This window comes from Drosophila erecta, unplaced genomic scaffold (assembly GCF_003286155.1).
Source record: "Drosophila erecta strain 14021-0224.00,06,07 unplaced genomic scaffold, DereRS2 tig00000000-arrow-pilon, whole genome shotgun sequence".
NCBI lineage: Eukaryota > Metazoa > Arthropoda > Insecta > Diptera > Drosophilidae > Drosophila > Drosophila erecta.
Window position 1 is genome coordinate 49,314 of NW_020825194.1, and position 239,243 is coordinate 288,556.

Consider the following 239,243-nt stretch of genomic DNA (forward strand, 5'->3'; position numbering starts at 1 on the left):
CCCCAACTATCAGATTCCCGTTACTCAGCTAGTGAAAGTGCAAACGAAAAATTTCTTTATTTTCTTGAATATCGGTAGAAATTACATAAAAAAATAAAATAATGAAAATAAAAATAAAAATTGGTTCAAAAGTGTGGTCGTGACCGTTTTGGGCGGTTTGTAGGCATGGCAAAACCTTTATGTGGCAAATCAAAACACTTCCTTCTTAGTATACCCTTCTACTCTACGAGTATAATATATTTAAATATGTAACTTCATTCGGTTATATGCTAATATAATTTAATTTGGCAGCCGGCACCAACAATCTTTGTAAATAAAAAAATGTAACCGGGAACAAAAACTGTCAGTTGTCAGAAGGCCTGCAGCCAATATGTATGTACATATACCCTTGCAATGGATATATTGATTTCAGTAGAATTTTGCAACGTAGTGAAGGACACACGACCATAAAAAGTATATATGTTTAGTCTTGATCAGTCTGACTGTCTATCTGGCTATCTGTATGTACATGAAACTTTTCCAAAAATTGTTCATTCTATTAAAACTTTTACATAAGCGGACTGTGACCACAAATCATACATATATCTTCGATGGGAATAATCGGAAAAAATGTATCTTCTTGGTTTTTGTATATAAAGTGTTATTTTATTTCGAATCGGTATGAACCACTTGTATAAAAGCAAGCCGAAGCTAACTTCCGTTCTTGTTTTTCATTTTTTCGGTTTCTCTTGAATGACTTGTGTTTTATTTTTTATAATTCTGCTTTTGGCAGTTAGACAAATTGATTCTGGGTAAACAAAAATGAAATGTTTTACTTCTGATATTTTTCAGCTGTAACTTCCACGACAAGAAATAACGAAATGGTTCGAAAAATTATTGCATTATGCATGCGGTTTTCAATCAATATACTGTTATCTTTGTGCTGAGGTTTCTCCCTCGAACTTTTTAATAATCTCCCCCTTAAGCTACTTGGGTCTGACAATGCGCACTCAAGCGAGAAGCACATATGGGGCAAGGGTACCACCCTCGCATCACCCTATTACTTTAGCTTCACTGACCCATAGGCCAAATCAAAGGCCTTTGGGTCATTCTTTTTGTGCTGCGGAAAAGCTTAAAAATTAATAATTCAAAGCCTTATGGATTAGGGCCTGACTGGACCTTGCCCCCAGGGTGTTGTTCTTTTAACTGGAAATACACTTTTATTTGATTTCCTCAAATATGTATCTATAATTAAAAAGTTGCTTGGCTGGTTTAATTAATATTAGATATTCTTGTTGGAAACTATACTTGTGTCAAACTTGTCGCGTAGTCACTCCTCATAAGTGTTGATAAGGTGTGGCATACAAGCGTGTTATTTACGCTAATTATTAGTTTTTTTTTATTCTTACTGCAGGACCTGGGTCGATGAGCCCAAAAACATTCCCTGGGAATTTATTGGAAGCTTTAATTTATTTATGCATTCAAGGCACATCAATCTTCTGCAAGGTTGAATGAGAAGCTGTGTGTTCGTATGTATGTGTGATCCGCCGCCAGGCATTTGATTCTATATAAATGTGTGTATGCGATCCGTGGGATGCTGTAACATACGCTGCCATGGTTTGTTGAATCTGAGTTTAATGACGTGTAAAAATGTTTTCACGGCTTTTGATTATATTTTACCTTAAGCGCCTCTAAAGTTTCCCTTTCCAAGTCATGAGCGGTATCCCTTCCGCTTGTCATTTGCAATGAATAATGTGGGCGGCGTCTCTCTCCGCTTTGCATATGAATACCTTTTGGAATCTTTTCTGATTAGCGACAGAGACGTACAATAGGCACAACTGTTCTTGTTGGGTGAAAGCGGAAGCATTTTAATGACAATCTCTACCACCTCGCTTTTATTAGCTTCCGCTGAACTGTCAGTTCTAATTTTGAATCTACCAGACGCAAAACGATTTTTCGGTGGCGCAACGTAAGGCTTAATATACATTTTTTGTGGTTATGACTTAATTCAAGTTAGAAGATGTGCGCTTACATTAATTTTCATTTTTTCATATATTTTGCAAAATTTGCAAACAAAATATTTAACTGTTCTATGTTGATATTTTAATGCGTCTGGTGTAGCCCAGTATATCTACCACAATGACTTTGAAGTTAAGTGAGAGTACTAAATCTTCCTTCTTAACATAATCAATATTAAAATATTTAATATCTATGGGGCTTAAGCAAATTGTAATTGCTGCGCTAAGTTTTTCCATTGCTAAGTTGTTTGGGTATACTATAATATGTAATGCTTCTAGGCAAAGTCTAAATTAAGTATAAAACTTTGATGTTGAAAACAAACAATGCGCTCTGTTGGCAATTGTACTCAGCCAGCTGTGTAGGGTTGGCTCTTATCCTGCCGTTCCCCTTCTTGTTTCGATTTATTTAACGCTCAAGTAAACCTCTGGAAGAGTAAAACCCTTTACAACAGGAAAAACAATGGCACAGTCATAGAAAATACGTAGTAAACGTGCAGTTTTGACTTGTTGCATCGCCGTGCCAGTTGTCACTTTGCTTGACTTTTTGTTAATATTTATTTTATTTTTGCTAAATGATGTTTTGTAGTTCTGCTTCAGCAGGCACAGGTGTTTGTGCTAACCAAAGTTAAACAATTGGTCCTGGTTACAAGTCACAACAATTGTGACACTTTTAGTTGTTTAACTCGCTGGTTCTGGCCAGTATTTTCTTTTCATTCGTGTTGCTATGTTTACCTGGTGTAACACCTTCTTTGAGGTAATTACAACCTTTACTAGAAGAGTAAAATGGTATACGAGATTCATTGAAAAATACCTAACAAATACCTAACCCGTCTGTATGAACGCTGAAATCTTAGAAACTATAAAAGCTAGAAAGCTAAAATTTCAGAAGGTTGTTTTCGATATACCGAAAACATTTTGGTCACGCTCACTCTATCGCCCACAAGCTGCAACAAAATTTTACATCCACAATTTTTGGAAATGTCCCGATTTGTGGTTTATTTTACTACATTATTTTCTTGCTCAATTCTATAGCTAGGCCAATAAGATGTTAAATTTTCTGCCTGGCGCTCCTACTAACAGAGTAACGGGTATAAGATGGTCGAAGAAATCGACTATAGCATTCTCTCTTTTTTGCTGTATTTAGGTTTAGCTAATTGAATTTAATAGGGCATAGGGCAGGTGTATTGGTTCATAAATTCCGACAAATGAAGCAACTGCAAATCCATTTGCCAGCTTTGGTTATAATCAACAAGCCATTCAGCAGATAAGGGAAGCTTATAATTTCCAATTTCCAATTGCCATACACCACACACGAACGCACTCATGGCAATTTTTTGCTGCTCCAACTGTGACCAGCAACTTATTGTGGTTACAAATTGTGGTAAAAGCTATCAATGATATTATCAACGGACGCACAGAGAGACCTAAGCGAACTGAACCGAACACAACGTACATATGCAAGCCCAATTACATCCGGTTGCAGTTTCAATTTCAATTTGCGTGGCTGGCGAACAATGGCCAATGAGCTGTCTGGGCCCAAAAAGGACCAGAGGACAAAGCCGAAATGCCAGAGGCAGCCACTGCTGCAGCTTGGCATAATATTAATTTAAATTAGACAAAATGCCAGGCCTCTAGAAGGACTTTCAGTAGGAGAGTGGTGGAGCGGTGCCCCTAAATGCAATTTGGTTTTGGTTTCAGTCGACTTCTGGTCTCTGTCGATTTCTACTGGGGAACAACAAAATTGATCTTATTATGATATCACTGTCTCTCTGGAAGAATAGTATTTTACAGAGATTAAAAAAGTTAACTGCTTTTTTAGCAAGCGTTTCTTTAAATATTTTAAAATTGCCGAGGTATTAAATTTTTCATTGATATTAAATAAACCTTAAGCCGAAATGGTTCTATTAATTTGAATAAAAAGCTGTCGAATGTACTCAACACGAAATAAGAATTAACTTCCATGGAAGGCTATTGAAATAATCGGTGCTCCGAAATCAAAGTAACCCCTCGGAGAACCCTTTGATCTGAAATAGATAGATATGGTAAAAATGAATATGGTATCATTAAAAAAGTAAGGAATGGTCCTTGGATAAACCACTTTTCACAGACAAAAATGTACTTAATTGCTGGTTTTATGTATGCACTTTTAAACACACAGCTCATATGCCATAGAAACAAAGTCAAAGTTGGCGTTGAGAACGTATGGCAGTGCCTCTGTTATTTTGCTCCTCTGACGCTGCTAACCAGTTGCCACAAACAAGGCACGATATGCCTGCGATTTGGACAGAGGATTGGTCTGCTGGTTCGGGACGTTTTTGTCCCAGGCCTAAACCATTGAAAAACCGAAAATGTATGGCAATTAGAGTAGCTATTGTGAGTATGCCGGAATGGTGCACTGGCAGAAATGTATTAAAAAGCCGAACACGCAGTCAAGCTACGTTTATTTTAAGAAACTTTTGTTCTAAGTGCATGGGAAAATTAAGTTACCGACGGCATTTGGCCGGCAACTATTAGAGAGAAATCCCGTGACTGTTCTGTTCATTTGGCCGCATTTTGTGGCAGCCAGTGCAAATGGCCCTTTGCTGTTCTCACTGTGTGAAGTAATTTTTCAAAAACCAAATGGTAAGAGAGGGATGACAAAAACGTTGCCTTCATTGTTATGCAGCCTTATTGTTATTGCATAAAAATGGCCACACACATGCAACAGTTGCACTGTAGTGCAATTAAGCGACGCAATTAACGTGGCGCAGTGTTTAACCTGTTACACTCTCCTACGTGTGCTGGGCATTTCCATGAGGGGACTGCAAGACAGGGATTTTCTAAATTGTAATGCCGGCTATTTGGCTACGTCCTGGGCAAGCAAAATTGCTCGCCATTTGTGCGCCCACAATTGTCGTCATTGCCGATGGTCAATGGCCATGGTCCAGCAGTCCCGTTGGAATTTAATCATCCCCATTTTTCACGTCCTCATTTTTTGAGCTACACACACCCGGGCGCAGCGTCGTTTCGTTGGCAACGAGTTAAATGCATTATTTTTAACACCAATTGTGTAAGTGAGCAAGAGCCGATAAATTGCTAACAAATACGTGCGAGCCTTAATTGCCCCAATTATGTTAATTAACGTACGTGAAAGCCAGGATTCTGCTACTGCTGCCCCCTTGCGAAGTATAATATTTTTTACTCTAAAAAGCCACTATAAAGTTCAATCAGTGAAATAATACTGCACATTTGTCCTAACGAGTATGACTATTGGGGTTCCACTAATAGCTAATTTAGCTAATTTAATAGCTAATTAAGGTATACACACTTAAATAAGACAGACCGCTATAACTAAGTTCCTCGACTATCAGATCCCCGTTTCTCAGCTAGTGAGAGAACATTTTAAAATGTTTTCCTGAGTTTTGCTGGACAACGCAAAATGCTGCCGAGCGTCCCGACTTTAGATTCTGGGATGCCTAATTTTAAATTTCTGACTTTTGTTGTTGCCGAGATTGTAGCGTTCATATGACGGACAGCATTATGCCAATCAAAGATATATCCACTTTATAGGCTCCACGAATCTAGTGTATCTACGTATCCAGTATACTGGGTTAAAACATGCGAATTTTTGATTAGGAAAGGCTAAGGCATATTAACCCTAACCTTTAATTATGTGCAATATGAAAAAAATAAATAGCAATACCAATATTACTTAGCGGGTTCTTGTTATCCAATATAAATATTTGGTTGGTCATTTGGGTGGGTCAGTCCTATTTCTTTTGTGTACTATTTTATCTTGTTTTCTCGCACATGTCATGTATTTCTTTGTAACATTCTGTTGTTTCGTGATAAAAATTCATAACTCAAAAAAACTTTCACGCTCGAGTGGAGCATTTGCTGAGAAAGCAGTCGAATATATCCATTTCAATTATCTGCCGCACAGAAAATAAGAAAAAATGACCCAACCAATTTTAAACCGAATGTAATATATGGGAGTATACAAAAATCAAAATGAAATCGAGCGAAATAGTGCGTAAGATATAAAATTTCCGTTTTGTAGTTGCGTATTATAAGTTATGTTTGGCATCGAATTAAAGTTATGGTAATAGGTAATAACATTTGCAAATTCTTAAAGCAATAAATAACACAGTGAACATTTTGATTGCGTACAAATAGAGAAAAACGGAAACATATCCAAAGGAAGGCCATGTACGACAGTTTAAACGAAAAACCACCTATGTATATATATTATATTAAAAATGCATTTAAATTTAAAAAAATTCTCGACTTGTGCACATGACTACTTTCACGTAATCCAATCTCATGCACAAGTCACAACAAAGAAATGACAAATAGTGAAAAAAACAATAAGGTCGGGTTTCTTCTCCATAACATCTGACTAATGCATGCAAAGAACAAAAATAAATATATACAAACATATACCAACACACTACCAAATTGTCCGCGAAAAAAAATTATGTATTCCCCACGACTGGCATGTATTTGTCATCATCCATAATATAATATAAAGTGTTAATAATTATAAGCTATTTTATTGCAAACTCCTATAATTTAAGTATCCATCCGATGTTTCACAGAGTATTTGTTTTCCGATACAAGAACACTACCCTATGCAGAAAGCGACACAAAGGCGTTAAGTGGCGTTTTGCTGTTGTTTCACTCTACGTGTTGTCACAGGTGCATGAAATTGAACACGAAATTGAGTTATGACTGGGCTTCAACCTGACAAGCGTTGAGACGATCTGATGGCGTATAAGTGATGCTGACAACAATCGCTGCTGTACATTTGCTCAAGGTGCTACATTTTGTTGTACTCTACCCAAATACAATCTCAGCTGCAAGCGGCTTTGATTAACAACCTTAAAATGCGAGAGGAAGTTGTATTTGAGCATTTAATTAATGGCCACGATTTACTTTCTAATTAAGGTTGTGGAGAGGTTTCTCGGCGATATTTGTGATTGATATGCGTTTTTCCGGCTGGGATTACACCGCAACTCTTTTGAAGGGCCAAATTAATTCAACTGCGTTAATTACTTCGTAGTCACCTCAGGTGATTGCCATTGCCAGCACCAACGCCCCCCCTGTGGATGTGTGTGCGACTTAATTGAAAGTTGGTGGTGTAGGCTCGACCCTTACAGAATGTGGGATCGGTCCAGTCTGATAGCCAAAAGTGCTTCGAGGTTGATTTGCGGTAAGGCTGATAGTGGGAGTGGCGCAAGGAGAGTGGAAAGACTCGACCTGGAACTGGAATTTTCCTCTCTGCATTTACTGTTGGGTCTCAGCGGGTCCAGCTGTGTTTTTACAACCGAATTGCTGCCGCCAACCCGTGGGTGTTTTGCTTAGAAAACGAAACAAGACCAAACGAGAAGTGCGTGGATCGACGAAAACAAAGAAAAAGGTACGGCTCCGCAAAAATTGGCAGGCTTAGATATACGAATGTATGTTTCAAGTTTTAAGTTTCGTTCCAATATTCATAGAACTTTTATGAGTTTTTTCTTTTGTCTGAGCCGAGGCGAAACCTAAAGCGCTTTCTATAAGCTAAATACATTTTTTGTATTTATTTTGTAGTATTTTTAAGTTAACAAGCTTTAAGTCTAGTTACATTACCTGACCTTTATTACTGCTGCAGGTCCTTGATTACTAACAGTATACAGGATTTCAAATAAAAGGGCAGTATACATTTGTTATGCGGTTTAATTAACGAAAAGTTGAAGGAGAGCGCAAAAACTGATAAAATATGACACTAACCGTGAATATAAATTTATTCATCTCAGATTTAATAAAAGATTCGGGTTGTTTTTTCCGGTGAAATTTATAATTGTGGGTATAGGATATTGGGATACGATCCGGCCCTTTCCGACTGCTGTTAGCCGCAATAGAAGAAATACCTTTAGTGAAGTTTTTCGCAGAGAACTTTAAAACTGCGACCATAGTATACAATTTCGCTGTTGATATTAATAAAAAAGGGAAACAAATATTAAACTTAACTGTTTAATACTTTCTGTAAAAGGGATACTACAAATATACTTTAAAAACATTTTAAATATTATAGAGTGTTATCAACGCAAGTGGTAGCCAAAACGCAATAAATATTTAAATTAGTTTGACCGGAGCGTTATTATTAGCTTTGTATTTGGAAACACGGTTGGTTATTGGTATTTGGAACTGTGTTTGCATATTGTAAAATTCCCTTTGTGTGTTGAACGCAGCAATTTAAAAAGCAAGCATGAATTAAACTGGCTTACAAAAAAGCTCTCAGTTGCGCCGAACGGTGGTGTTAAGGTCTCACTTGTATATACGAATACAAAACGTTAGGCAGACAGTCGCCACCCACCGCCCCTCTCATACCACTTCAGCCGCAGCCCAAAAAACCGGGGCGAAGGAAACGCAAATACAAACTGATTAAATATGCACTTTGCAGCTTGGCAAACGCGGAATAAATTAAAGTGTTAATTTAACATGACACATTAGTGCCACCACACACAGGCACTCGTACTCACACTTGGAGAGCTGGGCTAACCTGGCTTCTGGCCTGACTTTGCGCTTTTGCTGATTTCTGCGTTCGCGTTGTTTTTTGTCCAACTCGAACTGCTAATGAGTTAGGGTCCTGTAAGAGCTACGGTAATTTGTCGGCGGCCAGGAGCTACAGCTGCTGGCGCCGCTTACATGCGGCAAGGTATTTGAAGTAATTAAAATCGCGCTGATGCTTTGGCATTTTGAAGAGTAATTATTGCTGCCTAAAAAGTGACTGGGCTGGGCAGAAAATCATTTGAGACAAACCCATTCCCCTTTTTGAACTGCGCTTTGGTTGCTTTAATTCATTTAGTGGTCTGTCTAGCGTCTACTTGATTCATCCTCTGCCAGTGAGTGTGAGCTTGTGCAAGTTCGTTTTTAGCATCAAGCTTATCTTCTCTATTACATTTTAATTCGATAAGCTTTTTAAGGCCTAGATAAAAATTAATAAATATTCCCGTTGATCGAACAATAAAATGGTAAATTTGCTAGATTTGGTGGAAAGCAGGCAACCGGTAGGAGGATCCGTTTCTAAACCTAAAGGTATATTCTGTACTAAGATCCCTAGCTGAGTCATGTTTGTGTATTTGGACGTCCGTCGAGAACGTCCAGATCACGTAGGATCCGTGATCATGTAAAAAATTTAAATTAAGACTGCCCACATTTGTTTGAAAACTGAAAACGAATGCACAAGTGACCGTAACGCTAAAGTTGGTACGGCGCCCACAGGCTTCACATTTTCTGAAATGTGTAGGTTGTTGAAATTGGACTAGCGTTCTTATTTCTTTTTATCTCTATCGTATGGACTTCAGCTACAAATTAAATCACTCCAAATAAAAAAAAAAAAACCGCAATTTAAATCTCCCACCGGCTTTGCTGTATAAACTGAGTGTTTGTTGCTGGAGTGGGGTTTTCGTTGTGACGATATATTGCATTACCAAGAGATTTAACTGATTGTAAATTGGTGTCGAAGAATAAAATCATTTGTCTGCTTATAAATTGGAATCGATCTACCGTAACTAGCAGCTAGGACTAGGTAGTTTTCAACCATTCCCCAGTTGGGAAGCCCAGAACCGAGCTCCTATCCCACTTTCCGTGCCCAGCAACACAATGTTCTGCCGATGCCCTGCAATTTATGAAGCTGTCACCGTTGGCACACACGAGCGAACTTCTTTCTGTACTTCTTCTAGTTTGCTCCTGATACTTTGCCTATAGCTTGAGCGTGATTAAATGCGAACGCTCTCATTTGGCCGTGCAGCGCCATAAACATGTAGAGTAACTTGGTAGCAGAGCCATTGGTCTCGCTTAATCGCCTCCTCGACATGCTCAAAGAAGGGGGTAACGGCAAACGGAAAAAAGAAAATCAAGTATACGCGTCATGTACATAATTTCAGCCTTGGCGGCAACAGTAAAATTGCAGGGCTCCTCGCACAGGTCACAAACATCTACGGGGACTCAAAGGCCTGAGGTTACCGCGCACAGCAGCGCCATTCGCACACACATGCAGAAGGGCAGCAACGGTGAATTGAAAATAATGAAAAGCAAAAGCACCCTGGGAGTTTTATAACAATTGATCACCTGTTACGTTCATTGGTAATTGCACCCAGAGCCATACTAAATATACAGACACGCATACTAGCAGCGCACGTCCATGTCGCGCTTCTCGTCCAGTGTGTCGTTGTGGGTGTGAGTTCACCATGCCCCTTGTGCACCCAAATACTCAGCAACATCCAGGGACAGCCTGAACGCTATTCCCACACACTCGCAATCTCCTTTGGTGCACTTCAAAATTTGTCGGGAATTTTGTTCCAAAATTTAATTTAAAATCTCAGTTTGGCAAAGAAGGTCCTGATCGTGTGCAGTGTTGTGTGTTTCTGAAATTGTGGTATTACATAATTTATACTTAATCAAAAGAATTTACATATTAGAAAATTTATACGTGAAAACATGTCTTATAAAGGTTGTTTATTTATTCAAAAGAACGTACGGATTATAAAGTGAGAGTTTGAGAAAACTTGGACACTATTATAATTTACAGGTCAAAGCAAGGTATATTAACCCTTTCCTATTTTTTTCGAAGTGCCGTATCACCCAGTGTCCAGCTAGCTTTTACCCCTCTCAATTCAACCAATCCATACCCTCGCGTGGTTTTTGCTTTCGATTGTCCCTGGCTTTGGATTTTAAGCATGAGGTCAGTTTTTGCTACACATTTCTACCCTCTTTCTCCGCCACTGACAGTGGCCAATGCTTTTTCCCCTCCCATGCCGCCCTTCCGTCAATGGCCCTCGGACATTTGTTACAGTTGAAATGCGCTCGTAAAATGTTTTTTGATTCCCTCTACAGAAGCTCCTCCGCCCTCGATACCTCGTACCACTGCTGCGTCATGGATGTGCTTCAGGTCCGGTCAATGCCAACAAGTAAAACAAATTGTTGCATTTTAATGCCTTAGTCGCGCGGAGTATTTCAGGTTCGTATATATGTACATATGGGTGAAGGGAGGATTTATTGAATTTCAAATTATTATTATCTAAGGTATCTAAGATACAAGTTGCTATTTACTATTAGTAGTTATGTTAGTACGCTTAGGCTGGGCTGTATTGCTCCCATTCTTATAGCTTTCAATATCATTCAATATCTTGGAATACATCTGCTTTCAATATCGGAGCCGAGCTGGAGCGTTGTGCCGCTGCCACGCCCATGGTAGCCGTCCCACAGTAGCCTTCTGCAGCGTTACGGCTGTCACTTGTCAAACATGTTGCTCGACTTTGTGGGCAAGGAACGCGTCAAAGGCTTTAAGTGGAGTGGAGATGTGTGGCGGCTTTGGTGGTGCGGCTTGGGAGGGGGGAGGAAGCAGGAGGGCAGCGGACAACAAGATTAACATTTAGTTTAGTTGGCTTTGTTAGCCGTCGGTTGGCTCTCGGCATGATTCAGTTCGGTTTGATTTGGTTCCGTTTCCATGGCTCACCTGCGGCAAATGTCAGTGCAGCTAAATGGCTTACAAACTCTGTTTACCGCCGCCTCCGCTTGAGCAGTAGAGATTTCTCCCTGGCCAGAGCTGCGTTGCTAATTTCAGTTGCTGTCGCCTGAAGGCGTACAACAGACGTTAAGAACTTTGATTGTGCGTGCAACAAGGCCAACAATGCCGGAGCAAAACATAACTTTTAATGAAATTCAACGCATTTGCCTGTTAATAATAAAATGCGACGACAAAGGCGAAATTATGTTTATTATTTTATGTTGCTGTGCATTTCTTTTTGTTTTGCAAGGGCGGAGATTCTTATTACACCTTTCCAGAGCCAGATTCCTTAGGACTTTTTTTTTTTTTTGATCAAGGCCTGGAGGGCAGTCGCATACCTCTTGTCAACATTTGCTTCCCTAGCTTACCCAACAGTGAAAAAAAAACAAAATATTCGAAGCGATATGTTTTAAAATTGGTTTACTGTTTGCTTAAATATACAATAAACAAATTGTTGAACTGAAAAAACACACAATTAAAAAAATTAGGACCGATCTGTTTTTGACCTACATATTTGTATGCTCATGCATTAGTACAAACACGATAAATCGGGAAACACGCGCGTAGAAAACATTAGTTTGAAATACTTCTGCAATCAACAACAAAGTGAAAGTGAAAGGTACGGGAAAAAAGTACATAGTGTTTTGTAATATAAAACCTTCGCTGAAATGTTTTGGGTTCCTTTTTTCAGTGTTCCTCATAAGTTCGGCCCCAGTAAAAGCAGTTTCCTTCTCCCCTGGCAGATTGTGTTATTCTTTTATGCGTTTCTAATTTCATTTAGCGACATTCGACATTCTTATCCCGCCCGCCGTTCTCCTGGGTTCTGCCTTTCTCCCACTCATCACTCCTCCTTAAAGTTTCCTTACAGTGTACCTGTGCGTTTGTGGCTCGTGCCTCTGCTGCATTGTTGTGATTTCGTCATTCTTTGCGTGGGTATTCACCTTATTCATTTTATTTTTTCTCATTTTGCATTTCGCTTGCCCGCTCTGTTTGCGAGTATTTTCTTTTAATTTTTCTCCCCTCAACTTTGCTGAAATTAGATTAGAAATATTGCTACCAGCATTCTGCTGGCTTTGGTTTGGTTTGCTTTGCTTTGCTGTTCTCAGAGCCACCCCCAGTGCCACCCTTCTTTTTAAATTTGTTCTTACTACTACGCACGTTGGATTGTGTGTGTGCGTTAATTTGAATGCAGGTAAGCAAACAGAAATGGATTTTATGTTTGCCTTATATTTTTCGGATTGCTGTCGTTCTGGCACTTGGTGGTTGGCTTATTGAAGTTTAATAATGGTCGGGAAAGAGGGCAGACTTCAAACTTCTTCAATTTCCAAATAACGTTTTACGCTTAGTTAATTGGCGTCGATAACGATTTAAGGGGCCGTAGGCTTATTTATTTACTAAAAGTTGGATGCGTTGTAGATTTGTTCCAAACATACATATGTACATAGCTTATTAGTGTTTAATCTTCGGAAAAATGTTTAGTTTCATTTTATCGGACTTGAATGGTTTTAAGGTTTATGGAAATACGTATCTACAAAATTTATAAGCTTGAACTTCTAGCATTGTAAGCATGTTTTGAAAATGATTCCAATTATGGCTTCCAATTATTTACTAGTTTTGGATTTTCCTTGCTGCATAATTTGGTTGTGTATATCATTTACCTATGCTAAGATTCGAAGCCTCCGAATATGGTTAATTTTCTCAAGTTTCCCAAATTCCCCCACTACAACTCGAATGCCATGTTTGAGCCCACAGAATTCAGTTCCGCCATTGTCGTTGTAATCTGCATATTGGCAACTGTTGTGGCAGCGATTGTGGCAAGGTATTGAATGTGATTCGGTGGCCCTCAGCAGTTGTCTTCCGTTCGGAATGAAGTTATTATGTGTGCATTGTGGTAGTTTTCCCCGACTTCCCTTAACTGAGCCCCCCTCTTGCAGCTGTTAGATTGTGTTACTTCTACATTGAATGATGCGATACACTTTCAGAAGGAATTGATATGCATATTAATTATGATTACAGATTTCAAATTATAGTCATGTATTATTATGCGCTTTATACAAAGGAATGAAACTCTTGTTTATTGAACAAATTTTTACACAAGCATTCCTGCATTTTTTAGTTGCAAGCAGGCTTATTTCCCAATACACGTTATCCACAGAAATTAATGTAATTAATTTGGCTCACCATTCAAGCAGGCGTTTTTTCACTTTTTCACCAGTTTAGTTAATATGCCAATTATTTAACTTCACAAGTACATTATCCAAAAGAAAAAAAAACAGTGGTAAAAGTACGAGTGGGCGACCGGAACACTCACCAAAGCTAAAATAATGAAAATTGAATTTTGGGTCGGAGTCAGAATATAAAGCTTTTATCTTGTATCTGTGTATCTTTTTGCTCGAATTTTGATATGGACGTAGATATGTGTAGGCATTAATTAAAAGTACAATTTTATAAGAGCTTCAGCTTTTTTTCATTGTGCAGATCATAAATTAAAATAAGGCACTGAAAATGCCAGCCATCCGCACAATATAACCGAATAATTTGACGAGCAGCTTAAAGTGACCCTATTCTTTGGCCCTTTCCAGTTTGGTTCGTGGTTGCCATTTGCTAAATTGAGCTCGTGTCCAAGTTTTAAGCAGATTACAGACCATTAAGCATTTTTTCATACATACAAAAGCGGTGGTTGGTCTGTTGGGAAGCTCTGTTCAAGCAGTCTCTGCGTTTAGCATATGTGAAGTCATATAAATATTTTGATAAGGGTTTGTCGACCCAACCGACTGCTAACATATTTAGCTGGGGGCTCGTATGTGTAGTGCACGTGTGTGCAAGAAAGGAAGGGTTGGACGTTTAATACCCATCATGACTTTTAAGTTATCTCCCAGTCCGCTTCCCCACCACTCGGGTGCTCGGATCAAATTAAAAAGGCTCCATATCTTGCGAATATATTGTGTGAGCGAATAAGATAGCCTAGTAATATCGGAAACTTCAAAGCAAATGGCTAGTTCTCTCTGACCTTGTTAGGCTGAAGGTTTTTCTGTTTGTGGGAATCCCAAAAGTGCCTGCTGAAACCTTGTCATTATTTTGACAAATTAAATGGGCTTAAAAGAGGCGAACGAGCGACCTGTCATTTTATTTTATGTTAATTTAGTCCATTAAAATACGAAAAGGTGGGACATGCATTTGCGCTTGGTTTTTGAGTTCGCATTTCAAGGGCTGAAAAAATTGTATACACCTGAGAATTTGAATTCACTGTTTCCGCAGCTCTTTAAAATATTTTATTTGAGCAATAAAAATATCATTGTTCGGATTGCTGCCAGGAAAATGATTTCCTATTTATTTATACATGTATTTAACTTTTTAATTTATAAGCTTACTGCCCTGGCAGTTTGAATTTTCCCAAAGTTCAGCATGAGCCTGGAGGAAGTTTACCAAATCGGATATGCTCACGTTGGCAAGCAGTTCCGATGAGTTGGTCAGACTGTTATCAAAGCTGTAGCTTCTTACGAAGCGCAGGTCGGAGAGTTTCGTTAATCACATTACATAAAACCACCAAGTTCCGCAAAACCAAAGACTTGAATTTTGAGGAAAGAGCCCGTCATAGGCGGCCTCCTCAGTTTTACTATGGTCGCTGGAACTAAGAACCTGGAAGCCATCTAGACTCTGGATACTATCTAGACTATGATCTATGGATGTATTGATTGAAAGAACGATATAAAAAGTGTTAATTAGTGACGATCTCAAATTTATGACATTTTGTGTAGTACATGACTACATGACTGAAATTCTTCCAAAGTAGATATACAAGAACGTTGGTTGAGCAATGAAATAGCTGCTATTATTGGATAAGGGACGGGAAAAACGCAAAGTTCTTCTTCTCCCAAATGTCAAACAAATTCCATATGTCAATTACAAAACTGGCGGCCGCACAAACAAAGTTTAAAAACTTCATCTCTGCATATGCCAGGCAGGATGCCCCGGCAAACAAACAGCGGCTGAAGGGATACTTCGGGTGGAAGTGGCATCTGGCTGCGAGATTTGGGTTGTGCGCTGTGCGGCTGGAAAATCACTGTTGCAAAAACTGTTGAAAATTCCATTAAACTTCGCGCAAATAACCAAAGGCGTTCAATTTTAGTCGACGTCGTTTATATAATTTTGTTGTTTGCCAAAACAAGTCGAAGAGGGGTCAGTGTGTGTTAAAGATGGGTGCACGGAAAACGGTTCTGCGTAAAACTCAAAACTAACTTAAGCAGGAAAGAGCAGGCAGTCAAAAGTTGTACATGGCTGATGAACTGAACCACAGAGGTCGCGATTTTATTTTTTCGGAGCTGTTCCCTTGAAACATTTCTTGTAGTTTCGTTGAAACTCTGTCAAATTAACTAAAGAATACTTAATTACAAGGGTGATGACTTGCTTCTTATCTAGTGCAAGAAGTAGATTGCTGATGCACACGTTTATCCACCTTCTTGAGTCCTGTCCATCCAGAAATAGTTTTTCTAGATTCCGAGCCGAGTTTTGAAACTTACACTTATCACACGCATTATATATAATTAACCGAAATTATTGCAATCCGGCACATAGAGGTAATTATTGCCACTCAAGAGAGTATAGATCGTCTGCGTGGATGGCACATCCATAGTATTAATTAATTAAGTATTCTAAAAGGTGACCTAAAGAAATATTTTGATGCATCCATTGAGGCCACTTAGGCATTTAATTTATTTTGATTCGGGGCTGAAATCTTCTTAAAGCTTTTTGAATATTGCATGCGTATTGATAAATTTTGTTTGGTTGGAGACCCATCCCTCTAAAAAGGGATTTGTAAATCAATGAGTTTTCTCATCAAATCGATTCAATTGCGTCTGCTAATTCAATTATAATTTATGCAGAATTTCCAACAGCTGCTAAGAGCGTAAGGCTTGCCATTTTGGAATTTGTTTTCTTGATTATCGAGCCGAACTTAGGGCAAGGGTTGCATTCAAACTGATTGATGTTGCTGCCCGGCAGATTGCAGACTGTAATTTGCATTGAACATTAATTAATTGCATATTATGGACATGCATAATGGCAACTAATACAGCAAAACCAATAATCAACACAACAATGGGTTAATACAAAGCACTGCTGCACTGTCCTTTCGGTTGAGTTCGGCTTGAAGGGCAATGCAGGGATTAGATGCTTCAAGTGGATTCTGGCAAATGTGATTCTCCATTTGCTTGTGCTTACCAAACAGGACACTTTGGGAATGCAATCACAGATCTACTTGAAAGTAATGCAAATTAAGCACCAGCAGCAACAGCTGCATCAGCAACGGCAACTTTTTCAATTAACACAGACAATTATATTGGCATTGGAGGGTGCTTCAAACTTTTAGCCCGGCCTAGATCCGCTTAGCTCTTTTTCAGGTGATGGTAAATGATTAAGGCAATTTACTTGGCCAAAGCAACAACCTCAACCAAAACACTCGCGGCAGGTAGACTTAATGAGCGCTTCGTTAAACCTATTTTTTGTACTCGCTTTATGGGTATGTGGCTTCTGTTGAATGCTTACTACTGTTTTTTTTTTTTTTATATTAGCTACATTTTCATTAATACGATTTAAGCCGAATATTGAATGAACTACGCGAGTATTGATTTTTAAGTAAAAAGATGATATTAATATTATTAATTTATTAATATTTCGACTGCTAATTTTAAAAATGAGCAACATTTTCATTAATATGATTTATGCTGAATATTAATCGAACTAGGCGAGTATTAATTTTTAAGTATGTAAAAACATTTTATTAATATTCCTTTTTTTTATTCCGAAATAAATATCTATCTTCCGTCCCAGCTTTGCTGCATGCCCTATTTTAGATATTATTTTATAATTTCGCGCTTGTCTGGGTTTCATCAACTGCTTAATTTTGCTCTGCTGTTGAGCTAATTGTCGTTTTTCTCGCATTGTTTCTTTAATTTCTTTTTCGCTTAATAATTTTTCAACAGCTACTGGGTAACAGTTGCACAGCTCCGTAATCAGCTCCAGGAAACATAACAGCTGCTTTTGCTCCTAGTTCTGGCCTCAGTTTCCAGTTTTTGTCTGAGTTTCTCTAGTTTCTTCGGTTGGACAATGAGCCCCCGGCAAGAGTACACTGCGTGCTTAGTTAGCTTCTGTTCTGTTCTGCCATTTCTATAATTGAAATAAAATGTTTTAAATCAAATATTATTCCAATTATTCACAGAGAAATAATAAAAGAAACTTTCAAGTCTGAGCTTGGTTTCGAATGCCAAGCTCCGTACCTTGGCAAGAAGAGTTTTGCAATCTACAAATAAGACCTTTTTTTGATAGCCGAGTATGTAAACTTATAATATGCAATGTACAAAGACGATGCCCGTACGAAGGAAGCCCATCTATACTTACTAATAAGTACTTATATTAATTTATCAAAATGGTAACACATTCGCTTAGTAATCTACTATGAAATTGAATTCGATAGCACGTTACGACACTTTTGTGCAGACGACATACTCCAAACAGAATTAACAAAACCGACCAAAGACGAGCAGGAACATGCTTTCACATTTGTCGAGCATCACGCCCTCCTTAAAAGGCATTTCAAATATGCCATTAAATTTAATTCAATTACGAATTTTATACGCGGCTCACGAAGTGAAGTGTGCACCATCTTCGGGCCCTTTTCAATCGCGATTCAATTCGCCATTAACCCATTATGGTTCACTGGGTAATAATAAGCGAGGGCGTTGCTTGTCATAGGGGGCGTGACCCGTACGAGGTCTGGTACAGAAAGGCCTGCATTATAAAGCACAAATATGCAATAACACATAAAAACGAAGGTTCTGCCAACTATTGAATAGCAGCCCTAATACACGCCGGCCCGGCCACGCACAAAGCGGTCCTTCGGGCGGCTCAAGGTAGCGCTGCTTGTCAGGGCATCGCTACGGGCAAAATTGCCAGCAAAAGGGACATAACAACCACAATAGCGACAATGACAAGTCCCAAATCGTGTGATGCTACCTCCGAAGAGCAGAGTTTGTATTTTGACGAATTTTGAATACCCTAAAATAATAAATACAAATCAAATGCGAAATAAATAATATCAATAAATATAACTATCCAGTATTAAGTATCTAATTGTATTGTTTTCATAAAAACATGAGTGATTTAATGAGATCCTATTGAGTGTTAATATTAGAAAATGTTTAGTAGTAGGTATGTGGGTCAGAAGTTTAGGAATAAAGTAATTTTATCTTGGCTGGTAGTAAACATGGAGCAATGAGAAATTGTTTGTGGTGCCAAGTATTTCAATTTTAAAATTCTTGTCGGTTAATAAATTTTTATTTCACGAACTTCAGAGAAGTTTACTGCCACTGCAGTGCACTGTATTACCACACATTTGAAAAAACACAAACTACGCCGGGATGCATGAATAAATGATGCTCCTCGGGTTTTCCGCACTGGTATTTCTTTTAATCTTTACATCATACTGGTTACCATCTCACCCTGGACCTCCAACTATGCCAATAACAAGTGTGTATGTAGCATCGTCAGGACATTTATACCAAATGCCTTTCTGTTTTTATTGTTGTTATATTTTAAACAACTTTTCTGATCAACGTTTCATTATGTAAATTTCTTTAAAAAATACTGTTAATTTGTAATAAATACCCGTAGCCACAACATTTTTATTTTTAATAATGCAGTTGACCCACGCTAATGCACAGACATCTTTGGCACATAAATACATATTTATTAAACTAGCAAAACACACACAAAAAGTGTAAGCACATGTGTACATACATACGGACTTCGTTTGTAAATTTAATTACACGTTTTTGACGTATAATATTATTTACGATGTTGAGATCGTTTTCGTCTTGAAATCAAAAATAGTTTTTTCACGAGAATTGAGACCACTGAGTACGCTGAGCACTTCTGGGTGCATGGTGATAATCCCTAACCAAGCCAAGGTCTCCCGACTTTCAGATACCCGTTACGCAGAAAATTCAAAATTTTACGGGCATATCGATAGAAATTAATAATCAATTTCAAAAATGTATGTGTGACAGTTTTGGGCGTTCTGTGGGCGTTAAAACGGGCATGGCAACAGTTGGAGACAAATTGGAAACAAATGTCTGTAATATTTCTCTAGAATCTGCATGCTTACTCTACGCAAAACACAAACCTAACAAATTCATACTAATTCAACATACTTGAAATGAAATGAGCGAACCCAAAAATCCGGTTGCGTAGGACGTATTCGAACGGCGGTTCTAGCGTTTCTGTTAGTTTGTAACATACAATGGAAATATGTGAATTTTTATATGTCCCGTTGCTACATTTTAGCCTTAACTATTTATATACAATGTTGCTTAAGGGGGAAAGGAGCGTGACGACCATCCCGGGATGAAGTATCAATCAGGATTTAACAAGCAAATTTATGCGCATGAGACACAGACACATGCACTAAGGCTCCCGGCTATACTTCGAGCTCTTCATTTTGCATTGTGTTTTGCATATTTGAATAGTTTTTATTTACTTGAACTCACAATTGCACTTTTGCTATTACTTGGCTATTATACTGACGCTTTTAACATGTAAGCCGTCAGCAGCAAACATTGCATCCGGATTTCAGCTGGAGTGGGCGAGTGTTTCCCGTGTGTGTTTTCATTATTTATGCATAGGTGTTGGCTCAAGAGTCTCAGTATATCTCCCTTATGCCCTTCTCTGTCTTATGCGTGCTTCCTTGCATTGCATAATTTAGGGACAACACTATGAGACTGAAAGAGTTTTCTTCTGTAAAAGTGATTGTGTGTTCATCCTTGATGGTATTTATCTTTTTTTTTTTGCATATTAGAACAAAGGACACGGAGTCAACTTCACCTTCTGAGTGGTGGAATTTGAATATTTCAATGAATAGTCCCTATTTCAGCATGTAACAAATTAGTCACTTTTATTTTGAAGTTAGAAATATTTTCAATTAATTTAAATAGGTCCAGTAAATATTAAGCTTCTCAGTCAGCCATTGCTTAAGGTTTTGATAATGTTCATAGTTTAGGAGTTGCTATGCAGTCTTGCTCCAGCTCCAGCTCCTGGTAATTGCATTCGACTTGAACTTTTTTAATTAAAAGAAGCAGCGCGAAGCCGTGACAAACGCCTCACCATAAGCGGCAACAAATCTTGGTTAATGTCGGCTAGCTCTGGCCATGACTCAAGCATGGGCCACAGACCGCCATGACAAATACACAACCATTTTGCTTTTCAGTTTACATTTTCTAAGCAATTTATATATGAATAAGAGAGGGGGAAATCTGCACTTGACTGTTATCTTGCGTAATTGCGATTCTCGCCCAGGCTCAGGCGAAAGGTGAAAAAATTGTTTATTGTTGCACTTCAGCGGCAAAAAGTTAATTGAGTTTACTTTGGCTCGGGGTAAAAACGTTGACAAAGTTTCTGAACTACGGTCGAGCTTCCTGCATTTATATCACAAAGCGATTTAAAAAAAAGTTACAATTTCTCTGCGCTTTCTTTGCCTGGCTTATCTGGCCTAATGTCATTGGTATTCCCATTTGCCATTGATTGCTCTATATGCGCTGCCAATTAATTCGATTGTTGTTTTTCCCTTCCCTATCGACCTTTCTGGCGGCGGTCTAATTGGCAAATATTATTTGTATGGTTTCTGGGTTTTAGATTTAGGTTAATTTTTGTAGAAAAATGTACAGATCACATTTCAGTTTTCGCTCTTCTATAAAGTCAAAAACGAATAGAAAAGTATGGTTCATGCATGGTTGAAAAACTGGTATCTCATAAAAACTGAAGATCACAAGTTTGTAATTAACCCAATTACTTACTTTTTTATATACTTTGATGTAAGCTTTTATTGTTTCTCTCTTTTAAAAAAATACATATACAGTATATAAAATATTTGACCGACATTTCGATATGTACATATATTTTAAAGTTAAGACTGGTTATTGTAACCACAGCAACAACTTGCTGAGCAACAGTCCTGGCACTTAAATCTAAGGAACCGTTATTTCTCTCTACAACTAATTTTTGAGACCAATGTTTGCCTTTGTTTTTGCTTTTGTACTCATACTTTTGGGTATTTGCGCTTACGGTGCTTTATTGTTTTTGTGTGCTCAATTTTGGTATTGTTGCCCTTATAGTATTGCTCAAAAGGCCGTGGAGTAATTTATGTAGCGAAAAGCACTACTGACACTTGGACGACACTCAGCTGAGATAAAGAGGATAACAAATTGCGCTCATGCAACAGATTTCCATGCGAAAGGCAACAGTCAGGTCCCAGCTGAGCGAAAAAGAGCGAGGAAGAGAATGATGGGAGAGTTACGTTGCGCAAGAATTAGATTTAAAGGTTGACAACGTCATCGGCTAGGAACTTATCTTAATATGGGTCGTCTTAAAATCATTTATTTTTGATATATATTAAGCTTCAAGCCAGCCACTCTTTGGGTAAGTTTAGTTTTATTAAAATATTTTTGAATTCAAGCCGCCACAAAATTGGTGCGCACGCTCTCCGGTAACGAGAACTCACCACATGGCTGACAGAGAGCGAAACCAGCGAGTCCCACAGCTTTCTCCCACTATATCTCATCCACACACACTCTTGCTCTCTGCATGTGGGAGCTCTCTCGCTGTGAGCTGGCTCAGTAACGAATGGCCAAGGTGCGAACAAATCAACACGGTTTGCACACTGCACGCTGCGTGGCATCAAAATAAATCCAAAAATTAGCAAAACATAGCCATTAACCGTGAAATCAGCTCTTTGCCGGACTGAAGCCCTGCCTTATTGTGTGAACCGCGTGCAGTTCAAAGTTCGGTCCTAAGTGCTTTTGCTTTTGCTCTGAAAATTACGGCATCAGAACATACGCCAAAATCGCGTCCTACGCCACATTTCGCATAGGTGTGCGGTTGTCTGTGTGTGTGAGTGTGTAAGAGAGCGAGTTGTGAAGTTATATTTGTGTTGGCGTTGCAACGTGCTATGAGTTTAAATAATTCATGCCATTATTAAAACTCAGCCAGATACAACCTAAGCAAGGGAAAGCAGAGTAAATAGAAAAGTTCGGATACATATGTAAATGGAATACGTACATAGGCGTTCAGGGAAGGTGGACCCAAAATACCGTTGCGGCCGCGCAGCTGTCGAAATGTCAACGCCGGTGCCCCCCCTCTAACGTACTCGGGCACATGTGCCGTAAATGCATAAAGGCAACAAAAGCCCCAGAAAGCAGGCAATGCTAGTGTGCCCGCCGCACATAATTGACCAAGCCTATGTTTTGCAAATGCGGACAACAAGTTGACATCTGCGGCGTAAAAGAAAAACAAACGGACAGCAAATTAGTTAAATCTGTTTGCGGTGCCTAGCGGGTGCACTGTTCTTTCTTTAAAGCAAACTGTTTCAAAACTATAACGCGGCACGATAATCCGGCTTTCTGCACTCGTTTTTGAACCCTGCACCTCCCGTTCCAGCCTGAGTGGCACTTGCCAGCAGAGCGCACGTGCAACCTCGCATGGAAAGTGAAAGTACTCAAAAGCGTACTTTTAGTGTGGGTCCGAGTGACTAATCGGGACAACTGTAACTACTGTGTAATAACGTGGTCGAGCAACCGCGCACCTCCCACCCTCCGGCCGGGCCACTGAGATAATCAACGCAAGGAACAATTCAAGAAAGAACCTATCCGAACCCCCACCGAGTACCCGCCCACCGACCCACCCAGCCTAGCCATTAACTGGCACCTGCTCACGTGCGGGTATAGGACTACAAAAGCTCTACCTCCAGACCTACAACAACCACAGAGGCTGCGGAATGCGCACCTAGCCAGACAAACAAAAGGTGAGTGAAGGCAAGCCAGCATATTGATATGAGCCGGCGCACATTGCGAGCGAAAAGTATAGTGCTGGTATGACAACTCGCCTGCCACTTACGGGTGTTATGAGTAGTGAACGTAGTTCTCTTTACTTTTCGTACCTTATAATAACGGTAATAACTGTGGGTCTAGCTGAATTTTATTCAAACATCACTAGAAGCACGCTGACTTTATGCACTCATTGTGCCCACCATATAGGTCCCTAAATGAAATGCTATTGCACGCTTTCATATGAAATAATTGGAGACGTCATATGTTCGCTGACATATTTCATGGCCACGAGCCAACTGAACAGCAATTGGGGAATAGGAAGAAAGGGATATGGGTCTCTTTCTTAGCGCTGCATTAGCCTCCCAGCACAGCTCCAGCGTCATCATATGGGTTATATTGCCAAATATCAGTTTTTGCTGCCTTTTGGGCTTTGTATAAATGTTCGAACATTTGTATTCGATTTTTGTCGTCTCCCAATCCAGGGAGGTTTTTTTGTATGACACGTTTTAAATGCTTGACCTATTAATTCTTTTTGTGCAAAACCACACGGTTTCCTGCACTTGCCAGCGGCAGAAACAGACTAAGCCAGCAGCTACAGCGGCAACATTAGCATCATCAGCAGCGGCTCCTGGCAGCATCGTTTTTTTTGCCGTTTCTTCGGCTTCAGCTCACTCGAGTTGCTGCTCCTTGGGCTATGCTCCTTGCAACCCAAAATGTCATGTCTTGCTGTCAAATCAAATCAACTGTCGTGGCTGGGGCTGTCTGCCTGGCTGGCTTGCCATTCAACGACCACTTGTTAGTCTGTAATTTTCACTTCCCTCATACAGCCCATTCCAACGTGCACTCATATTCAGACTCAGACTCCCCGCGAACATATATGTACATATGTATGTTATATACATGTACGTCAACCACAGAGACTCAAAACGCTTACGTTTCTTGCTTGCTTGTTGCTGCTCAGAGCCGAAACAGTTCCTAGCCCTTCTCGCCTCCTTTTCAACCCTGTTTGTCCACAAATGGCTTTTGTCATTTGTTGAATCTTCGTGAGCTTTTTGTTACCCGTGCAGGGCGAATAAATCTTGAAGTTTTATAAAATCTAAAATCTAAATAATATTTTTGAACTCTTAATTTGTAAGTTCATAAATTTGTTATGAATGGTCATAAATTTGTTACAAACTTAAAAAGAATATAAAAATTCTGTTTTTTAATTGTTTTTCCCTAGATATAAAATTCAAACTTTTAAAAATTATATAAAATTCATGAAATATGCAATAAAAAAACGTACCGCATCCGTAGCGCATTTATTTCTTTAATTTTCTTGTGTTGTGCCCAGTTTCTAAGAGCTTTTGCAACTCGTGACTTTCTTTGTTATGATAAAGATTCGCTCTCGCACACTAGAATGTCGACCATTAGATGAAATTCACCACAGCTAACAGCTGGGGCTTGAAGCGACCAATGCATGGGTAATTGAATTTTGATTTCATCTCAGCATATTTGGTTCGTGCAATTCGATAATGCGACATGCAGCTGTTGACCCGGCTAATGTCACTTGCCAGCCCATCCCATCCAGCTCTAAACCTTTTTGCACTGGAACAGCATGATTAGTGTGTCATTCAGAGCACGTGACTGGAATCCAATTGCATGCTCTATTCCGCCCTGCATTTTTAAGTAATTCCTTCTTTCTTCGTTCAGTGCTCATTTGCAAACAACTCAGATGACAGTTTTATGCATACATTTTCCCGCAATCATCAACATCATCTACGTATGTATTCGACTAAAATTTATGCCGGAGGTTTGCCGTGGGGGCAGATCCCGATCACTGCGAACACTGGCGAAAAGTTGAAAGATTTGTTTGGAATCTGTTTTTAAAATAGTTTTTATTGAAGAAACCCATGGTACTACATAGTATTAAAGTCATAGTAAGGAGCTCGCTATCTGCAAAGGCTTTTATACACGGGTTCGCCAGACGGGTGTACTCCACACGGTGCTCGTGTCATTGGTTTTTCCCTTGTTTAAGGACCTCTCTGCTCCCTCCTTCGTGCATTGCGCCACACAAAACGGAGCAACAAGCGGCTCATTGTCTGTCTGATACTGATTCATACTGTCTGAATCACCCTTCCACCCAAAAACCGACTTTCGGTTCGATTCGAATTTAATGTGGGTCACCTTCTGTCACAGACTGAAAAAGTTCTGCTGCGTCTGAAGAGACATTTCAATTGCGGTCCCACCAACTCAATTTGATTTCTGCGGCACACATAGTCAAGACGATGTAACCACTGATAGTTCCCGCAAGCAACAACGTCAGGCTCAAGAAGACAGGGACCAGCAACAACGCCAACACCAAGTCGCGTAATAACAATATGCTGGTGTCGTTGGTAATATGGCAGCAATTTTCCCGGACTGCAAGTACGACGAAAACGCCAACTACGGGGGCTTCATTGCAAATTGAGTTAAGTGCCAGGCCACATGCAATGGGGCTGGAAAATGGCTCGATTTTTGTACTTGTACTTGTGACTTGTAAGTGGGTCATATTATTTTATCATATTTTTCGGAGGCCTAGACAGCTGCTCCAAATCGCCTTATACATGGCAATGACAGCGATTTTCCCCTGAAAATATCAATTGGAGACACGACAGGGTGAAATCCACTGGGCTGACGTCATCGTATGCTATTAATTGACTAGCATGAAGAGTGGGTGAAAGTGTTGATAAATAGGACACACTCGTAGCCATATGCAGTTTACCTGCCAATGGGGGGCGAATGGCGAAGGAAAACCATGGGCCCATTTAACTATTTTCTGAACAAAAATTGGTTCAAAATTGGTGGAATTTTTAAGGTATTTGATATTTTATATATTAATTTTAAATAACAGTTTATTAATATAAATTTCATTAGAATTGAATGGACTGTTATAATATTATTGTGCACCATATTGTTTTTAAATTCCATTATATACACCAAATTAGGAAGCCCATTGATTGCTCAAGGCAATTATTAGTTTACTCTCAATTTTCTTGATATCGTGCTGCTTTTTATGAGCTGTATAAGTAAACTGTCTGAAAATAGGCAGCATTTGCATTTTTATGCTGTTTTTTTAGTTGGTTCGCCATTGTGCCTTCATCATTTGAGTTCCGTTCCTGCCTCTTTCCCGCACCGACAAATGCGCTTTCCGCTCAACTGGCAAAGCAGTACGCCCGCTGCGTTTTAGCATTTTGGCGCAACTGTTTTTTTGCTGCCCAGCATCCCTCCCATTCAGCTGGGTCCCAGTTCTGGGACTTCGTATTCGTATAACCAGCAGCAGTGGCAGCAGGCTTCACAGCTCATTATACGGCGGCATGCTTGCAGCCCCACTTCGTCCGGTCACATTGCTTACTCACATCCCGGCTGACATCGTCCCTTGGCTCAGTTCTCGGTTCCCAGCTCAGTACGCTTTGTGAACCGTAGCTGCAAAGTATGCAGCAAATTCGGTTAACTTTTTACCATTATTAACTTTTTAAACGCCTTTGCCACGCTTTTTTCCTGACGCTATGCTGACATCATTGTCGAAAGTCAAACTTATGTTCTGCACAACAATTTCCCCCTTGGTAAGTTTTTAACAATGGAAGCGAAACTTGATGGCAAAGATTCGATGGGGATTTTAACAAAATAAAAGAAATTAGATCACAGGAATTTTATTAATTAAAATAAAATTACAAAATCCATCATAATTCTTATTTAAGCGAAATTAGTGTGCACGTCTGTTTTTCCACACCCTTTAAATACAGGTTTTTGAGGAGTCTGCTTCTTTCGTTCGTTGCTTTCGACTCTCTCAGAATATTGCTGCACTTGCAAACTTAATTGCAAAACCTGTGCAAAATCTGCGATCGTCAATGTTGGCGATCAGCATCTGCGTAGCCTACTAGGTCTTGACCACTTCGTTTATAAAGCGAGCAATACTTTTGAGTGCCTTTTAAATAGCGTAATAATCTTATTGCAGCAATTCAATGTTGTTTTGCAAAATTGGTGTTATACTGGCTTAGTGCAAATACAATGATACTGCCAACCGCATGAAGGCTCCTACAAAACTTTGATATAGCACATTAAATTTCTTCCTCTTCGTTTCGGTGGTTGGGCACATTTCTGTTGACAATTTTACGATCGTGTTTTTTGCAGTATTTACAGACTTGCAGCTTTCTATTTTGAAACGTTTCAGGATGTCTGCAATATATTTCGACTGGTCCATGGTGAACTCTGTCTTGTCTTCGCTTTGTTAAAGTTCTATGCCCAAACAATACGATAGCTTGCCGAAATATTTCATCTGGAATTTGTTGGGTGTCATAGGTCGCGATTATAAGATCGTCTATGTTCAGCGATACAATCAGGATCAAGACCACGCATCTGTGCAGCCTGTAAAATCAGGCAGCGAGTCATTTCAACAAGTGTCCAGCTCGCACCATTTTAAAAAGTCATAGTTGCTCCAGAGTCTAGACACCATTTACTGTATAATCATTGTATAATCAGCTATGTTGATGTATATATCACTCTGGTTCTGCATTGGCTTTGACTTGCACTCAGCTACACGGTGACCGACTTTTCCGCAGCTGTAACATTTAAACTTAAAGTTTGGATTAGTGCTTAGTTGGTTTTGTTTTCTGGGATTATACTTCTTGCGCATTATTAATGCTCCAGGCGTTGACTCGCTTGGATTTCTGTTTCTTGCCTCGTACTCGTCTAATAACTTTATTTTAGGTGCCGCCGTTGAGATTAAGTTTTCTTGAGTTTCAATCGCAATTCGAAACTGTTTGTATTACTCAGGGATACTGTATAGTAGCAAGTTTGTTAACAGATCGTCAATATTGTCTACTAAATCGCAAAACTTATCTATCTGACTTTTCATGTCTCCGCCTGCATTCATTTTCAGTAGAATCACGGATTTCAACAGTGCCGCTTTACGCTCTATAGACTGGTATGTGCTATGCAGCTTTTTTCCATACATCGTTTGCAGTTTCGCAGTTTCCCAGTTTTTAGTATGCTTTAGTGCCGGTGTCGACATAGCCAAAATGAGATCGGACTTAGCCTTTTGCATCCTCGCTTTAAAAGAGTCCCGTTGACATATTTCCACGAATCGTTTTTTATCAATAACGCCTGCATTTGTATTTTCCAGGTGTCGAAATTGTCCTTGCCCAAAGGCTCTATGCGTATACTAGCAATACTCATTTTGCTTCTTAGTTTGGGTTTTGTTTTGCGTATACTAGCGAATTGATGATTATTTTATTACTTCGTAGTATAAAATATCTTTTTATTCTAATCCTGATTGGTTTTCTTTCCTGTTTCTACTAACAAAGGGAACGCCCTTTCCAAAAATTTACACTGATGTCCGTCGGGTCATTTCGCTTTACAATAGGATATTGCAAGCAATTTCCGTTACGCGGCCGGATGTAATGGTAATCAATTGATTGTTTTATTGTGAATTAATTGTGGGCATGCACATGAGCAGTGATGTTGTAGCTATGGCTTCGTGCAGCACCGGGTGATGTTGGTGCTCTTGTTTCATTGTTTATTGTTTTTACGCAATTGTTTGTTAGTTGGCCCGAACGGCCTCTGCTCCAGCCGCTTACCCTGCCTTTTCCCCTTTTGACGTTGTTGATTTAAAACAACCAAAATGCGAAATGAGTTTTGTGAACGGAAATTGTATTTTTGGTTAGCAGGCGGTAGAAAAGCTTTTGTTATTTGGTCCGTTTCACTTGATTCAAGTTTTGTTTAGAGAGTTAGCCCCCGGGCAGATTACTTTTTTGTGAGTTTATCAGGTTGAACACGGATAGTTAAGAATTGAACCGGACGAAAAGATGCCATAATTGACTGAACGATACGCGATGCTCGCCGTCGGAACTTGTTAACATAATTGAAAATTAGTCAAGGGTGAGCCACAGATATGGAGGAGTATTTTCATTATATTCCACCTAAAATTTCCATTGACGCAATTTGTTTTTCTACAGCTTTTTTATATGGTGAAACGTATTTATTGCAATAAGCTCAATATTGTAAAATAATTAAATCTTTTGAAAATTACCATTTTAAAATACATACTCTTATATTTACGAAAAGTTAAGTCTAAAAGTCATGTGACTTTGACTATTAAAAAACTTATAAAACTGGGATAATACGGAAGCTTTTGTTTAATTTGGAAGTCTATGGCTCGAATGCCTTGGTCTAAAATAAAAATTGCCCTGTGTAACAACTGCTTGGTACCCCTTCACTGTGATCCATCAAGCGCAGTAATTAACGACTAATATCTTTTCCACGGAAGAAAAGTTATTGAAAAACTTTTATGTAATTAATACAATTTTTGTGGTATTTGCCTTCATGACAAATGATTAAGTCGTCTCCAATAACTTTGGTCATAAAAGGGATGATTTCTAGCCTATGTTTCTTTTGCGCTTTTACCCTGTGTGCTTTACGTTTTTGGTGACAGTCTGCTTTTATTTGTTTTCCTCGTTGCTGTTGCTGCTGTATTTTTTTGTTTGCCTTACTCGTCTTGGGTTTTACGGAATTGTCTCATCATCATTAACTCATCAATGTCAAGCTTTATCAAAGCTGCTACGGCTGTTTGAGCTAAACCAGATTTAGCGTAAAATTAACACAATCCAACTTGGTGCGATGCTTGCTGCCTTAGTGGAAAATCAATTTTGTGCCTGCCTGTCAACCAACTGTCGATACTTAGATATCGAGATGATACCTTCCTCCTCGTTGGGGATCTGTGACTGTGACCGTGTACCCACTAAATCAATTTTATGCTCGGTTAGTCAATAAAATTGACTGAGAAGGCACGCGGTTTTGTCAAACTGTACTCTTAATGATTTATTATACCCTTACCACCTATTCAGTAAAATAACATGCTAGACTTATTAAAAGGTAACAGGTATTCTTGATCACCATATTTTTCCTTTTAAAATAATCCGTATTTTAACGAAAACATAGAAATTAATGGACCAATTATTGAACGGCATACATCTCCAAATTCCAAATTCGTTAGAAAATTTCCAATGGAATGGCATTCAAGCCTTGAAAAGTCCTTTTTTTTTAATTCCTTCCAAAATATGCAAAAAATCGTGAAAATATGAGTTTTCGTAAACTTTCAAAAAGTTGATATGGGTCAAACATTAGGATAATTAGCGGCACGGAACAGTGATTATTTTAGCTGTGCGACTATTTTTTATGAAATTATGGTGGAAAAACCTGTTTAAAATATCCATTTTTTTTAGCTTTTTTTTATCTTTTTTTTTTGACATAATATAATCAGTATTTTTCCGAAAACAAAGGAATTAATTGACCAATAACGGAACGGCATACATCTCCGAATTCGTTGCAAAATTTCCAATCAAATGACATTCAAGCCTTGAAAAGTAAAAATTTTGCCATTTTTTTCAAAATTTGATGATGGTACCCCTTCCAAAATATGCAAAAAATCGTGAAAATATGAGTTTTCGTAAACTTTCAAAAAGTTGATATGGGTCAAACATTAGGATAATTAGCGGCACGGAACAGTGATTATTTTAGCTGTGCGACTATTTTTTATGAAATTATGGTGGAAAAACCTGTTTAAAATATCCATTTTTTTTTAGCTTTTTTTTATCTTTTTTTTTTTGACATAAAATAATCAGTATTTTTCCGAATACAAAGGAATTAATTGACCAATTATGGAACGGCATACATCTCCGAATTCGTTGCAAAATTTCCAATCAAATGGCATTCAAGCCTTGAAAAGTAAAAATTTTGCCATTTTTTTCAAAATTTGATGATGGTACCCCTTCCAAAATATGCAAAAAATCGTGAAAATATGAGTTTTCGTAAACTTTCAAAAAGTTGATATGGGTCAAACATTAGGATAATTAGCGGCACGGAACAGTGATTATTTTAGCTGTGCGACTATTTTTTATGAAATTATGGTGGAAAAACCTGTTTATAATATCTATTTTTTGAGCTTATTTTGATCTCTATTTTTTGACATAAAATAATCAGTATTTTTCCGAAAACAAAGGAATTAATTGACCAATTATGGAACGGCATACATCTCCGAATTCGTTGCAAAATTTCCAATCAAATGGCATTCAAGCCTTGAAAAGTAAAAATTTTGCCATTTTTTTTCAAAATTTGATGATGGTACCCCTTCCAAAATATGCAAAAAATCGTGAAAATATGAGTTTTCGTAAACTTTCAAAAAGTTGATATGGGTCAAAAATTAGGATAATTAGCTGCACGGAACAGTGATTATTTTAGCTGTGCGTCTATTTTTTATGAAATTATGGTGGAAAAACCTGTTTAAAATTTCCATTTTTTGAGCTTATTTTGATCTCTATTTTTTGACATAAAATAATCAGTATTTTTCCGAATACAAAGGAATTAATTGACCAATTATGGAACGGCATACATCTCCGAATTCGTTGCAAAATTTCCAATCAAATGGCATTCAAGCCTTGAAAAGTAAAAATTTTGCCATTTTTTTCAAAATTTGATGATGGTACCCCTTCCAAAATATGCAAAAAATCGTGAAAATATGAGTTTTCGTAAACTTTCAAAAAGTTGATATGGGTCAAAAATTAGGATAATTAGCTGCACGGAACAGTGATTATTTAGCTGTGCGATTTTTTTTTATGAAATTATGGTGGAAAAACCTGTTTAAAATATCCATTTTTTGAGCTTATTTTGATCTCTATTTTTTGACATAAAATAATCAGTATTTTTCCGAATACAAAGGAATTAATTGACTAATTGTGGAACGGCATACATCTCCGAATTCGTTGCAAAATTTCCAATCAAATGGCATTCAAGCCTTGAAAAGTAAAAATTTTGCCATTTTTTTCAAAATTTGATGATGGTACCCCTTCCAAAATATGCAAAAAATCGTGAAAATATGAGTTTTCGTAAACTTTCAAAAAGTTGATATGGGTCAAAAATTAGGATAATTAGCTGCACGGAACAGTGATTATTTTAGCTGTGCGACTATTTTTTATGAAATTATGGTGGAAAAACCTGTTTAAAATATCCATTTTTTGAGCTTATTTTGATCTCTATTTTTTGACATAAAATAATCAGTATTTTTCCGAATACAAAGCAATGAATTGACCAATTATGGAACGGCATATATCTCCGAATTCGTTGCAAAATTTCCAATCAAATGGCAATCAAGCCTTGAAAAGTAAAAATTTTGCCATTTTTTTCAAAATTTGATGATGGTACCCCTTCCAAAATATGCAAAAAATCGTGAAAATATGAGTTTCCGTAAACTTTCAAAAAGTTGATATGGGTCAAAAATTAGGATAATTAGCTGCACGGAACAGTGATTATTTTAGCTGTGCGACTATTTTTTATGAAATTATGGTGGAAAAACCTATTTAAAATATCCATTTTTTGAGCTTATTTTGATCTCTATTTTTTGACATAAAATAATCAGTATTTTTCCGAATACAAAGGAATTAATTGACCAATTATGGAACGGCATACATCTCCGAATTCGTTGCAAAATTTCCAATCAAATGGCATTTAAGCCTTGAAAAGTAAAAATTTTGCCATTTTTTTCAAAATTTGATGATGGTACCCCTTCCAAAATATGCAAAAAATCGTGAAAATATGAGTTTTCGTAAACTTTCAAAAAGTTGATATGGGTCAAAAATTAGGATAATTAGCTGCACGGAACAGTGATTATTTTAGCTGTGCGTCTATTTTTTATGAAATTATGGTGGAAAAACCTGTTTAAAATTTCCATTTTTTGAGCTTATTTTGATCTCTATTTTTTGACATAAAATAATCAGTATTTTTCCGAATACAAAGGAATTAATTGACCAATTATGGAACGGCATACATCTCCGAATTCGTTGCAAAATTTCCAATCAAATGGCATTCAAGCCTTGAAAAGTAAAAATTTTGCCATTTTTTTCAAAATTTGATGATGGTACCCCTTCCAAAATATGCAAAAAATCGTGAAAATATGAGTTTTCGTAAACTTTCAAAAAGTTGATATGGGTCAAACATTAGGATAATTAGCGGCACGGAACAGTGATTATTTTAGCTGTGCGACTATTTTTTATGAAATTATGGTCGAAAAACCTGTTTAAAATATCCATTTTTTGAGCTTATTTTGATCTCTATTTTTTGACATAAAATAATCAGTATTTTTCCGAATACAAAGGAATTAATTGACCAATTATGTAACGGCATACATCTCCGAATTCGTTGCAAAATTTCCAATCAAATGGCATTCAAGCCTTGAAAAGTAAAAATTTTACAATTTTTCTCAAAATTTGATGATGGTACCCCTTCCAAAATATGCAAAAAATCGTGAAAATATGAGTTTTCGTAAACTTTCAAAAAGTTGACATGGGTCAAAAATTAGGATAATTAGCTGCACGGAACAGTGATTATTTTAGCTGTGCGACTATTTTTTATGAAATTATGGTGGAAAAACCTGTTTAAAATATCCATTTTTTGAGCTTATTTTGATCTCTATTTTTTGACATAAAATAATCAGTATTTTTCCGAAAACAAAGGAATTAATTGACCAATTATGGAACGGCATACATCTCCGAATTCGTTGCAAAATTTCCAATCAAATGGCATTCAAGCCTTGAAAAGAAAAAATTTTGCCATTTTTTTCAAAATTTGAAATATCGGAAGTAATGGTCATTATATGAAGTGTGATGTATCGTTGAGCTTAATTCGTTAATTTGTCAAAATGTTTTGATAAAATTGTGATGAAACAAAAATTTTGAAATTCGACCAAAAATGTATTTTTCCAAATAGGGATAGTTAGTTGGGTTCAAATACAAACAGTATTTTTTTTTGCTGTGTGACGACTTACAAGAAAATTATGAAAAATGCCAGTTATGAACAGTCCTGATTTTCTGCCCATGAAATATCGGTTTTTAGTTCATAAACTTACAAATAACTATCTAAATATGGTATATTAAATTTCTTTGAATTCGGTATGAAATTCCCATGGCGGTGTGACGTTGGGATCATTAGCTGTTCAAAACAATAATTTTTATGGCTGTGTGAAGCTGTTTGACCAAGCTATGGTTTTACACCCCCGGGATGTATATAGTTTTTCTTTAATCCTGATTTTTTGATTAAAAATTATCCGTTTTTTGTCGACTGCAGCTAAAATATTGGTCTGATTGTGGAATGTCATACCTCGTTGATATCGGTATAAAATTTGCCATCGAATTGCATTCAAGGTTTAAAATTTTGAATGTTGGCCATTTTTCGCAAAAAATTATGATGTTATCCCTTACAAAAATGCGATTATGATAGCCTGGTAATTCAAACGAAAAAATTTACAATTTGGCAAAATTTACATTTTGTAGACAAAATTGTGACCAACGATCTTTTGGTTTTTGGTAGCAACCTGCTGCTGATTATGATCGCCTGGTAATTCAATCCAAAAAGTCTACAATTTGCCATAAAAATGTACATTTTGTAGACAAAATTGTGAGATTTTTCGGTTTGAATGTACATTTTTATCGCAAATTGTGAGATTTTTCGGTTTGAATTACCAGGCGAACAGGAATTCCAGAAGGTGACCAACGATCTTTTGGTTTTTGGTAGCAACCTGCTGCTGATTATGATCGCCTGGTAATTCAATCCGAAAAGTCTACAATTTGCGATAAAAATGTACATTTTGTAGGCAAAATTGTGAGATTTTTCGGTTTGAATTACCAGGCGAACAGGAATTCCAGAAGGTAACCAACGATCGTTTGGTTTTCGGTAGCAACCTGCTGCTGATTATGATCGCCTGGTAATTCAATCCAAAAAGTCTACAATTTGCCATAAAAATGTACATTTTGTAGACAAAATTGTGAGATTTTTCGGTTTGAATTACCAGGCGAACAGGAATTCCAGAAGGTGACCAACGATCGTTTGGTTTTCGGTAGCAACCTGCTGCTGATTATGATCGCCTGGTAATTCAATCCAAAAAGTCTACAATTTGCCATAAAAATGTACATTTTGTAGACAAAATTGTGAGATTTTTCGGTTTGAATTACCAGGCGAACAGGAATTCCAGAAGGTGACCAACGATCGTTTGGTTTTCGGTAGCCACCTGCTGCTGATTATAATCGCCTGGTAATTCAATCCGAAAAGTCTACAATTTGCGATAAAAATGTACATTTTTATCGCAAATTGTGAGATTTTTCGGTTTGAATTACCAGGCGAACAGGAATTCCAGAAGGTGACCAACGATCTTTTGGTTTTTGGTAGCAACCTGCTGCTGATTATGATCGCCTGGTAATTCAATCCAAAAAGTCTACAATTTGCAATAAAAATGTACATTTTGTAGGCAAAATTGTGAGATTTTTCGGTTTGAATTACCAGGCGAACAGGAATTCCAGAAGGTGACCAACGATCGTTTGGTTTTCGGTAGCAACCTGCTGCTGATTATGATCGCCTGGTAATTCAATCCAAAAAGTCTACAATTTGCCATAAAAATGTACATTTTGTAGGCAAAATTGTGAGATTTTTCGGTTTGAATTACCAGGCGAACAGGAATTCCAGAAGGTGACCAACGATCGTTTGGTTTTCGGTAGCAACCTGCTGCTGATTATGATCGCCTGGTAATTCAATCCAAAAAGTCTACAATTTGCCATAAAAATGTACATTTTGTAGACAAAATTGTGAGATTTTTCGGTTTGAATTACCAGGCGAACAGGAATTCCAGAAGGTGACCAACGATCGTTTGGTTTTCGGTTGCAACCTGCTGCTGATTATGATCGCCTGGTAATTCAATCCAAAAAGTCTACAATTTGCCATAAAAATGTACATTTTGTAGACAAAATTGTGAGATTTTTCGGTTTGAATGTACATTTTTATCGCAAATTGTGAGATTTTTCGGTTTGAATTACCAGGCGAACAGGAATTCCAGAAGGTGACCAACGATCTTTTGGTTTTTGGTAGCAACCTGCTGCTGATTATGATCGCCTGGTAATTCAATCCGAAAAGTCTACAATTTGCGATAAAAATGTACATTTTGTAGGCAAAATTGTGAGATTTTTCGGTTTGAATTACCAGGCGAACAGGAATTCCAGAAGGTAACCAACGATCGTTTGGTTTTCGGTAGCAACCTGCTGCTGATTATGATCGCCTGGTAATTCAATCCAAAAAGTCTACAATTTGCCATAAAAATGTACATTTTGTAGACAAAATTGTGAGATTTTTCGGTTTGAATTACCAGGCGAACAGGAATTCCAGAAGGTGACCAACGATCGTTTGGTTTTCGGTAGCAACCTGCTGCTGATTATGATCGCCTGGTAATTCAATCCAAAAAGTCTACAATTTGCCATAAAAATGTACATTTTGTAGACAAAATTGTGAGATTTTTCGGTTTGAATGTACATTTTTATCGCAAATTGTGAGATTTTTCGGTTTGAATTACCAGGCGAACAGGAATTCCAGAAGGTGACCAACGATCTTTTGGTTTTTGGTAGCAACCTGCTGCTGATTATGATCGCCTGGTAATTCAATCCGAAAAGTCTACAATTTGCGATAAAAATGTACATTTTGTAGGCAAAATTGTGAGATTTTTCGGTTTGAATTACCAGGCGAACAGGAATTCCAGAAGGTGACCAACGATCGTTTGGTTTTCGGTAGCAACCTGCTGCTGATTATGATCGCCTGGTAATTCAATCCAAAAAGTCTACAATTTGCCATAAAAATGTACATTTTGTAGACAAAATTGTGAGATTTTTCGGTTTGAATTACCAGGCGAACAGGAATTCCAGAAGGTGACCAACGATCGTTTGGTTTTCGGTAGCAACCTGCTGCTGATTATGATCGCCTGGTAATTCAATCCAAAAAGTCTACAATGTGCCATAAAAATGTACATTTTGTAGACAAAATTGTGAGATTTTTCGGTTTGAATTACCAGGCGAACAGGAATTCCAGAAGGTGACCAACGATCGTTTGGTTTTCGGTAGCCACCTGCTGCTGATTATAATCGCCTGGTAATTCAATCCGAAAAGTCTACAATTTGCGATAAAAATGTACATTTTGTAGGCAAAATTGTGAGATTTTTCGGTTTGAATTACCAGGCGAACAGGAATTCCAGAAGGTGACCAACGATCGTTTGGTTTTCGGTAGCAACCTGCTGCTGATTATGATCGCCTGGTAATTCAAGCCGAAAAATCTACAATTTGCCATACAAATGTACATTTTGTAGACAAAATTGTGAGATTTTTCGGTTTGAATTACCCCTTACAAAAATGCGATGTACATAGTTTTTCTTTAAGCCTGATTTTTTGATTAAATATTATCAGTTTTTTGTTCACAGCAGCTAAAATATTGGTCTGATTGTAGAATGTCATACCTCGTTGAATTCGCTATAAAATTTGCCATCGAATAGCATTCTAGGTTTAAAATGTTGAATTTTGGCCATTTTTCGCAAAAAATTATGATGTTACCCCTTACAAAAATGCGATGTACATAGTTTTTCTTTAATCCTGATTTTTTGATTAAAAATTATCAGTTTTTTGTTCACAGCAGCTAAAATATTGGTCTGATTGTGGAATGTCATACCTCGTTGAATTCGCTATAAAATTTGCCATCGAATAGCATTCAAGGTTTAAAATGTTGAATTTTGGCCATTTTTCAAGAAATGCAAAATTTTTGGAAAAAAATTATTCTTTCAAAATCAGCAGGAAAGTGATAGGGATCGTTAGTTGGGATCACTAGCTGTTCAAAACAGTAATTTTTATGGCTGTGTGAAGCTGTTTGACCAAGTTATGGTTTTACACCCCCGGGATGTACATAGTTTTTCTTTAATCCTGATTTTTTGATTAAATATTATCAGTTTTTTGTTCACAGCAGCTAAAATATTGGTCTGATTGTAGAATGTCATACCTCGTTGAATTCGCTATAAAATTTGCGATCGAATAGCATTCAAGGTTTAAAATGTTGAATTTTGGCCATTTTTCAAGAAATGCAAAATTTTTGGAAAAAAATTATTCTTTCAAAATCAGCAGGAAAGTGATAGGGATCGTTAGTTGGGATCACTAGCTGTTCAAAACAGTAATTTTTATGGCTGTGTGAAGCTGTTTGACCAAGTTATGGTTTTACACCCCCGGGATGTACATAGTTTTTCTTTAATCCTGATTTTTTGATTAAATATTATCAGTTTTTTGTTCACAGCAGCTAAAATATTGGTCTGATTGTGGAATGTCATACCTCGTTGAATTCGCTATAAAATTTGCCATCGAATAGCATTCAAGGTTTAAAATGTTGAATTTTGGCCATTTTTCGCAAAAAATTATGATGTTACCCCTTACAAAAATGCGATGTACATAGTTTTTCTTTAAACCTGATTTTTTGATTAAAAATTATCAGTTTTTTGTTCACAGCAGCTAAAATATTGGTCTGATTGTGGAATGTCATACCTCGTTGAATTCGCTATAAAATTTGCCATCGAATAGCATTCAAGGTTTAAAATGTTGAATTTTGGCCATTTTTCGCAAAAAATTATGATGTTGCCCCTTACAAGAAATGCAAAATTTTTGGAAAAAAATTATTCTTTCAAAATCAGCAGGAAAGTGATAGGGATCGTTAGTTGGGATCACTAGCTGTTCAAAACAGTAATTTTTATGGCTGTGTGAAGCTGTTTGACCAAGTTATGGTTTTACTCCCCCGGGATGTACATAGTTTTTCTTTAATCCTGATTTTTTGATTAAATATTATCAGTTTTTTGTTCACAGCAGCTAAAATATTGGTCTGATTGTGGAATGTCATACCTCGTTGAATTCGCTATAAAATTTGCCATCGAATAGCATTCAAGGTTTAAAATGTTGAATTTTGGCCATTTTTCGCAAAAAATTATGATGTTACCCCTTACAAAAATGCGATGTACATAGTTTTTCTTTAAACCTGATTTTTTGATTAAAAATTATCAGTTTTTTGTTCACAGCAGCTAAAATATTGGTCTGATTGTAGAATGTCATACCTCGTTGAATTCGCTATAAAATTTGCGATCGAATAGCATTCAAGGTTTAAAATGTTGAATTTTGGCCATTTTTCAAGAAATGCAAAATTTTTGGAAAAAAATTATTCTTTCAAAATCAGCAGGAAAGTGATAGGGATCGTTAGTTGGGATCACTAGCTGTTCAAAACAGTAATTTTTATGGCTGTGTGAAGCTGTTTGACCAAGTTATGGTTTTACACCCCCGGGATGTACATAGTTTTTCTTTAATCCTGATTTTTTGATTAAATATTATCAGTTTTTTGTTCACAGCAGCTAAAATATTGGTCTGATTGTGGAATGTCATACCTCGTTGAATTCGCTATAAAATTTGCCATCGAATAGCATTCAAGGTTTAAAATGTTGAATTTTGGCCATTTTTCGCAAAAAATTATGATGTTACCCCTTACAAAAATGCGATGTACATAGTTTTTCTTTAAACCTGATTTTTTGATTAAAAATTATCAGTTTTTTGTTCACAGCAGCTAAAATATTGGTCTGATTGTAGAATGTCATACCTCGTTGAATTCGCTATAAAATTTGCGATCGAATAGCATTCAAGGTTTAAAATGTTGAATTTTGGCCATTTTTCAAGAAATGCAAAATTTTTGGAAAAAAATTATTCTTTCAAAATCAGCAGGAAAGTGATAGGGATCGTTAGTTGGGATCACTAGCTGTTCAAAACAGTAATTTTTATGGCTGTGTGAAGCTGTTTGACCAAGTTATGGTTTTACACCCCCGGGATGTACATAGTTTTTCTTTAATCCTGATTTTTTGATTAAATATTATCAGTTTTTTGTTCACAGCAGCTAAAATATTGGTCTGATTGTGGAATGTCATACCTCGTTGAATTCGCTATAAAATTTGCCATCGAATAGCATTCAAGGTTTAAAATGTTGAATTTTGGCCATTTTTCGCAAAAAATTATGATGTTACCCCTTACAAAAATGCGATGTACATAGTTTTTCTTTAAACCTGATTTTTTGATTAAAAATTATCAGTTTTTTGTTCACAGCAGCTAAAATATTGGTCTGATTGTGGAATGTCATACCTCGTTGAATTCGCTATAAAATTTGCCATCGAATAGCATTCAAGGTTTAAAATGTTGAATTTTGGCCATTTTTCGCAAAAAATTATGATGTTGCCCCTTACAAGAAATGCAAAATTTTTGGAAAAAAATTATTCTTTCAAAATCAGCAGGAAAGTGATAGGGATCGTTAGTTGGGATCACTAGCTGTTCAAAACAGTAATTTTTATGGCTGTGTGAAGCTGTTTGACCAAGTTATGGTTTTACTCCCCCGGGATGTACATAGTTTTTCTTTAATCCTGATTTTTTGATTAAATATTATCAGTTTTTTGTTCACAGCAGCTAAAATATTGGTCTGATTGTGGAATGTCATACCTCGTTGAATTCGCTATAAAATTTGCCATCGAATAGCATTCAAGGTTTAAAATGTTGAATTTTGGCCATTTTTCGCAAAAAATTATGATGTTACCCCTTACAAAAATGCGATGTACATAGTTTTTCTTTAAACCTGATTTTTTGATTAAAAATTATCAGTTTTTTGTTCACAGCAGCTAAAATATTGGTCTGATTGTAGAATGTCATACCTCGTTGAATTCGCTATAAAATTTGCGATCGAATAGCATTCAAGGTTTAAAATGTTGAATTTTGGCCATTTTTCAAGAAATGCAAAATTTTTGGAAAAAAATTATTCTTTCAAAATCAGCAGGAAAGTGATAGGGATCGTTAGTTGGGATCACTAGCTGTTCAAAACAGTAATTTTTATGGCTGTGTGAAGCTGTTTGACCAAGTTATGGTTTTACACCCCCGGGATGTACATAGTTTTTCTTTAATCCTGATTTTTTGATTAAATATTATCAGTTTTTTGTTCACAGCAGCTAAAATATTGGTCTGATTGTGGAATGTCATACCTCGTTGAATTCGCTATAAAATTTGCCATCGAATAGCATTCAAGGTTTAAAATGTTGAATTTTGGCCATTTTTCGCAAAAAATTATGATGTTACCCCTTACAAAAATGCGATGTACATAGTTTTTCTTTAAACCTGATTTTTTGATTAAAAATTATCAGTTTTTTGTTCACAGCAGCTAAAATATTGGTCTGATTGTGGAATGTCATACCTCGTTGAATTCGCTATAAAATTTGCCATCGAATAGCATTCAAGGTTTAAAATGTTGAATTTTGGCCATTTTTCGCAAAAAATTATGATGTTGCCCCTTACAAGAAATGCAAAATTTTTGGAAAAAAATTATTCTTTCAAAATCAGCAGGAAAGTGATAGCAGGAAAATTATGATGTTACCCCTTACAAAAATGCGATGTACATAGTTTTTCTTTAAACCTGATTTTTTGATTAAAAATTATCAGTTTTTTGTTCACAGCAGCTAAAATATTGGTCTGATTGTGGAATGTCATACCTCGTTGAATTCGCTATAAAATTTGCCATCGAATAGCATTCAAGGTTTAAAATGTTGAATTTTGGCCATTTTTCGCAAAAAATTATGATGTTACCCCTTACAAAAATGCGATGTACATAGTTTTTCTTTAAACCTGATTTTTTGATTAAAAATTATCAGTTTTTTGTTCACAGCAGCTAAAATATTGGTCTGATTGTGGAATGTCATACCTCGTTGAATTCGCTATAAAATTTGCCATCGAAGGCATTCAAGGTTTAAAATGTTGAATTTTGGCCATTTTTCGTAAAAAATTATGATGTTGCCCCTTACAAGAAATGCAAAATTTTTGGAAAAAAATTATTCTTTCAAAATCAGCAGGAAAGTGATAGGGATCGTTAGTTGGGATCACTAGCTGTTCAAAACAGTAATTTTTATGGATGTGTGAAGCTGTTTGACCAAGTTATGGTTTTACTCCCCCGGGATGTACATAGTTTTTCTTTAATCCTGATTTTTTGATTAAATATTATCAGTTTTTTGTTCACAGCAGCTAAAATATTGGTCTGATTGTGGAATGTCATACCTCGTTGAATTCGCTATAAAATTTGCCATCGAATAGCATTCAAGGTTTAAAATGTTGAATTTTGACCATTTTTCGCAAAAAATTATGATGTTACCCCTTACAAAAATAAGATGTACATAGTTTTTCTTTAAACCCCTTCCAAAATATGCAAAAAATCGTGAAAATATGAGTTTTCGTAAACTTTCAAAAAGTTGATATGGGTCAAAAATTAGGATAATTAGCTGCACGGAACAGTGATTATTTTAGCTGTGCGACTATTTTGTATGAAATTATGGTGGAAAAACCTGTTTAAAATATCCATTTATTGAGCTTATTTTGATCTCTATTTTTTGACATAAAATAATCAGTATTTTTCCGAAAACAAAGGAATTAATTGACCAATTATGTAACGGCATACATCTCCGAATTCGTTGCAAAATTTCCAATCAAATGGCATTCAAGCCTTGAAAAGTAAAAATTTTGCCATTTTTTTCAAAATTTGATGATGGTACCCCTTCCAAAATATGCAAAAAATCGTGAAAATATGAGTTTTCGTAAACTTTCAAAAAGTTGATATGGGTCAAAAATTAGGATAATTAGCTGCACGGAACAGTGATTATTTTAGCTGTGCGACTATTTTGTATGAAATTATGGTGGAAAAACCTGTTTAAAATATCCATTTATTGAGCTTATTTTGATCTCTATTTTTTGACATAAAATAATCAGTATTTTTCCGAAAACAAAGGAATTAATTGACCAATTATGGAACGGCATACATCTCCGAATTCGTTGCAAAATTTCCAATCAAATGGCCTTCAAGCCTTAAAAAGTAAAAATTTTGCCATTTTTTTAAAAATTTGATGATGGTACCCCTTCCAAAATATGCAAAAAATCGTGAAAATATGAGTTTTCGTAAACTTTCAAAAAGTTGATATGGGTCAAAAATTAGGATAATTAGCTGCACGGAACAGTGATTATTTTAGCTGTGCGACTATTTTTTATGAAATTATGGTGGAAAAACCTGTTTAAAATATCCATTTTTTGAGCTTATTTTGATCTCTATTTTTTGACATAAAATAATCAGTATTTTTCCGAAAACAAAGGAATTAATTGACCAATTATGGAACGGCATACATATCCGAATTCGTTGCAAAATTTCCAATCAAATGGCATTCAAGCCTTGAAAAGTAAAAATTTTGCCATTTTTTTCAAAATTTGATGATGGTACCCCTTCCAAAATATGCAAAAAAACGTGAAAATATGAGTTTTCGTAAACTTTCAAAAAGTTGATATGGGTTAAAAATTAGGATAATTAGCTGCACGGAACAGTGACTATTTTAGCTGTGCGACTATTTTTTATGAAATTATGGTGGAAAAACCTGTTTAAAATATCCATTTTTTTAGCTTATTTTGATCTCTATTTTTTGACATAAAATAATCAGTATTTTTCCGAAAACAAAGGAATTAATTGACCAATTATGGAACGGCATACATCTCCGAATTCGTTGCAAAATTTCCAATCAATTGGCATTCAAGCCTTGAAAAGTAAAAATTTTGCCATTTTTTTCAAAATTTGATGATGGTACCCCTTCCAAAATATGCAAAAAATCGTGAAAATATGAGTTTTCGTAAACTTTCAAAAAGTTGATATGGGTCAAAAATTAGGATAATTAGCTGCACGGAACAGTGATTATTTTAGCTGTGCGACTATTTTTTATGAAATTATGGTGGAAAAACCTGTTTAAAATATCCATTTTTTGAGCTTATTTTGATCTCTATTTTTTGACATAAAATAATCAGTATTTTTCCGAAAACAAAGGAATTAATTGACCAATTATGGAACGGCATACATATCCGAATTCGTTGCAAAATTTCCAATCAAATGGCATTCAAGCCTTGAAAAGTAAAAATTTTGCCATTTTTTTCAAAATTTGATGATGGTACCCCTTCCAAAATATGCAAAAAAACGTGAAAATATGAGTTTTCGTAAACTTTCAAAAAGTTGATATGGGTTAAAAATTAGGATAATTAGCTGCACGGAACAGTGACTATTTTAGCTGTGCGACTATTTTTTATGAAATTATGGTGGAAAAACCTGTTTAAAATATCCATTTTTTTAGCTTATTTTGATCTCTATTTTTTGACATAAAATAATCAGTATTTTTCCGAAAACAAAGGAATTAATTGACCAATTATGGAACGGCATACATCTCCGAATTCGTTGCAAAATTTCCAATCAATTGGCATTCAAGCCTTGAAAAGTAAAAATTTTGCCATTTTTTTCAAAATTTGATGATGGTACCCCTTCCAAAATATGCAAAAAATCGTGAAAATATGAGTTTTCGTAAACTTTCAAAAAGTTGATATGGGTCAAAAGTTAGGATAATTAGCTGCACGGAACAGTGATTATTTTAGCTGTCCGACTATTTTTTATGAAATTATGGTGGAAAAACCTGTTTAAAATATCCATTTTTTGAGCTTATTTTGATCTCTATTTTTTGACATAAAATAATCAGTATTTTTCCGAAAACAAAGGAATTAATTGACCAATTATGGAACGGCATACATATCCGAATTCGTTGCAAAATTTCCAATCAAATGGCATTCAAGCCTTGAAAAGTAAAAATTTTGCCATTTTTTTCAAAATTTGATGATGGTACCCCTTCCAAAATATGCAAAAAATCGTGAAAATATGAGTTTTCGTAAACTTTCAAAAAGTTGATATGGGTCAAAAATTAGGATAATTAATTAAATGCAAAAAATCGTGAAAATATGAGTTTTCGTAAACTTTCAAAAAGTTGATATGGGTTAAAAATTAGGATAATTAGCTGCACGGAACAGTGACTATTTTAGCTGTGCGACTATTTTTTATGAAATTATGGTGGAAAAACCTGTTTAAAATATCCATTTTTTTAGCTTATTTTGATCTCTATTTTTTGACATAAAATAATCAGTATTTTTCCGAAAACAAAGGAATTAATTGACCAATTATGGAACGGCATACATCTCCGAATTCGTTGCAAAATTTCCAATCAATTGGCATTCAAGCCTTGAAAAGTAAAAATTTTGCCATTTTTTTCAAAATTTGATGATGGTACCCCTTCCAAAATATGCAAAAAATCGTGAAAATATGAGTTTTCGTAAACTTTCAAAAAGTTGATATGGGTCAAAAGTTAGGATAATTAGCTGCACGGAACAGTGATTATTTTAGCTGTCCGACTATTTTTTATGAAATTATGGTGGAAAAACCTGTTTAAAATATCCATTTTTTGAGCTTATTTTGATCTCTATTTTTTGACATAAAATAATCAGTATTTTTCCGAAAACAAAGGAATTAATTGACCAATTATGGAACGGCATACATATCCGAATTCGTTGCAAAATTTCCAATCAAATGGCATTCAAGCCTTGAAAAGTAAAAATTTTGCCATTTTTTTCAAAATTTGATGATGGTACCCCTTCCAAAATATGCAAAAAATCGTGAAAATATGAGTTTTCGTAAACTTTCAAAAAGTTGATATGGGTCAAAAATTAGGATAATTAGCTGCACGGAACAGTGATTATTTTAGCTGTGCGACTATTTTTAATGAAATTATGGTGGAAAAACCTGTTTAAAATATCAATTTTTTGAGCTTATTTTGATCTCTTTTTTTTGACATAAAATAATCAGTATTTTTCCGAAAACAAAGGAATTAATTGACCAATTATGGAACGGCATACATCTCCGAATTCGTTGCAAAATTTCCAATCAAATGGCCTTCAAGCCTTAAAAAGTAAAAATGTAGCCATTTTTTCCAAAATATGCAAAAAATCGTGAAAATATGAGTTTTCGTAAACTTTCAAAAAGTTGATATGGGTCTAAAATTAGGATAATTAGCTGCACGGAACAGTGATTATTTTAGCTGTGCGACTATTTTTTATGAAATTATGGTGGAAAAACCTGTTTAAAATATCCATTTTTTGAGCTTATTTTGATCTCTATTTTTTGACATAAAATAATCAGTATTTTTCCGAAAACAAAGGAATTAATTGACCAATTATGGAACGGCATACATCTCCGAATTCGTTGCAAAATTTCCAATCAAATGGCATTCAAGCCTTGAAAAGTAAAAATTTTCCATTTTTTTCAAAATTTGATGATGGTACCCCTTCCAAAATATGCAAAAAATCGTGAAAATATGAGTTTTCGTAAACTTTCAAAAAGTTGATATGGGTCAAAAACTAGGATAATTAGCTGCACGGAACAGTGATTATTTTAGCTGTGCGACTATTTTTTATGAAATTATGGTGGAAAAACCTGTTTAAAATATCCATTTTTGAGCTTATTTTGATCTCTATTTTTTGACATAAAATAATCAGTATTTTTCCGAAAACAAAGGAATTAATTGACCAATTATGGAACGGCATACATCTCCGAATTCGTTGCAAAATTTCCAATCAAATGGCCTTCAAGCCTTAAAAAGTCAAAATTTTGCCATTTTTTTCAAAATTTGATGATGGTACCCCTTCCAAAATATGCAAAAAATCGTGAAAATATGAGTTTTCGTAAACTTTCAAAAAGATGATATGGGTCAAAAATTAGGATAATTAGCTGCACGGAACAGTGATTATTTTAGCTGTGCGACTATTTTTTATGAAATTATGGTGGAAAAACCTGTTTAAAATATCCATTTTTTGAGCTTATTTTGATCTATATTTTTTGACATAAGATAATCAGTATTTTTCCGAAAACAAAGGAATTAATTGACCAATTATGGAACGGCATACATCTCCGAATTCGTTGCAAAATTTCCAATCAAATGGCATTCAAGCCTTGAAAAGTAAAAATTTTGCCATTTTTTTCAAAATTTCAATCGAATGGCATTCAAGCCTTGAAGAGTAAAAATTGTTAATATTTTTGGTTCCGAAATTAGTCGATTAGCAATTTTATAACCGTCCTTAATTCAATTAAAAATTATAATTTAAGTGCTTAAAGGTTAAGCTATCCCCGTTTTAAGAAGCTTGTTAATTATGATTTTCTTGTCCCCCATAAAATAATCAAAACCAAACTGGCCGGATAGAGATAAAGCCGTTGATCTTACTTCTACGTGAATAGTATTTGTAATAAGGTGCAAGTGCTTCAATCAATTTTTAATTAAAAATTAAACAGCCGTGAAATCTCCCTCTGCTAATGGCGATTTCGAAGTCCGTGTGTATGGACTTGGGTTCGTCTTAGCTGTCCGTCTTAGCTGTATCCGCTTAGAAGCTTTGCAAATGAAAGGCATATACAGATGCCCACCGCAAGCACAATCATCAGCGTCAATAATATTCATCGTAATGAGTTCGAATTTCGAGCTGTTTGGCAGAGTCTTGGCCGTGAACGAAGCTCAGCCAGTTGGCCATTTCTGCTGATTAGTGCCAGGACGTCGGCTGGCCGGCAACAAAACGCCATCACCCCATCTGGCAAACCATCGGCAAGCGTTCTCCCCATTATTGGCGCGATTGACGTCAGCTTTGTTTTAATGCTAATTAATTAAATTCAGTCAAATTAACAGGGGACAGGCTGTACTTGCTTTGGACATTTGGCGTTCAAGCAACGGCTACCTAATGAGTGGCAACAGTCGAGATGAACGGCTAAGTGGAGGAGTGGGAACGCTCATATTTCACTTCTAATTCATTTAAATAAGATGTACTCAACCTGAAATGTAGCGGCGAGTGGCAAAGAAGGCTATTTGCGGATAGGGCTAAAAAGCGTTTATAATTGGTCAGAAAAAGCTAGGCCAACTGGAATCATTGAAGAGCTCTGATGGGATTTTGTGGTCATTAAAGTTCAGTTTTAGTTGGCACTTTACAATGCCCCTGCGCAACCATCTTCGGTGCTCAGTCAGCTAAGTTGATTGCTTTAATGTGGGAAAGTTAATGAGATTAGGATGAGCCAGGTAGTCAGAGGTTCGGTTTTGAGGTCTGTCAGCGACTACCCGCAATTCCTGGAGGAACTTCTTAGCCCTCATCGGTGCATAAATCAATTGTATTAATAAATTAACAGACATAGCTTGCTCTCTCCATGAAACATGCCCAGCACTCCGCACCAGCTTCATCTTGCTTCATCTTCCCTGGCTTGTAGTATCTCAATTAATTATTTGTGTGCGGTCAATATATGTGCGGGTGTGGGATACACATCTGCAGCAGCGGATATGTGGCAGGACTGCCATAATGTTGCCTGCCACATTTTAATTACACATTAATGTGAGCCCGCCGAATCCCAAAAAGTTGGACGAACTAACATTTTGTTCTCTGCGGTTTTACAAATGTGATAACATCAACAGTAATGATCAAAAAATAAATACCGGAAACAAAACTGTAATAATAAGGGAATATCAACGAGAGTTGAATACTCTTTTGTACCTATTAAAATTGTTTTAAAATTAATTTTATATTTGGAATCCGAGTTAGACGCCTAAACTATTTTTTAATTTAAATTTGTAGTAATATATTTGGGTTAATTTTCCCATAAAATTCAATAAAACGGGTTCAATATCGGTGTAGCATTATGAAATGGTATGTGAAGTATCCCGCGGGTCTAATATTATTAAATATGCTTTTAACGTTTACTGGCACTCTGGGGCTAGCAACAAAAAACTTTCGGTTCAACTGTAGTTAAGCAAAATTACAATAAATTAAATAATTAATATAACTCGATGTTAAACACACAGATAAGGTGGAGAATGTGGATAGGAAATGAGTAGTGTGTGTGAACTGCATGTTAATTAATAGGGACCGGGCAACACGACATGCTGACCAATTAAAATTAATACACCAATAAAGCAATTTCATCAATAAAGACACCACGGCATCCGTATTGCAAACAATGAGCACATATTTGTGTCCTGCGGTTTGGATACAGGCTCTCTCTTGGTTGCAACATGGAATTCAGAATCAATAAGCATGGAATAGAAGGCATTTCAAATATGCAGTCTATGGGGCGTTCAAAATTATGCAACCCACAAACATTTTTTCGTCGAATCGCCGGTGGCCTGGAATGTAAGGAGGCAGTGCTTGGTGTGCAGTTTGTTTGCCTGCATAAGAGTCGAACACTAAATTATTTTGAATTCACTCTTTAACAATTTTTTTTTTTTCGTTTCGCAGCAAATAGTTTTGGTGGCAGATGAATATGTATGTAAATATTTTTATACACTTTTTGTTCAGTTTCTGGGCGCTCTCTTTTTGTTTGCATTGGTAATGAGTTTACTTTGGCTGTAAGTTCCGCAAACAGGCCGCCGGCTCCCCTCCGCCTGCATCATGTGGTTTCCTATGGCTCGATGATAAAGTCCCACCATACAAACGGTTTTGGGGAATGTGCCGGAGAGGAGCAGAACTTGTACATTAAACTTTCGCTTTATTGTAAATTTCTGTCAACAATATCTTTGTGGTCCTCAAATAAAATGTGTTTGCGTGCATGGGCTTGGCACATGTGTTTTTAGTTTTTGGTTTCTGCAAATTGCTTTGAGGTCTCGCTCTCTAACTTTACAGAATATACAAATTTTAATTAATATAAAACAAAAAACGATGTGCAAATACGGTGCCGGCTGTCCGGTGTATAAAGGTGTTTAGTAGCAATATTTTCCATGGTCACCATTAAGGTCAGCGATACTCTGTGGGGCTGCGCGTGTTAACCTGGTCTTTAAATACGAAGGAAGAAAGTGAAATAAATCAAATCGGTTCGGCGGAGTAGTTGTCCTTATCAGAGCGCTTTTACTTTGGAAGGGGTCGTTGGTGGATAAACGAGAACAGCATCGTGATAAGCATGGTCAGGTGCTGACCTTTGTATTTACCAACACCGCGATATGAATCTGGCGCCGGCACATAAATTACATTACAATGGATCAACACAATCTACATCTGTTTGAAGTTACCTAGCTTATGTGTGTATGTCAATTCATTAAATTATGCGCTATTCATTGAATAAGCCTGCCACGACGATGTTTTAGGTTCACAATTACCAGGCCTGCCAGCTCAAAGAACTTCAAACAGCGTAAAAAACATCGCAGAGGGCGCAGTTGGTTCAGTGGGCCCAATTAAACAAAATCCTCCACTAAGTAGTGATACTTATGGCATAATGGCTTCTGAAATACAGTGGTGTACATTTTAAAAGATACATCAACACATTTATTTTTATAAAAAAAATTGTGATATTAACGTTTGAAAAAATCATAGTCTTGCAAATTATGCAAACATATTGAAATTTTTAATTTACTTAATAATTCATTAAATAATTACTTTGGATTTTTCAATAGGTATTTGAATATAGCAATATTGAAACACCTCCCTCAATATTCATACCACAGTTTACAGCGATGTTTTCGTCAATTTCTGGCCTCAATGACCTTCTTTAGTTGTTGTTCCTTTTGGGGGTGAAGTTAATGTTGTTTTTCTTTAGCTTTTAGTTATATTAATGTATACCGTACTTTAAATTAAGTAGGTGGGAGACATTTTTGGTAAATAACAAAAACAGAAACATTGGTATATGTGATAGCTAACTTTTTAAGTGGCTTCTTCGTCTTTATGTTTGCTTCTGCGAATTCCGCCAAAACACGATAGTAGCATTTTAAGCTATAAATAATTCTTATTCGCTTATTTTATTTTAAGCAAAGACAAAGACAATTCTACAGGAGCAGGCTAAAAACACATGTTCTCTTGATCAAAGTAATATTTGATTCAAATACGTCATTTGTTGGCTTATATTTATACCTTAAGAAATTCTCTGACCTATTTTCAAATAAAACCCAAATCATTTCTTTCTATTACAAACCCCCAGTCTGCTGAGACTTAAGATCCTAAATATTATGGTGTGGCAAATAGTTTTTCCTTTTATTAAAACGGTTGCATGAACATCATAATTTTTCCTTCGTGTGAACATTTTAATCGCAAGAATATGTCATTGAATTCAACACGGAAGATCGAGTCGCTTGCGTGGTTGCGCCTTTGCAAGCCTTTAGTACTGACTGTCAATTTTATTTACGTTTTCAATCGATTTAGTGTAAACCCAACCACACAGCACGTTCTCCCACCAGTGCACAAATTTACAGACAGTGGCACAGGGATACTCAAAGGCAATATTGGTCAGATTTTTGACAGCTCAAATTGAATTTGCCTTTTGCTGCTGACTATGTTGCGCCACAAAAAGTGAAATGTTTTTTGCTTGACCGCCTCAAAAGTTGAGTGAGTTCGGTAGGTCAAAGGGGTCGAGAGTGTGTACATATGTAGAGGAGGGTGTGCCAGGACGTCAAGGTGTGAACACATTTGGCCTTTGTTTGCTGCCAACCGAAAAGGCACGACGATTTGTCTTACTTTTTTGATCGATTGTTCAGCTTCCCTGTCATTGCGTCCCGTCGTTGCCGCCCCTTTTGGTTGGCTGCTGACCACACACATACTTGTTATTTTTTCTTTGCTGTGACTTTATTGTTTTTTTTCGATTTACTTTTCGCCGAAATACTTTGTTCACATAGCTGACTAAATCAATAATTTCGAAATTCGTAATTTGTTTATTGACCTTGGCTTAGATTATAATTGTGCCCAATGTCCCCGTTTTGGCATCTGAAGCCATTCAGTGTTCTGACCATAAATCGGTATTAACCAAAAAGGTTTTGTATAGCCAGGAGCATAGCGACACAAATAAAGCTATGCCTCTGCAGCACCGTTATATAATTTTTTATAATTGTTAATAATTTAATCAAATTTCGGCACTAAAGTGATTTCCCATTACTTCAGCACTCAAAAACATTTTTGTGCATTGCTTAGTTGATGAGTTGCCTTCTGCTAACCTCATTTGAATATAATTTCAGATTTTTATAGCTGTGCACATACACCTACACCACCCGCGGTGCCTTCCCGGTGGAGCGTTATTAATGGCCTCCGCTTGCTTCAATGTCCTTTAAGTGGACTCTTTTGTGACAGTAAATGTTCTGGTGCTGTCCTAGGTTTTGGCCCCACGTTGATAAGATGGCCATGCAACATGTGGTGGCATCCAAAGAGATCCCTTCCTAATTTGATTTATATTTATAAAGTCACAATAATTTGCTTTCGATTACCTTGGTAATAATAAAGCGTCGTAACATTTAAATAATGACCAACCCGGCGTCGGTTAATGGTTATGAAAATTCAATTATAGCCCAGCCACATGATGATGGTTCACTTTGGTCTTCAGTCTTCCGTATTTTCTTGTTCCCAGAAATGTGCACTCAAGGCGGTAGCACATAAAACACGTGGCAAGATTAATTGTGGCCGGCTGTCGTACATTACATTGCGTATACGCCGTGTACATGTGTAAATAGGCAATGGTGCTAGGGATTGCAGGGTGTCCTTGCGCGACTGCTTTTTTGGTCATCATATTTAATTCAAGCATAAATTTTTGCACGCATATAAAAAAGGACGCGGGAATAATACATTTCGGTTAATTTATGTTGGGCGGATGTGGTGGTCATGAAAAATAACCCAGGCTGGACGCAAACCAATGAGCCACAAACGACCGTGACTGCGTTTGTTACTGCTGATGATGATGACGTGGAAACGAGAGCGGGAGAAACGGTAGCGGCTTTTGTCTCGTCACCCTTTTGACCCTGTCGAGGAACTGGCACCAGCCGCATTTGGCATCCTTTTGTTATTAAAATGTTAGTGGTAATTACGATGTGCTTGGGAAAGAGGGCTATTGTGGTAGGATAAGTTCCACCTGTTCGACTTCGTTTCGCACCCAGATCAACCGCAATGTTGGCTAATTTGAACACCACAAATACAAATCTGTTCGGGCAAAAGCTATAATGTGGAAGGCAACATCCACTGTCCCGAGCACATTTAAATATGTACACCGATCTTTTTTTTTTTCATTTAGGACATAAATATATTTCTTAAAAAGTATTTTACTTTACGTCCTATGGAGACGGTAGATACATTCCAGATACAGTTCCTAGCCAAAATATGGGGTACATAGTGAAGGAAATAATTTTAAATTAAATTTTGGCGATTGAGAACTTTTGGCCAGTAGAATATATTATTTGCTGATAATTTACTATTTACTTGCTGACTGATCGATATTTCCCGCGCTCAGCCTAAGATTGAAAATCGTATGGAATTACTGAAATCCTAGTTAAGCTATTTTCACAAATACAAAATTCGCAAAGCTTTCTTTCCCACCGAAAACAAAGTAAGAGAACAAACAAAGTTTAGTGTTTTCATTGTTTAATTTAATTTAAATCAATTTAAATTTTAAACTAATAAACCAGACCACCCAATAAACCTTTCTAAAATTTGACATAGACAAGTTTGAAAAGCAGAGCAGCAGCTTCCGTATTCGCATTATCCAAAGTAGCTCCCGAATCAATTTTCAAGAGAGACTTGGACTCAGTCCCTCACCCTAAATCTTGCCAAAACAGTTTGGTCAAAATGTAAGCCACACGCTGACACACTCAAACATTTAAATCGGTTACCCAAATAATTAGCGCATTGTATGTAATCGAAAAAATGTTGAGCAACGAACTTTATGTCTTAGTCGTGGTACTTCTATTCCGCCTAGACATCCGATGCCCCAGCCACATGCTGTTGCAGCAATTGTAAAATGTTTGATTTGTGCTCATTTAATTTGGCGCAATAGACGTGTACTACGAGTTTGCCAATAGCAACTGCGGAATGAAACCACAAGTCTAACAAATCCCATTCCCTCTCTGATTGCGATAAGATGGCCTGGCCAAAAGCGAAACCTCCGGCCACTTTGCACCATGTACCCACCTGAACGCGTTGTCGATATATCAAGTACTGTGGTTACCTTCAATTGGACGTCATGATTGACGACTGATGAATTTAGTGAGTCTGGGCCTAGAATGCGATCAATAAAAGGCGAATGGCAGTGGGTGATGGCAGCGCTAGTGGCGCATCATCCCCATGGAGGCAGCCATGTTCATGTTCAATTAGTGAAACGGTATTGCACTTTGTTCGTATAAAATGCCTGCGAGTCTAATTAATTACTACACGATGCTAAGACCAGCTGCATTTGTGCCAAGCCCGATTGGGTCAGTGCTGAATCCGTTGCTGTCATCTTGCCGAACCTTAATTTCAATAGCTGCTTGGAGCACAGCAACATGATTTGGACATGTCCATTGACTGTCTGCCGCTTGTCAGTAATTATACACCAAAAGAATTTGAACAGCTCATGGCCGATAAAATGTTGAAATTATTAATTTCATTTCATTAATTTATGTGGGCCAAAAATTCCGGATCCAAAACTGTAAGAAACATGGGAAAAATACCGGGGTTGAAGAAACTAATTAAACCCAATGTTTATAAATTAGTTCGTCAATTTTAATTTTGTATAGATCGAATAAGATCTGTCAAAAATAATAATTATTATTATAAATATTAATTTATTAAGATTAATTTTCTTGAGGGGAAATTCACGCAAGTACCTATATGCAAAGACCGAACCAATCGTATCCCTAACTCCGGAATATTTATACAACAGACAGTTCCTAAATGTGTAAGGAAACTGTGGATATATAAAAAGGTCTGTAAGTGCAGCCATTGTTGGTGTCCGCGTGCATTGTGTCCGTATGCAACAAAAATCTCTGCGCTCATTGCACACAGAACGTCATTCGGATGCAACCCCTTCGTAGCGTCTTGTAATATCGCACCTCAAGCTATCACTGATGGCTGGCAAGGAGATTTCATTGTCCTACTCGCAACAACTTTAGATATTTATTTCCAGCAGCGTATAGTCTTGCGCTTTAACGTGTTATTACCCGTTGAAGTGACATTGACAATACTGGCAATTGGGAAACTAATAATTCAGCAATTGCTGTAAAATGTTCATTTGCGCCAAACAAGGCAATCAAATCAGTTCCACTATAAACTATAATTTCGAGAGCTTTTTTTACATTCTTCTTCGTCTTCTCGAAATTTTAAACTGAATTTGCGCCTTGTATTGGTTGGCTAGTAACTTCTATTGCTAGTTAGATTAAGACAACCAAAAATTTCACAACTTAAAAATTATTTAACTTATAAAAAGTGACTGAAGCCGAAAAGATATATAATAAATTTGTATTTCAATAAATACAAATTTTTTAGAATAGAAACAGCTATTGTTTTAGAGAAGAAAAATTATATTATTATTTAAATTCTTATCATGAAAATGGCCAGAAAGTCAAAATTCAGATACATAATTATTAACTACTATCAGCTTAGCCAAAAACTTATATACAAAATTCCCTTATTCAACAATTTTCACACATCGAACCCTTAGTAGTAGGGAAATTAAATACTTCAAGTATTCCGTGTTCTTATAGCGGTAATTTTCAAGTTAAGGAAAGCATAAAACAATTAAGATTCAATTTGAAAGTTTTTCAGACTGCACATTTCCCTTAGAGTTTTCATTCAATCAAAACATCAGCTGAGAAGCCAAGAAGCCGCCAGCCAGAACGGATATAGCCGCATAGTCATGTCCATGTCCGTGCCCTGGCTAAATCCATTTGTCCAAAAAGCATTACAGGATTTAATTTAAAAGTTTGCTACACTTTCCCAAATGAAACAGCTGCGGAAAAGAAGAAGAGTGCGGGGAGATGAGCAATTAAAGCACATGCAGCAAATGAAGATTTTTAACTCAATATAGAAAACGACTCGGTGAATGAGTTGAAGCTGAGTAAATTGCTCTGAGATTGATGTCCTATTTCTATACTCTATTTATGTGAAGAAATGTTATATTGCTCTGATTTCTTAGCACACACACTAAAAGATCATAATTATATGCTTATAAGATTGTTATGGTCTACCTATTCCAAGCAAATTCAATCCTTGCTAATCCAGAAATGCATTTTTTTTAAATTTGAGTGCAGATGGAGAACATACTGCAGCTGATGCAGCAGTGCTGCAACTGTAAAAAGTTTGTGGGAAAGAGCACATTAATTAGAAGCTGCCACGCTCGGCAGACACGCGTCCAGGTGCCTAAAAAGTTGCCAACGTGCAACATGTTCAGGAGGGAGGGATCCAGAAAAGTTTTCGGCTTGTGTTGCCTTTGAGTTTGACTTGAAGTTAAAGTTGCTTTTTATATACACATACTTACACTAAACAAAAGGGATTGTTATTTGGTCAGTTGAAGATTCTGAAAGGATAACATGAGAAATGCTTATAATAGATACCAGTTTCTACAACATTTTATATCCATTTTATTAAATTAATTTTCTTAAAATTGTATTAGGGGCTATAATTAACACATTAAAAACTCATTTGATAGTAATCAATTTGATGGCAATAAAGAGAGATTTTTAATTGAATAGTTATGCAATCTGTAATAAGTATAAAACACTTTAGTACAGAATAATTTAATTCTCTTAGTGCGCAGAAAGCTCCTTTTAATTAGGACCCTGCGTTAAAGCAGCGCAAGAAGGGAAGAATTGGATGTGGCCCGTTGCAAAGCGTTTCAGGCAAATCGGCGGAATATGTACTGCCAGCCAGCATCATTAGCCATCTTTAGTTGTTAACTTTTAAACGTAACATTTAATTTTCGCTAAAAGGCTCTGCGCGAAAAAAAATGCAAATCATACGTATACAGAGACATCTCTGTGAAAGGTGAGAAAAGGTAAAGTGAGAGCAGGGGGTCGGTACCGTTATAAATAACGTAATCTTCACGCACGTAATTCAAATGTGGAGAATGGGCGTGTCTCGGTTGCGTCTCATTTAGCGCACGTAACCAAATAATGACCGAAATGATGGTCCCCGCTGATGGGCTAAGCGGCGTATACAAATGGAGGGCAGTGGAAGGGAAGTAAACTGCGTGCGTTTTGTAAATAAAATAAAATATAACGTAACGAAGCGAAATGTTTTATCAACGTGCCGGAGCGCACTAAAGAGTAACTACACTGACCACAACGATCGCGAATGAACAATATAAAGAACATATATGTACATCTGGTGTATAGAAAGTGGCCTACTTTCTGACAATTATTTTTTTACAACTTTCGATTTAGTTAAGCTCAAAACTTAAAATACTTGGTATTTACGTTTGTATAAAATTATTGCAATTATACTGTGACGACATTTCTCCGAGTGCAGCTGCGTACTCGCCCGCCCCTAGTTTGAACCATTGACAGATGGCCCGCTGACCAAAGTGGCGGCTGCGGTGTGCGCTGGCTATCTGTGGATCCAAGCCTTGTCTCCCTGCTGATTATCGCTTCTGGTCCATGTGATACTTGTTTTTGTAATTGCTTTGCTTTGTCGTAAATGGAGAGCGAAACAGGAAGATAGATTGCAATTGCTACAGGCCATTACCAGGATGAAAAGAGAAGGGAGGCCGTACAAAATTCTTGTCATTAAATTAAAAATAAACGACAATATTTTATGCGCCTATAAATATGCAACAAAGCACAACACGCTTGTTTTGCAACCGGAAAGTGAGCAGCTGTTGTTATTTATTTATGCGATTCCTGGCAGAAGTTAGGTGGTTTAATGTCTTCTTTACGAAGGCCTTTGGATCTAAGTTGCCTTACGCTCAGGTGTGTGTCCGGAAAAAAGGTGGAAAAGGGTAGAAGTTCTCTAAGCCGGACATAGAAGAATTTATACTGGTATAGCGTCCTAGAAGGTCGTAAATTATGATTAGAAATTGACATCTTGAAAATCCATCAAGCTGTTTTTATAGTACAATAATATTTCAAAGGTAGTCTGCGAAATCTTAAGCCAATTAGCCCCAGCGCCATTTGGAAATATATTTCATAAATATTGTTTTATAATTCTTGTTGCTTTTATTTCGTTGAATTTCGTTTCGCATAGTCAGCATATGAAAAGAAACAAACATTTATTTTCCTCCGGCAGTTTTAAATGTATTTTTGGAATGCACTTTTTTAGATCAAAAATACGTCTTTAATTATGAAAGCAATACCCTTGCCCTACACGATGAATCACAAGCAGTGTCCTCAGTTTTTAAAAATCAGACACAAAAATCCAAAACTTGAATATATTTTTCAAGGGCTTGTACAGTTTAGTTTTAAGCCTACCACGTTGCCATCAGAATTATCAGCTGCTATCTCGAGTTTAGTGTGCTGAAAGGGCTTCTCTTCCGGCTCTAATTCCCGCCGCGATTCCTTGGACTCGTTCCATGGTTGGGTCACGGCAGTCCCCCAGATCAAAAAGATCACGTTGCCGGCAAACAGAACGCCAGCAGCCAGGCTAAAGACTACCTGCCACTGGCTCCGTTGACCGGGGTCCGTTACTAAAACGCCCACCACAAGGGGCGTCAGCAGGGCCATCAAATTGGTGAAGCTGCTCATGAGGCCGGCCAGGATCCCGGCGTGGTTTGGTGATAAATCAATCGTATTCAGCTCGCTCCCAATAGTGGCTGCACTGCTGACACCCACACTAAGGGTTACCAAAACCAGGACCAAGGTCTTTTGCTCTTCCCCCACAAAAACGAGCGAAAGCATTATGGTGGCCGGCGCCCAAAGAGCGATGCTCGTGTAGGTCTTTCTCAACGTTGTCAAGCTCATCCACTTCTTTCGCAGCAGTACATCTGCAATGATCAAGTAAACATAGCACATTACCCACATGAGCAGGAAGGGAAGAGCCGAAAAAACCGCATTGCTTTTCATATCGAGTTTCAAGACGCCGCTCAAGTATGTAGGTAACTCGGTTTGCATAGTGGTCAATCCCCAGCTGTCAGCACAACGGGCACAGAGAAGGGCGTAGACTGGAACAGAGGTGAAAATGCCCTTCCAGGGAATTTCCATTTTTTTAGGCTCCTTCCTCTCCGAGCGCTGGATATCCCCCACAATATACGCCTTCTCCGCCTCCCCTATGAACCGAGCCTCACTTGCCTTATTGGCTCCCAGAAGCAGCCAAAGACCACACCAAATCAGGCCCAAGCCGGCCGCCGAGTAGCTGATCCCAGGCCACCCCAGCGATGAACTGGCTATCATACCCGCCCCATACATGGCTAATACATTGCCGCAATCAAAGCCAGTGTATGCAAACGCTCCCAGACGCGTTCGCTCCGCCGTGGGACACCAGTTAGCCAAGTGCTGGTGGATGCAGGGCCATGTCACCTGGCAAAGCCCCTGCAGCAGGCGAATCGCACAGTACGCCTTCCAACCGGCTGCATAGACCCCGTAGGTTGTGAGAGCGCTAAGTAGGGATGATCCCAGCGTGCCCCAGAAGAGGACCGCCTTTGAGCCAAAGCGCTTGCACAGATAACCAGCTGGGAATTGGGCCAGAGCGCAGCCCCAGTAGTAGCTCGACAGGATGTACGACTTCTTCTCCTCCGACCAGTTGTAGTGCTAAAGTGGGTGGGTGGGGAAACTGGTGAGCTTTGTGCTTGGCGCTAACTTTTCGCTTACCCACGGGCGGGTCGCTATTGTTCGATGTAGTTCCGTTGGTCATCGCCACCACTGCCACGCTTACGTTTAGCTGTAGGACTGTGTTCGCCGCGAGTCCATAGAAGAGCAGACCTGCCTGCAGGTGTCGCAACCCCAAGCGTGGCACTGTCAAATAAAGTATAATATGTGAGACTTGCGTGACATATTTTATTTAATGTTACCCTTCTTAGGAATCTCCTCCATGTCATCCATTTTTTTGTTTAAAATACAGCTGGATTTGAGGTTTACTGGCACCCTCTGTAAAACGATAATTAAATAGTTTCTTTTAGTTTCAAGGTATATAAACAATATGAATTTTTAATTAAATAATAAATAAAACAAATTAATAATAGTAAATTAAATAAAACGATTATTGTCCAAAAGGTGTTATTTGTAATAATATAAAGCTCATATGTGTAATCATATTGATAGGAATGCAACCAACGTAACCTAGATGTTCCTTTTGTATCTGCCAAATCTCGCCATTTTACCAATTTAAGTTGCAAGGGAGTTGCCAACATACATATGTATGTATGTACACATGAATTTACTGTTGCACTTCGTCTGCGCAAATACGCATAGCATCCCCCTCATCTCCCGCTGGCCGGATATTGCTTCCATGAAATTCCCTTGTTTGTTATTTTAGATATTTTTCGGGTTTGTTATTTTTCAGATTTTTTGCTGTCTGCGTTCCTGTTGTTTGGCAATCTGCCTGAGCTCAAGTCTCGTTTTCAGTTAGTGTGCAAATTTCCTCAATAATACGCAAGGAAAGCAAATACAAACGTAAAAAATAAAAGGCGAAAAAGTGAATTTAAATCTCGGCATTTACAATTGTATCAGCGCAGCTAACAAGATACTATTCGGACCCACCTAGTTACACTCGCACTCTCTTTTCAATTGTTCCAATAGTTGGCTACGTGTGGACGACTGCCAATAGTCTGATTTCCACCTACAATCTCTATAATCACCTCTCTCAAAATAAGAGCAATTATATAGTTTTTACATTGGAAGAATCCGACACCTCATTTAAACTACTTTATAAAAAATAAACAATTTTAAATTCAAGGTGTTAATATATAAAAAAAGCCTTGAATCTACATATGTAGCTATATATAACATAAAATGTTTATATTGAAATTTAAATATACGGAAAATTTTTTAGCTTATCTTGCATTATATGTTGTATAAATTATTACAGTTGCATATACATAAGTGACATTATTTTCGCGACCTCTACGACATTCTTATGAACAGAACATACGCTTAGTAAGCTTATTTTTATCTTTAATTTTTAAATAAGTATAAATACCTTTTATAAGCATAAGAATTTACTTTACTTTATAAGAATTTTTACTCAATAAAAAACATTGTATAGTTATTGTTATTAAATAACAATATAACAAACAAACGCTTTTCTAAATTTCCCAAAAAAAAATAAATATGCACAAGAAATATGCTAATTTTGAATGCACTTGTTACGTCCTATGGGAAATAGTGGTTGTACATTCTATTTATAATTATTCACATGTACGTACATATGTATGTAGATCATATGCATGGATATGTATACGTACATATATACGAAATTGACGGTTTAAACAAAGCCATGGAAAACATTTATAAATAATTTTGACCCGTTTATCACTTCAACTATGTATGTAGATTTTATATCACACATACATATGTATATAAATATATGTATGTACAATTTTATTATCAATAACGCGCTGGCCTAATGATAAAATGGGTAAAAATTTTATTTTTTGATACATATTTTCTTTTTTGAGTGAATCATACCTCATTTTAGTTAAATTTATAAATATTTAAATTATTTAATTATTTTATAATGTGAGCCATAGTTCACAAGCAGACTTGTATAAAAAATCTTTAAGCACGTGTTCTTTATGAGGTATTTTGTAGGAAAATTACATCAATCCTTTAGCATAGTGATAGCCAAGTAATAAAATAGTTAAAAAATTTATATTTTCTTTTTTGAGTGAGTCATACCTCATTTTAGTTAAATCGAAAAATATTTTAATTATTCGATTCGTTCACACACAAAAAAGACTCGTATAAAAAATCTTGAAGCAAGAGTTCTTTATAAGCTATCTATTTAATAGGAAAATGAAATCGATCTTTTAGTAAGCAATGTCTTGTTTATGCGCCAGATAAGCAAAAAGTGATATTCCCCCTTTGATTTTGTGCGTAACGGGTACAATCAATTCAATGCGTTTGGTGTCGCAGTGTGCCTATGTATATATGTATGTACATATGTATTTAGATTTGATCTTGTGCTCGTGATCCACGTTCTTTCGGGACCATTGTGCAAATATTTGCAAACTGAAATGTTTTGCTAAAATTTAGCGAATTACTGAAAGCCTGACAGCCTTCAACCCCTTTATCAAGTGGTGGTGCCTTTGGGTGTCTGCTCTTAGTCGCGTTTAATTCAATAAAATCACATTTTATTGACGGGTTTCATTCATTTTAAATAAAATGTGCAGCATTTCATTTGCGGGAATACCTATGTATGTATGTATGTACGATACCCGACCACATTGTTGCACTTGGTATAAATATATCGGGTATTCACTTGTTAACCGAACCTTTTTATTGTTGTGTACTTTGGTTATTCTATTAATATCTGATTTTAATTGGGTTTTGTTTTGCTATGTTGTCCGACCCGTTTTCCGCGTGCCGCGTGGTGTTGGCTCTTTTGCTTCGATATCTGTTTCTATTTCTATTTCTATTTAGCTTCTTCACTTGCGATCGCGGGTGCTTAGCTCGAACGACGAACTGCTCACGACTCCCGCTGGCGTTTGTTGCTCACTGTATTCGTCCGACTGCTTTTGTAATTGCTCGACGCTCTGCGGCAAGTGAGAGCTATCGCATGTGGAAAATCGACTCGATAAGCTCTTCTGCGGCCAGCAGCAACACTTTTTTGTACTGGCTTCCGTTGTTTTCTATCCAATACATTAAAGAACTAATTTAAGTAGTACAGCATACATATATTGGTCACCTGAAGAGGTGTTTAATAACATTAATACTTTAATAAAAATTGAAAAAAGCAGATTGTGTAAAGTTTAGACTGCCAGGAAAGCTTAGGCCAATCATTTTCTTATCTGAATTAGATATATGTATTAACTTTTTTATATTTTTGTTTTTAAGGTGCTTAGAATAGTTCTGAATACTAATTAATAAATTTAACAATTTTTATGAATGTTTACTTTAAAAGAGAACAGTATTTCATCATCCGTTAAAGTCGTTAAAAAATGTCGAGTTTAATTTCTAAGAAAAGAGAATCACTGTCCAAAATATTTGCCAAGGTTAGAGTCTCGGCTAAAATTCGGGGTCGTATACTTCATCTGTTGGTACATTTTTGCTGCAATCAGTAAACCATAACGGTAGAAGCAATAATATTAGTTCTTACCAAAGAAGTTCACTCGATCAAATGTAGAATTCAAAATTTAAAGGCGCCACTAACGGTTAACAGCGAGCGGGTAAGCCGTGAGTAGAGAGGATTAGAGCAGAAGACACTAACGCCTGCCAACATCGGCAGTCACCAAAAACGCAATCGATATATCGATCGGTCCAGCTCGATCGATGTTTCCCCATCTCTAGCCACTGTACGATCCAGCGGAAAGAGAGCGGCTCGAGTTAAACATTTGATCGTAGCGGTAAATTGCACTAAGAAATTGTATTTAATACATATTCTGCGGCCGACAATAAACATTAGCGCGTGTGATCTGCTCCAAGAGCTAAACGGAATAACTAAAACTGCGTTTTGCTTGTCCGGACTACCTACGAACAAGGCGAAAGGGAAGTGCGCGAACAAAGCTCTTGCCGCCAAACGCGCAGCTGACGAATTCGACGAACTAAACGTGCGCAATTATCACCCGGTAATAGTCGGATTTTGCGTTCTAGGTCTCTGGGAATGGAAAAGTCGCCTGTTCACCCAGTTTCAATTTAACATTCGGTTACTATTTCCTTTTGTTCCCTGTTTCGGTCCCATCCCGTTAGTTTTAGCTTTTCGTGTCTCTCCTTGTCCTTCGTCGTGAGCAACGCGTAGACTTCGTGTTTTTGTTCCTTGTGCCGCGACACTGCGGCGGTGCAGCTTCTTTTGGTGGTGCGATCACCAGGTCTGCGAAGAAACGACGATTGGGGAGGTTCACCCGGTGGGTGCAGCAGAAAAGCCAAACAAAATCACGCGGACCTCTTTGGTGGTTGTGTGTGTTTGTAAAGAAAGTAGTGCAGTGGTTGCCAGCTATGAGAAATTGCATAAAATATGTAACTGCAATATAACGACGGGCATATGTATACCTTAACACAAAATTCTTGCAATAAAAGTGGTGGAAATCTGAGAAAGTGTGGTCCATTTGTTCATAAATGTATTAATTTGTCATTGTTAAATTTATTTTATTGCATTTAAATCTTTTGCTATTTCCAATAAAAAGCTGTAATTGCCGTTTTTGACAAACAATATACAAATGGAAAGAGGCATCACACTAAAGTAGTGATGAGATTCCAAGTGATTTTGTTTGCCGACGAATTTAATTTAAAGTGTATTTTAATTGGTTACGTCTTTTCCAGTGACTAAATTATCAAAGTGTACAAATTAAACAACATCAACAAAAATCATCAAAGTCAAGAGAGCAAGCTTCTTCATCCTGCTCGCCGATTTGTAAGTCATTTTTATTTTACTTAGTCTTTAGTTTTAACTCTCTATTAATACATTTTCCCATTACTGCTTAACACTCTGGTCCGCCTGATCCGAAATTCGATTTATGCTCTTTTTACCTGCATCCCACACACTCCGTTAATCTCTCTGTCCCTCAATCTCGCTGTTTCGGTCTTGCACTTATTGTTCGGGATTGCTCTTTGTTGCTTACATTTTTTGACTACCTTAAAGAAAATTCTTTTCTTTATGGTATTTTGTTTTGAGTATTTTGTTTTCCATCTCAGTTTCTTTCATTAAGAAAATAGCTGGCTAGGGTCTGCACAAACTTTTAAAAATAATAGCTTTCCTATGTAGGTTAAATTAATGATCAAATTTTTGAATGTGAAGTTATTAATTTTTTCACTTAAAAAATGTGTTTTTTTTTGTTTATAGACTGTTCTTTTATAAAGAACTATTTGGAACCCAAACAATTCATTTTCGACTTATACAGAATTTTCGTATGAAATTAGGAAATAAAAATGTTGTGTTTACTTTAGTGAAAATCTATATGCATATCATTAATTGTTTATTTCACTGTACTGTTCTTCGATCTTTTTATTTTTCCTTTTTATTTGGTCAACTGTGATTACTGATCGTTACCTCTTTCGCATAATTTCGCTGACTAATTGGCATGCTCAATGTAATTTTAATAATTTGTTAAACAGCTATATTCTTAAACCCATGCCGTCACTTTTCGAGCCTCCTCTGCTTCGTTGCGCTTTTCAACACATTTTCTTATGGGGTGACTGTTCCTTTAACGCACTTCAATCATTTTATACCTTGGAGTAATTTAAATCAATCGGCAAATGCATTATTGTTTTTAAAACTGTTTCTTTTCTGGGATGATTTCTTGCGAAAATGTAGTTGTGTGATTGCAACTGTTTGTAAAAAGCTAAATAGGTATAACGAGGGCATGTTTTGTTCGCAATTTTCTTGTTTACCACACACTCACTTGCACTCGAACAGCACTCTGCGAGTCTTGTTCATTTTGAAATCAGAGTTAAGGGGAATATACACATGGATCCAGTAACCAGTGTCGTACAACTAGCGCCGTTATTTTAGACCCAAACGACTCAGTTAAAAAGTGTTCGTAGGGGAAAAGCTGGTAGCAATGATACGGCTGGGCGTCAGGGGATGTGCAGGGTGGTCGACGCCAAGACGAGCGTAATTTGCAAACAAAAAGCCATTAAAATATCAAATTAGCGTCTGGCTGTAGCTGCGAGTGCTGGGTTTAGTAGAAGTCTCCAGTTCTCTTCGATGCCAGTTTGCCCCTGCCGCGCCTCTCTTCCGCCATCGTCCTCCGTCAGCTATCTTCCCTGCTCCTGACATTTGTTTGCTCAAAATCGAAAGAAAGTGAAATGTAGCGTCCGCATGCGCTTCAGTCACCAATTTGTTAAACAACAATTTGTCAGTCCAGCACTCATTGCCACCCGCCTGCCACCTACTGCTCTCCGTTATATTTTTCTATATCACTGGAAGAAATAATTGATCAGGAGGCATTGTTGTGTTTTGTACGGATTAAAGACCGAAGGAAGTGAGTATCTGACGGTGTATTGCAGTATTATTATTACAGCTGGAAAAACAGTAAAAATCAGCATAGGTGGACTAACAAAAAAAAACAAAAAAAAACTAAATCAAAATGTATTTTTTCATGAACATAGTTATCAGGCAGTATATTTTAGTTTCTAGTTTCGCTTATCAGTCATTAACAGAAGTGAGTTCTTGCCCGCCACAGAAGTCTCATTTGTTTCTTTTAGATAACCGAATTTACACGCCACATTAAAATCCATTAGTTTCACTGCCAAGGCTGAATGCATGCCAAAAAAATCTATTAAAACAAAACAGAAGCAAAAGCTGAAACACGTTTTACCTGTACTGCAATTCAAACTGAGTCACTGGGTTGAAAGAACTTCGCTGGGGATGAAGCAAGCACAAAATGGTTACAAAAGCCAAAACAGCAGCAATCAAATCATCAAGGGAAAATTTATGACGGTCACTCAGACCCCTTGCAAACTGCGCCGAGAATAAAGCCGTACTGGAAGCTATCTCGATCAATGATTCGGATCGTTCTGGCAGACAAAGACAGAAACTTCTCCACGCTCCAAGTTTGGAAAGTCTGCCGTCTCCCTTTGTCGCAAGCGATACGTTCTGGGGCCACGCTTGCGCGTTTCGCCCTGGGTTTCGATTCGTTTTCGGTCTTGGGCTTGCGTTGTTGTACGCGTACCCTTCCCTACTCGTATTTTTGCCCAAACGCGTTTCATAAATTATCAAGTTGAATGCCCAGTTTCGAAATTTCAACAGGCCTGACCTTGAGCACAAATTTTCGGAGCTTCGGGTCCCGCTCTCTTGCTTTTAAGTGTTTGCGATTGTATCTGTATTCACATGGTTTTGCTACCCGCTCTTCGCATCGGGTATACCAAACTGATGGCTAACTTCGTAATATATTCATTTACAAGCTAGGACTTTATTTTCATTTTAAAACTAAAACGACGTACCCTCTCAATTGTCAACCCCCTAAACGGCATAGTTAGGTATATAGTTAACTTAGTTTGTAAGTCATTTTAAAGTAGTTTTGCTAATAATGGGGTATCTAATAGTCGGTTGAATCAAGAGTACTTTTTGCCCCCTTTTCGAGTTCTTTCAGCAAAAATCTTTGGTAGTTATTCAATGTGTGTTTTTCTCCAATCTGTGCTCTCATGTGTTGCGATGACTACTGCTGTCCCCATACTTTGGGATCTCTCAGTGTTTCACTCTGTTGATTATGGCCAATGGCTGCCTACAAATTAACTAACGCACATGCGTAACCCAAAAGAGAGCGGAGTTGGTCTGCTTCAAATGATTAATGATGCTCATTTTTTTCCAACTTGGCTCTCAGAAAAACGCGAAGAAAACGTGCGTGTGTCAAGTAACTTAAACCGGTTGGAGCCCTTGACTTCTCAATTCAAATAGTAAGATAAACTCACACTAGTGGGAAGGTCAAGTTAATTGGGATTGATGGAATGGGTCTTACCATTAAAAGTCCGGCAATATCAAAACTATATTTAGGTGAAAACAAATAAGAGATTTAATTATGTCTGGCAAAAATATTTTCATTGATTTTCCAGACGAAACTCGTAAAACATGAAAGACCATTCAACGCACACGTTTAGAAATTTTATGGAAAAAATCTGTGGATCCCAAAATCATCCTCATTTTCGAGTATTATATTGGGCGAGACCCAAACACAAATGTTTATTGATATTTAGTGTGATGGATTAGTTTATTTGGTTTAGTTCTCGACCCCATTTGAGGGCAGGATAAGTGGTAATGCGTCCATTCGTTAAGGTGTTGATGTGCATGCAAATGAACATGGCCCGTGAGTATCTGTGATTCGGGCTGTCATATTACGGAGCATATGTGGCATTTGTGCGGCATGCATCATTGAGAAGATTTGCCGCATAATAGACCGCTCAAACGACCCACAAACCGACGAACACATCAATTTGCTCGGTGCTCACTCATACTTTATCATCGCAGGGAAAGTCCCAAGAGAAAAGTTGGTGGTAATTACACTACAAAAATGAATTGGTTTCACATTATATATATATATATATATATATTGTAACCACTTATGGGTTCTTATATTTCTAAGTGTAAAATGTTATTTTTTATCGGACTTGCACGTATGTGTCAAATTCAAGCTTGACAAGTTAAATACCTCACACGATTTCTGGATGGATAAGTGTGATAGTGTGTAACTGTCTGCGAGTGTTTGCGTTTGATTGATAAGAAATTTGGTCAGTCTCATTATTTGCCGGATTTACAATTGAGGTTATGGGGTTGAATCGTACGGGTGCAATTTCCTGATTTTCTGATATTGCGAAATTGACAGTGGAAGACAGATTACAGATTTTAAACAACGTTCTATTCAGTCTAGAATTTGTTGACAAAATTATGCACGACAAAAATTAAAACGGACAGTAAACGGTTGTCAACAGAAAATATTCAAATTTATTATACATATTTACAAAAGTTCCATGCGCTTGCAGTTTTTTGGTCTGGTGTTTTCTTTATTGGCTTACCCTCACTATATATGTATGTACATATATATTTCTGTTTGTCCCTAAAAACAGTTTTATAGCCCAACTTTCCATTTCCACCCCATGCACAATCTCTGGATCCATTTTTGTTTTTGGCTGTCTGATGTTTTCGTAGCCTGTTCGTTCTGTACTATCGTGGGTGTGCGCTATTTTAAAATGTTTTGTAAACATTAATACAATAATTTTATTTGCCATCTTCATAATAAAGAAAAATTCTATTAATATATTTACGCTGTACCATAGATAATTCGTTTCTATACAATCAATGCTAAGTTAATTTTTGCATTAAAAAGCAAACCAATCCTCATTTTCACCTACTTAACCTTCCTATTTCTGTGCCTTTTCTATGCATATATCCACCTTTACTTTCTTTTCTCGTGCAAGCTTATCCAAGATCATACCTTGCATTATCAATGTATATGTGTACAAATGAAACACCGCTCCAGAACTTTCAATATATATTTATATACATGATTTTTGTCTCATATGGGAAATGTTCTGTTCTCTTTCGATTCTTACAGGCGCTTGTACGTTCCCCCTTCTACTAGTTCAGCTACTGCTACTAGCACCACCAAACCAACGCCACCATCCAACAGCACCATCTTCGCGAACGTGTGCCGTGTACAGTGTCAAATTCTCTCGACTTAGTCAAGTCACCCACAGCAAAATCAAGAAAGTGCATAGAATGTATTGTTTAATAAATTCGTGTGCATATATGTTTGAAAAATGATCAAAAAGATATAAAATCTTTTTGTTGACATCCGATGAGATAGGATTTAATCCCTGAGCCTTAGGTGAATGTCAAATGCAAATTTATTAGAGTGCTCTGACCAAGAAAATTAATTTCTACGGATATCCTTCAAATCGTCAGCCAATTGCCCGAGTTTAAGTGATTTTGTCTTCCCATAAATTATCAGCGACAGAACTCTTTTAAAAATAACCATATCGGATATAGTATACTTATTTTTAGTAGTTTTAGCTTCCATCTTGTTGGTGGCCTTTTTCGGTTGTCATTCTCTTATGGCTCTAGTTCCGCGCTATAATCATTTTAAATAAACAGAAGGTGCCATCGCTGAAAACGACTCCACATGTGTGGGTTCCTTTAAAGTGGGTGAGTAAATCAGCTGCAAGTCTTATCACATAAATCTATATATACACATATATCTCTGATTTTTCTTTTTTTTTTTGAAGTCTTACTCTAATATCTGCAGTTGGCCTTTAAATCCATTCATACTTTTCTACGTCGACAGTGGCGTAGCCTCTTGAGCTTTTTTGACTGCTGTGACACGTATTAAAGAAATTTTGCGTACTTCATACAGTACGTTTCGTTTTGGACGTGGTACAGGCATTTACTTGTAAAAATAATAAAGTTGCTCCAGAAGATTAATTTCTTTACATATCTTTTTAATTTAGTTATATTATCTGTTCACTTGAGATTGTCTGATACATGAAATTTCTATTTGGTGGTTTCGCAAGTTTTTTATTTATTAGAATCTCAAATTTCGCAGCAGATAATATTTTTCTGTTCATGTTTCATTTTAGCTTTACATTTGTATGGGCTTTCAATTCTTGTTCACAATAATAATCAAATGCAAAAGAGTATGAATTAAAATAGCTGGAAGGCCAGCTAAGAATCAAGCTTTGGATACAAATTTTTTCACCAGCCAAAGATGACAGATCATCTGATTTAGCTTGAATATTGTTTGTTTTTTTAAGCGACTCCCACGAGTTTTCAATTTCAGTTGTCTGGATGAGAATAAACTGTTTCAAGCTCTCCAAGCTGTCATTAAGAGCTGAAGCGCAACTACAAAATGCGACATTAGTGGGCAGACGGCAACAGAGGGTATTTATGCCTAAGAGCTGGAGAGGTGGAATACCATTTACATGGCCTCAGCACTTTTAAGTGCATTTAGACATTAGCCGAGCAAGACAAAAATCTGAGAGTTGCCGAGGGGCTGTTTGCGGTTGCTTGTTTGCTTCCTCGGCCTTTCACAGTCAGGCCATTTGCCTTAGAATTTATTTCAATTGCTCTTAAACGAAATAAACTGTTCCGAATGCGATGTTCACAGTGGGTTAATATACGATGACGACGACATCATCACCTATAACGCGTCATTTGAAATTGAGCCCACACAGTGCGAGACCAATGGACAAATGAGTCTACATATAAACTAAAAAGGGGAAATTACAATGTTTAGTATTCTCTGGGCCTCGGAACGTAATGTCATATTATGAGTATAACTAATATTTTTCAAATTCATTAATAAGGAACCTGTAATAAAATTTGTATAATACATGTATTGATACATAACGTTATTTAAATTTATTTTATTATCAAAATTAAATTACCCCTTCTAAACAATTATTACATTGTTAATTCAAGTACCACTAAATGCCTTGCTGCTTCTGTTAAGGCGACGATAACGAAAAACCGAATCCGATTTGTTTTCAAAACTTATCAGCATTAAAAATACAAACTTTAATTCCACAAACTAGCAGAGCAGCAGGCGCCGTGAAAATAAGCCACACCTGTTGCTGCTCCTTTTTCGCCCGTAAAGAAATCATTAAATTTCACTTAAGTTGTTCAAGGAGCCCTAGACAGCGCTAGACAACACAGACACCGACAAAAACAAATTCGTGCTTTGGCAGGGTGCAAGAAGTTTCCAGTGCGCCGACAACCAATCCCAGCCAGCGGCAGCAAGTGCCAACAAGTTCAGTTTTTTGCTTTTTGTTTTCCATCTGGACATTTTCTGTCGGAGGCGCGTGCGGCTTGCATTTGCCAGCACTGCACTTTTCTTCTACTTTGCTGCAGTGTACCCTGTACCCGCCTGTCTTCCGAGTGCGTGCAAGTTGTTGCACTTTGCGCTTTCGACCCACATTTGTCTTTGGTTAGGATTTTCGCCCAGGATTTCCCTAGTCTCCTCTTGCTCGGTGCTTGTTTCTCCGTCTTTCCTTTCCTCCGGTTGTTTTTGCGTTAAGTATTTCCTTGTACCATTTTTCTTGCTCTTACTCTTACGCTTCTTTTATGCATTGCATTCTGTCATTGCACAGTAGCTGCAATTTTTGTCAAAGATTCAGCTGTTGCTGCTCCAGTTGTTAGTTATGATTATCAGGTAGATGCTGTTTTCTCTCTCCGTTGATGCTGTTTCGATTCCTTATACCAAATTCCAAGGTAACTTCCTAGTTAGAGCTGGTCAAATTGCATTGTTCACTGCATTTCGGTGCAATGAGTGACTTTTGTGGATATAGGCTATCGAAAAATATAGAGCATATTGTGCAATGAAATCCATGTACGTGTGTCTGTTGAGTTTCATTGGACTGCCATTGGTAACCCGTCTATTATTTAGGACAAAGAATATAAATTTCTTTAATAAAGAATTTCTTCTGTCGTATTGGGCGTAATGTATGAATTTCATTGTAGCCTTTGGGTCTGCATTACTTGATTTTCTCTTTAAAGTTTTTATTTCTATTTACGATTTATGCTTGTGCGACATTTGATATTTTATTATATTTTCACTAAGGCAAATTGATTTTTGCTTTGCATTTTCTGGCATATGTGTATTTAGTTTCTGTGTTATATTTGCTAGAGTATTTATTTGTGAATTCAATTAAATTTCTGTTTCAAATAAATAGCATTTCTCGCTCGGCATTTGCTGGTTTGAGTATTTGATAGCCAGGCTAGATAATTTCTTGGTCTGCTGACCAGATTTCAATTTGACTTATAGTCTGTTGTCGGTTTGCCCGATGGAAACCATTCGTTGTTTTTGCTATTGTCATCGCTCCCCAAGCACGCGTATCTTAGGGATTGCTGGGCATGCGACACTGCTACAGCTAACACATGTTTGGCTAAATAATTGGGATTTCTGCCATTGTGGGCCCCAAGTATTCGGGATTTTTTCTATCTCGATGTCATCCGAAATCGGGCATGTTGCCAACCAGTGCCAATTTATCCTTTCATCCATTTGGTCGTACTATTAAAGTTGTTCTTTTCTTTAGTCATGAAGATACAAATGAGGATCAAAAAAGATCATCATGTGCAAAACTTATTCCAAGTAGGCAATCATAATTACACATGTACGGGACGATAGAAGGTGGGCGTAAAGTTAAGATTAGATAGATGAATAAATAAAATAAAAGTAATACATTTTTTATCAATTTATTTAAATATAACTTGTTTTTACTTATTTCTTTACTTTTGATGGATTTATAAAAAAATTAACAAAGTAATTTATAAATAAAAATAAATAAATGATATGAGCTAACGGATAACGACTTTAAGCTAGCAGTTTATAGTTACTCTCTGTAGTAATAGGCGTTTATTCAATTAATCTTTCTCGCTTGCGCAGCCATGAAATGCATATCATGGCCTAAGCATTACTAAGTAAATTGGTCTGACTTAATGATATGATATGAGGAAAATCATAATAATAATAAAATCATAATAATAAAATCAATAACGGTACATTGATTAGTATATATGTATGTAGTATAGGCTCTCTCTTTTAGATGTGCCATTTATATCATTAATTACTGTTTGTGCTTGCTTAAAAGAGAAATCTTCCAGTGCTTGTATAAATAAACACGACTCGAAAACGACAACCGAAAATAAACAGAAGTATAAAAATAGGGTCAGCGGTTTACGAATCTTATGCCAATTGCTGCTGGCAACGGAAGTTTGCATGATACCTATCTTTAGCCCTATTTTATTCCCCCTTTATTTAAATAATAGAAAATTAATATTGATTAAAGATTATCGTTGTAATTTACCACTGAACCAAACAAAAAAAACGTTACTTTGCCAATCTTTTCGTTTTAGGTAAGTTAGTTGTGGTTGGTATAAACAGTTGTGAGCATGAGAAAATTTGTAAGTGAACACCACTCTTCTATTTTAAACTTAAAAACTAATATTGTAAGTAGATTTAAGACAAAAATGTAAATGTAAAAATGCATAGAGCATTCGAAAACATTCGGTGTTTTAAGAAAGCATCAAATAAATGTTATTATCTTTCCTGCCTGTCAGTCCGTTTGGTCAGAAATATTCCTTAAATATTTATCATTGCATGACCAAAGGAAAGCCTCGTCAGTGCGCTGCCCGTTATTTGTATATATATTTTTTTTATTTATTTAGATTTGATTTCGTTGTACAATAGAACATTTGTTGCCGTTGCAATTGAATTTCAAATATTTGCACTACAATTTCTCAGCGTGCCATATATAAATATATGCACTTTCAATTGTGTTGTATTAGCAGTCTATATATTTTAAATTCCCGCATATACACTCGTGTTTAGTCAGTATTTTAGGTAAATTCCATACCAATCGCAATAAATAAGGGTAAAAAATACATTTCTGAGGATATCTTAACAATCCTTCTTGCAAACTATAAATAGACTTTTAACAACAAAATTATATTTCTGTCATTTATAGAAGAATAACAACCATGATGATAAATCAAAATAAAATCTTTTCAGTTTTTCCCGGCTTTTTCTCCAGCCATTTTAAAAATAGTTGTTTATATCAATGTGCTACCCTTAATATAAGTATTGAGTTTCTGGTGCGCTTCGTCACTGCGTTCTATGCCGTCCTCATTGGTAGTTCTGCATTCCTAAAAATGTTTCCTTTTCTCGTGATAGCTAAACAAAATATTTACAATATATTTATGTTTTATGTTCATGGACTGGTCTAGATTTGTTAGAGCACCATTGGCGGATAATTAGTTATATTTTCATTTATTTATTTTGTTTTGTGCAACGGTAACTGGTTAATTTATTTTTTATGTGTAATTAAATGTTACTTTTTCTTATTTAGAGCGATTATTAAAATTATAGCTAAAATTATAACAAAGCTCCAAAACACACAATATCCCATGGTTGAAGATATATTTGGCCAACCTAAATGTTCTATCGAACTATCAATTTCAATAGGCAGAAAGAAAATTATAAAAAAAAAACAAAATAATCAAACAGTTTTATAATTAAAAACATGGTAAAGAAAAACCTTTCAAATTTGATAGAAACTGAGGAACTCTACCATAAACATGAGACTACAAGCGTATTTAGACATCTAAAATTGTTTGTCCTAAATCAATTTTATGAGATAAAATATTGATTAGTATCTCTAATTTCCATTGTAATGGAACGTTATTATATTTCCGGATGTGGTTAATTGCAAAAGGGGGTTATTATTATTAAGTTAAAATAGGTATTTTCAATCCTCTTAATCTAACACTTGTGGCTCATAAAAAATGATTTTTAAGTTTTTGTGGGAAATAGTATACTTAATATTTATATTAAGTGTTGTTTTCTTTAGCCGCATAGCGTGGGTTGACTTTTGGTCGGGTCGTTTGGTTGGAGCGTGGCCAAGTTATGCACTTCTTGACGCCAAACTAAAAATAAATTGCGACACAAAAATTTAAACAATAAAAATGTATACGTATATATGTATATGTGTGAATGTGTGGTTAATATAAATCTCTAATAATCAGAAAGACATTTTTCACGCAGCCGTTACAAAGACAAGTTAATGTGCGTTTTATATATTGATGTATTAACTAAATTAGAAATCCCTGTGGAACGTGCTTTCAATACATTTATGAATTATGAGTTTTATAAGGGCAATATTTTTACTTATTGCAATATCAGGACTTTTCTTCACTATATTAGATATAGAAAAAAACACAATATTATTTATGTTGTTCACCAAAACATGATACCAGTGACCCCAAGTATATCATGCACATCGGGGAACAGAGGCTAAATCAATTTGCAGCTTTCAGCAGACAAAAGTCTTACTGGAATCTTCAACTCCGTCTTAGTGCATCAGCTTAATGATGGGTTTGACTGCCTTTTAGCTAATGAACTTTTGGAGGCAAGAGCAGCAGCATAATGAGCTATTATAATAGCTGAGCTGCACAAGCTCAGTGCGAGAACTCCTTGGGGCCATGGAATATGGAATTAAGCAATGTCCATTTAGCATTTGAAAGGCTCACGTTTGACCCACTCTGCGCGTGCTGGTGGTAGTGCGGGTTAAGCTTGTGTGCGAGTTGTGGCACGGCTTTCAACAATATTCTTCCTCATAGGTTTCACACGTGCGCCAATTTATATGCAAGTCTTAGCTCCTTCGGCTCCGTGGAACATTTAGCTTCTTTTGCCTGCAGCACGTTGCTAAACGATTCCGCTCTTGAGTGCAATGAGGTTGCTCTTGCTGTCAGACCCACTGTTAACCTGTTTAAATAGCAATCGTCTTCGAAGATCAGAGAGCTTTGGATCATAGTTATTGCGTAAACGCAGTCGAATTAACCGACTGGCAACTGTACGGTGTTTAAGACAGGGCAGTCAAAGGTCATATGTCGCGTTATAAAATTAGTCAATAAGCCATAAACTTAGTAGAAGAAAATACTCCTTTCTAAGTGAAGTGCGGAAAATAAAATTTTAATGATCTGCTGTTCCAACTGTGGCAATTTGTATCCGCGTTCAGAGAATACAAAAACTGGGAAACAAGGATTTTTTTTGGTGTCTTTGCAAGGGTGCCGAATCACGTGTAAATATTTTTGCACAACTGCTGATGAACGTAATGTATTTAGTTGTACGTGCCGCTACTGGCAGAAGAGCGCTTGGCAATCGCAATTTGAAGTTATAATTTATTTAAGCATCCATTAAGGTGCACATATTGATGATCCCAGAGTGTTCATGGTCGGGCGCTACTTGGCTAACAGAGTGCAATTGCTACCTCGACAACTCCCGGGCAATTACTTTTGAGTTATTCGGCTTAATAGAAATTCAGCAAGCGTGCCTTGTTTGTCTTGTTCCAGCCATTACCCCCACTTCTGGACCTCCATCCACCGCGCTTTGTCCCCTCTATCCAATCCCAAGACTCACTTTGATTTTCATAAGTAAATGTCGGACGTCCTTTTTCGCCTAGCCGACCTAACGAACTTGTCTCCAGAGCAAACTTTGGCGGTGGTGGAAAGGGAGTCGAAGAGCGCTGAGCGTTTTGAGAATCGATTATGAATTATTTGAGCTCTGCGAAATGACTTATGAGACACAAGAGTCCAATGGGCCTACAGTGGCCACCACACAAAGCTGGGCAAGTTATCATTCTTACATGTCGCGAAGCTTGGAAATAAGTGGGGGTTGCGTGATATATTCCTTGCTTTGTCCTCCGTTCTGACCAAAGGGATACTTCGCTTTTGTTAGCATTTTGACACACTAATAAATTTAACGAAGAACAAGAAAGAAGGCTAGTTTTGGCAAGCCGAAGCTAATATACCCTTGCAGTAATTATATATTAAAAAAGAAAAGTTTACCGAATGAGAACAAATTATGGTCAAAACAACGAAGTTTTCTTTTTTTTTTTCTTTTCTTTCGGTTTCTTTTTTTTTTATTATTATCCACTAATTTTTGTGGTGAAGTCGTCCGATTTTTACCAATTTAAAACCAAAATTATATATTGTCAAAAAAAGTGCTGCATTCCGAATTGAAAGGCTTTATGTTTAAAACAATTTAATTTGTGTTCTTTTTATTCCTTTGGCAGTTATATTATATAATAGTCCGATCAGCCCTGTTCGAGCTTATATACCACTTGTAATAAAAAAATTTCATGGTAACTTTACAGCTGAAGAACTAGTTTGCATAGAAACGGAAAGATTAACAGACAGATAAACAAATAGTAAGACAGTAGAACAGAAGGACAGGTCATTTTTGTTTACTGCGTTTCAGACTTCCGATTGAAATCAAAATACCCCCTTTGACAGGGTATAAAAAGCGCCACGTATAACAAAAAATTTACATTAATTTTAACACATTCTTTTCAGTGATTTATGACCTCGTTTTGATGAATTTCCCATTTGGAATTTAATTCAATGCCAATATTATGCTCAATTCACATATATTTACTTACAATGAAATTTAACTTTTCCTTCCTCTCTTTTGCTTTCAGGTAAGTTTGCACTACGAGGAAAAAGAAAACGTAAGTCGGAAATATTTTGGCCATTAAATTATTTATTAATTACCCCGGGGGACGGCAACCAGCAGAAAGCGGGCAACTTCCTGCCTATTTTCGTAAACCTTTTAAGTAATTAATAATGCGCAACATAATCGATTTTCATACAAATTAAGATTTATTTGGCCGTCAACAAAAAATACTTACAAGAGCAACCGAAAACGGCCAATTTATTTTCCCCATTTGCGCATTTTTATAGTGCAATTATCATTCCCCCATTTGGAATGGATCACACTCACACCCTGCATAAAACTCCTATAAATTAGTTAAACAAACTGAAGAGAAAAGGAAAACCACAACCCTAACTGCTTATATTTGAACAGTTGATTAATCGACAAACGCATAATGTTTTGCTAATGTCTTTCCTGACTCAAATAGCGGCGTATGTGTGAAAATGGGGCTTTTGTTTCTCTTGGTGCTTGTAACCAATGCTCAATTAAGTCATTGCTCAAAGTGTCATCAATAGGCCCGTAATTGGAAATTAATTGCCAGCAATTTTGGACCTGCGTTGAGTAGATGACATTTGTTACAATGGGATAAATGGCTCTATTGAGAGAGCGTCTCCTTTTCGTTTATCGGGTATCTCCTTCCTAGTCCCGATTTCTTTTGTTAAGCAGTGCAAGTAAGAACAAAACTCGTTAGTTTGTCCAACTTCAATGTAAACTTGTTTTGTAATGAAGTACAGCGTATGCACCACCCTCTTTGGGTCCAAGCTATTTGTTTATATGAAGCTCGTCGAGAAGAAAGTATAATTAATTTAGGAAGCTAAATTCATAAGCCGAGGTTAGATTCCCATGGAGCTAAAATAATTAATCCGTAACTCAGACAATTTAACGAATTACCAAATACGGTAAACCAAAAAAAACAAGGAATCTATAACATGCTGATCAAAACAGATATACTTTATGTGTTGCATAATAATTTCCTTTTGAATTTGTAGTGTGTGTGTTGATAAATGAGTGAACTTTTGGAGATTTCGAATACAAATAAGCAAAATGAAATTTTTATTATTATTAATTTATTATATTTTATTATATTATTTTTTAATATTGGTTTTGGCCAACTTGTCGCTCAGCCCTCGCAATAATATATCTTTCCTGCAAGCTCCCCGGCAATCCAATTTTCATTTGCAGTGTCTTGTGTATGCCCCACCGGTTCACTTTCCATCGTTTATTTTTCACTTGCTCTTATTTTTTCTGTCTTTTACCCAATTATGAAAAGAAATTATTAAGTGCGGGCCTCGCTAAATTAGCGCGCAATTGACTGTGGCCAGGGGGATTTTTGGTCGGGTCGAGGAAGTGGGGGTGGACACGAGACAGCCACCTTTTCCTAACTAAGAGGAGTGTGCTATGCCTTTGGTTTTCTCGAGTATGAACGCCAGACTGAGGCTCTTGCCTGTTGCTTCAAAATGTTCGCCACATTTCTAGGCAAGACGCCCCACGTATGTACTATAGTCAGGAAGAAGATTATAAATGGCGCATATTTTGTGCATTTCATTTGCCAGCCAGCATGTAGCATCTTCCTAGTACGGTGGCTTGCAGCTCTCCATTGTCCCATGGAAGGGAAGATGTGTATGTGGCTGAGTGACGGTTGATGGTGACAATTCAGAATGAAGGCGGGGAGAGTCGAAGGCATGGCAGAACTCCCAGGCACTTTTATTCAACAGGTGGCGTTGGTCAAAGCTATTTTGTTGGTAATACGGGGAATGATTGCTGAGAATTTCTATGCATGTTGCTTGGAGGTATGCCAAATGCTGTGGGTGCTTGTCTTGGTGGCACGGAAGCAAAGTCATCATTTTGGGTTATCAGAGCGAGCCAAGATGGATGTTTAATTGACCGCAAATAGAAACTGTAAATAGTGCCAACGAAAGATTTTACTCCCCAAACAGTTATCGTTGCTAATAGGAAAATTGCGCTAATGATAGAGTTTCAAAATTAAAAAAAAAAAAACAAAAATATTTCTCAAATTGTGGCGTGACAGCTTTTTGCTGATTGAGCACGTTTTTTTTTATATCGTCTTTACAACACAAATAGAAAAATAAAGTAAACAAAAATATAAAATAAGAAAATATATAGGAGATAGAGTAGGCGTGGCAATCTTCTGAAAACGAACTTACTTTGCATAACTTTAACTTAATTCATCTATATATGTTCACACATAGGTTCGGAAACGCCTCCTCCTACCTTTTTGTATATATATATTCATAATAATTTTCAAAATTTAGGCTATCCAAGTACTAGAATAGTTAATTTTTCGTGAGTTAGCTACAAATTCGAAACTATAAATCCGCTTGTTTTTCTATAGTTAAGCTCCACCAAACCTCAAAAGAACGGCGCATAAATTTTTGACTTACAGCGCAAAAAATATAAACAAATGCCAGGCAGCATCCTCGATCACGATCGCTTAGCAAATAAGCTTCGCAAAAGAAAAGGCAGACAAAGCAGTCTAGATCATCAGATAGAAACAACACTATGCATAAGGGAACCGAACCTCTTCAGCTAAATATTTATGCATGAGTTGAAAAATAATGTAAGCAAGAAACACATTTGACCATTTCCGATTACTTGGAAATAACTAGAATGTGCTCTTATTGTTTGGTTTTTAATGTATTCACGAGCGTCTTGAGTCAAATGGAATAAAGTTTTGCATAACAAAGTTTTAAATTTTCTGCGGAACATGATGATGCTTGCGATCCTATTTTCTGTTTATTAGTGGTCTTTATATTTCCATTCTTATTTCTCCGGTTGTGCTTAGTATGCGAATCAGCAGACAAACATTTGGAGTCAAAATGCATTAAGAATACTTGCTGCCTTCCACGATCATGGGCCCTGGAATTTTCATTTTACTGCAAGACTTACATTTGTGGGTGGAAGTTTCTCGTGGAAAACCACCTAGAAAAGCAGTCAGTCAAGCACAACAAATTCAAAGGCAGTCTGGTAATCAACTAAGTGACACGGATACGCACTAAGTGCCTTTAATTGCTGTCTATCACTGGCTTTGACTCACTGGATCAGCGATCAGGCCGTAAAGGTATCAGACCCCTTTCTGATGGTTCTTCAATAACTATTTCCGCTTCAATTCAATTATGACAAAATTAGGTGGGTGGTGTGAGTGGGTGGCGTGTTAATTACGCTTTGCGTCATATGCAGGCGGACAGCCCGCTGACAGGACAATTTTAGAGCCTTCATATGGGCAAAATTTGGCCCTCTTCGTTCCTGTATATCTCTATCAAAATCCCGTATCAACTTTTCCGCACGGCTACGCGTTTTCCCCGCCATGTGTGTGTAGGAGCTTCTCACATTGTTTGGCGTTTTATGAGCATGAAATTAAATTAATTAAAACTACACGTCGTCTCACTGTTTTCCGCACCCAGCAACACACGCTCTTCTCATAAAAAGGAGCAAAGCTGTCGGAGTTGTGTCAAACTTGGGCGTATACACACTTTCGAGCTGCAAAAAGGTTGTCCGCACCGGCCCTAATATATATCCTTATATATCCTCCTCTTATATATCCTTATTCTGCGGGCTTGGATGGATTTGATGGCCATTCCACGATTCCCAGCAGCAGCCTTGCCCTGACCCTCATATCCATTCACCTTACTGATATTCAGGTTGAAACTAAGGCTTTTAATTTTTTTAAAGAGAATCTTAAAGAAACATTGTGAAAGCTTCTTAAATTATGGAATACTTGCTCGCATATTTCAGTGTAATTTTTGTCCAATTCAACTCATATTTTCTATTCAGCCGGACAAGTGAAAACGCTGTGAACTGCAAATGAACCGGATTAAGTTTTAGCTCCACAAAAAACGAAAAGGTTAAAAGATATAAACGCAAAGCCAGCCAACTAATTGCTGATATCTGTGCTTCGTGCTAGTGTGCGTGCAAGGACCAAGCTGGCTGGCATTCACACATATACTACTGTTGTGCATATATGCGGTTGTCAAAGGTGCAGCTCCTAAAACTCAGGCCATTCAACACGTCACCAAGGGCTTAACTTGTTGCACCAAAAGCCATGGCGTTGGGCTGAAACCTGCACTGTCCATTGGATGACCTGGCGGATTATACCTCCCAGGGCCTTTAAAAGGTTTCTGCCAAAAGGGCCGAATCATAAATAATGTAGAATGTGTAAATGCAGCACGTTAAACACGTTTTCTGTCAATTTAATTTGTAATTAGTCACGGCGGTCGTTAAAGGCTCCTCCTGAGAGACCAGAGAGGCCAGTTAGCTGACTGCTTCTTGACTTTAATTGAAATTGGCAGCTGCTAACCCGCAACCCGAAAGCCACCTACTTGCACGTGATTTCGTTGCTAATTATTGTGTGAGGCTTCGGGGAGCACGACCGAAGTGTCATCATCCATCTCCTCCAGCCACGGCGCTCAGGTGCTGGCCAGTCTACGTGCCGCAAAATTCACTTAGAGCTGTCTCCCTGCATTCAGTCGCTTCTATTAATAGTCGCATGCTAATCAGGCATTAACAATGGTTCCGTTTCTTTAATTTGCATTGTATTGGTAGTGTTTTGAATCGGCTAGGTGAATAAGTATTTTGTTCTTCTTTCTCACAAGAATAATGTTCGTGCCGTCATTTATTTACTACCTGAATATCACTCAGGTGATGAATATGAGCTATGTATATACATATGTATGAGTAAAACAGCATGTGCTATCAAATATCCATTACTCAGCAAAATGGTGTGCAAGTGAACGAATTCCGAGGTCCTAACTTGTATGTATTCGTGAACATACATGGTTGGCTTTTGATGCTGATCAATAATATGTGTAGAACACACAATGATAACAAATAACACATGTACATACGAGTATGAACTTTATTTACTCAATAAGAATCATACGGTAAAAACTAAATTTCGCTTTACATACATATGTAAATTCTTGCAAAGAAAATTCGTAAAAAGAATCTTAGGCAAGTTTCCTTTTCTTTTTCCGCCGGCTGATATTTGGATGAAACGCAACTAAAATTCTCTGGAAAATGAAGCGCTCAAATCGACCTAGCAAAAACATGCCATAATAGTGTGTGAGGCAATAGCAAAATATACATCCATACATATGTAAGTGTGTTTCGCTCTCGCCGGCCGGCAGCCGCCAAAGTTGCTCGACAAGATTTTCCACTTCCAACTTAGTAATGAGCTCATCACCTGTAAGCGCTCGATCAGCTGTGCCGTAATAACACGTCTTCCCGGAATCTCTGCTACTGCGGGTTCGGAGTAGCGGCAGATAGGGCTCATTTTGAAGTCATTAATTTGACGATGCTAAATGAGAATTTATGTGTCTACTGCAGCGGCTCAGACCGGCAATTTCTCATGGACAAACATTTTTCAATGCTTGACAGAAAGACCAAAAAGAGTCACTTCGGGTCCCGCAACTTGTTCACGCTGTCCAGATGTCATTAACACTCGTTGCTCGGCATGACCAAAAATGTACAAAAAGTACAAAAAAAAAAAGAACGAAAACCACCAACAAATAAAAAATATACTAAACATGACAACTAAAAACGGAGGCTCTTATTAATAGCCAATTTTGTAGATGTGCACGTAAAAGGATCTACAAAACCCGAAGTTGTCTATCTCATAGACTTGAAGCTAAAAGTGGACCTTTTCTGTGTGATAAAGCGGTGTATTCTTTTCTCAGCAGAATATACATATGTATGTATATATGTATATATGTACATGTATACTTATAATTATTTTAACTTGCCGAAGCTGGATACCTTATTGTTATTAATTTCTATAACAATTCGCTGCTGGGTGTATGGACTTTTTTAAAGGCTCGTTTTTTTTTTAATTTCCACCAAAACGAAGCTTAATTAATTTCAGGCAAAATTAAAAAAAAAATTTCGTCCGTTCAATTTTGGTTGTAAACTATTCTTGATGTTTCAAATTTATTTCTGTACATGTTTCTTAAATGTATATTGGCTTAACAGCTGCTGCGGAGTCGTGGTTCAAGGCTGGAACCCAACTCAATAGTATGTGTAGGAGGTGCATACTAATTTCATTAAAATGTTTTGTTCGTCTCGAATTTTGGCACACGATTCCACAGACAAATTCAGCTTGGAGGGCTCTTTCGTGTTTTGTTTTCGTTTGGTTTTTGTTTTCACTGCTAGATATTGTTTGCTTTTGTTTTTCTGACTAATAAATTGCAAAGTAAGTGGATGAAAAATGAGTGCAAAACCAATGAGTGAGGTTACTTAAAAAGCACGAATCTGAAAGTATCTACTTTTATAATGGTCATATACTATTTGTTTTATTTATGAATTATTTATGAAGGATAAATTATAAATTCGAAATTATTCTTTCCTATAGGAGAATTTATTTTTTTAACATATTCAAAAGATTATTTGTCTCAGTCCTGAAGTAGAGTAAAAGAAAGAAATAATGTGGTGAGAAGAACTTAAGCTTCCCTTAAAAGCGGTGGAAGCTGATGCCCCAATATCGTCAGGTGTTTTCATTTAATTTGCGAAAAATGTTTGTCTGCAGTTGGCGGCTGGCCAAGATGAATGTGGAAAAGGTGTGTGGGTGCTCTATTTGGGACTGCATATGTGCGCTTGGTCCATAGAGCCCCATAGATAAAAATGATTGAAAGGTGGAATACAATGGAAGGAGGCAAAAAGCATAACAATGCCAGAAGGAGGATTAATTTTACCATTTGCCAAGAAATGAAGCTCTGAGTTTCAACCAAAAGGGGAAAGATGTCCGCGCAAAAGCTATTACAACACCTTATCGCTGTCGATTGCAATTGCAGTTTTGATTTCTGATGCAGACTTCAGTTGCTACTATAAGGTGTGGCCCAACAGGAATTGAGTTCCTTGTGAGTCTCCTGTGATTGCATGGGAAAAACCTAAATCCATTGTGCGTAGAAATTTTTAATTTCACATACTGTGCTGCCGTCTGTCACCCAACGAGTGCTAAATGATGGATGATGCTACTGGCCAGCCTTGGGTGCCCGGCTTAGATTTCGCATGCAACATTCTGAATGCAACGTGCACTGCGTGTCGAGGCACTGAGATAAATAATGTATATTACATTATTCGTTTGTTAAGTAAGGAGAATTTAAATTGACTGTTTCAACATCCTTGTCAATTTTGTTCAAATAAAACAAGAACTCAGTAAAGCAACACAATCCAGTTGATTTGGTTGCACCAATTTCAAAGTTTCTTCATGTAACGGTTGAATTGAGAATTTTACATGAGCGTTTTCAATTATATCATCGCATGGAACAAAGCATCAATTGCTCCTCATAACGCGATTTGTTGCTCAGTGCAGCAACTCGCTCTTGTAGCCACCTGAGCAGCCTTGCCAGCCGGTGGAGTCTTTCCCAAAGCCTGGTAAAAGTAGCGGCATTACAGCCATTTCACACACTGCCTACCGCCCTAGTCCTGCTTCTCCCCTTCCACACGTCTCTCTTTCTGAGTCAGCCAAATAAAAGCAGCGCAGCGCTTTAGTGTGAGTGGTAGATCAGATCAGAATGCAAAAAGGCGAAATCCGTCGACGATGTCCTGATGTAAAGCAAACAAAGGACGATGAGACTCAGAATGCCTGAGAGAGAGTAAGAGGCGGGGAAGGGGAAGGGGACAGACCGAGACTGGATTTTCTCCTCACTAGCTTTGCCTATTTCTTGCTTGTTGGTGCTTTCAGCACTAATGCAATTTGATGCGACGCAAAACCGCACACATGCACTTCCCAGAAACGCACACGCGCACATATGTGTGGGCCAACAAAAGCCACTGCGAAGGCGCCAGCACTAACAACAAATCCTTAACAGAATGGGATTTTCAACACATTTGCTTGTGCGTTCCATAGTTTTGGCGTAGCACGGATCCCGTTAAGTCCTCGGTCTGCCTGCCTACACGAATTGTCACCCAACTCCCTCTTTTTGAGCGGCAGATCAGAAAATGCATAGCTGAATAAAGTAAGTAGTATCCCCCATCTGTTATGCGGGGTCATATTTAAGACAGTGCTGTCAACGATCTGGTTTAAGCAAACGCCTAGTTTTTTTTATTTAATTTATTTTTTTTATATTAGTAAACTTTGCTTTATTTATGAAGCTAAGGATCATAAGTATCTTATAATATCAAAACAATTCTGATCCGACAACTGTCACCGTCGCTTCGCTTTCATTATCCTCCCAATTCAGTGAACTATTTTTATGCAAATGCACAAATTTCGCTTTCCAATTTTGCTGTCTTACCATTCACATTTTCCGTTCCGTTCCTTTTTTATTTTATCTTTTTGTGTTGCAACAAGTTCGTTTCGTTGTAGCATGCAACTTCTTGGCGTGTTTTTCTAGCGAATTAAGCCAACACCGAGTCTTGTGAGTGAAATATGGGCGTCATTCTTTGCATAAAGTGCAAGCTCAATATGAAAAAAAATCCCTGGTCACAGGCTGGCCTCGTCCTTTCTTGCTTTTCCACCAGCTCACTTTATTTACTTTCACTTGTCATGCTAAATCTGCACAATTTCTTGCCTGGATTTCGTTATTGTTGCTAGCCATCCGCTGTGGTTACGACTGCGGCAGCTTTGTGGCTGTGATTGTGGCTAAGGCTGGTGCTTTGGGTGGCTGAGATGGTAGTGGCCCTTCTTAGTGTCACAAATCTGAACGATTTGGTTTTTAATGTGAATTTTTCAGCCCCTGCCATGCAACAAGTGTATGAGAATTATTTATTTTCAAGTTGAAGGTAAAAATTATTTTTATGTTTTCGTATTTTTAAAGAATGTTATATAGAATTTTTGGTATAGCTTAGTAGATATGTATCAATCAAAAGAATAATTAATGACACGTCTATTAGAGTGTACTTTTAAATTTAGTATTTAGCAGCGCATGCTGTTCGTTATACGAAAATAATTCATATTTACGAACCAAGAGTCAGAGAAGAGCTGTACCGTTCATATTCGTACCAAATCAGTTGAAAGTTATTTACGCTATGGTATTTAAACAATTAATCGCCGGAGTTTGGATAGCTACCATAGTAAGTTTTAAGCAAATGATTGACAGCTGGTAGCTGTTTACCTTTTTTAAAGACTCCATTGATTATGCAAATTGATTGGAAGTAATTGTACTTACGACCAAGTTCAATGCTCTAGGCTCAGTACAGGTGAGTCAGCAGACAGAGGCTGAGTAAAGCCACCTGTTCATTAAGCATCCATCTTTGTGTTTGCGCAATATGCAATATCAGTGCCAAAGGCGTGGCGGTCTCCTCCCGATTCATTAAACTTACACTTGTAAATAGCGCAATTTTGTAGATCGTTTTTTAAAATTATTGTTCCCTCGGAAAGCCAAATGACCATTGTAAGGAACAGAATCTTGTTAGGACCCTGAGGTATGGACATTAGAAATGTTCAAAATTGCTGAGAAGAGATTGATAAGGCCGTCTGGTAAATTCAATTTGCTACATATTTATTTTTATTTGGTATTTTAGTATCTTGGCTCTGGTTTTTTTCCCAGTGGATGGTTCGTGCAAAAGTGGTCGCTTGGTTTGCTGCGCATTGGCACAGCTGCTGCAGTTATTGCTGCCGTTGCAGTTATAGCTTCAGTCGCTGTTGTTGCCTGCAGCTGTGGATGAGCCGCGCATGCTCGGTGAAGTGGAAAGCTCTACGAGGCGACGACGGGCCATGAACTTGTTGCAGGTTGCAATTGTGACAGTTGCGAGTTGTATTGTCGTTGCAATCCATGCTGCGTCTCACTTTGCTCCCACTGTTTGTCCTTCAACTTCGCTCAGCTGAACTTAACCGAATGATGTATAACTGCCGTTGCTGCTGCTGCTGCTGCAACTGCTCATTAATCATTGTTTTCGTGGGTGACTGGGCATCGCATCTCCCCTCAAGTCTAATTGTCCATGCAGCGTCGGAGGCAACCGCCCCGCTACATCGTTTCGCTTTCATTGATGCCACATTACATTTATTATCCTTCTCGAATGCCATGGTTGTCCACCACAAAACTGGACAAATTAACGCGTGGGAGCGGAAGGCACACCGCACAGCAGAGGGAGTAAAATCAGGATTCATATATGTATGTACATAGATCGAAAGGAAGCCAAGTATTAATGTGGTACTAAAGAGACCGTTTTTGTAAAATATGAAAATGTTTGTATAATTACGTAAATTGTAGCTGGCAAGGAGTTTTTAAAATAAGTGCTTTAGTTTTCTTATTAATTTTAGTACTAAATTCAGATGTGTGGTATTTATGGCAAGAGCACTTTCCACATCCAAGTGGTTTCCATGTGGCATGTCCATCTGGAAGTGCTTCCCTTCATCTGTCTGTCTCTCGATCCCTCGTTCTTCTTGGCATTCCCCCCTCATCGACTCTTGCAATTCCCGTTGCTGTGTCGCGTGTCAACATAAAAACCCGTCTACAATGTTGAAAAGTCAGTCAGCCAGCGTCAATTTCCGTTTGTTGTCGTCATTAAAATGCTAGACTAGCCGCGCTCCGTTGCACTTTCGCACTGCTTTTGATAATGACGGCTGCGCTTGTAACTGCAGGGGAAACAGAGTTGCGGAACAACAAATATGTAATGCTGAAAATCACTTAATTAGTTCGTCGAGCTGCCCATGTAAATGACACTTCTGTAGCACTTAGAGCAATTTACTGTAAAATGCGTAAACAAACTGACAGGCGGGTGACAATAAAGGCCATAAGAGCCAGGTATAGGGCCACAGGGATAAGTGGGATAAGAAAAAAATGAAATATAAATAGTTTTGTTATGTTTGGTTTTTTGGTAATCGATGCCGTTGACAAGTCATTGATTGTTGAGTAGGCGAAAGACGCATGGGATAGTTGTCTGGACCTCCCAAGATGCGTCGACAAAGGGGTGCCACTTTACTGACAAGTGAAATGGAATACTATATTTGTTTGCTCAACCCTTTTAAGAATGCGGAGCAGAGAACAACCGCTGATTTTGTAGTCACGGAATTCTGGACTGATGCATACGCCTTAGAACCGAAGCAGGAAATTGAAATATGGTGGTACTAGTGCGCTTGTCATGCAACAATTTTTATAACTTTCGCTGTTCTCTCTTTTTCCAAAACACATTTATTCCAATACTTCGAAGCAAAAGTTTCGACACAATGTGCCACTTTGTCATACCATTTTAATTTTTACGTGTTGCTTTACACTGAAAGAAGCTGAGCCTATTGTCCTCTAAAAGTATAAGTATAACACAGAACTGCACTACCAGCTAACCTATGATTTTTGGTGATTTTGCAACAAATATAGGCTTTGTTTCCTGTGTATGCCAGTCCCATTTCATTCATTCCCAGTTTCGTACTGAGTAGTTCGCTGCGCTCTTTATTTTGCTGCCGTTTTCTTTCAAAAAGTTTTTATTGGTTGAATGCAGGGTGTAGAAAGGGGTTAGCGGAGCAGGGAAACGGGAGACTACGCTATGATTTATTTGGCGCCCGAAACGAAAAGCCAAAAAGAAATGCAGCGCAACGAAATGAAGCCATCAAAAACGTTGACATCGTTACGCAAAAGCGGAAATGACAATGATGATGGGCGCCAAATGAAACGATGGTCACGCCCCCTTACGCCCCTTGTCCTGTTTTCGAATGTAATTCAATGCGGTCGTCATTTGTATGTGTGTGAGTGCCTGTGTGAGTAAAGGAGCAAGAATGTGCAGGGGGTAATTCCTGTGCTGGCTGCCATTAAAACGCGTGAAATTGAAAAGGGCGAAAAATTGCAATGCCAACGGTGAACTGAAACTCCAGGAAAATAGCGAAAAGTGATGGAGGGGGAGCAGGGGTGTCAAAGTTTAAGTGCCTGAAGGAAAGCTGCAACAGCTTTTTCATTGATTCGCTTGATTCGCAGCGAACCCAATGGTCATTGTTTTTACAAGCGGCTAAAGCCACTAACGAAAGTAAGTCAAGCCGTAACTGTACACACATATGTTATAAAAAGTGTAAGTCGTAGGACTATTTATCTTAAATTCGCAGATCATAAGCACTGATATTTTAATGAACACAGCTGTACGTAGTTTGAGCATATAGACCTACATATGTACATATGTACTTGACAGGGTTCTGCCAAAGACACTAGAATAATAAGATGCGTAACGGCCATACATTGGTTTTGCACTATGCAGCCACTTATTTGGTAGCGGCAGTAATTGCTCTCCTCCCGCTCGTATAAAATTGACAAAATGTGACATTACAATTGTAATGGGGTCGTATATTTATATGACCTTCGAGTCGACTTGAAATAATATATGTATGTATGCATGTATGTATGTATGCATGTATGTAAGTAGTGATGTATGTATGTATGCATGTATGTATGTATGTAGGTATGTATGTATGTACCTGCACAATATAGTAAAAATTGTCTTAATTAAAGCCTGAAGAATGTTTAACTTACTGTCGGAACACATAGTTATTGCCGCTTTGAATATTTGCTGAGGAAAAATATTTTCTAGTAGCCCTATAATTCCCAACTAGTTCTAGCGAAGACTGTAAGGCATGTCTTCTAATTTAGAGTCTTACCGGTCGAGCAGTGAGTGTAGTGTATGTGTAGTGTATGTACCGGTGTATGTACCGGTGTATGTACCGGTGTATGTATGCATGTATGTATGCATGTATGCATGCATGTATGTATGTATGCATGTATGTATGTATGTATGTATGTATGTATGTATGTATGTATGTATGTATGTATGTATGTATGTATGTATGTATGTATGTATGTATGTATGTATGTATGTATGTATGTATGTATGTATGTATGTATGTATGTATGTATGTATGTATGTATCTGTTACTTGCAGAAAGTAGTCAAAATACTTGCAACATCAAATTGGCATCCCTCTTGAACAAATAACCGGGCAAATGTTATTCATAAAAGTGCTTGAAATGTTATAATATTTATTTTAAAATATTTATTCATAAAAAATATTTAAAATACAATATAAAATTATTGTAAAGAAATTGATTACCTTACACTGAAAGGGATATATATTTTTATGTTTATTCGTATACAAAGTCCTACTAAATTAATCTCAGGCTGTAAGTAATTAAATAATAAACTATTATTTTATCATAATTATATTAGTGAGTGAAATAGTGAGGTCTTTAAAGTGAGTAAAAATTGTCTTAAATAAAGCCTATAAAATGCCTGAAACGTATTTGAAACGCATTGGCACAATGCCAACGTATGAATCAAACGTAAGAATCAAAATCTGTCCTGTTTTTTCATCCTTTTTTTAAATTTTCAACCTATCTTTTCCGTTTTTTTTTTTTGTCAATCTGTCCTTTTTTTTCAGAAAAAAATTGGCATCACTGATGCGTACAAGAGAGCTGCTGGCTCTAGAGCGCTCTCTCTCTCTGGCTCTTGAACTAAAATTCGAGAGAGCCTGGAGCCAGCTTAGAGCCAGCCCGAAAAAATCGTGTGCAAAAAATCGTATGGCGTTACGCATCTTATTATTCTAGTGTCTTTGGTTCTGCGATATTTTAACTAGTTTTTATTAATTTGTAGCCCTTATACACATGTATGCAGACCCAGCACTCTGTCCTTTAATCTTCAATGCCTATCCGACTAACAAACATGTGTCTTTTTTTCTGTTTGTATTCACAGGTAGCGACCATGATGTCCTGCCCCCTTCCCATGCAATTACCAATACCAATTCCTTCAATACACAAATCAGAATTTGCACCGGTTCACATCGGAGTTAAGGTAAGTTTATCCAATCTCACATTACATTAAACATGCCGGCAACATTCTCTCGTCCGCACTTCCTGCTTTCCTTTCCATTTCCTTTGCCTTCCGGGGACCTCTACTTAAACATTTGTATGCTTTCCATTAATAAATAGTAAATTAAGCGCATAAATGCGAAAATCATGCAAATCTGCTGGAACTCGATTGCAGAAAGTCAACAAGTGGGGCAAAATGCTAAAATGTAAATGTAGCCAACGAAGTGGAGCACACATACTCGGCGAACCCACACATGTCAAAGAGCCAAGTCTATTGTTGACATTATTGCAAAACATACACACATTGTATAGACCCAGAACAGATATTTACGTGAAATAATGTGCGGCACTAAATCAAACTGTTGTTGCCCAAAGATGGCGTCCCGTCGGCCATCTCCCTTCCGCCCCCATTTTGGATGTGCTTTAATACGAAGTGATCACATTTTAATGATACCGAAATGCACTTCACATTGTTTGTTTCTGCTGAAGAATAATGATGTCAAGCAGATTTAGATGTGGGGAAAGGGAGAAAGAGTTTTAAACATTCCCACGGATTGCGTCACGTTTGATAAATGCTGTTGAACATTTTTCTTGATATTGTTTGGGTGTCCTTCCTGTGCTCTTTTGCTTTTTATTTACTCATTTTTTGCCTCGCTTAAATGCTACACATAAATCTATTTTTGAATGAAAGCCACTCGCAGGATGCGTGTCGTATGCCCAATATTTCTTTGTCACAGGAGGGAGATTTTTGTACGTTCGTTTGTTTGTGGTTTGTTATCTGAAGAGGAAGCTGTGCTTATTGTTTGCATAATGGACGCTCGTTAGCGAGGGGCACCCCTCGGAGGGTATGAAATTTGGGTGCAGGGCGCTAAGTAAACAGATTCAAAAAAGAAAATGGGCTTTTCCAATATAAATGCGGTTTTAATTTCTGTTTCAATCCTTCGCTGCTGCTCTTTTCTTTTAATTGACAGCGCCCGGAGTTACCGTTTCTTTTTTCAAACCCTTGTGCTTGTGCTCTTTAAAAAAATTAAATTTTTCCAACAAAGCCACATTAACAACCTTGGTCACATCGGAGGATAAATATACTTTGTGTGAATTTTCTGTATGCGGTTTCTTGTGGTATGTGTGGAAGCTGCCATACCCAAATAGGAGAAAATTTAATTAAAAGGGACAAACAAATTTCCAAATAAAAAAAGGACGCGCAGCATCGGAGCTCACAATTGGATTCGAATAACCCGACTGCATGAAAATAAAAAATTACCCAGAGTCCTTTATACATTATCCATCAGCATCAGTTCAAAGGTTAACGAGCAGCCAATAAATCGCGATTTGTAAAAACATTGATAAAGGAAAACGACACTGGAGCTTAACCGCTGACAGATATCCACAATTATGAGCTGAACCCATACCCACCCAGCTCAGTCCGGTAAATATCCTGATCTGCCGACGCGACTAATTAAGGCAAATCGCAACACGCAAAGTAGTCCACTGATAACCAGTCCATAAAAAAGCAACAAAAACGGTAGGGACGAAAAAAATATTTAATATAAAACGGTGGACGGTAGAAAAAATCGGCTGAAATTAAACGAGCTCCCAGGTACCGCTGACTGCTGCTGTTAAACCCAATTTCCTGCCCCAAGGTGCCGGCGGTAGAACTTACACTTGACCGCGCAGCATAAATCATGCGGGGCGGTAGATCCAAAGGGACTGGTTGGGTGGGTTAGGCTGGCTAGGGGCATCTTCATTGGCCATAAAAAGGGCGTTAAAAAAATGCCGTGTAAAGGTGAGGCCGGAAAAATAATATTTAATAACAAAGAAATACGGGAGACAATGAAAAAGTCTGGTTTTTATGGGGTGCAACGTGAGGGGTGATTTGTACTTTCTTCTGCAGTTCTTTTTTAAGTATTAAATTTAGTTTTTAATGCCTTATTTGGTGATGAATCCGGAAAGGAACTTATTTTTATCTGACCAACTAAAAAACTCAAAGCTGCATTTTTGTACACTGTTAGAACCTACTAATCACGGAACAGATTCACGATTTTTGTAATACCCAAATGATATAGTATACTAAACTGTCCAAAAATAGTTAAGGCACGCGCATCCTAATGCTCGACTATACCGTTATCTCATGAGTCACAAATGATTTAAATGATAGAAATATGTATATCTTTGCTGTTTTCACAACTGGTTTAGTTTCGGATTAGAACGCATAAACAATGTTGGCTGATGTAATTTGTCTCGAAGGCCTTAAAGCTTAAGGAATTCCGGAACTCGCTTGTCCAGCCCACTCAAGTGTGCTCAGATATTCCCTTTGGCAAGTGAAAGGCAGATGATGATGCCAACACCCTGTACAATCCACTTTTCCCCACTGACAGAACAGAAATTGTTGCACTGGCGTCATATTAGGACAAGTACATTATAACATTTCAGCTTAACTTTCAAAACAATAATATAAGTGCATTTTCTTCTGTTATACTTAAATCAAAATACCAAGTACTTTCTAGTACTTGCGATCCTTAGCAACACGTGTTGTTTAATAATTATTGTGGTGATTTTCAGGCTCATGTTTTTTTTCAAGTGCTTATATAAGTTCTCGCTTTTCGACCACCTTTATCTCCCTTGGTTCATCTTCCTCTGAAGGTACTGGTATTTGTTTTTCTTATGCTGCTTATTATTAATTTAAGACGTGCTTTATTCCTCGACGAGGACGCATTGTTTGTTCGGTAATGTTCGCCTGCCTGTGAATCCAGCTGCCCTACGTTTCCGTACATTGCACCTCACTTTTATTTTCGGGCGTTCTGTGCTTAACCCATCACGGGCAAATGTTGTTTTATTTTTTATTTCCACTCAAATTGTTTTATTTGCAACATACACACTGAGACACAGCGAAGACCTCAGACGCTTGGCTTTATTACGGTGATTTTTCTTGAACGCATTCGTGAGTTGTCTGCCCTCCGGTTCTTCTTCTCATTTCTTCTGCATACCTTTTGTAATTTTTATGATTTTATTTTGCTCCTTTCGCCTTAACTTTTTATATGCGCTTTCCTTTTCTTTATTATTGTAATTCATAAAAAAAGAAAAAAAATCATGAAAGAGCAGCCAGTAGTTTCTACCTCCCCGTCTTCTCATTCCACTTAATATTTGGCTTTCTGCGATGCGTAAGGAGCGAGAACAACAAAAGGTAAAACATCTTTTCAAGAAATTATAAGGCTATGGTTGAAGATTCGGTCGGTGTAATCCCAAATCCATGACCGAATCGCCATGCCACACGTAACCGCATGCAAAAATGTAAGGAGAACTCGACTATTTCTTACTCTGTTTATTTTAGCAATTAACAATAAAAACGAAAATACGGCACATAAATGTTATCTATCAGTCACTATTCAATTTTTTCGATACTTAAAGTTGGCGAATTTTTCATTAAATCACATTGTGTGTTCTTTTAGATTTTAATATACCCTTACACTTAACAAGTACAAGTACACCCAAATCCACCAAGGACATCGTCCTTTGTTCTCCTTTGCTGATGGTTTGATTCTTGACTCAGTTGCTCGTTTTGTTTTCTTTGGTTCCTTTAGAAGCGTTAAGGATTATAGCTATTCAGAGCAATTCCGAACACACAGGAGTAAAGTGGAAGTGCGGCCAATTTACCGGATCTTAAGGACCCTGGCACATTAGACATGCACGCATGACCATCTTTTAAAATCAAAATTGCGTTGGGCCATTAGACCCGGCGTAACAACAAAAGCTAACGGCAAAGACTAATTATTCCCTCGTTTACGGACCCAGGGAGCACAAAACATTATTATTTATATTACTTTGTGAAGCGCGCTTTTGTGCGTGTCCAAACTATTTCGGCACCCAACTTGAAAGGGAGTGAGCTTTACAAAATGGGTGTAGCCTTTAATAAGTGCCTTGTAGTTTGCGCGATTAGTCAGCATGGTTGAAAACTAACGCAAGAGAAAGCTATTTTTTTTAGGATGACTAAAGAGCAGAGACGAACACTTCAAGAAATATATTGATTATTTTACACTATATGATAAAAATAATAAATGACGATGATGAAATAAAAAATATTTTAAGATGTTTGGCTATGGATTCATAGCTCTCGATAGTAACTTAAAACTGGTTGGCGCAGGGGAAAATTAGTGTTTATTTAAGACTGGTGTCGCCCAAATGTTTTTAGTGTACCTTTCCGCTTTGAGTAGGTCATGTGTCTGACAACTGAAAAGGGATAAACATTAATTTCCATTAGGGCGTTGGAAAACACCCTATCGGTTTCTCAAATGGTTGCGGCTACTTCTGCTCTTAGTGTCGTACGGCTTCTTAGAACCCGACTGTTGCTCTTGTGTGATTTCATGTCCTTGTCAATTGTGTGTTTTAATAACTATGACGTTAATACATTTTTAATTGATATTTATCAAGGGTTCTATACTTCTACTTCTAGCCTACCACTACTTCAATACTTTTATAATTATACCCGTTACTCGTAGAGTAAAAGGGTATATTAGATTCGTTGAAAAGTATGTAATAGCTAGAAGGAAACGTTTCCGACCATATAAAGTATATTTATTCTTGATCAGGTCAATAGCCGAGTCGATCTGTTCGCATGAACGGCTCGATCTCAGGAACTACAAAAGCTAGACGGTTGAGATTAAGCATGCAGCTTTCAGACTTTTTGCCACGCCCACAAACCGCTCAAAAATGTCACGCCCACACTTTTGCAAAATGTGATATTTTTTCACTTTTTTACATATCTTGTAAATTTCTATAAATTAAAAAAAAAAAAAACGTTTTGCCACGGCCACTGCTACGCCCACAAACCGCACAAAACACTCATGCCCACACTTTTTAAATCTTTTTAAGCTTTTTTTCATTTTGTTATTTTTTACCCAAATTCTACCGATATTCCAGAACATTTTCAAATTTCTCGTTGGCACTTCCATTAGCTGATAGTCGGGGAACTCGACTCTAGCACTCGATCTTGTTTTAATTTAATTTTATTGTCATTTTCAGCTGTATGATGTTGTAGAAATTTAAAAAAAAATAAAAAAAAAAGTCCCAAGGCTTAAGTTCTTAATCGGATTTTGAAGTGGCATACCTCTAAATGTTTGTAAAGTAATTCTCTAAAAATCTGCATTCAAATTTTAAAAATTTTTAAAATTTAATTTTTTTGAAATTTTCTTGATGTTATGATGTAGTGAAATTCAAAAACATTAAGAAATGCACCAAGGCTGAAGTTCTAAACTCCATAACTCATCTAATCTTAATCGGATTTTGAAGTGGCATACCTCTAAATGTTTGTAAAGCAATTCTCTAAAAATCTGCATTCAAATTTAAAAAATTTTTAAAATTGAATTTTTTTTGTAATTTTCTTGATGTTATGATGTAGTGAAATTCAAAAACATTAAGAAATGCACCAAGGCTGAAGTTCTAAACTCCATAACTCATCTAATCTTAATCGGATTTTGAAGTGGCATACCTCTAAATGTTTGTAAAATAATTCTCTAAAAGTCTGCATTCAAATTTAAAAAATTTTTAAAATTTAATTTTTTTGTAATTTTTTTGATGTTATGATGTTGTGAAATTCAAAAACGTTAAGAAATGCACCAAGGCTGAAGTTCTGAACTCCATAACTCAACTAATCTTAATCGGATTTTGAAGTGGCATACCTCTAAATGTTTGTAAAGTAATTCTCTAAAAAACTGCATTCAAATTTAAAAAAATTTTAAAATTGAATTTTTTTGTAATTTTCTTGATGTTATGATGTAGTGAAATTCAAAAACATTAAGAAATGCACCAAGGCCGAAGTTCTAAACTCCATAACTCATCTAATCTTAATCGGATTTTGAAGTGGCATACCTCTAAATGCTTGTAAAGTAATTCTCTAAAAATCTGCATTCAAATTTAAAAAATTTTTAAAATTTATTTTTTTTGTAATTTTTTTGATGTTATGATGTTGTGAAATTCAAAAACGTTAAGAAATGCACCAAGGCTGAAGTTCTGAACTCCATAACTCAACTAATCTTAATCGGATTTTGAAGTGGCATACCTCAAAATGTTTGTAAAGTAATTCTCTAAAAATCTGCATTCAAATTTAAAAAATTTTTAAAATTGAATTTTTTGGTAATTTTCTTGATGTTGTGATGTAGTGAAATTCAAAAACGTTAAGAAATGCACCAAGGCTGAAGTTCTGAACTCCATAACTCATCTAATCTTAATCGGATTTTGAAGTGGCATACCTCTAAATGTTTGTAAAGTAATTCTCTAAAAATCTGCATTCAAATTTACAAAAATTTTAAAATTGAATTTTTTTGTAATTTTCTTGATGTTATGATGTAGTGAAATTCAAAAACGTTAAGAAATGCACCAAGGCTGAAGTTCTGAACTCCATAACTCAACTAATCTTAATCGGATTTTGAAGTGGCATACCTCTAAATGTTTGTAAAATAATTCTCTAAAAGTCTGCATTCAAATTTAAAAAATTTTTAAAATTTAATTTTTTTGTAATTTTTTTGATGTTATGATGTTGTGAAATTCAAAAACGTTAAGAAATGGACCAAGGCTGAAGTTCTGAACTCCATAACTCAACTAATCTTAATCGGATTTTGAAGTGGCATACCTCTAAATGTTTGTAAAGTAATTCTCTAAAAATCTGCATTGAAATTTAAAATTTTTTTAAAATTTATTTTTTTTTGTAATTTTTTTTAATGTTATGATGTAGTGAAATTCAAAAACATTAAGAAATGCACCAAGGCTGAAGTTCTAAACTCCATAACTCAACTAATCTTAATCGGATTTTGAAGTGGCATACCTCTAAATGTTTGTAAAGTAATTCTCTAAAAAACTGCATTCAAATTTAAAAAAATTTTAAAATTGAATTTTTTTGTAATTTTCTTGATGTTATGATGTAGTGAAATTCAAAAACATTAAGAAATGCACCAAGGCCGAAGTTCTAAACTCCATAACTCATCTAATCTTAATCGGATTTTGAAGTGGCATACCTCTAAATGCTTGTAAAGTAATTCTCTAAAAATCTGCATTCAAATTTAAAAAATTTTTAAAATTTATTTTTTTTGTAATTTTTTTGATGTTATGATGTTGTGAAATTCAAAAACGTTAAGAAATGCACCAAGGCTGAAGTTCTGAACTCCATAACTCAACTAATCTTAATCGGATTTTGAAGTGGCATACCTCAAAATGTTTGTAAAGTAATTCTCTAAAAATCTGCATTCAAATTTAAAAAATTTTTAAAATTGAATTTTTTGGTAATTTTCTTGATGTTGTGATGTAGTGAAATTCAAAAACGTTAAGAAATGCACCAAGGCTGAAGTTCTGAACTCCATAACTCAACTAATCTTAATCGGATTTTGAAGTGGCATACCTCTAAATGTTTGTAAAGTATTTCTCTAAAAGTCTGCATTCAAATTTAAAAAAATTTTAAAATTGAATTTTTTTGTAATTTTCTTGATGTTATGATGTAGTGAAATTCAAAAACATTAAGAAATGCACCAAGGCTGAAGTTCTAAACTCCATAACTCATCTAATCTTAATCGGATTTTGAAGTGGCATACCTCTAAATGTTTGTAAAATAATTCTCTAAAAGTCTGCATTCAATATTAAAAAATTTTTAAAATTTAATTTTTTTGTAATTTTTTTGATGTTATGATGTTGTGAAATTCAAAAACGTTAAGAAATGCACCAAGGCTGAAGTTCTGAACTCCATAACTCAACTAATCTTAATCGGATTTTGAAGTGGCATACCTCTAAATGTTTGTAAAGTAATTCTCTAAAAATCTGCATTCAAATTTAAAAAAATTTTAAAATTGAATTTTTTTGTAATTTTCTTGATGTTATGATGTAGTGAAATTCAAAAACGTTAAGAAATGCACCAAGGCTGAAGTTCTGAACTCCATAACTCAACTAATCTTAATCGGATTTTGAAGTGGCATACCTCTAAATGTTTGTAAAATAATTCTCTAAAAGTCTGCATTCAAATTTAAAAAATTTTTAAAATTTAATTTTTTTGTAATTTTTTTGATGTTATGATGTTGTGAAATTCAAAAACGTTAAGAAATGCACCAAGGCTGAAGTTCTGAACTCCATAACTCAACTAATCTTAATCGGATTTTGAAGTGGCATACCTCTAAATGTTTGTAAAGTAATTCTCTAAAAATCTGCATTGAAATTTAAAATTTTTTTAAAATTTATTTTTTTTTGTAATTTTTTTTAATGTTATGATGTAGTGAAATTCAAAAACATTAAGAAATGCACCAAGGCTGAAGTTCTAAACTCCATAACTCAACTAATCTTAATCGGATTTTGAAGTGGCATACCTCTAAATGTTTGTAAAATAATTCTCTAAAAGTCTGCATTCAAATTTAAAAAATTTTTAAAATTTAATTTTTTTGTAATTTTCTTGATGTTATGATGTAGTGAAATTCAAAAACATTAAGAAATGCACCAAGGCTGAAGTTCTAAACTCCATAACTCATCTAATCTTAATCGGATTTTGAAGTGGCATACCTCTAAATGTTTGTAAAGTAATTCTCTAAAAATCTGCATTCAAATTTAAAAAAATTTTAAAATTGAATTTTTTTGTAATTTTCTTGATGTTATGATGTAGTGAAATTCAAAAACGTTAAGAAATGCACCAAGGCTGAAGTTCTGAACTCCATAACTCAACTAATCTTAATCGGATTTTGAAGTGGCATACCTCTAAATGTTTGTAAAATAATTCTCTAAAAGTCTGCATTCAAATTTAAAAAATTTTTAAAATTTAATTTTTTTGTAATTTTTTTGATGTTATGATGTTGTGAAATTCAAAAACGTTAAGAAATGCACCAAGGCTGAAGTTCTGAACTCCATAACTCAACTAATCTTAATCGGATTTTGAAGTGGCATACCTCTAAATGTTTGTAAAATAATTCTCTAAAAGTCTGCATTCAAATTTAAAAAATTTTTAAAATTTAATTTTTTTGTAATTTTTTTGATGTTATGATGTTGTGAAATTCAAAAACGTTAAGAAATGCACCAAGGCTGAAGTTCTGAACTCCATAACTCAACTAATCTTAATCGGATTTTGAAGTGGCATACCTCTAAATGTTTGTAAAGTAATTCTCTAAAAATCTGCATTCAAATTTAAAAAAATTTTAAAATTGAATTTTTTTGTAATTTTCTTGATGTTATGATGTAGTGAAATTCAAAAATATTAAGAAATGCACCAAGGGTGAAGTTCTAAACTCCATAACTCATCTAATCTTAATCGGATTTTGAAGTGGCATACCTCTAAATGTTTGTAAAGTAATTCTCTAAAAGTCTGCATTCAAATTTAAAAAAATTTTAAAATTGAATTTTTTTGTAATTTTCTTGATGTTATGATGTAGTGAAATTCAAAAACATTAAGAAATGCACCAAGGCTGAAGTTCTAAACTCCATAACTCATTTAATCTTAATCGGATTTTGAAGTGGCATACCTCTAAATGTTTGTAAAGTAATTCTCTAAAAATCTGCATTCAAATTTAAAAAATTTTTAAAATTGAATTTTTTTGTAATTTTCTTGATGTTATGATGTAGTGAAATTCAAAAACATTAAGAAATGCACCAAGGCTGAAGTTCTAAACTCCATAACTCATCTAATCTTAATCGGATTTTGAAGTCGCATACCTCTAAATGTTTGTAAAGTAATTCTCTAAAAATCTGCATTGAAATTTAAAAATTTAAAAAAATTTTTTTTTTTCTTTAGTTTTTTGATGTTATGATGTTGTGAAATTCAAAAACATTAAGAATGCCCCAAGGCTGAAGTTCTAAACTCCATAACTCATCTATTCTTAGTCGGATTTTGAAGTGGCATACCTCTAAATGTTTGTAAAATAATTCTCTAAAAGTCTGCATTCAAATTTAAAAAATTTTTAAAATTTAATTTTTTTGTAATTTTTTTGATGTTATGATGTTGTGAAATTCAAAAACGTTAAGAAATGCACCAAGGCTGAAGTTCTGAACTCCATAACTCAACTAATCTTAATCGGATTTTGAAGTGGCATACCTCTAAATGTTTGTAAAATAATTCTCTAAAAGTCTGCATTCAAATTTAAAAAATTTTTAAAATTTAATTTTTTTGTAATTTTTTTGATGTTATGATGTTGTGAAATTCAAAAACGTTAAGAAATGCACCAAGGCTGAAGTTCTGAACTCCATAACTCAACTAATCTTAATCGGATTTTGAAGTGGCATACCTCTAAATGTTTGTAAAGTAATTCTCTAAAAATCTGCATTGAAATTTAAAATTTTTTTAAAATTTATTTTTTTTTGTAATTTTTTTTAATGTTATGATGTAGTGAAATTCAAACACATTAAGAAATGCACCAAGGCTGAAGTTCTAAACTCCATAACTCAACTAATCTTAATCGGATTTTGAAGTGGCATACCTCTAAATGTTTGTAAAGTAATTCTCTAAAAAACTGCATTCAAATTTAAAAAAATTTTAAAATTGAATTTTTTTGTAATTTTCTTGATGTTATGATGTAGTGAAATTCAAAAACATTAAGAAATGCACCAAGGCCGAAGTTCTAAACTCCATAACTCATCTAATCTTAATCGGATTTTGAAGTGGCATACCTCTAAATGCTTGTAAAGTAATTCTCTAAAAATCTGCATTCAAATTTAAAAAATTTTTAAAATTTATTTTTTTTGTAATTTTTTTGATGTTATGATGTTGTGAAATTCAAAAACGTTAAGAAATGCACCAAGGCTGAAGTTCTGAACTCCATAACTCAACTAATCTTAATCGGATTTTGAAGTGGCATACCTCAAAATGTTTGTAAAGTAATTCTCTAAAAATCTGCATTCAAATGTAAAAAATTTTTAAAATTGAATTTTTTGGTAATTTTCTTGATGTTGTGATGTAGTGAAATTCAAAAACATTAAGAAATGCACCAAGGCTGAAGTTCTAAACTCCATAACTCATTTAATCTTAATCGGATTTTGAAGTGGCATACCTCTAAATGTTTGTAAAGTAATTCTCTAAAAATCTGCATTCAAATTTAAAAAAAATTTAAAATTGAATTTTTTTGTAATTTTCTTGATGTTATGATGTAGTGAAATTCAAAAACATTAAGAAATGCACCAAGGCTGAAGTTCTAAACTCCATAACTCATTTAATCTTAATCGGATTTTGAAGTGGCATACCTCTAAATGTTTGTAAAGTAATTCTCTAAAAGTCTGCATTCAAATTTAAAAAAATTTTAAAATTGAATTTTTTTGTAATTTTCTTGATGTTATGATGTAGTGAAATTCAAAAACATTAAGAAATGCACCAAGGCTGAAGTTCTAAACTCCATAACTCAACTAATCTTAATCGGATTTTGAAGTGGCATACCTCTAAATGTTTGTAAAGTAATTCTCTAAAAATCTGCATTCAAATTTAAAAAAATTTTAAAATTGAATTTTTTTGTAATTTTCTTGATGTTATGATGTAGTGAAATTCAAAAACATTAAGAAATGCACCAAGGCTGAAGTTCTAAACTCCATAACTCATTTAATCTTAATCGGATTTTGAAGTGGCATACCTCTAAATGTTTGTAAAGTAATTCTCTAAAAGTCTGCATTCAAATTTAAAAAAATTTTAAAATTGAATTTTTTTGTAATTTTCTTGATGTTATGATGTAGTGAAATTCAAAAACGTTAAGAAATGCACCAAGGCTGAAGTTCTGAACTCCATAACTCATCTAATCTTAATCGGATTTTGAAGTGGCATACCTCTAAATGTTTGTAAAATAATTCTCTAAAAGTCTGCATTCAAATTTAAAAAATTTTTAAAATTTAATTTTTTTGTAATTTTTTTGATGTTATGATGTTGTGAAATTCAAAAACGTTAAGAAATGCACCAAGGCTGAAGTTCTGAACTCCATAACTCAACTAATCTTAATCGGATTTTGAAGTGGCATACCTCTAAATGTTTGTAAAGTAATTCTCTAAAAATCTGCATTCAAATTTAAAAAAATTTTAAAATTGAATTTTTTTGTAATTTTCTTGATGTTATGATGTAGTGAAATTCAAAAACATTAAGAAATGCACCAAGGCTGAAGTTCTAAACTCCATAACTCATCTATTCTTAGTCGGATTTTGAAGTGGCATACCTCTAAATGTTTGTAAAGTAATTCTCTAAAAATCTGCATTCAAATTTAAAAAATTTTTAAAATTGAATTTTTTTGTAATTTTCTTGATGTTATGATGTAGTGAAATTCAAAAACATTAAGAAATGCACCAAGGCTGAAGTTCTAAACTCCATAACTCATCTAATCTTAATCGGATTTTGAAGTCGCATACCTCTAAATGTTTGTAAAGTAATTCTCTAAAAATCTGCATTAAAATTTAAAAATTAAAAAAAATTTTTTTTTTTTTTTAGTTTTTTTGATGTTATGATGTTGTGAAATTCAAAAACATTAAGAATGCCCCAAGGCTGAAGTTCTAAACTCCATAACTCATCTATTCTTAGTCGGATTTTGAAGTGGCATACCTCTAAATGTTTGTAAAGTATTTCTCTAAAAGTCTGCATTCAAATTTAAAAAATTTTTAAAATTGAATTTTTTTGTAATTTTCTTGATGTTATGATGTAGTGAAATTCAAAAACATTAAGAAATGCACCAAGGCTGAAGTTCTAAACTCCATAACTCATCTATTCTTAGTCGGATTTTGAAGTGGCATACCTCTAAATGTTTGTAAAGTATTTCTCTAAAAGTCTGCATTCAAATTTAAAAAATTTTTAAAATTGAATTTTTTTGTAATTTTTTTGATGTTATGATGTTGTGAAATTCAAAAACGTTAAGAAATGCACCAAGGCTGAAGTTCTGAACTCCATAACTCAACTAATCTTAATCGGATTTTGAAGTGGCATACCTCTAAATGTTTGTAAAGTAATTCTCTAAAAAACTGCATTCAAATTTAAAAAAATTTTAAAATTGAATTTTTTTGTAATTTTCTTGATGTTATGATGTAGTGAAATTCAAAAACATTAAGAAATGCACCAAGGCTGAAGTTCTAAACTCCATAACTCATCTAATCTTAATCGGATTTTGAAGTGGCATACCTCTAAATGTTTGTAAAGTAATTCTCTAAAAATCTGCATTCAAATTTAAAAAATTTTTAAAATTGAATTTTTTTGTAATTTTCTTGATGTTATGATGTAGTGAAATTCAAAAACATTAAGAAATGCACCAAGGCTGAAGTTCTAAACTCCATAACTTATCTAATCTTAATCGGATTTTGAAGTCGCATACCTCTAAATGTTTGTAAAGTAATTCTCTAAAAATCTGCATTGAAATTTAAAAATTAAAAAAAATTTTTTTTTTTTTTAGTTTTTTTGATGTTATGATGTTGTGAAATTCAAAAACATTAAGAATGCCCCAAGGCTGAAGTTCTAAACTCCATAACTCATCTAATCTTAATCGGATTTTGAAGTGGCATACCTCTAAATGTTTGTAAAATAATTCTCTAAAAGTCTGCATTCAAATTTAAAAAATTTTTAAAATTTAATTTTTTTGTAATTTTTTTGATGTTATGATGTTGTGAAATTCAAAAACGTTAAGAAATGCACCAAGGCTGAAGTTCTAAACTCCATAACTCATCTATTCTTAGTCGGATTTTGAAGTGGCATACCTCTAAATGTTTGTAAAGTAATTCTCTAAAAATCTGCATTCAAATTTAAAAAATTTTTAAAATTGAATTTTTTTGTAATTTTCTTGATGTTATGATGTAGTGAAATTCAAAAACATTAAGAAATGCACCAAGGCTGAAGTTCTAAACTCCATAACTCATCTAATCTTAATCGGATTTTGAAGTCGCATACCTCTAAATGTTTGTAAAGTAATTCTCTAAAAATCTGCATTGAAATTTAAAAATTAAAAAAAATTTTTTTTTTTTTTAGTTTTTTTGATGTTATGATGTTGTGAAATTCAAAAACATTAAGAATGCCCCAAGGCTGAAGTTCTAAACTCCATAACTCATCTATTCTTAGTCGGATTTTGAAGTGGCATACCTCTAAATGTTTGTAAAGTATTTCTCTAAAAGTCTGCATTCAAATTTAAAAAATTTTTAAAATGGAATTTTTTTGTAATTTTCTTTATGTTATGATGTAGTGAAATTCAAAAACATTAAGAAATGCACCAAGGCTGAAGTTCTAAACTCCATAACTCATCTATTCTTAGTCGGATTTTGAAGTGGCATACCTCTAAATGTTTGTAAAGTATTTCTCTAAAAGTCTGCATTCAAATTTAAAAAATTTTTAAAATTGAATTTTTTTGTAATTTTTTTGATGTTATGATGTTGTGAAATTCAAAAACGTTAAGAAATGCACCAAGGCTGAAGTTCTGAACTCCATAACTCAACTAATCTTAATCGGATTTTGAAGTGGCATACCTCTAAATGTTTGTAAAGTAATTCTCTAAAAAACTGCATTCAAATTTAAAAAAATTTTAAAATTGAATTTTTTTGTAATTTTCTTGATGTTATGATGTAGTGAAATTCAAAAACATTAAGAAATGCACCAAGGCTGAAGTTCTAAACTCCATAACTCATCTAATCTTAATCGGATTTTGAAGTGGCATACCTCTAAATGTTTGTAAAGTAATTCTCTAAAAATCTGCATTCAAATTTAAAAAATTTTTAAAATTGAATTTTTTTGTAATTTTCTTGATGTTATGATGTAGTGAAATTCAAAAACATTAAGAAATGCACCAAGGCTGAAGTTCTAAACTCCATAACTCATTTAATCTTAATCGGATTTTGAAGTGGCATACCTCTAAATGTTTGTAAAGTAATTCTCTAAAAGTCTGCATTCAAATTTTAAAAAAATTTAAAATTGAATTTTTTTGTAATTTTCTTGATGTTATGATGTAGTGAAATTCAAAAACATTAAGAAATGCACCAAGGCTGAAGTTCTGAACTCCATAACTCAACTAATCTTAATCGGATTTTGAAGTGGCATACCTCTAAATGTTTGTAAAGCAATTCTCTAAAAAACTGCATTCAAATTTAAAAAAATTTTAAAATTGAATTTTTTTGTAATTTTCTTGATGTTATGATGTAGTGAAATTCAAAAATATTAAGAAATGCACCAAGGGTGAAGTTCTAAACTCCATAACTCATCTAATCTTAATCGGATTTTGAAGTGGCATACCTCTAAATGTTTGTAAAGTAATTCTCTAAAAGTCTGCATTCAAATTTAAAAAAATTTTAAAATTGAATTTTTTTGTAATTTTCTTGATGTTATGATGTAGTGAAATTCAAAAACATTAAGAAATGCACCAAGGCTGAAGTTCTAAACTCCATAACTCATTTAATCTTAATCGGATTTTGAAGTGGCATACCTCTAAATGTTTGTAAAGTAATTCTCTAAAAATCTGCATTCAAATTTAAAAAATTTTTAAAATTGAATTTTTTTGTAATTTTCTTGATGTTATGATGTAGTGAAATTCAAAAACATTAAGAAATGCACCAAGGCTGAAGTTCTAAACTCCATAACTCATCTAATCTTAATCGGATTTTGAAGTCGCATACCTCTAAATGTTTGTAAAGTATTTCTCTAAAAGTCTGCATTCAAATTTAAAAAATTTTTAAAATTTCATTTTTTTGTAATTTTCTTGATGTTATGATGTAGTGAAATTCAAAAACATTAAGAAATGCACCAAGGCTGAAGTTCTGAACTCCATAACTCAACTAATCTTAATTGGATTTGGAAGTGGCATACCTCTAAATGTTTGTAAAGCAATTCTCTAAAAAACTGCATTCAAATTTAAAAAAATTTTAAAATTGAATTTTTTTGTAATTTTCTTGATGTTATGATGTAGTGAAATTCAAAAATATTAAGAAATGCACCAAGGCTGAAGTTCTAAACTCCATAACTCATCTAATCTTAATCGGATTTTGAAGTGGCATACCTCTAAATGTTTGTAAAGTAATTCTCTAAAAGTCTGCATTCAAATTTAAAAAAATTTTAAAATTGAATTTTTTTGTAATTTTCTTGATGTTATGATGTTGTGAAATTCAAAAACATTAAGAAATGCACCAAGGCTGAAGTTCTAAACTCCATAACTCATTTAATCTTAATCGGATTTTGAAGTGGCATACCTCTAAATGTTTGTAAAGTAATTCTCTAAAAATCTGCATTCAAATTTAAAAAATTTTTAAAATTGAATTTTTTTGTAATTTTCTTGATGTTATGATGTAGTGAAATTCAAAAACATTAAGAAATGCACCAAGGCTGAAGTTCTAAACTCCATAACTCATCTATTCTTAGTCGGATTTTGAAGTGGCATACCTCTAAATGTTTGTAAAGTAATTCTCTAAAAGTCTGCATTCAAATTTAAAAAAATTTTAAAATTGAATTTTTTTGTAATTTTCTTGATGTTATGATGTTGTGAAATTCAAAAACATTAAGAAATGCACCAAGGCTGAAGTTCTAAACTCCATAACTCATTTAATCTTAATCGGATTTTGAAGTGGCATACCTCTAAATGTTTGTAAAGTAATTCTCTAAAAATCTGCATTCAAATTTAAAAAATTTTTAAAATTTAATTTTTTTGTAATTTTCTTGATGTTATGATGTAGTGAAATTCAAAAACATTAAGAAATGCACCAAGGCTGAAGTTCTAAACTCCATAACTCATTTAATCTTAATCGGATTTTGAAGTGGCATACCTCCAAATGTTTGTAAAGTAATTCTCTAAAAGTCTGCATTCAAATTTAAAAAAATTTTAAAATTGAATTTTTTTGTAATTTTCTTGATGTTATGATGTAGTGAAATTCAAAAACATTAAGAAATGCACCAAGGCTGAAGTTCTAAACTCCATAACTCATCTATTCTTAGTCGGATTTTGAAGTGGCATACCTCTAAATGTTTGTAAAGCAATTCTCTAAAAAACTGCATTCAAATTTAAAAAAATTTTAAAATTGAATTTTTTTGTAATTTTCTTGATGTTATGATGTAGTGAAATTCAAAAATATTAAGAAATGCACCAAGGCTGAAGTTCTAAACTCCATAACTCATCTAATCTTAATCGGATTTTGAAGTGGCATACCTCTAAATGTTTGTAAAGTAATTCTCTAAAAGTCTGCATTCAAATTTAAAAAAATTTTAAAATTGAATTTTTTTGTAATTTTCTTGATGTTATGATGTTGTGAAATTCAAAAACATTAAGAAATGCACCAAGGCTGAAGTTCTAAACTCCATAACTCATTTAATCTTAATCGGATTTTGAAGTGGCATACCTCTAAATGTTTGTAAAGTAATTCTCTAAAAATCTGCATTCAAATTTAAAAAATTTTTAAAATTGAATTTTTTTGTAATTTTCTTGATGTTATGATGTAGTGAAATTCAAAAACATTAAGAAATGCACCAAGGCTGAAGTTCTAAACTCCATAACTCATTTAATCTTAATCGGATTTTGAAGTGGCATACCTCTAAATGTTTGTAAAGTAATTCTCTAAAAGTCTGCATTCAAATTTAAAAAAATTTTAAAATTGAATTTTTTTGTAATTTTCTTGATGTTATGATGTAGTGAAATTCAAAAACATTAAGAAATGCACCAAGGCTGAAGTTCTAAACTCCATAACTCATCTATTCTTAGTCGGATTTTGAAGTGGCATACCTCTAAATGTTTGTAAAGTAATTTTCTAAAAGTCTGCATTCAAATTTAAAAAAATTTTAAAATTGAATTTTTTTGTAATTTTCTTGATGTTATGATGTTGTGAAATTCAAAAACATTAAGAAATGCACCAAGGCTGAAGTTCTAAACTCCATAACTCATTTAATCTTAATCGGATTTTGAAGTGGCATACCTCTAAATGTTTGTAAAGTAATTCTCTAAAAATCTGCATTCAAATTTAAAAAATTTTTAAAATTGAATTTTTTTGTAATTTTCTTGATGTTATGATGTAGTGAAATTCAAAAACATTAAGAAATGCACCAAGGCTGAAGTTCTAAACTCCATAACTCATTTAATCTTAATCGGATTTTGAAGTGGCATACCTCTAAATCTATGTAAAGTAATTCTCTAAAAATCTGCATTGAAATTTAAAAATTTAAAAAAATTTTTTTTTTTTTTGTAGTTTTTTTGATGTTATGATGTTGTGAAATTCAAAAACATTAAGAATGCCCCAAGGCTGAAGTTCTGAACTCCATAACTCATCTATTCTTAGTCGGATTTTGAAGTGGCATACCTCTAAATGTTTGTAAAGTATTTCTCTAAAAGTCTGCATTCAAATTTAAAAAATTTTTAAAATTTCATTTTTTTGTAATTTTTTTGATGTTATGATGTTGTGAAATTCAAAAACGTTAAGAAATGCACCAAGGCTGAAGTTCTGAACTCCATAACTCAACTAATCTTAATCGGATTTTGAAGTGGCATACCTCTAAATGTTTGTAAAGTAATTCTCTAAAAAACTGCATTCAAATTTAAAAAAATTTTAAAATTGAATTTTTTTGTAATTTTCTTGATGTTATGATGTAGTGAAATTCAAAAACATTAAGAAATGCACCAAGGCTGAAGTTCTGAACTCCATAACTCAACTAATCTTAATTGGATTTGGAAGTGGCATACCTCTAAATGTTTGTAAAGCAATTCTCTAAAAAACTGCATTCAAATTTAAAAAAATTTTAAAATTGAATTTTTTTGTAATTTTCTTGATGTTATGATGTAGTGAAATTCAAAAATATTAAGAAATGCACCAAGGCTGAAGTTCTAAACTCCATAACTCATTTAATCTTAATCGGATTTTGAAGTGGCATACCTCTAAATCTATGTAAAGTAATTCTCTAAAAATCTGCATTGAAATTTAAAAATTTAAAAAAATTTTTTTTTTTTTTGTAGTTTTTTTGATGTTATGATGTTGTGAAATTCAAAAACATTAAGAATGCCCCAAGGCTGAAGTTCTGAACTCCATAACTCATCTATTCTTAGTCGGATTTTGAAGTGGCATACCTCTAAATGTTTGTAAAGTATTTCTCTAAAAGTCTGCATTCAAATTTAAAAAATTTTTAAAATTTCATTTTTTTGTAATTTTTTTGATGTTATGATGTTGTGAAATTCAAAAACGTTAAGAAATGCACCAAGGCTGAAGTTCTGAACTCCATAACTCAACTAATCTTAATCGGATTTTGAAGTGGCATACCTCTAAATGTTTGTAAAGTAATTCTCTAAAAAACTGCATTCAAATTTAAAAAAATTTTAAAATTGAATTTTTTTGTAATTTTCTTGATGTTATGATGTAGTGAAATTCAAAAACATTAAGAAATGCACCAAGGCTGAAGTTCTGAACTCCATAACTCAACTAATCTTAATTGGATTTGGAAGTGGCATACCTCTAAATGTTTGTAAAGCAATTCTCTAAAAAACTGCATTCAAATTTAAAAAAATTTTAAAATTGAATTTTTTTGTAATTTTCTTGATGTTATGATGTAGTGAAATTCAAAAATATTAAGAAATGCACCAAGGCTGAAGTTCTAAACTCCATAACTCATCTAATCTTAATCGGATTTTGAAGTGGCATACCTCTAAATGTTTGTAAAGTAATTCTCTAAAAATCTGCATTCAAATTTAAAAAATTTTTAAAATTGAATTTTTTTGTAATTTTCTTGATGTTATGATGTAGTGAAATTCAAAAACATTAAGAAATGCACCAAGGCTGAAGTTCTAAACTCCATAACTCATCTATTCTTAGTCGGATTTTGAAGTGGCATACCTCTAAATGTTTGTAAAGTAATTCTCTAAAAGTCTGCATTCAAATTTAAAAAAATTTTAAAATTGAATTTTTTTGTAATTTTCTTGATGTTATGATGTTGTGAAATTCAAAAACATTAAGAAATGCACCAAGGCTGAAGTTCTAAACTCCATAACTCATTTAATCTTAATCGGATTTTGAAGTGGCATACCTCTAAATGTTTGTAAAGTAATTCTCTAAAAATCTGCATTCAAATTTAAAAAATTTTTAAAATTTAATTTTTTTGTAATTTTCTTGATGTTATGATGTAGTGAAATTCAAAAACATTAAGAAATGCACCAAGGCTGAAGTTCTAAACTCCATAACTCATTTAATCTTAATCGGATTTTGAAGTGGCATACCTCCAAATGTTTGTAAAGTAATTCTCTAAAAGTCTGCATTCAAATTTAAAAAAATTTTAAAATTGAATTTTTTTGTAATTTTCTTGATGTTATGATGTAGTGAAATTCAAAAACATTAAGAAATGCACCAAGGCTGAAGTTCTAAACTCCATAACTCATTTAATCTTAATCGGATTTTGAAGTGGCATACCTCTAAATGTTTGTAAAGTATTTCTCTAAAAGTCTGCATTCAAATTTAAAAAATTTTTAAAATTTCATTTTTTTGTAATTTTTTTGATGTTATGATGTTGTGAAATTCAAAAACGTTAAGAAATGCACCAAGGCTGAAGTTCTGAACTCCATAACTCAACTAATCTTAATCGGATTTTGAAGTGGCATACCTCTAAATGTTTGTAAAGTAATTCTCTAAAAAACTGCATTCAAATTTAAAAAAATTTTAAAATTGAATTTTTTTGTAATTTTCTTGATGTTATGATGTAGTGAAATTCAAAAACATTAAGAAATGCACCAAGGCTGAAGTTCTGAACTCCATAACTCAACTAATCTTAATTGGATTTGGAAGTGGCATACCTCTAAATGTTTGTAAAGCAATTCTCTAAAAAACTGCATTCAAATTTAAAAAAATTTTAAAATTGAATTTTTTTGTAATTTTCTTGATGTTATGATGTAGTGAAATTCAAAAATATTAAGAAATGCACCAAGGCTGAAGTTCTAAACTCCATAACTCATCTAATCTTAATCGGATTTTGAAGTGGCATACCTCTAAATGTTTGTAAAGTAATTCTCTAAAAATCTGCATTCAAATTTAAAAAATTTTTAAAATTGAATTTTTTTGTAATTTTCTTGATGTTATGATGTAGTGAAATTCAAAAACATTAAGAAATGCACCAAGGCTGAAGTTCTAAACTCCATAACTCATCTATTCTTAGTCGGATTTTGAAGTGGCATACCTCTAAATGTTTGTAAAGTAATTCTCTAAAAGTCTGCATTCAAATTTAAAAAAATTTTAAAATTGAATTTTTTTGTAATTTTCTTGATGTTATGATGTTGTGAAATTCAAAAACATTAAGAAATGCACCAAGGCTGAAGTTCTAAACTCCATAACTCATTTAATCTTAATCGGATTTTGAAGTGGCATACCTCTAAATGTTTGTAAAGTAATTCTCTAAAAATCTGCATTCAAATTTAAAAAATTTTTAAAATTTAATTTTTTTGTAATTTTCTTGATGTTATGATGTAGTGAAATTCAAAAACATTAAGAAATGCACCAAGGCTGAAGTTCTAAACTCCATAACTCATTTAATCTTAATCGGATTTTGAAGTGGCATACCTCCAAATGTTTGTAAAGTAATTCTCTAAAAGTCTGCATTCAAATTTAAAAAAATTTTAAAATTGAATTTTTTTGTAATTTTCTTGATGTTATGATGTAGTGAAATTCAAAAACATTAAGAAATGCACCAAGGCTGAAGTTCTAAACTCCATAACTCATTTAATCTTAATCGGATTTTGAAGTGGCATACCTCTAAATGTTTGTAAAGTAATTCTCTAAAAGTCTGCATTCAAATTTTAAAAAAATTTAAAATTGAATTTTTTTGTAATTTTCTTGATGTTATGATGTAGTGAAATTCAAAAACATTAAGAAATGCACCAAGGCTGAAGTTCTGAACTCCATAACTCAACTAATCTTAATCGGATTTTGAAGTGGCATACCTCTAAATGTTTGTAAAGCAATTCTCTAAAAAACTGCATTCAAATTTAAAAAAATTTTAAAATTGAATTTTTTTGTAATTTTCTTGATGTTATGATGTAGTGAAATTCAAAAATATTAAGAAATGCACCAAGGGTGAAGTTCTAAACTCCATAACTCATCTAATCTTAATCGGATTTTGAAGTGGCATACCTCTAAATGTTTGTAAAGTAATTCTCTAAAAGTCTGCATTCAAATTTAAAAAAATTTTAAAATTGAATTTTTTTGTAATTTTCTTGATGTTATGATGTAGTGAAATTCAAAAACATTAAGAAATGCACCAAGGCTGAAGTTCTAAACTCCATAACTCATCTAATCTTAATCGGATTTTGAAGTCGCATACCTCTAAATGTTTGTAAAGTAATTCTCTAAAAATCTGCATTGAAATTTAAAAATTAAAAAAAATTTTTTTTTTTCTTTAGTTTTTTTGATGTTATGATGTGAAATTCAAAAACATTAAGAATGCCCCAAGGCTGAAGTTCTAAACTCCATAACTCATCTATTCTTAGTCGGATTTTGAAGTGGCATACCTCTAAATGTTTGTAAAGTATTTCTCTAAAAGTCTGCATTCAAATTTAAAAAATTTTTAAAATTTCATTTTTTTGTAATTTTTTTGATGTTATGATGTTGTGAAATTCAAAAACGTTAAGAAATGCACCAAGGCTGAAGTTCTGAACTCCATAACTCAACTAATCTTAATCGGATTTTGAAGTGGCATACCTCTAAATGTTTGTAAAGTAATTCTCTAAAAAACTGCATTCAAATTTAAAAAAATTTTAAAATTGAATTTTTTTGTAATTTTCTTGATGTTATGATGTAGTGAAATTCAAAAACATTAAGAAATGCACCAAGGCTGAAGTTCTGAACTCCATAACTCAACTAATCTTAATTGGATTTGGAAGTGGCATACCTCTAAATGTTTGTAAAGCAATTCTCTAAAAAACTGCATTCAAATTTAAAAAAATTTTAAAATTGAATTTTTTTGTAATTTTCTTGATGTTATGATGTAGTGAAATTCAAAAATATTAAGAAATGCACCAAGGCTGAAGTTCTAAACTCCATAACTCATCTAATCTTAATCGGATTTTGAAGTGGCATACCTCTAAATGTTTGTAAAGTAATTCTCTAAAAGTCTGCATTCAAATTTAAAAAAATTTTAAAATTGAATTTTTTTGTAATTTTCTTGATGTTATGATGTTGTGAAATTCAAAAACATTAAGAAATGCACCAAGGCTGAAGTTCTAAACTCCATAACTCATCTATTCTTAGTCGGATTTTGAAGTGGCATACCTCTAAATGTTTGTAAAGTAATTCTCTAAAAGTCTGCATTCAAATTTAAAAAAATTTTAAAATTGAATTTTTTTGTAATTTTCTTGATGTTATGATGTTGTGAAATTCAAAAACATTAAGAAATGCACCAAGGCTGAAGTTCTAAACTCCATAACTCATTTAATCTTAATCGGATTTTGAAGTGGCATACCTCTAAATGTTTGTAAAGTAATTCTCTAAAAATCTGCATTCAAATTTAAAAAATTTTTAAAATTTAATTTTTTTGTAATTTTCTTGATGTTATGATGTAGTGAAATTCAAAAACATTAAGAAATGCACCAAGGCTGAAGTTCTAAACTCCATAACTCATTTAATCTTAATCGGATTTTGAAGTGGCATACCTCCAAATGTTTGTAAAGTAATTCTCTAAAAGTCTGCATTCAAATTTAAAAAAATTTTAAAATTGAATTTTTTTGTAATTTTCTTGATGTTATGATGTAGTGAAATTCAAAAACATTAAGAAATGCACCAAGGCTGAAGTTCTAAACTCCATAACTCATCTATTCTTAGTCGGATTTTGAAGTGGCATACCTCTAAATGTTTGTAAAGCAATTCTCTAAAAAACTGCATTCAAATTTAAAAAAATTTTAAAATTGAATTTTTTTGTAATTTTCTTGATGTTATGATGTAGTGAAATTCAAAAATATTAAGAAATGCACCAAGGCTGAAGTTCTAAACTCCATAACTCATCTAATCTTAATCGGATTTTGAAGTGGCATACCTCTAAATGTTTGTAAAGTAATTCTCTAAAAGTCTGCATTCAAATTTAAAAAAATTTTAAAATTGAATTTTTTTGTAATTTTCTTGATGTTATGATGTTGTGAAATTCAAAAACATTAAGAAATGCACCAAGGCTGAAGTTCTAAACTCCATAACTCATTTAATCTTAATCGGATTTTGAAGTGGCATACCTCTAAATGTTTGTAAAGTAATTCTCTAAAAATCTGCATTCAAATTTAAAAAATTTTTAAAATTGAATTTTTTTGTAATTTTCTTGATGTTATGATGTAGTGAAATTCAAAAACATTAAGAAATGCACCAAGGCTGAAGTTCTAAACTCCATAACTCATTTAATCTTAATCGGATTTTGAAGTGGCATACCTCTAAATGTTTGTAAAGTAATTCTCTAAAAGTCTGCATTCAAATTTAAAAAAATTTTAAAATTGAATTTTTTTGTAATTTTCTTGATGTTATGATGTAGTGAAATTCAAAAACATTAAGAAATGCACCAAGGCTGAAGTTCTAAACTCCATAACTCATCTATTCTTAGTCGGATTTTGAAGTGGCATACCTCTAAATGTTTGTAAAGTAATTTTCTAAAAGTCTGCATTCAAATTTAAAAAAATTTTAAAATTGAATTTTTTTGTAATTTTCTTGATGTTATGATGTTGTGAAATTCAAAAACATTAAGAAATGCACCAAGGCTGAAGTTCTAAACTCCATAACTCATTTAATCTTAATCGGATTTTGAAGTGGCATACCTCTAAATGTTTGTAAAGTAATTCTCTAAAAATCTGCATTCAAATTTAAAAAATTTTTAAAATTGAATTTTTTTGTAATTTTCTTGATGTTATGATGTAGTGAAATTCAAAAACATTAAGAAATGCACCAAGGCTGAAGTTCTAAACTCCATAACTCATTTAATCTTAATCGGATTTTGAAGTGGCATACCTCTAAATCTATGTAAAGTAATTCTCTAAAAATCTGCATTGAAATTTAAAAATTTAAAAAAATTTTTTTTTTTTTTGTAGTTTTTTTGATGTTATGATGTTGTGAAATTCAAAAACATTAAGAATGCCCCAAGGCTGAAGTTCTGAACTCCATAACTCATCTATTCTTAGTCGGATTTTGAAGTGGCATACCTCTAAATGTTTGTAAAGTAATTCTCTTAAAGTCTGCATTCAAATTTAAAAAATTTTTAAAATTGAATTTTTTTGTAATTATTATGATGTATGATGTTGTGGAATTGCAACAAATGTCTGAAGGCTGAAGTTCTAAACTCCATAACTCAACTTATCTTAATCAGATTTTGAAGCGGCGTACCTTTAAATTCTCTGAAATTCTGTCAAATATCTTATATTAGGTAGGGCGTTTCGTTATAAAAATTTGAACTGTTCTACAAATTTTCCAATGGTCGATTGCAACTTGAAAAACCCTTCTGCAAACAAGCCAATTACTGCGGGACACTTTTAGCGCCGGCGGGGGAGCATAGTCAAAGCAGGACTTACCGGGCACAGGTGCGACAGGGAAAAGCGGCTTTAACCCTTAACAGCCCCCGTGGTAACGACGGTACACACATCCTTGGCAACATTTTCCTGTTTACTTTGGCTTTACAGTTCAATATTTATTTTCGCGATTTTCACGCCGTGTGCAGCAGATAGATTCCTTCCCTGCTGAATCAAGGCAGACCGAAAAGGACGCGTCCCAACTCCTTCGATGCTGTCGAATGTGGACACAACAAACACTAGCGGACACATGCATTAGATGAGCTTAAGTGTCGTCGTACCGTTGCCAGGACTTCAGATCCTTTGTTGTCCTTGTCTGCAGGTGTGCCCGCCGAAGGAGCAATGGAAACTTGCTGGCCAAAAACTGGAAAGACAAGCACACCGACTGAGACTGAAACACAAACAACGGAATGGGGCGCCAAACTTTCGGCTAGCAAAGTGTTGGGACAGCGCAAACACACTGTCTGTCTGACTGACCAAATAAGCATTATGAAATTTGCGAAAAACTTTTCTATTGAAAGCGAAACTCTATACAGTCGTGGAGAAAGTTTTTATGGTGTGGGCTCCAACACCTTGTGACAAAAAGTCCTTGCTGCGATTTATTTGCATGTGTGCCTATAAATTTGTAATAAAAACCGAAATCGACCGCAAGGATGCCATCCGTAACACAGTCATCAGGGAAACAAGTGCGGCTACACGCTTTCTTACCAAAAACCCCTTTTCCAATCCCTCGCTGCCTTCTGTTGTAACTCATTTGACATTATTATGTGAACTTTTTATGGCTGCGAGGGCTCAACGCGACCTTCGGGCTGTGAGTATGTAGAGTTCTAGGCGCAGACACATCAATAAATTTACTTGCATCCCTTACTGTAGAGTGAGCTCTTCCGGTCCTGGGGTAATTATTATTCTGGTTTATGATTTGGTTTTGGCGGCGTCTTCTCTTTATTACACATCTAAGGTGCCCTGTGGTGGTATAAAATTTTTACTCGACTTACGTGCACATATTCCCCTGTAAACTTATGGAAGTCTGAAAAGTAGGTTCAAGTATTATAATGTTTATGGCGAGTGGAATAGTCAATGCGTTTCTCATGTCTGGCAGGGTAGATTATTCTGCAAATCCTTTGTGTTTATTACCATTGCTCAACGGTGATTGGGCTATTTAAACCAAAGCCACAACGTTGCTTAGAAAACTAAAATAAGAATCAATAAGATAAGGTATTAAAGGATTTTCCCTCTTATTATTAAATAGAATATAAAATTATTTAATATAATATTAAAATACAGTCGATAATATAAATAGGTGTAAGAAGGCTGCCGTGTAGTTTCTCTGCATTTTCACCCTTCCTTATCCTCTCATCATCTGGCTTTGTCAGTCTCGTAATACCACACATAAAATTCAAAATCATAAAAAGAACGCAGGCACAGCAGCAACAACCACAGCCAGGATTGGCTTTCACATAGAAAGCAAACTCAAATATTGGCATTGGAAATGCGATTGCTTCCGCTGGAGATTTGCCCATATCTGTGTGGGCTTTCCAAATGCCGTAAATATGTGCACTTAAGGATCTGTGCCTAAGGTTTCGTTTTGTGTGGCCTTATTTTACCTTTACGACGCCAATATAAATTTGTATTTACATTGCAATAATAAAAGCGGACTCGTGGGTATTCAATACCGCACCACTTGCAGCAGCCGCCGGAACGATTTCTGAATTATGGCACTAAAAGTGCACTCAAAGAAGCAGGAGAAACATCCGCTCCTCCACCCGGCAATATGGCGACGTTTTTTAATTCCGCAGATAACAAAGCACTTGTTGCCAAAGCCGTCTCTGTCGCAGCCGCCGAAAGCAAATAGCAAATGGGGCAATAAGCTGGGCTTTTCAGCCGACGTTTGGTCGGGTGGTAGCAGGAGCCGCTCCCCATGAAGATAAAAATCAAAACTTAAGCGCTGTGGGTCGATGCAGCGAGTGCAGTGGCAAAGCCGCGGCAGCATCAGCCAAAGCTGCAACATGCGCTGCGATAACAATTTCTAATAAAACCTCATGACAGCTCATACACTTGGCGCAGGCTACACACAAAAAAATGCTACATTCTATTTGGTATTGATTATAGGGAATATAATATTCGAAATTAGTTCCCTTGTTCGCCATCTAATGCACCAATTTGATTCAATAGCATCAAAAAGTTCATCAAGCTCTATTGGTTTGATGATTTGCTTGGTTTTGGATTCCATCGCAGTGCATTGTGTTGCAGGACTCAATGAGAGGATTATTGCAGAGCTGGGCGTGCCTTGGCCATAAAGTTATATTATTCTTGGTTGTGGAAACCAGGCTAGATCTCAATATACTAGGAAATTGGTATAATGTATAGACAGGGTATGCACGAGCACACATGTCGTATTCTTGATGTAGCGGAACAATTATATAATTGCCTAATTACTCAACTCCAAACGCCTTTCAAGGATTGGACTCGAAAACTTTTAAATTGAGTAGGATATTAAAAATAAGAATGAATTGCATTCAACCAACTCCTGTCTACTTCAGAGGTTTAGCGTGAAATACTTGAACTCGAGTGTGCACAAAGAACGGATTCCCTAAACTTAAAAAACATACGAAAAGATGCCTCCATCTTTTTCTTGGGTTGCAGATTTTCAGCGTAATACTTATTGTGCATTGTATGTAAACTTTTTGAATAGCGGGAAATGAGTGAGAGTAAATTTGTTTTTGTTCCTTTTTTGCAACCAGTTTTCTCGCCTATTTTCCGGCTTCTAAAGGGGTGCTTCTTTTGTTGCCAAGCTCGCGCAATTTGTTATAAGTGGCTACCATCACCCTTTCTCATGCAAAACCACCAAAACCACCCTGCAGCTCTTTTAAGACCCAACCCGTCCGTTGCGTGTAAAAAAAGCGTAGAAACGGCATGAAGTATGCAAAACATTTGCATTTAGCATTCAACAAGACAAACAAAAAATGAAGTGCGAAGCATCGAAGCCGCGGCAAATTTTCCAACTAACTGGCAACCGAAAAAATGGGAGACAGATGAAAAAGGATGCTTAAAAGTCGAAAAAGGGTTGCTTTTGGGTTCTTTTCGGGCGTTGGCTTTTGTGCTGACAAATTCAGGCGTGATAAGTTTTATGTGCGCTTAGTTGACTGTTTTTAAATAGACCCACGGAAGGATCAAGACAAGAGTGGGCGGGAAACGGTCGAAGGCTCCGAGGAGTTTTTAGGCCAAAGTTAAATAATTGATGTTGACAATCAACAACGCAAATAAAGCAGAAGTAGAAGGCGTGTGCGAGGTGCGGAGTAATATAAATGAATAAACGCCTGGGCAGGTCAACGTTATTATCCTTCAAGCGCTTCAAGTTTTGGGCGGTTTTCTTAAATAAAGTCATTTTCCGCTAAGGAGTAAATAAAAATTAATTAAATTTATTTCACTTGATTTCTTCACCTGATAGAAAGACAAATGCTAGTATAAATATTAAAATCTTATTAACCAGGCACAAAGCGAACGTGCTTGGAAAATCAGGCCCAAGCTCAAGGAGACCGAAAGATAAAAATGTGTCAATTGGGAAATCTATTTTGCGGATTTGGGAAAGCACCACTCAATCAAAGGCTGAAATCACACATGCCTGCCTGAACGATGGGGGCAAACACACCTGCCAGCTACGCCGTCTGCAGATTCCCAAACTCCTCTCGTCCACGCATATTTAAGTAAAACTTTGCCGCCATCGACGTAGTTGTCCACACATAAATAAAACATTTGCGGCCTGCGGATCGGGGATGAACCGGGAGATGGATGACCCATTGGCGCAAGATGACAGACAGCAACAGACGCAGAGGATGGGAACAACCGAAAGAAGCCTGAGCTTCAGCAGAAGGAGCAGTAGCGGGCCGGATGCAAGATACAGGAAAATCCCTTTACGAGCCAGCGGAAGTGCGTACAAAATGATACAACCCGACTCCCACCCACGGGACCTCTTCGCCGGCGTTCTGTGTGCGCTTGGTCAAGCAGATACTTCCCCGCATCGGTGTACACCCGCAAAAAAATATGGAGCGGTCCCGTACACTGGAAAACATAATCGGAATAATTAAAAAGTTTTTAATGGATCTTTAAAGCTATGAAGAATTTAAATTTTAATGGAACCCACTCAGATATATTTTTCGGATGGCAATTGATAGACAGCGCAGACTTCTACTGAAGTACTATCGTTCAACATTATTATTATTATTATCGTTCAACTAAAACCGTACAAAAAATGCGTTTCAGGATGAATCGATGTATAGAATATAGATATTTCTGAGTTCCGTTATCCTTTGGTTCAGTGTCGAAACGCTTTTGGGACAAGAGCCAAAGAAAGCGGTTTGGGGATTCCTTCCAAGGGGATAAAGATGAGGATTGAATCGGAGATGGGGACGCCGACATGGCCATTTCAGCATGCAGCAAATTGAAATTGAAATTGGAAGAAGCGAAACGAAATGAATTCTGGGGACGCTAACTGGCCAACCAGCTGATGGCCGTACCCGGCTTCCTGCTGCGAAAAACTGAAACCAAACCTGAGTCACAACGCATTTGCTGGTGGCATAATTGGCGCTTATTTCCTGGACAGATGACGACCTCGTCGTCTCGGCATTTCATCAAATGTTTTTGTGCCTGTCGCTTTTATTGGTCACTAGAGGATGGTTTCTGGGGGCATGGGGGCATATCACGGAGGGGGTGGCCAGCACTGTGATTGACAGCTTGGTGAAAGTTTCCTTCAGACGCCGCGCAGATTATGTATAAATCTCAATAAATTTCAATAAGCTACAAAACTTGCTTCGCCAGGTCTTTTTAGATGCCTTTCAAAGTTTTTATTTTTCACTCTCTTGTATTTTTTATGTCGCTCAAAGTTGTTCTTTCTTCCTTTAATTCCTCTATTTGAGAACCCTCCTTCAATTTTGCTTCTTTCTCTGTTTGGCTAACTTTATCAAATGAAGCGTATTAGGGCTAAAACTTTTAATTGGTCATATGGCTGACAGATTGTGCGCTTAAGTGATTTTCATTCACATACATGTCTACATAAAGTGAAGCTGCTCTTGCGTGTGTAACAGCTAAGTTGACTTTTGCTCTTGTGGGGAGTTAAGGGCCAAATAATTTTAATCGGATTTGGGAATAGGAGCGCCTCCATATAACCGAGAAACATGTTTTAGAATGTCCTTCCTAACTAATTTTTTTTTAGATTCTAAGACCCAGCACATTGGTTTGATTTCTGCCGCAGGATTACTCCCACAAAATCAGAAATCTAAAAATTTAACCCCACAAAACAAAATGTAGCTGTCAGTAGGCAGTCAAAATTAGAATTTAATTCTTGAGCAGCGACTGACTATCCGCTCACAAAGCGTGAAATATGTATACATCATCTTGTTTTTGATAAAATATGCACAAAATGAGATAAGCAGCAAAATCCCATTGGTGCTCATGGCAGCAGAGACAAATGCACGAGCACACACAGGAATTGGAAAGCACGGAGAGTGGGACACAATTGCGTGGATAAACAATCATGGGGGTTTGCTTGCTGGATGGATTCGTGTTAGTCCAGCGTGCCAGGGATTCAATTTTTCAAAAGGAATTCTTGAGCAAGCAAAGCACAATGTTACGGAAGACACCAGTACACAGCGGAGCAGTTTTGTCTAGGTGGAAAGGAGCAGAAAGGAAAAGCAAAGATTACCGAATACAACTGCAAGTAAATTACCATTTAAGTAAATTTTTTATGGCGTCAAACACACCAGCCAGTCGGTTAGCCCTTTTTTGTGGGACTCGACCAAAGACAAGAAAGCCTCGAGAAGAAAAACCTCATTGAGTGAGAGACCGAGGATATAAGGGGTGTAAATTGAATAAAAGTGGCAGAAAAATGTTGTTAAATTATGCAGCAGCAGCAACAGAAGGAGCTGAAGGATCAGCGGTGACTGAAACATCCTTGATGTATTAGTTAAGCTAATTTACTAACATAAAAGGCGAAAGGACGAAATTTAGAAAAGTGTGTTTAAAACCCATCAGCTTTTTGCAACTGTTGCAGCCACAGTAGAAGTCTATACTCGGCGGTATGACTGCGTATTTCTGAGATGTATTTGTTGGTAACACGGTATTTTACCACCTGGTAAATTGTTTTAAAATGTTTAGCCCTAATAATCGGAGTTTCAATTAGATTTCGAGATTATCCGCAGCGTGACCAATAGCGTACACCGCCCAAAAACACACTTGAACCCCAGCCACTTGACGGCTGTGTGTGTGTGTAAGGGTATACTTATATCTAGGAAGCAACATCGTTGTCGGTTAGCTTTAAAGCTAATAGCTGCCACTTCATTTGTGTCAGTCGATGGCACTTCATACGTGACAATGACATCAACAACTACGGGCCACGCTCACGTGCACAAAAAGACGCACAGTGTGCCATTGAAGTGGGCGGGTAGGGGGGCCACGCCCTCAACAAGTTTTCAAAGTCTCCAAAATAAATACACCTCAGCCAGCCACGTGGGATTTGAGCTAGCTGTGGTTTGGGCCCCGAATTTAGATGGATTCCTAACGGCACCAGAATATGCAAAAGTAACAAATTATATGGCACATTTAACTTTCGTGCAATTGGCTGTGAACAGATAACCCGTTTAGGGAAGAAAAATGGATAAGTTTTTACTTAAAATAAAAATAAGCTTACGTATAATTTGCCTCACATCAAACTTAAAAGAGGGTTTACACTTTACTCACTCTACCCTTCAACATTCAAATACTGCATGAAACAGCGTAGCCGTTATTTGCTTTTGTTTATAATTCATGAAATGTAAGCTTATCATTAAAGTGCACTAATATGCGATTTTGCGACTACATGATTTCCACCTTCAAACCCGCTTCAAGCTCTTTTTTGTTGTAGCCTGTAAACGTTAGGCAGCTAATTGAGCAATTTGGGACTTGTTTAGCAAAATGTTATTGAGCTGTTAATTAGTCAAATTAGTTGATGTCAGGCCGATAATTTTGGTTTTGACACATAACTTCCAGGGGTAGCGAATGCAGTCGAAGTATTTTCTAAAAAATTTAATTGTGGGTTAAATAGTTTTTAATGAAAAACACGCAGTGGGACCGTAATTGCTATTAACTCCAAAAAGGATAGATGAGCAGAGGAGCAGAGGAGCGGAAGAGGAGTGGCGCCTTGAAATTAACACTCTTCAACCTAATTTGATATTCATGCATTTCTCATGAGAGCGACAGGGAAATGAGGACGTGAAAGGAAAACTTTTCCGTGGCAAAGTGATGGGCAGAAAATCGTTGGGCCGCCTGCAACGTCAAGGAAAAGTGTGAAAATTCCCCAGCCAGACTTGGCGGCTCGTTTTTTCTGTTCCTGTTTCTCCGGTTTCGTTGATATATTTTTTCTGTTTACTTATTTTATAAGTGTCTTTAACGATATAAGCCCACCGAAAGTCAACTGGGCTTAGTCCTTTGCGTGAAAGACTTGTTAAGGCCTAAATGTAAGCCTATTTCACGGCCTTGTTACACATTTCTTCGCATATAATTAAGAAACAGACGGAGGGAGTTAAACGGGCTGTAATTTTTTTTTTTAATTTTGCGTGCTGTTCTACAGAAATTTTTAGCCACAACGTATTACGACCGTTAATCTTTGTTAATGCCCATTATCGACTTTCCCCGGTCCTCCAATGCATTACCTGTAAGCCTTCTACGGCTCTTTTGTGTCTTTTGGCCGGATCTAATTTTTAAAATCATTAAATCATTATTTTCACCGCCTAAAGCTTTCCCCCTGGAGGCTTTCTAATATTAGGTAAAATTCTGCATAAAAATTAATGTGAAAGACGCTTTCAGTCGTAATTTTGTATGCATGTGTGTTTGGCCTTCTTTCCACCCTCCCGTGATTTTACTTATTTTAATTTGCATTCTTGCCCTTCGCAGGGGAGGAGAATTTGTCACAATTCAATCAGGAGGCTGTTTTCCTTTTTCGGGGGCTTTAATAAATAAATACGAGCCCGAAATTACATTTGGACCCCGAGGGGAAAAACAGGCACTCAATAACTTGCAAGGTGAAATCCCCTTTTCCCCTCTTTGTCAAACCATTCTTTTGACTCCCCCTAATCAACAGAAAATTCACTTTCGCTCGCAAGCGATGCTCATATGAGGAAAATCCAAGACAAACCCGGGAAGGGAGAAAAATATCCGAAAATCCGGAAATAAGAGAGTCTAAAAATGTGATTTGAATCGTTCCCTTGTTTCTTTTTCTGGCCAATTTGCAAATTTGCACAAAGGGGTGGTGTGGAGGAAGCGAGAGCGGGAGAAGAGCGGTAAAGCAAATAAACAGTTAATGCTTTTATGCAAATTTATGCCATTAACACAAATAAGCACAGCCCCAGTCAAAATTTGAAAACAATTTGTCACTCAAAAGTCACTTTTGCTTGCCATCCCCTTCCTCGCACAATTTGCTTTGTCTTTTCATTTGCGTACACCAGCTCCTTTCTTCACGCGTGTGTATGCATGCAAGGACAAAAGCACCAAAAACAAAATCAAAGAAACAGTGACAAGTGCAGAAGTGAAATAAAAAGCCGTGGCGAATGAGCCCACTAAAACCGATGATAATGAAGATGCCTAGTCAGTGTCTTCGCGGTGGAGTGAAATGAGGTGGCGGGTCGCAGGTGGGTGGGGAGTGCCTGTGGCAGTGACAACAACACGGGGCTGCAGAAAACACTGCCAAAAATCAAAGTCACTGAAAATTAAAAGTAATTTGTTTGCTAAAACGCCCAAGACATTAGGAGCTTGCAGGGACTGCGGAAGTGGTGGTGGATGGTGGATGGTGGATGGTCGGGGTTGGGATACGCACAAATTGAAATGTGAAACTCATGCCAAGTGGCATGAAGACGACGACGAATCAACTTAGAGTGGCAGTTATAAATAGAGCTGGTCGTGGTGGTGGTGGAGGTGGTGGAGAAATTAAAAACAAAAATGCACACAATGCCACACGTTTGGGGGGATGCCAATGGAAGTGGTCAGAACTTCTCGCTCTCAATCATCTTAAGAAAATAACATTGCTATGCTATTCCGGTGCAGGAATTTAAAAAGTGGTAGCATTGCTAACCGAATTCCCCCGACTGTGCGTTTAACAAATCAAAGTTTTGGCGCTCACTGTCATTTCTCTCTTCTCCTGCACTTGTTTGGCTGTGTGTGTGAGCTCACTTCTCACTGGCAGCCCAAAAGTATGCAATGAACAAAAACGCATTAATAATTGAGGAGCTCTGGTGCTGCCACTTGGTTATCCCGCCACCCATCTCCTGTTTCCGCATCATGCGATATTTTAATGCATGATATATAAATGGAAATTTCATTTAAATTACATTTGATCTTTTATTAAAGTTGCTGATTAAATTTTGATGTTATTTCTCTCATTTCAGGTGAGTACTGTTGGTCGCGTAGCCCCTGAGCGAGCGAGTAAGTCTAAAGATGCCTATATAAATCAATGCAGCAAATTATGATAAATTATTATTTATTATATGCCAAGAAGTGCGAAAAAGGCGAATAGCAAATCTATTTTCATTAGAAAGACTGCCAGCTAAATTGTCTGTACCCACTGAACTTTTGGCAAATTCATTCCCTTTTTTATTTATTATGCTAAAGTTTGTCTTATTATTTTGTTGATCCGTCTATTGCGCACAAAGTTTGGCATATTTTAAGAACTTCATTATAAGCATGTTCGGGCGTAAGATGATTTTAGATTCAGTCAATTTAACTTGCGATTTCCAAGACAATTTAATCACTTGATAATCTTTGTTAGCCCTTCTTTTAAGTATTTCCATTGAAATGCCTAAGAGAAATTGCTTTCAAGCGACATTAATTTCATATCGACCACATGCAACACAAACCAGGCAGCGGAAGACTTTTGCTTAAATGCTTTTGTGGCTGCCCCAGGAGAACTGAAAAATGCAGTCTCAAACTGGTTTTTATTGCAACCGCAGGAGAGTACAGGAGGGTTTACCATTCGCACATACCATTCGCATTGGACTTGATTGCTGACTTTGCTTCTTGAACTTGGCCAAAGGCAAAAAAAGAGTCGGCCGACGTTCTGTTTGACTTTTGTTTTTGGAGCCTACAGCAGCACGCTAGTGTTTGACTTTGAAATTTGAATGCACCGACGTAACGCGCGGCAATTGTTTTGGCCATAGTGGGAATCACTATGTGGGAATGCGTTCGGTGCAGAAATGGCGCTGCTGCCAGCTTCATTGGGGTCAATGTACGCGGTTCTATATATACAGTTTATGGCCACATGCACGGCATTGATCGTGACATTAATTTTTGGTATAATATCTGGCACAGCCAGTGCAATCAATGAACTGCAAAGTGAACCGTATACACTTATACCTTGCTGGTAATGCTGGTTTTAGTCTGAACTTGAATTTTAACGAGCGGAAAACTTATTTCAAAGTGTTAGGGATAAGGTTGCCATACAATGAAAATCAATTAAACGTAAACTGAATTCGAAAATCGTAAAATCGTAACAAACTGAGTCCCTGTATCGAGCGGTAGCTGGTTTCTAACCAGTTTCCCCGGCGGCACGGCATTTCTGTCTGCGATTTTCGCAACAAATTTAGTTGCAATTCATGAGAAATGTTACGCTATGCGACGAGACAAGTGTTGTAACTTTTCTCATGACCAACAGCGATCAGTCATCTGGCAAGTGTGTTGTAGTTTTTGTGGCCAAAATGGTCAACGTACTCTTCGTGGTCTTGAGAGCCGCAAGTGGTTAGACTAGTCTAGCGACTCTTGTCCACAGGCTGTTGGTCGTGCCTGGTGCTAGACAGCAGGGGAATGGCTGCGTTAGAATCTGCATTCTTGAGAGGTCATTTAAGTGCCCAGTCAGCCAGTGAGTCCCTCACTGAGTGAAAATATTTTGAACACAAATTTTTGCAATATCCAAACTTCCTATTTATTGTTGAATTTCTTGCACCAAATTGTTTATCTAAACATTATCCTATAGTACATTATTTTCTAAAATTATTCTCAACCATTTCAATAACGGGTGAAATATTAAAAAATTAGGAAATATTTTCCGCCAGCATATCCAGTAAAATTGCGCATCAGTTCTCGCTGTGCCGTCTGCTGCGCTGATTTGCCGCCGGAAGTTGGCCAGAGCTCCTCTGTTTGCTGGCCAACTGACTGCTGACTTACCGAGCCATCTGCCGATGCCACTCTTCTACGACTGTTAGGCAACAGCCAAAAGCTTTGTGGGCTTAACAGGCTCTCCCCTTCGACCTTTTCGCAGACTGTTGTCACACATTACCCCTTCGAGCTTCCTGTTGGCCAAGCCGGTCCCTCTATTAGTATAACAGTTGGGAGGTATTCCCAATTCGGTGCGAGTTTCCTAAAACCGGTTTCCTCGCACACCAGTTGCGCATTTATTATGCATGGAATCGTGCGGCATGCCACTTCTTCCTGTTGCTTCTCTGTTTGTGTGCCAAGTGCTTGTGTCCCATGAAGCTCGAAGCTTGCAACTTGGCTCCGTGCCTGAGCCAACCAGCCACATTTCTCCGCCCCGCACTTGCCCTTCGTCTCGATTGCGATCAGTTTCTGTTGCCTTTTCTCTTTCTGTTTTTGTCTTCGTCTGGCTCGTTAAACCTTGGCCTTGAGGCCCTTAAATGACGCGCTATCGACGAAATAACAGCAAAAAACATTGAAGAAAACGAGTAAGAAAATTATTGCAGTGGCAGTTGCCAAACTGGCTTTAGACAGCTTCTCTACTTTTATATTCCTGCCTAGAGGTATTGTTCCCTCACGCAAAATTGTGCCGACTCGATGCGAAGATTTAAAATTAAAGCATTGATCCTTTCCAAGTTTTTAAGTAAGTATTTAAAACAATCATAGTAGTGTGGAGACTTGAAGAAGAATCAATCTCTTTTCTTCGCTAGCCTTTTCCCAGCCTTGTCCTGCTCACGACTCCTTGAGAATGGAAACTCCTTATCTATCTGCAGACTTAGACCGACTGACACTGCTGGGTAGGAATCAAAATCCTGGCTTGACTTGGCCTTCGCTTTCATTCTCTGTCTGGTTGGTAGCTGCTCTGGCTTCATCTACTTCTGTTGCAGCTTCAAGCCCAGGCAAAGCGTCTGTGCCATATCCTCTTATTCGTTCTTGATTTCATATAAATTCATTGTTTGGCAAAAGTTCTTCTGAACATTGCAGCTCATTAGCCGTTAGTTTCATTTAAACCAAAGCACAAATGCACTGGCTGCAGACTCAGAGCAAGCACAATAAATCAGAGTTTAAAAAGTGAAACCAAAAGAATGCAGCCATGGTCTTGGCCATATAATTCCTTCCAATCAGTGCTACCCCTTCGCCCCAACTGCATTCTTTCTTAGCTGCTTCGCGAAGGTCGGCAAAGGTAAACTCGGCTACAGATCCAGCTCCTTATTGTGTTTTCCATTGTTGGCTCCGCTCCTTGCCACTGCCTATCTGCTGCACCTTCTTGATTTCAGTTACCAAATTATTTTCCGTAACGACTTTTGACTGCATCTCTGCTTTTGTACTCAATGACAGTGGTAATCTGAATGTATTTAGATCGTAGATTGTTTACTTAAAAATATATATTAGTAGATTAAAACATTTTAATATTTTTATCACGTATACTAAAATAGTGAAAGTACATACATTTATTCTACATCTATTCTATTATTATACATCTATTCTTGTTTGCCACGTTCTTAGGGAAAATTATTTCCATATTGCCCAAATATCGTTATATTTCAACACATCATTCTCCGTAAATGATTCTTAAACCTCCATTAGTCTCTAAAGTCAAATTATATTCTAAAGTTGCAAACCCATCGCTTATATAGATTTTGTAGGATTTGGTATACCTGCTGAAGTAAAAATATTCGTGACAATAGAATAAAAATTCGTTTGAAGTGTATTTGGTATCAGTGTCATCTCTTTGAAGGACTCGCCAGTGCTTAATCCAAATCTGCTTAGGCAGCCTTCAGCGCTATTCATTCAGTCTGTAGCTCACACTTGTCTCAAATTAGGCATATAACAAGTTTTCTTTTGATGGCTGTACAAAAAATGAGACAAGTGGGGAATGGAGAAGGAAAATGAAATACTTCTGTCAAGTGGCAAACATAATGCTTTCTTCCCAAATCACGCTAATGAAAAGCTCGGGCGACATCAATACCCGGGACTAAGGACTCGGGAAAAACGACGCAAGTGGAGAGGTAAATAAACTTAAAAAGTCCCACTCGATGTGGGTGGCGCTATATTGGGTGAGTGGTCATTCAGTCATTCAGTCAGTCAGTCAGTGTGCCAGGATATGCCAAGTAGTTGTCGCCCACGCCTGGATTCCTTTTGGCCTCCTTGAGCTCGGCGGGTTGATTCTCGACCCAATCCGCTTAGCGAACTTGGCTTGTTGTTGTCCTTATTGGTTGTAAGTGGTTACAATGAGATTATGCTTCATTAAGCGGCCGGGCCAGGACTTTTTGCCTTGCCTCCTGCTCTGGGACTCGTTCGCAAATCATAACGAGCTCTCTGCGCGCCATTAGCGTCACTCTGGCTGGCGATAATAGCCAAAGCACTTGGACTAATGGACGACGTGGCTGCCCTGCTCCAATTGATGCAATTGCAAAATGTTTTCCAGACTTTTCGCCACGCTCACATACAGGTACTGGAATCTCAGATATGCAGTCTGCTTAAATCCTCAGACTCTGCTGTTCACGGTCATGATGATGATGTAGCTGTTGTGGTGGCTGATGCAATGGTAACTCCCGTCCCCTTTTATGCGGCTCTCTCTGATTTCGCCTCGTGATTCCTCCGATTCTTCGCCACAGCGCTGCAAAATGCCTGTTGCCAAAGTTGCCAAACTTGTTTCATTTGCGGTCCAAATATAATTGCGGCTGCGTCGAAACTTCATGCGCTTTATCTGCACTGAGGACAAAATGTTGCTGTAATTTTTATATTATAATCAATATGTTTTTGCTTCTTCTTCATTTCATGTAAGCAACGATACACCATTGCAGTTTAGTAATGCGAATTTGTAAAGGTGTCGCTTTTTGTTCTCTGTGCACCTTCCTTGCTCCATCACTGTTTATATCAGGTTTCTCCTTTGGCTGATGCTGTATTTAAGCCCTTTTTTAGCTGGAATTTCGTTATTGAGAATGTTTCACTGTTTCCCTGATAAAAGGCGTTCATGGGAGATTTCATTGGTTTTGGCTTAAGTCTGGGCTTGGTGTGGAAATCGAAACAGTACAAGCATTTGCGTTGGGTCAAGGAGTGAAATGAGGTTACTCCAAGTAAACTGTTTACTTATTATTGTTGAATCCATAAAAATGGAACATGATTTTGGAAATTCCGTTGTAAATAATATTCGAGAAAAATGTGTGGCTTGGACGACAAAGTTCATGGTCAACAGCACTCAGCACTCAGCAACATGCAACTCACTATTCCCTCTTCAAAACTTAATGTTCCGTGCTCCACTGAACTAGAGAAAGGAATAACATTTTGGGGGACCAGCACTTGAGAATCAATTATCTTGTTGATATCATGACGAGATCAAATCGGAGCTGGAAAATGCGGAAGAAATAATAATTATAAGAACAGACGAGTGAAAGAGATCGCTGAATAAATTATGCTTCCCAGGGAATTCCACCACTCAAGTTGCATATTCCAGCTGCTAGCTTTCGGCAACATGAATTTGAGTTAAAATAAACCAAGTGACAGCCCCGGCTGACTATAATTCTATTGCCATGTGGTTGGAAGGAGCTATAGCTTGATGCGAACTGGGGCGGGCCACCATAGAGGCGACACATACCAGCGGCGAATTATGGCCAAGAGCCACTGTGGAAAGAATGCCGTGAGCCAAGTTAAGCTCAAAAGGAAGCCAAGAGAAGTAGAAGCCAAAGCGGAGCATCTCTTGCAACTTGCATGTGGCTCTGTCTACAGCTATATCATCTTCTCTGTCTGGTTTGAGCGTCATGCAGTTCTGCCGTTTCTCCCATTAATTGCACTCAGGAAAAACGTTATATAACTTATTCAATTAATCTGTAATTATAAGTGTTGTATCGAACATCCCCCGTGATAAAATACGAGTAAATGATAGATACCGAACCAAGCCGAAAGTTTAAGTCTTATTCGCGTTTTCGATAAATATTTAAGTACATTTTTCTTCGAAAATTTTCAGTGCGCAAGAACAAGCAAGCGACCGGCCAAGATAATACTTGGTGCAGAAGAAATATTCGAGTGAATTAAAATGTGGCAAGTTGACTGTTTCGTGCATTTAGTTGCTGGTTCGTTGGCTGACTCCATCTTACCTCGTTCCTTCCTTACCTCGGCTTCGGTCTTTTATTCTTCTATTCTGCTGGTGAGTCGCCAGATTCGCTTGGCTTCCTTTGCGGACCGAAGGTGCAACTTAAAGTTGGTCTTGGGGTGGGACTGGGGCTAGTAAATGCTGTAACCGCATATTTCTCTCCAAAAACATTCGACTTGCACCTGAATGTCGTCTGCGGTCCCAAGAGCTCTTGGTTGTTTCGGCTTATACCTTGGAAACAAGGGGTTGCAGTTGGCGTGTTGCACGACTTAAATTTAAAGGCGAATTTAAAATGAAAAAACAGAGTACTTAATTTTTAATTTGCAACATGTAAGTTATAACATAACTGTTTAGGTAACTCAAGCAGGTCATGCAGAAAGTTGAACTGTTTAAATGCAAGCACCTTGGATTCTTCCTCTTTTTTTGTGTTTTAGGACACAATTCCATGTTCTTTAAGGGTATTTAAGACTGCGACCAATACCGAACCAATGCTCCAATGTGATTCCACCACGATACTCGTCCGCTACCTCGGCGCACTTGAATTGCCAAGTCAACTTCACAGGGAGCTGCTGGCTTTCCTGACTGCTTCTCCCGCAGGTTGGTTGTTGGCCATTCGTAGCTGGGCTCTATCAACTACTCGCGGCTCAGCGTAGCGCTTCCGAGATTGAGATTCATGGCCTGTTGCATGCCTGAGCCATTCGACTAACTGCTACTTCTTCCCCTGCCCACTCCTCTGGCCAACAGCAAGGCGACTTGGCTATCAGAATTATGCGGCTGCAGCGGAAAAACACACATAAATAAGCGGGTACAGGCACATGCTTTGAGCCATACGAACTTATGCATTTTCCTTGAGTCTGGGTCTGGTGTGGGATGTTGCTGCTGCAAAGTGCACATAGTCAGCTTTGCTTGGCTGTACTTCGACTACTTGTTGCTGCAACAATGTTGCTAGCAGTAGGTAAGGAAATCACGTCAACGGTGTAGACAGATTGTTCATCCAATTGAGCAAAGTTTTATTAACAGCGTGGTCGTACCATTTTCGGTAAACAATTTTTATGGCTTAATCAAAAGTCTGCTTGAAATTTGTATTTTTGTTGCCGCGCCTTGTGATTTTATTCTTTCTGCAGGTAAGCTGCGCTCTACAAATCCTTAATGTTCTTATTTTTCTACTGCCCATAGTAATTTCAACAAAAAAACAAAAAAATAACGTAATCGGGGCTAATACGGGTTTATACTGAAGGGCTGGTCCAGGGATAAGGGGTAAGCACAAACGCAAATCATTTAACGGGCCCAGCTTAGATTGGAGCGCATATTGTTTTATATGTGTCCCCGCGATCCTTTTTCGCACAAAAAGTACACCGGCAGAAATGGAGCTGAGGTTCACCATTTTTAATCAAACTGAAATAGAATTAATTCTTTGCATAATGGGTCTTGAAAATAATATAGAACAAAAGGACAATATATCGTCCTTTCATACAAAATTAATCTAGGTTCGTCGTATGTTTAAAAATAAACCTAAAACATCTTGCCCAGTGCAGAGCAATGAAAGTTGCCAGTAAATTGCGCGTAAATCCCATAAACCGTTTACAACTACAACAGCTCTCATCGCCGTCATCGATGACGATGCTGAAGCCAATGCTGTTGCTGTGAGCCCTGTCGTTGATATAGCCACAACTGCCGCCTGCAACAATAACCAAACGATTTTTATGCACACAGCCATTGTTCCGTCGTCGGTTTTAACGCTCCTCTAAAACGTTATTTCTATCGGAGGGGCTGATGATACGCCGAATCAACCAGCTGACGAAGCTAAATCCCTCGATTTGCTTTACGCTTAAAAGTCCCTATAAAAATGCAGCAAGTACTGTAAATAAAATATACATTTATTAGTTAAAACACAGAAATGAGATCTTGTTGTATTCCCCCTCCAAATCAATCGACCTATTCCCATACTGCCGAAAGTTAAAATGCATCAATGATGTAGCCTGTGTGTTTGATTATATTTTGTACATCCTTAGAGGTTGCTAGTTGCTTGAGATCCTAACATTTTAGGGTTTGAGGACTATTATTTTGTTATTGCTTTTTGAATTATTATCTCATTGGTTCACCCGTAGAGCAAAATCAAAGTTGTTGTGAAGATTCGTAAGGGCATTCGATTTTTTCCACACGACCCTTCAATTTTATTCAAAAGCCAGCGAGGAGCTCTCTGGATCCGTTTCCGTTTTTCGCAGAATGATTGGGAACGTAAGACGTTGAAGAAATCGCTTTCGAGCATAAAGTTGTATCGTCTGTTCCGGTACGACGAAATAATTGCCCAAGTATTCGTGGAAGAATATAAATAAATGTACAATTATAATTGTTTTTCGGACAATTGCTTGAGAGCTTGAACAATTATTTTGCAACGCCACGGCAAGGTATTTTATCGCGATCTTTAATTGTTTCGTTTAACAGCCTAATCCTTTTTCCAAAGCGATTTGCGATGAAATACCAGCGGAGAATAATGTTATCTGCTTTCTGTCTCAGCAGAAAGCTCTAGAAGGGCTTTTACCTAACAGTCGATGGCAACCCCGCAGCTTACTGTTGAATGACACTACCCCTTACAACAAATCCATTCGGCGATTTCCCCTCATTGGGGGTTTGCCACCCTCCATCAAACTGCCGAAAGCACACTTACAACCCCGCATACCTACGCATAATTTTCACCTTGGCGTCATGCGCTCTGCCGACGTTCGGAGTCGCGTCGGCTGGTGTGCGTCGGGAAAGATTTTTTCGGCTTTTCCGGTTCGCTTTCGCTTCGCTTCGTCAGCCTTGGCCGAGCTTTTCGCTTTTCCGAACTTCGGTGTTTCCCGCTACGTTTTGCGGGGTGGCAAATGCTCACCTGAATGCCGAGCGAGCTTCGGTTTTGTGGGGGTGTTTTTGAGCCACCCCCTTTTGCCACATTTCCGAAGCAGGTGTAACAATTATTATTTTCTCGTTGATTTCGCTGCCGACGTCGTTTTGGCCTTTTTTTTGGTACTCTCGTAGCTGTCTGCCTCTCGCTCAAACATTTTGGCCCTTTCGCTTGCACCTTTGGCGTTTGGGTGGCGCACACGCATGGCGCATGCATTTGCTGTCTCACGTAGAAGTGCTCGTGTGCGTGAGTCCTGCCTTTGTGTGTGTGTGTGCCAGTAATGTTACTGCAACAATTGCTGTTACAAGAACAAAAACTAAAAATAGGGGGTGCCTAGGAGGGAGACAAACTTCGGGTAGTTTCTCCCCATTGCCACCTCCACTTGCGATCCTCAAAAGACTTATACGAACAGGCTCAAAATATATAATGTATAACACTGCGTATAAGTGCGCGTTGTGACCCGCTGAAAATAATTACTTGTTAATTGCGCACCTGAAAAATTCACCGAGACGACGAACTATACCCATCAGGTAGCAGACCAACGGCTGAGAGAGTGAGAGCGAGTCGCTGAGCAGGAGAAGGGAAGGCCAAAAAGGTGTGCTACTGATGACTCGTTTTTATACCGCCTTTTTTCGGAGTCTTCGCTGCCAAGAGGAGAAATGCTGCTCACGACGGTCGATTCCGGCAGCGTTTCGTGGCCACTCGTATCGGCCGCGTTCGTTCTTTAAGCCCGAGTCCGGTTCATGGGCCCACTGTTGCTTTATTTTGGTTAGCACGCGTCGCCGTTCTGCCGCTGTCGCTGTCGCTGCCGCTGCCGACGCAGCAGCAACAGATTCAATCCCGACAGCGACTGCAACTGCGGCAGAGGAATCGGCGTCCGACTCCGAAACAAAAAGGTATATTACCTTAGAATGCCATTCGTTCTTACTTCAGTCTTCGTACAGTCTTTGCTTTAACCCGTTCCAACTCTGTCCGCCGCTCAGCTCGTTGGCTCTCTATAGGAATCAAATCGAATCACCTAGTATAACAGCAGCAGTAGCATCAGGTCGGTAGCCCACGTTGTTCCCCGGTTTCGTTCCGTTCAGCCACCATTGAAAGTTGGCGTCGCAGTCGCAGTTGCCGTCGCTGCCTACGTCCAAACCAACCACCGCCACCGCCACCGCCACACGCCTCCGCCAGCGCCAGCGACATCCTCTCTACCACCGCTGGTAGCACCATCAGCAGCAGTAGCAGCAGCAGCAGCAGCAGCAGCAGCAGCAACAGCCAGCACCAGAACACTCTCACACACTCTCCACTCACTGACGAATTTCAATATCCAAATCAAAGTCGGGTTCAAATCGAAAACAGCCGCAACAGCAGCAACAACGCCTCGCAAACAGCACGCGGATAATGATAAAAAGAAAATAACACGCGCAGTTCGCATCCAGTGCCCGACTCGAACAGATCACATCAGTCCAGATCCCAGTCCCCGAGAATATTTTAATCGAAGCTTCAAAAATTCACTAATTGAAAAGTAAAATCGACTCGACTCAACTCGACTCGACTTCCGGCTCCGTGGTGTTTTCACTTTTCGCGCGTGTCAATCAAATAAAAATCTTCACATATAAAACTATACATTAATTTTCGTTTCCCAGTGTCTTTATCGCACCTTGCGCTTTCTGAAATGTAAGAGAAAATAATAAATAAACAGCAAGAACATAACAAAATAAAGAATATTTTGTGCTCACAAACGTAATAATTTAACAATAAGCGAAGAACGAGCAAAGCGAACATAAAACTGCTGGCAAAAGTTCGTTGCTCGAGAGCCGCTCTCCAATTCTTGGACCGCTGATATTTCCTATAGGCCTTGGCAACAACAAGTTCTGAGCCATCATCAGTCTTTGCGTCTCTCGCTTCTGTCCTCTACGTTTAAGCCAGACATAGGCTAAGAAATTTCAGAACCGGCAAAACCAAGAGCGTCGCCACAAAGAAACACGTTTTTGTGTTTGCAAGCCCACAAAAGAGTCGGGGGAAAAAAATAAAAACGAAAATAAAGGAAAGGAAAGAACACGAAACGAAGACCGAAAAAGAAAGACGAAAAACAAAAAACAAAAAACAAAATAGCAGGCAAAAATTCATAGCAGGCAGACGTATTCCTCTGTTAGCTCCGATTCGAGTCTACTTCTGGCCATAAAACCTTATGGCTCGCGTTCCAATAGGCCGCACACAATCAGCCGCAGTCAGCATAGACGGCATCCTCTTGGCCACTTGTCGCTGCTGCTGTTGGCGTACTAAGTACGCTTTCATATAATTCCCGTAGTTTATTTTTATTGTTGTAATTACACGTTGGCGGAGTGCTGGGGAGACAGCGATCGGCCCACGCAATGCTTCACGGGCCTGAACTCTCTCCACGCTTCTTACCTGTTTTTGCAGCGGGCGGCCGTGTGACTCAACAGCAAAAAGAAAAGCAACAGCGGCACAACAAACCGGTAACGCTAAAGAAATTTCGTGCGTGTTAAACAGAATCTAGCGAAAGAGAGAGACCGGGGCCCCGCTTGCCTCTCCGCCTGAAAACGTGTTCTTCACAACTCACAAAAAGTTGTAAGGAATTTCTCATAAAAAAGTTAAATTATTTACACACTTGAAGCGCACAATAGAGCACAAAATATTCAGAATCGCAAAATATTCCATGATTTTTTTTTGCCTTTGTTCCAGAGCCATAATTACAAGACCCGCAAGGACAGCAATAAACCAAACAAAACTATTTATTGAAAATAAAAACAAGAGAGCTCACCACAAAAAAAAAAAACCAAAAACTTCATCCAACTTCAACGACTCTGACTCGACACTTGATTGGTAATAAGAGCAAATTATTATTAAATACTTACGTCCATTGTGTTTGGTTTGGTTGTTTCTTATTTTGTGCAGTGCTATTTTTCGTTTTTTCATTGATAGTCACTTCATATGGTTTATTTCCTCGATTTTTTGGACCTTCATGTTTGGCTTTGAATTGGCAAGATAATATGCGAAAGTAAAATTTCAAATTTAATTCCATTTATTTATATGAATTCGATTTTATTTCCTGCCATTTGCCCCACAAGAAAATAATTACACAAATTTTACAAATCTCTTGACCAGCAATCAGAAACTGACAAGTCCCAGCATAAATGAAATAAATCTAGAGCTAAAGGCAACCAAACTCCATACGTACTCCGTGGTATTTTTCTTAGCCCAATACAATCCCTCTCCGAAACCCGCCCCGCCCAAAAACCCATCAGCCATCAACACTACCGAATAGAATTCATTAGGAAATTAAAACTGAAGAAAACAAAATAATAACAAAGTAAAACAACACAGAAAGGCACAAAAAAAGAAACAGGCAAAAGTGGTGAATTGTTGCTAAAAAAAAATTCCAGTCGGTACGAAGCAGTATTTTAAATGATATATACGAGCTAAGTGTAATAAAGAGATATTTACAAGAAAAGATCCTGTTGAGAAATACACGATAGAATTGCAAATTTTATAGCAATTTATGAATCAAAATATATATTTGGATTTTCTGCTGTTAATTTTGAGCGTAATTTAAAAGGGAATTTAAACTCCATATAAAGGTGGCCGGAAATCAATTAACAAAGCCGACTACAGAAAAAATCAGCACGAACAAGAAATCGGAAAAGGTGATAGGCAAATAAGTCGAAGGAAACGACGATAGAAAAGTGAAAGAATGAAAGGTTGTTAAATTGAAAATTAAGTATAAATATTTACAAGGAGCATAAAAAATCCGTTTAATAGCTACATATCAGCATCAAAGGACGGCAAACAAACAATTAAAAAGCATTTGAAAGAATTTTCAAAGAAAAGGGAGAAATCAAACAGAAATAGAAGGAGTAGTTATCTAAATATTAATGCTACTTAACAATCAAACCAGCCCCCAAATTAACTCCAAAGTAAAGCAGAGTTAAAATAGCAAATTTTAAATAGTTAAATCCTGTATTTGCCGACTGACAACGGTTGTATGAAGGCATAGAAAAGTCAATTTGTAATTTGTAAGCAAGCAGTGTCAATCAGAGACTATCTCAATCACTTTCAATCGACTTTAAAAATAACCACTGACCGACTTTCCTTGCTTCGACTGCTCTATTATACAGTAAGGGGTTAACGATTTTAAGGGAATAGGTTTAAAGTGGGATCGCCGGGTCTAATCAATGCCTCGATCGACAAGAAATCGCGTTTTGACAATCACACGAAATTAGCGTATTTCATATACACATCAGATATAGCGCCTACGCGCGTAATATAGGATTTATATACATTCTTCTCTACATCATATATTTATAAAAACAAAAGTTTTTCTAGCCTAGGCACTTTACAGATCCTAAATCGAACCTCTGTTCTATGACAATCTCTAAGACAACCACTCTACTCCAGAAAACTCTAAGGCTTAAAATTAATTAAAGCGGTCTTTACAATCTACAATCATCTTACAATCAATCGGAACTTCAAACAATCTTTGAACGGTTTTCATATCTCTAAATACATATTTATGAACGTCTAAAATATTATTCAACCGCAGTAGTGATATTTAGCATATTAACATTTTTAATAACACTTTAAAATACGCTCAAAATCAAAATAAGAAAAGGGATAAATAAAATCCTGTTAGCTGATTGTTTTGTTTATCGACTTAGCGCAGCAACAATTTGCGTAAAGCTTTACGTCACAATATTGGTATAAAAACATCGAAAACTAATTCAATTGGCATTATATAGTAATTATAAGCAGAGTTCATATATTCACCAAAACACGAAAACCAACAAACCCTGTGCAATTTCCTTAAAATCAAAACCTGTCAAGAAAATACCAAAAATAAAGAAACACAAAAATCCGATACTTCAAACGCGCCAAAAAGAAAAAAGCTCACGAGTAACAACCAAGTGCTAAAACTAGAAGCGGAGAAATTTAATCAACATTTGTTGCCAATAAAACTGTCATCATTGCTGCGTTAACAGAAAACACGGCGTCAGCAGCGATTGCAGCGCTCAGTATCAGCAGCAGCTCTCAAGCGTCGCTTGCCGTCAACGCCCCCGCCACGCCCACACCGCCGCCCGCTTCGTCCGTGGCAGGAGCAGCAGCAGCTACGGTAAAGAACGAGATCGTTGCATCTGATTCGGCCGAATCCTCCCCTATACAAGATTTAATAATGGTAAGCGCCGCCAAAATCCAACTACCGAATCTTCACTCGATCATCCAAAAATCGAATCGAAAAATTAGAACCGCTAAACTAACAGTCAAACCAAAATGAGTCAGAATAATCTTGATCAGAATAATCTTGATCGAAAAAAGTGGCAAGAGTTCTACTAACTAAAAATATATATCAAACTTGTACAGTTTACTATGCAAAAAAAAAAAAAAAAACAATTATATGCCTAAATTTTATTTTGTTTAACTTTCTCTGCCATAATTAATCTATATTGCTAGCCTACCTAATATATTTCGAAAAATTTCAGAAGTTTTTAATGTCAATGGGGGAGATACAGTTAACCTTTAATTTTAAGTTGTACTTAAGTTAATTCATTTATTTTATCTGGGGAACTAGTTTTACTTCTAATGCTCATTTTACGCCTTCCTCTGTGATCGTGTATATAGTTTATTTTTAGATTGCGTTGCCTACTTAACCATTGACATTAAAATCTAATTAAACGAAGCTGAAGCTCACCTCATGATTTGGTCACAAAAACTTTCACAACTTCTTTGCTTAAGCTGTTCTTTCAAGTGACCACGTTGTGAGCGGACCTAGATCTTTTACAAATTGGCCAAATCTTTGTGCTACTGCTACTGCTTCTGTCTCTGTCTCTGTTACTGTCTCTGTATCGGTCTTTCTCTGCCTATGGTTCTAATTGTAGTTTTACCTATCCACTATCCACTGGTAGCGCTCGCTGAAAACTATCACTGCTATCTCTCTCACCTGATTTCTTTATCTAAGCCTCAGCTCTCGAATCACTCTCTTTAGCTCACTTTTTCTCCAGCCCATGAAACACGGTTTTTATTTTAGACGGATAATATCGAAACAGTTCAGAACATAACAAACACACTTTATTTGGTTCCGATTTGTTTTGTTTTTTATTTGCGGGGATACAGAAGATCCAATTCAAAAACCAAACTGAAACCAAAACAAAACAAAACCCTCGCCAAAACCAAATACAACAAATAATCTAAACCCACCACGCACAGCAAATGCAATTGTTGCACGCACCGCCGTCCACGCATCCGCATCCACATCCGCATCAGCATCCGCAGCATTCGGCAGCCTCAGCCGCCGCCTATCAGGCCATGCAGGTGCACCAGCAGCAACACCAACAGCAGCAACAGCAGCAGCAGGCGGCCGTCTTTCACCACCAGGTTGCAGCCATTGCCGCCCAGCAGCAACAGCAACAGCAGGCGCAAGTGCAGCATCAGCAGCAACTGCAGCAGCAGTTCCACTACCAAGCCCAGGCTCAAGCTCAAGCTCAGGCGCAGGCCATGCTGCAGACGTATATGCAGCTTCAGGTGAACAGTGCTGTAGGCGTGACCACCGCCCCCGCCCCCGCCACGCCTACCAAACCGGTAGCCGCCCAGATTCCGGGCGCGATCTCCGGACCGATTGCGGGTCCGGTTCCTGTATCTGTGCCGACACAGTTCTTCACGGCGCCGAGCACTCCATTGACCATCATTCCGGCGGCGGCGGTGGCGTCGTCGGCCATGTTCGCTACCGCGGCCACGCCCACTTCGGCGGCCACCACTCCGACCAACAATGTAAATAATACAGTTAATCTATCAGCCGTATCTAGAACTACTACCACTACTACTAAGCAGCCGCAGGCAGCGGCGGATGCAGTCCTGAGCGCCGTCGGCGGTAATGTTGGCGCTGCAGTGGGTGGTGGTACCATATCCTCGCTCCTGGGGCCAGAACCACTGCCGATTATGCCCCACCACTTACCGCTGGCCAGCGTTCGGGGCTGCAGCAGCGCCAGCAGCGGCTGCAGTTCTGCATCTTCTGATTGTTCTATGCCATCGCCAACTTCACTACACTTATCTTCTCCTAAAAAGGTTTGTGTGTTCAGTAAAAAAACTCTATAAAACAACTCTCTCCTCAGTTTTCTTTGAGTTTTCCTCTACTCATTTTCCTATCGAGATGTAGATAGTAACCGTTGCCCGCCCACTAACACATTTTCTCATGCTTTGCCTGACGTTTTGGAAACCTTACAGTTCGTTCATGCTCACTAACTCCTAGTAACCGAATTTTTCACTAAATCACTCACCGCAGTAGCTCATTATGTTGCCTTTCCTCATTTGTTGTCGTGCTCCTAGTCGTTGTCGTTGTATTTGTAGATGTATTTCAGATTTTATTGATTGATTTGTTTACAATAAATTACTTAGTATTAAGACCACTAAGCTAGTAATAAATTAATATAATACATCTTCACAGACCCATTTTACAATTATCGATAATTTCTCGTTGGACAATCCTTGTTTTTCACATTGCACACGTGTGTTGTTCACTAGGAAAAGCATTATCCCTTATCTACATCTTGTTTAACAATAAAATATAACATTTTATTTGCGTAAATCGAAGAGGCTCAGACTTTCAATGCTTTCCATTCCTCTGTGAGAGTGTGAATTGAGGGATAATTAAATGCCAATTATGTGCAATTATATATAGGTGTAGAAAACTGACCCTTTTTCTTGCCTTCCTTTTAGGCCGTTCTTATTGGGCCACGTCTGCTGAAGGGTCGCTTTTGGGTTGTGGGTAAATTGCGCGCAATAAAATAAAGTGCAACCGCTCGCCCAGCTGACTGGCATACAAATTAGCCTCGGATCAGGGTGCTATATTCGACACAAATTAATGGACTCAATCTCAACTTTGTTAGAAGTTCGTATATTTTGAAATTTCGTAAAGGAGCAAAATGAAAGTTTGCGAAACATAAAAATGTCCTGGAATTATGGTTGCTGTTTCAGTGGGTTTATTATTTTATCAGTCAAACTATCGCGTTCAAGGAGAGCATTAACCGCAATTGTATGGCCAGCACTTACGCTTTGTCCTGGCCTGGCCAACTGTTTTAGTTCACCTTCGCATACTCCCGCTTTTGGGCCTGCCCTCCCCCCGGCGACAGCATGTAGTCCATATTGATTAGTTGGCGTTGAAATGTCGCTGCAATTTGCTCGCGCAAAATGCAGCGCGAAAGGCATAAAGTTGTACCTCCACGTCACTTACTTCTGGCACTATAAAGGCCGGTTTTGACCCGCTTGCTCCGCTTTCAGTTGTATTTCCCCAGCCGTGGACACAAGTGAAACAAACGTGCCATGTACTGTGAGTCTATGGTGCCAAAGTGCCGCAGTGCCACAGTGCCACAGTGCTCCGCGTACGGTGTTGCGTATCGCCCATCGTGTCCCGTATCCTTTGTGTTTGGCGTCCGAGTGCGTATGTGTGTTCCATTAGTTATTCTAACAGCCAAGCTGGCCAAACGGACGACCAACGTCTGCCACATTTATTATCGATTTATCGTGGCCAGAAACTCCTTGCTCTGCTACTGCAATTACCCCTCGACCCTCATTAATGTTTAAACTGTACTTAAATGACTCTATTATGTGCTTCCCCTTTTTACACACCAGCCGTCCACGTTAAATTATCTGTAATTGATTTTGTTTAACATACGCCCCTACGATACCTAACACCCCTGCCCTTATCCATTAGCCAATTTAAATGTTGATTTTAGTCTTTCGCTTAATTTTCGTGCGATTTTCCATGTGGCCGTCATTAAATGCAGTCATTCGTTCATGAAAGCATTTTGTGATTAAATATTTTTCGCATCGATCCCCTTTGCATTGGCTGTGTGTAATTATTATTGTTATGCGGCAACAAATACCGCTGTTTTGTTTTTAGTAATTATCGCAAAAACGAAATACAGTTATATTTTAATTTATTTGTATTTTGTATTTATTTATGTGGCTCAACGAAGCTATTCCTCTTTTTCCACCTGTTCTGCTCGTGGTTGCAAATATTTTTGTCAGCAGAAACAAGGGCAAACAGCTTGGAAACCGAGGCGCCTGAAAACAACCCCTAGGTGCTAATAAAGATCGCGAAAGAAATCCTGCCAACCGCACGATAAATAAAGATATTGACAATGAAACATGAAAGATTCTGCAGCGAGGGCAAATAGAAAATTGCTGAAATTAGGAAGTGTGCTTGGGGATTCGAATAAACAAGCTGGACGGCGGCAACTGGAAAAGCGTGGGAAAAGCGGTCGCAAGTGGCACGACCTCATCAGCGAGCTCGCTTTGAAGTGTTGAAGTCAGTCAGCCTGCACTTCTAATAATAATCCGCAGAACTGGCGGCCCTCGGCAAACTTACGAACGCACAAATAAACTTTTTAAATTTAAAAATTCATCAAACTTTCAAGCCGGGCCGACAAGTCAAACAAACTAGATGAGCTCTGGGAGGGGTCAACATGCTAAAAAAAAAACACAAAAAAAACAGAAGTGTATATATACACATATATAGATGAAGAAAAAATTACATTAATCCGTAATCGAAAAACTTGACGCGGATACGGCAAAAAGTTTTAGCTGTGCGTTGAGATACATAACATTTGTTGTAATAAGCGATTTACGACTACGCTGCGTATAAAGTATTTTCAACTACAAAATTTCAATTATCTTCCTGTGCTGGGGATCGTCCGGTAATAAAACAATTTGAAATTTAAATGCACCGGAGACAAAGTTCTCCTCTCCCCAAAAAATGATGTCAAGAAGTGGGACAGGCAATATGTTGCCCAAAATAAGTGAGGGCAAGCCGAAGGAAATGCTTCGTGCTTGCATCAAATTGAGATGAGAAAATAAAATTCAATAAACTCTTGTTAAGCACGCAGCGTTAGGCATTCGGCAGCAGGAAGGGGCAGCAGGAAGGGGCAGCAGGAAGGGGCAGCAGCTGCGTGCTCAGGAGCAGGACAACGTTTTAAATATTGACAGCTACAAAGGGGAGTCCGTCTTCCGCCCGTCCCATCTCTGGGATCCCTGATGACGAGGCTGCCGAGTAAATAGATAAATCAACCCCAGAGACATGTACACCAAGAATTTTTGCATTGATCAAAGCTGGGGCCGACTCACCAGGGGGCACAGGGGGCACAGGGGGGACAGGACATATTGCCTAAGCATTGTTATGATTTATCCGGCCCTCAATCGATTTTCGTAGCACACTTTTTGGTACTGACGAAATTCCATTTCCACTGATGAGTGCTCCTATGATTGCGCCAATCGGAGAGTCCGCAACATATGCTAGGATTGTTGTGGACTGTCGGATAGTGAAGTATATTGAAATGGAACGCTTTAAAGAAAATGTAAGCCGTGTTTGTGGAAACAAGTTTATTTCTTCGCTGCTTCACTGTGCCTGGCTTGTCGTTGCGACTCGTCTGCCGCTGACAAACAAATTAAAAAGTTATGACTAAAACGTTTCGCGCTCGGCAATGAAATGAAATTCGTTCGCTCGGACAACTCTCAGTGTTCAGTGCTGCTCAGCTATGCCGCTGGCTAAATTTAAATTGCTTTTGTTGCGCTTTTGTAGTTGCTGCCGCTGCTGCTGCTGCTGCTGCCGCTGCCGCTGCCACTGCTCCTGTTTCTGCTTCTGCTTCTGGTCCCGCTCCTCCGGCAACTGATGATGATGATTTTCCTTTTTGTGAGCGCAAGTTTTCTTTGTTGTTTGCACAAATAGTTTTTGTCGCCCGTTCGCAGCCATAAAAAATACCAGAATTTCTTCTAAATAACAACGCGGCGCGTGAGAAAAGATCCCTAAAAAAAATAGTAAAAATGTGTGTAGCTGCGAATTAAGTTTGCAGTTAAACGACCACCGCTAAGCGCATTAGGAGAAAAGTTTTTGCATCCAATGGCGCTTCCAGCTTTCCCTTTATTTCGGACCCAACTTTTTTGAAATCATTAAAAGCTTAAATGCGGCGACCAGGAGCATATGAATATGAATATTGAATGTGCGACGGAATGAGTGACTGACGGAGGAGGCCATTAAAAGCAAGCGCGCCCTTCAACCCCCTAAGCCAACTAGCGTGGTTGTAACTTTGGCTTTTACGAGCGCAAAATGTTTGCCCTCCAGTGCACTAATCCACCAAGCACACGAGCTCACGAGCTCACTAGCTCACCAGGAAACTAGCAAACTGCCAAACTACGAGACTGGCAGGAGAATATGAGCAGAGGCCAAAGCCCGAGACCAACTCGGGCACTCACTCAAACTGGAAGCGACAAACTAACTTATTAATATGCGATGCACACTTTGTTGCTGTATTAATTGCAATATTAAATTTCCACTAATACTCGCTTAGCAGGGTCAGGCCAGGACTCGCCTTTTTCCTACACTGAGGGAATAGGACAATCCGTTTTTTGTTTGCAATGTTTTCATTTACATACGCTTCTGCTCACTACGATTTTATTAACTCACTAATAATAACTGCTCGTAATTTCTACTCTAATCTTCGGGACTGAAACGTCCCTGTGGTGTGAAACACTGGTTTTTTTCGCAGTGTCCGCTCAACTTGTTCTGCTTGAAAAGTTTCGCCGCAACTTTTGGCGGAGTAAAGTGAGTTGAAAACACCTAGAACAAAGTAATTATTACATGTTTACGTGCGCCAGGATCACGTATCCCTATTCCTTTCGCGGCACCCATTCCTATTCGCCATTCCATGGCCTGCATGTGAGATGGTTTCATTCGGCAAGCGGCACGGGCACTCTGAAAAGCGATACTAATGATAAGTTCTGCTTGCTAGGAGTCCGTCAGCGAAATGAACTCAATTTGCTACGTTTTACATTACCAAAGCCACAAACGGACATCATTTCCATATGCGTACGTATGGCGCAGACGGAGGTGGTGGAAATTTTCGTGCTCGGTTGCCCGCAGCTTGATGTATGCGGCCGGGGAAATTCTGCGTCTGGCAGCTGGAAATTGCGCTGCAACGCACCCAAAAAACACGGAAGCGAGCGAACACGGAACGGGAAAAGTAGGTGCAAAATATATAAATGTTTAAAAGGTGCAGCAGGCAGGCAGGCAGGCAGAACCGGTAGAACCACCGGCATCGATGCCAGACATAATGTTGGCTGAAGTTTGCAGTTAACTAAATTTACACACTCGCAATCTGGGCGAGTGCAACTGATTTCATTAACTAGAGTTGGGCAAACAAACCCGGAGAGCCCCGCTTTTCTGTTTTCTGGTGGGTGGAAAATTAATTTGTTGAAAATAAGTTCAGGGCAAAGTTTTGCGTGTTTGCATAGCACACTTTCATGTGCGCTTGCTTGGGGTTGATTAATAAGCCCAGACGTTGTCTATCCGGCTCCTGTCTAATTATTATTATAGCGCAGAAATGTGTGTCAGGCCCAAGTTGAGTTGGTAAATTTAGGGCCGTGAAATATGCATTCACTTGGAGGACCCTCTTTTCCTTCAAGCGATCCCTTAATAATTAAAAACACCGAGTTTAGCGCTGAGCATAAACACATGCTAATGACTAATTTGTGGTCCTTGGCCTGACGAAGTCTCGTTTGATCTTGATTAAATGCAGTTCTGGTGCACAATTGTCACCTTCCGTCAACATGAACATCAAATTTTCCGCTAGTTTTATGTGCATAAATGCAAATGGCAGACGGCAGGACGGAGTCCGTCCAGAGGGCAGACTTTTGATGAGTTGTGCAATTGCCAGGCAGAGGCACAGAAATAGGAAAAGAGCAAAAAAGGGCTGAATCCCGGCCATTGTCGCCTGTCGTCTTTGGTCCGCCTTTGCCTTTCAGGCGATTTTCTCCCGCTTTTCATAGCCAGGAAAAGTGAAGACTGCGCTTGATTGTCTGTGTAAATGCGGCGCCAATTTTTTATGCTCATAAATGCAGGCAGACCAGCAAAGCGGCTCCACTCAAGTTCATTGTATTCGCATGCCGTCCTCCCCCTGGCATATTTTCTGCTGTTTCATCATTCTCATCAGCAGACATTGCTCATACGCCACGTTCCTCCTTTCGTCAGTCAACAAAAGCAGGAGCTGCAGTTCATATAATTTTTTCCTCATGCTTTGTCCAAGCTCGCTTTGCTCCGGAGCCAAAACGTTAACAGTATTTTCAGCATTTTCGAGACAGTTTGTCATAATTCCATAGAATCTACTTGCCATTTTTTCCCATTTGTGTTCTTCTGGGTTTGGAGCTTCTTCTGACGTTTTATTGTGTCAACATGACAAATCGTCAAGTGTCAGGAGGGCCAGACGGAGCAAAAAATACGGGTTTTCCGTATTTATTCAAAGGTGGTCTTTAATTGACCAAATAAGTTTTGTATATATTCTTGGCGATTTTAATTAATAATATATAAATTCTTGCTCAAAGTTATTACCTATTTATGTTCATTCTGGGGATTATATGGTTAAGTGGTTTACCTTTCCCCTTTTTGGAATCAAAAAGGAGCTAAATTGTTTCACATTTTATCAGATAGTCCATAAATTCCATCTCTCAATTACAATATTTGGCCCATCGTATGCAAATTTATGAGCATTTTCATTTCGATCAATTTACTCTGCTACTATTTCCCTTGTATCCTGTCTGTGTGTCTGGCTCATATTTATGCTTTTTACGGCAACCTCGAAGGAGAAAAATTTATTCATTGAAGTTTTTACAGTCAACTACACACCTCCTGGATGCGGTTAGCCATCATCGTCGTCATCATCCTCATCTAGCTGGACGTCGGGGAGGCGCCTAAGCCAAACTCTCTGTTCTGACGTAATCATTCATTCTTCATCAAGTTGACCCGACTCCAACTCCTTGCTTTTCTATTCAGACCTCGAACTCAAACACGCCTCTGTCTCTGCTTCATTGCTATGCAAACTGCTCCCAATGGCTACGTTTAATGGTCAAGTGTGTAAAATTGCATAGCAAATCGTGGGGTCGCAAGATGTCGGTGGATTCGGGGGACAGCGAGTAGAGGAAGTGTTTCCTGGCCCATTGCTCTTAGATAAACATCTTTGCCATCTGTTGTTGTTCCACTTTGCTTTGCTTTGGCTTTCTGGGTTCCGGCTGCTGACTGAGTTACATATTGATGTGATTTACCACTCATATGTCTTTGGGGCTTTCTATGTCCTCGGCAAATTGTTTTGGATTTCAGTTTTGAATCGATTCTCCTTGTGCCTTGTGGTATGATCTATGCGCCGATACGGCCGATTAATCGCATATTTTATGCCTCCGTTTGAGGTTTTCTTTTAGTATGTTGCCATCTTCTTTCCTGGAATGGACGTAATGTATGTGGCATGAATTGGAACTCCACCTCTACTAAGTTATGGGGTTGCTCTATGATATCTACCCGAACTAGTTTGTTTTATGACAGTCACGTCCAAGAAATATGTATATAAACAAAACGGTAAAATAAAGGAGATAAACGAATTGCGCCTTCCTTGTTAAATTAGTTCCTGCCATAGACTCTGCATTAATCAATTGTGAAGAAATTGAAGTGATACCAGCGAAGTCTTACCAAGTCTTCCTTGATTTCATTATGATTTCGATTTGCATAGCCAAATGTCTTAGCAGCAACTTAGCACTTGGCTCCCATCGTCCAAAAAGGTCGCTAGGGACTCCATTTCACAGTAAATAGCTTTGTGGAGTGAGTTTGGGTTGGAGTTCATCATCGTCCTCCTGCAGAGTGTATCAGTTTTGGGGCCTCACATTTCATTAGCTTGTCAACATTTGTGAGCAGGCAAGCCTGTGACGGCCATGTCTTTGACACTTCAGCCTGCGGCGTGCACCTCAAACTGTAGTTGCCATGGAGTGCGGCACACAAGGACCAAAGGGAGCGGGAGCCGTGAGTGGGGCTTCAGTCCGGGCTCTTGCTCTAAATAGTTAAACTGCTTAGCGAGTGTCTTGCGATTTGGCTGACTATGCCACATGGTTCGGTTGCTATGCAAATCAATTTTCCCAGCCAGTCGGTCTGCGCCATAAACCCAAGTTCATTAGTACTTTGTTTAGTTAAATTCCTATTGGCGAGCTTTTGAACTTTGAAACCGGGATTTGGCAAACGCTTTTGTGCTCACTTAGTTAATTTGCTTTAATTGCCATAATTTGATAAGGTCTGCTGCTGTCTCCTTTGATTTTCATGCAAATTTTAAAGCGCTTAAATTGTGGCAAGCACAACCAGGCAGCGGAGGGGGGGCAGCCAGGTAACGAGCTGTACAAAACGAAATCCCTTTTTAACAAAGGCAGAAGGGGAAATCATAAATTTTGCCAGCAGCCATAAAAGTGTTCAGCTAGCTCCGTTTGGGGAGCTCAAAAGCAAATATGCAATGCGCTTGCTATCGATATGCCGAAATCTATGCTGCTGCCTCTCCCTTTTTTGTTGTTTTCTTTCTTTCATAGACAAAGAGGAGAAGCAGCCCCTGCACGTAAGGGGCTGCCACAAAAAGCCCTTGCCAAAAGTATTTTATTTATTTTTGCCACACACACCGACATATTATCAGCAAAAGTTATTAGGGGTGCCTCCAATAAGTATGCAACAGTTTTTTTCGCCTGCTGCTCTCTTCCTGGCTTCTTTTTTCCGTTTGTTCTCTTGTGTTGGCCCTCCGGCAAACAGCAACAAACAACAGGCAGCCAATTAGGAAAGCCAAAATCTGGTTAACTGTTGCTGTGCTCCATTTTGGCAGCCAGCCAAGACATGGCTTTATTGCAGTTTAATAGGCTGGCGACTTGCTGTATTTCGGGGTGATAGATAGGCCAACGCATTAGGCAAATCGTAAAGGCTCCAACTTTTTTGGCGCTTGCTTTCCAACCACTTAACGCAAATGATGTTGATATAGCCGATAGACATAGAAACTTTTTCAAGATTTTCCCCTAAAAATGGGCCCATAAACACACGGCGCAGTTGTTGTGATTATTATTGCTGTTGCTGAGGCCGCTCTTCTCGAGCAACTTGCTGTTTTTCTTGGCCCAAAAAGTCTTTGAGCGTTAAAAGCAAACCCAAAAATGTTCTACAACTTTTGGTTTGAGTGCGTGTTGAAACAAGTTAATGTAAAAGTATTTTTATGCTTTGAAAAACATTTGCCAAGCCAAAAATTATAAAGAAAATAATAAAGGAGGAAGAAAGCAACGCGAAAAGAAAACAAAAATTAAGGCTAGATAGGCGGTGGGAAAATTGTGTGCTTGTTGTTGCTTTTGCATGAATAAAATCAAACAAAACAAGTACGAAAATTCGGGACAGCATCCACAAAATCAGCTTCTCGCTCGTACGTTTTGGGGGATACCCATATTATCGTCAGTCGCATTATCGTCATGGATCAGCCGCAGTCAGTGTAATTTTGTTATAGGAACCAGCACGTGTGTGTGCGTGTGTTTCCCGTGTTTTTTTTTCTTTTTTTTTATAAGAGTGTGTGCTCCAGAAGATAAATGTCTATTTAAATTGTCCCAGCTTCTAGCCGGGTCCTTTGTGCTGTCGATTTCTCAATGACAGGACCATGGAAATGCCACTTGACAGCGCTCCGCTCGCCGCCCACTCAAACTCCCCTCTAGTTAAATCTTTATTGTTATCATAATTTGCTTTTATCCGTGCTCAAAGCTTGTCTCATGGCAGGTTACCTAACCAAAGCCCCATTCATCTCGCCAAGATGGGACAGGCAGAACCAAACAAAAAACCGAGTCGAAAAAGACCCCGAGTTCACATTTTTATCGTAATTGTTTTCGTGCATTTTTTCGTTCTCCTACGAAAGTGAAAAGCTCGGAAAATGGAGCGTAAATAGCACTGAGCTGGGCCTGCTTACCATTTTCTGCTCTGAGTTTGCTATGCAAATCAATAAAAGTTGATAATTGAGATTTCTTTAACAAGATTTCGGGTGTCGCAACGGCACGCGCTTCTCCCCGCCTATGCTCTTGCTACTGTAGATGGTGATACAGATATCGAAAGCTCGGGAAATATTAAATTTATGGGAGGCAGACAAGGTAGTCAGCGAAAATGGCGTCTCTAGGCGTCTGTATGCCAATGACATAAATTATAATTAGATTGAAAGGCAGCCGTAATGTCGATGGTTGACCTTGAAAAATGATCCGATGAGGCAATTTCCTGAAAACGGCACGTCATTAAATGAACTAAGGAAATCTATATCATAAAATAATTATATTCCTCATTTAGTATTTTTTTCATTACCTTGATTTTCTAGATTTTTTCTGCATAATTTGATTTATTGAGAATTTATGATTTTGAAAAACGTGTTCCTTACCATACGTATGTATCTAGTTTTGGTCGTATGAAATTTAATATTGTGTGCCGCTAGCTAACCCAAAAATCGTCGTACTGTCCAATGTCCTAGTTATAAGCCAACCAAGGCCAGATCCTGACAAACTAATTAATAATTTTTCTTTTTTGTTGCAGGTAAGGATCGACGAACAGTATATATATAAACTGAACTATTTGGTAAGCAATTTCATAAGATTTTCAATATACTTGAATACCAGCCAGACGTTCTTTCCATTTCTCCTATAAGTATCTGGGCTATCTTGGCGTTTTATTTCCGCAAGCAACCCGCTTTATTTGGCACTGCGGCAAGCAGTCGACAATTGTGTGCCATAATTGAATTTTAAATAAACCCATGCAGACACGCACGAGAGTCGATTGCAGTCGTACCCTCTCTGCTCTCTGCTCCCGGCTCCTTGGCACTTGTCTACTTTTTAAACTGTAAATAAATTTCATCGAATTTCTTCGCTGCCTGCTGACAAAGACGTCTGCCAGGCGGCTCCTTTCTCTGCTCAGCGCTCCTTGTTGCTGTCGCCGTGTTTGCCGCATCCTGCGCCATGAAGTATGCAATTTTATTTCAGTGCGACCGGCACTTACCTGGCATCAGTTCCTTCCTCCCACGTTCTCCTTTGTGCTGCCTGCTTGAATGCCATAAAATATTTAAGTTTACATTTCACACACACTGTGCACCGTTCTTCCCGCTTGGGGATCATGCTCTAAGCCTGGCCTTTTTTGTTGTCTCCCTGTATTGACTGCGATAGACGGGCCATTTTTATTACTCGATTTGTCAAGTCAGGATTGCTTTGACTTGACCACACACATCGATGTACTCAGAGAAACACAATAAAGCTTATTTTCGAAACACATTTATGTAATGTTGCGTTTTGGATTGTAATAGCCGAACTTCATGTGTAAATTCCATTTAGTTTTTCATACTCCATTCGGGCATACAACCTCCACTACCGAAGTAACTGCTGCTTTTGGAGCTTAGTATGTTTTATTCAAAATTTCGTATTCGATCTGAGACCGAAGCAATTCCGCCCAGTAGACAAGAGCTCGTACTTTTTCTACCAGTGCACACAGAGAGCATGCTTGTACGGCTGTTTAATATTTGCTCTGCCATTGTCATGGGTCAGCCCGTCCTCTAACCCAAAAAGAACGTGCACCACCTGAACTGGCTATTTGTGCAGCACTTGGCTCGCCTCGACCGACTCTCCAGCTCTGATTACCGGCAATTCCGTTTTTCCTCACTGCAAATATAATTAAGTCAACACACAAATGCGTCCAGATATATGTATCTATGGACAAATAGTGCGAGTAAGTTGCATGTGCATTTTATTTAAGAGTTCAATAAGCAAACTTTGCTACGATTCAAGAGTGCAGCCATTAGGTAATTAATTTAACACTTGGCCACACAGCCGGGCCACTAATTGGCTTCCATTTACCAATTGAGACAAATCCGGCGGAGGGAAAATAAAGAATAGACCAGGAACTGGATGCTGATGGATGGGCAGATAGTGCTGTAAGTCGAAATCAAAGCGTTGGTAGTCATTACTGCCGTTTGTGGCACTCTTGGGGTTGGTAGCCTTGGCAATAGTTCCCATGAAAAGAACCTGACATCAAAATCGCTTCAATGAACTGGTCAAATGTGGAGAAGTGTACGTGTGTGGGTATGTTTGGGGTTGACTGCTCACTGAACCCAGTGAACCTGCTCGAAATTAATGTGCCACGTAAAAAGGGTAATTTCAAGGAGCCACGTCAAAGGTGCTTGGCCATGTTCCAAGTTCAGGTCAAGACTTGTTGCGTGCCTTGTGCACTTTTTTTGACACGACCCCATAGTCAAAGAGAAGTCAAGTGCAAAAGGAGGTAAAATATTTTGCCATCAGGAAAAAGGGTAGCGAAAGAACGAAAACATCAAAATAGACAAGCTGCGAAACTTTTGTAATGTCTAAAAGGCTTTGCTCATTAAGAGGAAAATCAAGGAGGAGATGCGTTTGGTGGTGCCTTTGGCGTTAAACTCATTAACGGTAATTGCAGACTTTTTTTTGAGCGCGCATCACATTTTTAAAACGCAATTTTGTTAATTAATTTTCGCACATGACGCCCGCCCTCTGAGGCTCTGCTCGTTAGCGCCAGCATTGGTCGATGATTTGGCTTTTGAATATGTTGTCAATCAGCAGCGGGCGTCCTTGACTTGTCTATCCAGTAGCACTTGTAGCTGCCAGGCGAAGCTTTTTGGCTTTGGCGCTTTGGCGTTTTGGCTTTTCAATTACGGAAAACACGCCCAGCAGCCCACTTTCGAATTCGGATTCGGATTCGGTTGGGATAACGCGCTTACCGCTTGCATCAAAAGCCAGCGGATCCGCCTCCTGTTGCTGACACTGATGATGATTGTCGGCCTGAGGGAAGTAACCCAAGTGAAGATGGAGAGCCGTTCTTCACTCAGAAAAAAAATGGCTGCTAGACTTCGAGCTAAATATGGTTCTCGGGTCAGGGATTTAAGTAATAGATGGAATCATAAGAGATTTGTTGGATTATAATCAAAGAATTCCCAGCTCTTATAACCAAATACTAACACAAAAGTACAAATCGAACAGCAAACAGGTAACATAATTTTCGAGTGCAATGCTCCACAGCTCCATCGGCTGAATCACAATTTGTCTCGCGGCCAAACGTTCTATTATCAGGAAAAGCTGCCGAGTGCACGAGTATGTGTGAGCCACTGAAAGGCGAAAATAATAACCTCACTTAAAGCACGAGAGATGCCCAGCCCAGATACGAAGGCTGCTCCCGACCCTCGAGGCGGTTAGTTGAATTTGAGTGGAAAGCGGAGGAAAAGCCAAGCCAGTTGGGAAGGCAAACAGAGTGAAGAAGGAGCTTAAGGAGCTTCTGTGATTTATAAGCATGTGCTCGCCAGCTAACCTTTCGCTTTTTAATTTTGTTTTTCACTCCTCCACAATCAACAGTCCTTTTCATGGGACAGTGCACCGCACACACATATAGACAAGGGAAAAGGCTGTCACTGCTGTTGTAATCAACTTAATTGCAGGGAAACAGAATCGGGGAAAAGCATGCAGGAGAGAGCGAGTAATTATGAGTAATTGCTATTAATATAATATAGCCAGAGCTAGCCAAAGGACAAATTCATAGAGCCCAAAGGCACGCAATGAAAATATAAAAAAATTACGCCAAACCAGTAGCGTATAAAGCCACGAAAATAATTCACAAAACGGAACAGAATACATTTGATTATAATCTACAATTTACGTCAACAGCAGCGGTATCCAGCAACAACAAGGAGGGTTGTTAGCCCTAGACAAAGCTCGAAAATTGATATTAATTTTTTCGCCTTTTTTAGTCTCGGCCAATGGAATGTTCATAAAAAGCGGCCAAGAACAAAAGACCTACAAAGAGGAAAATGTTATGATCCTTGTTATCGGCCCACGCCCACAAAATGGTTCTGCAATGTGTTTCCTTGGCAGTAATTGTTGCTATTTAGAAACGCAAGAAGGCAGCAAAAAATACTCATATTAATTAGCGAAGCTTTGTGGCAGGAAAAGCACGTAAAAGCAACCGCAATCGCAACATGCGCCAACATTTCGATTTTAATTTTATTTCTGGCTGCTTAAAGCATGCCCAACAATAAATACCCAAATAGTTGCTGTTCAAATAGTTGGCTAATTCCATTTCAAAGAATTTCGAGAGTATTTAAGGAGTGTATTATTTGATTTACCATATGAAAATGGGAATTATCAAACGGATTTAAATACTTGTTAATTTCATTCTGATTTGCAAAGCACAGAAATGAAATGTATAAATGAATGCATATTGATTATTTGATTTGCCATAAGCAGCTTTCGGGCAATTCTGGTTTAATGGCTTCGATTTATGACTTAAATAAATATACATTTTTAGGATCCGGCCTTAATCACATCCCACATAATTATACGTTATAATTAAGCAGTGTGTGACCAAAGGATGCTATTTGTCAATTTGACGTTGACAAACTCGTTGGTCTAGATTAGGAAACACATGGTCCTGGTGGCCATAATATGTGCGAAATGTAAACACACCAAATGGTTTGCGGTCTCCTCTTCTGCGAACCGAAACAAGAACGAAAACGAAAACGAAAACTCGCCCCAGGACATGTTACGAAAACTTCATTTGCGGCCAGCGTTTTGTGTCCTTGTTATTGCCTTTTGACTCTCGCTTAAACGCTTCAATGACTTAATTATATTTACGTAATTGTCTCTAAATCACGAGAGCTATAATTAGAGTGCCACAACGCACAAAAGTATGCAGCGCGCTTACTTCTTCTTTGTTGCTCTCCACGGCAGTGGGGAAATCTGTCTTTTCAGCTTTATAGAATTTAACTGAGTGCGGCAAGCGTGCTGCTTGTAAGAAAACGAAAACTATTTCCAGCTCAACAAAAGGAAAATAGCAAAGACCAAGCACGAAGAAAGTGCTGCAGTCAAAGTTTTTAAGTGTTTATTTCAATTATTGTTTGGCTGCGTGTTGTCTGCTCCGTGTTTTTGGACCTGCGAAAGCGGGCGAACGCTCGCGGGGGCAATTTAATTTTCCGCATTTTGTGCACCCCCAAAAAAAGTGGGGGAAACAACAAACAATAGCAAAAACTAGTTAAGAAATGCAAAAGTTTTTAGCGCGAAAGTTCGTCCACCGTTCCACCGTTCGTCCTGTGGCAAGTCCCCTCTGGCTTTGTTTTCATTTTCATTCACGTGCAGTTACTCAATTTTTGTGCTTAACGCGAAAGAGCAACAGAGGGAAACACAATGCGTCTCAATGGTGAAGGTGCTGGGGGGAGTTCCCTCTTGCACTCACACATCGACGCTTTCGTATAATTTAATTTTACACTTATTCTTACTTTTATTCGCGAACAAAACTAATGTTGGTGCACTCGAGTTGCTGCAACATTGTTGCTCGCAGCCCAGCAGCAACATGGCGGGAAACTTGGACCCATTTTCCTGCCGCCTGCCGCCCGCCCCCGCCCCCTCCCCGAGCCTTTTCTCCTCCGTCTGATTAGTGTTGCGTGTCGCCATATTGTTTGCTTTATGTCACACACTCGCTGGCACAAACGCACTCTCTGGTTTATTTGCTCCGGCTGCCATATATTTTACTCTCAGGTAATTGCGGTTTTTATTTCACAAAAATAATAATGGCTGCACCTTTGGGGGTGGCGCTGGTGTGGATGTGGATGTGGATGTGGATGTGGTTGTGGATGGACGGCTGTCGGAAGTTGTCAAGCTACAACAATGGAGCCCGGCGAATTGCGAGCGCCACCTTAAAGCACGCCGCGTCTCAACTACTTTAAAGCCAGCAGCTGAACGCTAATAAGACTCACAGAGTTCCCAGGACCAGGGAAGTGAAGGCGAGGTGGAAGTGCAGGAGCAGACAGCCGTCTTTCACGGATGTGTGGGCTTACACTCCGCATCCAGCAGGCAGGCTCCCCTGTTTGTCTGTGCGAGTGTGCAGCATAAACCCTGTTAACACACTTAACAACAAACAAAGCTACAAGCAACGCCTGGCCGGGCACACACCTCCCTTCTCTACTACTACCCCTTCCACCCGACCCAACTACGAGTATAACTTTAATGCTCATTGCTTGGCTCGCTGCCTTGACTTGGCTCGACGCCAAATTTAAATGAACTGGGTCGCCGGCAACGAGGTTCTGCAGAAGAACGCCGCATTCATATGAAAGTGTGCGGGATGGGGATGCAAAAGGGGTGCGGAACTAAAAGGGTTGGGCGGCAGGCGGAGTGGTAGCTGGGAAAGGCGCACTGCTAAAAATATTTGTGCCTTTACTATTTGTAATATTATATATTTTGATGTATCAACCTTACTTAATAGTTACCATTTTGCTTACTTGGATTGGCCTAATTTTTGTTTAGCTTTATTGAAACTATTCCAATTGAGTACATCCTAAGTTTGATTATGAAGTTATAAAAGTTATAAAAAGAAATTGGTTTCGACATATCATTCATCTTGGATACTTGAAATATAAATAAAATAGGAACGTAGTAAATATGTAGAGCAATGTACCTGCATACGTGTGTGGCAAGCATTGGCATGGATCTTAATTACATAATATCCAGATGAAGAAAATTCCAAATGCCCAGAGGGCCATTGGGGCCAAAACAAAACCTGTGTGCGAATCCAGGCCCCAAACCGATTTGGGGGGAAGTTTATAAACAATAGTTCATTTGCGAGCGCTCCGAGGCAGCCTTAACCCCTGTGCTCAGCTAACCCGCATAATGTGCTTACGCTTCATCGATTGACCGTTGTCTGCGGCTGTGTGCGACTGTTTGCGTGGGTGTGAATGGGCGGTGAAAGGGGTGGCGGAAGGTCGAAGGTGAGCTGCCAAACAGAACGATCGACGGGAACTGCGAACTGCGAACTGCGTGGTGCTAAAAATGTTAATGCAAATCATTGGGGAAATCAAAAATGGCTCTACTCCGGTCCAAAGTGCAAGTGAAAATTGTGGCCAAGATTTCGTAGGCATCCCCTTCATGCAATTTGCAAGGGTTTCCCAAGTGGATTTTCCTCCTCCATTTCTTGTTCTCCGCCCTGTTTGTTGTCAAATTTGCGCAGCAGCCGGTTCCAATTGCAACAGCCAAGTCATTAGCATAAACGTAGAGCGGCGAAAAGTAGCGATTCCATTAAGGCCCGTGGCCACTGGATAGGCACTCGAAACGAGCCGTGAGCGCCTGCTTTTGGCAACTCTTTAAAGATTTATGAAGCGTCAAATATTTATTATGCCTGCCTCGCAATATAAGGCAGCCGAGCACGCGAGCCCCTCCTTGGCACGAAATAGTCGACGGCAGCCAGCAGCCAGCAGCCAGCAGCCAGCCATTTCCCTAAGCCATTGGTCCTGCCGACGTTGCCTGTCTTTGCGAACACTTTTTGAAATTGCAAAGCAGCGCAAATAAATAAGAACACATAAAAAGTAGGCAAACGCAGGATGCGAAGCCGAACCAACAGCAGCCAGAGCCCTTACACAGACAGCAAAAATATAAAAAGGAAGGCATAAAATAAAATAAAACGCAGGCGGGGAAATGAAATGAGTCCAAGGAAAGCCGGTGAAGACACCTGAAGAAAACCCGTTTGGAAATCAGGATGAATCAGTCAGATTAGTTGTTCTTTCCTTATTCGCTCAAATAAATATTTACAATTTTTTTTTACAAAACAACTCAGAAAGTACTGAAAATACTTACGTAGACATGTTGGTAGATTGTAATAAATATTTCTTGAAGGCGGATTAATATTTTTAGCCGTGCAGCATAGCTCTCGCAAAAATGCCGAGCGAAAGCAAAACAAAATCAATGCGAGAAACAGGCTGAGCCTGAGTCTCAGTCGCACTTTTACTTTCCCTTTCCTTTCCCGGGATGGGGGAAGTACGGGGATGTGGCACTTCAACCCTTTCAACAACTCACGAGGACATGGCGACTGCAGCAATCTCTTCTCACGGCGTTGAAATATGTGCCTCCAAATATGAAAAATCTCCTCTCGGGCTTATATATACTCGTATGTACATATTTCTGCAGTGGCAGCAGCAACAGGACCAGAACCAGGACCAGGATCAGGACCACGTGTGCCTTATTCCACCCTCGCACTCGTTTGTTAAAGTGTTGAAATATGTCAAACATCGTCGAAACCATTTCATTTGACTGGGCGAGACTGTCGTGGCGGCTGGCCTTTGAGCAAATGCAAAACGCTTGGAATATTTTTAGGCGCGCACAACCGGTGACTAATGATGATGATGAGTGTGTCTTGCCCTCTGCTCCTGTCGCATTCCCCTCCTCTGCCTCTTCTTCTGTCTCCGTGCTCAGCTAATGAGGCGCATAAATTGTACACACAAAAATCTACGCGCTGCAGAAACAGTTGCAAATTTTATGAGCTTGCTGGCTAAACAAGATGTCAACGAACGAACGCCGTTACAGCTGCACTACAAAAAGCTGACAATTGCAGCAGCTAGTGGTTATTTATTAATAAACACGTTCCCTGTAGTATTTGCTAGCTATTGTACATTTTTAATAACTGAAAGGGTATTATGCCTTCATCATCGACAACTCGAAAGCTACGATTAGGCATAAAGATTACGATGATGTCGTAATTATCTTTCAAGTATCACCACATCTATTATCTCCTCTTCTCACCTGCATGGGTTTATTTTTGTGAGTGCAATATACGACAGACACACACTCGATACCAAAGTTTGTCTAGGCTTTTAGGCAACTAGAGACAATTTAATTAACGCTATTTAGCATCCTGCCAGCTGTGTCTTCGATGTCGTATTTTTGCCATTTGTCAAGTTGGCCTAAGCTGTTGCCTACTTTTGGGTGCTGACTGGTGTGACCGAAAACTTGGCTTGAAGATGGAATGCACGCCAGGTGGCATCCATTGCTCGCGCAATGCACGTCACGCTCCAGTTTGCATGCCTTAGGTCGCTCCTCCAGTGGCTCCCACTCATCAGTTTCCGAGTAGAGGCTACACGGCCAACAAAAAAGTTGAAAACAAGGGCGCACAACAAAAAGGAGGCAGCGAACCAAACCAACCGCAATTTGGTCATGTCCAACTCAATTTTCGTTACGTAAACTGCATCGTATGCTAGGCATACGAATACGAATAGGACCTGGCTGTTAGACATAACTTTTTGGAAAGGCGGAGGAGGGAGAGGAGGCGGCAGGCGTTCGCATGTACATATTTTGTTTTCGCTGGCCAAAACAAAAACCGAAACCGAAAAAATAATTCCCCAGCCGAGCCTCGATGGCGGCTTCTCAGGCGCTTCAAATTTAATTAAACATGCACACGTGAGCAAATGCAAATAAATAAAAACTTTATGGCTTTTTCCATGGCCAGAACGGAGGCCAAATGTGGAAATGAAAAAGCGAATAGCGGGTGTATGCGTGCGTCTTTGGTGTTTGGTGTTTGATATTTGCTGGCAGTTGGTTGGCTGGCGTGCTTATAAGTTTTAAATTTGCACCATTCAACGGCGGAAAATAAATAGACAGCTGTGGTCGAAAATTTTTTAGGAGTTTCTTTTTTTTTTAGAAATCGACAAACTCTTTATACCCGTTACTCGTAGAGTAAAAGGGTATATTAGAATTCTGAACAATTTTTTTTTTCATTTCTTAATTTTATTCGCAATTTTTACCGTTATTCCAGAAAATTATGAAATTTCTCTTTCGCACTTCCACTAGCTGAGTAACGGGAATCTGATACTCGGGGAACTCGACTATAGCACTCCATCTTTTTTTTTTGTCATTTTTTTTATGTAATTATGTTGTAGAAATTCAAAGAAATTAAAGTGTCCCAAGGCTGAAGTTCTATACTCCATAACTCAACTTATCTTAATCGGATTTTGAAGTGGCATACCTCTAAATGTTTCTGGCGTAATTCTCTAAAGAACTGCATTCAAATTTAAAAAATTTTTAAAATTTAATTTTTTTGTAATTTTTCTGATGTAGAAATTCAAAAAACATTAAGAAATGCACCAAGGCTGAAGTTCTAAACTCCATAACTCAACTTATCTTAATCGGATTTTGAAGCGGCATACCTCTAAATGTTTGTAAAGCAATTCTCTAAAGATCTGCATTCAAATTTAGAAATTCCTTTTTTTTTCAATTTTTTGTAATTTTTTTTTTATGTATGATGTAGAAATTCAAAAAATGTCCTAAAGCTGAAGTTCTAAATTTCATAACTCAACTTATCTTAATCGGATTTTGAAGTGGCATACCTCTAAATGTTTGTAAAGCAATTCTCTTAAAAACTGCATTAAAATTTAGAAAATTTTTAAAATTTAATTTTTTTGTAATTTTTTCTGATGTATTATGAGTAGAAATTCAAAAAAATTAAAAAGTGTCCCAAGGCTGAAGTTCCATACTCCATAACTCAACTTATCTTAATCAGATTTTGAAGTGGCATACCTCTAAATGTTTCTGGCGCAATTCTCTAAAGAACTGCATTCAAATTTAAAAAATTTTTAAAATTTAATTTTTCTGTCATTTTTTTGATGTGATGATGTTGTGAAATTCAAAAACATTAAGAAATGCACCAACGCTGAAGTTCTAAATTTCATAAGTCAACTTATCTTAATCGGATTTTGAAGTGGCATACCTCTAAATGTTTGTAGAGCAATTCTCTAAAGAACTGCATTCAAATTTAGAAAATTTTTAAAATTTAATTTTTTTGTAATTTTTCTGATGTAGAAATTCAAAAAACATTAAGAAATGCACAAAGGCTGAAGTTCTAAACTCCATAACTCAACTTATCTTAATCGGATTTTGAAGCGGCATACCTCTAAATGTTTCTGGCGAAATTCTCTAAAAAACTGCATTCAAATTTAGAAAATTTTTAAAATTTAATTTTTTTGTAATTTTTCTGATGTATTATGAGTAGAAATTCAAAAAAATTAAAAAGTGTCCAAGGCTAAAGTTCCATACTCCATAACTCAACTTATCTTAATCGGATTTTGAAGTGGCATACCTCTAAATGTTTCTGGCGCAATTCTCTAAAAAACTGCATTCAAATTTAAAAAATTTTTAAAATTTAATTTTTCTGTCATTTTTTTGATGTGATGATGTTGTGAAATTCAAAAACATTAAGAAATGCACCAACGCTGAAGTTCTAAACTCCATAACTCAACTTATCTTAATCGGATTTTGAAGTGGCATACCGCTAAATGTTTCTGGCGAAATTCTCTAAAGAACTGCATTCAAATTTAAAAAATTTTTAAAATTTAATTTTTCTGTAATTTTTTTGATGTGATGATGTTGTGAAATTCAAAAACATTAAGAAATGCACCAACGCTGAAGTTCTAAACTCCATAACTCAACTTATCTTAATCGGATTTTGAAGCGGCATACCTCTAAATGTTTGTAAAGCAATTCTCTAAAGATCTGCATTCAAATTTTAGAAATTAATTTTTTTTTTTAATTTTTTGTAATTTTTGTTGATGTATGATGAAGAAATTCAAAAAATGTCCTAAGGCTGAAGTTCTAAAGTTCATAACTCAACTTATCTTAATCGGATGTTGAAGTGGCATACCTCTAAATGTTTCTGGCGTAATTCTCTAAAAAACTGCATTCAAATTTAGAAAATTTTTAAAATTTAATTTTTTTGTAAATTTTTTTTGATGCATTATGAGTGGAAATTGAAAAAAATTAGAAAGTGTCCCAAGGCTGAAGTTCCATACTTTAAACTAAACTTATCTTAATCGGATTTTGAAGTGGCATACCTCTAAATGTTTGTAAAGCAATTCTCTTAAAAACTGCATTCAAATTTAGAAAATTTTTAAAATTTAATTTTTTTGTAATTTTTCTGATGTAGAAATTCAAAAAAATTAAAAAGTGTCCCAAGGTTGAAGTTCCATACTCCATAACTCAACTTATCTTAATCCGATTTTGAAGTGGCATACCTCTAAATGTTTCTGGCGCAATTCTCTAAAGATCTGCATTCAAATTTAGAAATTCATTTTTTTTTTAATTTTTTGTAATTTTTGTTGATGTATGATATAGAAATTCAAAAAATGTCCTAAAGCTGAAGTTCCATACTCCATAACTCAACTTATCTTAATCGGATTTTGAAGTGGCATACCTCTAAATGTTTCTGGCGCAATTGTCTAAAAAACTGCATTCAAATTAAAAAAATTTTTAAAATTTAATTTTTCTGTCATTTTTTTGATGTGATGATGTTGTGAAATTCAATAATGTTTTTGAAAAATGCACCAACGCTGAGCTTCTAAACTCCATAACTCAACTTATCTTAATCGGATTTTGACGTGGCACACCTCTAAATGTTTGTAAAGCAATTCTCTAAAGATCTGCATTCAAATTTAGAAATTCATTTTTTTTTAAATTTTTTGTAATTTTTGTTGATGTATGATGTAGAAATTCAAAAAATGTCCTAAAGCTGAAGTTCCATACTCCATAACTAAACTTATCTTAATCGGATTTTGAAGTGGCATACCTCTAAATGTTTCTGGCGCAATTCTCTAAAAAACTGCATTCAAATTTAGAAAATTTTTAAAATTTAATATTTTTGTAATTTTTTCGATGTTATGAAATTCAAAAACGTTAAGAAATGCACCAAGGCTGAAGTTCTGAACTCCATAACTCAACTAATCTTAATCGGATTTTGAAGTGGCATACCTCTAAATGTTTCTGGCGTAATTCTCTAAAAAACTGCATTCAAATTTAGAAAATTTTTAAAATTTATTTTTTTTGTAATTTTTCTGATGTATTATGAGTCGAAATTCAAAAAAATTAAAAAGTGTCCCAAGGCTGAAGTTCTATACTCCATAACTCAACTTATCTTAATCGGATTTTGAAGTGGCATACCTCTAAATGTTTGTAAAGCAATTCTCTAAAGATCTGCATTCAAATTAAAAAAATTTTTAAAATTTAATTTTTCTGTCATTTTTTTTCAAAAATTCAAAAACATTAAGAAATGCACCAACGCTGAACTTCTAAACTCCATAACTCAACTTATCTTAATCGGATTTTGACGTGGCACACCTCTAAATGTTTGTAAAGCAATTCTCTAAAGATCTGCATTCAAATTTAGAAATTCATTTTTTTTTAAATTTTTTGTAATTTTTGTTGATGTATGATGTAGAAATTCAAAAAATTTCCTAAAGCTGAAGTTCCATACTCCATAACTAAACTTATCTTAATCGGATTTTGAAGTGGCATACCTCTAAATGTTTCTGGCGCAATTCTCTAAAAAACTGTATTCAAAATTAGAAAATTTTTTTTTATAAATTTTTTTGTAATTTTTGATGATGTATGTGTAGAAATTCAAAAAATTTCCTAAAGCTGAAGTTCTAAATTTCATAACTCAACTTATCTTAATCGGATTTTGAAACGGCATACCTCTAAATGTTTCTGGCGGAATTCTCTAGAAATCTGCATTTAAATTCCATATAAAGTATATATATTCCTGATCAGGATCAATAGCCGAACCAAACTGAACGCCTCGATCTCAGGAACTACAAAAGCTAGAATATTGAGCTTAAGAATGCAGCTTCCAGAGACATAGACGCAGCGCAAGTTTGTTTCCATATGTTGCCACGCCCACTCTAACGCCCACAAACCGCACAAAACTCTCACAAAATTTTTTGCATGTACTTCCACTAGCTGAGTAACGGGTATCTGATAGTCGTGGAACATGACTAGCATTGTATCTTGTTGGTTCTGTTTTGTTGGGACAACACGTTTTGAATTGAACGGCTTTCTGCCACAGTTTTTTCTCAATTTTTTTGGTCATCTGGATGGATGATTTATGCAGTGGCGGATGTTGTAGGACCACGCACACATTTTAACTGAAATGCACTTAAGGACTTAGCCTCATCCACCCGGCATTCTGCGGTACATTTTTTAATTACTAAACTAAAAAGCTGCTACAGCTTTGAATATTTGATTAGGGCTTAAATATTATCAACAGCGTTCCCATTCCGATTATCTTGCTGACAAATGTCATTTCTAAATTTAACAGCTCAAACAAAAAAAAACTGTTAAAATCCTGCAAGCAAATGGAAAATTTATCAGGAGCATAATAAAATAGTACAAAAAACAATTTAACTTTTGTCAGGACAGTGGACTCCGCACACAAAGGGTCAAGAGAGCCAGCCAGCCATGTAAATCCTGTTGCGGGATTTTTGTTAAAAACTGCATAATTCATATGCAACTGGGGAAGGGACTGGACAAGGGACAATCATCAACATCAAGCTTCCAGCCAAGCCACAAAGAGCCGGGCTTCCACTCTCTGTAACCTCGCTGTCCTCGTATATTTCATTTAAAATTTACAAGTTAACAATATTAAATATTAACAGTTATTTATGCATTTTTCGGCACAAATCAAAAATTTACATACATGGCAGAAAGTTCGGACTGCCTCTGCTTCGCCATCTGCATCTGCCCTGAACTTGGTCCTCCCCAGAAGATGAATGTGTTGATGGATGCCGGCCAACATTTCTCATATGCAGGAGACATTGTATTTATGTATTTGCCTTTTCCCACATTTTATTCGACAATATTTTCGTCCTCGTCCTGAGCTTCTTCTTCTGCACCGGCGGCCGCAGCGAATGTTGATTTAAATAATTTGCTTTTGGCTTTTGTGTGCATTTCGCAATGTGTGTGCTGTGTGGGCTTTATGTGCTGTGTGTTTGCGGGAGAACATTTTTGGCATATTATGTGTGTTTTGCTATTGTTTGACTATGAATTTTTGTTTATTTGCCTCGGTCTTCCTACGGCTTAAACAGTATTCCGTCTAGCAAACAACAAATCAATCTTAATTTATTCAAATTTATTGCCGCACTCCCAGTTGACTTATAGTAGCCGTGACAATTTCGTTCAAGTCGAACGAAAGCAACCAAACTATTCAAAACTTCTTTGTAATTTCGACTCAAATATTTATCAGTAATTTTGCAAGGAATTTTTGTATTTTTTATCTCCGTTTCCTTGACCCCCGGGCCACTGATTGCTAAACGATTTTGGTGTCTAGGCACTGGCCAGACGAGGATGCTTCTAATGCTTCAGCAAATATTTACTAATTCCGGGCTCTAAGTCGTAGACAAATTTTCGAAGCCGAGAGGCAAAACTTTTGCATTTTCTCGGAGCCAAAATAGCAAAACTTACACTTCCCCGCTCCTCAAATATGTAAATGAGCTGAGATCCAAAACTTGGCTTCTGCAAAGTGCCCCAAAAGTGGCGGCTCACACACAACAAACAAGGTCGGCAACAAAAGCATTAGCTTGAAAAGTGCATCGCTCTGAATCCCGCTCCAGGATCCTGAGTTCAGGATCCCCGAATGCTGGCTGCGGTTTCAGAGTGCATTTTGAGGCTGAGCAGGGCGGGAATAGGCAGTCAAGGGGTGAAAAATAAATGGAGTGTGTGACTAGCAAGTGGTCGGGCCCAGACCCAAACATTGGGATTACATTTACACAGGGTGGCTGGCAAAGGCGGGAAGGAGGCACGACTTTTGGTAATACGATGATGGCGCCTGTTCCCTGGTTAGCTGCCCTCTAGTGTCCCCATGCCATCGGCCTTCGGGGTATTCTAGTCGGGAAAATGCCAACAAATCATTGCCAGGACAACCGTGCAGTGCACACTGCAAAAAACCAAGACACCTTATTACAGAACTACGTTCTTAAGCTTATACCACACTCTTCATTTGTTGCAAATGTATTTTGCAGGCTATGGCCAATTATGTTCTTCGATACTCCTTGGTTGGTTAACTGAATTTCTCGCCAGGACCTTGTAAGTTAAGTTCCAGTGCAGAATGCAGGCAGCACCCAGCGGGTAACAGCCAGCAACATCATCATCACTCTGCGCCTAAGCAGCATTTTGTGGATTCAGATGTTGCACCGGTGACTCACATCACCCAGCAGTGCGCGATAGTGTACGAGTGTACGAGTGTACCTGCAACAAACGAGGTGGTTGCCGCCAAGTGATTTCTGGTCTAATGTTTTTTAATGTTGCTCATGTTGCAGCCGGGTTGTTGCTGTTGACGCTGATGATATTGTTGCTGTCGACAGCAGCGGTTGCTCTGGTCAGCTCACCGTTGTTGTCAAGTCAAACAGAATGTGTGGCTGGAGGATGCCCTGCAAGGACTTTGAAGCGTGAAGCGTGTTTGGGCGATGGAGCCAGGGCTAATTTTTCGCTCTTGGTGTGTGTGGGAGTCTGGAGAGTCCATTAGCATTTGACAAAGTTGTCCGGTGGTTGGCCCAACCAAAAACCCGCTTTGTTAGCCCTCTGACGTCCTCACCGTCCCTACGCTTCCTGTGTTGCGGCTGTGTTGCCGAATTTGACACAACATTTGTCAAACCGCAAAATGGCTGCCACAACGTTACTTTCATTATGCAAAGGGTCAGCCAGACAAACAATGGCAGCTCGGTTGGGTTCCCCTTAACTGATATTTGAGTTGGTTAGCCTGGTTTGTTGGTCGAAGCCAGGCTAATAAGCCGCGATTTATCAGCCAACCAGCCAGCCATCATTACGTTAAATCATAAAATTCGATCAGCATTTGCAAACTTCTCATATAAATGTAGAAAATAAGGCTCTTATTGATCAGCAAATGAGCAAATGAGTTTCTATCAGTGCTGGCTATTGCTAAATTGAACTGAATCACGAATATTTGTATATTTTAAAATTCAATCGCGTAACTTCATTGCTTGCGGTTGACCGGCGAAATTGTTAACCGAAAATTTGCCAAACGCAATTGTCACAGCGTAATTTTCCTGCTAAATCGATGGCGGTCCTGTGCGGCGTGGTGCATGAATAGCAGGGGGGAAGGAAGAGGAAATCAATTAGTGCAAACATATTTGGCAGGGCGCTAAAAGCCTTGACGGATGATGATCGATAAATTAGTGAACCCCCTGCCCTCTGGTGGTGGCGTGATGTTAGTGTGTATATTTATGAACTGGGGATATTATTTATTTACAAGTTTACGCTTGACCGCCTGCCGATGATGCTGATTTCCTCTGCCAGGCGATAAATATTTGATAGGCTTTTTTGTTGCTAGCCTTGTTTATTTAGCAACAATTAGCAGCTTACAAGCCAGGCGTATTATTGATTCCATATGCATAAGGATTAGCGCATGTTTTTTTTGTTTTGTTTTTATATTTCCCCGTAAAGCCTGCAATATTTCAATGCAAATTTGCTGTTCGTCTGTGTGTGGGGCAATAATTAATAATTTAATTGCTTCTGTTTATCTCTTAATTAAAAGGGATTTATTTGACCATTACAATGGCAGCTTCCACATAAAGAGGGCCGGGCGAACACATCGAAGCACTTTACTTTTTGTCGCCTTTGCTAATTAAGTTACATAATTAATGGGCCCGATATATTTGTTATTGACAATTGGAGCCAATATGTGTCCCCTCACCCTTATCGATTTGCAGCCCTGTTCGGTGAAGATAACCACAAAAAGTGATTAGGGCCCAGCTTAATTAGATTTGATTGCTCAAAAGATTTTACAAACCCAATTGCAATAAAGCAAATTCAACATGCTAATCAAATTGTCTCTCTCTTTCGATTTATTTACAGGTGAGTTACCCACAAGATTATGGCCAAATGCCGGCTCAATTAGTAAGTAGAAAGCCCGAAATTCCACTTCACTGTGGCAGCATAGAAGGCCTGTCAGCAGCAGCACGCCCCCGAGTATGGTACACTAATTTAATTTCAGGGCATATTTGCAGTGAGTAGCGTCTTTTCTGCCTATTTCGCACAAACCTAATTAGCCGCGAAAACAATGCCAACCACCCATCGTGGTCCTTCGCTCCGCCTCGCCTGGCCTCTAGCTTCGCCTCGGCTAATTTTCATAATTGTTATTATAGAAATTCAGCAGCCATAAACAAAAGGTTAGTTACTTGCCTAATGACTTGAAGTGCGTCCTGGCCTGGCCTGGCCAAGGCTCCAGACGTGGCCCCCTCGTCCAAGTTGATAAACATGTAAATGCGCTTATCATGCTGGTTGGCAAAAGTTTCGCCAAGCTCTCTATCAGTTGATTTTTGAGGCAGACAAAACCGCGCATTCATAACCCGACATAGGCTAGAACTGGCCCGATGCGAAAATGATAGCCAGCCCACAACTTTTGAACTATTTGCAGGGAGGGTTGTACTTTCTGTTTAGTCACCCTTAAGACGGCGCAAACAACCCAGCACTAATTAGGCTGTGGCGTTGATTTTGATGTGCCTTAAAATTAAAACGAAGCCCCGCCAGCCGACACTAAACGCTTTTAAAGACATCTTAAAGCCGTAACTTTTTCATGGACGAGTAGCGAGAAAGGGCCACGGGGAAAGTCGGCCTACGAAGTTCCACGATGAACTTTAGAACTTTTGCCATCCTTGGCCATCCTTGGCCGCCGTTTCAGTTGTTTGTTTTTGCTGGCCGCCGCTCGCACAACTTTGGGCCATGTCCTGTACAAAGTGACGACTTCAACCGGACGCCTTTCAATTATTAATACCACTGCTAGGTCACTGCTTCGTGTCGTTTCGCCCCGGCTGCAGTGTAGTTTAATTAATTAATTTGACAAAAGTTTCCAATTGAACTTCAGCAACAGTCTGGCCGGTGGCCGGTGGCCGATGGCCGATGGCTGGCGGCCTGTGGCTTTAAGCACTAGGCTTAAATAAGTGAATGCGACTGCTTCTGCCACTACGAATCAATAAGAATACATAACAAATTTGGCCGAAAAACAAGAGGCCAACAAAGAATTAATTGTTATTTTCAAGCAAAGGCTTCTCTCTTCAACAATGCGAAAGAAAATAAAGGTGCATTCCTCTGGCTTTCTGCGCACATACATACACATTGTGTTTTTGGCATTTGCTGCTGGCCGGGCTATTTATGAATATTTCAAATGGTCTCTTCATTATGGGCTTGTTGGGGATGCCTTTGATCAGCTCAGTGCAGACGTCAAATGCAGTTGCTTAGCTCTGCAAGTATATTCTCAACTTTATTTAGGCCCGGAAAATTCTTAGGAAAATTTCTCTTTCCGCAATTCACCGATGCTAGATTACGGATTTAATTAACATTCTGCCAGGGCCTGGCCTTTTTGTTCGGCCGACCAGCCACCTTTTGTGGCCCAAATCGAAGTTGCAGCCGCAACAACAAAAGGGCCTGCCCCACGACCCCAAAAATGTTTATGCCGCACTTCCGCTGCCTGGTGTTCAGTTACTGTTTCTGTTGCTGCCGCATGAGTTGGCTATAATTAAAAATGCTATTACTGCCAACTTCATATAAATTTTTAATTAGCAATTTTTGCTATTTTCCTACTTTGTTGCTACTCACCCCCCACCCACCCATTGTTGTAGCCGCTGACGAACTTTTTAAATTAGCACTTTGTTAAACACCCCATCGAAAAAGGTAGCATCCTTAACAGAAACAGTTCCAGCAATGTCGGCATAAATTGTTTTTTAAAAGGATTTTGTCCATTACCGCTGTCCCCGGGCTCAGGCTTCCAGCCACGTCTTCCGCTTCAGCCACAAATTTTGTGGCGGCAACAGCAACGCGTGCCACAGCAGCTGTTCGGGCGCATTAAGCTCGTGGTACGGCAGCTGCCATAGGTTCTCAAATAATATAAAACGATGCGTAGAGCATGCAACATATGAAATAAAGGTGAAAATAAAACCCAGCTTGCTGGCTTGCCCCATAAGCGCTGTGTACTTGATTAGCATGAAAAAGGGCTGCTGATTTTTGGCGGTAATTACATATTAGGATTTATGCATGGTCTGGCCAACAACGAAAAACCACCCCTCCTGCGACTGCCGTCTGGCCACAAGGGCATAAAGAGGAGCAAATATTGACACTTATGGCCTATAATTCGACACCCATCGGGGGGCGCGGAACAGGCGGGACATAAAGCCACCACCCAGCAGCCAAAGGGTTAAAAATATAAATTAAAAGGCTCCGCTCGCACTCATATGTGCATGCTTTACGATTCAGCAGCTTTTGGTATTTGTCCCCGCACACATTCACGCACCTTTTATGCATTTTAATTAAAATTAACTTCATTTTTATTACACCAGCCCAAGTGAGCTAGTTCGCTCGGCCGCAATTTTTACAATTAAATAAAGATTTTATTATCATATGCCAGCACGTCTTCGCAAGTGACTCTGGTTGTGGGTAAATATTTAAGCTGAAAGCGTATAAAATTTACTGGAGGTGTCGCGTCGGCATATTTTAAAAGCTTTTTGTTACACCCGGCCGTTTACTTAGCACACAGGGCCTAGACAGAGACGGCGGCTCTCGGGCGAAAGAGAGGGCAACAAAGAGCGGCACAGAGCCGCCCTCATATATGCAAATTTATGTGACATTGCGGCAAGCACGCGTTCACTTTGGCTTAAGGCTTGCCCAAAGGAATTTCAGATCCCTGTGTGTGAGTGTGTGTGTGTGTGTGTCTATGGCTTTTGTTTTCTAGATGACGCTGCAGCAGACATCGTGCCCCAAATGTATGCAAAGCTTTGTTTAAAGTGTCGCACAAGCAGAGCGCGTGTGTGCGACTTGCTGGCAGTTTAATAGCTCGCGACCTGCTCCGCCGTTTATGCATATTTAATAGTTGCTATTTTTGCTAAGTGCTCGAAATTATCGTCAGTGGCTGGGGTATTCTGCAAATCTGTCGCTAAGCCCTTCCGAGGCTGCGCATTTTCGGATTTCTTTGTCATTATCGCAAATGTAACGTGCAGTTGCAATATTGCATAGGTTATATGGCTTTTTACATGCGCAGTGTGAATTTCATTTAAAATAGTGATAAGATTCGGGCTTTTCGAACTCGACAAACTGAACTGAAGCCAACTGCAAATAATTGATTTTTTCTCGCTGTGCCTCGTGCCGCACATGACACAGAAACCGCCTAATTAGATGACTGCCTGCCTGTGCAAAGCAACTCGACCCACTTGACTCCCTGACAAGTTACACAATTAGCAGCTGGCGAACCGAAAGTTGCGCAAACATTTCAATGAATTTTCCAAATTCTGCCGCCGCACAAAACTTTGGCCACCAAAAACCCATTTTGCGGAGCTCCTTCCTAGGAATTTCCATGGGAGAATCCTTGTCCAATGCTAATGAATTGCTGTAACTGACTGCTTCCCATTTGCCTGGATCCTGGATTTATGCCATGAAAACTCAAAGGTAAATAGCAATCTGCCTGCAGTCCGGGCAGGGGGACTTTAATCAAACGATACCTTTGTTTGCCAGCCAGCCACGCCTCCCGCTTCGTCGCCCGCCCCGCAACTGAATCAAGTTTGCATCAATTTCAATACTCCCACTGTTTTCATTTAATTTCAGCAACTTATAACTTAATTGTGTGCTTCCTGGCTACCGTTTTGAACACCCCTTCCGCCCCGCTCCTCCGCTCCTCCGTTCCTCTTAAATGTGCAAAAATTAAAGCAAGGAGCAGGGTCCTCGCAACAGGTTGCCGCCCAATCTCATTCGGCGGAGAGCGGCGGCGGCGGCGGTTGAGATTGCAACGCAGCAGGTCCCGGGTCGGGTCTTGTAATTTGCAGCACAGCCAGCGACAACGGCAATGATAGTTTTCCCTCTTTTCCCCCCGCCATTCCTCGCCCCACACACACTTCGGTTATGAATAGCCGGAATAGCCAGTGGAGCAGGCGGGATGCTGGAAACGTTGGGGAAACAAGGCATCCCGACGACCCCCTTCAGCTTCATCATTTAAAAGCGCATTAAAAAGTTTTTAGATTAATTTCGCCGCTGCTGCTGCTGCTACTGCTGCTACTGCTGCTGCTGCTGCGTTTTGTTTTTGCCACTGTTTGCTACTTACTCTCCACTGCTGACGCTTTGTTTTTGCTTAATGTGGCGAGTTTTAATCCCAAATTGCTGAAATTTAAAACTCGCTTGCTGTGCGTTGAAAATCCTTGCCATAAAATCTGGCGAACGAGAAAAATATGCTTCTCTCTACTTTTGCGAGCAACAATTGCTCCGGTTACTAATACGTTTTCCATGTTCCCCCCAAACTGAGATCCACATGTGTACGCTCACTCATGGACTAACATGCAAAGTGTAGTTGCTCCGATGCACTAGCAATTCAATAGCTTCTACCTTTTCAATACACATTTGGCAAATCATCAATATTTTTCCTCATCTAGCGCAGAATTCATGCGCCTGAGAGACGCTTGCAGGCGGACGATATGGAGCAGCCCCCAAGTAGGAATGATTTGAAGGCGGGGCTAACAATGTTTGCTGTGTATGCCAAGGGGCAGGATGGCGGCAGCACTCGCTTTCAGAATCATTTTCAATAAATTTATCTGCAATTTCAGTGGACCCATGCACACATGTCAGGAGTTCTACTTGTTGTCGCTCGAATTCAATTCCAAGCAGATTTATTTTTCCACCCAGTTTTCCCATTCATAATTTCCATCAGGGAAGCCCTGCGTTTTGTACGGCTGCCCGTTCTAATCCTTCGCTTATAATTCATGGCAAAGAATGCGTGTGCGCCCAAAAGCGATTTTATTTGGGCTCCACCTGGTTGGGCTTTAAAGCGAGTCCGCATTCCCAACAATTTTGGCATTATATTAATTTCTTTGACCGTTTCCCATTCGGTCCTTTGGTCGACCTTTCTCGCCACAAATTATACGCAATTAAGCAAATTTGTCTAGGTCCCAAAAACGAAAAAAATCAAAGCTCCTTGGTCGCAGGTCACTGATTAACATCCCAGCCGGCAGCCATCCTATGAAAACAAATGGCGAAAAGGATAAATAAAAATAAAAATAAAAAACAATAACAGGCAGCAACATGTAAATAAATGGAAAGAAACGGAAAGACAACTAGGAAACGAGTTGTTACAACGCGACGCTGCTACACTCGAAGAAACGACGCACTACATTCAAAGGAGACAGGCTTTCTGAGACTTTCTGACTTTCGAAAAGACGTGCCTATGTATGTAGCCAAATGGCTTTTGAAATTCTGCAACTTTCTAGGGTGACTTGGTATGCTCTTCAGCTTTTTCTGTAGTGTATGCTTCTGGATTCATGTCCGGTCGTCGGTTTGGCCTGCGGTTCGGTCTGAATGCGACGGGGTGCGGGCGAGTTCATTTAACTTACGGCGCGTTTCCGATTTACCGCAAATTTGAAAACCAACAAACAGCCAAAAATTCGCCCAAAGGCCTTTACTGTGCAATGGCAAACAAAAGGGGAAAGCCAACAAGTAAATAGAGAGCCCGGAGATAGGGAAAGTAAGGGATAGCAAGTGGAGGAGCATGGAAAAACTGTTGGAATGGAGAAGCTGGAAGCTGGAAGCTGGATAAATTGTAAAATTCAATTTTCGCCCCTTTTACTCGTTTTTTTGTGTTTTGTGTTAACACTTTTAACTTTGATTTATGCAAAAATTTCCACTTCACTTTGCACATGGCCAAAAGTTTTTTCCTTCTGCCCGGTTGATTTGTTGATTTCTAACAAATATTTGTGAGCTTTTCCGATAAAGGGGGAAGGTATGGACATGGCAAGCAATGACTGTCAAACGTTCACGTGGACCCAGCGTTCATGAATCATGGCGTCATTCTTTTTGTCACCTCAGCCCCGCCTCTACGGTTATTTGTTGGCCGTCTGGTCCGACTCTTTTATGTGCCGACATCTCGCTCGTGTCATCCGTCATATCCTTCCCACCGCCCCCCGCCCCCCAGCGCCTCCTCCGCTGGTCCTCGTTAGTGTCACGGACCAACACTTCCTGTTCGCTCCATCCGTAATCCTCCGCCAGGAGCGCAGCCTTTGTCTCCGGGTGAAAGTCGCACGCTTTCATTTATCAGCGCGGCACCACTCGATTTAATATCAATTTAAATTTTACGAAATTCATCCTGCTATGCGAGCAGAATTATTCACGACCCCCTTTCATTAGCCATGTCATTTGCCATTATCATCAATGTTGCATTACTTTAATGGCAATTATGAATATTACACACATGCATGCGACCTGCCCGACTTTTTCTAGCATTTTAAATGGATCAGTCCCGCACGGGTTCATTTGCCGTCTTTCAATAATTTAATTGCCAAAAGGAGTTGCGCGAAAAAACAGGGCTTAAAAACATTAATAAACCGGAAGCACAGCACCAACTCGCACCGGAAACAGGACGAAAAGGACAGCGCCGTCTCTTTCCCTTCACACAAAGTCGCAGTGGGGCAGAAAACAGACGGTGGTTCACTCGCCCATCATCGCCTGTTTTGCATGTTTATCTGTGCGCGAAAATGCATTTTTGCATACAACATAACCGCAACAGATGTGGTCGCTTCAATATAAATGCAGTTACAAATGGCAACCCCTCCTCTTTTCTGCCCCTGTGTGCTGCGGTCATTACAGCGAATTGCGTTCGCATTTTCCGCGTGGGCGTGGGACAGTGTGTGTTTTTATGGCCCGTGTGTGTCTCTGTGCCCGTTTTTAATTTTTCGCTGGTCATTTCCGTTTTTTGCCGGTGGTGCCGTTGGTGCCGCTGTCCATTATGCGTCCTTTTGTCGCTCATCACTAAAATGGAGAAAACCGGGGGGTAATTCGGAAAGGGAGGCCAGGGAAAACCTGTAACAATGCAATGTGTGGGCATGGGCTCACACTTACACTCAACTTTCCCGGAATGGGTTGTTGCGCTTAAAAAATAATCGCCAGCCGAATGTCAGGTCGCGGGGCAGCGGTATTAACGATCAGCGATGGCACAAACGCAAATGCAAACGCAAGCACAAACACAAACAAATAACGCTAATTATGGGACTTATGGGCTGGTGATGCACCTTTTAAGCGGATTCCTTCTTAAATGCATTTCCCGGAAAAGCCGCTTTCCGTCAGCCCCACACGCACTCAGTCACACAGGACAAACACAATCAAAGCGCTTCAGCAGGCTAATGAAGAGCAAATGCAAATGGCTCTGCGTTTGCTCTCGTATCTCTCTTTCTGCGGCTCATTAATGCGCATAATCAAAGTGGCAAAGGCAGCCGCAACAGCAGCATCGGCAGAAGCAGCAACGGAGGCAGCAGCGGAGGCAGCAGCATATTTGTCACATGATTACCGTATCAAATAACACGCAGACACACGCACTCCGCACTGGTTGACTGGGATTACACGACATGGAGACATGGCTAACCATTCTCCAACCTCGTCCGATAGGATCTGCCAGTCTGCCGTCATAAAGCAAATTTCGCGTTTCGCAACTGAAAACCACAAGCACCATAATTTGGCACTATCCGCAGTCGCCAGCGGTGCCGGTCGGGTTTTTGGTGCGGCGTTGGCCAAAGAAGCGTCCAACCATTCCATCACATTCACTCGGCCGTCCGTTCGGCAGGTGCACGCTGAGAAAAAGTTATTGCTTGCCTCTTTCGATTGAGCTAATAGGAGGGTTTCGTGCGAAAATGGTACAGTCAAATTAAGAGGTCAGTCCTGACACATGCCTGATTTCTGTCAGTGCAGCAGGCATCCTCCCATCCAGGCCATCAGACAGAGAAAGCGCACAAAGACAGCCCGCAAGCGTGTGGCAATAGACAATGTCTATGCATATTTGTCATATGTGCAGCCCCGGTTTGTGCGGTCCAGCTCCATCCCCACTCCCCCCTCATACACTCACAGGAGAACACACATGCTGCCAGGACTGAAATTGAAACTGTTTAGAGCTGTTGTTGGGTGGGGTTGATTTTGGACTTTGGGCCATGGGCATTGGCATGGCCTGGCAGGCAGATAATTTGCTTGAAAACCCATTTTCCGGTTTTTGGCTCTGGGTCCTGTGTCCTGAGTTCCTCTGCGTGCCTGGCTTGCTTGACAACTAGTAGACATTCTGCGATCTCTGCCACATAGCCCAAAAGATCACTGGCTGTTGCCCAGAAGGATGGCTTTTTTGTGCTGCTCTACTTGTAGGACGTTATGACCGCCATGAAATTCCTTTTAATATGCGGCGCACATGTTTCGCGCTCTCAAAAAGCTCTTAGGGCAAGTGCAGCTTTGTTGCTTTTACAACTAACAAACACACTACCAATTGTCGCGGTACTTAGCAGGAACAAGGGAGAAACATTGGCCAATGCCGCAGACCGTAGAAGAGGTAAAAACGTATACATTTCAACATACTGTTCCTTTTTGATTGCGATTTACCAATTCTGAATTCGTTACGTATGTCGAAGTCGGCACTGCTCCCATCGCACGGCTTTTTCTCCGTGTAAGAAACGTAGTGCCGCACATCAAACATGGCCCAAATGTTGGCCGCCTCAGGAACACAGCACTTAACGGCATCGTTGCCTCGGCTTAAGTAGTCGCAGTGAGGGGGAACGGGGAGGGAGGGGCGAGATTACTGGGAGAGTAGACTAGTCACGGCTTCTGCTATTCCATATTCATAATTGCTAATGGAATATGCTGTGACAACCGCAATGATGACGAAGAGTGGCTGAGCCCCGACGGTGATGATGGTGATTATGAGCAGCCCACTACAAAGTGTTTTGCCTGCCACATTTCCCCGAGCTGCTTGGACGATTCCTGGGAGAAATTAATTTGCAGCTTGCGAGGCATTCGGCGCTGGCGTCTATTTACATTGTATATATTACGTATACGACACACAGCCTGGCAGCGCAGGTTATGTTTTCGTTGGCCGCAGCTGCCGGCGACCCCCGCCCCCAGGCGATTCCCAAAAAATGTGGGCCAACTTCTAGGCGCCCGTCACCGGCAGCTATATTCACGTTTTTTCCCACTTTTTCCCATTCACTTTTGGCCGTGTTCTCCTTTTGTTTTTGGTTTTGGTTTGGTTTTCTTCCCCTCGTGCTGCTGGCGAAGTTTTTGGTGGCTGGCTCTTTGTTAATTGGTTCAGTCACCTGTCTCTTGATCTGCCAGTCAAGCGCACACGACCCGTGGAGTCGATGCCAGCACCGCTCCCTCCCTGCAGCCGCTGCCTCTGCTGTCGCCATCAAAGTAGCACCACAACCGGACGGATGGTTGAAGGCGACAGTGCCGCAGGAAAACACGGAGGAAGGAAGGAAAGAAGCCGGATCCTAGGGCCGCTCCATTTGCCAACCTGCCCAATGAACGTTTTAGATTACAATAGGTTAGGCCCGAGTCCAGGGTGGATTCTTGGCGAGCTGGGCACATTAGCCAGTGGTGGATGGGACGGTGGATCGACCGCAAAGTTGGCGCGCCGCTCCGCCGTCCGTCGTTAACTTAATTGGCCATCACCACCCACTTTGCGGGTTTTTATGACAACGACGACGATGTCGACCAACTCTAGCCCACGCCCGGAGCTAAAGCGCCAAGAAACCACACCAACAGCTCGCCGGCAAGTTCGTCTTTGTCGACGCGTCGACTGTTGGAGTTTTGACATTTTTATTCTACATTTTGTGCTATTTGGGTGGCGTTGCTGTTGCCTCTGCTATATTCTATATTCCATTTTCTATTTTCCCAGCTTTTTCGTTTTTTGTTGTCACCTGGTCATAATGTTGTGACATTGCCTACTTTTCAGAGCAGTGCCTCGGCGTTTATGGCTGGACACGGTCTGGGAATTGGACTAGAAACTGCACGGTCAAAAATTGCTTGGTTGTCCTTGTTCTATGAACCATTTCCGACTTTATCTTGTTGTGAACACTGGTCCGACATTGTGCATAGCATAGTTCTTTTTCTAGTTTTCTCAGTGTACAATGTGCAGAGAGACCTGCGTTCTGCTCTGCCATTTACGCTCGGTTTGGCCCAGCTTTCTATTTTTGTGATTAATAGGTGTGTTAATGGATGTCATTTTGATGTTTCCGCCAGACGCATGTCCACGAAAAGAAGGCTTTCCTGGGCCATCCTGCCCTTTTCCTTGCTGCTCCTCGCAACATTTGACCCTCACACTTTTGGGCGCTCAGTTTTATGTTTAATTTGAGCATTTCTCGCTAATTTTTAAGGCTCGTCATTAAATGTAGATAATTTTTTATGCCCTTTCTCTGGTCGCGCTGTGTCCATTGCCATTCATTTACAATTTCTATGCCTAGGTTTATGACCCGCCCCTTTTTGTTGGGCGTCGTAAAAGCGAAAATGTAACGAGCTGTCGTCACGAGCTTGTTGCAAGTCGGCCGAATGGCGGAACCGAATGCCCGAGTTGTTAAAGCCTTTTATTTGCCGTCGTAGCCCAATCGTTTAGGTATATCGCGTCCCCTTTCTTAATTACTTGCAAGTTCGCTTTTAAAGTGCTGCCAAAAGTGGCCAACGACCCAAAAAGGCTTAAACTCAAATATCTCAAATAGTCGGATGGGTCGCTTTAAAAATATGTCCTTGCTGGCGAATAAGGCATAAAGTGCAACATGTTTTTGCCCACCCCTCGGCCACGCCCCATGCTTTTTATTGCCTAACGCCCATGACTGCGCTTGCATATATGCAGATTGCCCGATGTTGCAGCAGGCGCGCAGTAATCGATATGTAAACATGCGAGTTTGCGTTGCGTTTCGAATGCAAAGGGCGGGGCAGGGCGAAGGGTTGGTTGGGGGTGTACAAGTTTAGAAGCAAACACGCCGACAAACCAAAAAAACAACAACAAGGACGGAGCGGCGACGGCAACAAGCTGCAATCGTTGTGGCATGCAACATGTTTTTATATATAAATCAATTACTTACCAAACATGACGCGAACGCAAAATGGCGCAGCGAGGAGATGGTCCGGGTGTAGCGTGCAGTGGATTTATTGGCTTGGAAGCGGGAATCCTTGTGTGTTCGTGCCACTCGACTTTGGTATGTGTTGCAAGTCCATTAAAGTTATTCAAATTGTTTAAAAATTTGATTAATTCGCAATTGTGGTGAGTTGCGGGACTCAGAGACACAGCTAACTTCGTTATGTCAGCGCCCTTTGAATCCGCTGCGAAATGTTCGCACACAAATCTTAAAGCCCTCGCCGCACAAATTTAACAAGCCAAATCTAATTACACTCCGCTAATAATAATTGAGCGATGGGTACCCCGAAAATTAGAATCAACCGAAATAAAAATTGAAATTGACGCCAGCGATTTTGGGGGCTGTGGGGAAATCCCCGGGTCTCAAATTTGTCAACGAAATTTTCGACCATGAATTGATATAAATGTCTGACCCAGAGGCTGCCTGCTGGCCCGGCAAATAATGTGCTAAATAAATTGCGAAAAATTACATAAAATATTTAAGCGCATTCAAGTGTGGCGCTATAAAAAATGGCGGGGCATTAAAAATGTTTTTCCCGTGATGGGCTGCCAAGGGAAAGCAAAGCGAGCGGCAAATGGCTGCCGGAGAAAGCAGGGAAGGTGAAGGCACAGCGTGGAAAGAGAAGCTGGGAAATGTAGCCAAACAAAGGAAGGGACAGACAAGGATAACAGCCAGCAGCAAACAAATTATTTGAACATATAGCCTCCAGGCAAATAGCTGCCTGAATATTAGACATTTGAGAATTGGCATGGCGAATTTGCTCATTGACTTGCAACCCCAACAACAATGCTGCCACCTGCCATGCAAATGTGGGGAGCGTGTTGTCTCGCTGCCGACGCTCTTTAAAGTCGGGCAGACAGAGAATGAGCCAAAATGTTTGCACACCGTCGTTTCCTCCCAGACCCAGACGCTTTTAATGCATTTTTTATTGGACTGCTGCCACACAAAACGACAAGCAAATAGAGAAGGCCATAAAAATAAATAAGGCACAGCACTTGGACGGGATGGGATGTGTGGGTGGGGGTGGTGGTGTGGTGTGGGTGTGTACTTTTCCCAGCCCATATCAACACCCATGAACCCTCTGGCGAAACGCGAGCGCAGCATATTTTTGCTATTGCCAGTGTCCAGCCGCCATAAATTTCATTGCTATTGAATTTTGTATGACCCCGGGAGCGGGTCGTGGCTCTTGGGTCAGCTCTCCATACGTGCTTCGTGACCGCTTTAAAAAGGTATAATTTATTTTAAAAGATTCCCTCAACACGCCGCCCGCGTCTGAATGCCATAATGCTTCTTAGTACTTGGCAAACAGCTCCCAAAAGGAGGCACCCAAAAGGAGGAGGCGAATCAATATCCAGAAAAGATTTATGTCGCCCGGTAATCGTTGCTAAGGTCAGGACCAGAATCTTTGACTGGGCTCATTAGAAATGCCGAGCGGCGAATGCTTGTCATTTGCATATACACACACACTTCCAGCACACGCATGCCCAACTTTTTCTTCGCTGCGAGTAAGGGGTATCAGGGTATGCGAAACGGATAAAGTTGAAAGTGGAATGAGGTATAATCTCATTGCCTTTTGAATGCTTCAATTTAAAATTGCGAACCAATCACCAGGTTAGGGAAATCTGTACTATTGTGCAATGTAATACTAATCCTACAGTACACTATATTGTTGTATATTACGAATATAAACAGCACTAACAAATGTAAATACCTCTGCTAGCTGCTTCTATGTCATTCCTGGCCAGACATTTCCTTCTTAGCGCAAAAGTATACAAAGTCGCATTACAGGCGAGAGTGAATATCCTAATAGGCATCAGAAGTCGCGTGGCGCGCGGAGCAAATAAAAAATTGCCAAAACTTTCGGTCGTGCGTAAAGTGTGGAAAGTGGCGGTGCGCGGGGGCAGGGAAATATCAATGAAATTGTCATACACGAGTAAATGCCCAGAAATAAAGACGGAAAAAGGGAGTCAACGCCAGAGAAAAACGTCTGCCTACCTTTGGGGGCACGGGGAATTTTTCCTTCTGCATTTTCTGACAGAATCGTGAGTCGACAGTCGACAGTCGCGCAGCGCAGCGCAGAACAGTCAGTGGCAGACAGTAGGAGATACAGACACTCAGATACTCGAGGAACACATGTTTTGAATAATTTATGCGGGCGGGCGCTCGAAATGTGTCCGCCAGGAGTTTCCCCCATTTGCCGGCTTTCCCCCAAACCAATTGCTTGGCACTAGGCCAGGCAAAGTTTTTTGCACTCTCGCACTCGGGAAAGTGTGGGGAAAAAGGTGATAAATGCATAAGCAGGAAAAGTTTTGCGCCTCCATGGCCTTCCTTTCGATTTTGCTTTGTATAGAATGGAATGGTGTGGTGTGGAGGGAAGTATACTAATAGCGAAATTGCTACAAATCGTTTTGGCCAAACTTGCACAAGTTCATTTTACCCACTCACACAGACACGTGCTGTAGCTGGAGTCATTTTTTCTCGCCTTTCGACATTCTAATTTAGCTTCGCTTCAAATATTTATGCAAACAAATTGAAATAAAAAGAGTTCCCGGCTCTCAGAAGCAATAAAAGCCAAAGCGTAAATATTTAGTGGTATTCAGCTGGCAGCTCTTCTTCTTTATATACGCTTCTAGATAAATTCCCGTCGCTCCCCCTTCTTAAATAGAGAGAAAAAAATATGAAATAAAGTGGCTTGCCTCTGGAGGAGCTAGCTCCTGGATACGAGTATTTCATATTAAACTTGAGCCCAGCCAGTGACTCTTTCTTGTTGCTGTGGTTTCGATACTCCTCCTCCGACTTTTGCGGCCGGAGTTTAGCACGAACCGCAGCTGTTATACTTTGGCGGCATTTTCATATAATTTATTGCCCAGAGTCGGCAGGTGGGTTAGGTGGGTTAGGTGGCTTAGTCGGCGGCTGGTGGACTGAGTAGGGTTTGAGTCCCGTATCTGTATCTATGTGGCCGCAGCTACAAGTTGCGTTTATCATCTGACAACTGGCTAACAAATAGCGCTCGAGTCTGTTTGGGTGGGTTGTACAGTGGTTGTCTCGTTTGGGTTCTAATTAGAATTTATTGAATGCTTGGCAGTCACTTTAAAGATAGCTTTAAAGCATCATCAGAATAGAGTTCCCCCATTTCGCTTGCTGAAACAGATGCTGCTGCTGCTGCTGCATGAACGGTATCAATAATTGTTTTTTCAATAGAGGCAGGTTGAGTTGGAGGTGCACCGGAGATAGCTGCTTTGTTATGGCTGCAGTTTTCCGCTGTTGTTATTTTTACCTACATATGCATTTTTTGCCGGCACTCGCAGCGGCATCATGGCCCTTTACCATTCACCCATTCACCCATTTACCCATGTGGCATCATCATCACCGCCATCATCCATAATGGCAGCGGTGGAGAAAAGGAGACCATCGAACATCAATGAACCGATTCGTTGCAGAACCGGAAATATTCAGTCGTATCTGTGTCGTGAGCAAAGCAAACACTCGCACAGTTGCAGTCAAAAAGATAGTGCTAGTCAGTCGTGCACAATTATTTATCAATTAATTTAATGAATTGAAACTTTTCAAGCACGTTATCAGTAATGAAAAATTGTTAAGCGCTCACATAACTCACAAAGTTTCTGGAAACCTTCGATTGTGGCTTTGCTACTGTTTGGAACGCTGCTGTGTTCTACAGGCAGTCAGACAAAACGAAAGCCTTAAATCGACAGCAACATATTCGATTTTAATATTCATATGCCGTCGTCATAAATTCATGACAAAGAGATACAGAGAGCAGACGCCATGCAATATATGAGGGCGTTGATATTGAGCAACTTTTCCATTTCCCTACTTGGCCATCCTCCCAACTTAATGCAGAGTTATTACCAACTAGGACCAGCAGGAGACTCGGTGAATCACCCACTTGCAAGCGTAAGTACGCCATACAAAGTTGTGGAAAAATCACAGTCGTGGACAACGCCACGAAGTACTGCTCATTATGTAGAAGGACTGCCTTCTAATTTGGCGCTTTTTCCGTGTCTTGGCGACTGCGAAGCTCTCAGCCTGTCCAATACTTCACCATGGCAGTAATAACCCGAAGTCCCTTTTCCACTGGATAATCATATAGTGCTCATATCATTTTGCCCGCTCTCCATTACACATTTTCTGTGTGTGCTCAGCTTTTCAGCTTTGCTCCTTTTTAAAGCGTCTTCGAGTAGAAAATCGCATGTAGCCTCTTGAGGGAAATTAAACAACAACAACCCCTAAGAGCCAACATGGCTGGGTGGGTCCTGTGTCCAAGGGATGGACAAATATGGATGAGACAATGCAATGCTAGAACACACTCCTAGTTCAGGGATACAAATTTGATTAAAGGTTACGTGAAAACGGTTTAGAAATTCGTTATATGGATTTTTGCGGAACTACACAGTAGCAGTAGAATTGTTACTACTAACAAAAAGAAAGTGCATCTTTGGATTACGAATCTAAAGTGGCAAAATTTTCATAAAAACTGGACTTTTCTTTCAGTTTATGAATTGCTCATTACAGGCACAATAAAGGAAAAAGGAATGAAGGGTTTTTGCTCGCTTCTGATGGCGCTGACACCCTTGCTTCCGCCCGTGCTCCCTTCTCGGAGTCCGTCAGCGTTGCGGACTTCAAAACTTAACCGTTAGGCATATGCGTGATTATCTTTCCTTTGCTGCGTCGGACCAGAACAAGGACAACACGAACGGCAAGGGCGACGGTCTTCGAGCGTCGAGCGCCGAGCGATGGGAGGCAGCAACCCTCTGAGGCAACAATTGCGCGCTGACCCAGTTACCCGGCAACAAAGGCGGAAGCAAAGGAAACACGCTGAAAGAGAGACAAGGAGGGGCTGAAAAGGCACATGTCATCATTGAAATCAGTGAGTGCCCGAGTGCCCAACTGCCCACGCCCTCCGGCAATGGGGCGTTGCTCATGAACAGAGTGAAAGGAGGGGGGGAAATGAGTGGAAGGAGGGGCGGAGGCGGAGGCGGAGACGGGGTGGCGAGGCTGGGGAAATTCATTAAAATGGCACAGAGGCGAGCCAACAATGAAACGGTCCACTTGGACAGCAGCTTATCGTCCTGGCCATATGTGCCACACACTCGCCCACACATAGGAAAGGAAAGGGTGCACACACACAGACACACTCTGCTACTAATCAAATATTTAGCATACTTTTTAGAAAGCATATTAAAATAACATTTCCGGTCAGCTTGGCAAAAAGGAAATCGTCGCACAGTCCGAACCCGAACAGCGTGAGAGGGCATTAGCCCGGCTTTCTGAACCGTGTAATGCACACTGGCGCACACACACGGACAACAATATCCCGTTGAGAGTCGACAAATCCCTGTAGCATGCCAGCCAGCTGGCACTTGGGGAGCGTTAATGTGCCATAACGAATGCATTAGAGACCCGTACTATCGTACTATCGTACTACGTAAGCGCAGTTAGTTGGCAACTCTTCCGTGGGCGGAAGGGCATTTAAAATTTAATTACCTCTGCAGAGGCTCGAGAGCACCCCTTTGGAGGAAAACCAATATGCATTACTCCGATGAAGTCAACTAAGAGAGGAGCTCCAAAAAGTGTGCTACCTTTTTTCGGGCAGCTGCTCTTCGCCGCCACAAAACACATGTTAAGCACAGGCAGAACAACAACAAAAGTGAGCATCTTGTGCTGATATCATTGCTCGGCCCACACCCACACCCACACCCACACACGCACACTGCCACTCGCACAACGACTATCACGCACACACGCACACAGTGAACTTCCGCTTCGGTTTTGTGTCGTGTGTTTTTTGTGTGTGATATTATCAAGTGAAGTGCTTTTGCGGTTTTCGGTGCTCTCTTTGTCTATGCATACCGCTCTCTCTCTTGCACCCCACCCACACACGCGGGAGTGTGTGGTCTCTGGCTTTTCTTATTATTCCTATTACCACATGTTGTTTTTGCATTTAAGCTAATTCCTTTATGTGTGCGGCTGTAGGTGTATATAAAACGTGCAGCCACATAAAAATAAGAGCCCCAGCAACAAATAGCAAATAACAAATAAAGCACAACAAAAGCAGCAGCCATCAGCCAGCAGGCAAAAAGCAAATAAGCTAAAGCAAAGCAAAGCAAAGCAACGCAGAGCAAAAGCGAAAGCGAAAGCGCGCAGCATGATAAGCCAAGTGGCGAATTCAAGCGTAGTCAGCATTGATAGCTGATGATGGCACGGGAATGGAGATGTGGCACGGGGCATAGAGGTGCCTACTTCACACAAAATTACCCTTTTCAATTTGTGCGGTGTGCTGCCTCCCCACCGCCAGCTACCGTTTATTGACTTTTTGTCATTGCGGCTAATGCATAGCAGCAGAAAGTGAGCAAGCACACCCTCACTGCCACAGAGGCACGGCCACCAACACACGCATCCTGCGCAGCACAGTACAGCCAGAATCCGCATTAGCAGTAGCTGGAGCTGTAGCAGCTTTATTTTTATGGGGCGCATTACATTTAATGTTTGGCTTAACTCGGTTACGATGCTCTCTGGGAATCCGACTCCGGCTCCGCGTGTGATTCAGATTCCCACACTGCTAGGAAATAGGCCAGCTGGACACGAGTGTTGGCATTGCAAGCATTTTTATGCCGTGACTGGACGCTTGAAGGAAAATGTTTATTTAAAGTTCCAAGCAGGGAATAATAAAAAATTAAAATAAATAAAATTAAGGTTCGAAGAGCACAATTTTTCGCCGAGTGGATGTTCGCTTCGATGGCTGCTGCTCCAACTTTTGCTTCTGGTTTGCTGGTTTGGCTTCGACTCTTTGTGTGAGTGCGGTAATTAAGTGTCACATGTAATTACAATACACTCATGTGCTTTGTAATTAGAGTTTAGCGCTGCAATAAAGCACGAAAAAGCAAACGGAGAGCAGAAAGAGGAGCAACAATGCGCCAACTGCTTAGCGGACTAATTCAAATGAATATTTTCCATGCATTTCTTTTATGAGTAACCAAATGGGAACGAGTGGATTTTATTTTTATGCAGCTGCGGCTATGTAAACTGCGCTGGTCAGAAAATAGCTGAGCAAACACTGGATAACGATTAACTGCAGTCCGCTTGGCACAATAATTTCCACTTACCCACTTTTCTTGTTGACTTCAACCAAACTGGAGAGCCGAACCTAAACAAAATCCCTGAGCTATGCAAATCCTTTGCAGGGGGGCGGAAGTGGGGCTGAAGAATCTCTGTAATTTATTTAGCTTGCGTAAATATTAAATATTTATATTGTTCTCTCTCTTTATTTTCTCTTTTTATGTACCGTACTCGTATACGTATATATATTCCTCATCTACTACAACTACACACCACTACTACTGAAAATAAACCATCTTCAACTTCTGTCTGTGCCTGCCCTGCCGCCTGTGCATCAACTACAAACTACAACTATATAAAAATATTAACCAACTGCCTGTGCCTGTGCCTGTGCCTACCTGCTCCCGCATCTGAATCTGAACCCGAATCCGAATCTGCATCTGCATTTGAAACTGCTCCCGCATCCTCTCCTGTGCCTGAAACCGTGTATCTGAAAATCAGCGCGGAAGCGACGAACTTTTGAGTCAAGCAGCAGTCATGGCGCCCGCTTCCGACAATAACAATCAGGACCTGGCCACAAAGAAGGCCAAACTGGAGCCGGGCACCGTGCTGGCCGGCGGAATTGGTAAGTCTTCAGTTCTATCCCCTTTCATCTGTGTCTGCCTCTCTCTATCCTCTCTCTATCATTCCCTCTCTCCGGCTTACCTTTGCATTAACCTTGCCTTTCCTTTTGTCTTGGCTTAAACCCTGCCTTTGCCTCTCCCGTCCCCTGAGCGACGCTTATGTTAAGTGCATTTGCAGCCATGGTCTTGGGCCCAGTTGGGTTTTGTCTGCCAATTAACCACGCCCACTGGGACAGTACTGTACACTGAAAAAAGCGTTAGGCACACCTCTTCGAAAAAGTAGCTATGTATATTGCAAATCTCTCAATTCTCATCAGAAAATAAGAACAGAAGAAATTACAGTCTGAGTGGTGAAAGTACTGCCGCCCTCCTATTTTGGGGGTGCATTATTGGGGGTCCTGTGAACTTGGCTTGTGGGTCTCAGTGCAGCATTAGCATTAGGCTTAAGCCTTCAGCATGGCCACAAAGTCGCCTGTGCACTTGAGTACCCCTATTGAAGGCAAGCGCGCTTTGATGGCTATAGCCAATTAACCTACTAATTAGCATGGAAACAAGTCAACAGCGAAAATATTTGGTTCGGCCCTTTTGTGCTGCCGGAAAATTATTACGGGAAAAATGGCTGGCGTCCGCTGGCTGGCTACGCACTGTGTCGACACATTAATTAGCCGCCCATACCCACACACGCTTAGCCGGTACGAATATCGCCCTGTGTATGCCGCCGCAAAGTAATAAAGCTAATCAAAAACCGCACACCAAGCCGTCGAAACCATAGTGAACCGAAACCAGCAGAATGAACCACACATTAGGCAAATATTTGACGGGTTCGTAGGCTCCCCGCCAAAACTGGATTTGAAAGCCAATGCCTTCCCACAAAAATCCAGTGAGCCACAAAATGATTTCCAATGCAAACAAATCAATAGGCAACAATTTCCGCTGAAATTCAAAAGTAATCGACTGCTCTGCCCGCCGATTGCGCTGCTTTTGTGCGAGCGAATTTAATTAACGCCATATGCAGGTGCTGTGCGTCGATATCCCTTTCGTGGGAGTTTTCAAAATGCTTTTGCAATTTAGCCGTAATTAACAGCGTTCACCGCCGCCAGCAACATCGGTGGTGAGTATGAGTGGGTGCTTGCCACAAAGGGAACGCTTGAGCATTAGCCGCCAGACAGCCAAAGGTCACGCCAGGACAAGAGATGGGTGGACAAAGGACGAAAAAAGGGTTGCGGAAGGATCGGCAGCCTGTGAATGGCAATCGGCTGAGAGCGAAAAAATGTACGCAAAAGCGGAAGCATAATATTTATTTATTACTTTACAAAGGACTTTTCTATTAATTAAAAAGCAACAAGCAGACACCCGCACACTCGCACGCACACGCACACGCACACAGAGAGAAAGGCAGTTAGCGGGTCGCCTTTCACCCCTTCACCCCTTCACCTTTTGCCATTGTTCGACGGTCGATGCAGACGACTACTTTGACCCAACGGCATTTTTGTGGCCATGGCCCGACTACACCTATTGGACGCCTGCTACCTGCGGCCATTTTAATTTTCCACGTAAAGTTCTTGTGCAAACACACACACACACACACACACACGCACACACGACGCATTTTGTCCTGCTCCATTAAAGTCGCGCTCAAAGGAAGCAGGATACTCGGTGGGGCAGGAGAGAGAGGGAGGCTAGGTGACCTCTTAAAGCTCTCCTTGCCCACACAAAGAGGCCATGCCGATGATGCCAAAAATAATAATAAAGGGAATTGCCAAATAAATGTGTAGAGACACTTTTATTACACTGCAAGCACCAATACATGTCTGAGGGCCCAGGAGTGGCACGGAGCACAACAAAGACCAGACAAGCAAATAGCAGAAATCTAAAAAGCAACAATGAGCATTGTGCGCCCTGTGGTCGAGCCTTAGATAAACACACGCACTCGGCTCAATTGTATCCAAGCGCCACTAGACCAATACATCGATAACTGGACTCGCACACACGCACACACGCACACACGCACGCTCGCGTTTCCGATACAAGAGCTTAGAAGGACATGCAACAAATTTTTCACGTAAATGTAATAAAAACACTTTGGCATGTGCAGCGCGTAGGAGGTGGAGATGCCGGTCTATGCGGATACGGCCACGGGGGGGAAGTCGGTGCCACGCCCATCCACTTGATCTGAGGGGCTCCGTTTTTCGTGTATTGGTGAGTGGAGTGACTGCGTGTGGTGGCTAGAAGTGTTCACACACACTCACGCACACAAGCAAGTACGCAATCTGCGAAAGCAAAACTAGTAAGTCTCGGTCCCTCTTGGCCCGAGTTTTGACCGGCTAATAACTAGCTTCGCTTGATTTATTTGATTTTTTATTAGGAATATTTTATGCCAGGTATACGAGGCCCCAGAGAGTTGCGCCGTAACCGTTAGTTCCAAGGATAACAGGGGGAAAAAAGTGGGCATGGTAGATACAAATTAGTTATACATTTATTCGTAAGTGCGACTTGTTAAAAAGTATTTTAATCAAATTATTTATTTTGTAACAATGCCTAATTTTACCATTGATATATTTAACAAGTTTTTAATTTAACAAGTGATGAAGTACTGATTGGCCGACTTTTTCCCGTGTAGACCATAGCGTGTCGCGTGTCCGGCTGAAACACCAAACGTGGCTAGAACGTGTTTTGCTTTTGTTGTCGCGACACTCGCCCCTCCCCCGCAATTTCAGTTTGTTGTTTATTGTTACAGCTCTCACACATGCATCGCCTCCACGCTGTTTGCACAGTCCACCAACATTTGTTTGTTTATTGACCGATTTTGGGGGCTTAACGGTCAGCTCACCACCTATGGCAGCTAGGACCTACCGCCAAAAAAAGAGATCTGCAGCTGTTGTCGCTGCGTGTGGACCGTATTTTTTCTCCGGCTCTCAGCATTGCTAATTCTCTGACCAGACAGCCAGCGGCAGCAGGAAAATATGCTGAAAAAATATCTAAAATTCGGATATACAGTGTCCTGTTTTTAATATGCCTGACCGGTCATCCTTAAGCCTTAAATCAGCCCACCACTGTCATCAATTTAAAGCTCAAGGTTTGCTGTCAGCGCAGTGCGGCGCTGGCAATCCCTTCGGTGGTCTTGTCAAGCACTTAAACGCTTTTACGGCCATAACCAATAAGGCGACAGTTTGGATACGGCAAGTGTCCTGCGAGTCCTGCGCGTGCCGCTCTGGCTCGGGTATCATTCGCACGTCCTGTGCTCTGCTTCCTGGGCTGCGCGTTGCGTGTAAATATTTTCGCAGTCAATAAAATAATATTGTCATAATTTTTTTGTTTTCTCTGCCATCTGTATCAATATTGAGACAGCATTGAAAGGAGTGTAAAAATCCGGCCAGACCAAGGGCAAACACAATTGTCAATTGGTTTGACTCGCTGACTGGCTTGCGTTGTGTGCAGCTATTTATGGCAGTCACAGAACGTGAGTGCGGTTAGTGGCAGCGGACTTTCAGGCAGTACTCGGGTTGACTTCTGAATTTCCTGCCACTGTGTGAGGGGCTGAGGGGCTGAGAGGCTGAGAGGCTGTGGGAAACTGCGAAATATTTGTGTGCGCCATTTAATTAAGCATACGACCCGTTGGACGCCCGAATTCCTGTAGCTGTATGCATAGTTTTAATGCACAAATGAAGTGGAAAAAGTTTGCCAGGACCAACAAACCTTCCCTGTTTGCTCATAACTTAAACCATTGTTATACGTTACAGACTGCTAACTGGCTCGCAGATGAAGTCGGACACTACAAAAAATACTTTGGAGTGGGTATTCCTGCACGAAATAACACAAAAAAGAAAGCAGCACAGAAATATCAAGCGCGTTGGGAAGCAACCAAGAAACATACGCAAATATTGCGAGTATATAGAAGCTAAATGGACTCTTGATTATTCAGTTTTGAACTATATTTTCTAAGGTGCAATCACATTCGAGTCCTGGCGCTCTGCTGTTTGACTGAAAGCCACTTGACTGCACACAGACATGGAGTCCTCATCTTGCCAGCCAGTATCCTGCAACCTGCTAAATGCCAATGCAGTTTCAGACTGCCACTCGGATGTGTGTAGTGTGAGCGAAGAGGATGCTGCATGGGGTGAAAAAAAACTATTTTCCTAATTGAAATGCAATTAAATTTTGTTAACGTCGTCGTCATCAACGCTCAGGCTGTTGAAACCTAACTGCGAACGTTGACTCCGTGCATTTGTATTCAGTTGGTAGAGCTCCAGCCATTCCCACTACCCCTCCTTTTTCTGGCAAAATTTTAATGAATTACATTTCTTGCGGGTGTTAAGCTTGAGCTGTAAAAAGAAAATCGTTATTTTCAATTATGGGCCAGTTTTTGTGTCGGGGGATTTTCCAGAAATCCAAAGGCAACGGGCCCTCTGGCATTGGGTTTCATTTGCTGCCAAAAAAACGTGCCATGATTGATTACGCATGGGCAAATGTTTAAAATATAGACAAGGCCTGGCTGGCTAAACAAATATCATTAAGTCGTTGTGCTCACAATGAGGCAGAGGAGGCACAGGAGGCAGAGGAGCCGACAGACACGTAAAGGACACAAGTTTGCCCAACAATTTAAAATTTATGATGTGTGAGCTTGTAAAAATCTAATTTACTGGCGCATAATTAAAGACGCTCGAACGGCTCCGTGTGCGTGAGTTCGGCGTGTATTTATTTAAATTATATATTCGACTGTTGACACACCCTCGGCAAAGTTTGGCGGCGGAACTCGGAGACAAACACTGGCGTCACGCTCACATTAAATCATTAAATGCCGCCATGTAAGCATAAATTTAATTGTTATTAACAATCAGCACTTATTTCATCCCGAACGCCACGCCCATCGCCCATCGCCCATCGCCCTGGGGAAAGCCCTTTTCTTTTGTTCCACTCGCTTTTTCCATTCATTTTCATTTACATTTTTCGTTTGGGGTTTCTGTTTGCTTTATGAATTTAAATTGTCATTAATTAACTTGGTTCGCATCGGTTAAGGGATGGGTGATGGGTAGGGGTAAATTATTACACATACGCCGCGCTGGACAGACTGACTGACCATTCATTGCAACCCGACCATCGACGTCCGAACTCAATTACAGTTTGTAAACTTTTCAATTAGCCATAAATAGTTTATTTATGTATATTTTTCGTGCAACTCACTGCAAGTGGTGAGAGGCTGTGTGTTTAATTGAAAACGGCAGGATGGGGCGCGTTCCCCGCTTTTCGCAAAGAGCATGAGAGGGTGAGAGGGTGAGAGTGTGTGAGGGTCATTAATACTGCTGAGCTTTGGCCCTACGTCCTTGCAGCTCATTTTAACGCGCAGCCGAGCGAATGATTGCTATTCATATCATCCATGGGGCATTGACAGTCAACAGGCGGCGCCAGCGACATCATTATCGAATGCAAATTTTATCGCTGCACTTTTTGCAGCCAGACCAGTTAATGCATTTCGGGCTTGTTGACATAGCATTGTGCTTATAGCCGTGCTTATCCTAGGGTATCCGTGCGCCGGTGGGGAATCGCTCGAGCTGCAGCAGCTGTTTTTAAACTGATGATTAATTTTGATTCTGCCACAAATTGCAATTATTGTTTGCTGCGCAAATATTTGCTGGTTCGGGTTATTTAGTTCGCTGTTAATTAAAAAGCAGCAATGCCATAACTGCTAACAAATCTGGCCGCAGGCCGTAGCCTGCCCCAAACCGAAACCGCCCGATTCAAATTGAAATTTTTTGCCAGCAGAAGTTGTAGCTGGCGGGCTTTTGGCTGCGTTTCCGGTTGTCGTCATCGCTGGGCGCCATCCTCCTTTTCAATTACGACGCCGCCTTTGTTGGAGCCAGTGCAGCAGTGCAGCAGCCGAAGGCTCCCGGAGATGCACTGCTTGTCGACGCGCTCATTGGATTGATGTTTCTCTTTTCACACCATCAGGCAGCCGTGTTGGCTGCGATTTGAAACAAATGTAGCTAAGGAGAACCGAAAGTGCAGAAAAATCGAATTGAGCTCTTGGCAGCGGAACGTGAAAAAATCCACAAATTCCGCCAGTTTTTCGCCCGTTCGCCGACAACATCATCATGCATGATAGATACCTTTACATATTTTTGCCGTAGCCTTTTTTGAGGCAACCAGCCGACGGCACTTGATTTGTTGTTTGTCTTGTGCAGAACATTTCCGGAGCGCGTCCATCGACACTTTTTATTTAGTTTTGATTCAGAGCAGCGCCCAGTCCTTTTCGATTTCGTCTGTTATTTATGGTGAGTTGTGGGGCAGTAGAGTGATGGAGCAGATATTATCGTTCTGCAGTTGCCCATCGATTTTTAATAAATTTTTGAGTTGCCGCTCGAAAGGCAGAACGCCAAACTATAACGACCGCACAGGTCCTGACCCGTCTGCATAATTTCGTTTCGGCTTCATTTCCGTTTCGAACTAATCAAAAAGTGTAATTTCCGATTAGTTGTATTCAACATTGACCGGCAGCAGGGCGAGTTTCCACAGTGCACTTCGAGCCTCGGCACTCGAGCCTCTCGGAGTGGCTTGACTTTTCCCTTTTGCAGGCACAAAGGTTCCTGGAAAGTGGGTTAGGGAAAAACCCGATTCAGCCTCCTTGGCTGCTTAGTGGCATTGTGAAATATATCAGAACATTGACCCCCATCGTCTGGGTTATGATTGAATGTGAGTGTGCGGCATTGGCAGGATAATGACCTTTTCACATTGAAAGCTATCGAAGAAAGTTCGCGATTGAAGCATCGATTTATCAAGATTCCCGAAACCCATTCCCCAAACGCTGAAGTAGATAAAATTTGATAATTTGACTTCAGGAACTGGAAGTGCGTTCGAAAACTTGTTTCAAAATAAAACATAATACCCAGTTAATACGATTGTCCTAGTGCTTGGTTGCACCTTAAATTCACTTAAATTCGGACACTCCGAAAACGGGAGATGGACTCTGTCCGGAACTCGAAACCACGTTTACCCGTGGACTATCTGTGACCATGTGTCGGCTTGTTTAGCAAACACCAGGGTGTTTGAAAATCGGATAAGGGCTTGGGGGGCGACTGCATTTCATTTGCATATGAACAGCAAAATGTGCTCTTGCAGGTGCGGCAAAAATAAAAAGCGCACAACCCAACACATTAACAGGTGTTGACTAAGCGCCAGCCAGATCCCAGCCCCCCGCCCCCCGCCCCCCGCCCTTCCTCCTGCAACTGCATAACGAGTGGCAAATTTGTTTGCCTTTGTTTTTAAAAAATTTAAGGCACTTCTGTGGCAATGCACACTCAGCGAAAAAGTGCCCCTGAAGATGAGTATAGCGAATAATTGGGGAGCCGCCCATTGACTTATCGTGGAATTACAACTCGTTGTAACCACATTACATTTTCAAGACGGTTTGCTTGACTGGGGGCCGTTCGAACAGGTAATATCTCGCAGTGCTGTTGCAGGGATATTCCCGAAATCTGGCTGCAAACGCTGCCAGGCCAAAGGCTCCTAAATCCCATTTGTGCTGCACCACTTGTGGGGGAGTGGCAATGGCGATGGGCGGCTCGCTTTATTTATGCAAAAATAACAAACAAGTAGCCGGCGAGGAGAGAAACTGCAAAAACGTCGACGAGCGCCTAAAAGCCTCAAACGCTGTCTGTGCGCCGGACATTGTCGCCGTGTTGCTGCTGGATTATTCACAGCCGTTGAAAGTGTGCAATGAATGAATTTATGGCGGTGCCCTTCCTGCTCCCCGCCGCTGGCTTAACTGTGCAAAGTGTATACAAATGTGGCGGCGCTTGGCCATGTTATCAACATTTTATTTGCACCGTTCCACTCTGCTCTAGCAACAAAGGCATCCAGCAAATAAAACCCGAAAACAAACAAATTAAGTGAAGCGCGGAAGCGGAAGTGCAGACAGCGCTGGCCATTAAGTGAACCGGAGGTGGCCCCCAAAAGAGACGGGCAGGTTGCAAAGTTGCAAAGTTGCAAGAGAGAGAGAGAGAGAGAGAGAGACCTAGGGATTGTCACCTGTTTAATATTTCAATCGGTTAAACAACGTTTGCTTATTTTACGCTTTTCCTTGCAGCCAAGGCCTCAAAAGTCATCCACTTGCGCAACATTCCGAACGAGTCCGGCGAGGCAGATGTGATTGCCCTGGGCATTCCGTTTGGACGTGTGACCAAAGTGCTGGTGCTCAAGGGCAAGAACCAGGCGTTCATCGAGATGGCCGACGAGATCTCCGCCACGTCGCTGGTGTCGTGCTACACAGTCAATCCGCCCCAGATGCGCGGCCGCATGGTCTACGTGCAGTTCTCCAACCATCGCGAGCTGAAGACGGACCAGAGTCACAATGTAAGTAAGGCCAAGAATGGCTACTGTTTTTAAGAATTGGTAACTATCGTTAGTGGAATAAGCTACCTTTTTTCGATCTAAACTTTCTCCCCCACCGTACTCATGTATTTAAGAACACAGAATTCTGTATAATGTGTTCATATTTTAGATGTAATATCGAACCAACTTCCCTAGATGCTCTAATATCAATACCAATATCTGCTGCTGGTTCCGGCAAACTTCCGGTTTTAAGTGTTATTAATGTGGCAATTAAGACTTAAGCCACAGAGAACAAATGAAGCAGCTACGATTTATATGCAAATGCGGGTCGGCCGGCGAACCTTCTGATTAATTACACTTTCTGGGCAACTTAAACCCCGTTCCTCAAGAGATTTGGCCATCATAAATGCACACACGCTCTGTGCGTCCTTTGGAAGCTTTGGAAGCTGGCCTGTATTTGTGGGTGCTCTAAACCAATTTCTAATTTTAATTTCGTAAGCCACAAAGTCACTGACAAAGTTTAAAAAGCTTTCAAATAAATACACATGGCCGCGCAGACATTGGCACACACACGTGTCTGACAAAAGCAGTAAAATGCATAGTTTTTGGGGTTTTGCGGACAGCCCACACGGAGGAATCCAGTGGGTGATGTGGGGTGAACATAAATACAAATGAAACCGCACGCATACCAAGGAGACAAACGAATCAGGAGGCCAGCCCGGGGATGCCAGCTGCTTAGTTCGGAGTCAAAAGCATATTTTGATTACTTAAATGGAAGTGGTGGGATGGAGTGGTGCGGTGTGGCAGGGGCAACCGCAGCGCAGTCGGAGCAGCAACAATCCGGCCAGGAGGAAACCCTTGCGAGGTTGTCACCTTTGCGGGGTGGCTTTGGTGCTGGTGAGCCCAAAAGCAAACTACTTAAAAAGAGATCGCAGCAGCAGCAGCAGCAGCAGCAGCAGCAACACAAACAACAACGAAAAAGGTTAAGAGGCTGCAGCAGCAGCAACACGAGGGCCGAAACAAGAAGCGTCCAATGGAGGGGGAGGGAGGGGCCTGTGACTTAGGTGACACAGCAGCAACAATGGCTGAAGCAACAGCAACAGCAACACCAACACAGCTAGACCAAACAATACAGTTACATTTCACTGATTACCTTTTGGCTGCGGCCCAACATCGTGGGTGTGTGTGTGTGCGTGCCCCTCTGTAGTTGTGTGTGCGTGGGCAGATTTCTCTTGTTAACTACTAATCCTGGTAAAAGGCCTTGTTGTTGGCCCGCAGACAACGTGAGACAAGTCAGACGAGTGGAAAAGTCAACGCCGCCGCTCTCTCTAGTGGAAAATCTCTTAAAATGCAGGAGTGTGTTTGTGCGAGTGGAAGAGGTTTAATCTTGTGTGCTGTTCGCTGCTGGCAACATATTTATACAATTTCTCATTCAGTTCTTCAGCTTTCTTTCTTGTGCCCGTGTCCATTGTGCGAATGTCTTGTCTTGGGTTTCCCTTCTCCCTTTTCCCTTCCACCTTTTGTGTCCTGTGTCTGGCGACCCACCTGAGCAGCATTCAGCTGATTGTTTGGCGTCCTGGCCCAGCTACTGTTGACTGTTCCTTTATTTCTGAGTTTTGCGTCATATTTCGCCGCCTGTCATTTGCTATTTGTGTTGCTGCTGTCGCAGCTTTTGCCGCTGCTGCTGCTGCTGGTGGCACTGCAATGTGGCAACCTGAAGATAAGATGCTTAGTGAATTGTTGTCGACGCCCCGCCCCGGCCGAGGCGCCACCTAAGGAATCATGTGAGCAGAAGCCGGCGACGTTGGCTGTCAAGTGCGGGACTTGTGCAATTGCATGAGAAGTCCTTTTTAATTCCCTCGTTAGTTGTACATTTCCGTAAATCTCAAATTTTCGTCAATTTCCTGTTGGCAAAGTTGCTTTAAACTGAAGAGTGGGGAGGGGAAATTCTATTTCATCTCCACCCAAGGAGAGACAAATCCATTGCATGGCCCTCGGGGATTTTAACCCCAGCAGAGGAGACGACACGCACCTGAAGGCAAAAGCTGCGACGACAGCAGCAACAGCAAATCAGCAATACAGGATTTCCAAATCATCTCCTCCGCCCGCACACGCATACACACTCAGACGCGGAGACATCCAGTCGCACACATGTGTGATTTCAACGGCTGAGTGATTGCATGGTATAGAAAATAAAACAAATAGGAGGGAAACCCAAGCAACAGAAATGAAAAATCCCGTAGCATACTTTGCAGCCATTCCACCCATACCAACTTTCCTCGCCCCTCTGACATTTATGTTGGCAATTTGGCAGTCAACCGGCAACGCTGCTGTTGCTGCTGCGTAACAGGATTCTAATATGTCATGTCGTTGGGATGTCCTTTCACCTTTGCCGCTCTCCTCCTTCGTCCTTCCCCCATCTTCTTTGGGGCTTTCTGTGACTATTTTTGTTGATATCTTACTCTAGCGTCTTAGCCTTTCCCCCTCTCCACCCGCGCTTCGGCGACCCTTGACTAAGATGCCAGAAATGAAGATAAATGCACTGGTAAGTTCACGCGGTTACGACCGCAACGAGCTGCCCACGGAAACCAAAGAGCCACTCAGCCACTCAGCCACTCAGCCACTCAGCCACCCAGCCACCCAGCAACTCGGATACATGGCAATCCAAGGACCCAACCCCAGAGGTCCGCAACTGGCATTGTTTAGTGGGTTTCAAATTTGACATGTGATTGTTTTGTGTGTGACTGTGAGGGCGCATCTGTTGCCTCTGTGGGCCAGTTTTGTTTTCCGTAATTTTGATAAATTAATTTTTGAGCCTGGCCTCCTTTACGGCCAAAAAGGGTTGACAGCCACTCGGGGAAATGGGGCCAGCCCACGTCTGCCTCACCATGAATTAGATTGAAATATAATTTCGCCACAAAAGGCAGCCAATCCCAATCCCCAATCCCCAGCCTAATCTCCAGTGTAACATTTGCGAGCCCATTCCGGCTTCATTAGATGCGCCCCATTGATAAATCGTTGCATGCACAGTAAAGATGCTTCCATGCTTTCCACATCGCCTGAGCTGCGCCAGGAGTCGCGCGTTCAAGTGCGAACGCAAATTTGTGTAATCATCATAATTGCCACTCGCCGCCAATACACCAAAGCAGCCCAACGGGAGAACGACAATGGTGGCGAGGCAAGTGCCGGTCCACGCAGCCGATTGGTGCAGGCTGCACCAGCCAAACAACTTGCAACACTCCCAAAAAAATCGGATTAAAGGATTTTGGAACTAAGGGCGCATATTGTGTGAGGCCAACGTAAATGTTATATCGAACACTGAAAATGGTGCGAATGATCATATTAAATAATAGCACGGCTTCAAATAAAAGTGGGACCCTATGCATTAGAGTCCCTTTTACTTTTCGAGATGCACTTTCTCTCAGTGCTCATGCAAACGCTCGCTTTTTCAAGCGCTGGTTGTTTGTGTGTGTGGCAGGTGCTCGTTTTCCCTCCAGTGATAAGGTTACCTTGTAATTAAATTAAATTGCCGACTACAGAGAGCAACGCATTTTACGGACGCCTCCCGCCAACCAAACAATGGCGATTCAGCCATGCAGCCATTCAGCCAAGAAAAACACAAAAGGAGGCAAGTGACGGACAGCAATTGTCAATTAATGGCACACACGTGGAAATTAGGCGGGAACACGAAGTGGGATTAATTTACACAGCGTTTGACACCTGAAGGCGGGGGGAGGTTCGGGCGGGGGACTGGGCAAGTGGCACAGAACTAAGACAAATGTCAAGCGATTAAGCCACAAAAGGATCAAACTGATTAGCAAAGTCCTATTCGTGATGTCTAAGCCCGCATCCCTATAAATATCGGGCCAACATTTGATTTGGTGTTAATAATATGAGCAGGGCTCAGCGACACAGACCTCAATGTGTTATTTAATTTGCGCCTCTAGCTGACAGCTTGTCAATATTACGGGGTTCGAATGGCGGAAAAGCGGGAAAACCGGCTTATGGAGCCTTTTCTTTCAGCACGGTATTTGTCCAACTCTCAGGCAGGAGCAGTAAAGGATTTTGCCAGGCAAATAACTTCACATATGCGGCGCTATCCGCTGTGTGCTATCTGCTCCATGTTTGTTTTTCTATGCGCTGCCTGACTTGTGTTTTTCTTTGCTGTTTTCCCATTTTATTTCCACGTTTACTTTACCGCCCCCCGACCGCCCGCTCTCTCCTCTTCGTCGCCATCGCCATCGCCGTCGCCGTCGAAACAAAAGTAAGCTAATCTTATTGTTTTCACAACAGCGCTGAAGAGCAAGACCATCGCGATTGTGGCTGTGCCTCCTGCTCCTGATCCTTTGAGTTATGCGGATGCGAATGTTTGCTTATACTTGTGCAATGCTAAAGCTTTTTGCCATTTTGATTGGCGACGTGTTGAAGATGGATTTAAATTACATTGTTTCGGGGTACATGCGATCCGAGAGGAGTTTGGGACCGAGAGCGGCAGGATAACAACTGCGGAACTGTCGACAACCCGGAGAACCCAAAAAACTGACTGTCGACAAATGACAACTTACGTATGCACTGACTTTTCCAGCGGCTCTGTCAATATTATCATTGTATTGATTAGTTTTACTTCACGACTGCCCGTAAGTGGATCTGGATCCCCTTCTCCCTACTTTGTTTTTGCAGGCGTATTTACTTGGGCTTTTTGGGCAGCGGATTTTGCTACTTTGCGTAGTTGGTATTTATTTAAGCCGTTCGGTTTTATAGTCCCATTTGCGCAGTGTTTTCCTCGAAGGCTTTTAACACACTTGCCGCGGTTGCTATTTTTGTTTGCCCTTTGCATAAAAAGACAAATATGGTATGGTGGCAGTGATACCGCTGCTCCGCTCGTTGCCAGACTCTGGGCAACTTCTTCCCTTTGGCTTGACCGTAAAAACCACCCAGCAGATAAACGACTCGCAGCAAAGTAATACATAATCCCGAGCTCAGCCTTAAAACTTACCTTCACAAGTTCATAACTTGTAGTCGTAGTTGCAGTTGCCGAAAAAAGTTTCCCCACTCCAGCTCAAAAGCGCCGAAACGGCAGCTCCTTTTGACCAGTCGAAAGGGGATCGGCGGTAGGGAGGCACGGAGGCACGGAGGTGCGGAGGTGCGGAGGAGATTGTGGCCAAGCATCTGTAACTGCTTTACTTTCTAACTTGGCCCGAACACTTAAGCTCCCGCTTCAGCCGGCTCTTCAAAGGGGGAATACGGCTCCTGACTCCTGAGTCCTCCTCCTGCTCGAAGGAGCTGCCATGCAGTTTAAAGTGTGCCTGTCAGGGAGAAGGGTGCGTAATGGGTGAGGGTGCCAGCAGGGAGAAGCAGCAGAGGTACTCAGTGTGACATTGCAATGAAAATAAACTTGCAGCCGCAGGAAAGAGGGAGAAGCGCACGAAAGCGCTATGAAACAAAAATATTTATGCAAAACCTTAAGTGAAAGCAACGTCAATATTTTTTGGCGCCTTCAGAGCTGCGGTTTGTGCCCAGAGCTTTTGCCTTTTGTGAGCCTTTTTCCGGGTTTATTTCTTATGCAAAAACCGCATCAAAATCATAAAACAATTGCCAAGTTCTTTTCAGCTAGTTGAATATTGCAAAAGTTTGCTAAGAACTCTTTTAGCGAGCTGCAAAGTATCAGATTTTCCGAACAGTTTTTGCTTGTGCCATGTGGAGCCTTGTCTTAACGCACTACAGTTCGCAAGAAACCACAAATGTCCATAAGCTCCGATGAGAAGTCTGGGTTAAAGTTTCCCCATTACGGTTTCCCAGTCGCAAGCGTTAAATGGCGAGGAGCGGGGACACGTGTGTCTTTTGTCCAGATTTTCCCACTGACAGGAATCGATCGATAAATGTGCTTATCAGCAAGTAGTCGACACATTTCGCTTATCAAAGCGTTTTGGCTTATCGAATGTGGCGTTATGCAGGAGGGGAGCAAAGAAGCAGCCCGCCCATCGATATTAAATTATAACAATGTGGTGAGTGGTTTCCTGTGATGGGCGGAGTGGGTGCTTGCATATCTAATCAGCCCACAACAACAGCTTGGAAAGGGGTACGCACAATTGACTCATTAACAGGCAAAACCGCGACAAGCAAAGTCCAATACAAACACAGCCGCACACACATGACGATTTGTTATGTTTAATGATGTTGCTGCTTGTGGTGCCTAAACTTTCCCCTTGCCCTATGTCCTGCAGGATAATTGGAATGGCTTAGCCTAATATGCGTGCAAGTGCTCCCAAAATTTGGTTTGGCTTGGAGCTGCCGCATGTTAAATGCCTGTTATTGAAGATCCTGAATACACTCGGCGAAAAACACAATTACCCTCTTAGAAGTTAGTAGCTCTTGGTGAAAACTCGTGCTCAATAATCAAAGTGCATAAACGCCTGCCGATTGCCACTTGGCAGATAGTTACTGCTAATCGACTTTGCTGTTTATACAAGCCCTACTGAGATGAGTAATAGATGGGCAAACGCTTCCCAACAATTACATTACAATTTTTACACAATCAACGTCATCGTCATCATAATAATCAGGCAAAGTGGAGTATCAAATTACTGGCAGCGGAAAGGAAAGCAGGAAAGGAAAGGAAACCCAGCAACAGCCACTGATGGCATCCCTCAGGCATCTAAAGCCAGCATGGCAATCGAAGATGAAGCCGCCGCATCATCATGGGCACTCATGCCACTAGGAACACCCCACAGCCCACATACGTTCCGTCTAGCCACGCAGCTCGGCACTCGGCACTCGGCAATTCTAATCAATTTTTATTATTTTTACAAACTTTGGCTTCGAGGAGAGGGTCTAAGGCGAAGCTCACGTCGCCGGGCTTTTGTTTCCAATGGGTGGAAATTTATCTAGGCGAAGGCAGAAACAAATAGCACGCCTGGGCTATGAGGACTGCCGTGAATTCCTTCCATTCGATTCCCCTTGTCTTCCTGTTGCTGGCAAACGCACAAAAACGCGTCGCAAATGGACAGGATAAGAGGAAGTCGGTGGCAGGTGGATTGGTGGGCGGTGGGCGGTCGAATGTGTTTACGTTATGATTTTCGAAATCAAAATTCAGCACGAATAGGAATAAATTCACTTCCGAATGTCATTAAATTGTTTTCCGATAGAACGTGTATATTTCACGCAAGAAGTTTTGTTGCCTGCCATGAACCGTTTTTGGCATCCGCCCAGCATCCTCGTCACCGACAGACGCCTCCGCCCTCCATCTCCCGGGTTTCTTTTATTATTACGATACTTGATATTATTGATTTTGATTGAGATTTATGTTGGCGAGGATGATTTCTGAGGAGCTGGGGATGTCGCTGCCGTGCAAACGTTTAGCATATTGTGCACTACAAAAAATACGTATGTCTTTTGCTTGTTATGAAAGGTTTAATGTGAGAGTAATAATGACTTTTCAATGGAAAAAATGTATCCTACACCTAATCTATCTAAAATAGTAAGTTTAAGATTTATTTATGAATCCACACATTATTCCGTCAAGTGCACGGTGCTCTAGCCCTAAAAAACTTGGCAAAATGCATAAATTTTGTGCACTGCCAGTTGCTTTGATTAATGGGCAAAAGTTTTCGCCTTTAACTAGTAAAAGTTTCCTTCGCGATTCCCGCCTGTAAATTGACTCAACAACTTTACCATGTTCCCTCCGCTCCCTGTTTCCAGAACTCGATCGTCCCGAGCGACTACCGCATCCAGTCCCCGGCGGGCGGATCGCCTCTGCCCCTCTGCGCCGCCGCCAACGCGTCCAGCAACAATGCCAACAGCTCCGGCGACAGCAACAGCAGCGCCGTGGGAATCTTGCAGAACAACACAAGCGCCGTAAGTGCGGCCGGCAACAACACGAACTCCGCCGGGGGACCTAATACCGTGCTCCGTGTGATTGTCGAGTCCTTGATGTACCCCGTCTCGCTGGACATTCTGCACCAGATCTTCCAGCGCTACGGCAAGGTGCTGAAGATTGTCACCTTCACAAAGAACAATTCATTCCAGGTGAGTCGAGGGGTCCGTCCTCTGTTCATCCTCAAAACCACACACTTGATGGCTAACAAACCTTTCCGCCCTAGGCCCTCATCCAATACCCGGACGCCAACTCCGCCCAGCACGCCAAGTCGCTCCTGGACGGGCAGAACATATACAACGGCTGCTGCACGCTGCGCATTGATAACAGCAAGCTGACGGCGCTGAATGTTAAGTACAACAACGACAAGTCGCGCGACTTCACGAACCCCGCGCTGCCCCCTGGTGAGCCGGGGGTGGATCTCATGCCCACCGCCGGCGGACTGATGAACACCAATGATCTGCTTCTGATCGCCGCCCGGCAGCGACCTTCTCTCACAGGTGATAAAATAGGTAACACGAACGGAACATTTTCCCAGTTTTTCCTTTGTTTTCTCTTAGCTTCAAGTTGCTGACCACTCAATCGCCTAACTTGTCCGCCGGACATTTTTTGATTTTCACGAGAGATTTTCCGAAACAATATTTCATTTGAGCCTTTTTTGCCATTTAAAGTGATACGGCTATTCTGTGTGTTTTTATCCCAGTAATTTGATTACAACGTGCATTTTTGGCCAAGTTATTTCCACCTCTTAAATATCTAAAAATCCAAATTGAATTGAAAGAGGCTTGGCCTAATCAAATTTCTTTTCGACATTACTGAAAATAATCATTTTTGATAAGCCTCGTCTCTCATTGCGTTTTGCCTTTACACCTGCTATCGATTCACACAAAGCTTAAGTGGCATGCAACTAGTCTCAAACTGCCAGCCTTGGTCGATTGCTAACTCCTGTTCGATTCTCTTTCAGTCAACGGCCTGGGCGCCCCTGGAGTCCTGCCGCCCTTCGCCTTGGGCCTGGGCACTCCACTGACCGGCGGCTACAGCAACGCCCTGCCCAATCTAGCCGCCTTCTCGCTGGCCAACAGCGGCGCCCTGCAGACGGCCGCTCCTGCAATGCGAGGTTACTCGAATGTCCTGCTCGTCTCGAATTTAAATGAGGAGGTAAGTGCGAGCCTGTGGAGGGAAGCGAAGTTACAAGTCCTGGTTGGATACTCAGTTTGTTGGGATAAGCAACCCGAGTCCGAACTCTGTCCGCGCCATCGCAATAATGTGGTATATGTGGTATATTGGGGAGTGATTGGAGCGGCAAGGAATAAGATCATTCACGTTTCATGTAAAAAAGAATTAGTTTCATTTAGTATGCGCCCATTGCTCCACATAAGCTCCCAATTTACTAAACCAATAGTAAGAGACGCTTTCACTTTTCACCTCCCACGGAAATGTACTCATATTTTTACAATTACGCATTCTACCCGTATAAGATACTTAATACATTGTAAAGTAAATGTTGACAAGCCTGGGACCTGAGAAGATCCCCCTTTCCCTCTCCCTTCCCCCACCTGTCTATCTCTTTCTCTGTGTCCCAGCCTGAAACTGAAACATAATCTACAGAACCATCAGCTCTATTATTTAATTTGTGTTTCCTATGTAACGTATACTTTGTTCCTTTTATTATTTGTTGTAATTCATCTGAAACGAAACTCTCGCTAACTGACGACAAACTCTATTCTCTTTTTCTCTGTAGATGGTCACGCCTGATGCTCTCTTTACCCTTTTTGGTACGTCTGCACAAACGATTACTCTATTAATTGCCAGCTCTTTCAACTTTATTTGTTTGTTGTCCGGGCGAAGCTAGAGGATGCCTCTTAGTGGGAGAGAGGCAGTACTGCACTCTTGTGAACTCTCTTCCTTTGCTGTCGACCTCTGTCTCTTCTCAATCTGACTCTCTTTCGATCTCTTCCCTGAAATAAGCGAGTGCCTATTGTCTGTCTAGCTTTGCCCGGCTACAACGTGTCCCACATAAATTTACACTCCCTAAACAATTTATAAGTAGTTCACTTGATTATTCATTGAATTTACACTGTACGAATCGAGCCAAGCCAACGCTTTATCCTTTACTTATGTAGCTGCTCTCTGTGTTCTCTTTTATGCTTGCTTCCGCTTGGCATTTACGCCATTTACGTGCAATCAGCAAAAGTGCCATGTATTATTTACACCACGGTATGGGATGAGGAGGGGGTGCGGTGGGTTAACAAAGCAATAGCTGACAAAAATGCGGCACTACCTGTTTAAAATGTGGGAAAAGCCTTCCAAAGGCTCGGCGGTTGAAATTCGGTGCTTTGGGTATGCAACGCGCATCTGGCAGTTTGCACATGAAATGCATTCGCCACGCGGGAGATGGAGCAGAATTATGAACTGAATCACGCAAGCTCCTGGAACACTCCATTGCTAGATCAATCCGATATTATTCCCGGGATGGGCAAAGGACATGCCCTGCAAGAAGTGCAAATAAATTCAGAGCAGCCCGATCACGCTATAAAACCCATTTAGATGGAGAAATGGTTTTCCATGTGGCAGTGGCAGTATTTATTGTATTGCGAAATGGAATAAACCTACTAAAGCCGGCAACAAATGGCTTTCTAATAGCTTTTTGCCCCGAGCAGCGGGGACAAATCCATCAGGAAGCTTGAAGCAGGAGTGGAAAATGTTCCTTTGGTATCCAGTCTTGTCCTTCTGCCTTCTGCCATTTATCCTGTCATAAGTTCTGCTTACAAATTGTAAAACAATGAAAATGAGAATACACTCGACGTCCTGCAAGCCCCACGTACATATATTAAAAACAGAGCAGCAACTGGCAACAAGTGAAACCGCACTCAGGCGGCAGCGGTGGTGCATTGGCAACACCACTACGTGTGCATCCTGTTGCTCCTCCGTTGTCTTCGTGTGCGTTGGTGCGTTGGAGCGTCCGTGTGTGTGTGTGTGTGTGTGTGTGTGTGTGAAATTACATGAATTAAGTGTGCTCGTTGTTGGCTTCCATTGTTGGGCACGGGACCCGGGGTCAGAGGGTCCTCCGAGCTGAGAACTGAAATGCATGCACAAAACACATGCTTTAACATGTGCTCATCCTTCCGCACACACAGACAAGCACACATGAACTCCAGCACCCACCAACACACACGCAGCACAAAAGTTTGAGTGCGGAAGTGCATAGCTATAAAAATGTCCATTTATTTAGTTATCATTGCGCTTGTTGCTGTCGCCCATTGCTGCTTTTGCTTTTTGCCTTTCCTTGGGTTGTATGCACACGGAGAAAAACGAGGCTTGTCCCAGGAACATTGGAAGCTCAGCTTTTTATAATTATAGATTAGACACCCCCGAAAAGGGGCTATCAATACACATTAAAACTGGACTAAAATGCTCCAAACTAATTTTAGGCAGATTCAATTTAAAATATGTAAAAGCCATTCAGCATGGTATTTAAATGGATGTGCTAGAAGCGCCATCGGACTGAGAATTGGCTATTTTTCCACTGTGCGTGTGTGTGGTTTTTACCTAACGCTTTCCCAGTATTTATATATACTTTTTGTACTACACACAGCCATGATCATTGTGCAGTTTTTGCTGGCTCTTACAATTGAAATAAAATTTACTTGTGACTTTTTGTAGCTCGTTGGTTCGGTTAGCCAGTCGGTTGGTTGGCTTCTCGAATGGAAAAGGGGATTGTCTCCAGTCTCCTTGCTGGATTTTCGTCGTCTGTCGTCTGTTTGCCAAATGAATTTAACTAACTTTGTAAAGTTAATGGGGTTTGCTGTTTGAATTGCTCTCCCGACTTCCCCAGCTCCGTGTGTGTGTTTTATTATTTTATGGGATTCCCAGTTGACTTTTCACTTGCGCTGCATTTCTCCATCTGGCTTGCCCCATTATGTACTTGATTTAATTACCAAAACACATCGATTGAGCAAGTTTTTGTCCGGTGCTGCAAGCATTCTGCCAAGTGTGGCGCATAATTGCAGCATAATGGATTTTGTTGCCACAACACGGCAACAACACGGCTCCCTTCTCCTCCGCTTTCCCAACGCAGATTTCCCAATCTCTGGTGATTTTTTTGCCCCAATGTGCTGGCATGGTATGTGTGTTCAACAACCAGAGCCTGGGTTTCTACCCTTTGTCTCTGGTGACACAAAACGTTTGTTTGCGGCCACACACACAGGCTTCCATTTGTTTGCATGCAAATGCATTTAATTTGAGTTTAAATACCCAAATATAAACTTCTGCCAAACAAACGCAACCACATGGAGAATGGCCGGCAACAATGAGTTAAGCCGCTTGCTTGCCCGGAACTTCACCCTTGTGTGCTGTGCCTTTGATTTATATTTACAAATTGCATCCATTCTGTCAGCAGTTCGGGGCTTATCGCTCAAAGTAAACAGAAATGTTTCCAAACGTATTAATTGCTTAAAAATTGTTTCTGTGCTGTCGTGCCGTGTTCTTGTTGCCGGATTTGTGCAGCGCAAACCACAGAGCACCGCAGAGCACCACAGGGCAACTTTGGGCCACTGAGCCGGGAAAATCCGATCAGCAGACCGCTTAGCAGACTCCTGCTGCATCTGGAGCTACACTTGCTGCTCCTCCTCCTCCTTTCCAGCCCTCTACTCCTGCGCCAGTTGCCAGTTGCCAGTTGCCACTTGGCAGTTGCCTGCACTGCTAATAAAGCTTAGATTGCTGATTAAACGCTTCGAAGGGCTCAGCTTAGAGCGAAGTGGAAAAGTTGGATACCAATACGCCCTGTTGCACAGCCGAGATGGAGAGATGTCGATAAGTCGAACGTTAAGCGTATTATTATTGGGGTGCCAATAGATGTAGATAAACTCGACGGCTTCCCGAGGAGCCGAGCAAGCAGCCAGCGTGTAATTGACGGCCGGAGTCTCGACGGGCAATCAACCGAATGGCAGGCTAAAATTTTATGTAATAACCTTTGAATTTCCAAGTAGCTCTAAGCAGACAGCCGACAGACAGGAGCACCACCAATGACACTTAAAAGAGCTCCTAGGAGGTGCTCCTCAAACAAGTGCACAAAAAACAACCTCGCGTAATATTGGGTTTCTTTAAACCTGTTTATCAAATTTATAAAAAATCAAATTATTTCACAGTCACAGTATGTATGTCTTATTGCTTCGGATATTGCACAAATCCAGCAGCCACGATCACCCGCTTTTTGATCAGTGTAGTAGACTGGCAAGCGAGTAGGAAGCGTCAACCGGCAAATGGCAAACGTTTGCTTTTGTTATGTTAATAGCAACACCCAAGGACACGTAGCAGCGATTTCCACATGAGGAGGGCAAAGACGCTGCGGGCCACTTTTGGCTGGTGAATTTGGCACTTCAAAAGGTTAGGAAGGAGGCGGGGCCGAGGGCAGGATGGGTATGCGGTTCGCAGCTTGCGTTCACCTGAAGCTGAAGCTGAAGCTGAAGCTGTTTGCATGCCAAATAATAAAAGCGGGAACGAAGAACGCACTTTAAGCGCGGGGATTAATCTAGCCGAAAACAGCAACAAGCGGCGTAGCAAAAAGGCCAAAGGACCGGAAAAGTTGGCCAGAACCCTTTTAGGTGTCAGCCAGTTGGACATTTTATTAGTTTTGACAGCGCTTTGTTAGCCCTGCCTGCGACTAGGCGAAGACCCAATTGAAAGGTCCCAGAGGCTCTCTGGGGCATGCTCTTTAGACACTTGACACATTCCGCTTAGGCTGTCAAGCATTCAATTTCGTCCTGTGCCCCAGTCCTGTGCTCGAACGGAAACCAGCCGGCTGGACCGACAAGCCAGCAGCCCATATCATTCGATTGCCCACTTTTGGGGGCTGGGGAGGCAACTTAGTTGCCTTTGCATAACAATAAAAGGAACTTAATCAGTCTGCAAATCGTCTGGGAAAGAAGGCCGACAGCCCGACAGCCCGACACTCGCACATATGCCGTGTAATCCGCTTATGTAATTGTAATAGCGCGATAAAAATTTATATCATTGCCGAAAATATTGTCGAAACGTGTTTAATTGATTTTTTATGCGTTTAGCGATCCAGCGTATTGCGTGATATTCCTACCAATGCGCGAAATAATTTCATAAAATTTTATGCGCTACATGTTGTGGCAGAAATGCAATTTGATAAAGTGCCCGAAACAGGAAAAATTAAATCCGATGTGCAAATAATTTCAATGAATCGCAACAAATCGCTTTAGCAGCTAAACGCAGAATGACAGGCGTTCGGGGCAATGTGATTAAATGGAAGCTATCGATTTGAATTCGAATTTCCGTTTAGCTTTTGACACCGGCATAATTGAGATGTAAAGGAAGGGAAATTCGAGGGCGGGCCGTTTCAACTTTATAGACCCAGGCCAACATGCCACCGGCATCCGCATAATTCTTCATCTAGAATATGCTCAAACACGCGACTAATGGGCCGCCGGGGAATCGGCTTCGCTGTCTGCATACGTTAGTGTCGCGAAACCAAAAAAACGAAACTTTTGGAGAAACATTCAGACGATAATAAATTATTATCAAGTCTGTCTGCTGGACGCGGCTGGGAATACGAATACGAATGCGAATGCGAGTACGAATACGAATACGAATAAAGATTGTGGCTACCGGGCACACTTTGCACGGCAAACGGCAGCTGTTGCTCATACGCCCCGTTGCACGCCGAGTTATGCTGGCGACTGGAGAGGAGCCGCATGCCTGGCATTCAATATGCTCCACTGCCAAACCTGCAGATGTGGATGTTGCTGGCGACGTCTGCTGCTGCTGCTCTGGCCTCGCCTGCAATTGTTACCCCGGATTCCCGGAAAAACGAAACGATATTGCTCGGTGTTTGGCATAAGTCAAGTCCGCCTAACTGGGATAACTGGGAACTAAGGCAGTCAGTCAGTCAGGCAGCCAGTCGTCTGTATAAAATGGATTTACTGCCAACTGTTGAACTGTGTTCTCTGTCCTGCGAACCCTCCCTGTGCCCCACTATTTACTACCTGCATTTCCATTGCTAGTTTTGTAACTTGTTAGCGCAGCGCTCGCTTGGCTACGCTTCGAGTAGCTGGCATGGCCCCACTTATATAGCCGGCATGGCTTCCCAAGTTCTGGCACTTGGAGAAAATCCATCAGGTTCCTTAACTTTTCCATTTTCAGATATTTAAATTGGGAAAGAAGTTACTTAAACAAGCAAGTCTTGCATTACATGGAATGCTTCCTAGCACTAGCCTTAAATGAAAATGTGGTTTTGATGAATGTATAGGAGAAGGACATACAAGACATTGAGTACTGTACTAAAATTGGTCGAAGTGTAATGCCCCTTCTGTGCAGGTGTGTGTGGCTGGAAGAAGTTGAAAATTTACTTTCCGCATTATTCGATTTGTTGTCTTGGGCAGGGCTGCACTTTACATTGTTTGCTTTGGGGTCGGTTTTGCCATTGCCATTGGCATTGCCATTGCCATAGCCATTGCCCTTTGGCCACCAAGTCGACCGGCAACTATTTTTTATGCTTGATGGCAATTTGCGCCCCGCTTCGAATTTGCGCTGATTGGCTGCACATGGGATGAAGCCCGGGAAGGGAAGGGTCACCCAATAGACCGACTCTTGGCCAGCTGTCAAAGCAAAGACACCGCCAGAGCAGCTTCCTTAAAGTCAGCTTCCAGTCTTAATGCAGTTCTACAGCTAGCTCTCAGCTCAGCCCACCTTATATTGCATAGTTTGTGGCGTAAGTAAAGCCATAAAATACAATTCAATAACGCGACCGGTGCCGCCGAATTGTTGCACACCAGCTCACCAGCTCACCAGCTCACCTGTCTGACGGCTGTAAAATCCGTGGCCTTAAAACGAAATGCGGCAAGGAAGCCAAGCCAGCTGGGCCAACGAACGAGCTGCAGCCAGCAGACGCAGTTCGAATTGAAGCTCGTAAAAAATAGCACGGAAAACTTATTGAGCCAGTTATGAGTTTCGTACATGATACTAACGGCGTGGCCCGCGGCAATAATGCGAGTGCTTGGGTCGTAGGCAAGGAAAGCAAGGTGGAAAATACCTAAATGATAGTGCCCAAGATATCTGGCGTACATGTTATGGCTTTTTGGTGGGGTGTAAAACTTTTCCGCGGGCGCCATAAGCCGCTTGGAGCTGTCCAAAAATGCAGGGAGCAGTCTTTGGACGCTTCTGAATGCTGAAGGCAAATAAGGTTTCCAAAACCCAATGTACTTCTAGAAGCACCGAGCTAATTGCTCAACTGCAAGTTCTAGGATCTGTAGAATGTAGAATTGTTGCGTTTTTCAAGTGTACATTTTACCATTTTACACAAGAGAAAGTTTCCCGGAGCAGCAGCTACAAAGTGCTTTAGTTTCTGTTGGCCCGCTCAGCATTCGTGCGGCGGCACTCGAATTACTCTACTGGCCGACGGTCATGTACCCAGTATTCTCCGAACACTTACTCATAATCCCCAACTGCTCCCATCCGCAGGTGTATACGGCGATGTGCAACGTGTAAAGATTCTGTACAACAAGAAGGACTCGGCACTCATACAAATGGCGGAGCCCCAGCAAGCTTATTTGGGTAAGTCAAGCAGACGCACTGCACCTCACTAACCCACGAATATACCCACCAACTACTGCATGCCACACGGCAACACAACGAAACGGGAGTAATGAAAAATCTGAGTCTCGATCCATCCGTAAGCTGGGGGCCGGGGCGGAAAAAGAGCAACTGCAATTTGCAGCTTGTTTAAAATGAAAATTCCGGCAACATGAAATTCCAAACGGCGCATTCCTTTGGCAACCGTAACCATTGCTGCTGTTGGTGATGCTGTTGGTGTTGGTGTTGGTGTTGGTTGTGCAGCTGCAAATGCAGCAAACAAAATGTATTAATAATAAAAATTGTTAAAGCGAAAGAGACGGCAAGAGGGCCAAAAGCGAGGGATGGCTCGCATAAATGGAATTTTATAAGCGCTTTATTACCAGCCCGCCTGGGCAGCAGCAACACCTGGTCAAGACCCACTCCTTCCCCGCCGTCCAGGCAACAAAGGCTCCTCCTGCTCCTGCTCCTCCTCCTCCTCCTGCTCCTGCTCCTGCTCCCCTGCGCGGCGGGACATGCCAATCATTTTATTGCATTTATTTGTGTGCACTTTGCCATTGTCAGGCTGCCCGCCATGCCGCTGGCCAAGGACGCCCCCCTCGGCTCCCAATCCAATCCCATCCAATCCGACCCCCTGCACGCATTAAACGAAATGAAAATTGTCGCGCATTGCGACGCGTTAAGAGCGACCAACCGACGTGCCAAATTCCACTTTATTACAAAAACAGGAAGCAGGAGCGGCGGCAGTGGCAAGGCGATCGAAGCGTTGACAGCGCTGACAGCGACACCTTTTTCAATTTCGATTTGGTTTTATTCCATTTAACACGCCAACTATCCGCTCCACGTCCACCGCCCTGCTCCTCCAGTTAGCATTCATTGTTCCCACTCAGCGGTGCGTCCGCCGCCGCCTTTCATTTGAGTTATTTATTCATTGGAAAAATAACTCAAAAGCTGTCAAAGTGCTGCGGCCCTGTAGGGAGGCGCTTAATTGAAAACAACAACGGCGCGAAGTCCTTTCCTTTGAGCTTTTAGCAAAATGCAGTCTACCGCATCCTGCGAGTATATGCAAATTTATCAGCTTCTTTAGCCTCGCTCTAAAGCCCTTGTGAGTGGGCTCAGATTGAACTTCATGTGCTTGCTATTGCAAGATCAGCTTTGCTTGCCATCTCTTTATTAAGGTTATTAAGGTTGCAAGGCCACTCGCACGCACTTTCTGCATAAGAAGCATATTTTATTAGCTACTTACGTGAAAATGAAAACCAGGTTGCATGTCATCAGGGCTTTAATCGCTCGAACATGTAATTTATCAATTATATTTTCCGTCACGATTCCATGTCGTTGGCACAAGCAGCGACTGCTGCTGCTGTTAATAACGTTTAAATAAATTTAATCTGTTCAATAAATGCAAAGTGCGATCGCTGCGGAAATTGCCAGCAAATTGCGCGCCTGAAAAAGCGTAAGCTACTGCATAATAAATGCCATCAACTGTTTATTGATTTAAATAAAAAGAAAATAAGTGCTTGCCAGCCCAGCACACACACAGGTGCACAAACACACAATCTCCCCAGGGTATCCGCGAACCCGCAGACCAAATATCCGCAGCTGCACCCGCACAGCCGCCGCTCCACCGCGAACTATTTTCGCAACCTTATCACCTCTTCGGTTAAATATGCTTTGACCTGTACTCAATTAATTTTTAATTATAATTATGTAAGCATAAGAACTGGCATTCTTTGGCGCGCAGCTCGATGGCATTCCTGCTTTGAGATGCTCCATCCTAATTAATTGGGTTAAGCGCACGGATGGGGCACGGTAGAGCTAATCAACGGCAACTCCTGAAAATGCATGGCATAATCAGGGGTAATTTTCCTTTGTGCGCATATGCACGCAGTGCTGTCCGCAGCTGTCCGAACTCGTTTCGGTGGCGTATACGTAATGCCGTGTTAATTGAATTCGTCCGAAAATTGACAGCAATTCGAGGACCACACAATTCCGCCGCCGGCTGCAATTGATAAAACTATTGTGCCGACTTTACGCAAATGGAGCGGCGAAACCGAGACCAGTCAACTGTTTGACCAAACAAGCAAATTATTGTGCCCAACTAGAAAGTCAACATCCCTTTGCGCTCCACACACCACTCCATTTCACTCCCCCAGTCAAGCACACAATGGCGAACCAACTGCCCCAGGGCATATGAAAACATTAATGGGAATACTACGGCATATAGACTACTAATGTGCCGCATGGGCTGCCAAATGGCAATGCTCACGCTGCTGGCTCTTACCTTTGTTTTAGCCCATTCATCTACACTATTAAAAACTGAAAAATGCACTTTGTATCAAAGGAATATCGTAGTGGGCAATGGTCTCGGAGAACACGATTTCACATAACACTTCTGACGCAATTCGGAAACGAAACTTTACAAAGGATGCTAGTTGCCAACTTTTTTCACAGTGTAAGCAGCTACCTGGACACAAGAACCAGCCCGAAATGGAAGCCGGGTTCGGGCGGGAGTGCGCACTTATGCACTCATAAAATATTAACAAATTCATTCGTTACTTTGCCCAAAACTCTCGCCAACAAACAAAGACGATTACCGAACGTGGAGCAGGAGCAGCAGGAGCAGGAGGAGCAGGAGCAGGAGCAGCAGCTGCCCGGGGTCAACCCACACACCCCATGCATACGAAAGTGTCTCGTAAGGTGGTGTGCGTTATGGCGAGGGCCACACACAAAATACGGCTACAATTGCACACTCAGCATACGAATTACAGCGTAAAGGCGCAAAAAGTTTTGCAGAAGTCAACGGAAATCGGCAAAGAGGAGGACGGACCCTATGAGAATCACCCATCCGCTGAACTAAATGCGACAGCAATCTGAATGCTCGGAGGCAAGGAGCCAGAAAATAGACAAAGACACGAAATGAAAAGCAATAAGCCTTCCGCCACCCACTGCGTCCATTTGGTGGACAGTTGAGGTGTGTGGGTGCCAAGGATGTTGTAATGGACCATTTTGCCGGGCGGGATTAAGTTTTGCGCTGCGTATTGCCAACATGTATACAATTTATTGGCCCACTCCCAGCTGTCAGCTGTGGGCTTTCCCCTCGTGTTAGCAAATAAATTTCCTGTTTGCCGTACAAATTACTGCAAAATATTTTGCATAAGCGTGCGCATAAAGGCATTTGCAATAAAAACAAACAACAAGCACAGTCTTTCACATGTGTCGGTCGCATTTCATTGCCATTTGTAGTAAGGTCGATTACGCATACGCCACGTGTGCGTGTGCTAGCCAACTGGAAGTCGAGTGCGGCAAAAGTTTGCTCGGACTTGGGTTGACAATGCTAAGTGACTATTTGAATGACTTGGCGCCCGGCCCTCAGTGGGCCACTATTAATTACGGAGCAGGGAAGACAGAAGACGCCGGACAGAGGATGTTTTGCATAGTTTACGAGCCAGAGATAATAAAGCGCCTGGCCAGAGCGGCCGTAGATCATAGTCAAGGAATTGCTGGACATTAATCGTTCAAATCATGAAAGTTGCAACTAACTTGGAGTTTGTCAGGGGGGGTAGTAAACTCATCCCTGGTTCCGGATGCGGGCTCACCTGAGCCACATTTTCCCCATCCTGTGCGCCTCGTAGAGTAACATTTTCTGAGTGCGGTCGGTCCCAAGTGTATGATGCTTAAAAGTCTTAAACCCAGAACTTCATGCATAAAACAGGGCGGACCCTCAAAGTCTCATCGCCGAGTCATTTCACTTACTTTTCGGCTTGCCCATTCCAGTTCACTCTACTTTCTTTTGTTAGTTAATAATGATTTGTTCGTGCCGCTGATGTTGGTCAGCAGCCTCAGCTTTGTAATTAAAAGTTTAAGATACTTTTTGAGCCGGGCCCAGGAGCAGCTGCAGCTGTAGGCAAAGTTGGAACCCACTCCTGCTCCCGCTCCTGCTCCTGCTCCTGCTCCTGGCCCTTTTCGAAATGTGACTCGCCTGCACATTAATCTTTATTACAAGTGTTAGTCATACACAAGGCCGGGCGCAGGAAAAAGGATGCTTAGGCCATACGAGTTGTCACTGCTGGCGCTCCTTTTATTTGGCAATTTATTATATTCCTGCGTCTTCGTTTTTGAAAATCACTTAATCCATTAGGCAAACAATAAACGGCTGAGTAAGCATATTGCGTTACCATAAAACAGAGGAGCAGTGATAAAATGTGATGTAATTTATTAATGTAGAGCATGAGAGTTAAAAAATGTTACAACGATTTCTGGACACTGGCCTGGCCTAAGCTGTCGGATGACTTGGCAGGAACTCAAATTAAATAAAACGTAATCGAAGCTGGAATCGAAATGGAAATGGAAATGGAAGGGGAAATTGCATCGTGTTTGAGTACAGCGCTGCGTTGCACATGCATTCCATCGGAGCCGCAGGTGTTACGGCTTCTGAGAATATGAGAAATAAGGCACAGTCCGTTGGAAGGGCGCCAGCGAAGAGCCTGGAGATGGCAAACTTTTGTTTGGCAATACTTTTACGGCCAAACAAGCATTTCAGCTCGTATAAATCACCAGAGGCAGACGACATTGATAAAGTTGCAGTTACATCTGAGTATGTAAATATTTGCCTGCACTTATTGCTGACTTTGTTCGACGGCTGGTGGGCGGGATCTTTGGCTACACTGAGGGAAGCACCGAAGCCATTCGGCAATGTAAAAGAAGGCCTGTACTTGGGGAAAGCAGTCAGAAAAGGTGATACCTACAACTGTTGTATTTCCGTGCCCATTCTCCTCGGTATTATTCTCTAAACATATTGTGTGGATTATTGGGAATTTTTCTAGCAATGCTGCTTTCTGGGGTTTGGGGTTCAGAAGCACTTTTATGGCTTGTGGCACAACAAATAAATTGCATTGCTACAGATACATTATTGACACACAGACACATTTTCCAAACACAGACTCACCTAACAAGCGGAAAACTTTTCCCTGGTGTGCCCATTTTAACGTGTTACTTTCTGCTCCACAGCCATGTCTCACCTTGATAAATTACGTTTATGGGGAAAGCCGATACGTGTGATGGCCAGCAAACACCAGGCCGTCCAGCTGCCCAAGGAGGGTCAGCCGGACGCAGGACTCACACGTGACTACTCGCAAAATCCGTTGCACCGCTTCAAGAAGCCGGGCAGCAAGAACTACCAGAACATCTATCCGCCGTCGGCGACACTGCATTTAAGCAACATTCCGTAAGTATTCCACAGGGCCTGGGGGAATCAGATGGGGTGGTCAGTAGGAGTGGTTGGGTACCGGTTCGGTATGGATGCTGGGAGGTGGCTTGATTCGGCACGACATGGCAATTACAATTATAGCTATGAGCAGTAGGAACCCCGCGTAGCACCCTATTCTATTCTCCCGAATTTGACATAGCACCCTGCTGGCTGGGACTCGCATGCCAACTAGAGGACGGTGCCTACCCTCCGCTGGGCGAGTTTATGAATCGAGCCAATCGCACCACAGACAAAGGCCCTTTGAAGCGCCTGCCGGGCGGTATCAATGAGCCAGCCTCACAGCAGGCGCTGCCACATACCCACGTACCCTTAAATGTGGGACCATACTTTAAAGATAACCAACATCTTCTCTTCTCCCTACAGGTCATCCTGCTCTGAGGAAGACATTAAAGAAGCTTTCACCTCAAGCAGCTTCGAAGTTAAGGCATTCAAATTTTTCCCGTAAGTAGGAAACAGCATATGAGCTGTTAAAACTCTTTAACGGAATCACCACTAAAACCGTATCCTTATCACACAGGAAAGACCGAAAAATGGCACTGCTGCAACTGTCGTCCGTGGAGGAGGCTGTTCTGGCACTGATTAAGATGCACAACCACCAGCTGTCCGAGTCGAATCACCTGCGTGTAAGCTTCTCCAAGTCGAACATCTAGAATCCGGTCCGAAGTCAGGTTTACTGAACCTGACTGGGTGCCTCCGGCGGGTACAGCTACATGCAGATGCATCAGCAGCAACACCTTCAGGTCTATTGGCAGCAGCAGATACAAACTATAATCCGTAGTACAAGAAGAATGCACGCAAACTTCTACTGAACTGGCAGATGCCAGAAGCACTACCCACCCAATCCAACAGAATAATCAGCGGTAACAATCGATGCAAGAGCTATACCAATTTTAATCAATGCAACTCACTCTAAGAACTGTTCTGTTTTATAAACCACCCTCCGTGGGAAAAGACAAAAACAATTGAGAAATCTTACTAAATTGATAGAGAAAGTAAAGAAAGTCAACTACAGATAAATATATATTTAAATTATCACGAAAATAGCATTTCAAGTTATGGCACACGCAGACAACAAAACAAACAAGCAACCCACAAACTAACAATCAGCAACATCGTAACATAAGCTTAACTTTAAACCTATAGATCGTAAGAAAACTGCATTGCATAACAAAAAGAAAACAAAAATATATGATGAGTAGAAAGAGTTAAGTATGTTTAAAGTAAAGAGAGAAAGATCGTAACTTAAAATATTTTTAGTGCACTGTACTGTGTTTTGGTTTTAAAAAACGACAGAAAGTCAAAAACATACGGAAGGAAAAATTATGTTAAAAATGAATTAAGGCAATGTTTTATTATGTACATGATGCTGTTATTATATTTTAAATGAATGCAACTTAACTTTAATTTTTTACAAGTGCGCCACTTCAATTGAAGAAATAGCGTACACGTAGCTCATAAATGTTTTAATTTCGCTAGACCTAAAAATTAAGAAGGTATTTAGAAAAACGGTCCCGAATAAGCACATCGAGCCCTAAACAGATTGAAGTAAAGAAAGGCAATGTGAAATAACGTTAACTGGAATTTAAGAAAATTGTATTAATTTTAATAAACCTATATAAATCAATAATTTGGACACTGCAAAGATATATCCTTGGCACGTCCGTTTGTTTAGAGTATCGGGAGAATAATAATTTTAAAGGCAGTTAAATCAACGCGTACGTAAACCTTTTGTGTGTATGTATATGTAAATGTTGTTAAACTAGCGCAAATTATACAAAACGATCAAATATACATATAATTAAGTATGTATTGAACTACAACAAACAGGAAACAGGAAATTAAACAAATTTTAAGCTAAAAAGTATAATCTTAAAGCATATATCAAAACACAAAAGGTAATAATATATAATCATAGACATACTGGTAACGAAAGACATATACGTGTTTTAGCAAGAAAACTGAATGATTTTTTGATAATTTTACAAGGACCTCACAACGGACACCACACACAGAAACACACGCATGCAGAAGCGAACAAATGTAAACAAATATGGAAGTTTATATATATTTAGAAAGTGAAATTATTTGTATGTTGGAGCAAAGAACAAACGAAATGAGAATAAGTATAATAAAAGGCAGAATACAGAAATGGTTAATGAATCAACTAAATGTAACTTACATGATATGGATTTAGTTCGTAAGCATGAGTAGAAGTGATCGTAATTTAAAATTAAAACAAACACAAAGGAAACAAGTAAATTACAATACAAAATTAACAAGAAAGGAAAAATGAAATGAGTATATTTAAACGAAAACGTGTACGAAAAGCAACAGTAAAATATTGTATAATGTAAAATTTAATTTAACACTATATTTACAGTTATTAAACAATCGCGCAGGCAATACAGAAATACAGAAACCGAAGTGGGCAAACGGATCACGTCTGAAAAACTTTGTTTAAATCAGCTCACAACAAAAAGTTGACAATGACTACCTACATTTTCATATAACACAGAACGCTTACCAAACATTTTAATGCCAACTCTAGCGTTTCATATGCATACTGCAACTAGCTATCCAAATAATCTTAACCTTTAACCTATTTATCTTACTTACATATGATCTATGTCTATCTCTACTATATTTATATATAAACAATTTACACGTTTTGTTAGCGCATCGAAGCGAGATGAAGCGAAATGATATACATCTATATCAGACCCACGACTGCTAGAATTTCATACGAGAACTCTTGACAAATCAAAATTTCATAAAAGTATTTAGCGAACTTACTTCTACAACTGCATACAGCCGAAGCTACCCAGAATACGTTAAACGATTCCAATCGGACCCTTTCACAACAACCACTTCTACTAAACAATCAGCACGGTTAAGGACGAGAATCAGATCGGTGTCCTTTCTGATCGTTGGTATGCAGCGTTCAAAGAGTAATCAAATATTTAGCCCAACGATAATATAGATACAAAGGCGCTACTGCGTGTAAATGTTGATAGTAAACACGACACCGAGCAGCATACGAATTAATATAACTAATAGAGCATATAATAAATCAAATACCTATCATGAATATACATTGAATCCAGATACAGTAACAAAATGCAAAGGCGAAGGCGAAGGCAAGAAGTCAGATGCGCAAAGTAGGCAATGCTAATTGACAAACAGTACACTAAAAGTATTACTTTACCATGTAGAGAAACGACTAACAATTAATTTACACTTACATTGAAGTCCCGAATTGAAGAACCGATTAGAAACAGAGAATCAAAATAAGATCGCAACGAGATGCATTGGCCGCAGTCAAAATGTCGAAACCAATGTGATCTTGATCGGCCTAATCGCAGGATCAAGAATTGGAAAATTTAGTGATGGGGTCTTAGAAAAGCCAACAGTTTTATGTTGTACATTAATAGTTGCAAGAAGAAATTTTACCGTAATTCATAGTGAAACAAAAAGCGAAGACTAATCGAAAGTTACATATACAAGAGGATACCAGAGGAGCACATGTTCGAATGTTGTGAGCCATGTGTGCCATGTGTGTGTGGCATAACACACGCAGGCTTATCTATGTGCTACTTTAACAGTTAGATGAAACAGATATATATGTGTATGTACTATATGTAATTGTAGGAATAACTATACATTAAAGTGTCGATGAGAACGCAGCACATTATTAGAGAGATATACCGATTGACTCCACATGGAATGCCAGAGTCAAAACTAATCACAAACTACAATCAAGTCAACGTAAAGATGGGAGATAAACAGTTTTGAGTTACGGAACTACATGCACAACATATTTGACATGAACAGAAACATATCAGCATTTTTTGACACATGAATAGTTTATTTAGACCCCCCACCTTTTTTCTGTAGATCCCTTAATTTATGTAATTTCCGCCTTGCTTGAGGCCGCTATTTTTCAGTATAGTCCAAATACACAAACAGGGTTGATAGAGTAAAACCAAAAGGGAAACATAGAAGCAGTGCTTGCTACAAATTGTTAGTTCGGCAAAAGTAAAAAAAAGTATTTATTTAAGAAGTAAGAAAACGCGGAAGTCATAGATGGAAGCATAGGGAAATTTTTCAGAACATTGGAAGAGACAGACGATAATACAACATTAAGCAGAGATGTTTATAATAATTTGTACAGAATAGCAGTTTGTGTTGGTTGTTTTTTATACGGAGTAATTATGTTTTTGTCGCTCAGATTCAGTTGAGATATCTTTTGAAAGAGGAAAATATATGTGGTTTATGGCGAAGTTAAATGACGCAAATCAAAAACGTTGTTACGTTTATGGGTTGATTTTTTTGGTTCGTAAAATAAGACAACCTTATAAAACGAATATACTACACATTACCTTTACTTATAGTTAGCTAAATCTGTATGTGCTTCACATGATGCTTTTATCCTAATTGTTTTTCACAGCATTTTTTGAGACCACTTAGTAAATCATAAAAGTTCACAACAGGCAGAAGTTCCTACTTTATAGTAAAAAGGTAAACGTTTAAAACATAACTAACAAAGAAAACTAGCATCAGTGAATTTAATACGGATACACATAAATCAATTACAATTTTCATTTGATTTTCTTTTCAATTGCAATTTTCCCCTTTCCCTTGCTTTTATTAAAGGTTTGATTTCCTTGGTCTGTCTAATGCGGTTTTTCATAGGTCAGGCATTACTGAAAAAATTATATAGGGGCCAAGTATAAAATATTAACAATTAAACAATTATCGATTGAATGACTAAAGTAAAGAAGAGTGCCGGTAAGGACCAGCTAAATATTTGTTTTATTGGTACCCCTGTCTTCAGAAGAAATTTGAAAAAAGCTATGTCAGTCACCGCACACTTTCACTACCAGGTATCAGCTTCCCAGAAAGTCTGGCAAGCAACCTCAACTCTTAACTGCTTAACTAACTCAACTGCGAACAGACACACGCGAAACAATCAAACATTTCTAAAATCAAACTTTTAGTATACACCAAGCAAGAACACCTTAAAACTTTTGCGCTCTCTAATTGTACAACTTAATGGTAATACGACAAAATAATCATTTTATGCTCTAAATGATAAAGTAAAACTAAACGGCGATGTTTACGTAATGCAAGATTTTTCTCACCAAATTTTACTACAAATCTCTTATGTGTATTGTATATAAAAAAATCAAAAACTAAAGTGTATGGATATATTTAAATGTTTTGTGATTGCGAAGAAAAGCAACACCAAAACAAAACCAGCGCATGAATCGTCAAAACGAATTAACATGACTCTTAAATAATTTTTTAAGTCCTAAGGTACATTTTCATATTGCAATTGAATTTGAAGGCACAAAGTGAAATGCAAGATAAAACTGTACGTAGGAATCGATGCATTGAGCTTGTTAAGCTGAAGGTACTTAGAAGTAAAGAGCAAACTGAAGACACGTGGCAGTAACTAAGTGGAAGAGACCGAATTTGCAGCCTGCGGCGATGTCACCGAAATATTCTATTACGCGCAGCATTGAGATTGCAATAATACGAGAAGAATATTTGTTATGTTACAAGCATTAATTAATTAATTATTATAATATTAATTATTATTGAAAATATTTGAGAAATAAAGATAAAATAAAAATGATTCGAATCATTAACTAAACGTTTTTTCTTAGACTGGGGAAACTGTTGCAACTTCAAGAACCATGCGAACAGTTGTAGGTATCGCTTAATTAAGTGCATTGAAAGCTAGAAGTTTTCTACACAATTTTGCCTTCAAAATTTAAATTTTTATGGCAAATTGTAGATTTTTCGGATTAAATTACCATGCAATCATAATCAGCAGCAGTTTGCTACCAAAAACCAAAAGATCGTTGGTCACCTTCTGGAATTCCTTCGCCTGGTAATTCAAACCGAAAAATCTCACAATGTTGCCTACAAAATGTACATTTTTAATGCAAATTTTAGATTTTTCGGCTTGAATTACCAGGCGATCATAATCAGCAGCAGGTTGCTACCGAAAACCAAACGATCGTTGGTCACCTTCTGGAATTTCTGTTCTCCTGGTAATTCAAACCGAAAAATCTCACAATTTCGCCTACAAAATGTAAATTTGTATGGCAAATTGTAGATTTTTGGCTTGAATTACCAGGCGATCATAATCAGCAGCAGGTTGCTACCGAAAACCAAACGATCGTTGGTCACCTTCTGGAATTCCTGTTCTCCTGGTAATTCAAACCGAAAAATCTCACAATTTTGCCTACAAAATGTAAATTTTTATGGCTAATTGTAGATTTTTCGGCTTGAATTACCAGGCGATCATAATCAGCAGCAGGTTGCTACCGAAAACCAAACGATCGTTGGTCACCATCTGGAATTCCTGTTCTCCTGGTAATTCAAACCGAAAAATCTACAATTTACCATAAATTTTTACATTTTGTGGTCATGTATGTATGTATGTATGTATGTGTACGTATGTATGTATGTATGTATGTATGTATGTATGTATGTATGTATGTATGTATGTATGTATGTATGTATGTATGTATGTATGTATGTATGTATGTATGTATGTATGTATGTATGTATGTATGTATGCATGTATGTATGTATGTATGTATGTATGTATGTATGTATGTATGTAACTATGTATGTATGTAACTATGTATGTATGTATGTATGTATGTATGTATGTATGGACATATGTGTGTTTGGTCATAATCAGCATCAGGTTGCAACCGAAAACCAAACGATCGTTGGCCACCTTCTGGAATTCCTGTTCGCCTGGTAATTTAAAACGAAAAATTTCACAATTTTGCCTACAAAATGTAAATTATTATGGCGAATTGTAGATTTTTCGGATTGAATTACCAGGCGATCATAATCAGCAGCAGGTTGCTACCGAAAACCAAACGATCGTTGGTCACCTTCTGCAACTCCTGTTCTCCTGGTAATTCAAACCGAAAAATCTCACAATTTTGCCTACAAAATGTAAATTTTTATGGCAAATTGTAGATTTTTCGGCTTGAATTACCAGGCGATCATAATCAGCAGCAGGTAGCTACCGAAAACCAAACGATCGTTGGTCACCTTCTGCAATTCCTGTTCTCCTGGTAATTCAAACCGAAAAATCTCACAATTTTGCCTACAAAATGTAAATTTTTATGGCAAATTGTAGATTTTTCGGCTTGAATTACCAGGCGATCATAATCAGCAGCAGGTAGCTACCGAAAACCAAACGATCGTTGGTCACCTTCTGCAATTCCTGTTCGCCTGGTAATTCAAACCGAAAAATGTCACAATGTTGCCTACAAAATGTAAATTTTTATGGCAAATTGTAGATTTTTCGGCTTGAATTACCAGGCGATCATAATCAGCAGCAGGTTGCTACCGAAAACCAAACGATCGTTGGTCACCTTCTGCAATTCCTGTTCTCCTGGTAATTCAAACCGAAAAATGTCACAATGTTGCCTACAAAATGTACATTTTTATGGCAAATTGTAGATTTTCGGCTTGAATTACCAGGCGATCATAATCAGCAGCAGGTTGCTACCGAAAACCAAACGATCGTTGGTCACCTTCTGGAATTCCTGTTCGCCTGGTAATTCAAACCGAAAAATGTCACAATGTTGCCTACAAAATGTACATTTTTATGGCAAATTGTAGATTTTTCGGCTTGAATTACCAGGCGATCATAATCAGCAGCAGGTTGCTACCGAAAACCAAACGATCGTTGGTCACCTTCTGGAATTCCTGTTCTCCTGGTAATTCAAACCGAAAAATCTCACAATTTCGCCTACAAAATGTATATTTGTATGGCAAATTGTACATTTTTCGGCTTGAATTACCAGGCGATCATAATCAGCAGCAGGTTGCTACCAAAAACCAAAAGATCGTTGGTCACCTTCTGGAATTCCTGTTCGCCTGGTAATTCAAACCGAAAAATGTCTCAATGTTGCCTACAAAATGTACATTTTTATGGCAAATTGTAGATTTTTCGGCTTGAATTACGAGGCGATCATAATCAGCAGCAGGTTGCTACCGAAAACCAAACGATCGTTGGTCACCTTCTGCAACTCCTGTTCTCCTGGTAATTCAAACCGAAAAATCTCACAATTTTGCCTACAAAATGTAAATTTTTATGGCAAATTGTAGATTTTTCGGCTTGAATTACCAGGCGATCATAATCAGCAGCAGGTAGCTACCGAAAACCAAACGATCGTTGGTCACCTTCTGCAATTCCTGTTCTCCTGGTAATTCAAACCGAAAAATCTCACAATTTTGCCTACAAAATGTAAATTTTTATGGCAAATTGTAGATTTTTCGGCTTGAATTACCAGGCGATCATAATCAGCAGCAGGTAGCTACCGAAAACCAAACGATCGTTGGTCACCTTCTGCAATTCCTGTTCGCCTGGTAATTCAAACCGAAAAATGTCACAATGTTGCCTACAAAATGTACATTTTTATGGCAAATTGTAGATTTTTCGGCTTGAATTACCAGGCGATCATAATCAGCAGCAGGTTGCTACCGAAAACCAAACGATCGTTGGTCACCTTCTGGAATTCCTGTTCGCCTGGTAATTCAAACCGAAAAATGTCACAATGTTGCCTACAAAATGTACATTTTTATGGCAAATTGTAGATTTTTCGGCTTGAATTACCAGGCGATCATAATCAGCAGCAGGTAGCTACCGAAAACCAAACGATCGTTGGTCACCTTCTGGAATTCCTGTTCGTCTGGTAATTCAAACCGAAAAATGTCACAATGTTGCCTACAAAATGTACATTTTTATGGCAAATTGTAGATTTTTCGGCTTGAATTACTTACCAGGCGATCATAATCAGCAGCAGGTTGCTACCGAAAACCAAACGATCGTTGGTCACCTTCAGCAATTCCTGTTCTCCTGGTAATTCAAACCGAAAAATCTCACAATTTTGCCTTTAAAATGTAAATTTGTATGGCGAATTGTAGATTTTTCGGCTTGAATTACCAGGCGATCAATATAAGTACCAGGTGGCTACCGAAAACCAACGATCGTTGGTCACCTTCTGCAATTCCTGTTCTCCTGGTAATTCAAACCGAAAAATCTCACAATTTTGCCTACAAAATGTAAGTTTTTATGGCAAATTGTAGATTTTTCGGCTTGAATTACCAGGCGATCATAATCAGCAGCAGGTTGCTACCGAAAAACAAACGATCGTTGGTCACCTTCTGCAATTCCTGTTCTCCTGGTAATTTAAACCGAAAAATCTAACAATTTTGCCTACAAAATGTAAATTTTTATGGCAAATTGTAGATTTTTCGGTTAAATTACCAGGCGATCATAATCAGCAGCAGGTTGCTACCAAATTTAATTTTATTTAATTTTTTTGATGTAAAATTCAAAAATACTAAGAATTGCACCAAGACTAAAGTTCTAAACACCTTTCCTAATCGGATTTTGAAGTGGCATACCTCTAAATGTTTCTGGCGCAATTCTCTAATAAACTGCATTCAAATTTGGAAAATAATTTTTTTTCAATATTTTTGTCATTTTCCTGATGTAATGATGTACAAATTCAAAAGTGTCCCAAGGCTAAAGTTCTGAACTCCATAACTCAACTTATCATAATCGGATTTTGGAGTGGCATACCTCTAAATGTTTCTGGAGCAATTCTCTGAAATTCTGCATTCAAATTTGGAAATTTATTTTTTTTCAATATTTTTGTCATTTTCCTGATGTTATGATATTGTACAAATTCAAAAGTGTCCCAAGGCTAAAGTTCTGAACTCCATAACTCAACTTATCTTAATTGGATTTTGGAGTGGCATACCTCTAAATGTTTCTGGAGCAATACTCTAAAAATCTGCATTCAAATTTGGAAAATAATTTTTTTTCAATATTTTTGTCATTTTCCTGATGTAATGATGTACAAATTCAAAAGTGTCCCAAGGCTAAAGTTCTGAACTCCATAACTCAACTTATCATAATCGGATTTTGGAGTGGCATACCTCTAAATGTTTCTGGAGCAATTCTCTGAAATTCTGCATTCAAATTTGGAAATTTATTTTTTTTCAATATTTTTGTCATTTTCCTGATGTTATGATATTGTACAAATTCAAAAGTGTCCCAAGGCTAAAGTTCTGAACTCCATAACTCAACTTATCTTAATCGGATTTTGGAGTGGCATACCTCTAAATGTTTCTGGAGCAATTCTCTAAAAATCTGCATTCAAATTTGGAAAATAATTTTTTTTCAATATTTTTGTCATTTTCCTGATGTTATGATTTTGTACAAATTCAAAAGTGTCCCAAGGCTAAAGTTCTGAACTCCATAACTCAACTTATCATAATCGGATTTTGGAGTGGCATACCTCTAAATGTTTCTGGAGCAATTCTCTGAAATTCTGCATTCAAATTTGGAAATTTATTTTTTTTCAATATTTTTGTCATTTTCCTGATGTTATGATATTGTACAAATTCAAAAGTGTCCCAAGGCTAAAGTTCTGAACTTTATAACTCAACTTATATTAATCGGATTTTAAAGTGGCTTACCTCTAAATGTTTCTGGAGCAATTCTCTAAAAATCTGCATTCAAATTTGGAAATTTATTTTTTTTCAATATTTTTGTCATTTTCCTGATGTTATGATATTGTACAAATTCAAAAGTGTCCCAAGGCTAAAGTTCTGAACTCCATAACTCAGCTTATCTTAATCGGATTTTGGAGTGGCATACCTCTAAATGTTTCTGGAGCAATTCTCTGAAATTCTGCATTCAAATTTGGAAATTTATTTTTTTTCAATATTTTTGTCATTTTCCTGATGTTATGATATTGTACAAATTCAAAAGTGTCCCAAGGCTGAAGTTCTAAAGTCCATAACTCAACTTATATTAATCGGATTTTAAAGTGGCATACCTCTAAATGTTTCTGGAGCAATTCTCTAAAAATCTGCATTCAAATTTGGAAATTTATTTTTTTTCAATATTTTTGTCATTTTCCTGATGTTATGATATTGTACAAATTCAAAAGTGTCCCAAGGCTGAAGTTATAAGGTCCATAACTCAACTTATATTAATCGGATTTTAAAGTGGCATACCTCTAAATGTTTCTGGAGCAATTCTCTAAAAATCTGCATTCAAATTTGGTAATTTATTTTTTTTCAATATTTTTGTCATTTTCCTGATGTTATGATGTTGTACAAATTCAAAAGTGTCCCAAGGCTAAAGTTCTGAACTCCATAACTCAACTTATATTAATCGGATTTTAAAGTGGCATACCTCTAAATGTTTCTGGAGCAATTCTCTAAAAATCTGCATTCAAATTTGGAAATTTATTTTTTTTCAATATTTTTGTCATTTTCCTGATGTTATGATATTGTACAAATTCAAAAGTGTCCCAAGGCTAAAGTTCTGAACTCCATAACTCAGCTTATCTTAATCGGATTTTGGAGTGGCATACCTCTAAATGTTTCTGGAGCAATTCTCTAAAAATCTGCATTCAAATTTGGAAATTTATTTTTTTTCAATATTTTTGTCATTTTCCTGATGTTATGATATTGTACAAATTCAAAAGTGTCCCAAGGCTGAAGTTATAAGGTCCATAACTCAACTTATATTAATCGGATTTTAAAGTGGCATACCTCTAAATGTTTCTGGAGCAATTCTCTAAAAATCTGCATTCAAATTTGGAAATTTATTTTTTTTCAATATTTTTGTCATTTTCCTGATGTTATGATATTGTACAAATTCAAAAGTGTCCCAAGGCTAAAGTTCTGAACTCCATAACTCAACTTATATTAATCGGATTTTAAAGTGGCATACCTCTAAATTTTTCTGGAGCAATTCTCTAAAAATCTGCATTCAAATTTGGAAATTTATTTTTTTTCAATATTTTTGTCATTTTCCTGATGTTATGATGTTGTAAAAATTCAAAAGTGTCCCAAGGCTAAAGTTCTGAACTCCATAACTCAACTTATCTTAATCGGATTTTGGTGTGGCATACCTCTAAATGTTTCTGGAGCAATTCTCTAAAAATCTGCATTCAAATTTGGAAATTTATTTTTTTTCAATATTTTTGTCATTTTCCTGATGTTATGATATTGTACAAATTCAAAAGTGTCCCAAGGCTAAAGTTCTGAAGTCCATAACTCAACTTATATTAATCGGATTTTAAAGTGGCATACCTCTAAATTTTTCTGGAGCAATTCTCTAAAAATCTGCATTCAAATTTGGAAATTTATTTTTTTTCAATATTTTTGTCATTTTCCTGATGTTATGATGTTGTAAAAATTCAAAAGTGTCCCAAGGCTAAAGTTCTGAACTCCATAACTCAACTTATCTTAATCGGATTTTGGTGTGGCATACCTCTAAATGTTTCTGGAGCAATTCTCTAAAAATCTGCATTCAAATTTGGAAATTTATTTTTTTTCAATATTTTTGTCATTTTCCTGATGTTATGATATTGTACAAATTCAAAAGTGTCCCAAGGCTGAAGTTCTAAAGTCCATAACTCAACTTATATTAATCGGATTTTAAAGTGGCATACCTCTAAATGTTTCTGGAGCAATTCTCTAAAAATCTGCATTCAAATTTGGTAATTTATTTTTTTTCAATATTTTTGTCATTTTCCTGATGTTATGATGTTGTACAAATTCAAAAGTGTCCCAAGGCTAAAGTTCTGAACTCCATAACTCAGCTTATCTTAATCGGATTTTGGAGTGACATACCTCTAAATGTTTCTGGAGCAATTCTCTAAAAGTCTGCATTCAAATTTGGAAATTTATTTTTTTTCAATATTTTTGTCATTTTCCTGATGTAATGATGTCGTACAAATTCAAAAGTGTCCCAAGGCTAAAGTTCTGAACTCCATAACTCAACTTATCTTAATCGGATTTTGGAGTGGCATACCTCTAAATGTTTCTAGAGCAATTCTCTAAAAATCTGCATTCAAATTTGGAAAATAATTTTTTTTCAATATTTTTGTCATTTTCCTGATGTTATGATGTTGTACAAATTCAGAAGTGTCCCAAGGCTAAAGTTCTGAACTCCATAACTCAACTTATCATAATCGGATTTTGGAGTGGCATACCTCTAAATGTTTCTGGAGCAATTCTCTAAAAATCTGCATTCAAATTTGGACATTTATTTTTTTTCAATATTTTTGTCATTTTCCTGATGTTATGATATTGTACAAATTCAAAAGTGTCCCAAGGCTGAAGTTATAAGGTCCATAACTCAACTTATATTAATCGGATTTTAAAGTGGCATACCTCTAAATGTTTCTGGAGCAATTCTCTAAAAATGTGCATTCAAATTTGGACATTTATTTTTTTTCAATATTTTTGTCATTTTCCTGATGTTATGATATTGTACAAATTCAAAAGTGTCCCAAGGCTAAAGTTCTGAACTCCATAACTCAACTTATATTAATCGGATTTTAAAGTGGCATACCTCTAAATGTTTCTGGAGCAATTCTCTAAAAATCTGCATTCAAATTTGGAAATTTATTTTTTTTCAATATTTTTGTCATTTTCCTGATGTTATGATATTGTACAAATTCAAAAGTGTCCCAAGGCTGAAGTTCTAAAGTCCATAACTCAACTTATATTAATCGGATTTTAAAGTGGCATACCTCTAAATGTTTCTGGAGCAATTCTCTAAAAATCTGCATTCAAATTTGGAAATTTATTTTTTTTCAATATTTTTGTCATTTTCCTGATGTTATGATATTGTACAAATTCAAAAGTGTCCCAAGGCTAAAGTTCTGAACTCCATAACTCAACTTATATTAATCGGATTTTAAAGTGGCATACCTCTAAATTTTTCTGGAGCAATTCTCTAAAAATCTGCATTCAAATTTGGAAATTTATTTTTTTTCAATATTTTTGTCATTTTCCTGATGTTATGATGTTGTAAAAATTCAAAAGTGTCCCAAGGCTAAAGTTCTGAACTCCATAACTCAACTTATCTTAATCGGATTTTGGTGTGGCATACCTCTAAATGTTTCTGGAGCAATTCTCTAAAAATCTGCATTCAAATTTGGAAATTTATTTTTTTTCAATATTTTTGTCATTTTTCTGATGTTATGATATTGTACAAATTCAAAAGTGTCCCAAGGCTGAAGTTCTAAAGTCCATAACTCAACTTATATTAATCGGATTTTAAAGTGGCATACCTCTAAATGTTTCTGGAGCAATTCTCTAAAAATCTGCATTCAAATTTGGAAATTTATTTTTTTTCAATATTTTTGTCTTTTTCCTGATGTTATGATGTTGTACAAATTCAAAAGTGTCCCAAGGCTAAAGTTCTGAACTCCATAACTCAACTTATCTTAATCGGATTTTGGAGTGGCATACCTCTAAATGTTTCTGGAGCAATTCTCTAAAAATCTGCATTCAAATTTGGAAATTTATTTTTTTTTCAATATTTTTGTCATTTTCCTGATGTTATGATATTGTACAAATTCAAAAGTGTCCCAAGGCTAAAGTTCTGAACTCCATAACTCAACTTATATTAATCGGATTTTAAAGTGGCATACCTCTAAATGTTTCTGGAGCAATTCTCTAAAAATCTGCATTCAAATTTGGAAATTTATTTTTTTTCAATATTTTTGTCATTTTCCTGATGTTATGATATTGTACAAATTCAAAAGTGTCCCAAGGCTAAAGTTCTGAACTCCATAACTCAGCTTATCTTAATCGGATTTTGGAGTGGCATACCTCTAAATGTTTCTGGAGCAATTCTCTAAAAATCTGCATTCAAATTTGGAAATTTATTTTTTTTCAATATTTTTGTCATTTTCCTGATGTTATGATATTGTACAAATTCAAAAGTGTCCCAAGGCTGAAGTTCTAAAGTCCATAACTCAACTTATATTAATCGGATTTTAAAGTGGCATACCTCTAAATGTTTCTGGAGCAATTCTCTAAAAATCTGCATTCAAATTTGGAAATTTATTTTTTTTCAATATTTTTGTCATTTTCCTGATGTTATGATATTGTACAAATTCAAAAGTGTCCCAAGGCTAAAGTTCTGAACTCCATAACTCAACTTATCTTAATCGGATTTTGGAGTGGCATACCTCTAAATGTTTCTGGAGCAATTCTCTAAAAATCTGCATTCAAATTTGGAAATTTATTTTTTTTCAATATTTTTGTCATTTTCCTGATGTTATGATATTGTACAAATTCAAAAGTGTCCCAAGGCTGAAGTTCTAAAGTCCATAACTCAACTTATATTAATCGGATTTTAAAGTGGCATACCTCTAAATGTTTCTGGAGCAATTCTCTAAAAATCTGCATTCAAATTTGGAAATTTATTTTTTTTCAATATTTTTGTCATTTTCCTGATGTTATGATATTGTACAAATTCAAAAGTGTCCCAAGGCTAAAGTTCTGAACTCCATAACTCAACTTATATTAATCGGATTTTAAAGTGGCATACCTCTAAATGTTTCTGGAGCAATTCTCTAAAAATCTGCATTCAAATTTGGTAATTTATTTTTTTTCAATATTTTTGTCATTTTCCTGATGTTATGATGTTGTACAAATTCAAAAGTGTCCCAAGGCTAAAGTTCTGAACTCCATAACTCAGCTTATCTTAATCGGATTTTGGAGTGACATACCTCTAAATGTTTCTGGAGCAATTCTCTAAAAGTCTGCATTCAAATTTGGAAATTTATTTTTTTTCAATATTTTTGTCATTTTCCTGATGTAATGATGTCGTACAAATTCAAAAGTGTCCCAAGGCTAAAGTTCTGAACTCCATAACTCAACTTATCTTAATCGGATTTTGGAGTGGCATACCTCTAAATGTTTCTAGAGCAATTCTCTAAAAATCTGCATTCAAATTTGGAAAATAATTTTTTTTCAATATTTTTGTCATTTTCCTGATGTTATGATGTTGTACAAATTCAGAAGTGTCCCAAGGCTAAAGTTCTGAACTCCATAACTCAACTTATCATAATCGGATTTTGGAGTGGCATACCTCTAAATGTTTCTGGAGCAATTCTCTAAAAATCTGCATTCAAATTTGGAAATTTATTTTTTTTCAATATTTTTGTCATTTTCCTGATGTTATGATATTGTACAAATTCAAAAGTGTCCCAAGGCTAAAGTTCTGAACTCCATAACTCAACTTATATTAATCGGATTTTAAAGTGGCATACCTCTAAATGTTTCTGGAGCAATTCTCTAAAAGTCTGCATTCAAATTTGGAAATTTATTTTTTTTCAATATTTTTGTCATTTTCCTGATGTTATGATATTGTACAAATTCAAAAGTGTCCCAAGGCTGAAGTTCTAAAGTCCATAACTCAACTTATATTAATCGGATTTTAAAGTGGCATACCTCTAAATGTTTCTGGAGCAATTCTCTAAAAATCTGCATTCAAATTTGGAAATTTATTTTTTTTCAATATTTTTGTCATTTTCCTGATGTTATGATATTGTACAAATTCAAAAGTGTCCCAAGGCTAAAGTTCTGAACTCCAAAACTCAACTTATATTAATCGGATTTTAAAGTGGCATACCTCTAAATGTTTCTGGAGCAATGCTCTAAAAATCTGCATTCAAATTTGGAAATTTATTTTTTTTCAATATTTTTGTCATTTTCCTGATGTAATGATGTCGTACAAATTCAAAAGTGTCCCAAGGCTAAAGTTCTGAACTCCATAACTCAACTTATCTTAATCGGATTTTGGAGTGGCATACCTCTAAATGTTTCTGGAGCAATTCTCTAAAAATCTGCATTCAAATTTGGAAAATAATTTTTTTTCAATATTTTTGTCATTTTCCTGATGCTATGATGTTGTACAAATTCAAAAGTGTCCCAAGGCTAAAGTTCTGAACTCCATAACTCAACTTATCATAATCGGATTTTGGAGGGGCATACCTCTAAATGTTTCTGGAGCAATTCTCTGAAATTCTGCATTCAAATTTGGAAATTTATTTTTTTTCAATATTTTTGTCATTTTCCTGATGTTATGATATTGTACAAATTCAAAAGTGTCCCAAGGCTAAAGTTCTGAACTCCATAACTCAACTTATATTAATCGGATTTTAAAGTGGCATACCTCTAAATGTTTCTGGAGCAATTCTCTAAAAATGTGCATTCAAATTTGGACATTTATTTTTTTTCAATATTTTTGTCATTTTCCTGATGTTATGATATTGTACAAATTCAAAAGTGTCCCAAGGCTAAAGTTCTGAACTCCATAACTCAACTTATATTAATCGGATTTTAAAGTGGCATACCTCTAAATGTTTCTGGAGCAATTCTCTAAAAATCTGCATTCAAATTTGGAAATTTATTTTTTTTCAATATTTTTGTCATTTTCCTGATGTTATGATATTGTACAAATTCAAAAGTGTCCCAAGGCTGAAGTTCTAAAGTCCATAACTCAACTTATATTAATCGGATTTTAAAGTGGCATACCTCTAAATGTTTCTGGAGCAATTCTCTAAAAATCTGCATTCAAATTTGGAAATTTATTTTTTTTCAATATTTTTGTCATTTTCCTGATGTTATGATATTGTACAAATTCAAAAGTGTCCCAAGGCTAAAGTTCTGAACTCCATAACTCAACTTATATTAATCGGATTTTAAAGTGGCATACCTCTAAATGTTTCTGGAGCAATTCTCTAAAAATCTGCATTCAAATTTGGAAATTTATTTTTTTTCAATATTTTTGTCATTTTCCTGATGTTATGATATTGTACAAATTCAAAAGTGTCCCAAGGCTGAAGTTCTAAAGTCCATAACTCAACTTATATTAATCGGATTTTAAAGTGGCATACCTCTAAATGTTTCTGGAGCAATTCTCTAAAAATCTGCATTCAAATTTGGAAATTTATTTTTTTTCAATATTTTTGTCATTTTCCTGATGTTATGATGTTGTACAAATTCAAAAGTGTCCCAAGGCTAAAGTTCTGAACTCCATAACTCAACTTATCTTAATCGGATTTTAAAGTGGCATACCTCTAAATGTTTCTGGAGCAATTCTCTAAAAATCTGCATTCAAATTTGGAAATTTATTTTTTTTCAATATTTTTGTCATTTTCCTGATGTTATGATATTGTACAAATTCAAAAGTGTCCCAAGGCTAAAGTTCTGAACTCCATAACTCAACTTATATTAATCGGATTTTAAAGTGGCATACCTCTAAATGTTTCTGGAGCAATTCTCTAAAAATCTGCATTCAAATTTGGAAATTTATTTTTTTTCAATATTTTTGTCATTTTCCTGATGTTATGATATTGTACAAATTCAAAAGTGTCCCAAGGCTGAAGTTCTAAAGTCCATAACTCAACTTATATTAATCGGATTTTAAAGTGGCATACCTCTAAATGTTTCTGGAGCAATTCTCTAAAAATCTGCATTCAAATTTGGAAATTTATTTTTTTTCAATATTTTTGTCATTTTCCTGATGTTATGATGTTGTACAAATTCAAAAGTGTCCCAAGGCTAAAGTTCTGAACTCCATAACTCAACTTATCTTAATCGGATTTTGGAGTGGCATACCTCTAAATGTTTCTGGAGCAATTCTCTAAAAATCTGCATTCAAATTTGGAAATTTATTTTTTTTTCAATATTTTTGTCATTTTCCTGATGTTATGATATTGTACAAATTCAAAAGTGTCCCAAGGCTAAAGTTCTGAACTCCATAACTCAACTTATATTAATCGGATTTTAAAGTGGCATACCTCTAAATGTTTCTGGAGCAATTCTCTAAAAATCTGCATTCAAATTTGGAAATTTATTTTTTTTCAATATTTTTGTCATTTTCCTGATGTTATGATGTACAAATTCAAAAGTGTCCCAAGGCTAAAGTTCTGAACTCCATAACTCAACTTATCTTAATCGGATTTTGGTGTGGCATACCTCTAAATGTTTCTGGAGCAATTCTCTAAAAAACTGCATTCAAATTTAGAAAATTTTTAAAATTTAATATTTTTTAATATATTTAATAATATGTATTATGAGTAGAAATTCAAAGAAATTAAAGTGTCCCAAGGCTGAAGTTCTATACTCCATAACTCAACTTATCTTAATCGGATTTTGAAGTGGTATACCTCCAAATGTTTCTGGCGCAAAAATATTAAAAAGTGGCTGAATTTCTATACTCCATAACTCAAATTTCTACCGATATTCCAGAAAATGTTGAAATTTCTCACTAGCTGAGTAACGGGTATCTGATAGTCGGGGAACTCGACTATAGCATTCTATCTTGTTTTTTATTATGATGTTCCCCATGTTTTTTTACGCTGGCTGGTTCGTAGTAGCATAAAACGAAAAATTTGACCCAGAAAAAAGTTGCCAGCGATCAAACCTCTTGCGAACAGACATCAGTTTGCCTGCAGTCTTCGTAGGTTTCTAGCTGAAAATAAGTTCCGCAAATAAAGCTTAAATAATTCAACAAGTATTTTATTTATATGTATATATATTTTCATTAAATAATTTAACATCGCTTTATTCGTACGCAGGGAACGATTTATGTATTAGTTTGCATTTCGTTTTGCTTTCCATAGTTATGCATAATTATTATTGTTATTTGTTTGTAATAAATTATAATGTTAAGTTTACTTGCTTTTTAGGCAATCACATACGCGCAGACGCTGCATGCCTGTCCGCCTTTGCGTTATGCAATGAACTTCCGCCATCTCTTTGTCAAATAAGATACTTTTTATTATTTCATTTACGCAATAGCAAAGTATCTATATAATGTACCGGCTGTTTTATATCTATTTTAACGTTACAATTTACTGTTTGCTTCTTTGTGGCAGTGGTAAATCAGAGTATTATCCGTTCTAACGAATCCTCGCTGTTCGCGATCCTGTCAGTTGGCTGGATCAGGTCTTGCTCCGACGTGGATTAACTTCGTGCGTCTGCGTTGAAGGTATGGAGATCCGCAATAAGATATTGAGATATATACATATGTTTGTTCATTACGCTTAATTGTTTGTGTTTTGTTCATATGCCATTGATAAGAGGTCCAAATAAGGAAGAAAGACTCGAAAAAATTAATAGGATTTCGATTTGTTTTAACATTGGTTTTTTATGCTTCCTTTAATGGTGGGTTTTAAAAACGGTTTGATGTATTAAATATAATTAGTTATAATTTTGCACAACGACCTGGGAGGAGTGTGATACTTTTGCTATAGATCTATCCGGCATGGTTTTATTCTCTACATGATGAAAACTTTTCTCATTTCGTAAAGTTTTGAACTATTTGTTAGACTATTTCTTATTAAATTTTTATATTAAACTTGCATATTAAGTAGGTAGCAAACTGCTGGTGGTAATATTTGTATTGTTTTTGCTAATATTTTACTATTACTTTAAGATTTGTTAAGTTACTTCGATAAAGTTCAATGACGCGCTGGAAAAATAATACACCAAAACATTTCAATTGACCGCATAAACAAGGAAAACTCTGAGACTTTTTATACTGGGGATCTTCTTCAAAATACTAGTGTATGAATATTTTTGGTTTCATGTCGATCTCTATGCAAAGGGAGTTGTATGTTCTTGGTTCACTTTGGTTTTGTCTTCCTTTTGTTTTATATGGTTTTCAGTCTTTTCAACAAATTGATTGCGTGGATTTTGTAAATTTGTTTGTTGGATTGTTCTTGTTGTGGCTGCTGTTGCTATTGTTGAGTTTTACCTGCAGCTTATGCTGGTGATGACAGATCTAAAGATTCAACTAAAATGCATCGCCTTAACGTTTGATGGAGTATGCTCATGATGTGTTGCACTTAGTTTTTAGGTGGGTCTCCCCTTGATTTCTTTTTTTTTGTATATTACGCCTACTATAACTTGCTAAAGCCCTGAGCATTTGGTCTCCATTTACTTATTAAGTTCGACTGAAGAAATCTTTTCCTTAATTGCACTCCTTACAAACCGCTCGATAAACCATAATAAAAATCCCCATAAAGCGTCAAAGGGTTCTCAAAGTGGGCGAAAATAAAGTATACAAGGGTGCGGCGGAAGGGTTTTTGTCTTTAAATTAAACAAAAGTATAGGCACATTTAATGCATACATAAACACACTTATTCTTTACACATAACTAGGCGTATGCATTATCCAAATTATCCAAATCGTAGTACAACAGATCACCATCTCACTACCCGAAAGTAACGCCGTGGAATCGGTCGATTACACTTGGAGATTAGGCTTGAACATAATCTGAATCTGCATCCTGCCACCTTTGCCTATGTGTCCGATTCTATTCGTATGCATATTACCTGTAGTAGGCTTAGTTACTTTCTCTAATATGTTAAGTGTTCGATATTGTGCAATACATTTTAATAAATTAGTTCGTTTCTGTTAATTCACTGTTAACTAATTTAATGTC

General features: G+C 38.8%; 2 protein-coding genes and 1 long non-coding RNA gene across 17 annotated transcripts; 1 reads left to right on the forward strand and 2 right to left on the reverse strand.

Annotated features, from left to right (window-relative positions):
* Window positions 1–58,302: 58,302 nt before the first annotated feature.
* Window positions 58,303–66,652, reverse strand: LOC6554621 (putative inorganic phosphate cotransporter). Of its 4 annotated transcripts, none has more exons than XM_026977723.1 (4): window positions 66,294–66,652; window positions 59,892–59,967; window positions 59,696–59,835; window positions 58,303–59,631 (listed from the first exon to the last, which is right to left on the reverse strand). In XM_026977723.1, the coding sequence occupies exons 2-4, from the start codon at window positions 59,920–59,922 to the stop codon at window positions 58,324–58,326; spliced, it is 1,479 nt and encodes a 492-aa protein (XP_026833524.1). In that variant the 5' UTR covers window positions 59,923–59,967; window positions 66,294–66,652; the 3' UTR covers window positions 58,303–58,323. The 4 variants fall into 4 exon arrangements, with proteins under 4 accessions (XP_026833524.1, XP_001981033.1, XP_026833519.1 ...); XM_001980997.3 differs by lacking the exon at window positions 66,294–66,652 and adding an exon at window positions 62,313–62,651; XM_026977718.1 differs by lacking the exon at window positions 66,294–66,652 and adding an exon at window positions 62,231–62,315.
* Window positions 63,275–220,075, forward strand: LOC6555371 (polypyrimidine tract-binding protein 1). Of its 12 annotated transcripts, XM_026977694.1 has the most exons (15): window positions 63,275–63,881; window positions 64,297–64,387; window positions 69,024–69,029; window positions 77,440–77,469; window positions 91,073–91,171; window positions 187,732–187,855; window positions 195,934–196,199; window positions 203,877–204,203; window positions 204,278–204,563; window positions 205,016–205,209; window positions 205,793–205,826; window positions 212,536–212,628; window positions 217,657–217,873; window positions 218,279–218,356; window positions 218,433–220,075. In XM_026977694.1, exons 5-15 carry the CDS (start codon window positions 91,082–91,084, stop codon window positions 218,563–218,565), a joined length of 1,842 nt encoding a protein of 613 aa, XP_026833495.1. In that variant the 5' UTR covers window positions 63,275–63,881; window positions 64,297–64,387; window positions 69,024–69,029; window positions 77,440–77,469; window positions 91,073–91,081; the 3' UTR covers window positions 218,566–220,075. The 12 variants fall into 12 exon arrangements, 11 of the variants coding, with proteins under 11 accessions (XP_026833495.1, XP_026833498.1, XP_026833490.1 ...); XM_026977689.1 differs by lacking the exon at window positions 69,024–69,029 and having other exon boundaries at window positions 63,276–63,881; XM_026977697.1 differs by lacking the exons at window positions 69,024–69,029; window positions 77,440–77,469.
* LOC113563942 lies at window positions 134,896–135,538 on the reverse strand. The gene is made up of 2 exons (XR_003407714.1): window positions 135,315–135,538; window positions 134,896–135,254 (listed from the first exon to the last, which is right to left on the reverse strand). It is a non-coding gene; the product is annotated as an uncharacterized LOC113563942 (long non-coding RNA).
* Window positions 220,076–239,243: the final 19,168 nt, after the last annotated feature.

Coding starts and splice junctions, on each gene's coding strand:
- LOC6554621 (XM_026977723.1), bottom strand. CDS start 59,922: ATGGATGACATGGAGGAGATTCCTAAGAAGG. Junction 59,836..59,891: donor GGAGGAGATTCCTAAGAAGG/GTAACATTAAAT, acceptor TTTATTTGACAG/TGCCACGCTTGGGGTTGCGA. Junction 59,632..59,695: donor CGAACAATAGCGACCCGCCC/GTGGGTAAGCGA, acceptor CACCCACTTTAG/CACTACAACTGGTCGGAGGA.
- LOC6555371 (XM_015153659.2), top strand. Junction 77,470..91,072: donor ACTACGAGGAAAAAGAAAAC/GTAAGTCGGAAA, acceptor TTGTATTCACAG/GTAGCGACCATGATGTCCTG. Junction 204,204..204,277: donor CAAAGAACAATTCATTCCAG/GTGAGTCGAGGG, acceptor TTTCCGCCCTAG/GCCCTCATCCAATACCCGGA.